This window comes from Pinus tabuliformis, chromosome 4_1 (assembly GCF_031772625.1).
Source record: "Pinus tabuliformis cultivar Carrire ecotype Pingquan chromosome 4_1, CPIR1, whole genome shotgun sequence".
Taxonomy (NCBI): domain Eukaryota; kingdom Viridiplantae; phylum Streptophyta; class Pinopsida; order Pinales; family Pinaceae; genus Pinus; species Pinus tabuliformis.
In genome coordinates, this window is record NC_142303.1 from 799,671,339 (window position 1) to 799,959,696 (window position 288,358).

Sequence of the window (288,358 nt, forward strand, 5' to 3'; positions counted from 1 at the left end):
CCTTGAAAGGAAGATATGTCTTTGCAATTTATAGTGTTCGATAGAACATTGACGGCCTATTAATCTAGCATTTGACTTTTAAAATTATGTGTCCATCCCAAATTTTAACATAAGATGGTAATATATTTTATTTATATAATAAAAATAAATTATTTTTATTTTAAACATGATTGGGAAATAAGGTTTGGGGTCTTATTGCGGAAAGTTTGATACGGAACCTTGCATAAATGAACTTTTATAAACTCTCCTCAATCATTCATTCAACCCATGTTGAATGCATAGCCAAATTTTTCTCTCATGTTGAATGCACATCAACTTTGGATTCATTTTTTCTCAGATGCATATATGAGAAATTTCTATCCCATAGTTTTTTCTATCCAAAGTTTACACCAAATTATCTTTTAAGTTTAATAGATTTCATGTATCCCTAGCACGTGTTGGCACTCGACACTTCCCATGATTCTTGATGCCAGATATCGTCCACGCGTCTTGACACTGCTTTAGCTTATATAATACCACCTCCTCCTGCATCCCACCTCCTGCTGCCACTTGCGGGGAATTCATTGGTCGCACAGGCAAAGATAATTTTTCTTTACAACATTATAACTACAGATGCCATTGGATGCTTTATAGGATCTGCAAAAGTCGGAATCCTCAAGAAAGAGAATCGCTGAGCTGAATTATAATCAGTGAAGAGTAGCATTGAGGCACGATTAATGGAGCCAATGGAGGAATAAGGGATCCCATAGCAGGGCGAGAGACGTGTTAACTCTGTTTTCCTGACCAAATGAACCTAACAATGAATTGTAGTGACCCAACTAGAGAGGATTTAATCTCATTGTGGTGGTGTAGTAAATTCAAAACGGTGGAAGATGGAGGCGGTGAATGATTTGGCGAAGCGACCCAAGTTCGAATGGCATAAAAGTGCATCTGCCACATGCTCTTAGTCTTTGTTTGTACTATAGGTATTTTCTTGTTTTGGTTAGAATCTTCTTTCATTGTACCTTCCCGTGTTCAAATTTATTTTAATAGTGTATAGTACATAGCAAGACTTAGCGCATAAGACATGGCGATATACACTTACTATGTATACTGTAATTAGAAGGCTCGTGAAACAATTTCGATAGCCAAAAGGGAATTTCCCTGCATGAGATGGGGTCATAGTGGTGCCAGAATCCTGTGGGAAATGGGAGGGCGGTGCAAGGCATATTGAACATGGGAAACCTCGTTTCGGTAGGACTGGAACACAATCTGGGTGCACTAATATTCCATTCCATGATATGGCATTGAACATTCAATAATCACCTCTCACTGTATTGGAGTTAATACGGGCATGCCAGAGCGCTTGAGAGTTGTTGGAAATGTGGATTCCCATAAATAAATGTTGAATGAAATTATGCCATATTGTGCAGTTGCAATTATGCCATATTTAATACGGGCAATGTCGGAGACTCTCCACGTCTTCTACCTCCACAACGACGTGATTGACTAACAGGACAATCACAATTCATATGAAATCTACCAGTACGATTCATTGTGTTGCAAAGTACAAAAATATAATGATGGCAAAATAAGAGCCCAAGCAAATTACCCAATCAAAATTGAGAAAAAATAAATTAAATTTTTTTCTAATCTTTACATTAGAAAACTTATTTTAATTTTTTAATCAAGTTAGATTTAATGTCAAAATCAATGCATTCTGAATGTGTTATTACCCTGTTGCGGCAGGGAATAATAACAAAGGCACAAGAAAATTTTCCACCATCAATATCACCATTGTGTTAGTCTCCACATTCCATGCTAACTTATGCACTTATGTCGTATGAGATAGATCTTGTGAATACTTGTTGTTTAGGCATGATCCAATGACTTCCATCACCACTTGTGCCAATGTTAAGGCATTTACATCTCACTATGGAGGCCTTTTGAATCATGATCGAATGCCTCTATCATTGTTGGGGATGTAAAATTTTGGGAATCCATAAGTTCCAAGTCTTTAAATCTAACAGAGTTTAGAAAAAAAAACAAAAACCACAAAACATTGTTGTTCCTTGTGTCATCATTACTACTCACTGATATTTTAAAATAATGGAAATGTTAGACACAATTACTGCATTTTCTCTTCATCACCTGTTCCTAAAACATCTTGTGCACATTGTACGAGGTCGGGCTGATACGTGTCTGTCTGCATGGTAGAATTGAGTGTCCTCAATAAATGTCCTTCTTTTCTCTTTATTGCCTCTGGATCACTGTTTATGGTTCCTCCCGTTCAGGTATACATATTGTTCGCTGAGAGAAAACCATGCTCAAAAGGAATTGGTGAACATTCCATTCCAGGCCGAATGAATCTGGTAATTGTTAATTTTATTTAGCAGTGGCCAGAAAAAATCCAGTAAGCATTCATTTTATTTAACAGAAAAAAAGAGACACATGGCCTCTTCCATTGTGGGTTATTTATGAAGTCTTTTTGGTTTTATATTCCATCCCTCTTTAGTTATGTATTTGAAGAGAAATGTTGAACAGGACGTGGAGTCTTTTGCATTGTGGGTGAGCAAGAATCTGGTAAGCACTCATTTTATTTAACAGAAAATTCAAAAGTGACTCAGAGTCTTTTGCATTGTGGGTTCATTTATGAAGCTTCTTTTGTTTTATATTGTATCTCTGTTGGCCATGTATTTGAATTTGAACACAAAATTCAAAAGAGATGCAAGGTCCCTTGCACTGTGGGTCATTTATGAAGCTTTTTTGTTTTATATTTCATCCCTCTTTGGCTATGTATTTGAACATAAAATTCGAAAGCGACGTAGAGTCTTTTGCATTGTGGGTGAGCAAGAATCCGGTATGCATTCATTTTATTTAACATAAAATTCAAAAGCTACGTAAACTCTCTCGCATTGTGGGTTCATTTATGAAGCTTTTTGGTTTTATATTGCATCACTCTTGGCTATGTATTTGAATTTGAATAGAAAATTCAAAAGAAACGCAAGGTCTCTTGCATTCTGGGTCATTTATGAAGTTTTTTTATTTTATATTATTTCCCTCTTGCTATGTATTTGAATAGAAAGTTCAAAAGCAACGCAGAGTCTCTTGCATTGTGGCTAATTTAAGAAGTTTTTTTTGTTTTACATTGCATCCCTTTTGGCTAGGTATTTCTACCGAAAATTCAAAAGCGATGCAGAGTCTCTTGCACATGATATTTTCAGATTTGAAAACACTTCCTAAGGCATCGTAGGAACTCTTCGATAATGGCAGCTTGCGGATTTACATTGCATACCTTTTGGCTAGAAGCGACGTATAGTCTTTTTCATTGTGGGTAATTTATAAAGCTTTTATGTTTTACATTGCATCACTTTTTGCTATGTATTTTAGCACAGTCTACTGTATTGGGGGTCATTTATGAAGCTTTTATGTTTTACATTGCATCAGATTTGGCTATGTACTTTAACAAAAACTCAAAAGCGATGAAAAGTCTTTTGCATTGTCGATCATTTATGATCTTTTTTTTGTTTTACATTGCATCCCTTTTGGCTATGTACTTTAATAGTATATCCAAAAGTGATGCAGAGTCTCCTTCACTACTGGTTATTTATGAAGCTTTTTCGTCGAGAGCAGCGCCGACAGTGAGAACAGTGTCGAGGCCATGCTGAGAGTCGCGGGTTTCTTTCTTTGGGGAACCTCGTTTCGACAGGACTGAAACATAATCTGGGTGCACTAATATTCCATTCCATGATATGGCATTGAACATTCAATAATCACCTCTCACCGTATTGGAGTTAATGCAGACATGCCAGAGCGCTTGAGAGTTGTTGGAAACGTGGATTCCCATAAATAAATATTGAATGCAATTATGCCATATCGCGCAATTGCAATTATGCCACATTTAATACGGGCATGCCAGAGACTCTCGACATCTTCTACCTCCACAAGGACATGATTGACTAGCAAGACACTCACAATTCATATGAATATGAAATCTGGCAGTACGATTTACTGTGCTGCAAAGTACAAAAATATAATGATGACAAAATAAGAGCCCAAACAAATTACTTAATCCTAATAAAAAAATGAGAAAAAAAATAAAAAAAATAAAAATAAAAATAAAAATTGTAATGGTAATGTTTACTATAGAAAACTTATTTTAATTTTTTAATCAAGTTAGATTAGGTCAAAATCAACACTCTCAATACATTACCCTACGGAAACAAAAAATAATAATAATAATGGAGAGTTAAATACACTCATAGTTAATTCGTAGGACCAACCTTTTCTTGGCACTGTGGATTAGCAAGGAAACAATGGGCAGCAATGGTCGCTTCACTTAATGCTTTGACTACGAATCTTTGTACGTTGGTTGTAGAATTTCATGGCCAGATGTTTGTCCTTTGTGGGTGAAAGCCCTTAGACTTGGAGTGACACGTCCACATGGTAAGTTTTGTCATTTAAGATCGAAATGACTAGCGTGAGAAAGAAATAACTATTTTCATGTATCATAATGATTAATCCTTCGCGGCAGATATCTCGAGAAAAGATGAGGTGCTTATGCTTCATTGTAAGAAAATTTGCATATACTTTATGATATTAAAGTTAAATGAATGAAAATGCATTAAAAAAAAAAAAAAAAGGGTATATGTTATATTTCTTGGTAATGGGATTTGATAGTTATTGGTTAACACGATATTTTTTAAAAGATTTAAATTTTAGGTTTATATATTGTATTATATAAGTGATTATTATAGTTTGAAAAATTATATAGAATTTAATGAATATTAAAGAAAAAATATGTAATTTATTATTAAAATTGGTAAATTTTTAATAAATATCATATATATATATATAATTTTTTAGTTAAATAGATGAATATTTTTTCTAAAAAATGTTTAAAAAAATAATTGATGAAATTTGACCCTTAAAAATTTTCTCAAAATTAATTGAGTACAATCATAAAAATTTGAACATTTTAGGTAAAGTTATATATTAAAGGATGCTAAGCTTAAGCATAAAATAGGTGAAGCAAGTAAATTCAGATCAAGTACATGCAACTGATTCAATCTACGATCCATAATTAACATCAAAGTGTTATAATATGAACAACAAATTATAACCTTCATATTATTTTTGAAATTTAGTTCAGTCCTTGCACATTAGTAGTTTGGAAGTGGCTACTTATGAGATTGCTCTATTTATCCCTTTTTATGGCATTTGGGACATGTTCCCTCTAATTCCCTATTTTTTTCATGGGATTACCCTATTTTGTCAATGTTTGAATGGATTAGAAACAAGTTATAATTGGAACTTTTTTTCCATTTTAGTACGTTGTTGTGAGGAGCCTATATGTCAAGGGATTAATCTTTGTTTTCTTGATTAATTTCTCTACATGATCTTATCTATGTTGTTGAAGGATTTGTTAGCAATAAAAACACTTCACAAAATGCAAAGCTTACCATATAAAATAAGAGAAGTGAGACATTATGTCTCTCACGAGCCAAGAGTGAGACAAATGCCAAATAGTCTTTATAGATAGAAAATTCATTGTAATAAGTGAATACACCTCAAAATCATAAGGGAAAAGAATATGGAAATATATGATTTGAATACAAGTGTTTAGAGTAAAGTTTTTAACATTAGTGTTCGATGAATTTACATACCAAAATAACCATATCCTCTAAAAATGCTCATGTAAATTGTTCCATATATATATATATACAACTTCCTTTAACACACCACAAACCTTTAGAAGGTATCCGAAATGACTATAAAAAGACTGAAAAAAACATCCTAAAAATTAAAAAAATTATCCAATAAATATAAATTATATTTGTAACTTAAATTTTTAAACTTGAAATTTTAATAATAATAAATATAATAAAAAAATAAAAACACAACCTAAAATAATTATACCTCATCCCAATAAAACTTTTATTACTTACAAATATAATAAAAAATGAAAATCCAACTGAATTAAAGTTCCTACAGAGCATTTAAAACTAAAACAAATATAAAAAACATTCCAAATGCATTAAATTAGACCCAAATTCATATCCAATGAGACTGTAACCGATAATTATAATACCAAGCTTTGGCAGGTACTAATACAACGTATGTATGCGATCCCATCCTTTTTAGGGAGGTTACTTGCATCTAAATACCTCCATTCAAATAAATAGCTGACACTGGAAATCTCAAAAGCATAAAGTAAATAGTAAGATTAAATCGGAATTGTTTTTAGCGTGATTTTTTGGAAGTGTTTTAAGTGGTTTTTTTGGTGTAATTTCTTTAAAATTTGGTAAGAATTTATTGAAATCACAAGTTTGATAGGTAATTTTACACAATTCAGGTGTTCTAAAAGTTTTCCACGATGCTGAATCCATATATATAGTCAAAAAACAAGTTTAAATAACACAAATCAAGATTTCACCTCAAATTTTTTCATCAAATTCTAACACCAAAAAATCACACTAAAAACAATTCCAATTAAATCTCTCACATAACGACTTTAAAAAGAAAGCCACGGAAAGCGACGGTGAAACCACCACCGACCTGTCTCTTTAAGTGGTCAAATAAAGTGAAAGCCACTTATTCTTTTCTTATTGGAATAAAATTATTTTATAATTGATGAGACCATTGAGAATAATGTTCGATCAAGTTCGATATTCGAAACTTCCCTTTCACAATATTCGAGTTGTGTGAATAATTTGACTAACTTTAATAATAAACATAAAATCCTTATACGAGAAGTGACTTAACTCCATATATATTCTTTGAACAAAATGGCAGGGATAAACTTTCCAAAAGCATAACCCCAGAACAATACTTCAGTAGAGTACTTTGGATTAATTATTTTATGCACGCTAAGACAGACTGTAAGTTGATTAAACCGTCCTTTGCATCGGCTCTTCATCTTTTATATATACTCCCACCATCAACTCGTCCAATCCAATACCCCCCTCGCTCATAATACACATTTGTGTCGCCCCCATTTCATAGTTTTTCTCATCTTCACATAATTTTTTGTCACATTCATTTGTAAATCATAGAAAGGCCGCCGAGATTGCCGCCGATGTGGCAAAGGATGTAGCAAAGGATATCCCATGCAGCGTTGTTGGTGCAGTCATCCAGCAGATCAAGAATGTGGTTGAGTTGGAGGGAAAGCTTGAGATTCTCAATACTGACTTCCGTCCCGTGAAGAGCTTATTATTACAAATTGAACAACAATTCCAGGACCAGCAAAGAAGGCTGCCGGAAGCCATCAGAGATAGTTTGGGAAGCATGGGCGAGCACCTCCAAAAGGGCCAACTTCTCATCAACCGCGCCAACCAACAGCGAAGACGGTGCTTCGGCAGCTGTCTCTTGTGCAGCCCTAATCTCTTTACTCAGATTGCAGATTGGGAGACCAGGTTCCGTCAACTCTTTCAAGAGCTTAACAACTTCTTTTCAATATCTGCCAATTCTACAGAGATTGTGTCCGCAGCAGCGCCTCAGGCAGAGGTGTTTCGTCAACCTATTCCAGACTCCGGCTTCGTAGGGTCCACCATTGAATCTGGTCAGATGCAAGTGCAGGCATGGCTTGGTGAAGCTCATCCCCAAGCTCGGATGGTCGGCATTTATGGCATGGGGGGCGTCGGCAAGACGTCCCTACTCAAACTGGTCTACAACCACTTCAAAGAAGTGAGAGGTATTTTTGATGCAGTAATTTGGCTTACAATTTCTCAGCACTGTCAGATTGAAAAATTGCAGGCCTCCATTGCTGATATTCTGGATTTAAAGTTGGAGGGCATTTCTGAAAGTGATACAAGGAAAATGAAGTTGTCAGAATCGCTCGGAAAGAATAAATTTCTTCTGATCATGGATGATCTGTGGCGTCCAATTGATCTCATTGATGAAGTTGGCATCAAATTCGGGGATCATAGGTGTAGCAAGGTTTTAATGTCCAGTCGCAGCAGAGAAGTGATCTTCGCGATGGAGGCAAGCGAAGAGTACACATTGAAGATACAACCCCTGTCCGTAGAAGAAGGGTGGGAGTTATTTAGGACAAAAGCTTTTACAGATGGGATTCTTCCAAGGGAGAACAATATAGAGGGTATAGCTAGAGAAATTGCCTCCGAGTGTCGAGGATTGCCATTGGCCCTAAACACAGTTGCTGCAACAATGAGGCGGGAAAAGACAGAAGATGAGTGGAGGCGTGCTTTGACTCTCATGAGAATTGCAGATCCTGCCTTCCAAGCCAGCCACAGCATCATTGATAGAGACCTGTACAAAAGGCTAAAATGGAGCTATGACGATTTGCCTGCTCGTAACTTGAAGATTTGTTTTTTATATTGCGCTGTGTTTCCTGAGGATGCAGAGATTCCTGTGGAGACGTTGTTAGAAATGTGGAGCGCAGAAAAGCTAATCACCCAAATGGATGCCGGGCACGAGTACATTGATGTACTGGTAGATCGGTGCTTGTTCGAACATGTCGCTGAAGGTAATCGTGGGAAGGTAGAGACTATAAAGTTAAGCAACAACAGGTGGGTTGAAAGGAATTCGGGGAAGCGAGTAAAAGTTCATGATGTGGTGCGCGACCTGGCAATATATATAGGCCGAAGTGAGGAGAAGTGGTTGTTTGCCACAGCTCAACATCTACAAAATTTCCCTACTGAAGATGAGATTAGGGATTGCAAACGAATATCTGTTGGTCATAATGATATTCAGGATCTCCCCACAGATCTCATTTGTTCACAAGTTGTGAGTTTGGTGTTGGCCAACAATGAAAGCATTAGAGAGGTTCCTCAACGATTTCTCTCCACGGCCATATTGTCTCTCAAGGTTCTTGATCTCTCTCAATGCATCTCAATAACATCGTTGCCAACATCATTGGGGCAACTTGAACAACATGAATTTCTGAAATTGACTGGCTGCTACCGTTTGCAGACTTTGCCAGAAAGCACAGGTAATCTTTCTCGTCTGAGATTTTTGAATCTTGAATATTGTGAATCACTAAATGCATTGCCGGACAACATCGGTCATCTCAGAAATCTAAAGCATCTCAACTTAAAAAGATGTGATAGCTTAATGGCGATTCCACACATGGTATCTCTCACCTCACTCACTTCATTGAACAAGCTGTTCTTGCCACCGCTGTATAGTTATTGTGCTATAAATGTGGAGGATATTGCAAATCTCTCGAATCTGATGGAGCTGACGGCAGTAGTAAAATCAGAAAATAAAGAAAGTACAATGACTACATGGACGTAGCTAAGAAGGTTGGAGGTAACCTGCGTGTACGATGCAGATAGAGATGATGTGGGGGAGGAGCATATTTTTGTTGTGTACATGCACTTAGACTAGCTGTGTTGGTGTACATGCACCTAGATTAGCTCCAGTTCACTTATTGCTTGCATGTGGCACATGTACACATTAACATAAGATAAAGCACACTTAGCTTTAGTTAGCTTTAGTTATTGCATGTACAACTAACCTTAACTTAGTTGCTTTTATGTATTTATTCCAGAAACTAATATTGAAGATTCATTCCATTCTTTTCTCAATTCTTGCTCGCTTCCTTCCTTCTCTTGCAAGCTTGTTTATTGTTTTTCAGATCTAGATCTGTATATCTCAAAAATCTTACATGGTATCAGAGCACAGGGATTTGTAATCAGTGCACAATCAATTTTATTTGCAGGTTCAGAAGATTGAAGCAACAACAAAGAATGGAGTCTAAATTGGAATTTCCACAATCGGCAATTCTCACTCCATATAAATATTTCGAATGGAAGCCAAAGATTCAACTTCATCTCAGAAGTAGAGGCTTATTTCGAATAACCATGGAAACAGAAGTTGAACCAACATCGACAATGGAGAAAACAAGATATTTCAATCGCATGGACGAGGCCTTCGGCATCCTATGTTTATCTATTTCTCCGGAATTGTTATTTCTTGTTGAATTATGTTCAACTCCAAATGAAGTATGGAAAATTTTGGAAGGATTGTTTAGGAAACAGGATGAAATGCAAGGTCACATTCTCGAAAATGAGTTAAACTCATTAGATCCGAGAAACTTTGAGAACATTCAAGATTTTTTCACAAGGTATAAAGCCTTGTTGGTTCAGCTGAAAGGATGCGGGATCGACAAATCCAAGCAAGAAAATCAGTTGATTCTTTCCATTTTATCAAAACTTGGTCCAGAGTATGCAGTATTCGTCTCTACATTCCACACAGTCAGCTCTGCAACTGGTGCAGATTGGAAGATGCCCTCACTGGATTCTTTTATTCAGTGTTTGATGCATGAGCAAGATAAGCTCATCAAAATGGGCACACTTAAAAACTCCAAAGCGCATGCACTTACTGTGCATGCAAAAGGAAAGGCAAATTCCAAAGACCATCAGAAAGGAAAAGGGAAGAAGGATCCTGATCCCAAACCCCCTGATGGATCATCTGGCTCAAAGGAAAGGAAAGGAACGAAAGGGCAATCAATGTGCAATTATTGCCACCGTGGTTTTCATCCTGAATCTGCATGCATGAAGAAGACTATAGATCTTATGGCGCAGACACTCCAGCAACACAATCTTGGAGACCACATTCCTGAGAATGCTAAGAAGAAGTCTGGAGAAAAAGCACCAGATCCAAGAGGTAATGGGCATGCTTTGATTGCTCTTCATTCTGCACCACAAGAAGGGATCATCGATCTTCAGTACTGTCCTAGTTCCGAGCAGATTGCTGACATCTTCACCAAGACTTTCACTGAGCAGAAGTTTCGATTCCTGCGAGATCGTCTCGGGGTGAAGGACACGACTGCCTAGCAGTTGTCTTTTCTCTACTTTTGCATTATATTTTGAGGGGGGTTTTCTTCCCACTAGGTTTTCCCTCTTTCCTCCTTTTTATGCATTGTATATGGGTACCTAAAATGGCCGTGTTGCCGGGACTCATTCATTTTGCATCACACTCACCTAAGTTATGGTTAAGGGGGGGTGTGGTGTACATGCACTTAGACTAGCTGTGTTGGTGTACATGCACCTAGATTAGCTTCAGTTCACTTATTGCTTGCATGTGGCACATGTACACATTAACATAAGATAAAGCACACTTAGCTTTACTTAACTTAAGTTATTGCATGTACAACTAAGCTTAATTTAGTTGTTTTTATGTATTTATTCTAGAAACTAATATTGAAGATTCATTCCATTCTTTTCTCAATTCTTGATCGCTTCCTTCCTTCTCTTGCAAGCTTGTTTATTGTTTTGCAGATCTAGATCTGTGTATCTCAAAAATCTTACAATTTTTCCCTTCAACATGTATAATCTGAACAAGTTGGAACATTTTATACTCTCGTATTATAAGGGGTTAAGTTTACCCAGTTGCATTCCTCAGTTTCAAAACCTGAGAGTTTTACAATTGTATCAGTGTGACCAACTCGGGGAGCTTCCTGGAATTGTGGGCGGGGGCTTTCCAATGTTGAAGAGCTTGACACTTGACCATGTAAGCACAAAAGAAAGCATGATGGTGGGATCATCTGTTTTGTCAAGTGAAGAAACAATGCCCCAACTCGAATATATAGAAATAACATCTTGCAGTTCGTTGAAGAGATTGAGAACGAGGAAATTACCTCGTTTAAAGAAGTTAAAGATGTGGGATTGCACGGAGCTTGAAGCACTCGAAATTGAGAGTTGCGGTCTTCAAATGCTCGAGGTCTTGACGCTTAGTCTTCTAGACAAGTGTGAGACTATCGTGGGACCCTCTGGTGTGATCAACGATGGAGTAACACCCAAACTTCAACATTTTAACATAGTTGGTTGTCCATCACTGAGAAGATTGGTATTAGAGAAGCTACCTAATTTAAGGGACATTCAAATACAGGGTTGCAATGAGCTAAGGGAGTTAGCGGTGGGGAGCGGCGGCTTTCCAGCGTTGGAGACGTTGGTTTTGTATGACTATCCGAAGGTAGAGAATATGGTGGGACCCTATGATGTGTGGGATGAAAACACAATGCCTCAACTTAGATCATTGGAGATATTAAATTGTCCATTACTGAGGAGATTGCCTAGAGGAATGGAGAAACTGTCCAGGTTGCAGCAAATAATTGGAGAGGTTGAGTGGTCCCAAAATTTAATTTGGGAAAATGAGAATGTGAAAAATAGACTAGCACATTTTTTTAATTGAACGCCGATGTGTACACAATTACCATCATAAATGTTTTGTTATACCTCATACAAATTGTAATATTATTAATTTGAAAGTGTGAGATATTTTGTGTTTAACATTATTTAAATGTTATTTCGGAATGACAATGACAATGTGTGATGTTTAAATGTTATTTTTATATAATTTAATTAATTTATATTTTTGTTATTTTTTTCTCTTAATTAATTCATATTTTTGTTGCTTAATTAATTTCTTTTTTAATAATTATTTTAAAGTAATAGCCCTTATTTTAAAAAAAATTATAATTTATTTAAGTTAATTTATTTACATTGTTATTTAATAATTTATATCTATTTTTCTAGGAAAGTTTTTTATTAGAGTCAATAATAATTATCAGTTTCAACATTATTAAAGTTAATAATAATTATGTTCATTGGTTTTGGATAGACATCGATGGAGTGCTTTGTTAAGACAGTCCTTGATGTGAAGTTATTAGTTTAATTCCCTGCTCCAATTGGGGTGATATATTGGAAGTGATGAAGATGTAGTCCCACCAAGCTTACAATTAGATTTCAAATTTCTGTGGTCTTTGTTTAAAAAAAGATGGTTTAATTCCCTACTCCAATTGGAGTGATATATTGAACTTGATGAAGCTATAGTCCCACCAAATTTACAATTAGATTTCAATTTTCTGTGGTCCATGTTTAAAAAAAGATGCTTTAGATTCAATGAATAAATACTAAATGAACAAAATTATTATTAAAAAAAAACTACTAAAATCCTAAATTATAAAATCTAAACCTAAATAATGCACTAGAAATTAAAAAATGACTAATAATAATTAAATAATAATAATTTTATTTATTTATTTAATAACAAAAATGATTAATGATAATTAATAAATTTATTAATTTACTTATTAAAAATAGTTATTTAATCATTCATTGATAATTAATTATTTATTAACTTGTAATAAATAAATAAATATTATTATAATAATAATTTATTTATTTATTAATTATTCATAATAAATATTTAATAACTAAAATATAAATAGAGTATAAAGCTTAAGGACTAAAAATGTTAATTAAATCCAATATAGTGTAATCATAGAAAATATAAATAAGATAAAAAATAGAAAATATATATTTTGATACTATACTTTGGGAAGCACAACTAGAAGAAATCTCGTTCCCTCTGTCCCTTTTGAGATTATGTGGATGCTTCATAATCTCAAGTGCTTCTCTCATTTTTCTTTGCCCCTTTTGAGATTATGTGGATGCTCCATAATCTCAAGTGCTTCTCTCATTTTTCTCTTTTGACCCTTTTAAGATTATGTGGATGCTTCATAATCTCAAGTGCTTCTCTCATTTTTCTATGTCCCTTTTGAGATTATGTGGATGCTTCATAATCTCAAGTGCTTCTCTCATTTTTCTCTTTTGATTAGAGGAAGCCAATTTCCACTAATCTCGTTACCTCTCTTGAGAATATGTGGATGCTTCATAATCAAGTGTTAACACCAGTATGAATTTGAATCGGTGACCTATTGTAAGGAGTGTGTTAACACTACACCTATTCACAATCAATCCAAAGCTTACTGAGCTAATTTTTCTATTATAATTTATCAAAATTATATTTATTTATAATTATATATCTACAATTAAATTTAAACTTTTATATTTTTAAATTAATAAATAAATAAAATATATTTTAATATTCTTATTTTCAAAATAAAAAATAATGAAATATTAATTTATACCAATATTTATGGGAATATATAAATATATTTGTACACTTTCACAATATTTAGAAGTATCGTTAAAATATTTTAAAAATATCTTACTACTTGAAAGATATTAATCACAAAAATGTAATACTCCCATTTTAATTCCTAGTTGATATTGTAATTAATGAAATAAATGTTGTTTGTAGAGACATTAAAACATTGGCCTAGTTCAAGCAACAACCATATGTATTGTATTTTGTTTTAAGCAAAAGTCCAAATAATTAATAAAAGGGATGAGCAACTATGTGAAGCATGAATCATGAGTAAGGGCTAGCATGGCAGAATGGTTGGAATCTTGTCCTCACTAAAATGATTGTTTTCCATAATTCTATAGTCATTTAAATATTTAAATATTTAATTTCTAAGGAAGTAGTTTGATCGGAATTGGTAGTTGAACTACCCACTCTCTACAATTATGAGATCCATTGGAATTTATACAAATCTCATCGAAAGGTATGCTCACATTTCTCATCTAGATGTTCTTAATATTCATCCATGAATTTGTCGATATGATTCACAAAATTTCATGAAATACAATAAAAAATTGAAGAGAATTTGTGTGTAGAAAGCAAGGGATGTTCATTAATGGGCATGGGGATGATGATAAAGCCTCTAAAGTTGGAATTAGTAATCTGGGTATATGAAAAATCTAAAATATCAATAATTTGTTACATTTAAGTGGACTTGGATTTGGATTTGTTGGAACATGGTCATGTTGCAAGGTTTCATGAATATAAAGTTAAGCCCTCAAGGAGCCAAGGGGCTATGAAAATAAGAATCTAGGTCATTTGAATCAGATTTCAAGCAATGAAAATGAAAAGAGTAATACAATTTTCCAGATTTTGTGTCAGCCTTCCCAAGAATTTTTCATTTAGTCGAGTATAAATAAGTTAGAGAAAGAGATGTGAAGTTGCACAACATCGGCAGTCATTCACAAATATAGAAGTGGTTATGTGGTACGAAGAGCAAGAATGTAGTCTTAAGAAAGTAAGGAGAGGAGCACATAAGTGGTGTATAAGGATTATGATTAGTGCATCGAGTAAAAGGAAGAAGTAGAAGAAATATAAAAGGAGAACAAAACTGATCTCAGTTTGAAAATGCATGAAAAAGGAATCTAATGTTGGAAACCAGGTCACTACTGAGAGCGAGGGGTGGATCAGTATTGATAGCAAATAAGAAACTATAAACCTTTTCGCCAATATATTAAACAATCAATAACCCAACATATAAGTAGAAAATTTGAACATGCAACTACATCAAGAATCAGCACATAAGAGCCATGACACATAAAACAATCATGCACAATGAGAAAAAAGATATTTCTAGTGGAATCCCCGAAGGGACAAAAACCACCTTTCTATTGTTGCTCTATTTCTCTTTCTTCTATTAATCAAATAATTTATTTTACAACATTTAGGTGGCCACCACCAACAAGGAGCCACTACTCCTATCTTAGCAAGCCACCACTTTTTGGTGGCCCCAACCTCCTCGATCTCTCTAAGGTCACATTTCAAAATATTTCAAACTAGACCCCAATACAAACAATTAAATGAATACATCAATCACTCACTACAATTCAACTCTCAACAATACTGTCTCAACCAATCTCTACTCTCACATCAATTCAACACCATGAATCTCATAACCTCTTAACAATAAGTAACATTACTCTCTCACTCTTCCATATACAACATCCCATTAACAAAAACTCATGACAAATGTCACATTCTAGACTGTAGCATATAATTGAACCACTCACAAGATACAAGCACTTTGTCTAAAAAGAAACTTTGTCACTCATGGATCAAACATATAAATCACACCAGAATACAAGCCCTCACATACAAATGGCGTTCATGGTTTTTGGACATATAAAACTCAGCCATATGGCATCTCAAACAATATACCAATAGTTTTATATCTGCTAATCAAACCCTACAAGCACAAGGTTAGCTATATAAAAACAATAGAGTCAATAAGCTTTATTATGTCATCAATCTATGCACATTGTCACACTAGCTCGACCTCTTTCCAAAACTAGCCATTTAATCTCTAACCCAATGCATGGGTGTATAAAACTCCATCACTTATAGGTCGTTTCCTTGCAATTTGTCTCCTTGCTATGTGTATACCATAATTTTCCTCCATGTCATAATATTTGCAATCTAAACTAGGTATACATCGCTTTGTCCCATCTCACTTTGTAGGTTTTCTATGCTCTCTTAAGTAGGAGAATATGTTCCTCCATCAACCAAACATCTTTCCAACACTTGGATATAAATAGCCATGTCCTAACATTCCAGATCAATCCAAACAGAGGATCAATGTGTGACTAAATCAACCACTCTCTTCAAAGCTTCTTTGAAATACAATAGGAAATGCATTGATTTTCGAGTGGTTGTTTTTCATTTTCTCACCCTACAGGCTGTAAGACACCCTATTCATTCAAGAATTCCATTATAACTCAAGTGAAAAGCCTGCTAGGGTGAATTATAATGCATGTTTCCCTTCCATTATTTGTGATACCCTATATTCAACCCTCTTTTTGCCCAAAACCTCACTTGTAAGCATCTCCAAACCCTGTCAGTCCTCCTACAACTTCTCCAAGCCTTGTCAGACATCCTACAACTCCTTTGCAATCATCAAAGACACCATCATAAGGCACTAGTTTCCAAACACCTCTGCATCAAGTCAGGATCATGAAGGCCTAGTTTCTCTGCATTAAGTCAAGATCATTAAGGCTTAAATAAGTTAAAGATCGAAGATTGCAGCGAGCTTGAAGCACTGGAAATTGAGAGTGGTGGTATTCTGATGCTCAAGGACTTTACCCTTAATCAACTATACAATTGTCCAACTATAGTGGGACCTTCTGGTGTGATCAACGAAGGAGTAATGCCATAACTTCAACATTTCAACATATTTAATTGTCCATCTCTGAGAATATTGGTATTAGAGAAGCTATCTAATTTAAGGGAAATTCTAATATACAATTGCAATGAGCTAACAGAGTTATAGTTCGGGAGTAGCGACTTTCCAATGTTGGAGAAGTTGAATCTGATAGACTGTGGGAAGGTAGAGGATATGGTGGGACCCCATGACATGTGGGATGACAACACAATGCCTAATCTTAAATTTTTGCAGATAGGTGGGTTTCCTTTGTTGCAGATATTTCCAAGAGGATTGGAGAAACTATCCAGATTGCAGCGAATAGTTGGAGAGGTTGAGTGGTGGAAAAATCTAATTTGGGAAGATGAAAATGTAAAAAATAATCTTTCTCATTTTTTTGAGAACTTATCATAAATGATTTTGTTATATCACTTGTAATATGATTTTTAATTATAATTTTTTATTTTTTTGTGTTATATTTGAATATCATTTTTAGGGGTACTTTAATTTATAGATGAAATAACTTTTTCATCCAAATTTGGCAATACAATTTTAAGTATGATTGTGATTTTTTATTGTTTAAATTATATTTTTGAATACATAAATGAATTTAGCACCCTAAAACCGTAAGACACTCAAATTTTACAAATTAAATGACTTAAGATTTTAAATTTTTTTGCTCGATTTTGATTAAAATTAACGAGGAAAAATAATTTGAAAAAGGTCATTTTGTCTGTAAGTTAGACTATGCATTATTATATATATATATATATATATATATATATATATATATATATATATATAATTATTTTGATATATTATAAATTCTTTATAGTTTTATTAAATTTAATATTCTATAATTTAATTTTTATTTTTAGATTTGAAAATATTATTTACATTATACTTTATTATTTTATATTTATATTAAATATGATAATTCTATATATGAATACATAGTGTTTAATATAATATTAGAAGTTTTGAAGTGGTTGCAAAATTTAATTTGGGAAAATGTAAATGTGCGAATTAATCTTTCATATTTTGAATGTTTTTTGTTTTGTTTTTTTTTTTGTAACTCAAATTGTTTCTATCAATGAGCAAAATAATAGTAGTGATTACATTTGTTCAAAATTCTGTTGGCCTCACTCTTACGAGATTTGTTGGCCAATAGATATAAACTAAACCAGTCACTTGAACATCCTTAATAATTAGAACATGATGGACCATAAAAACCAGTATGTGTTTAAAATAAAATTGCAACCTAATTGGACAAAGATAACCATGACCAAAACATGGAGAGAACATAATACATAGTGTTGTTTTTTTCCCAAGGAAATATTTGAGCAGAACCACCCAAAGCAATCACTTCATGTCCACTTATTAGTAGAGAAAAGAACTAATTGGACCACGATCACCATGACCAAAACTGAGAGAGAACATAATAAATAGTGTTGTTTTTTCCCTGAGGAAATATTCAGGTAGATCCACCCGAAGGGATCACTTCTCGCAGGATTATTATTAAAGCCAAGGACTATCTGGAGCGAGATTTACCAAGACATGTTGGAATATTGATCCATTTGAAATTATTAGAGTTCTTATTTTAGTGAGATATTTGTGGAGAGATTTATGGAGTGATTTTGAGAAATTATTAGAAATAATTGAGAGATTATAGGAGATAGAAAATCTCTCCTCATGTATAAATATATCCCATTGATAATGAAATTGAGTGAGCCTATGTGCATTATAGTGAAATAATTTTTCTCTGTTATTTGTTTTTTTTTGCTAGTGTGTTTTTTCAATGTGCAAAGTTATGAAACATTTCGGGAGAAAGTTTATGTTCCTTGCTCCACACACTCATTTCCCCACACAACACTTCTTATTCACACACAAACTTTAATAAGACAAAATTTCCAATTAATTGATTAATATGTAGTGTGAATATGAAACATTTTTGAAGAAAGTAGTATTTGGGAACCGTAAATACCAAGATTCCTCACTTTTTCATAACTCTTTTGCATTCAGATATAAAATAAAATGTACATGTAAACCATTTTTTTCATGGATCAAACTTTAATAAACAGAGATCCCTATTAATTGATTAATATGTAGATTTGTACAAGAGGGACATATGCTGAGTTACATAATGTTCTAAAAGAAAGTTTCTATTACTTCCTTTGGACATTCATTTCCCCGCATAGTGCTTCTTGCTCGCACACATTAAAAATACATTTAATTGAACAATGGATAATAAGTATTTAATTCACAAATGTGAGAAATGCACATAGTATTTAGGAACTGTTGTAAAAGCCTTGGTGAAAATTTCATGTAATAAAAGTTAAAAATAATAACCACAGATGAATGGGGCACTTATTCCAAGTTGAATGTTGGGCAAGACATCCTAGGGGGGTGTTCATTTGGTTGTTTATGGCTAAGGAAATTGGAAAAGACAATGGCTAAGTATTTGGAAAGGCATGAGGCATTTATTGACATATTATTTATGAAAATAATGGAAATTATTAGGAGAAAAGTAAGTTGAAAGGTCAGAGGTTGCATGTGAGGAGGAAAATGAAGGAAAATAATGGAAAATGGATAAAATAGAGGCCTCATTCACAAAAAAGTTTCTGAGCATCAGTTGGTAACCTTTTGTCAGTTTAGCTTTGGATCTCTTTCATTATTATCTCTCTCTCTCTCTCTCATACTCTTGGACACTTAGAGTTTTCTTGGAGCACTTTGGCATTGGAGCAAGAAAGGCAAAGAAGGTAAGAGGAAGCAAAGATCAAGCAACTACAACAAGCTTCATTGCAGGTATCGACTTGCATGTGTATTTTCCTTAATAGATTTGACATGCATGGGATTGCATGTGTTTCTTTTCTACCATGGCATGGATTTTTTCAGGTTAGGTGTGACAGTGTTTTTAGCCTAGCCTTGACATTTCTTGATAGCTTTGATGAGATGGGTTCTCTCATTAAGTTTATGTGGGATGGCCGAATTGGATTCAAAGTTGAGTCGGATGGATATCTGAATTGACGAACACATGGTGTATTTGTCCCTAAACCGAACTGAGGATGCACGAAGCCACTAGCCTAGTAACCCCTGAACTAAACTGTGGGTTGCGGTAAAGCCAGATTGTGTGCCTCGATGGTCCTAGGAATCCTTACCAGTGAATGGCGGGATATTCGGTAAAGCTAAGAGGTGGATTTTCTCTTCGTTGGACATAGTGATTACAAGATGGAATTCACAATAAAAGCTGGAGAGTATGTCTCGGTGTAAGGTCCAGCGATCCGTGGTGCGGACTGCGGATTCACTGTAAAGCCTGTGAAACTAGGGGGCACTCAAATTCTTCATGGTGTAGGCAGAGAACTACGGTGGCATCCACATTGATTGGTGTTTTTTATGTGTTCTATGAGTCCCACATTCATTCTTGGAATATGGAATGGGGGTGATGGCTTAAAGAGACACTTGGATAAGCCAATATTTGGCTGGGTGGAACATGGTAGTCCCATCACCAGTTGGTTCATTGCATTGATTAATGAGAAATTCATTCCATTGATTTTCATGTGTGTGTGTGTGTGTGTGTATATATATGGATTTTGATGGCTGATATATTTATTGTATTTATGTTCTTATTATGTTGGTTATATGCTCATTTCATGACAACAACTATTTATGGCTCTCAACATCTTTTTATTTTTATATGAATGGATAATGTGTCTATGACCTAATAGATGAATATGTAGCAAATGACATGAGGGAACAATGGTTTATAGTGATTCTCAGATAAGTATGGGATCCCTACACTCAATTCTTTTGTTTACACCTGTAGGTTACATGTTGACAATATGTTTGATGAAATTCCTGTCATGGCTAGCAGGGGTCTGGTTAAGGTCTTGTTGAGTTTATTTCTTTTGCTTCAGCGTTTCCCGGTACCTTTCTTGATTTCAAGTTGTCATTCCATTCTGGGCAGTGGCCTGGGCTCTGGACCTAAAAAAGTGGCTTAAATCTTGGGGTCGCTGTCACAGAACTAACAAGTTTGGTCCATAGTTGCTAGCATGCAAGACTAAGAGAGTGATTTTAGGTCTCTAGTTGCTCCCTTGCCCATAGCATGAGAGTGACTATGGCCTCAGAGGTCTAGAACAACAGTTGGACCCAAGGACATGTTGTCTGAGTGGCTGACTTGTATCCTGAGGGTTTCGTTGATGACGTTGGATGACTTTGTGTGATGTTCCATCGATTCCACTTCCTTAAGGTTACCTAGGAGGTTAAATCTAATCATAGTATCCTCTCATCTCATGTTTGCCCCAGTTGGCATGGTTACTTGGGTGGATGTGGGAGGAGGGTGTTACAGAGTGGTATCAAAGCATGGTTCGAGTCTCACACTAGATGGGTTGAATATGTTAGTCATGCATCCATGTCAGTTGCATGTGTGTCTCTTACACTTATATACTTGTTACAATTGTTTGATGTTGGATTAGGGTTGTAGTATGGTTATCATGGAGAATTTAATGTCGATTTTGTGAAGAGTATTTGACATGAGTATGTGACTGACTTTATATGGTTATTTGTCACTTACATGTTGATTTTATGTCCCCTACTTACATACTTTTATGTTAGGTTACATTTTGAATATTTTGATTATATGCATCAGTCTTGTAGGTTGATTGCAAGAATTGATCGATTATGATTGACTACATGGGTTTATGTGTATTCGTAGTTGCATAGGCATTGCTTATGCATATTGTCGGTTGCATGTAGCAATGTGTATAATTGAGTAATGGTTGTTTTCATGCATGAGGTCATAGCATGCATTGTTGATATGACATTGCATTGATGACTGGATCCTAATTAGAGTGATGATTATGTGTTGATACAATTACTTGTGAATGTTTATACATTGCTATGATTATGTTATTTGGTGATCTTGCAGACAAGGTATCCTCCCCAAGCTATACTAAGTTATGTTGGTTTATTGTGATTTGGTTTATCTGACATATTATGCATTGCAGGAAAAGAAAGATCAAATGGCTAGCAAGGTGGTAGATTACGTAGAATCTCCCTATGTATCAGATGAGTAGTGTGGTGTGGGGCATACATCTGATTTGGATGATACATTGAGAAGATTGAAGGAAGAGATAAGGAGTTGTAAGGAAGATAATGATCGGATCATACAAGCACAAGAGAAGCAAGCAGAGGTCAATGCTATACTTCTTCAGAGTTTCATAACTACAGCAACAGGGGCCGCTTCAGATCAGCCATGCACATGAGGGTGGGAATAATGGAGCATATGGCAGTAGATCTCTTGATAGACACAGGTCAGATAGATCTGACACAGTGAGAGATGGCAGGTTGTTGGATACCCTGGAATGGAGGGGCGATGAGTACAGGTATTATTCTAGTTCTAGTTTTGATAGACATCATGATCATTGACGTTATAATGCTTACAAGAGGAATGATAGGGGATACTTACCGGATGAATTAAAGAAATAAAAACCACCCTCTTTTGATGGATATGTGAAGAAGTCGGAAGATGCAAAGGCTTGGATACTTGGGATGAACAAATTATTTGAGTTGCATGAGTACATAGATAACATGAAGGCTAGAATAGCTATCTTCAGCTTGAAATGTAAAGCATACATCTGGTGGGAAGATGTTAAGCAGGTTAGAGACATCAGGAAAGATGACTTGAGTTGGTGGGAATTTAAGAGGCTTTTCAGGAAGCAGTACTTGTAAGAAAGGCACTATGACAGTAAGGCTAAACAATTCTATGAGTTAAAGATGGATCAATGACAGACGAAGAGTACACGACCAAGTTTCTAGAACTATTGAGGTATGTAACGTATCTTACTGATGAGAAGGCTAAAGTTCAAAGATTTGTCAACGGTTTGCCATTAGTATTTAGAGATCAGATTAAGTATGATGAGCCTCATTCACTTGAGGAAGTTATTAGGAAACTGAAGTGTTGCTATGAGCAATCAAAGAATAAGAATGAATCTTGGCATGGATGGAAGGGAAAAGACAAAGGTAGAGGTAAATGGCAGCTTAAGAGGACAAGTCCTCAATATGCAGATGGGAAAGAAAATGTGGCTCTGCAAAAGAGATTTAATGAAACTAGACAGGAACATGGGTCACAATAGCAGCAACAACAACATAGAGGTGAATGCACTGGTCAGTTGGAGTGTTGGACATGTGGTGAGGAACACTGTTATAGACATATTTGTGCACTGCAACCCCAATCACATATGTCCATAAACCAAGGGCTTCTAAGTCCCTAAAAGTGTTGTTTCATACCCTAAAGGAGCAAGGTCGGCTGATTACATCATCTCCCAGAAGTTCTCCCTGAAAACCTACTCAGAATTGGTCAAAACTAGACCATACAGACTGCTCAGTGCTAAGGGTGCGATGCATCTCACCTGTCACATGCAAAAAGTGCGATGCATACTGAAAAGCCCTTCTGTAGGGTGCAATGAGTGAGAGCAGACAAATGGCAGAAGCAGTTGGCTAGGTGGAAACCCAGAGAATCTTCTAGAAACTGCCCATTTGACACTTTCATCTCTGAATTCGCCTAGGGATGAGTAAGAGATCATGAATCTCCAAGTGGAACCAAGAACTATCAGAGAGAGGACACTAATGAAAATCCTAGAAGCTGACTCACCCACCTGCAAACATCTATATATGGATCCCTCATCCTAGAGATCTAGAGGCTGGAATTTTGTATTTTTGTAAGGAAGTGTTGTTGGTTTCTCTGTGCAACATTGTTGGGTGATATAAGCTTTTCATGAGGTGAAGAGGGCTTTCATGCTGGGAGGATGGCGTTGGGTCAGACCAATAGGTTGTAATCCTCTCTTATACTACTTCTATCAATAAAGCTATTTGAGTTTTCCTCCATATGTTTGTGTATCTCTGAATCTTGTCTTGATATATGCATGTGTATGGTTAATATATATTTGATCCTATATTGTTTATGATTATAGATCTCTATGCTTTGATGGTATCATGCTACTTTGACTCCACAGGTGTCCTTTGAAGCGGGACAAGTGAGGATCAAAGAGTGGTGAATTTCTGTCAAAGGGGAAAGGAAACAAGCAAGTAGCCAAGCGAAAGACTGAGGTTGGTACTCTCTACTTCTTTCTCATCTATCTCTCATAAAGGAAAACACAAGTGACTTTAGTTTGTTTGTTTCTAAGATAGCTACCCATCTTAGTGGGACTAGTAGCTCTGAATGGAAACTAGTTTTCCCGATAACAAAATGGCGACTTCGCTAGGGAGCGAATAGCTTGTTTACTTGTTTATATTTTTTTGCTTTATAAACTACAGACCGAGCCTAAAGTTAAGCCAGCTAGCCTTTGAACTGCATTTTCTATGCAAGTGCAAAGTAGATCAATGTTGCTTCAGTCCATCTTCGGGTTTTGTTTATAAACTGAAGAACCAACTTGCAAACATCCTAAGTGCCCTAGTGGTAGCTCAAGTAACCTCATTAGATCAGCCCCTATGCTTTGTATTTACTGACTATCATTAGCTCAGCCTAAATCCCTAAACTAAGCTACAAACTGTGACCAAAAACCAAGTTAAAGTCTCGTCCCTGGACCATCGCATTGTCTCCTTTTGACAGTCTAGATGCATCGCACCTCCCGTGTGCAGTAGGTGAGATGCATCCCTATTTCCCTGTGTTACAGGTGTGATGATCAGATAAGACTGTTTCTGCCTCCAGATTTTGGTTTTTTCTTCACTGTCTTCAACTTTATTCAGGAGTTTTGCTGTCTATGATCAGTATACCACTGTTGAAACTCCCTTCCTTTGCATTATTTAGCCTCCATTGTACAAAGAATTGTGAATGCTTTTTATGTATTTTTCGCCATTTACAGTTCTCCTTTACAAAAAGTAGCTTAATCGAACTGTCATCTTTTGATTTGGAAGTGTCGCAAGTGTCGTTTTCAGTCAAAGAAAAGAATCCTACTCTTTTTGATGGTCGATTACACTGTTACTCTTGTATTTGATTTGAATTAATAGTATTTCAAGTGTCGAAAGCAGTTTTCAAATTGAAGTTGAAAGTGTCGCTCTTAGCCTTCCTTTCGTTTTTTAAATTCGAAATCGCAAAGTGTCGTCTTAGCCTTCCTTTCATTTTTTGAATTCGAAATCGCAAAGTATCGTCTTAGTCCTCCTTTCGTTTTTTGAATTTAAAATCGCAAAGTGTCGTCTTCGTCTTCCTTTCGTCTTTTAAAGAGAAAATTGTTAGTACTATTGCTTTGAAAGAAAAGATAGTTCAAATTTGTACTTAGCATTCTTTTTGTCATTCACACATTAAGAAAGCGGAAAACAAATAAATGCATGTGCATTTGCATTTAGACTACTTGTTGATTTTGATTTAGGACAGTGCATCTAGTGTGTGCTCTCTGCTCTATGTTGAAATAATTTTTCTCCTCTTTCCTTAGTAACTTGGATTTTCATTGCAAAAAGAAGAGTAAACAACTATTTATCATCTTAGATTGCAAATTTAGGAATTGTATATCTACATCATGTGATGAACCTTAAAGGCAAACTTCTTAAGAAAGATCAACTGTAAAATAAATTCAATGAACATAAAAATGCTTTGGAACCTAATGCACAACATTTAGAAGTCTAGGCTAGAGACGTATTCTGGCATCGTAAATCCTGGTAACTATCGCTTTCATCGTAGGTTGGGTGATTCCTCCTCTTTGAGATGACAAGTGCCAGTACGGACTTATGCTCCCACGTATCGTCGAGTATATATTGGGAGACCACAATAGGCTATATCCTTTATCCTTAGGAAGTCGTGTCTGCCGCCCTATCGAACGCAATGCACTGAACACAACATTCGGGAAGAATTTCTGTCGTACCGTAAAAATTATTCTATAGTTTTGCGATTGGTTTGGTAATCCCTCTATCTAGATTTCCAGAGTAGTCACTTTCGTTCCTTTTCAGACTCCTTAAAAGAAAAGGTCCATCTGAGCACTTGTCACTTTAGGCTCATTAAAAATCGAAGGCGACTAGAGTCATCATTAGCTTTTTCTCGACTCTTAAAAATTGAAAAAGCAAGTTGTGTCAAAGCGTCATAAAATTTATTTTAATCAGAATAACATCACTGTTCCCTCGTTGGTCTTAGGTTGAGAAAAATGGAGTCCACCAATCAAGGATTTCCCCTTGGAGGGAATCCTAGCCCTTTCTTCTCTTGGGGAGATGTTGGTGCACCTCATATGGCCACATTGTCCCTTCCAGGACTGACAATTGGCTTGCCAATATGGCTCTTCTCGACCTCTGTTGTTCAAAACACTGTGATTCCTGAGCAATCAAATCAGCAACTGGATGATACTAGAGTTACCACCCAACCTTCTACTTCGTTTGTTTCTCCCTCTCCTTCTTCCTCTTCGCTTGGTGAAGTTAGAAAAACTAAAAACCAAGTAACTGAGAAGAAGAAGAAATAGAAGGAGAAGAAGAAGAAGCCAACAGCGAAAGGGGGCAACCAATCATTGTCTAGCGAAAATCCACACACTGCACCATCCAAACTTAAATTTCCATGTGTCATTTGCAAAGGGGACCATTATCATCGAGATTGTCCTTGCATCCCACGGATCTTAAGGGATTGGTCTCCCCGCTTGCACAATCTGGTGTCCTCAACCTCTGATGATCATGTTGAAAGTACACCGTCAACTAGTGAAAATGAAGTCACTAGACAAAAAGGAAGATCTAAAATTCCTTGTAGACTGTGTGAAGGCGATCATGCCATCCATTGTTGTCCCTTCCTAGACGAAGCTAAAAGAGTCTTGGATAACCATCCTGCTTCACCGCTGCGGCTTCCTCTTGGATACAAGAAACTCTTGCCGAGTCCATCACTAGTTGAAAATCCGACTAACACATCTTTATTGTCGGTCGAAGCACCTACCATTGAAGATAAACCCTCTGAGTCCACCCTGGACCAAATTCAATAGGTGGAAATGGCAGTCAACCCAATCTTATCTTCAAAGGATCCACCTTCAGATGATACCATCACCCAAGAGAATGAGAATGACACCGTTCAAATTATTTTCGTAAAAACAGACTCCGATAAACATGAGGGCAATCTACCCATTCCTTTACCGCAGGAAGGAAGTTCGTCAGAGATTTATCCGACCGTTTATTTGGTCCCACCCCCAAGCAACCTAGTCGTTTCCTTCGATTGGAATCTACTAGGCAGACCCCATCTACCATCTAATGTACCATTCCAACTCATAGTACAAGCTTACAGAATGATCATGGTTGGTACTATCATAGATGAAAGCACTTGGTTCGCCATTGCTTCTGCCTGAGATGTGAAATCTGATAGGCTTCGACAAAGGAACCAGTCGACCATTAGGGATCCTTCCAAGTTTGCCTATAACTTTGAGAAGGAAAACCGTTCATCTAAATGTAATGGTAGTCCAAGGACCTTTAGATTACAATCTACTCCTTGGGCGTGACCACATTTATAGCATGGGAGCTATTGTTTCCTCACGCTTTCGAGTGATGTGTTTTCCGCATGAAGGCAGAGTGGTCCAGCTCGTATACCAACTTTCATTCCTCGACTCACACATAGCTAATATTCAAGTGCCATCCCTATCTGGTCTTTTTGCGCAAGGAATGTCTCATCAATCTCCAGTCCGTCCACCTGATGAGCACGAGTGATTCAGTGATTGTGACTAAAACCCAGGAGGCATGTGCCCTGGTCTGCTTCGGCAGGAAAACCCCAGATATAAGGTAGGTTTCCGCATAGGAATATGACTAGTCTAACTATCCTATCCGTTTTGGAAAATGGATCAGACTGGAAAAGGATTCCTCCATCAAAGGTGATATTCCCGACAGAGCCAAGGAAGTGTTTTGTCTGCAAATTAATGGTAAACTGGAAACTCTACTTCATTATACCTAGGGGCATGCAAACCTTTTTGCATGCAAGTGAAAAGTGACCAACTTAACTCTAACCTCATAGTTTTTACTAACTTCAACTTCTTAAGTTAGGTGATTGGTCTGATCAACCATTCACCTTTGTCGGGACCAACAAAAATGGCAAAGTAAAGGAGATGTTTCCCACCGAGAAGCTATCCTACCTAACCTTAGTAGTTCTTTAACCCCTAGGATACTAGTTGGTCATTCCTAGCTTGCATAATGAAAGGCTTCGGAGCAAAGTTGCGAATGGGGCAAGCTCCCTAAAAAATGAACCTATTGATGAGACATCCTTATTATATGCTTAACAGGAGCAGTTTTACGCGAAGTTCAAGCTCGTTAAAAAATAAACCTAGCAATGAGCATATGTTCCACCAGGGTTTAAGCTCATTAAAAAATAAACCCACCTTCGATAAATAACCATCTCAATCACATTATTATCAGCATTTGAGCCTTGGTTGTGTTCTCACTATCACCTCCACTTTTTTTAAGCCGATCATACGCCTCCATTTGATTGTTTACCCCTTTTGAGGTACAGTTGCGACGAGTGATCCTATTAGCCATATTCTTTACACTGTCGTGAATGAAAAGTTCCAAACCCTACCTGGAACCAGCTGCTATCCAAAATCATCACTTGTTCCTCAAAAAACGAGTCTCCTCTAAGCTCTTTTCATCTGACTCGTAAAATATGAAAAGATTGCCAAGCATTTGGCCTCTACAGCTCGTTAAAGTGATTGGAAGTGCTATCCCTCCTCTAAATTTTAATCTTTTTGGACCTGAGAGATCATTACACAAAAAGATCGAGCGCTTGTCTTGTTTGGCTCGTTAAAACTATCGAAAATTCATCCCTTTCGTATTAGTTTATATTTTTTCGAACTTAAGGGATTATATTACGAAAAAGGAATGTTGGAGTTACCTTTTCGTCCCTTTTCAGACTCTCTAAAATTGAAAAAGGACCGAGTTATCTTTGTCGTTAAACTCATTAAAACAATAGCGACTAACTTGTCCATGTAGGCAAGGGTGAGTTTCACTGTCGCTAGGCTCATTAAAACATAGCGACGGGTTTGCCCGAAGGGCAAATTATAGAACAAGCATATGTTATCCTCCTCAAGCTTGGCAAAAATAAAGAGGTACTGGTCAGCGATGACTGGGGAAAAATTGGGAAGAAAAATTGAAGAAACTTTATTGGTAGGAAGTCGCTCTTGAACATGACACTTTCACTCCATCACCATGATTGAGTCGGGTTGGGTTATTCGTTCACCGGTCATATCACCATTGGTCCACCGTACCATCCATTTTTGGGGTTAACGCTACCAGTCCATTTCAGTGTCGCTGATATGTTCAAGAGAAATCTCTCAGAGAATTCATCGACCCAGCTTGTGTCTCATCCGCTACAATACCTTTACGCTTCATTCATTCATGACCACCACCCTAAACCTTGTATCATCAGACCGTTTTCACCTCCACAAAATCATTTGCTCCGTTCCGTGTCGCAGATGTGGGATTCATTAATGCCCTCCTATGATGGGTCACTTCTTGTCGACATCAGCTCATTATCCAAGAAGTCAACCTAGGAACAACCCTTTCAGTACTTTGAAGCTTGCATGCCTCAATGGCAAGTTTCTCACTTCTGGCGACAGGTTTACATTAATGGCCTTCGACTGAAATATTTTGCGTGGTGTTCGACATCGACTCATATATTCACACCACGTGAATTGTACTGCAGTTCCTTGAGGGTCATTATCATTATCGGTGATTCTTCTCGCGCCTATTAACAACTTACATTATTGGCTGGTAATCAGGCAATGTCTTTCCATGTTCGACACCAGAACATATTTTCACATGGATCGACTTGTACTTCAGGCGAAGATTGAATGAGTTTTGAAGACCTCGGATCTAGTTTCATCCATCCGGGCTGCGATACATTCAGGAAAAGAAAAACATCAAATGTACATCATTGCTGCACAGATAATCATCCAAGCCAAAGGATGATGGCTCTACTAGAATCATCACTTTGCCACACAGACGGTTGTCTGTCCTATGTACATGAAAATGAATTTATAAAGTTGAGCATGGGAATGCCCGCCTCAGCTAGATCATGAAAATATTATGAAGATAATGTATTGTGTCTTATTACAGGTCACCTTCCAGTTCGAAAAACTCGGATCCTCATGGTAAAGCATTTCACTCAACATCTGAAGATTTACGATCTCATGCTTTAGGGGGCAACTGTTATAGACATATTTTGGCACTACAACCCCAATCACATATGTCCATAAACCAAGGGCTTCTAAGTCCCTAAAAGTGTTGTTTCATAAAGGAGCAAGGTCAGCTGATTACATCATCTCCGAGAAGTTCTCCCTAAAAAACTACTCAGAACTGGTCAAAACTAGACCATACAGACTACTCAGTGTTAAGGGTGTGATGCATCTCACCTGCCACATGCAAAAAGCGTGATGCATACTGAAAAGCCCTTCTGTAGGGTGCGATGAGCGAGAGCAGATAAATGGCAGAGGCAATTGGCCAGGTGGAAACCCAGAGAATCTTCTAGAAACTACCCATTTGACACTTGCCTCTCTGAATTCGCCCAGGGATGAGTAAGAGATCATGAATCTCCAAGTGGAACCAAGAACTATCAGAGAGAGGACACTAAGAAAAATCCCAAAAGCTAACTCACCCACCTGCAAACATCTATATATGGATCCCTCATCCTAGAGATCCAGAGGCTAGAATTTTGTATTTTTGTAAGGAAGTGTTGTTGGTTTCTTTATGCAACATTGTTGGGTGATCTAAGCTTTTCATGAGGTGAAGAGGGCTTTCATGCTGGGAGGATGGTGCTGCGTTAGACCAATGGGTTGTAATCCTCTCTTCTACTACTTCTATCAATAAAGCTATTTGAGTTTTCCTCCATATGTTTGTGTATCTCTGAATCTTGTCTTGATATATGCATGTGTATGGTTAATATATATCTGATCCTATATTGTTTATGATTACAGATCTCTATGCTTTGATGGTATCATGCTGCTTTGACTCCACAGGTGTCCTTTGAAGCGGGACAAGTGAGGAAAGAGTGGTGAATTTCTGTCAAAGAGGAAAGGCAACAAGCAAGGAGCCAAGAGAAAGACTGAGGTTGGTACTCTTTGCTTCTTTCTCATCTATCTCTCATAAATGAAAACAAAAGTGACTTTAGTTTGTTTGTTTCTAAGATAGCTACTCGTCTTAGTGGGACTAGCAGCTCTGAATGGACACTAATTTTCCCAATAACAAACACCTTAGGAGAGATTGTTTGCAACATCAAGGTGGAAGGCCTAAGATATATAGTCCACATAAGGCGCAGACTGTTGGGGATGTTGGTAAAACTATTTCACGTATCTGTGCAGTAGTGGACAACGGGAAAGTAGAACACCAAGCATCTATTATTGAGATGGACAGTAAGCTCTGTGATCAAGTTATTTATATTTTGATCGACCCTGGATCTAACTATAGCTATGTTAGTCTTGACTTGGTGGATAAGTGTGGTTTGAATAAGGAACTGCATGAAGAGTCTTGGTTAGTGTAGTTGGTTATAGGTACAAAGAAGCAAGTTCATCATTGGGTAAGAGCTTGCGCATTTGATTTAAATGGTATGCCTACAACAACACATTTGAATGTGTTACCGTTGGGATCATACAATATGTTGATGGGCATGGATTGGTTGTATCTACAAAGAACCAAGGATGACTTCTATGACAAATATATTTAGTGTATTGATGACAATGGAGAACTAGGAGTCTTGTAAGGTAAGAAGAAAGCCACATCAGTTAGGATGGTGATATCTATGCAAGAAAAGCATAGCCGCAAGAAAGGGTGTAAGCTATTTATAGTACACATTTCTAGTGGTAAGGGTAAGAAGGTTGAGGATGCAGATTTGTTGAAAATATATCCAGTGTTGCAGCAGTTTCAGGATGTATTTCCTAAGGACATTACAGAGTTGTCACCTTACAAAATGAGCACACCTAAGTTGGTTGAGTTAAAATTGTAGTTGAAGGAAATGTTGGACAAGGGATACATTAGGCCAAGTGTATCGCCATGGGGTGCATCGATATTGTTTGTGAAGAAGAAAGATGGTACCCTTAGATTATGCATTGATTATAGGCAGTTGAACAAAGTGACTATCAAGAAAAGGTACCCTTTGCCAAAGATTGATGACTTGTTCGATCAGCTGAAGGGAGAAACAATGTTCTCAAAGATTGACTTGAGATCCGAATACCATCATGTACACATCAAAGAGGAAGACATTTAAAAGACTCCGTTTAGGACCAGGTATGGGAATTATGAGTTTGTTATTGTTCCATTTAGCTTAACTAATGATCCAGCTACATTCATGTGTTTGATGAATAGTGTGTTGCATCCATATTTGCACAAGTTTGTTATTGTGTTCATTGATGATATATTGTTATATTCTAAAAATTAGGAAAAGCACATCGAGAACTTAGCAATAGTATTAAGGTTGTTGAGAGAGCATCAGTTGTATGCTAAGCTCAACAAGTGTAGTTTCTTTCAGACTGAGGTACACTACTTGGGGCATGCGGTATCATCAGGAACTTCTCATAGATTTCTTATCCCATTACATCATTTTAAAGGAAAGGTAAGAATTTTGGATGGACAAAGGAGTGTGAAGCTAGCTTTGAGAAGCTTAAGTAGTTGTTGACACATGCACTAGTACTACAGATTGCAGATCTGGACAAAGAGTTTGTAGTGTGCACAGATGCTTTCAAGAGAGGACTTGGTGGATTCCTTATGTAGGATGGACAGGTAGTATGCTATGAGTCACGGAAACTAAGAAAGCACAAGCAGAACTATCCAACACATGATCCTGAGTTAGAAACAATGCTACATGCACTGAAGATGTGGAGGCACTATCTTCTTGGCAGATGTTTTGGTATTATGAGTGATCACATTGGGTTGAGGTATTTGTTTGACCAACCAAATCTGAATGCCAGGTAGGCTAGATGGTTGGCCATGATCATCGAGTTTGATTTCGAGATCAGGTACATCAAAGGTAAAGAGAACAGGGTGGAAAATGCTCTCAGCAAATGGGTATAGGTACATCACTTGGCAACTGTGAGCTCCTATGGGATGGACTTACAGGATAGGATCTTGCAGGCAGGACAACAGGATGTCAAGTATATGGAGATTGTGCACAGGTTGCCACAAGGTGATAGTACAAGTACATGTACAGGTCATGGTACAGGTACAAGTGTAGGTACATGTACATGTAGTGGTATAGGTACATATGGTAGTACATGTATAGGTATAGGTGTAGGTGCACACAACATGGACTATCGTATTACAGCAGATGGATTGGTCAAGTTCTAAGACTGCATATGTGTATCGGATAATAGTGAACTCAAGAAGGTGATCTTGATGGAGTTTCATGCGAAACCATATTCAAGTCACTCGGCTTATAAGAAGACACTGACAACAGTGAAGAGGTATTACTATTGGCTGGATTTGAAGAGGGATGTAGCAAAGTTTGGGGCTAGATGCTTCGATTTTAAGTGAGTGAAGGTAGAGTGTAAACATCCAGGTGGATTTCTATAGCCGATTGCGATTCTAGAATGACCTAATGGGAGGTCATATCCATGGAATTCATCACAGGGTTGTTGAAGATAGTGAAGCAACATGATTCCATCATGGTCATTGTGGATAGGTTAACAAAGTTTGCACAATTCATTCCGATTAAGTCTACGTTCTTAGCTAGTGATGTGGCACAGGTGTTCATCAGAGATGTGGTTAGACTACATGGTGTTCCGAAGATGATTATGTCAGATAGGGATGCGAAGTTCACTTCCAAGTTTTGGAAGGAGTTATTTTCAGGCTTGGGCACAAAGTTGGCCTTCAACACATCTTATCATCCATAGACAGATGGACAGATAGAGAGGGTCAATAAGATATTAGAGGACATGTTGAGGATGTATGTGATGCATCAACAATGGAAATGGGAAGGGTATCTCCATTTGCTAGAGTTAACATACAACAATGGTTATCAGGAGTCATTCAGGATGATTCCTCTTGAGGCATTGTATGGGCGGAGTTGTAACACTCCCATTAGTTGCAGTGATACAATTAGCAAAGTATTGATTGGACCAGATATGTTGGCAGACATGGAACATGATATGTAAGTGATCGAGAATAATCTCAAGGAAGCATAGGATAGGTAGAATAGTTATGCAGAAAGGAACCAGTTGTTCAAGTTCCAAGTGGGGAACAATTGTACTTGCGCATCAAACCGAATAAGAGCTCCTTGCAGATTGGATCATGTGCCAAGTTGGCACAACAATTTTGTGGACCCTTTATTATCATTGAGAGGATTGGGCATGTAGCCTATCAACTTGCACTACCTCTGACAGTGAAAGTCCACAATGTTTTCATGTCTTTGGTTAAGAAGTATGTTAAAAATGTTAATCATGTAATTGACTGGTCTATATTGCAGGTGGAACCAGATGGAGAATTCCAGTCGGAGCCTCAGTGTATATTACATAAAAAGGTGCTCATGCTCTAGAACTGAGCAATCGAGCAAGTTAAAGTGCAATGGAAGCACTTTGGGCCTAATGAAGCTACATGGGAGATGGTGGAACAGATGTGAGCCATGTATCCTTCCTTGCTTTCTGGTTGAGACAAAGCAACTTGATATTGTGGTTTGGTATTTGCTTATCATGGGTTGGCATTTGTTTATGGTGGTTTGGCATATGCTTTATGGTGGTTCGATATATGTTTCATGATGGTTTGATATTGTTATATGATGTTTTCATATGTGCTTAGATATGATGACTAGTATATGTTTGATATATGTTTTGGTATATGATTTGGCATATGTTTTGGTATCTATATTTATTGTGATGTTGTTATATGTACCCATGTGTATGGATGTAAATACCGTAACGAGTTGTGTTATAAAGCTCCATTATGCGATATGGGTGTCATGTCATTATGGTTATGTTATCATGTTATTATGTTATCATGTGGTTTTGTTATCATGATGTTATGATGTCATGTGGATTGACACTCAACAGGATGATAATTGTAAATACCGTAATGAGTTGTGATATAAAGCTCCACTATGCGGTATGTTGTCATGTTATCGTGATTTTCTTCTCTTAAGTAGATATTTCATTGTAAATACTGCATCGAGCTATGTTATAAAGCTCCATAAGCAATATGTATTCTTTCATCAAGTTGCTGAGGTATATGAGTGATTGAAGACTGAGGACGGTGTCCCCTAAGGGGAAGGATTTTGTAACAACCCTGGTGAAAATTTCATGTAATAAAAGTTAAAAACAATAACCACAGATGAATGAGACACTTATTCCAAGTTGAATGTTGGGCAACAAATCCTAGAGGGTGTTCATTTGGTTGTTTCTAGCTAAGGAAATTGGCAAAGGCAATGGCTAAGGCTTTGGAAAGGCATGAGGCATTTATTGGCATATTATTTATGAAAATAATGGAAATTAGGAGAAAAGTAAGGTGAAAGATCACAGGTTGCATGTGAGGAGGAAAATGAAAGAAAATAATGGAAAATGAAGAAAATAGAGGCCTCATTCATAAAAAGGATTTTGAGGATCAGTTGGTAACCTTTTGTCAGTTTATATTTGGAGCTCTTTCATTATTCTCTCTCTCTCATACTCTTGGACACTTAGAGTTTTCTTGGAGCACTTTGGCATTAGAGCAAGAAAGGAAAAGAAGGCAAGAGGAAGCAAAGATCAAGTAGGGAAAGGAAGGATCAAGCAGCTACAACAGACTTCATTGCAGGTATTGACTTGCATGTGTATTTTCCTTGCTATATTTTGCATGCATGGGATTGCATGTGTTTCTTTTCTACCATGGCATGGGTTTTTCCAAGTGTGACAGTGTTTTTAGCCTAGCGTTGACATTTCCTGATAACTTTGATGAGATGGGTTCTCTCATTCAGTTTATGTGGGATGGTCAGATTGGATTCGAAGTTGAGTGGGGTGGATCTCTAAATTGACAAACACATGGTGTAGTGGTCCCTGAACCAGATTGAGGATGCACGAAGCCACTGGCCTAGTAACCCCTAAACCAGACTATGGGTTGTGGTAAAGCTAGATTGTGTGCCTCGGTGGGCCTAGGAATCCTTGCCGGTAAATGGCAAGATCTACAGTAAAACCAAGATGTGTATTTTCTCTCCATTGGGCCTAGTGATTCCTGGATGGAATGCATGGTAAATCCTGGAGAGTATGTCTTAATGTAGGGCCTAGTGATCCCTGGATCAGATTGTGGATGCATGGTAAAGCCTGAGATACTAGGAGGCACTCAAATTCCTCACAGTGTAGGTGGAGAACTCTGGTGGCATCCACATTGATTGGTGTTTTTCATGTGTTCTATGAGTCCCACATTCATGCTTGGAGTATGGCATAGGGGTGATTGGTTGAAGAAAGACTTTTCTCATCCAACTTATGGCCAGGTGGAATGTGGTAGTCCCATCACTAGTTGGTTCATTACATTGAATAATGAGAAATTCATTCCATTGATTTTCATGTGTAAGTGTACTGATATATATATATATGGATTTTGATTGTTGATATGTCTATTGTATTTTTGTTCCTATTATGTTGGTTATATGTGCATTTTGTGACAGCAGCTATGTATGGCTCTTAGCGTGTTTTTACTTGTAAATGAATGGATAATGTGTCTATGACCTAATAGATGAATATGCAGCAAATGACATAAGGGAACAATGGTTTATAGCGATTCTCAGATACGTCTGGGATCCCTACACTTAATTGTGTTGTTTATGCCTATAGGTTACATGTTGACAATATGTTTCATGAAATGCCTGTCATGGCTAGTAGGGGTATGGTTAAAGTCTTGTTGAGTTTATTGCTTTTGCTTCATTGTTTCCCTATGCCTTTCTTGATTTCAAGCTTTCATTCCATTTTGGGTAGTGTCCTAGGCTCTGGGCCTAAAAAACTGGCTTAAATCTCGAGGTTGTTGGCACAAAACTGTGAAGTTTGGTCCACAGTCGCTGGCATGCAGGCCTATGAGAGCAACTTTAGGTCTCTTTTCACTCCTTTTCCCATAGCATGAGAGTGACCGAGGTCCAGAACAACAGTGGGACCCAGGGACAGGCTGTCTGAGTCACTGACTTGTCTCCTAAGGGTTCTGTTGATGATGTTGGATGACTGTGTGTGATGTTTTGTCGATTCCACTTCCTTAAGGTTACCTAGGAGGTCAAATCTTATCATAGTAGCATCTTGTATCATGTTTACCCTAGTTGGCATGATTACTTGGGTGGATGTGGGAGGAGGGTGTTACAACTGTGAACACCAAGATTCATTGTTTCTAATTTTATACAATTTTGAAAAGATTTTTAAAAGTTTCACATCATATAACAAAGAAATGTTGCTAAATAAAATGAGCCCACAAGGACATAACCCAATATATAGGGAAATTGAACTTTTCATGTCCCAAAGTGAAAATGTAAGTGGAAATGTAGAGTATTGTGAATCAAATTTTATGTTCCTTACATGCACAAAAAAAAAGTTTCCTTTGCACCCTCGTTCTCCTACACATATCCCCTCTTTTGCACATTCTTCATTAACGACTCCATACACTTTCTCTCCCACACTTACCCCCTATTCCTCACACCCTTCATTCCACACAAAGTAATGAATCAATGTCAATGTTAATGTCCATGTTTCTCCTTCTGCACCTCCACACACATTTCCCACATTGCATTGCAAAAACATACTAAACCAGACCTTCCATGCCCCAAACTTTAATAATCCAAAACAACTAATTAATTGATTAATATGTAGTGTTGTGCGGGAAGAAGTGTGTAGAGGGGGAATGTATGTGGAGTAACAAAAAGTTCCCAAAGAAATTTTATGTTCCTTAGTCTGCACACCTATTTCCCCGCAACACTTCTTCCTTGCACAAATTAAAAAGGCACTTCATTTAGTATTGGATAATAAGTAAATCACAAATGCACATGGTATTCAAGAACCATGAATAACATGATTTGTTGTTTCTACTTTGATGCAATTTTTAAACGATAAAAGCCGCTAAATAAGGTTTCCATGTATATCAAGTTATGTCGACAGGGACTTGTTTTATTTGATATCGAGATGCAAATTTCCCTCTACATCCTCATTCTCCTACACATACCCTCTCTTACACACACCCTTCATTTTGCACACATTAAGGACTCCATACATATGTTCTCCTGCACATACCCCCTCTTTTGCATACCCTTCATTCTGCACACGTAATGACTCCATACAACTCCGCATAATGAAAAAAGTAGGTATGCCATAAAAGTGAGCAAGAGGAAGAAAGTTTGTGTTCTTTATTCTAGACACCCATTCTCCTGTACAACACTTGTTTCTCGTGCATATTACAAAGAAACTCCATTTAATATTGGATAATAACAATTTAATTGACAGATGTCAAATCACAAATGCACTTAGTCAAGCTTCCTATGCATAGTTATTATTCAGCCTCCTTTCCCCACCTTGCTTATGTAAATGACCCATGACCTCGTGAGTCTTGGCATCACTTGGCAAGGCACTAGTAGTGTCAGTGTTAGAGCACTCACCGATGAAATGACAACTTATAAAATTATCCCTTTCTTATTTCAAAATGATTTGTTAGGCACTAAAAATTACCAAAAATAAAAATCGCTCCATCAGGGGAATTATGTCACATCAAGGCTCACTCAACCAATGAACAATTATAAATAAGGTTTCTAGAAATTAGAAAAAAAAAAAATTGAATTTACAAAAAATTATGAATATTTAGCATTTTCTCGAAACTTTGGTTAAAATTTCAAAATTTTAGCAAAATAATTGAAAGTCAACAAAATTTCACTGTGAGGTGAGTGTTATAGTCCTTTGCGAGGCAAGGAATAATAACACTTATGTCATTACATATCAATTTAGAAAAATATAAATCAAATTTTATGTCCTTTCTCCCCATAAAAAAATAAATAAATTCTTTGTGTCTGAAGAACAAAGGTTTGATATACATATACTTTCATTACTTTTATCAATACCACAATGATGGTATCACTTATATAAGTATACATATATTTAAAGTACTTTATTTTTCATGTTTATATAATTTAATTTATATAGTTATTTTTATTATAATTATTATTATTATTGTTATTATTTACATTTATTTTTTTAATAATATTATTTACTAATTATTTTGATAAACATCTTTATTTTGGAAGAAGATTTTAGAATTTTAATTCCATTATCAATAATTATTAAGTTCATATTAGAGATTTAACCTCTATTAAATATTTTAGAGTATTCTTAACAATAGTCATAAATAAATAAAAATTAAATTTATTTATAAAATAAATGTTGAATTTTGATAAGTTCTAATAAATCCTTTAGAAAATGACATGTATATTATCTATATTTATATAAATATAGTTTTTTTAATATAATTACAGATTATGGCCATATAACAACACTATTTTTTATCCCAGAGGGTTAGCTCAATTGGTTGAGTTCCCATTGCTAAAAGCACCTCGCTAATGGCAGATCATGGGATCAATTGTCCTCGACACCATCGGGGTTACACTATGCTAATAAGATGGCAAGAAGTGATCCCTTGGGTGGATCTAGATGGATATTTCCAGGGGAGAAAAGTGGCACTGTTTATTATGTTCTCTCTAGGTTTCTCCCCCATAATGATCATTGGAAATATTCTAAGATCATCTCTGAATTTGCAGATTTGTTTTTCCTTATATAGTGCTTTGGTGAATATATTAGCTACCTGTTCATTTTTTCTATAGTACTTAATATTGATCACTCCTTATTGAACCAAATATCGAACAAAATGATATTTAATATCAATATGCTTGGTCTTCTTATGAAAAACTAGATTCTTGGTCATTTAAATAGCACTTTAATTATCACTTATCAACTAAGTGGGTTGCTCTTATTACTCATCTAGATCCTCTAGAATTTTTCTAAACCAAACTACTTCACATGTTTCTCTTGCTACTGCTTTATACTCTGCTTCTTTTGCGGAGAGAGAAATTGTAGGTTTCTTATCAGTACTCCAAGCAATTGTTGTTGAACCCATGTTGAATGAATGTCGTGAAGTTTATTTCCTATCATCCATGCATCCAACCCAATATGAATTTGTATAAACAACCAACCTGAAATATTCTGTAGACATGTATACCAAAACATAACCAATTGTACACAAATATCTTAAAATCCTCTTTGTTGCTTTCCAATGTAGTCTCGTGGGTTCTGCAACAAGTCTTGATACCATACTACCGCAAATTAAATATCCAGTCGAGTTGCAGTTAAGTAGATCAAACTTCTAACTAATTGATGATATAAATTAACATCAACTGAATTTGAGTCATCATGTCCATATAACTTCAACCCAACTTCTAAATTTGTTGTTGCTGGCTTACTAATCAACATTCTAAACTTCTTTAAAAATTCCCTAGTATTGTTGAAAACGAAACAAGAAAATCTCAGTTTGACAATGCATTGGTCAAACTAGATAAAATTAGAATTTCTATTTCAACAAAAATATTGAATGTAGTTAACTGAGGTGACATGGCACTTATCACTCAGTTAACTTGATTAATTCAATTTGGGTAAGCTTGAGTTCATTTCAGTATGATTGATTGCAAAGTTGCAGCAATTTATTTCAGTTAAATTAAGTTATGGTCTATTATAGGCCATTTTGTCCCATCTAATCAGTGACCCTCGTAATGGGATCAATCAACATCTTGTTCCCCCTTGTCATCATCTTGCACAAATACCCATGCATGTACCTTTCATTTCCCAGAGTTTGAGCCCTGAACTGCTTCATTTGACCCAGTTTAAAGACCAATGATCCTTGTAAGCTTACTAGGATGTGTTCACCAGCAGGTTGTTCCACTATGGCCTGTTTTGGTCACCAACAGGTTGCAACCCTTTGCACCTGCGTTAGTTCTAGAAATATGGGAGAATGATCGTGATTTAGGAAGCTTCCCCTTCTAGGATTTTCCAGAAGTTGTTTCAACTACTTACCTTGGATAAAACATTCAGATCCTATCCTTCCCTACATTGGAGTTTTCACCACTAATCCTTTCATCCTATACGTCCATTAGAGGTGGATATCTTACCCTAGATTGGTGATTGGATAAGAACTCCCAACTTACCATACATCTGTATATATTCCCAACCTTCTATGTGGTTGGGGCTGGAATTTTGGAGAGTGATTATGCCCTTATGTTGTTGTAGTGAGTGGACATCATCTCATGCATTTAGGCTGATTGAAGGTGCATATTGTGACAAGGAAAGGACAAGTCAACAACTTGGAGGAGCTCTTCTACAAGCTCGACTGCTACTTGTGGTTGTAATCTCCTTCCATTTGTAGGTTTTAACCCTATACAGAAATTACCTGCATACGAATTCTAAAACACAGAAAATAAACAATAACGAGAGCATAACACATAAAACAAATATACATAGATATTTTCGCCTGGATCCCAAAACCGGGACTACCAGATTGATTTTTCATTATGTTCCTTTCAATGTTACAATACATATATATACATGCCGAAGCATCCAATACCATGGACTGAATACCATCGCGCCCAAAACCATGTGTGAAAACCATGCACAAAACCATAGGTAGGTCCACCCACCCAATATAGGGTCCAAAAAAAAATTCCCTCGGGGCGCTGACCCAGACCCCGTAGAGGGGGGCTAACCGCCCCCCTCTAACCCCTCGGTTAACTAGGGTAGCTAGTTGTGGAAAGAATATAACACAACCCAACACCATTTATATTAATGCAAATAATTCATTATTTTTCTATATTTGATGTTGTTATTTCACTTATTTCAATACTATGTTGATCTATTTAATTAAGTACTTAGACGATACTGCATAGATATCATAGTTTCTTGGCTTATGTTATATGACTGTGCAAGTTCTAATTTTGTCAATTAGAGCTGGAATTGGAGCTTCCAAGCTAAAGAAGGAGCGAAGTGTACAAAGGATCATAGGTAGGCCTCACTCCGTCATCTATTTACATTAAGGAAAATAATTGTGTTCCTTGTCTCTCTGTTGCTCTAGGTTAGCCACCAACCTAGGGGAGATACTTTTGTCTGTAATCGTAAATCTCATACAACAAACTGGTGACTTCGCTGGGGAATGAAGCATTCCCTTAGTGGTATCCTTCTGCATTGTGTTCGATTATCTCTTTGACAAACCTTTTTTAAATCATCCAACCAAGAATAGACCTAGGAAGTTATTTCATTAAGCCCTTTTTGCAATTTTTGTGCCGGAAACCTCTTTCCCAAGCCCAACGCACCCCTTGTGCCTTTGACAGAGTGTTGCACCTCACGCTAGCTCACTCTACACTAGTGTTGCAATGCATTAGTACCTCTTCTGCATCAGTGTTGGCCGCTATTTTTGCATGAATTTTGCATTGGTTCTTGAGCCTATCTTTGGTCAACCTACTTCTAGCTGAACTTCATTGAGTCTTTAGCATCTTGTGGTCCCTCTAAAGCCTCCTTTTGGTTTTCATTTGTGTTTTTTTCCTTTGGTAAGAATCAATTTTAATTTTAATTTGTTCAATCATTTGGTCGCTTGCAAACTGATTGTGATTGGTTTTTGGTTGCTTGGATGAATTTTTGTTCTAGTCCTCATTCTCAAAAGTGTAATTGAATCAGTAATTGAACATTTACATCTTAGTTTTCTCCATTTCGAAATTTAAGTGTGGTGAAAAGAAAAATTTTGCATCGGCATTTAGGGTTTTGCATGTGCATTAGCATAGGAACAGTTGCATTGGAAAGGAAATTTCATCTTGCATCTTGTTTGTTGCATATTGTGTGTTGCATATTGATTGTTTCTTCCCTTCCTTAGCTAGATTTTCATTGAAAGAGAAAGGATTTCTATTTTCTCAAGTTAGATTTGCATTTTAGGATATTCAGGTGACATTTGTGGTGAGCCCTAAAACTAAAACTTAATCAAAGATAAACAGTAAATTTTATTGAATCAACCTAAGAAGCATTTGTAACATTTAGAGGTCTAGGCTAGAGACGTGTTCTGACGTCATTAAAAATAGGAGTTATCATTGTTTTCGAGTGTTGCATCCTAGGGGTGAAATCCCATTCCACGTATCTGAGTGTTTAGGACCATACTCCATGTACCTTCAGGTATATTGGTGGTGCTCCACACATATAAAGTATATGGGAATGCTCTCATCGAACGTTTATGCATTAGACAACACTACTACGAACTGCACTCCCACGTACCATCGCATATATTTTGGGAGTCCCCAATAGGTTTCTATCCATCCATAGGTAACCGAGTTTGTCGCCTTGTATACTATGATACACCGAACACAACATTCGGGAGATTGGTTGTTGTACATTAAGTCCATGGTTCGCCAAGGTGTATATTGCAGTTCACGATTTCTTGGTAATCCTTTATGCCTAGATTACCCTTTTTTTCTTTTTATTTTTGTGTTAATAAAATTTATCATCCAACATGGAAGAACAAAATCCCCCTCACTGTCATTCGCATAAAATGAAAAATAAGCCTCCTCTTCCTCCAGAGGCTACTCCTAACCATCTTCCTAGACATAGGCAAACACAAACTACCAAATTGGGAACATCGGGAACTACTTCTGGCCCTCCTCCCGATATTGATCATCCAGAATCATCTATCCCTTTGAGTTTTGAACCCAAGATTACATATGTTCCTGTTGGTGACACTGACACAATTGAAACATAATTCCTTGAAACTTTGTCACCCTAGGTCATTGAATCTGATCTCTTTGAGTTAGGAATTTTTTTTCCTGAGGTTATTGAACTTGAGGAGCCTAAGCCATCTTTACCTGATTCTTTGGGACCTTCCTCCTCTCTTCCTTTGTCTCAGATAGAACCAATATATCTTGGGTCTGACGGTGAGCCTCTTCCATATGGACTTATAGGTATTGAAGAGATCCCACAAGAAGAGCCTCATCCTTCTACTCCTGTTCATTTGGAAGGAATTTATTTATATCAAACCAATCCTCTTCCATCTCTTCAACCACCGATACAATATTCTTTACCTGATTATTTGGGCTTACCCACGGATTTCACGCGACAATCTTCATTGGGATTGTTAACCATGACTAGAATGGATTCAAGTTCCCAGCCTCTGTCCACAACTATGGTTGAGACATCAAGTGTCGCATCCTCATATATGTTTGTAACCTCACCAAAAGCTCATTTATATGGTGGCCCGTCCATCCCACCTAGCTATTAGTCGTTATCTAGTACCTTTTCTGGTGTGGCTTTTAGTCCTTGGACCTCTCCCATGTCATCCAATTCGGGAATAATGTCTGGTACTTCTCTTGTAAATGCCACAAAATCTTCTCCTCTTCCTCCATATACACCTACAATAGAGAAGCAGGGTGGCCCTTATATCAGTGGGAAAAGCTACCCTCAAAAACCCAACCCTCTTTATGTTGGGTACCCTCCACCTGGATCACAGTTGCCTCCATCATCCCATCTTCCCATGGCAGGGGCGCAACCTATTGTTGGTATTACTCAATATGGTAATTCACCTCGTTATAGTCCTCCTCATCCTGGAATGGCTTTGAGTGTTTGGTAGCCTACTATACCCATATAACTTGGTTCATATTAGGATTGATTATTGAATCCTCAAACTCTACCATCTTCATCGCAAATTCCTACCTACTCATCAGCACCTCAACAAGATAAAATATATGTGAGCCAACCTTTATAGCCCATTCCAACGGTGTCTGGTTCTCCCCAGATCCCGATTCGTCAACCTATACAAGGTCCCTCACCTTCTCAATCGCTTGCACAAGGTACTCCTAAAGTTTCGATAGGTCAAATTATTCAAAATTTGGCACAGTCCCAATCGAACCCATACCAGGGGGCAATGCAAAGCCCAATCAGGAAATAGTATGGATCACATCAAGTGCCTTTTCAAGGCTAGAAAATCCAAACTCAACCATTCCAACAGCTTTATCACCATCCTGGGACTAGGCAACAAACCCAATTGTATGCTGGTTAGCAGAACCCTCCATATTCTAGTAACCAGATTCCTTATTATCAGAACCCTATGTATCCAAGAATGCAAGTGCCTATTTCCCAAACTATCCCTTCATATCTAGGCCATCCTCCTCTGTACTTTAATCAACAGTAGCCTTTTGTGGCTACTCTTGAATTACCAGATTTAACTCGGCTTACTAACGACCCCATCACTCATTCGCCATGGTGGCTGATTATTCCCACTAAGTTGCCTTCTGATATCCCAAAGTTCAATGGGAATCCAGGAGAAGACCCGTCGATGCATGTTATGACGTATCATCTATGGTGTTCATCTAATTCACTTAATGATGATTCTATTAAACTTCATCTTTTCCAAAAAATGCTTATGGGTATCGCAACTAAATGGTATATTGAACTACCTAGAGCATTGTTTCATGACTTCAACACTTTAGCCACTACCTTCCTCACACATTTCCAGTTTCCCATCAGATATGAAATTGGAATGGAACTATTTACTAACTTCAAACAATCAGACTCTACTCATATTTCAGATCACATTAATGAGTGGAGACGTCGTCACCGGTTGGTCAAGACTTATGTTCCTAATCAGTTGTTAGAGGAATAGTTTGTCAAATCTCTGTTAGCTCCCATAACAGAAGATGTGGCCAAAGGTGGAGTCATGACCAAAGAGCAGGTTATTCCTCATGCTAAATATTTAGATCTGGTCTATACCCAATCGGACACACTCTATGATAATATACCAAACACTCTAAGACCTTTGAATATTTTTCCTCCACCTGGTAAAGAATCTCGTGTTACTGAAGGAATTATAGGTTCTACCAGTTTGTATTCAACGATTAAACCATCTAGTATTTCTCTTACCGCTCCTGTCCAAAACCCTCCATCTCATCCTCCTGCAGCTTCTGCTTCTGAGAGAAATGTCATCTCATTTGATAAAGGCAAGTCTCAACAGCAACTTGGAAGCAAGAAGAAAGTTAAAGGTAAGAAAAAGAAAGACTCCTGATCGTACGATAAACAAATGAATTCATCTTCCAATGAGAAATGAAAGCCTCGATACCCATGTTTGATTTTTCATGAGGATCACTTTACTCGTGATTGTCTACACCGCGATGAAGTGAATCAGTTCCTTAAATCATCCATTTCTCCCATTGTGTTGATCGACCCGTTTCCCAATTAGGAGACCCATATGGTTGCCCGGGATGCCTCTTCCTCTAACACAGTTTAATTCTTTCCTCCTCAAAGCTGAAATATGATGTCATGGTGGCCACTCAGAATAAGGACTATGGTAATGCGAATCTACCAAATGGTCAGGCCACTGATTAACCTGCCAGTTCGGTACCACCTTCATCTGATCATGTTCCACCTTCGATTCTTGTGGAATTGACTATCAAGCCTTCGAAGGGTGTTATCCATAAGTTTGCTTTCAACCCTCATTCGAGATCTGCTCAAAATTACAATGTAGTTGAATATTTGGCTTAGTCTCCTTGAAATATGTTGACTCTTGAGGTGTTGCAAAATTTCCCCACCCAAAAGAAGGTCTTATTTTCAGCTATTAGATGTGTGGATCCATCAGATTCTAACCTAGTCATTTTCTCTCATGAAAACTATACCCCTCAACTTTTGGCTCAGTTATATTTTATGATCTAGGTCCTTGTCCATGGTAAGAATAGTCATCGTTCTATTGTGGATGAGGGAGCTTCGACTTGCATCATGTCCTTGTCTTGCTGGAAGGAGATTGGTTCACCTCAACTGAGTAAATCGACCACCACATTAAAATCCTTTGATGGAAGGACATACAAACCTTGTGGGATTCTGAATTCCGTCCAAGTGGAATTAGGGGGAAAATCCATCTCCGTTGAAGTAGAAGTTATTAACGGACCTTTAGATTATAATATTCTACTGGGACATACATGGGTTTATGCTATGGTTGTTGTCATTTCAACTTACTTCTGCATGATCACCTTTCCTCATAAAGGCAGGATCGTGGTCATAGATCAACTCAACTTCTTCGCTTTTGATTCCAATGTTACTGGAAGTGTCCCTCTTGTAGGGGAATCCCTACATTCCTATCAACATGTTGGAGTTGGTTTATTGAAGGATTCATCACTTATGGGAAATTTTTCGCTCCCTCTCCTTCCCCTTCCCATCTCCTCCACTTCATTTGCTTATATCAACATAATATCATCATTTACAATCCTGGCTGATCCATGGATTGTCCCTAATGAAACTAGCATCAAACTAGATGCCACTTAACCCCGTTGAGAAAGATTACGAAGCTATCTACTAGGCTTGGGCGGCCCATAATTTTTATTTGATTAATTGGGTAGATCAATAATTGGATTAAGGTATACCCTTTGATCCTTCTTCAAGTACATTCTCAACTGAAGAAAGGATCATGGATGTCATGATGTCAGATGACGCACCGTGGGATGAACATCATCACTGTCCCTCTTTACCATATACCATTGAAGATAATATTAGTGGTGTGTACCTACCTAATCTTATCAAACCCCTTACAAATTTCATTTCCATTCATGAGATCGATTCTAAAAAGAACCTTTTGAATATCGAAGAAACTATTCCTCTTGATATTTCGATTAAACCAAGAATAGTCGAAAATTTATACATCAGAGCATATTGCACTTCATCTAAAGTCGAGATTTATCAATCCCTTTTTCATGAGTTTAGAGATGTCTTTTCCTGGACATATGAGGAAATGTCAGGTATTGACCCAAATATTGTAGTGCACAAAATAAAAATGTTCCCTGATACCAAACTCATCTGAAAACGCCTCCATCTGATCCATCTGAAGAAGATTACTAGCATAAGGGATGAAATCGAAAAGCTTCTTTGGGTTGGTTGTATATATCCCTTTCCTTTAACTAATTGGGTGTCAAATGTTGTCCCTGCCATGAAGAAACAAGGCAGAATCCGAGTATGTGTCGATTATCGGGATGTGAATCGAGCTTGTCCAAAGGAAAACTACCCAACCCCGTTTATTGACCAGGTTGTTGATGACTACATTGGCTGTGAAATTTATTCATTCATGGATATAATCAAATCACCATTCTCTTGATGGACCAACCTAAAACCGCATTTATTTGTCCCTAAAGTAATTTTTCTTATAGAAAGCTCCCTTTTGATTTGAAGAATGCAGGGGTCACATTTAAACGTGTGATGGATTACGCTTTACATGATATCAAGCTGTTATGAAACCAACTCATGAAAATATAGAAAAGATAGATCAACGCCTTAGAATTTAGCCTCTTTGAGGGGGCAACCTCCTTTACATTACATAAATGAACAATTCTTGGATGATTCAAATGACAAAACCTACTTTCTATATATAGGAGTCTAAGGAGTCACAATATAATCCAGCCGACCTAACAATAATAATATAAAGCCACAAAAATAACAATAGAGGGATTCTATGGGGCACCGTGATAATAATATGGGGGCAATAGGGGCACAACAATATTAATAAGGGGTATAACTACAATAGTAATGGGGTAATCACTAGTATTATAGGGACCCAACATGCCCATTTCCTTCAAAAATGTGTTGTCGTCAACACTTGAGTAGTTCTGGATACTTCTGCATAAAATTTGCATCCTCCCATGTGGAATCTTCAGCGGATAAGTTCTTCCACTTGATAAGATACTCTGAAATTGATCGATTTCGTAGCTGTCGAGTTCTTGTTTCTGTGACTGCTTCCAGTTCCAATATAATTTTTCCTTCCTGGTCAAATTCTGGCAATATTGTTTGAACTGGGAGCTTGTCGCCTATAACCTTTTTAAACATGAAACATGGAAAACTAGGTGCAATCGAGAAGCTGCAGGAAGCTCCAATTTGTATGTCATAGTACCAATCTTTTGCAACACCTTGTACGAACCATAATACTTTGGTGATAATTTATTATCCTTCTTAGCTTGCTTGAGGGACATTTTCTTATATGGTTGTAGCCGTAGGAATACCCAATCACCTACATCAAAACTTCTTTCACTGCGATGTTGATCTGCCTGTTGTTTCATTCTATTCTGTGCTGACACGAGGTTATCCTTTAAGAGTTGGAGGACTTGTTGTTGATGTTCGATGTGATGTTCCACTGCCTGAACCTTAGAATTTTCTCTTAAATATGATGTGATGGATGGTGGTTGATACCCATAAAGTGCCATAAATGGGATCATTTTTGTTGCTGTATGGAAGGAAGTGTTATACCACCATTCAACCAGAGGCAACCATTTGACCCATTATGTCTGTTTATCAGATACAAAGCAACGAAGATATCCTTCCAAACATTTGTTTACTATCTCAGTTTGCCCATCAAATTGAGGATGATAAGATGAGCTATGAGCTAACTGAGTACCAAGACAAGAAAATAATTCTGTCCAAAAATTTCCAGTGAAAATGGGATCTCTGTCACTTACAATAATCTTTGGGTTTCCATGTAGCTTTTGAATTGTTTCCATAAATGCAGTAGAAACTGTACTGGCTTTAAATGGATGTGATAATGCACAAAAGTGTGCATACTTGGTAATTCTGTCAACTACCACCATGATGACACTCTTTCCCTCAGACTTGGGTAAACCTATGATAAAATCCATTGAAACCTCCTCCCAACGTTGGCTTGGAATGGATAAAGGTTGTAATAGACCTGGTGCCTTAATTGTTTCAACTTTATTTTGTTGGCAAACCAAACATTCCGCCACAAACTTTTGAATATCTGATTTAAGGCCATCCCAAAAAAATTCCTTCTTAACCCTGTGATAAGTTTTTAAAAATCCTGAGTGCCCTCCTAAGGGAGAAGTGTGCAATTCCATAAGAATCTTTTGTTTTAGCTGGGAATTCTTACAGAGGTATAAGCGATCTTTGTACCATAACGAATCATTTTGCCAGCGAAATGTATCAGACGTACTGGAATCTTGTTGTAACTTTCGAATAAGTGCCCACACTTCTTCGTCATTCTTCCATTCCTCCCTTGCTTCATTTATCCAATCTGGTTGGATAATAGAAATGGCGCACAACAATGCTTCCACATCCTCATCCTTTCTTGAGAGTGCATCTGCCACCACATTTTGCTTCCCTTTTTTGTAGATGATTTCAAAGTCATAACCCAACATCTTTGTGACCCACTTTTGTTGCTCTTCAGAGGATAATCTTTGTTCTAAAAAGTATTTAAGGCTATCATGATCCGTTTTTACCTTGAAGTGTCTTCCCATTAGGTAGGGTCACCATTTCTTAAGTGCATGGAGTATTGCCAACATTTCCTTCTCATAAATAACTTTGCTTAAAAAGTTTCCTTTGATTGGACGACTTTCAAAAGCAATGGGTCTTTCATCTTGCATTAGAACAGCACCAATTCCATTTCCTGAAGCATCACATTCCACAATAAAGGTTTTTGTGAAGTCCGGTGTAGCTAAGACCGGTGCTTGGCACATTGCCTCTTTAAGATGTTCAAAGGCCTTTGTTGCTTCCGGAGTCCATGAAAATGCATCTTTCTTCAATAATGTTGTTAGAGGTGTTGCTATTCTCCCATAATTCTTAACAAACTTGCGATAATACCCTGTCAACCCGAGAAATCCTCGCACATGCTTTATGGATGTGGGGATTTTCCATTCCTTAATGGCTTTAATTTTTCTAGGGTATACCTTAACTCCTTCATGAGATACAATATGACCCAGATATTCCACCTCCTGGACTCCAAAGAAACGTTTGGATCTTTTTGCATATAATTGTTTCTCCTCCAATAGTTGTAGCACCCTGTCAACATGTTCAACATGATCCTTCCAAGACTTGTTGTAGATTAGTATATCATCAAAAAATACTAACACAAATTTTCTAAGGAATGGTTTGAAAATTGAATTCATCAAACCTTGAAATGTTGAAGGTGCATTGGTAAGGCCAAAAGGCATGACCAAAAATTCATAATGACCCTCATGAGTTCTAAATGTTGTTTTCGGAATGTCTTCAGTTTTCATTCTGATTTGATGATATCCTGAACGAAGATCCAACTTGGTGAAGTAAATTGATCCATGCAATTCATCCAGTAATTCATTAATGACAGGAATGGGGAACTTATCTTTAATAGTGAGCTTGTTGAGCTCCCTATAATCCGGACACATGTGCCATGATCCATCCTTCTTGTGCACCAATACTACTGGAGCAGAGAAAGAACTTTGACTCGGTTGAATTATACCAGCCTCTAGCATTTATGCAACCATACGTTCAATTTCACTCTTTTGGACATAGGGATATCTGTACGGCCTGATGTTTGGAGGAACACTTCCTGGAATCAGATGAATAGCATGATCATGATCACGAATAGGTGGGAGACCTTTGGGAGTCTCAAATACCTTGGAATGATTGTCGAAGACTTTTTGGAGATCTGGAGAAATAGATGATTCCAATGTGGACACATCTAGCGAACATAATTGTGCAATTACACCTCTTTGTTCTTTTTTTAGAAGCTTTTTCATATCATTAGAGCTGATTATCTTTCCTGGTTTCCCTGCAATACCCCTTAATTCAACTTCCTTTCCTTCCACAGAAAATTTCATGAAAAGTTCTTGAAAATTAAAAGCTATTGTACCCAAGGATTGTAGCCATTGGACTCCTAGTACAACATCAACACCTCCCATTGGAATGGAAAGCATTGGGCTAGTCAATACATATTCTCCCATGGATAGCTTGATATAATGGCACTTTCCCGAGCAATTTATTGTTCCTCCATTTGCAACCATCACTTGACACTCTGGTGCTGGATATAAGAAGCAATTCAATTCTCTTGCTACCTTACAATGAATAAAATTGTGGGTGCTTCCTGAATCAATCAACACTATTACCTTTTTCTTCTTGATTTGTCCTTCTATCTTGATGGTTTGAGGAGTGGTAATTCCCGCCAATGCATTACAAGATATGGTCGGATTCATTTCTTCTTTATCTAGGCTTTGTTCCTGGAGTATATCCTCTTCTTTTGACCTTTCTTGCTCCTTTTCTTCTTCCTCTTCACAATCTATGTAGAATAATTTCTTCTCAGCACACTTATGATCTTTAGTGTATTTGCTATCACAACTGCAACAAAGCCCTTTTGCTCTTTTTTCTTCCAATTGTTGTGGTGTCAACCTTATAGGTTGTGGAAGACTAGCGGCAACAACACTTCCGTCTTTATAGTTGTGAGTGGTATGCTTCCTGGTTGCCATAATTTTGCTTTCCATTTTTCTTGCTAACCTGAATGCCTTCTCTAATGAATCAGGTTCCCAAAGGCGAACATCATGTTGGATATTATCCTTTAAAGACCCTATGAACACATCAATCCTATGCTCCTATAGAATATCTTTTACCCTTATGTTCAATTTTTGAAACTCCTCAATGTGCTCCATTATTGAACCCTTTTGTTTGAGACTTATCAATTGGCTAAAAAAAGTGTTGCTTTTTGTATCCTCATAATGTGCTATCAATTCTTCCGTAAAAATTGCCCAAGTGATGAATTGTTTACGAGAGCAAAGCCATTGATACCATACAAACTGATTTGGTTCCAAATATAAAGTTGCAATACGTACCTTTTGTGTGTTTTGCACATTATTGAGATCGAAAAATTGCTCCATCTGTAATATCCATGTTGCGGGATCCTTGCCATCAAACTTCCTCATATCGATTTTTGGAATATGGTGGGTCTTTGATCCAACATTAGAGTCTATGGAATCATGATTAACATTTCTTTTATTCTCATCATGAGTTTCCTTTGCTACCCTTTCACCATTGGTGACCCTTTCTTGTAGCAACTTATTCATATTTATCTTCAATTCTTCCATGTCTGTCTTCAAATCTATCTTCAAATCATCCATCTTAGCTTCCACGCCATTTATCTTAGCTTCTGTTAGCTTTTGTGAGCGTGACATTTGTTGCACTTGTTCTTGTAATTTTGATATATCATGTAGCATTTCTTCCTCTTCTTCATGAGTCATGCTAGAGCTTTTAGGTTCCTTACTAGGTGTTTGCATTTTCTTTCCTCGGGGCATCAGTTACTGATAATAATGCTTTACTATGCCCTTTGAATTCCTCCAAACCAAGCTTACGCAAAAATTTAAAAAAAAACTACACACCTTTTTTCACTTTGTAGAAGCCTGATATTGAATCTGATGTATCTCTGTAAATTCAGATCCTCCAGTTCTGAAATTGTGATCTATAGTAGCCTTCTGTGTCCTCTTTCCAATGCCATAAGTCTGACCCAAATTGGATTCTCCAAGGAAGAGTTATGTGAAATCTCCCACAGTGACTTGATTATAGACTAGTTCAGCAGAGCGAACTTGTACGACGTGCCACGAGTCACTGTTTCGACCTTTGGACTTGAAAAATGCATACAAGAAACTACAGTCCGTCCTCTTTCTGTACCTTCTTATGAATTTCAATCCGATCCCCAGAGAGAAAGTTATGATGATTTTCCCCAGGTCACCTGTTTGGAATGTAATTCAGGAGTCTGCAAAATGACCAACTTCCTCAGATCATATCTCCGCAAATATAGTGCGAAAAGCTCTGAAATTCAGACCCAAGGTTCAGCGTGATTTATTCTCAAATGGGTTTTTTTTGAAACTTCTGAAACATCACAGAAAAAAGTTATAGCAAAAATGCCACGATGACCTGTTTGGAACAGCGAAACCCTAGAATCCAAAGCTCTAATACCAAATGTTATGAAACCAGCTCAAGAAAAGATAGAAAAGATAGATCAACGCCTTAGAATTTAGCCTCTTCGAGGGGGAAACCTCCTTTAAATTACATAAATCAACAATTCTTGGATGATTCAAATGACAAAACCTCCTTTCTATATATAGGAGTCTAAGGAGTCATAATATAATCCAGCCGACCTAACAATAATAATATAAAGCCACAAAAATAACAATAGAGGGATTCTATGGGGCACAGTGATAATAATATGGGGGCAATAGGGGCACAACAATATTAATAAGGGGTATAACTACAATAGTAATGGGGTAATCACTAGTATTATAGGGACCCAACACAAGCACATCGTGAAAACCTATTTGGACGATCTCCTTGCTCACTCTAAGCATTGGGCTGATCACCCCATGCATTTATGGGCCATCTTCCTCCATTGTAGACATTATAACATTTGACTTAACCTGCACAAATGTGTGTTGTGTGCCGGTTCTGGTTGAATCCTTGGTTTCGTAGTTTCGAAATAAGGAATTCATATTGATTCTTTAAAATTCCAGGCAATCATTGACTTCCCTGCACCTTCCGCTCTTGTTTAGTTACAAAGACTTCAAGGGAAATCTAACTTCCTGTGGAAGTTTGTCCCTAACTACACTAAACTGATGAAAGGATTTACTTGCTTACTAAAAAAGGGGATTCCCTTCCATTGGGATGATGCTGCACAAAAAGTGTTCGATGCCTTGAAATATTTACTGGTTTAGGCATCTCTTTTATATCCTCCCGACTATCAGCACAATTATTTCCTGTACCTTGATGTCGCCATCTCTACTATAGCTATGTTGTTGGTTCAATAAGATGATATGGGGAATGAACATCCCATTTATTATCTAAGTTGGAACCTCAACGATACTGAGATTTGATATACTCATGTGGAAAAGTTAGCTTTGGTGGCCATTCAAGCCATCTAGAGATTTCGCCATTTCATCTTGCTTCGAAAAACTACAGTCATTTCAGATTGCAATCCTATGATATACATATTGTCACGTCAATTGCTGGGGGGAAAATACTCTAAGTGGATCAGTTATTCTCCAAGATTTCAACCTGGCATTCATCAAATCCAAGTCGAATAAATCCCTAGTTTTTGTCGAGCTAATGTGTGATCTCCCTTCCCTTGATGTTGAATCTACATCTGAAGATTCCATCTCAAATGATTCATTGTTTCTGATCTCGTCATCTGACCCATGGTATGGATATTTTCTCATCTATCTCCAAACCTAGAATTTCGGTCGTAATACCTCTCGCTTCGAGAAGCAACTTGTTCAATACCAATCCCGAAACTACGTGATTATCAACGACACCCTTTACTGTCGTGGTAGTGATACGATTTTACAGAGGTGCCTCACTCTTGAGGAGGCTGAGAAATTATTGAATGAATGCCACTCAGGGGCATGTGACAAACATCTATCTGGTTATGTTACCACACAAAAAATATTATGCGCTAGTTAATTTTGGCCCACCATTTTCTGTGATTGTATCCTTGCAATCCAGAAATGTCATGCATGCCAAATCTATGATCGAAAATTTTGCACTTTGCCTGCTCCTTTACATCCTGTTATCGTTGTTGGTCCCTTTGTGAAATGGGGCATCGATTTTATGACATGTAACCCTCACTCGGCCAGGGGGCATGGATACATCATTGTCGATGTTGACTACTTTACTAAGTGGGCCAAAGTGATGCCTACATTCAATAATACTGACGAAATGGCTGCATACTTTTTCTTCAACCATGTGATTTCTAGGTTTGGTGTTTCACAAGCAATAGTAACGGATCATGGGAAGCACTTTCAGAATCATATGATGAACGAATTAATTGATAAATTGGGACTTTCACATGAAAATTTCACTCCCTATTACCCTCAGGCTAATGGATAAGTTGAGGTGATTAACAAAGTTCTTAAGACTATGCTTCAACGTATGATAGGGGTCCACAAATCAGACTGGCACTTGCTTCTCTTTGCTTCCTAGTGGGAATATCAAACCTTAGCTAGGAATGCTACTAGATGTACACCATTCCAGTTGGTGTATGGTTTGGAAGTGATCCTCCCCATTGAATGTAAAATTCCATCGCGGAAAATAGCTATCGAACTTCTTCCTACTACTTCCACAGAGGAGGAGCGTCTTTTACATCTAACTCGTTTTGATGAAACCCAGAACAATGTCCCATTGGCCAATGAAGCCCATAAAAGATGCATCAAAGAGAAATATGACAAAAGTGTCAAGCCTAGAATCTTCTCGGAAGGAGATTTGGTTCTCTTACATGACCAGGAGGCCAACAAATTAGGTTGAGGAAAGTTCCAACCTATGTGACTCGACCCATACATTGTCAAGCAAGTCCTTGAAAAAGTGGCTTATGAGCTAGTAGATCTCGATGGAGTTCCATTGACACGGCCTAGAAATGGGTTGTACCTCAAAAAATATTATGCTTGATCCCATGCATGATGCACTTTGTACATACTTTCTATAGGTGTGTTGAGTTTGTTTGCAGTGTGTTTTTCAGAGTTTCCCATGGTTTCTATTGATTCTGTTTACTTTTGGATTGCATATTTCAACCTCTCTCGAACCGTATATTGGTTACTGATGGTGCTAGTCATAGTACTCAGAACCTATCCTTCGCAGCGTGGGCTATCTTTTCTCTAAATGGTGAGCTAGTGAGTATGCAAGGGATTTGTATTGGTCACTCGACTAACAACATCGTTGCGTATAATGTAATAATTGAGTTACTTTCTAATGCTATTTCACATCATATTCGCTAAATAGTCATCAGACTTGACTCATAGCTCATAGTACTACAACTCACGAACATCTATTCAGTGAGAAATCCCACCATCCTTCGCATGGTTTTGAGAGTGCGTCTTCTGGAAAGACATTATGATTTCATACGATATGAGCATATTTCTAGAAATCTAAACACATTAGCATATGCCCTAGCTAATTTTTTTTTAGATCGACATTTGAAAAGAATGTAAATAACTTTCAATTCACATCATATCATATTAAAAGCAGAATAGGAACTAGGAAACACTATATATATATATATATATATATATATATATATATATATATATATATATAGATATATATATATATATATATATATATATATATATATATATATTAAGTTTGGGTTTATAAAATGTGTGGCCCAAGACACATATGGCTACATCGTCCATATAAAAACTACGTGCAAAACATCTAAGTAGACAAATCAGTAGTGCTCATGATAAAATGACACTACACGAGATATCTTGTGCAGTAATCAACCAATACGACTAGGCACTATGATTGTGTGTCATTGAAGTCACAATGGAATCTGATCAACCATGGTCTCATCAATCCCATGTGTCAGCCCCTCCATGTGGTGCTCTACCTCTGATAGGATCTCTACTACATCTAGATCTTGTAGTGCATCCCATCCTACCACAATGACTTATACTAGTCTCTCTGCCTCCTCTTGTAGTTGTCTCTCTTGGCGATGAAGATATGTAGCGCCTACTCGTCAAACATGACCAATGTCAGCATGAAAACATCAAATAGTTTATTCTCGGGAACATCAAAAAAAATCCTAAAAATTTCAAAAACTTAATGGTCAAAGTACCTTACCTAAAGCATCCCATTGCTCAGCCTCATGAAATTCGAGCTCGGGATCATCACGGAAATCCATTCCTAAGTAAGGATAATCATCAATGATGATGAACTGCCTGTGTAGCCACCCAAATAAGGTTGGTGAAAAATTGATCGCTGATGGGCCTGAATGTCGACTCATATGATCTATCCACCTCCTCATCCATGGGGTCCTCAGATTGATGGGTTCATGTAAAATCTGTTGAGGCTGCAGTAGTTGCACCTGCTCTAGAGCAAATGAGACTAAAATCACTCCACAACTGAAGTTATTCAAATTCCCCTCCTTTGCTTTAGTAATTTGTTCCTTCAACTTAACTGATCTAGGAGGATCTCGAGACACCAAGGGGATGGATAAAGGCTCGAAATTCAAAATGGAAGAAAGGAGTAGTTGGTGGCATCAGTTGAGAGGGCTCATCTTCCTGATCGCAATGGCGCGAACAGTTCATCAATCTGACCTCATATGCAAAAGATAGAGCTCCTCAAAGATTAGTATGGCAGAGGAAAAATGGAGCCCAGAGTGCGCCACATGGCATCCCAGTGAGTACGTTGAACCCACATGGCAGCTTGACACTTGGCATCCCTCCAGTGGCCTTCTAGACCTGCACAAGAGAACAAAAAAATCATTTTAGGTTATTAAATAACTATATAACAAATTTTGTTTAATAGTTATTAAAATAACTATATAGAAAAATCAAACCCAAAATATATATATACAACCATATAATAATATGGTTACACCCATATATCCCATATAACAAGAAAAACCAACATATAAGCTACGTGGCATATGTGAAAAGGGTTATATTAAATACCATATGAAAACAACGTATAGAAATATGGAACCAATGTATGCCATGATTAACATGGTGGTTACAAATATATGGTTAAACAAAACCATAATATATATATAAACCCAAAACCGTGGAACCGTTTGCATGGTATAAGTTGGGATATGGATATGGCATGAACCATTGACCGCAGCCCTTGATACAGTGGGGCTTGGGTAAGGCGGCCACGTATGTGGTCCTGCCACCACGCGTACCATAATAAAAACAAACTGCCATCCACGTGATAATCGGTACAGCAAACGATTTAATGCATCGTATTGTGTTGGTTGGAAAGGAATGGGTGTGGTCCCGTGAAGTACGGGTCTGACCCCCAACAGTGATATAAAAATAATATATATGTTGGGTAAAGATTGGTAAATGGTTTTGGTAAAATAGGGGTGTGACAAAAATAACCCATAACAGTTTTATGGTTAAGTCCGCCCATAAACATTTAAAAACTCATTTTTTTTTACCATTTCAAAGGCGGAGCTCAGCGGCACGAATTTCGAGACAAGGTGGTGGAATCTTGAGCACTTAGAAACCATTGGTAGAACCTTGCCTGAGCAGAATTTTTGTAGGAGGGTAATTTTGGTCCAGACTCAAAATTAGGCAAGTTTTATATGGATTTTGCACTTCTCGGCGACGGGAATCCATTGGCAGTGTCAGTTTCTGCAACAGAGCTCTCCAATTTTCGGGCACTTTTCAGCATGGAGGTATAATGCTCCATTTTGTAAATTGATGAATGTAACTTCTTTTGATGCCATTTCTTTTATGAATGAAGGTCTCCCCATTGATTGAGTAGGGCCTGGAGACGTAGTCCAAGGGGGACGAACTCCGTTATCAAGCTTCTTGTCTTCTTGTCATGCTTATGTGTTTCTTCTTCTTCTCTCACATGTGCACATTTAAGTTTCTCTTTGGTTAAGCTACAAACTGTTTATGTAATTCTTTTCATGCATCTATAAACAAAAGATAACCTGGATCATTAACCAAGACACCCTCACTCCAGTTGAATATTATCGGCTCTAAACATTCTATCACATACTGCATGTATGATTTACTCGCTACATGTAGTGTCGAGTTTCCTGCCAATCTTGCGATAATGAACAAGATCGTTCTCAGAGGTAATTGGGTTACATCCTTTATGTTGATCTTTCCATCCCTAGTAGGAAGGGCTCGAGTTTTGCAATAGGTAGTGATATAGTCTTTCACTGTCTCGCCACCACTTCTTCCACCTAGAAGAGAGACGAGGGCACCTCTCTTTGACAATCCTGTTAGAAAGTAAATATCCTCTACCTGTATCTCGAGTAGATTCTCCCCAAACCTGAATGTTTGTGCTTGAATATCCCATGAATGGACAAGGTATTTTAACAACTCCATTTGTTGCCTCATACTAGGTAACCAAAAGAATTTCAAGAACCCACAATTTTTTAGTGCCTGGATGGTAGCAGGGTCATTTACCGCATTTAAATCTTGTTCCTCATGTTCTCTTTCTCGACAGATGAATGACATTTTGTACTAATGGGTACCTGAAACATCAACAAGGGATCCATTAGGCTCTTTCCCAACTTAGGAAAATGTGCCCAATGCACCCCAACATTGTCTACCACAGCGTTGCACCTCTACCTGCAGTGTTCCCCTGCCTAGGTGCAATGAAGATTTCAACACTTCGGGGGTGTGTTGGTCCCATGGAATTTTTTATGAACCCCAGGGGTCTCAAAACTTGAAAATTTTTGCATGAAATTACATAAATGGACCATAGAAAGATAGAGAAAGGTTTTAGTTCCTACTTGGAAGTGACAACACTTGAAATGATTCCATGGATTGGTCACAATAAGCTATAGATGATTGAGGGAAAAAGGGATCCAAATACTTGTTGAAGTTAAAATGTGAAATGGTAAAATTGACAAGTCATTTTGGATATTTATGGTCACTTTCTCATTATGTTATTCATTTTTGAGTGTTTTGACCTATATATGCTTCATTTTTACTATGAAACAAGTATGTTTAATTCTTCTTGTGGTGTTTAGAGCAAAATGACAGCTGCTAGCAGGTTTTCATTATGTTTTGAACATGTTAATTTGACCATACAATATACTTTTATCTCTTTTTTAGGCTCTTTAAACCTTCAAAAAAGGAACTCCCCACGAGTCTTCTTTCAGCTCTTTTGGGACTCACAAAATATGAAAATATTGTTGAGCACTTGTCTTTTTGAACAGGCAAAATTAAAAGAAAAACATTTCTACTCAGTAAGTTTAACCCTTTTCCGGATTGAGACAGAATAAATACAAAAAAAGAAAAACTTAGTTGAAAATGGCTAAGAGGTTCTCTTAGGTATTGTTTTCTACCTTTTTAGACCTAAGGGTCTACCTACGAAAAGGGACATATGGAGTTTTCATTTTTGCCTCTTTTTCAAACTCTCTAAACATGAAAAATATGTCGATTTTTACCTTCACTGGACTCATTAAAACATCAAACAATGATGGAATTGTCGAACATGACAAGGTCTAACCACTCCTTCTCAAGGTTCGTTAAATATACTCAGAGGGATTCATCGGAAGGATGAACTTACGTATGAAGAATATGTTGTCTTCCTTAAGCTTGTTAAAAAATAAAGAGGTACTGACCACGGGATTCCATTTTTATAATGGCGGCGAGTCACTCTTGAACACGACACTCTTCCACTTCATCTTCATGGCTGTTGGGTTGGGTAATATTCTTGTATTTTGGTTATCATATAATCTTCAGAGCCTCCATTTCAGTTTTGGGTCAATGTTGCCAATTCTATTCAGTGTTGCCGATGTGTTTAAGAGAAGTCATTCAGTTGATCTCTGCTACAATAATCTTAAGCCTTCATTTCATGTCTGCCTTTCTTGATCCAGTTCCATGTCAACATCATTCTAATCATTGTATCTCAATCATGATACCTATTTCGTGTCGTTGATGGGGGATATATCAAGGCCTTCCTGCGATGGGTCGCTTCTTGTCAACATCAACACATCATCCAGAAAGTTGACTTAGAAAGACCCCTCATTACCTTGGTTCTTGCATACATCAATGGAAAGTTTCCTCACTCTCGACGACATTTTTACATCAATGGTGGCCTGTGACTAAAATATTTTTTGTGGTTTTTGACATCAACTCGTTCGTTCACACCATACGGATTGTACTGTAGTACCTTAAGATCCATTAACATCATCAGTGGTTTCTCTCATGTATGTTAACGACTTACATAATTGGTCAGTAATCAGATTCTGTCTACCATGTTCGAAACCAACTCATTAATTCACATGGTTAGACTTGTACATTGGTTGGTCATGTGAACGATATAGAAGACACCCAATCTAGTTTCTTTCATCTGGGCTATGATTTCAGGATTATACAAAAATCACAATGTATGATGGCTATGATCATATACACAATCATCCATTCATGGGTCCACCAATTGCATTTGTGGATGTGTCTTTTAATCATTGTACATGTTATGTTAGCTTATGAGTCGAGTATGCATATGCCTCCCTTAGAAAACAAAGAAGTCATGTTGTAAATGTATTGTAACAGGTGAAGCTCGACGGTTGTCGTTGATCCCTACTTGTCACAAGGTAAAGCACTTCAGTCACCAGTCATCATCTTTGACTTTGTGCTTTAGGGGGCATTATGTTATAGGCCATTTTTTCACATCTGATCAGTGAGCCTCCTAATGGGTTCAAACAACATCCTATTCCCCCTAAGCTTGTCATCATATCGCACAAATCCCTATGCATGTACCTTTCATTTCGTAGAGTTTGAGCCCTAAATTGCTTCACTTGACCCATTTTAAGGACCAATGCTCCCTGTAAGCCTACTGGGGTGTGTTCACCAACAGGTTTCTCCACTATGGTCTATGTTGATCACTAGCAGGTTGCTCCCCTTTGCACCTGCAATGGTTCTAGAAATCTGTGAGAATGATAGGGATTTCAGAAGCTTCCCCTTCTAGGAGTTTCCAGAAGTTGTTTCAACTACTTACCTTGGATAAAAAATTTGGATCCTATCCTTCCCTACATTGGAATTTTCACCACTTATCCTTTGATCCTATCCCTCCATCAAAGGTGGATCTCTTACCCTAGATTGTTAATTGGATAAGAACTCCCAACTTACCATACTTCTCTATATATTCCCAACCTTCTATGTGGTTGGGGGTGGGCTTTTGGAGATTGATTATGCCCTTATGTTGTTGTAGTGAGTGTTCATCATCTCATGCATTTAGGGTCATTGGAGGTGCATATTGTGAGAAGGAAAGGGCAAGTCAACAACTTGGAGGAGCTCTTATACAAGATCAACTGCTACTTGTGGTTGTAATCTCCTTCCATTTATATTAATGCAAATAATTCATTTTTTTCCTATATGTGATGTTGTTATTTTACTTATTTCAATACCATGTTGATCTATTGAATGAAGTGCTTAGACGATACTGCATAGATCTTGTAGTTTCTTGGCTTGTGTTATATGACTGTGCAGGTTCTAATTTTGGAAATCAAAGTTGGAATTGGAGCTTCCAAGCTAAAGGAGTGAAGTGTGTGAAGGATTCAAGGTAGGCCTCACTCCATTGTCTATTTACTTTAAGGAAAAGCATTGTTTTCATTATCTCTATGTTGTTCTAGGTTAGCCACCAATCTAGGGGAGATACTTTTGTCTGCAATTATAAATATCATATAACATGGTTAGTTAAACTAGTTCTAACTATTGGAAGGTCAATTATAGGAAGTGGAACTTCAACCGCACTCAGTGATCAACTAGTTAATTGATTGACCAACCAAAAATAATTGATTCATGCAGATAATTCGAGTTACCCAGTTGAGATGGAGATTCCAAGGCAGTGTACTATCAGTTGTAGACTATTCCAATATGTGTAGGTGGTGCATGCAGTCAGAGGAAGAACCTAAAGGAAGTGCGAAATCCAATTGAGGGAATTTCCTAAATAATAGGGGATAATTTCCTCAAGGAACAACACAAGGAAATAGGATCTTGGAGGGCTTGAAAATTGGCTAAATGTTGGCCAAATTAAGTCAGGCAGGCAGAGAGATAGACTATACACTTGCAGGTTGTGCTCAGGCTTGAGCAAGAATATGCATTCATCTATATTCTTTGATTAATGCAATACATATAAGAAGGAGTTTTGAGTAGTTTATTTCCCCTAGATAAATCTATGTGCATGTGTGATGTTTCCTTTTTCATGTCTATGATTTGTGTTCTAGATTATGAATTAATGTCCGCAGGAAAATGAGTAGCTTCGAGTCTTGTGATTTAGTAAATTTCATGAGCAGTTTCAAATTTACAGTCTGATTTCTACATGGTATCGGAGCTCGATTCACAATAGAGAAGGAAATTTGAAGTTGGGTCTCAGAGGTTCGAATTTGAAGATCATTGTAGCAAGATTTCTTTAGAGTTGAGAAGATGGCCTTCAATGGACTAAGGCTAGAGTATGCCTTGGAAGGCACCTCAAATCCCAATCCAAACTAGAATCTAGTCACGGGAGCAAGAAGAAAGACTTCTCCAGAATAAAGTGCTTTCACTATCATGAATTCGGGCACTATGCCACGAAGTGTTCACACAAGAATACAAGCAAGAAGACCTAAGGAGGAGAAGTAGGTGAAGCTTTGGCTCCATAGTTTGAGCTTGAATTTACCCTCATTACATGCATGGACAACACAGTGATGGGGAGCATGTGGTACTTGTACTCAGGTGCCTCATTCCATTTGATGGGGAATAGAGAATTTTCAGTGACCTGGAGGAAAATGACTTGCATATGCACATTGAGATGGGGGACAAAAAAAGATATAACGTGATCGAGATTGGGAAAGTCACCTTTCAGAGGGATTCAGGTTCCCCCCTCAAGCTCAAGGATGTCATGTACATTCTGGGACTAAAGAAAAATCGTGTCTTTGTTGCAGTTTTGGAAGACTGTGGTTATGATGTGACCTTCAACAAAGGAAATGCATTCCTGAGACACATAGCCACGGGATAGGTGAAGCAGATTGGGGTTCATGTGAAGAACTTGTACAAGATAGATGTGGAGGATTGTGTTGCATTGAGAACAAAGGTAGAGAAGGTGAAAAGCCGCGATGTCAGTGAAATTTGGCATATAATACTTGGCCATTTACCAAAAACGTCTCCAAAGGATCACTTGAACAATAGGATATATGCAAAGGATGTACTTTGGGGAAGTACACAAAACCCACTATCCATGATCAGGACAACAAGGCACATGATTTCCTTGAAAGAATCCACTTCGATGTCTATGGACATTTATCGACAGCCTCCACTGCCAGGGACAAATATTTTGTCATTTTTATTGATGAATTCTCATGGAAGTGTTGGATCTTCTTCATGCAGAAGAAGGATGAGACACTCTCCAAGTTTGTAGAATTCAAGGCATTGGTTAAGAAAGAAATAGGCAAGAAGGTGAAGGCTCTCAGGAGAGATAATAGAGGTGAGTACATGTCGAATGAATTTAAAAATTTATGTCCAAAAGAAGGCATTCAATGAGAGTTATTAGCACCACACAACCCACAGCAGAATGTGGTGGCTGAGAGAAAGAACCACAACATTGTGGGAGTAGTGAGGGTGATGTTCCATGATCAAGGAATACCTCTACATTTGTGGGCCGAGGCATGCAACACAAAAGTCTATTTGCAGAACCAGAGTCCTCATCAGATTTTGGGCATGATTACACTAGAGGAGAATTTCTCGGGGAGAAAGATGGATGTGTCGCACTTTAGGATTTTTTGAGCCTTTGTTTACTTCCATGTCTCCAAATAATCAAGGAAGAAGCTAGAGCTTGAAACATAGATGGTGGTATTTATGGGTTATACAGAAATTCCCCACAACTACTGTGTGTACATGGCATCCCTCAGAATGAAAATTGTACGACAAGATGTAAAATTTGATGAAGACAAAGCCATGTGGTGCTCTCTTAAGAGGGAGGTTTAGATCCCACCAGAAGAGGAGATTTTAGCTCCAAACGAGGAACTTCAGGAAGTTGTGGATTAGCCACAAATTGAGGAGAAGAGAGTGGAGACAACCACTCAAGCAGAGCCATCCAGAGAAGGGAGGAAAAGGACCAAGGAAGCTAAGAGACTTGTGCAAGATGAAGACAGAGAAGGTCACCAGATCGGTACACTGGCTACATGGCCCTAATAACTGAGATTGTAGAGACTAACCCATCCTTTTTCAAGGAAGCAGTAGAGAAACCTATATGGGTTGATGCAATGGTGGAGGAATATGAATCCATTATAAAGAAAAGTGTTTGGGAAGTGGTCCCAAGACTAGCATACAAATCATTTGTCAGTTGGAGATGGATCTTTAAGGTAAAGCATGTAGCAGACGGAAGCATAGAAAAGTACAAGGCCATATTTTTGGCCAAGGGGTATTCTCAGGTTGAAGGGATTAATTATGAGGAGACATTTTATCCTATAGCAAGGTACTCATCCATCAGATCAATACTTTCTATGGTTGCACAGATGGGGTGGGAGATCCACTAGATGGATGTGAAAACAAAATTCCTCAATGGATTCATTGAGGAAGTGGTGTATATCGAGCAACCAGAAGGCTTCGAGAATTTTGATCGAGAGTCTCATGTGTGCAAACTCAAGTGAGTGTTGTATAGTCTCAAGCAAGCACCCTGTGCTTGGTACACCATGATCGATAACTATCTCACCGATTTGGGCTTCATCAAAAGTGAAGCGGATGCAAACCTCTATCATATTTTGGTAGAAGGTAAATTGTTGATTATTGTCTTATGTGTTGATGACTTGAATTTGACTAGTGATGAGAATATTATTAGATCTTGCAAGGAGGAACATGCAAGACAGTTTGAAATGAAGGACATGGGTCTCATGCACTACTTCCTTAGATTGTAAGTATGGAAAGGTGATGGGGAACTATTTGTCTCTTAGGAAAAGTATGCCAACAAGATACTTCAGAGGTTCCACATGGACAACTGCAAACCCATGGAGACACCTATAGCGACCCACTAGAGGAAAAAGGATTCCAATTTAGGTGAGGAAGTGGATCATACTATTTACTAAAAGTCGGTGGGTTCACTAATGTATCTTGTGAACACACGACCTGATATGTGCTATGCAGTCAACCAGCCGAGTGAAGCTATTTTTAGGCTAGCCAAATTATTTTGGAGGGTAGGTAAGCATGTTCTACAGTACCTCAGAGGCACGACTCAGTTGGACTATGGTACATATGGATAGAGGGAGTGAAGCTATGTGGATTCATAGATGCAGATTCGATGGGGATTCCATCAAACCGAAAAAGTACATCAGGTGGAATCTTCAATGTTGGGTACCCAATTGTTTCTTGGTAGAGAAGGAAGCAAAGGTCTGTGGGACTTAGCTCGATAGAAATAGAATACATGGCTACCAATCAAGTAGCATGTGAGGTGATTTGGATGAGAAAGATACTTGTTGGATTGTTTGGTCAGATGATGGATCAAACTGTGATCTACTGTGATAATAAAAGTTGCATCAATCTCTCTGAAAAAAATCACCATTGATCTAAGCGTATAGATATTCGATATCACCATTTACGGGATTGTGTGCAGAGGCAGATAATGTTGTTGCAGTACATTCTGACGGAGGAGAAATATGTTGACATTTTGAAAAAGGATTTGTCAAGAGGGAAGTTTTAGTTCCAGAGGTGTAGGATAGGGGTAGTTGATAATCCCTTTCTTGTTGAGAGGGAGTGTTGAAAATGCAACAAGAAAATCTCAATTTGACCTTGCCTTGCTCAAACTAGAGAAAATTCAAATTTCCATTTCAGCAGAAATATTGGAGGTAGTTAACTAAGGTGACATGGAACTTGTCACTCAGTTAACTCAGTTAATTCAAGTTTGGGAAGCTTGAGTTCAGTTCAATATGATTGATTTCTAATTTATAGCAATCTATTTCAGTTAAATTGAGTTATGGTTAGTTAAACTAGTTCTAACTATTGGAGGAACTAGTGGAAGGTCAAGTTGCGGAAGTGAAATTTTAACCACACTCACTGATCAACTAGTTAACTAATAAATCAACCCAAAATAAATCATGCATGCAGAGAATTTGAGTTACCTAGTTGAGATGGAGATTCCAAGGTAGTGTACTATCAATTGTATACTATTCCAATGTGTATAGGTGGTGCATGAAGTTAGAGGAAGAGCCTAGAGGAATTGCGCAATCCAATTGAGGGAATTTTCTAAATAATAGGAGCTAATTTCCTCAAGTAATAGTGCAAGGAAATAGGAACGAAGGGCTTGAAAATTGGCTAAGTGTTGACTAGAGTCAGCCCGTTAGTCAGATAGAGAGATAGACTATACACTTGCAGGTTGTGCTCAGGATTGAGAAAGCATATGTATTCATATGTATTCTTTGATTAATGCAATACATATAGGAAGGGGTTTTGAGGAGTTTCTTTCCACTAGATAAATCTTTGTGCATGTATGAAGTTTCCATTTTGATGTTTATGATTTGTGTTCTATATTGTGAATTAATGTCCGTAGGGTAATAGAGTAGCTTAGAGTCTTGTGATTTAGTAAATTTCATGAGAAATTTCGAATCTACAACCTAATTTCTACATTGTATCGAAGCTAGATTTACAATAGAATATGAAATTTGAAGCTGGGTCTCAGAGGTTCGAATTTGAAGATCAATGTAGCAGGATTTCTTTAGAGCTAAGAAGATGGCCTTCAACGGACTAAGGCTAGAGTATGCCTTGGAAGAAGGGAAAATTTTAGGGGCTAATATTCGTAGGTGGGCTAATTTTCTAGGGTTTTTCCAAAAAAAAGATTCGCCAATCTCCATTTTTCCTAAAAATTATTCGCCCATATTTCATAGTATAAAATTATCTTACCTTTAAAATCACAAAAAAATTATAGATACTATATAAGATTTTTAGAAATTTAAAAGTTTTTATAAAAACATTAGTAAACATTTTATAGTTTGCATATTAGGGACTAGCAAAATTCGCCAAGATTCCTAAAATTCTAAATAAATTTCCATCCTTAAAATTTTCCTTGCAAGTTGGAAGGAACCTCAAATTTTGTTGCATGGAAGGACTGAATGGATGCAGTATTAGATGATAATGGGTTGCTAGAATACATCAAGACATATGTTACAAAACCTCAAGCATATGATGCTCAGAACCTTGCTCGGTGGAAGAAGGATGTAGTCTAGGCGAGGATAATCATCTTGGAGGGAGTATGTGATCATATTGTCTCGAATCTCCATGGAAAAGAAACTTCATTTGCAATGTGGAAAGAACTAACAAAATTGTTTGAGAATAGTATTGACCATAGGAATTTGGCACTCAAGGACAAACTTAGAAGTATCAAGATGTAGAAGAATGACACAATTCCATAGTATATGAGCAAGTTTACACAATGTCATGATGAAATTGGCGGGGTTAGTGTTAATGTCCCTAAAGAAGACTTGGTAGCTCTAGCCCTTCTAGTCCTTTCCAAGAGCTAGCATAGCTATCAAGATTCGATGAATGGGAGGGAGAAACTACCAAGTTGGGAGCGTTTATGGTCCAACTTGGTGCAGGAGGAAATAAGGAAGAATACCAGAGATGGGACTTCATCCAAGGGCGAAGATGAATAAAATTGTACCTTGGATGGAAAGTAAAAGAAGGGAAAAGGGAAGAAATCCCAATCCAAACCAAAATATAGTCAAGGGGGCAAGAAGAAAGACTTGTCGAGAATCAAGTGCTTTCATTGTCATGAATTCAGGCACTATCCCACAAAGTGTCCACACAAGAAGACAAGTAAGAAGACCTCAGGAGGAGGAGCAGGTGAAGCTTTGGATTAATAGTTCAAGCTTGAATTTACCCTCATTGCATGCATGGCCAACACAATTATGGGGAGCATGTGGTACTTGGACTCAGGTGCCTTGTTCCATGTGACAGGGAATATAGAATTTTTCAGTGACCTGGAGGAAAAAGACTTGCAGATGCACATTGAGATGGGGGATGACTGAAGGTATAACACAACATGGATTGGTATAGTCACCTTTCAAAAGGAGTCTGACTCCCCCCTCAGGCTCAAGGATGTCATATTCACTCCAGACCTAGAGAAAAATATAGTCTCTGTAGCAGTTTTGGAAGACCATGGTTATGATGTGATCTTCAACAAAGGAAAGGCATTCTTGAGACACATGGCCATGGGACAAGTGAAGCAGATCGGGGTTCATGTCAAGAACTTGTACACGCTAGATGTGGAGGATTATGCTGCATTGAGCAGAAAGGCGGAGAATGTGCAGAGCGGTGATGTCAGTGAAATTTGGCATAGAAGACTTAGCCATTTGCATCATGGTGCTTTGAACATCATGAAGTAGATAACCACATGCCTCCCCAAAGGAGAACTTGAGCAACATGATGTATGCAAAGGATGTACTTTGGGGAAGTACACAAAATCCACTTTCCATGATCGGGACAACAAGGCACTTGCAGTCCTTGAAAGGATCCACTATGATGTCTGTGGACCCTTGTCGACAGCCTCCATTTCCAGGCACAAATATTTTTTTATTTTTATTGATGACTTCTCATGAAAGTGTTGGATCTTCATCATGTAGAAGAATGAGGATACATTCTCCAATATCGTATAATTCAAGGCACTGAAGAAAGAAACAGGAAAAAAGGTGAAGGATCTTAGGAGCAATAATGGAGGTGAGTATGTGTTGAATGAATTTAAAAATTTATATGAAAAAGAATTCATTCGACAAGAGTTGATGACACCCCACAACCCACAACAGAATGGGGTGGTTGAGAGGAAGAACAATATAATTGTGGGAGAAATGAGGGCGATGTTGCATGATCAAGGTCTAAGTCTACATTTGTGGGCCAAGGCATGCAACACAATAGTCTCTGTGCAGAACCAGATTCCTCATCAAACCCTTGGCATGATTACATCAAAGGATGCTTTCTCGGGAGGAAGTCAAATGTGTCACACTTCAATATTTTTTAAGCCTCTGTTTACTGCCATGTCTCCAAAGAATCAAGGAAGAAGCTAGAGATGAAAATAGAATTGGGGGTATTTTTGTGTTACATAGAAACTCCCCACATCTACAGTGTGTACTTGCCATCCCTCAGAATGACAGCTGTGCAAAGGGATGTAAAATTTGATTAAGACAAAGCCATGTGATGCTTTCTTGAGAGGGATTTTCAAATCCCACCAGAAGAGGAGCTTTTAGCTCCAAAGGAGTAACCTCAGGAAGTTGTGGAGAAGCCACAAATTGAGGAGTAGAGGGTGGAGATAACTTCTCAAGAAGAACCATCCAGAGAAGGCAGGAAAAAGACCAAGGAAGCTGAGAGACTTATGCAGGATGTGAGGGATATTGTGGGTGCTCCTTCAAATCAGCGTAGTCAAAGAAGGTCACCAGATCGATACACTGGCTACATGACTCTAATGGCTGAGCCTGTAGAGACTGGGCCATCCTCTTTCAAGAAATAAGTATAGGAACTTATATTGGTTGATGGAATGATGGAGGAATATGAATCCATTATAAAGAACAATGTTTGGGAAGTGGTCCCAAGACTAGCATACAAATCAGTTGTGGGTTCGAGATGGATCTTCAAGGTAAAGCATGCAACATATGGAAGCATAGAAAAGTACAATGCCATATTTGTGGCCAAGGGGTATTCTCAGGTTGAAGGGATTGACTATGAGGAGATATTTTCTCCTGTAGAAAGGTATTCATCCATCATATCAATCCTTGCTTTGGATGCACATATGGGGTGGAAGATCCACCGGATGGATGTGAAAACAACATTCCTCAATGGAGTTATATAGGAGGAGGTGTATAGCAAGCAACCAGAAGGCTTTGAGACTTTTGATTGGGAGTCTCATGTGTGTAGACTCAAGCAAGCGTTATATGGTCTCAAGCAAGAACCTTGTGCTTGGTACACTAGGATCGATAGCTATCTCACCGGTTTGGGCTTCACCAAAAGTGAAGCGGATGCAAATATCTATCATATTTTGATAGAAGGTAAATTGTTGATTATTATCTTATATGTTGATGACTTGATTTTGACTATTGATGAGTAGATAATCAGATCTTGCAAGGAGGGCATTGTAAGAGAGTTTGAAATGAAGGACATGGGACTCATGCACTACTTCCTCGGATTGGAAGTATGGAAAGGTGATCGAGAAATGTTTGTCTCTCATGGAAAGTATGACAACAAGATACTTCATAGGTTTGCATGGATAGTTTCAAACCCATTGAGACACCTCTAGCAACCAACTAGAGGAAAGAGGATGCCACTTCAGGTGAGGAAGTGGATGCTACTATTTACCGGTAGTTGGTGGGTTCACTAATTTATCTTGTGAACACATGACTAGGTATGTGCTATGCATTCAACCAACTGAGCCAAGCTATGCTTAGGCCAACCAAATTATTTTGGAGGGTAGGTAAACATGTTCTATAGTACCTCAGAGGCACTACCCAGTTTGGACTATGGTACAGACAGATAGACTGAGTGAATTTGTGTGACTTCAAAAATGCAGATTGGGCGGGGATTTCATCAGACCGAAAGAGTACATCAGGAGGAATTTTTAGTGTTAGGTCCGCAGTGATTTCTTGGTACAACAGGAAGCAAATATCTATGGTACTCATCTCAATAGAAGCACAAAACATGGCTACAATTCAAGCAACATGTGAGGCAATCTAGATGAGAAATATACTTGTTGAATTGTTTGGTTAGATGATGGATCAAATTGTGATCTACTTTGATAATCAGAGCTGCATTAAGCGCTATGAAAACTTGTTTTTCACGATCGATCCAAGCATATAGATATCTAGTATCACAATTTACAGGATTGTGTGTAGAGGTGGATAATATTGTTGAAGTACATTCTGACAAAGGAACAAGATGATGACATTTTGACAAAAGACTTGTAAAGAGAGAAGTTTGAGTTCCACAAGTGCATGATAGGGGTAGTTTATAATCCTTTCTTGTTGAGAGGGAGTGTTGAAAATGAAACAAGGAAATCTTAGTTTGGCTTTGCCTTGGTCAAACTAGAGAAAATTTGAACTTCTGTTTCAACTAAAATCTTGGAGGTAGTTAACTGGGGTGACATGGAACTTGTCACTCAGTTAAATCAGTTAATTTGATTTGGGGAAGCTTGAGCTCAGTTTAGTATGATTAATTTTTAATTTTTAGCAATCTATTTTAGTTAAATTGAGATATGGTCAGTTAAACTAGTTCTTATTGTTGGAGGAACTAGTGGAAGGTCAAGTTGTGGAAGTGGAACTTCAACCACACTTAGTGATCAACTGGTTAACTAATAAATCAACCCAAAATAATTGATGCATTCATAGAATTTGGGTTACCCAGTTGAGATGGAGATTCCAAGGAAGTGTACTATCAGTTGTAGATTATTCCAATGTGTATAGGTGGTGCATGAAGTCAGAGGAAGAGCCTAGAGGAATTGTGCAATCCAATTGAGGGAATTTCTTAAATAATAGGGGCTAATTTCCTTAAGGAACAATGCAAGGAAATAAGAGCTTGGAGGGATTGAAAATTGGCTAAGTGTTGGCTAGAGTCATCCAATCAGGCAGAGATATAAACTATACACTTGTAGGTCATGCTTAAGCTTGAGTAAGCATATGCATTCATCTCTATTCTTTGATTAATCCAATATAGATAGGAAGGGGTTTTGAGCAGTTTCTTTCCCCTAGATAAATCTTTATGCATGTGTGATGTTTCCTTTTGCATGTCTATGATTTGTGTTCTAGATTGTGAATTAATGTTTGCAGAGCAGTAGAGTAGCTTCGAGTCTTGTGATTTAGTAAATTTCATGAGTAATTTCAAATCTAAAACCTAATTTCTACAAGTATACCTGGCTTATGGGTAGAAATGTGAAGTTGGGTTACAATTTTGTGGCAATTGCTAGCGAAAAAATTGTTATTGCACCTTTTTGGCCAAACTATTCCATTTTTTGGCCAAATTAGGCAAAAAAATTCGTTCGAACTATATTTCTTTTGGCCGAACATTTAAACATAACTTTCGGGAAAAAAATTGAACGTTAAAGTTAACAGAAACCTGCAATGTATTTTTGGCTAGTGGGGGGAAAATCTAGCCACCGAACAATATTTTCAGTCAAAAAAATATTTCAGCCGAAAATATGTTTCGGCCAACAATCTACTTGAACTCTTTCTCAGAGATTAATACAATGAGAAGATATTGTTGGCTAGTTCAATTAAAAATATTCTAATGGAATGCCATCCTCAATGATTCGTTCATGGTCAACTTTTGACATTCTCCATTTTTTAAATTTCGATTTTTTTCTTGATTGAACTTCTACCAACTTTATGCACATTGCACACACCAAGTGACTCTATTGACAACTTATGGCATCGTGTTGATAGCCTTGAAAGTAAATATGACTCTTGTTTTGATGATTTTCTTGGAAAAAATATCCTTTCAGTATAATAGACCCTCTTTCATATATAACCATTATCGTCATAGTCCTCCAGTAACTTCATCTTTCATTTAGTGCACTGCATCAAACAATACCTGACATTTTCTATGTCTTTAATGGGTACAACTACAACAAAAGCATTTCTTTCACAATAAAAAAAAAAATATGCAAATTGACATCATCATTAACAAGAAATTAGCTATCAACATGTACAATTTTATTAGATCTAAATCTATATTTTAACCATTATCTATACTTATACACAATGATTTTAAAAACATAAAACATATATGTATCCTTTGAAAGAAATTGAAATCTTACTTTCTCTAACAAGATTCGAAACTCTATCACCTTCAAATGACACTAAAGTCTCTTATGGTTCCATCTCTTTCAAGCTTGCAAGTGACATTTTCACCTTTGTATTAAGTTTCGTATGTTGTCAAGCTTTCACATACATTTTATTTTCACAAACATCATTGAATTATGTGTCCTCTATGAAAACATGACAAAAACAATATTCTTTTCTTTTATCAGATATAAACAAATTTCGATACTCTTTTTCTTTAATTGAATGCAATTTTCGAGTCCCTTTCATTGTTTCAGCTTCATATGGAATCAATCTATCTACATCTTGGACTCCAATATGTCAAAAGAACCTGTAGTAAATTCAAACAAGAATTTAAGTATGTTATTTAAAATACAATTTATATCTCAAAGATAATCATTGATCAATTGTTTAAAATATAATTTTTAAATTTTTAAAATTAAAAAATGAATAAAAATGATCATATATTAAAAATATATATAAGTTTACACACACACACACACACACACACACACATATATACCTGCGTACCTCCCTTAATGGGTTAGTCTCATGGATCAGTGCAACATTGCACCATTGAACAACTTGAGCAACTGAGACAAGTTGGTTCGCAAAGTGGTCCAATTGATATCTTCAAAGTGCTCATTTTATACATGCCCCTGTGCCATCATGTTCTCCTTTTCCGTGCCTAGTCTTAAAGAAATTCCAACAATGTTTAATGTTGGTTTTCATATGAAGACGACACAACCAAAAGAATGATTGTGAATATTTGAATTGACTTGCACATCCATCTGACCATATCTAATGTTCATTGAATTTTATTCCACAAGCTTTCAATGAATCATAAACCTTATCAAAGCAATGTTGTACAAAATGTGTATTATGTGTACGATCATCGCTGATATAAAAATGATATTCTTTAATAACATGTCGATTCACACCCATGCTTTCTATATGATCAACATTCTATTCAACATGTCTATATAGAACATGGATAAGAATAGAGAATTGGTCAAAATGATAACATTCACTCTGTATTCCATTTTGTGTAACAAATGTGTAATTTTCTGCAAAATCAACTATTGACAAAATTGTCCCTGGTGTAAACATTTCATGGGATTTTTTGAATTGTAGGTCTTGTCATTGAGCTCTGTAAGAATGCTTGGTGTATTTATAAATTGTTGTTTCAAATTTCTTCAAAAAATCTATCATAGAAATTTCTTCTTGTAAATCAATCCTTCTAACACTTGTTCTACCACTTGCACCAATCGATCTATGAATATATTCATATCTCTTCCATTCCAATTTTATGTTGGGAAATGATTAATCATTCATATCAATAGGATATTTATTGTGAAATAAAGTCAAATTTCCACAATGATCACATTTTTTACCACCAACACATTTCTTTTGGTAAAATAATTCATGATTTTCTTTTCCACATTGAATCTGGGATATGAAATCATGGATAGTGGAAGGAGGAAGTGAATTTCTCCAAAAAAAAATTACCAAAATCAAGGAAGGTGTCATAATATAATTGAAATTCCACATGATCACGACAACAAAAAGTGTCACGTATAATGATAGCCTTAACATAACATGGTTTTTGTGGCACAAAAATAATGATTTAGACATTAATTCCATGATTCTCTTCTTTTAAATTATTGAACAACTCTATCTGAGTGGTGTCCAGATATGTTTTGAATGTTCTTTATATTGATTATGTGTTATTCTTCATCACATCACATCCCTTTCTTTTAGTGAAACACGTGAATTTTTCATCCAATATTCACATATCATATTTTTAACATTTTCTCCAAGTATATCTTTGTATGGTTGTGTTGTGGGAGAACCACGACCCCCCCATTTTTAATTTATCTTCATAATATTAATGGAGACCCTCTATATAAATTATGGTCATATCATCCTTTAATGCTTTCTTTTGGTTAAGTGTTCGACATTTTTGAGGGATTTTAATTTTTATTAGATTTCCTTTTAGATTGCTTCATTGGGTGTGGTTTCTTGTTAGCTTTCCAACGATTTATATCTTCCTAATTTTAGACTTACGGTTTGCAAATGACGCTTATTCAAAGTTTCAATGATTTTCACTACCTCGACTATAAAAATGTACAAAATATATTTTATTTATGTATATTTAATTAATTTTATAATTTGTAAATAATATTATTTAATTAACCTAAATTAATTTAATTAATTATAATTAATCTATAAATAATAATTTTTAATTAATTTACTAATTTAGATTAATTAAAATAATTATTATTAGTTTTTAATTATTTTATTAATTATTATTAAATTTGGTGTAGTATGACCCAGATTATCCACAGTATTATATTAATCATGTTGACGTTTCGAACCCCAAAGGGGGTCCATCATCAAGACCAAAAAATGATAGATTATGAATGATTGTTCTTTCAGAGAAGAATCCTCCAACCAGTGTATATATAAACCTAATTAATCCTAAATAGTGAAAGCCGCCTTAACCTACATATATTAGTTTAATTTTTTATTCTTATTTTATTTATTTATTTCGGTTTTAATTTATTTTTGTTTTAATTATTTATTTATAATTTAATTATTATAATTATTTTAAATAATTAAATTATTAATTAGTTTAGTTAATTAATTCATTAATTTAATTGATTGATTAATTAATTAATTTAATAATTTATGTTTCGATGATTTTATATTTCTTTTAATTTAATTAATTAATTAGTTTAATCAACTTATAATTTATTTTAATCTAATTAATTAAATTAATTATTAATTAGTTTAGTTAATCAATTAATTAATTAAATTAATTGATTAATTAATCAATTAATTGATTAATTGATCAATTAATTGATTAATTGATCAATTAATTGATTAATTGATCAATTAATTGATTAATTAATCAATTAATTAAATTTAACTGATTAATTGATTTAATTAATTATAGTTTGTTTGGATTATTTTTCTATTTCTTTTTTTTTCCTTTTTTATGTTATTTTTATTTTAATTAATTAAACCTTAAGTATCTAGTTTATGAACAAGTAACCTATTTAATTAATTTATAATTTTTATAATTTATGAAAGTTATGTTTTAAATTTTAAATGAGGGGGGTAAGTCTCTCTTTAGAAGCTATATTAACCAAATTCGCGATTTTTACATATATACAGAGGCGAGATGATTACAATTGCTGCATAGCAGCACTGACATGTGTCGAGGGTCGAACCCGGGTGGGAAGGCTATTAACCAGTCGTCCCTTCCACGCGGGATAATGCGGGATTAATTTAATTGATTTATAAAAGTAATGTTACTATAACCTATGGTCATTAGAATAAATTTATTTTGTTATATTGGTTATTATTAATTAATTAATTTTGGTTAATTAATTAATTATTTTATTTTTATTTTTATTTTTATTTTTATTTTGGAGAGAAACCATTGATACTAAGCTACAAAAGTTTTGAAGGGATTTATTTGTTTAATGAGAGGAAGCCAGTTTCCACTAATCTCGCTCCCATTGTCCCTGTTGAAGTTCCGAGGAAATTTCATGATTTTGATGGCCTCTCTGATTTTTCTCTTTTAATAATGATCCTCTCTTGCAATGATTTTGGTGTTTTCTAAACATACATGATGTTTGGTTTTGGATGAGTGTTCCGTAAGGGTTGATGTACGGGATCTCTCATTCTTAATATTAGCTCCGCGCTATTTAAGTCTTGTTTTCAGAGATTGTCCTGTTTCTCCGATATAACTCTTGCCACATGAACAGTCAATCTTGTACACACCCTTGAGTGGTTGATGATTTATGTTATCCTTGACTGATCTCATCACTTGCCTAATTGTTCTACATGTTGTAGACTGAGTGTTTATATCTTTTTTTTTTTAAATTTTTGCAATCTTATCTGTAATCCCCTGAATGAATGGGAGCTAAACTTTCCCACAATTTTCTTTTCTGTTTTCCCTAGGATCCCTAGAGATGACTTTATCTTGAGCTCTTTTTATAGCTTTCTTAATACTAAACTCTTTGTATCCTTGTTTCTACACTGTTTCAAAAATTGCAGGTCAGCGGTGCTTCTTTCAATCTTTATCCTTGAAATTTCGAGAAGACAGATCTCATTTCATATATCCCCTCTATACAGAGAATTAATGTTAGACTTCAAACTTCTAATAGTTGATGTTATAAATTATTTATAATATTTTAATAAAAGACTAAGAAATAACCCATAAAATCATATGGGAAGAGATCTCGTGAAATTTCCCAAGCCAAAACCCAATCTATGTTTTTATATAATAGTTATAGTTTTCAGAATTTGTTTTTCTTTATAGTGATTGTAGTTTATTTTTGGAGAGAAATCCCACCACTATGTAGAGCTCACCTCCCTCCTCTCTCCTTTCCCGACCCCTTCCATTTCTGCACTCTAATTGTAATTCCCTTACAAAATTTATCCCTCTGGAATTTTGACATTCATACTCCTCCCAAACCCTCACCTCCTTGTAACTCCCGCAACACTTCCCTCCTTATCCTTAAATGCTCTCCTTCTTATAACTCCACGGGACTCTTAAAAGAGTAGCCAAAGCCACTTGCCATAATTTTTTTTAATTATATTATTGTAATTTGTTTAATATATATATATTATATATTTTTGTGTTTTAAATAATATTACATTTAATTAATTTAATATTATTTTTTAAATAAATTTAATTAATGTATAAATTGTTTAATATATATATAGATATAATAAAAAAATATTTTATTTAATTATTAAATTTAATTAATTTATAATAATTTCTAAATTTGTATATTATAACAATAATATTAGATTTTTGGTTTAGGTATGTATTTTTCAGAATTTTGGTAATTTTGATATTTTGGTTTTGAAAGCTAATATCTTGATGTTAATCTCACTCTCTTATTAAATCAATTATAAATCCAAATATTCAATTAAATAAATTAAATCAAGAGAATTAGGGGTTACTCCCTCAATCTAGGGAGTTTAGTTAGGAGTAGAGATTCTCTCCAACTAGTTCTCATAAATTAGTGTGTAGTTGAGAAATTGTCTCAACCATAGTGTCGAAGATAGAAAATAGACTTACTATCTTGAAACCAACATCCTCATGTGTTTATTTGTACTATTATCAATATTTGTACATTGGATTGATTAATAATGAGAATGTAAAGAATGCTAAAGGCTTTCTGCCTTTTCCGCTAATATTTTGTGTTTGGTTTTTATGTGTGTTTTCTGTAATCTGTTTGAGGTAAAGAATCCTCTTCTGTGTGATATGAGGATTTGAGAGTGCATCGTATATAATTATGTATTGTGTATGCATTAACTAGCATGGATCTGCGCTGAGGAGCGATCGAGTTAGAAGAAGACGGACGAAATTCATTTGATGGTGGTGTTCGATTCGGTTTTTAAAAGTTGCACTTTGAGTTTTTTTTTGGGACCTTTTTCAGCACAAAACTGTAACAGGTCACATCTGGAGGGCAACCCATTTCATTCATGAACTCGAAAACCTCGTGCACTTTTTCCATCCGGTTGTTCCGGCCATGAGCCACCAGGAGAGGCCGAAATGTCAAGGGAGTTAGAGCGCACCCAGCCTTTTACATGTCCTTCAAGGCAGATATGGCAGAATCTACATAATCCTCCTTACATAGTGCAGAAACCATCATATCATATGCATTTTTTTGCGCAAAATTCTCCAACTGTTTAATTGTTTCAGTGACTTCCCCCAGCATCTCTGCATCGTCATGCCAAGCAGTGGCAAAGGAGAATGTTTTTGTAGAATTAAAACATTTCTCAGCTACTCTCTCTGTGAGCAGCATCTTTAGGGCTTCAAAGTCTTTACAGCGGCCAGCAATATTGACGAGCTCGTCATACATGGCAGAGTTCGCCAGAAACCCTCAGTGCACATCACTTTTTCCTGAAGGCTTAAACCAACACTGGTTGCACTTAGCATGCTTAAATCCCAGCTGTGGGTACAATCAAACTAAGCTCACAGGGCAAAACTACCAGACAAGAACATAAACAATGGCTTCAGTGATTCGAATGGCCACCAAAGCAGCGGCTTCGACAGCATTACGCCTTTCAAACTTGTGAACTTACAGCGGCTCCAACTGATTGAAACTCTCAATTCGAAAATCTTTGTAAATGGTATGTACTCTGCCCATTTTCGTGCTTCAAATTTTTGCTTATCGAGAGTACACCAAGATCCTTGTTTGAATCTAGACAATATGCGGCACCTCCAATCACAATCGATAGCTGAGAAACATCTTTAACAGTATCCACTGGCATATTGCTTTGAATTTTTGAAGCATCCATAACATTAAGAAGCTCTGTCTTGCTCAATTTTAATCGCTGCTCAGTATTCAGGGGTCTCAGCAACAATGTTGATACAGCATCATTGACCATCCGAATTAATTTCCCATCATAGTTATCCTGTCCTACAATAATTCCCTCACATATATGAGTCCGTTTGTCATCCATGAACTCTTCCACCTCCAGGAAGCTCATACTACAAAGTTCCACAGCCATCTCTTTATCATCGTGCCTTCCTCTAGTTATTGCTCGAAATGAAACAGATTTGGAGGCACTATGAACCAAAAAAAGCTGAAAGAATTCTGATTCTTCTTCCCGAATGCCATGATTTGCCCTTTGCAGCCGCTTTTCCCTGTGAAGCAACCTGTTCCATGATAAAATATTAACAAAGATTTCAAATATCAGAGAATACAGAACAAACAATTCAAACCTCTATCAGATGTTGCAGAAGGCATGGAAGGAAGACGGTTTTGGCGTTTCATTATTCCACATATCTGCATCTTATACTTTATATTTTGCGGTCAAAGGAATTGAAAAGGAAATATGAATAATAAGGAAAATTGTGCACGCAAACTGATCAAATTCATGACCTGGTGAGCAACAGTGTTGAGCATTGAAGAGATAGCGTTGAAGGTAATCGAACTCGATTTGTGAATAAATGGCGCTCGTGTTGTGTACCATGGTGAGCCATTGAGGAGAAGCATGGACGAAGTAACGAAATTTAAATAAAACAAAAAAACCTGCGTTGAGCGACTTCTCCAAAGAATATCTTTAAAGTTGTGTTTTTATGCATTATTTAGTGTGTTTTGACCTTTCAAAAAAAAGCGTTTCGTTCACTTTGTCAAGTGACTATAATTCACTTTATTAAAGGGATGAATGTAAAAACGTTTTAAAAATGACCATTAGACGAAGTTTTTGGACGTTTTAAAAATGACCATTAGCTTTATAAAAGTATTTTTTAAAGCTTTGTAATGGAGTGATAAAGTGAGCTTTTTAAAAGTATTTTTGAAAGCTCGCCGATAAGGTGAGTTTTTTTAATTTGAAATTTTTTTTGGAGCGATAAGTGGTGGATAATTTTGAGAGTGAAGGAGTAGTTATTAAAGTGAATTTGTTGTTTGAAAAAGGGTCTAAACAACCAAAATATTGTAATTGAAAAGTTGTTTTTGGGTGTAAGAGTTGGTTGTCACTTGTATAATAAAAAGGCATATTTTTTGTGGTGTTTGTGTTCTAAATCTGCCTTAAATTCAATAAGGGGATCTTAGGTACACCGTGTGTAATGAATGCATGTGCATGACTCGTGTTCATTTTTTAAAGATGCTTTTTTTTTTTTATGCTTCAACAAAACAACTATATGGACATAAGAAAAAGTCATCAATCCAGCTCCTCAAATCAAAGCTCCCATAATCAATTAAGTTTATAAGCACAAAGCGTCACATCATCAACTTGATAAGACAATCTTTCTAGCAAGTACATTTCACATCATCAAAGAAATCAAGTTAAGGATGCTACAAAATCAAGCATTTCCAGTCAAGACATTTCTGCATCAACATCCAATCAAGCTGTCATCTACATCAACAATTTTTGCAGCAATTCAACAACAATTTTTTGGCAAATTGCGCTTGCACCATTTTTTAATAAGCTCAATACAAAACTGTAACTTGCAAGTTGAATTATAATCAAAGTCAAATTAAGTTGAATTGTAAGGGTGCATTCTCGGTTGAAACTGACACCCACGCTTTGAATTGATAGGGAATCAATTAAGTCAAGTAAGTCTTCAACTGAATTGAACTTGTCATTTGTCTCTTGGGTGCATTTTCGACAGTGTTCGACACCCTTCATTTTTTAAAATCATCGCATTTCGTGAATACATTCAAGAAAGCACAAAGTGTGAGTCATCAATCAAGCAAATTCAAGCAAGAAATCATCATCAAACAAGTGTGAATTCTAGTATACTATTCTTCAAGTGAACATCAAGCCCGTGTTTAACGCAAGTGTAAACAAAGCACGCGAGTGTGTCATTCAAACAACCAATCAAGCGAGCGTGTCCAAATCAAGTGCAAAGTTTATTGCAACATTCACAAAGTGTCAGTGAAGCATTCAAGCAATGCAATTGTCATCAAATGAGCGTGACATCAAGGGTTCAAACAACCAAGTCATAAAATTCAAGCAAGTGTTCAAAAGCATCAGCAATCAACAACCAATACAAGTGAGCTGTCATTTCAGTGATCGACTCAAGTGAGCAATTTTCAAGCACGACTTCTACACCAAGCGAGCCTGACTTCAAAATAAGAAAAACAACATGGTGACACAAATTCAACTGTTCCAAATTCTTCACAATTTAATGTTATCATCAGCCGACGGTATGGTACAAATCAACAAAACAACTCTCACTGACATTCAATTGCATATTCAACATGCACATAAAACAATTGAGTTCCTTCAACTAGAGTCGCAACTACAAAGAGATGAGCTGCAACAGAAGAGTGCTTCTTCCAAGTCATTCAACCATACAGATGAAGATAAAGATGTTGATTCCAAATCACTCATCCAAACAACTTCAAGTGTCGAAGTTGTTCATGATAAAATTCAAATTTCTTCCAAACCCATCATCAAGCCCTGGGAAGAGATTCAAAATAACAAGAATCGATGAGGCTTAGGATATGTCACTTATGACACCAACATACATATCCCAGATTATTCCAAGCCAATTAAGTTCGTCAATGCAGGATTTCTTGCACAACTCACCTCAGCAGGTTCAGAGAAAGTTGCAGACAAACAGAATTGCACGCAACCTAACATTGAAGTCCAACCGAAATGTTCTTATTGTCAAAGAACCGGTCATATGGAAGATCAGTGTTTTGATCTCCATCCTTGTCACTATTGTGGCAAGCAGAATCATTCCTCAGAAAAATGTCGCAACCAACAAAAATCAGCCAGATTGAAGATACATTATGAATGGATCGATCCTTGGGAATGGTCATCCAAAGTCAAAAGATTGTCTCAGTTCTACAACCAACTACAATCAGACATAATGCAGCCAGCAGTGAACCAATGATGGTACTCTCATGTAGTTGAACGAGGGAGTACAACAGTGAAAATCTCCTACACCTGAAGGGGGGAGTTCAGATATATTTTGGAAAAGATTGTCTCTCCTTTCAGCTGACAAAGGGGGGAAATGTCAATGAAATTGACAAGTGGTTGTTAGACTAAAAGTCTCGACAACATCAGTGAAGCAGCCAGTGGGCATCTTCATCAGCCAGTGGGCATTTTTCATCAGCAATGACCATTAACAAATTTTCCAGTGGGCGATCGACAGCAAAAGCAGCAGTGAGTAGCTTTCATCATAGCAAAAGCAACATTGAGTTGTTTTTCAACATCTTTAGCCAGTGGGCGATCATCATCAGCAAATACGCCAATGGGCATTCATCAAATTGTGTCAATGGACACCGGATGTTGTTTTCAAGCAAATGACAGTTGGATCCTTTTGCAGCTAACTCAATCTCTTCATATTGCAGTTTCTTCAGCATCCAGATTTGGTAGTTTTTTCAGGAAATATTTTTTAGGATCAACATGAGAACTTGGAAGATGGTTCCTTGTTCTTATTTTGGATTTATCATTGAACGGGGGAAAGTTTTTTTTTTTTGGACAATAACGGTTAATTTTATTTAGGGCGGCAAACAAGCTGCCGCATGCTCTTACAATACAGCGGAATCAGAGACAGAGTCTTGAAGAAAGTTGTTTGGATTTGGATTTGTTCGCCTCTCTTCCGGAGTTTTACCAGTCCGCCAGATGATCGGAATCCGGGTTTTGAACGCTTCGCCTACTTTGACATGAAGTCCCTCAGAGCAGATTGATGTGCTGTAGGACAGAACAGCGCACAAGGCCAGAGGACTTCCCTGGGCAAATCCTGATCTTGCAATACATAAGAGCATCGGTGCTATTGATTGGAGGGAGAACCTGATTATCCACGTCTACTTTGGAGAGACTGCTTCTGTAACGGGGGAGCTCCATCGCAGGGCCCAATTTTTGCATCGCGCAGAGATTGCAGCCTTTCGGAGATCTGCTTGTGCTGAAAACGGCCTTCAGATTTGAGAGTGAAGTAAAGATCAAAACTGGAACTGAGTTTCCCCCTTGAAGGTCCTTTGTGGGCTCATGAAAAGCAGGTACTCGACCGAAAACAGAGGCCATTGAAAGGAAGACTGAGATCAGGCCTGAGACCACCGTTTTAATTAGATTGAATATACAGTGAGGTGAGATCCCGTAGAGCAGGGTAATGAGGAGAAAAGAGATAGCCCTTAGATCAAATAGGATAGGAGGTCCGGTCAGCAGATACATTAAGGAATGGAGCATGAAGATTCAATCGAGTTGACCACCAGAGATCTCCGATTACAGAGGGAGCCAAGATTGGCCTCCATATCAGCTTGAGAGTTGAGATTCCTTAAAATGTGGAAGAAGGAAATTTTATTGAACTTGGGCAGTAACAGCCGGATTTTTTTGATAATAGTGGCTAAATGAACCTGATGGGAGGTCTTAGGGTAGATCAGCGCCTGGATGATAAGTCTAGAATCTCCAAAGACAGAGAGAGAGAGTATATTTCTATTAATCGCCAGATTCAGCCCCTGCCACAGTGCAAGAGCCTCCGCTCTGTTGTTGGTTTCGATTCCCAGACCCCAATGGAACCGCAATTCCGGAGAACCTCCAGGACTCAGAAGAACTCCACCACTGCCAGCAACCCCAGGGTTTTTTTTAGAGGCCCCGTCAAAGAATAAATAGTGATCATTCAGGGCCGATCTCCACTTAATGAACTCCAGTTCCTCCAGCCTAATCTCCCAGTTGGCATGGGCGAATGCAGGAGGAATGGACCTTTCCTTCAGATTTGGAACCAGATCTTTGAGCCATTGCTCCTCCTCTTTGACCAGACTCATTTCATTCCTTGGGGAAGTATTGGCTTCCAAAGCCTCGCCCAGCAAAGCTTTGATTTTAGAAATAACTCTTATAGCAGTGCAACTTTCTTCTCGAAAAATTCTATTATTCCTTTCCAACCACAATTTCCAGCAGATGAATTTAGGGATCCACATCCAACTTGTTTTAAGAAGACTTTTTTTTGAAAGGCAGAAGGGAGATAAACTGGCCCAAGTTCGGAGCAGAGAAGGAATGCTATCTGGGAGGTCAAGTTTAGCTGGACCTAACAACAGAACTCCCCTCCAGACTTCTTGAGCAAAGGGACAAAGCAGCAACAGATGATTGACAGTTTCTTCATCAGACAAGCAAAGAGGACATCTAGAAGGCCCTTCCATCCCTCGTCTACGCAAATTATCTCTGGTAAGAATGCTTTGGTGTGCAACAGTCCAACAGAAAAAGTCAATTTTGGGGAGAGATGGGAAATCCCATATAAATTTCCATTGAGCTGGGTTGGGAGGAGCATATGGGACAGCCATAATTCTTTTATAACCTTCGGAAACAGTGTAAGAGCCGGAGAGGGAGCCCCAGCCTCTTTTGTCTTTAGTAGTGGCCTTTGAAGGAGATTTTCCTTGGAGCAGATCTAACAGTAAAGAAGCTTCCCCCTGCAGCATAATGGGGACCTCCCCCAGATTCCAACAATCCCAGGTTCTATCAGGAGCTTCCTTCCAGTTCGATATATCCCACAGAGTGTGCAAATTGCAAGACTGAAGCCAATCTTTGATGTTTGCAAGACCTTCCACTTGGTTCAATGGTTGATCACCCAGAATCGAGTCTTCCCAGATTTTGATTTTTCTTCCATTACCAGGGATCCAGTAAAGATAATGGCTGAATTGCTCCCTAGCAGAACTGCAAAGATTGAAGATCGGGGATCCTTTGAGAGATCTTGGGGGCTTATCCAGGCATCTCAAGCGTTGCCCTTGGAAGTATTTCTTCCAAATGACTCTTTTACTCCAGCTAGAGTTTCCAGAGACTAAATTCCACAGTATCTTGGATCCCAAAGCAAGATTTTGAGCAGCCAAGTTACGCAGATGGAGGCCTCCTTCCAGAAATGGTCTCTTGAGAGTTTCCCAATTCACTAAATGGATCCTTCTATCGTTGTTATTCCCACCTTCCCACAGGAATCTTCTCAACAGACTGTCCAATTTACTGAGAAAGGTTTTGGGGGCAAGGAGAACAGAGTTTTGATATAGAGGCATGCTTATAAGGACCGATTTCATAAGGGTGACTTTCCCTGCATTATTCAGCCAAGAGGCACCCCAAGCTTGGATTCTATTCTTTATCTTATCGAGCAGTGGCAGCCAATGAGCAACTTTAGGCTTAGATTTGAAGATTGGGATCCCGAGGTATTTAAATGACTCCCAATTTCGAATTCCATCCATTTCTAAAAGTCTTGCAATATCAGACAGCTCCTTGATCGAGCAGTTCCAGCCATAGATAGAGCATTTTCGATAGTTAATTTTGCTGCCCGAGAACAACCTGTAAATGTCCAGCTCCCTCTTGAAGGATCTGGCAGAGATTATGCTGGCTCCTCCAAGCAACAAGGTGTCATCGGCGAACTGGGCATGGTTAATGTCTTTCACCTTGTGAGTAGTTCTGAGGCCAGGCAGAGTTTGATTCTGCTGATTATGATCGAGTTGGAAGCTAAGCACCGAGGCCTGAACAGCATAGAGGAGTGGAGACAAAGGACATCCTTGTCTCAGGCCCCTAGAGGCTTGGAATAAGTCAGTAGAACGACCATTGACCAATGGCACGATCCATGGTGAGGCAATACAGGCTTTCACCCAGTTTATGAAGTCTGTTGAAAAGCCTAGCTTCTTCATCACAATGAACAAAAATTCATGTCTCACCCTATCAAATGCGTTAGCCAGATCGAGCTTAATCACCATACCTTTCTCGTTTCTTTGGCAGCTAGAGTGAACCGCTTCTTGCACCAGCACAATGTTGTCCAATATCTTTCTTCCTTTTATGAAACCGCCTTGATTTTCAGGGATGATGTCTGGCAGTATGTTTTTAAGCCTGTTGGCTATTATTTTGGAGACCAACTTATAACTGGAATTGCACAGGGATATTGGCCTAAATCTGCTGAAGTCTGAGGCGCCTTTCTCTTTTGGGATCAAGGCGAGAAAGGCCGAGTTGATGCCACCGCCCAGCTTTGCACAGTTCTGGGACTTTCTGACCATTCTCAATAGATCTTTTTTTATTGTTGACCAGCAAGTCAATAGAAACCTGACAGAGAACCCATCTGGGCCTGGGGCTTTATCAGGCTCCATGCTGTCCAGAACTTTCTTTAGCTCTTCCATACTAATCGGAGCTGTCAACATGTCATTATCCGAATCCTGAACGCACTTGGGAATTAATTCAATCGGATAGACATGAGGATCAATAGCTGGTTCTTCAGGAGCCGAATAAAGATCTTGATAGAAGGAATAAGCAGCTCTCTTAATGCCTTCGAAATCCTTAATCACAGTATTTTGGTAATGTATCTCAGAAACTGATTTGAAATTCTTTCGGGCTTCGGCTTGCTTATGAAAGAAGCTGGTGTTTTTATCTCCGGATTGCAACCATAGATTCCTAGACTTCTATCGCCAAAATTCTTCCTCCTCCCTGCTAGATCTATGAACCTCTTTTTGAAGCTCGACTTCTTTTTGGAGAAGACTTTGAGAAACAGGACTATGCTCCATATCTAATTGATGAGCAGCAAGCCTGTTTAGAGTTTCTTTTCTTTTGGCAGTAGGGGATTTCAATCTTTTAGCCCACTCTTTAAGGTTTCTTTTTAGGACCCTGATTTTCTCTTCCCACACAAAGAATGGAGAACCTTGGACGGGCCTATTCCAGGATTCAGAGACCACCTCTTGGAATCCTTCTTGCTGGATCCAAAGAGGGCTGAAACGAAAAGGAATGGGGCCTAGATTACCATCCAGGGAAAGCTCGAGGAGGATGGGCTTATGATCAGAAGTAAGATTTGGCAGAATTTTAGAGGTGGCCATAAGACCGCATGTCAGGAAAGTAGAGTGGACAAGGAATCTATCCAAACGGGCAGCAATGTGATTGGGGGCTATTCTTTTGTTGGACCAGGTGTATTTACCTGAAGATGGTTTAATATCCTCCAGGTCCCAGCCCAACATTATATCTTCAACCCATTCTCTGGCAGGGTCCCTGACAATGGAGCCTCCCTTTTTCTCATCAAGAGCAAGGGTGACATTCAGGTCACCTGCAATAATGATGTTTCCAGGATTTTGCTCTGAAAGAAATGAATGAAGCGAGTTCCAACAGATTTTTTTCTCGCCTGGCAATACAGGAGCATAAACATTAAACATACTTACTTGTTGACCAGAATCCTTGTGGAGGAGCTGAGTGAAAAGCCAGTGGGGGCTACTTTTTTCTTGAATAAGATCATATATGGCGTTGTTCCAAAAGGTGGCTATTCCACCAGAAGCGCCTCTTGCACTAACCGCTCTACCGTGGCCTTTTTTCCAAAAAGCTTTACTAGAATGGAGGAGAGGAAGATCCTCCAGCTTTGTCTCCTGGATGAGGAGGATTTCAGGCGTGTATATTCTTACTATATCTTTAAAGGCTTCCTCTTTCGACCTGCTACCTAAACCTCTGCAGTTCCAGGAGACGTATTTCATTATTTACTGACTTGGGGGGATGAGGCTCCTATTGGAGCCCTGTTACTCTTGCGCCCAGATCTGGTATTCATCATTGCTTTGAGAGTTTTTTGGGAACCTTGGAGGACATCTATATAAGTTTTTTTCTCTCTCTGTTTCTTCTTGGATTTCCGTCCTCTAGTCGTCTTAATAGGAGTGACTAGCGAGTTGTCAGATTCGGAATCTCTCTCTTTTGATTCTCCCTCAGAGTCTGAGGCTAGGCTGATGTGCTCATTGTTGCCTTCATTTCCCCTCTGACAATCCTCAGCTGGTGGAACAGTTGAATCAACTTCCTTTTCTTTCGCTTGTTTCTCCTTATTTTCTGTTTCCTCTTGGGTCTCCATGACATCCACCTTTTCTCCTGAGGAGGAGCCATCTTTAGAAGCAGCAGCGGCTTTTGAATTAATTTGAGGCTTCCCCATTGGAACAGAGTTGTTCTGCCCCGGGGGCTTTGGAACAGCCTTTCCCTTTCTGATTTCTTTCCATCCTTCTTCTTCAACCGTGTTCCCTGTTGGAGCTTTTGGGCAGTTTCGCTGGAAGTGTCCATGCTCATGATAGGTTCGGCATTTGAAAGGCAACTGCTCGTAGTCCAGCTTCTGGTAATGCTGCCATTCTCCAACTTTTAGTTTGATCGCTTCTAGCAGACCGGCTTCCAAATCGACTTCCACGCAGATTCTAGCGCATGTATATTGGCCCTTGTGATCAGCTTTGTCAATGAAACGACCCAGCCCATTACCAATCTTCTGCAAGGATTGATAGCTCCAACAGTGTATCGGGAGATTAGGTAATCGAACCCAGACCAGCGCCTCCTTAGGGACATCGACAGATGGGTCGAAGTCAGGGCTCCATTTTTTAAGATACAGTCCCTGGTTTCCCATGAAATACGGACCGTTTCTGAACACCAGATCACGATCTTCTTTGGTGGTAAATTCAAAAATGAAATAGCCTCGTCCCACAACATAACAAATCACGTTGTTTTTCAGCTGAGGTCTCCAGTTTCGCTGAATCCATTCGTCCGTGGTTTTAGTGGAAGGCCAGCGGCCCATAAACTGCCCTACCAGGCCTCTGTCAGACAGAGCAAGAGCGATTTTAATCGGTTGTTCCTCTGGGAGTGCTATCTCTGGTATTTCTTCGAGCTTTTTTATGAATTTCGGCACCTCAGAAGTCTGGCGCTTCTTCCCTTTCTGCGTTAAGAGTCTACGGAATGCTTCTTCAGAGGATGATGGAGGGGTGGGAGCGGACTCCCCACCCCCAGGTCCGCTCATGGCAGCGTCCAAGCTTGGCGGCGGCTGCAAACCTAATCCCAGCTCCGCAGTTCAGAGCAGAGCGTGCGCGTGAATCGAAACAAATACCAAGAAAAGTTGATCTGCAATGCTTTTTTACCATGTGAAAAATCCTTGAAATTGGAACAACTAAGGGGGGAATGTTAGGCTCTCTCATAAAACAATAATAAATCCAAAAATAAATTAATTAATTAAATACTCCAAGTTAGGAATTTGTGCCTAACTCTTGGGTTGTTCCTCTAAGATAGGAGTTAGTTTAGGTAACTCCTATATTGGGGTGTGTCTGGTGAGAAATTATCTCAATCAAAGGAGAAATTATCTCAACCAAAAGTGTCTAAGATAGCACGCACTATCTTGAGAACATTGTCTCTCATCTATTTATTTATAACACTCTATTCAATTATTTTAAATGAAAATGAGAGAGAATACCTAAGGAAGCCATGAGGCTGAAGTCTTTTCCGCCAATATTTTGTGTCTGGTTTATTATGTGTTGTTTATATATTTGTCTGAGTTAATTTCATTTTTCAATACTTGAGATATACTTGGCCAAATGAGGCCCAAGATGGATCGTTGGAAAGCTAGAATTAAAGAGAAAATTCTAGGAATATCAAATCAACCATATATATATATATATATATATATATATATATATATATGCCAAAATGTTAGCAGAAGATGAAGCTACGAAATTGTAACAAAAAAATTAATTTGGAAAAATTATTGAAATAATTTCACCTACCAAAACCTCTGTTGTCACAGATTGGTTTGATAAAAGCTCCATTCAGCCATAGAAGCCTTGACAGATATCAACGGGAAGCATAATTTTCCTTTAATTTATTTATTTAATTTGATTTTAATTGAAGAGTTTGTTTTCCCAGTTTTAGCCCTTTTATTTTATTGTGCAAAATTAATTTATTTATTTTGAATTTAGATTGGTTTTTGCAGGAGATCTATTGGAGAGAATGGAGCTAAGAGATATTGGAGCAATACTATTGCACCAACAAAAGAAAAGAAGAGAATTTTCAGCTCCAAAATAGAGGTATCTGAACCACTTCCAACAACTCTCCATTCTTGGAGGATTTTGTAAATAATAAATATCAATTTTGAGAATGAGAAAAGGGCTATTCTTCTCTGCAACTAGGTTGCTCTGAAGCATTTTTGTAAAGAGTTTTTAGCTATAAGAGAAAGGGGATAATCATATCTGAGTAATTTGGGAATTTTTCTCTCAGGATTTAAGTTTTGTTAGTGAGGCAAGGTTTGCACTTTTGTAATTCATCTTCTTGTTAGCAGAGTTGATGCTTTTGGGAGAATTGTTGGAGATCAAATTGGGAAAAAAAAAGACTAGGTTTAACAACTTGTGTTTGAGTACTATTATTTGTAATGAAAACTTCATCTTATTTGATAGCAGATCTGTGCAAATTACTTCATGTTGTGCACTATTGTTAATATAAATGTTTTTATTTTGAATTACGCATCTAATTCATTAGTGTCTGGATCTGTTATCAATTTTCTTATTTTTTCAAATGCTTAAAGCATATTTCTGAGTAACTATTTACTTAGAAATTTTTCATCTAAGAAATGATTTAATCACCGTTAAGATTATGTGTTAATCGTTAATTGTTTTAATCTATAAACATCGCATGCATGGAACTCATAATACCAGTTGTTAGAACTTCTTCAACGTTTGGGAATTCATTATTAAAAGCATGTTAAATCCCCAATTTATTTAAAGTCTTGCACTTGGTATTTGGGAGTTATCTCCTAGATATCGAGTTAGGTTAGTTTCCTTTATTTTTCACACTACATTTAGATTATATTTAAAGTTATATTAATTAATATCATTCTAGAAGTCCTCTTACATAGGGGAAAACCTTAGGTGTGGCTTGGATGAGCCCTTAATTCAACTTAAGGGTTTCTTTCTTGCTTGTGCACAACAAGGGAGTAATATTGATATCTCTCTTCTTGTTTGGTAAGTAATTGAAATATCATAAGTCATCAAGGAGAGAAAGGGAGTAACCAGACCCATTAGTACCAGTTAGAACCATCAAATCAAACAAATAAGGGCTTAGTTGGGGCTCTAATCGTGTGGTCTACCTTACATGTTGATGAGGTCAGTTTTGGCCATCAACATTTTTTTGGCACTAGAAGGAGGGCCTACAATAAATTGTTTATTTAAATATTTTTTGCTTTAAAAGTTTTATATCACTATGATGGCCCCTTCAAAATTACCTATTTGAAGTTTTTTTACTAGACCTCAACTAGCTACCACTCCAATAAAGGCAGTAAGGCTCTTGTCAAAAATAAAATATAATGGTAAGACTTTTTCTTTTAATAATCTCCTTCGATTTATTTTGAATTGCAATAATTTAAATATTGAAGAAGGTATTATTTGCAATATCTTCACACTTACTTTGATAGGTAAAGCTAAAAACTAGTGCCAATCACTATTAGTTGCCTCTGTACATAGTTGGGATAAATTTTCAAAAAATAATATCCATGTTTTTCAAGAATATGATTGTGAAAAGGTTTATGATTAGTTAGAATCATTGCGTAGATTAAAAGGTGAGTCCTTGGACAATTTTACATTTTTATTTAAATTAGTTCGTTTACAATTTTGATCCAAAGATTTGTCTCCTAAGTTTCAGTTAGTAGGATGGTTTAGGCATTTAGTGTTTCTTCCCTGTAATTTTAACGATTCTAAGGAACCATAAGATTTAATATTTGTAAGCATATGCACTACGGCTGAAGATTCAACAACTCAAATTACCATTGTTGATCCACTATAAATTGAAAATGCTAATGCTTCCAATCAAGAATCAACATGTTTCTCCCTTGATTCTTTCAAATAATAGTAAATCTGATTTTTGTATTGAGAAAGAAATTCCTCGGCAATCCAAAATCTACAAAATTGCAAATCAAGAAGAATTTGAAATGCACATTTTGGAAAATGAGCAAATCTTTTCAAATAGTGGCTACAACCACCCTCCAAATTTTTTCCTTCGCTTCGTTTTGGATCCTCCCTCAAAATCATCGCATATATCCTGCATTGATTAGGTACTTATGATTAATTAATTTAATATATCATTTAGCAGCTTGTGTTCAACTTCCTTGTCCCGTCGGTCAACCACAAGCACACCCAACACTTGGTTCACATATGGTCAATCAGTTATTAGTAAAAATTGTGCAAACCTAGAGGACATCTTGTCTTCCCCTCAAAAATTGTGTAGATCATCCCAACAACTCCCCTGCACTTAGAAATTGCACAGAGCAGGCAAACTAGCCTTTCTCTAGAAATTACACAGAGTAGGTCAGTTGCATTGCTCTCTAGAGATGTGCAGTTCCAGCCAGTTTTCACTGCTCTCCATAAATGCACAGAGCAGCCAAGGCCAGCTACACTATTCTCCATAATTGTGCAGAACTGATCAATTGCACTACTCTCCGGAAATGCATAGAGAAGCCTAGCTTCAATGGTCTGGAAAATTTCATAGAGCTGGCCAAAAATCCAAGGCCTCTCAGTCCAAAAAAAAAACGCAATAGTTTTCCCTAAGTTGTTGTCTGTCGCATGTGTTTGTAGGTTGCTTGGTTCCCTCTAGAATTACACAATCCTTGTTTGCATGTTGAGAAACTTTTCCCCGAAAAGGAAAAAAGAAAAAATGAAAAAGAAACCCTAGATTTTAGGGGTCTATTTTTAGCAGCAAGAGTTACATGTAAAGCCATTTTTAGAAACTCCCTGCCAAGTGTCTCTTTTTCCTAGATTCATGGCATGTGCGTCATAAACCCTAATTTCACCAAATCTACTTAAACGACGCTTCAGAGCTCATTCTTCACATTTGATATTGGAGCTTTTGCATTCCCGAGGCATCTAGGAACCTTTAGCATAGTTACCACATCTTTTCCGGGCAAGGTTTTCTTTTCATGCATTTTGCTGCTTTTTGTCGATTTTTAGTTTTCGGCTTATATGAGTGTTGTTTCCTTGGTTTTATTGAACAATCGCTGGAATTTCAATGTATTTTACCTTGTAGAAGTGTTGTTTCAAGTTTTGCATTACCTTTCCTTAGTGTCACACGCATAACATTGTTTCTTCACTCATAGTCGTCGTTTCAATGACTCGCTTCATGAGATTCTTGGTTTTGTTGTTTGACTGATTTCTACACTTTCTTGAATTGCATGCATGTTTATTTCACTCAGATTTGCACCAACTTCGCACACACATTCACTCCTTCGTGTTTTGAGGTTTCCATTGAGTAGATCTGGGCCGGCTTGGTCCAGGGCTTATCTCTCCTAGCAAGCTATGTGCATTCCTGGCAATCAAGGCTCTGCCTTGCCTCCAAGGATTGCGCAGATGTTGCCCACACTATCTCCAAGTTATTTTGTGCAATCTTGGGAGGCAGTGTCCAGTCCTACCCACTAGAACTGCGCAATGAGAAGTTCCAGCCATCATCCCGGCCTAACTGTTCTACGCATTGCATAGTTTTAGTTAGCAGTCAGCCTCTCTGGACTGCACATTATGCAGTTCCAGCTAGCAGTCAGCCTCTCTGGACTGCGCATTGCGCAGTTCCAACCAGCAGTCAGCCTCACTAGCAATTGGGACTGCGCAATGTGCAGTCCCAGCTAACAGACTCCCAATGTTCTGAATTCAATGCTACACAATCTTTCCCAGTAGTTACTTGTTTGTTGCCTGAATTTTTCTTGAAGTCATTTGATGTTTTAGCTGACATTGTCTCGCTATGAGCCTCTTCTCTGTCTCCAACCACCACAGGTTTTTGAGCAACTTCTTAGCAGTACAAGTATCATGGCCTCCAAGAGAGTTGGATCAAAAGACATAGTTGAAAGCAGTATTGGGGATGTTGTTGAAAAAGGGTCTATGAGCTTGCCCGTGTAGACAAATACACACATGTTCATCAAGAAAGACATAAAGATCACATGGAAATACATCAATACCATTTTCTCAGGAAGCTTTGAGGAGAATCTAGAGGATCGACAACTGTATGTGAACATCCATAAGTCAGGATTATACAAGGTTGCATGGAAGTTTCCCGTGTTCCCTTGCGCAGATGTGATCCACTAGATTGTCTCACACACTGATCTTGAGACAATGATACTGAGCAGTTCCACTAGAGCAAGGCTTGCTTCCTTTAGGATAGAGGATTATTAGGAGATATATCATTTTCCATTTCCAGTGAGCAGGATGGATGCATTGTTCTACACTCCAAACAATAACACGAACATAAGAGACACCTTGAAGCATTAGGTAAAGCAGTTAGAAAAGTTTAGGATGACACCCAACCATATATAAAGGACTAAGACACTCAAGAAGGAAAACTAGTTCTTGGTCATCTTCGCATGCCACTTGTATGGCCAAGGGAGTACAAAGACCTTCTTGCATAGTTGGGTTGCTATGTTGGATCAACTGGCAAGTGAAGGGAAACTTTTCAACTAGTCCAAAATGTTGGCTCTGCAGTTAAAAGTGCACCTATCCAATGGCCAGATTTTTCCCAAAGATCACCAAGTAAAATTCTTCAAGTATGCCTACTTGCTTGAAGCAATTTGTGCCTGTCAATAGTTTCCTGGCATGGGTTGGACATGGACACCTTCATAGAGTGTTGTGAACGTATATTGCAAGTTGCTCTCAGATTTCAGTTACTGAGGAGTCATGGCTAGAATATTTGACCATTTCATTGCCCCTCTCTACACGATGATATTTGAACAAGATCTGCTTTTCATGTCCCAGGAAGAAATGGAGGTGTTTTGAACATTACAGATTGGTACGCCTCACCCGAGGGCACCTTCATCAGGATGTACAATGTGGAGAAATCTTTGCATGTATTACCGGGGTTTTCCACCGACAAGTTGGTCATGCTGGAGGTTGCATAGCACATGTCAATAGGGTTATCAACTGGATTGCATATGAAGAAGAAGGCACCATGGCCCATGCTTCCTGTGAAAATTAGGTTGTACTCGATCGAGAGTTTGAAAAAAGCGGATGTGGAGGTGGTAGACTTCAATAACTTTAAGTTCAGCACCAGGAGTTTCAACCTGTACAACCCACATAGTATATGTACGGAATACCCATGGAGATATTGTTATAACACCTCTAGGTTCAATGAACTAGTCAGCATTGCAGTGGAGTGGATAGCAACACTCAAGAAAACAACACCACAGGGAGCATCAACAGAAACAACAACAAGCAACAAACCTGTGCAAGGCAAAGGAAAGAGGAAGATTCCCGAAAGCTACAAGTTTAAGGAATAACCACTTGTGGAAAAGATAGCTTTGGAGATAGATGCGAAGAGGTGTCATGAGGATAGCGCAAAGAAAGAGAGAGAAGAAAAGACTGGAAGATGTAGATACGATGTTGTAGGAATTCCAGTAGAAGCTCAAAAAATAGCAAGAGTTGCGCATAAGAAATAAGGAAGCACAGCATGAACAAGAATAGGAACAAAAACAGGAGGAAGTGCAAGGCACACAGACAACACAAACTGCACCAATATAGGTTGAAGACTTTGAACCAGCAGTAGATGAGGAACAGGGCGGGTAGCCATAAGAACAAGAACTTGTTCTGCAGGAGGAACAAATAGTAGAACAGATGGACATGGAGATGGAGCAGCCGAAATATGATCAGGATATTTACCTCATGCCAAAAGAAACCGAGGTCACTCCACAGGCTTCACCAGCTCCAACAGTGGAGAACGTCCTAAGTGAACAAGGGGATACCATTGTCCTTGAGGACCATTCAGAAATAGAGGTGTACAACATAACCTTTGATGAGTCACAACACAGAGTTGTAAAAGCACATAGAGAATGCACCCCGGATGAACATGCAACACCTGCGCACTTGGAAGAATGGGTGATTGTGTCAGATTTACGAGACATCCAACCACCTTGGTCGATGCTACAAAGGCTTAAGCCAAAGCCATGAGCTCGAGTGTAAAGTTCTTGATAGCTGAAAATGAGCACATGGCTAAGGAGTTGAAAGCTAGGTAGAGAGAGGAACAATCAAAAAGATCTGCCAGAGTAGAGATGAAGATGGCAAACTTGCTGAAGTATTGAATCTTGAGAAAGTCACGCGGAGACTGTATGATAGGTTCATCACTATGCACAAGGTAGTTTTCCATCTACACAGTCATCAGCAGCGTTGCACCAAGATAGCACGAACACTCACATATATACATACCACAGTTGATCATGTACAAACATGGACAATGAGGTACAAGGGAGTCCCACTTCACTTGCACAAGATGATGAAGTCACAAGTAGGTTTGGACAAAGAGCACATCCAGAGTATGATTCACAACTATGATGAACTCCCATCACTCATCACTAGTGTGGAGGCTTCATATGCACAGTTGTACAGGAGTTTGGATGTTGTGGTGAGAAAGTACAGTACCCCGTCAATTGGTATGCTCATCGAGGCCAAAGAGAAGAACCAAATCAGATTGGAGCTCTATGTGTACTTTGATTAGTCGATGCTCACAACCACCAGCGCAGATTTACAAGTCAACGCTGATAAGATGCGGATGTACATTGTTGGTCCGACCTTTCTCAAGACTAAGCTGCGCATGTTACATGATGAGTTGGACCGAGGTTCTAAATCAGTATACCCGAAAGCAATGGAGGCAAGAGTTCATTTCCAGAAGGACATCATCAAAGAGTATGCAGACACCATTGCGCACTACCAAGAATGGCATCAGTTCATCACCGAGGATCACGAAGAGGAGGTTGATGAGCTGGTCTTTCCACAATAGTCTGAGTCTTAGTGTTGTCTTGTCTCATTGACTCAAGCCAATTTTGTCCCACATGGGTATATGTGGAAAATGTATAACTTTTTGTAAACATGATGTAAAGTGAAATTCCAAGTGTCATTAGTGGAATACAAAGTCATATGTAATGTAAAGAGTTATGTAATGAAGTCGAAGAGTCATGAGGGTAGTCCAAGAGTCACAAAGGGAAATGTCAAGGGTCACCCCACTTTTGTTATAAATAGAACCTCATAACTCATAGAATAAGATTTTGGGAGCCAAGTTTTTGCTAGGCATTTCTTAGAGAGGACTTCAAGAGAATTATGACAAGCCTTGGCTTCTCCACAGTGCAAAACGAGTATGTCTCTTTGGAGGAGTAAGCGATGTTGACTGTAACGTTCCACTATTGGGGCTAGTGTTTGTCATGGTTGTATGTATGGATGGAACTTTCACTTTATATGATATAACAAAGTTAACATGTTTCATGCATATGTTGTTATTGTAGTTCGACTATTCTAGTTACTTAGCAATGTATGTAGTTTTAACTTACACATTGATGTATGGACTAGTCTGTATGTGACTGTATAAATATTATTGAAGCGTGTTGTTGGTTTAACTCATCACTTTGGATTGTCGAATATTATGCTTTCTAGATTGTGATGTCTTTTAGCTCATGTGTTCCTTTTAGGTTGCGTCCTATTACAAGCTTCTAAGGGACACACTTCTTTCCCCCTTCATGTGTTAGAACATCCCCATGCATATCTCTTGACTCACTGCAAGGTCACACACTTGCTTCTGACAAGAATATCTTGCTTACCTATGAGTGCTATCGCAGTCAAGGCATATATTTACTACCCATTACTGGGACTCCTACTCCAAACGGTCTGAAGTCTAATTGGGACTTCTTACCGAGGAGATCCCATGACATGTTGGCGGGTCCAACACCATCAACATTTCTGGCTCTAGAAGGAGGGCCAGATGACAAGTTGAATCCTCAAATTTTGTTTTGAATCTTCACACATCTACCATGTCTTATGTTACACTTCGTCCTCTGAGATGTATATCTTATGGAGATGACTTTGAAATCTCAAAGGAGTTATGGAATCTCTTCTCACAAAACACATACGAAGGTGAAGGCACAATATCTTAGGAGATGAATTCTCTTTCCTTTTCCAATCTATGTGGCAACCTTGAATCCCATGAGGATTATGTCATCTACATGCTTCGTGGGAATCCATTGCAATGGCTTGTCACACTGCGCGAAAAATCTATTCACTCATTTGGTCACTTTGTTATAGAGTTATCTGATGCTTCCCATAAGTTTGACCGTCAAGCACTCAATAAAAAATTTATCGAATTACGAAAAGCCCTTGATTAATCCTTGGCGCAATTCTGGTATGACTTTCGTAATCTCACATTTCACTTTCCAAAAGATGAAATTGATTGGAAATTTCTCAATGAAAGATTTCAATACCTTCTTCACATATATGATAATCTGCATATCTTAGAATCATTTAAACCGACCCCACCATACCTCGGTGTTAGAGCTTCTAAATCCAAGGTGCACATGATTTCCATCACAAGTGAGTGTTTGTCCTCATCTCATCAAACAACTCTGGCCCCGTAGTGTGAGGTGGGAGAAGGTGTGCATCTATATGTTGAACTGTCACATCCTCCCACCCCACCTACTCTTGGTCTTTGCGCAGATTTGGCTAACAAGACTTTTGGTTTTCATGTGGATTTATTTCCTTCACCTCCATCCTCAAATTTTGTTGATCCTCCAGATTGTACTCTATTGTGTTCTCCCATTCCGGACTCCACACTTGTTGTTCACGAGGATCAAGTTGTCGACGGAGTTGGTGTTGAGTATCCAACTTGCACTATCATTTATGATGAGTATGTGTGGGAATCTAAAGAAGAACCCGCGATGAAGGATGACCTCCTTCTGTCTGCACCTCATCTACTTTTCCCTGACATATTTGGTGATTCTGCCATTGTTGATTTTCCATGTGAGAATACATTCCCAGATGCATCTAATTCGAATCATTTGTAGAACACACTGGATCTCAGTCTGTCATTGCATAGCGGAGAAGACACATCTGTGTTTGCAAATCCACTCAATATTTCATATGTCATTTTTTAAAACGCAGAGTGTGGAAATTCTTGCTTCTCCTCAATACGTTTGTACGATTCATCAAATCATGAAGATGTTGATGACCATATCAATTTTTCTGATCGTGATTGTCATGATCTCTTTTCTCCTTTATTCAATCATGATGTTGATTCATTTGCTGTCGATATTTCTAACCCACCAATATTCAATGATCTACCTGTTGATGAAGTGGAAACCCCACAAGTTGTTGAGGCACTTCAGCCAGAGCTGATAGTTATGTCAGGTCCTCGTTGTCTTGAGGTCAATTCCACTCCAAATCATAGATATGTTGAAACACCCAAGGCTCCTCATCACTCTCTTATTCACATTGAAGATTAGTCTTGTTCACAGAATCCACATCCTCCACCTAAATCACATGATACCATTGCTCATGCATTGGAGGAATCATACACAACGAGAACTCTTATTAAGCGTAAGTTGTCTTTCTTTCTCATGTTTTCTCATTTTTCATGATAAAAAAAGTGTGCATGTTTGTCATCTATACGCAGTGTGAATTTTGACCATGATACGTTCGCGGAATGCTTGTCTTGCACTTTTATTCTTTTCTCTTTGGTGGATATTTTTAAACTCGGGGTGTGTTTGTCTTCACTGTTATATCGTTCTTGTTTTTTTGTTTACACATTTATCGTTCTCGTACACCGTGCCTTCACCGACATGGGTCAACTAATGCGTCGATGAATTTATTAGAAATATCACTTCACGTGAGCCAGCCCATGCACTATTTAGTTTAGGAGTAGGAGTAGTGTTTTATTTTATTTTTTGCTATATTTGCATGCTTGCTTTGTTTACTTTGTTTGCATTGTTTGTTTGCTTGCTTTGCTTCCTTTATTTGGTTTCATTTACTTCTGTCCCTTGCTTTCTGTTTGTTTGTTTATTTTTCACCCATAGGTTTAGTTTCGCATGGAACCGCGTGTGGCTCTTAAGCCAAGTAAGGTAAAGTACAAGATGACTTATATAGATATTAACACTTAGTTATCTATTGTCCTCTCTCTTTATGAAAGAGCTTGTTGTCTTCAGTCGATGATACCCTGATGGAAAATATGTTCTGTTCAGAGTGAGTCTTGGTGAAAACACAACACTTGCACTTTAACTAGTACCACCTACTCTAATCAGTTCTTTTGGGTTAACCCTTTTCAACTCAGTCAAGTAGAGTAAGGTGAGGGGGGAAACCTTAAAAAGTATTATCAGATGTATACATAAAATACTTCTTTAAGGGGAAAACCTCGTATGCTCTCAATAAGTCGGGATCCCTCTTCCGCCTCTGAAATAAATAAGTGCCTATGCACAGTTCTTTGAAAATAAAAAAATGAAAAATGAAAAAGCAAAGGTGAAAGAAGAGAAAGGCTTCCTACGTAGAGAGGTGATGCAAGTAACTCTGTCAGTGTACTAACCAGGCTTGCTCGTAGAAGATCGATGCTTGTGTCCTTGTGTGACTCCATCGGGGTACTGTCCAGTCCTGCTGGAAGTGAAGCAACACCAGAGATGAAACTAAGACTCTGACATATTTATTACTTGTGTACCAATATACCCCTCATCCCCAATTGAAACAAATAACTTGACTTGGCTTGGAATGTGTGTTGACCGATCAAGAGAATGGTAAGGGACTTATTCTTTAACTTAATCTTAGTGTTGAAGCCATGGCGATCAAAGAATCAAAAAATACTTCCAGAGGAATTAGACTCGCTTTTAATGAACAAGGTACATATAGAGAGCTGGAATTCTACCAATGTGTCGCCAATGTTGTAGCGGCTACAACCACCCTCCAAAATTTTTCCTTCACTTTAGTTTGGAGACTTCCTCCTCAAATCATTGCAGTTATCCAACATTAATCAGGTACTTGTGCTTAATGGATTTCATCTGTCATTTAGTAGCTCATGTTCAACTCACTTGTCCCATTAGTCAACCACAAGCACACCCAACACTTAGTTCACATCCGGCTAATTAGCTGTCGGGCAAAACTGCACAAACCTATAGGACAACTTGTCTTCCCCTTAGGAATTGTGCATAGAAACCTAGCAGCTGCCCTACACTCAGAAATTACGCAAGGCAGGCTAGCCAACCTTGCTCTAGAAATTGCACAAAGAAAGCCAACTGCACTTCTCTTAAAAAATGCGTAGTTCCATCCAGCTAGCATTTCTCTCTAGAATTATGGAGAGCATGCCAGGCCAGTTGCACTTCCCTCCATAAATGCGCAGAACTAGTCCATCTACACTTGTCTCCAAAAATGCGTAGAGCAGCCTAGACCAACTATGTTGTTATCTGAAATTGCGCAGAACTAGCCAGCTGCACTGCTCTCCGGAATTGCGCAGAGCAACCCAACATCACTATTATGGAAAATTGTGCAGAGCTGGCTAGCCAACCAAGGCCTCTCAGTCCATAAATAATGCATAAGTTTTCCCTCAGTTGTTGTTTGTCACATGTGCTGGTAGGTTGCCCGGTTCCCTCCAGAATTGTGCAATCCTTCTTTGCATGCCAGGGAAATTTTCCCTGAAAAAGAAAAAAAAATGAAAATGCATCCCTAGATTTTATAGATCTGTTTTTAGCAGCAGGATTGACTTGCAAATAAATTTTTAGAAAGTCCCCGCCAAGTGTCGCTTTTTCCTAGAATTGTGGCATGCACGTCATAAACTCTAATTTCGCCAAATCTACATAAACAGTGCTTCAGATCTCATTCTTCACATTTGATATTGGAGCTCTGGCATTCTCGAGGCATCTAGGAACCTTCAGCACAGTTGGCGCAATTTTTCTGGGTAGGTTTTGCTTTTCATGCCTTTTGCCGTTTTTTGTTGCTTTTTAGTTTTTGGCTTGCATGAGTGTTGTTTCCTTGGTTTTATTGAATGACCGCTGGAGTTTCAATGTATTTTAGTTTGTAGAAGTGTTTTTTCAATTTTTGCATTACCTTTCCTTAGTGTCACACGCATAACACTGTTTCTGCACTCATAGTCGTTGTTTCGATGACCCACTTCATGAGCTTCTTGGTTTTGTCATTTGACTGATTTTTACACTTACTTGAATTGCATGCATGTTTATTTCACTCATATCTACACCAACTTCGCACACATATTCACTCCTTCGTATTTTCAGGTTGCCATTGGGCAGATCTGGTTTGGCTTAGTCTAGATTTTGTCTTTCCAAGCAAGCTCTGTGCATTCCTGACACTCCAGGCTTTGTCTTGCCTCCAGGAAATGTGCAAAGGTTTCCCATGTTGTCTCCCAGTTGTGATTTGCGTATTCTTTGGAGGCAGTGTCCAGTACTGACCACTGGAACTGTGAAATGCGCAGTTCCAGCCAGCAACCCAGCATGCTTGTTCTGCGCATTGCACAGTTTCAGTCAGAAGTTAGCCTCTCTGCACTATGCATTCCACAGTTCCAGCCAACAATCAACCTCACTGGCAGCTGGGACTGTGCAATGTGCAGGTCCAATTGACAGTCTCCCAGCTTCCTGAATTCAATGCTATGCAATATTGCCCAGCAGTCATGCATTGATGTATGGATTATTCCGTATGTGATTGTATGAATCTTACTGAAGCATGTTGTTGGTTTAACTCATCACTTTGGATTGTGGCCTATTTTTCTTTCCATCTTGTGATGTATTTCAGCTTGTGTGTTCCTTTTAGGCTGCCTACTATTACAGGATTCTAAAGTACACACTTCTTTTCCCCCTCTGTGTGTTAGAACCTCCCCATGCATCTCTCTTGACTCGCGTCAAGGTCACACACTTGCTTCTGACAAGGATATATTGCTTACCTCTGCGCGTTATCATAATCAAGGCATACCTTTACTACTCACTGCTAGGACTCCTAATCCAAAAGATCTGAGGTCTAGTTGCGACTTCTTACCGGGGAGATCCCCTGACATGTTGGGGGGTCCAGCACCATCAAAACAAGTTGAAAGGCATATTGAGAATGTTAATGATGAACTTTTTGCTATAACAATTTATGAAATCAATAATCAATCACAAATTAAAGAGAAACCTAAAAACAATTTCTAGGACAACCAAGTACATGTTTCTCCCTTGATTCTTTCAAATAATAGTGAATCTAATTTTTGTATTGAGAAAGACAATCATTAGCAATCCAAAATCTATAGCATTGCAAATCAAGAAGAATTTGAAATGCGCATTTTGGAAAATGAGCAAATCTCTTCAAATAGGGAAATTTTTAGGTACATAACTTCAAATTCCCATTTCTTTCTTTATCCCATTATATTTGATGATAATAATTCATTGAATAATATTTCAGCAACTCCTTTTTATACAAATGTAATTTCAAAAAACGGAGGAGCTGCCATAAATTTAATTAGTAATGAATTATTAGTAAATTCTGATTCATATAGAGAGGATTTATTTACCAGTACTTTCAACAGTCCTGAAAATTATCTCAATTATGAATCTAATCATTTGTCTAGTTTTGATTTATCTTATGAAAAGGAAGAGAACATTAGTGAAGTCATTAACAATGACAATTTGAAGGTTGAGAATGTTGAGTCTCTTCACCCTTTGGTAATAGTTATGTCAAATTCTCATAATCACAATCCTTCGAGTTTAGATATATTTGAAGATGAGGAAAACACCAAATCAAAAATTGTTCCACTTGATCCTTATTTTCAAACCTCCCAACATTGTGATGATTTCATTAATTATGAATCCATACCTATTTTTTATTCTTATAATGATGAAGTTTATTTTTCCGATCATGAACATGAATTTTTTCCATTTCCACAAGTGAATGTTGATAATAATTTTAATATCATTATTTCAATTGACACTTATGGAAAAGAATTTTTTGTAAACAAATCCCACCTATCTTGTACTATCATTTGTAACATAAGTGTAAATTATGATTTGGGTTTTCTTTAATTTTCTCAGTTTGAGTTTATTTTTCTTTCAAATTTTATTTTTGAAATTTTGGACATATTACACTGACACTTCGAGCACTTGGGTTATGAACATTCGTCAAATGTAGTAATGAGAATACATGAAAATCAATTTCAAAGATTTAATTATAAGCATCAACAACTCCTAATTTTTCAATTTTATTTGATGTTCATTTTTTTTCAATACATGTCTTCTTTTCCAATGAACTCTTTACAAGTTCCAGCACTTGTGAGCGAATTATTACCAACTAGCCAACATTCCAATTTGTCCATAAACATTTTTAATTATTTATTGGGATTCCATTCTCACTTCATTGATTTATAAGAAAAGTATTTGGAAAGCTCAATCTCACAAAATAATTTTGGTGATGTTTCTTCTTTTGTATATAATACTAACTCTTTTCCATGGGCTTCTGCATTTAAAGATATATTATTTAAATTCAGCTTGTTATATTTTCCCCTCAATCTCTTCCAATCAGTGATGGAGATTCATCCATATTTTTGTGATCCAATTGGAATGTAGTTGAAAATATTTCAAGGGAGTAATTTTGTTGATAAATTTATTTTACTAAACTTGTTAGATGTACATAAAATACTGATTTTTTTAGTCAATTAAGAAACTTTCATTATATTACCAAAAAAGAGTTGAGTACAAAATTCATCTCTATAGGCCCCTCTCCCTCATTTTGACCTAGCTTTCTGAGATTGGGGCCTCAAGGAAAACATAGACAACCAAGTTGAGTCTTTATTTCTGATAGGCCTATTAGCCATGACATATATAAAAAGAATAGAAGAGAAACCAGAGCAAGAGGCAGAATATTAAGGAGGCGGGTTAGGAGGAATAACAGGAGGACCAGAAAAATAGCTTACCTGTTCATGCATGTGGAATTCTATATGCTCCACCCTTTCTTCCAGACTGCGAAGATAGTCATTAGTGCATCGATGTTGTTGTCGAAGGCTATCCAGATGGTTCAGGATTTCATTCTAAACATTTTTTATGTCGTTGATGTAGGCTACTAGCTTGTTTCGATCGTCGTATCTCTACTCCCGCAGGATGTCCATATTCCCGTAAATGTTGTGTCGCTGGGCCGCAAGAGAATCCATGGTAGATGGAGCAATCACATGGCTCAGGGAGCGGGCATGAGAGATAGCATCTTCCTCCTTTGTTTCCTTGCAGCAGAGGTGTCCGAAGAAGAATGATTTCCTAGATTATGTTACTCTTCTTGATAGGTAATTTCTCCTCCTCCCTGAAGTGGATGGCCTCGCTATCGTGGCATGGAGGTGAGAAAATAATACCAGAAGGCCGGAGAGGTTGGGTAGCAGAGACCCCAGGGGCCGAGGTGGAACCACAAAGAAGGCCTGCAGAAATACCTTATCCTCGAATTGAAACACTAATAAAACCACATAGACATAAGTAAACTGGTAAAGGGCACCAAATTACCATCCCAGAGCACGCCAAAGCAGAAGGCACTCCATCGTATCCCCTTCCGATCGCGAGAAGCACCCCCACCCATGAACCCACATAATTCTCCCCACTCGGTTGTTGTCGAGCTAGCCGACGTACCACAGAGAGTGCTGGAGAGCACTGTCTGAAAGCATACCACTGTGGTGCTGTGAGAATCGAAAGGAATGGCTCCCCACCTAGCCTAGGAAAAACCCAAGTGCAAAGTTGGGCACTCTAGGGGCTTTGATGCAAATTACATAAGGAAATAGATTGAATTTGCAAGTGAGACCTCTCCCTCATCGACAACACAAACTGTTCAATACTCAAACCAGGGTTCCAAATGGATATGCAAAGAACCTCTACCACCTCACTCGTGTCGGGATCCCAAGGGAAATCCCTGGCCAAGACTTCACATCTCCCCTAACTATCCCATTCCACAAATTCCCTGCATGCCCATTGTCGTGACCTTGGTAGGGCATTCAAGAGCTATGATCTAATTCCCTCTGCAACTAGACACTTCATCCCTCGGAGTAAACAACTATTTGAATTCCTATGCAGCCTTGAGTATTTATCATCATTGTGTGTGAAATGGGCTTCCACCTACCAGTAATTAGAGCTAGCAAAAAACATCATTATTGAATAAAGGAGCACTTTGAGGCTGGACAGGCTCCATACGCAACCCATTTTCCAAGTGTTGGGTCGATTGGATACCCCCATCAGGGAGTAAAAGACTGAAATTTTGTTTTAATAATTTAACTCAAATTTTATTTCTCGTACTGATTTTTGACATTTTTATATGTGCAGAAATAAAATGGAGAGAGTGGCTTCAATGGAAGTATGACTATACCTAGTCATATTTTCCCTCATGCAGTTAGATTAGGAATATAATTAGTTTAGTTAGATTTCTCTTTCTTTGTTTATCTTTTAATGTTACAAATTTTCAATAAGCAAGTAGTGAGCCCAAGTATTTTCTTTGTATTCATTTCATTTCCTCACTAAGAGTGGTTTATAATATAATAACCATCAAATATCTTTAGATCATATACATGCTTATGATGCCCTAGATTATAATTTTGTGCAAAGCTTCATCACACTGTTGCAATTCCTATTCATAGAAAAATCATGAATAGTGAAGTTATAGAGAATTGTTATAGGTTAGCGCTTTTGAAAATGTCAATTTCCTAATTCACAAGTATTTCCAGATGTTGGGTTTTCCCACTCTTGTCCCTCAATAAAAATATAAGGTGGATGCAAATCAATAGCTCATTACTTAGCATCTAATTTAGATTGAATAAATAGATTATTTTGGAACATATGAAAATTTTGAGAAATGCATGGGAGAAGGTGGAGATTCATTAGGTAAATTTCTATCAAATTCTTCCAAGTATGCTTATGATCCAGGTTATCTTTTGTTTATAGATGCATGAAAAGAATTACATAAACAGTTTGTAGATTAACCAAAGAGAAACTTAAATGTGCATATGTGAAAAGAAGAAGAAGAAACACATAAGCATGACAAGAAGAAAATAAGCTTGATAACGGAGTTTGTCCCTCCTGGACTACGTCTTTGGGCCCTGCTCGATCAATGGGGAGGCCTTCATTCATTAAAAATGGCATCAAAAAAAGTTACATGCATCGATTTACAAAATGGAGCATTATACGTCCATGCTGAAAAATGCCCGAAAATTGGAGAGCTCTGTTGCAGAAACTGACACTGCCAATGGATTCCCGTCGCCGAGAAGTGTAAAATCCATATAAAACTTGCCCAATTCTGAGACTGAACCAAAATCACCCTCTCGTAAAATTCTACGCAAGGAAGATTCCACCAGCTTATCTCGAAATTCGTGCCGCTGATCTCCTCCCTTGGCAATGGTAAAAAATGAGTTTATATAAAATTTAAGCAGATTAAATCATAATATGGTTATGGGTTATTTTTACCAAAACCCACTTTTAAATTAACCATATTCCAAACTTTACGAAACCGTATTCGATACATGTGTATAAAAAATTATATTTGGTTTTATTTCACTGTACTTGAGGCTGTACGTGGAGGATTTTCGGCTATCACCATATCTCCTTGTATCTTGTGCGTATCCACATCCGTTGCATACGTTGTGTTGGTCGGGCGAGTCTTATTTCAGACCCCATTGAAACATAAATGCAGTCTGACATGTTAGGAGTATAACAATTTTCTTGCTGCTAAAACTCTAAAGTCAATTTTGAAGGAAATATAAATGCAAACAAACTGCGATACTCCCAGCGTGTCAGACTGCATTTATGTTTCAATGGGATCTGAAATAGGACTTGCCGTGTTGGTTGGGGGGTGCGCCATAAATGGCATACGATGGTTTTGAAGTTGACTTGTTTTAATGACTATTCCCAAGTAATCTCCACCATGTGTTTTGGTTATAAACATTTTGGATATATATAGTTGTGTTATATCCACGTGAATGGGGTGGATTAATATATATATAAATCTCTCTCTCTATATATATATAGATATATTATGGTTTTGGTTATAACCATATTCCCATACGTTGTTTTCATATAACCATACTATGTGTTTTATATGGTATATGACTTTTAATCCTTGCCACGTTTTTGGTTTTTCCATATATATATTTTGGGTTTTGACTTTTATATATATAGTTATTTTAATAACTATAAAACAAAATTTGTTATATAGTTATTTAATAACCTTAAATGATTTTTTTTTTGTTCTTTTGTGCAGGTTTAGAAGGCCACTGGAGGAATGCCAAGTGTCAAGCTGTCATGTGGGTCCCACGTGCTAACTGGGATTCCATGTGGCGACTTGTGGGCCTCATTTTTCCTCTGCCATACCAATCTTTGAGGGGCTCTATCTTTTGCATTTGAGCTCAGATTGACAAACTGTTTGCGCCATCACGATCAGGGAGGCTAGCTCTCTCAACTGATGCCATCAACTTCTCCTTTCTGCCATTTCTAATTTCGAGGCTTTATCCATCCCCTTGGTGTCTCGAGATCCTCCTGGATCAATCCTCCCCATTGAGGAGCTTTTGGGCCGCCAAAAGCTTTTCATCAATCAACTGTCAAGTGAGGCTACTGTTCCCTCACTCTTTCTTTCTACATCCATTTGGCCTTGCTTGGATGCATTACCTTTAATCCAACTCGAAGGTATTCTACATCTCCTCATCACGAAGTCCTGATTCTTCTGTCGAGAATGATGTCTTCGGGCAACTCATCGAGATATTCAGGTGAAAAATCATCAACTGTAGGAATGGTGCCCACCTCATCATTGTCCATGATCAAAGGCGGTTCATACAATTTCAGGTTCTCCACATTCACCACTGAGTACATCTGCATATATACTAGCAAGTCAAGACGAAAGGCATTATTCCCAATCTTCTCCAATATGGTGAATGGCCCATACCAGATTGGTCGCAGCTTCTTTCCTTCCCCCTTCATCCTGTCTTTGCTGATGTGGAACCATACTTTGTCACCTACTTGGAACTGATGGTCAACTCGGTGCTTATCATGTCGAGCCTTGTAGCGGGCTTGACTCTTTTCCAACTGCTCCTGCACTGCTTGGTGAACCTTCTGGATTCACTGAATGAACTGTTGAGCTTTATCCTTATCATCTTGTCCACTGGAACCATCCTCTCTTCCAAAGACCATGTCAAAAGGATCCTTCGGCAAGTATCCAAAACAAGTCTCGAATGGTGAACGTTGCGTTGATGAATGCACTGCTCGGTTGTAGGAATGTTGTATGTGGGGGAGATGCTCATCCCACAACTTGGGATGTTTCCCATAGTAACCCATTAAAAAATGTACCATGGTCCTGTTAACCACCTCTATCTGTCTGTTGGTCTGTGGGTGAAATGCCGTACTTCTTTTCAGTTTGGTGTCCATCATCCTCCACAAGTTGGTCGAGGACTCTCTAAGGAAGCGAGAGTCTCTATCCGACACAATTGAAGTGGGTAGCCCAAAGTGGACCCAAACATACTGAAAGAAAAGAGAAGCAATCTGCTCTGCAGTAATCTACTTTTTACAAGGCATAAGAACACACATTTTGCTAAAATGGTCAACGACGACATACAAATAGTCATGACCCTTTCCAGACAAAGGTAGACCTCCTACAAAGTCCATTGACACACTTTCCCATGGACGACTCGGAATATGGAGTGGTGTGTAGAGCCCACGTTTTCTATTAGAGGGCTTTGAAACAGAACACGTCCACGCACCCCTTTACATATCGAGTCACAATATTTTTCATGTGAGGCCAAAAACAAAATCGTTGTACATGACTTAAAGTTTTTTCAACACCAAAGTGTCCAAACACAAGAGAGGTGTGGGCCTCCCAAATTACATGCACTCTTTCTTCTATGGGAATACACAATTTACCAAGGTGATACAACAATTTCCCTACAAATGATAGTTGTCCAGCTGTGAACCATGGGTTAGTATTGCATAAACTTCTTTAAAGTCATCATCATTAACATATTGTTCAGCATAACTTTCAAAAGACAATGACGCATTATGCAAAATAATAAAAGCAAAAATAGGAGGGCGAGATAGCATATCGGCCACTTTATTGCTAGTGCCCTACTTATATTTGATTACCAATTGAAACTGTTGAAGAAAACCCATCCACTTGAAATGACGAGATTGCTGCAACTTGGTCTGCATCTGTAAGTACTGCAAGGGCTAATGATTTGTATGGATGATGGTCTCCTTGCCGATCAGGTAGTGCTTCCACTTCTTCATGCTTTGGACCAAGGCGTAAAGCTCCTTGTCATAAGTAGGATAGTTTATCACGGCTTGAGAAAACTTCTCAGAATGGTAACAAATTGGCTTCATTTGCTGCATCAGTACAACTCCCATGACGTATCGATCTCAAATGGCTACTGGAGATCGGGTAAGGCTAGGACTGGTGCGATGCTGATCTTTTCCTTCAATGCTTCGAAGGACTTTTGCTGCTTTCCTCCCCATTGAAAGACTTGTTTCACACTTGTCAATGTGTGCAAAGGTGCTGCTATAACAGAAAAATTGGCAATGAAACTTCGCCAATACTAGACTGCACCTAAAAACCTATGGACCTATGATACATTAGTAGGCTTAGGCCTTTTTACAATTGCTTCAACTTTTGAAGGATCTATTTTCAACTGACCATGACCAACAATATGACCTAGGTAAACCAACGAGGTTTTCCCGAACTCACACTTTGACAACTTTACATAGAGTTTTTCTTTTTTCAGTACATCAAGCACTTTCTGTTATGAAACCAGCTCAAGAAAAGATAGAAAAGATAGATCAACGCCTTAGAATTCAGCCTCTTCGAGGGGGCAACCTTCTTTACATTACATAAATGAACAATTCTTGGATGTTACAAATGACAAAACCTCCTTTCTATATATAGGAGTCTAAGGAGTCACAATATAATCCAGCCGACCTAACAATAATAATATAAAGCCACAAAAATAACAATAGAGGGATTCTATGGAGCACAGAAATAACAATATGGGGGTAATAGGGGCACAACAATATAAATAAGGGGTATAAATACAATAGTAATGGGGTAATCACTAGTATTATAGGGACCCAACATGCCCCTCTCCTTCAAAAAAGTGTTGTCCTCAACGCTTGAGTAGTTCTGGATACTTCTGCATAAAATTCTCATCCTCCCATGTGGAATCTTCAGCGGATAAGTTCTTCCACTTGATAAGATACTCTGAAATTGATCGATTTCGTAGCTGTTGAGTTCTTGTTTCTGTGACTGCTTCCGGTTCCAATATAATTTTTCCTTCCTCATCAAGTTCTGGCAATATTGTTTGAATTGGGAGCTTGTCACCTATAACCTTCTTTAAACATGAAACATGGAAAACTGGGTGCAATCGAGAAGCTGCAGGAAGCTCCAATTTGTATGCCATAGTACCAATCTTTTCCAACACCTTGTACGGACCATAATACTTTGGTGATAATTTATTATCCTTCTTAGCTTGCTTTAGGGACATTTGCTTATATGGTTGTAGCCGTAGGAATACCCAATCACCTACATCAAAACTTCTTTCACTGCGATGTTGATCTGCCTGTTGTTTCATTCTATTTTGTGCCAACACGAGGTTATCCTTTAAGAGTTGGAGGACTTGTTGTTGATGTTCGATGTGATGTTCCATAGCCTGAACCTTAGAATTTTCTCTTAAATATGATGTGATGGATGGTGGTTGATACCCATAAAGTGCCATAAATGGGGTCATTTTTGTTGTTGTATGGAAGGAAGTGTTATACCACCATTCAGCCAGAGGCAACCATTTGACCCATTGTGTCTGTTTATCAGATACAAAGCAACGAAGATATCCTTCCAAACATTTGTTTACTATCTCAGTTTGCCCATCAGATTGAGGATGATAAGATGAGCTATGAGCTAACTGAGTACCAAGACAAGAAAATAATTTTGTCCAAAAATTTCCAGTGAAAATGGGATCTCTGTCACTTACAATAATCTTTGGGTTTCCATGTAGCTTTTGAATTGTTTCCATAAATGCAGTAGAAACTGTACTGGCTTTAAATGGATGTGATAATGCACAAAAGTGTGCATACTTGGTAAGTCTGTCAACTACCACCATGATGACACTCTTTCCCTCAGACTTGGGTAAACCTGTGATAAAATCCATTGAAACCTCCTCCCAATGTTGGCTTGGAATGGATAAAGGTTGTAATAGACCTGGTGTCTTAATTGTTTCAACTTTATTTTGCTGGCAAACCAAACATTCCGCCACAAACTTTTGAATATCTGATTTAAGGCCATCCCAAAAAAATTCCTTCTTAACCCTGTGGTAAGTTTTTAAAAATCCTGAGTGCCCTCCTAAGGGAGAAGTGTGCAATTCCATAAGAATCTTTTGTTTTAGCTGGGAATTCTTACAGAGGTATAAGTGATCTTTGTACCATAACGAATCATTTTTCCAACTAGCTTTTGAATAAGTGCCCACACTTCTTCGTCATTCTTCCATTCCTCCCTTGCTTCGTTTATCCAATCTGGTTGGATAATAGAAATGGCACACAACAATGCTTCCACATCCTCATCCTTTCTTGAGAGTGCATCTGCCACCACATTTTGCTTCCCTTTTTTGTAGATGATTTCAAAGTCATAACCCAACATCTTTGTGACCCACTTTTGTTGCTCTTCAGAGGATAATCTTTGTTCTAAAAAGTATTTAAGGCTATCATGATCCGTTTTTACCTTGAAGTGTCTTCCCATTAGGTAGGGTCGCCATTTCTTAAGTGCATGGAGTATTGCCAACATTTCCTTCTCATAAATAGCTTTGCTTAAAAACTTTCCCTTGATTGGACGACTTTCAAAAGCAATGGGTCTTTCATCTTGCATTAAAACAGCACCAATTCCATTTCCTGAAGCATCACATTCCACAATAAAGGTTTTTGTGAAGTCCGGCGTAGCTAAGACCGGTGCTTGGCACATTGCCTCTTTAAGATGTTCAAAGGCCTTTGTTGCTTCCGGAGTCCATGAAAATGAATCTTTCTTCAATAATGTTGTTAGAGGTGTTGTTATTCTCCCATAATTCTTAACAAACTTGTGATAATACCCTGTCAACCCAAGAAATCCTCGCAGATGCTTTATGGATGTGGGGATTTTCCATTCCTTAATGGCTTTAATTTTGCTATGGTCTACCTTAACTCCTTCATGAGATACAATATGACCCAAATATTCCACCTCCTGGACTCCAAAGAAACATTTTGATCTTTTTGCATATAATTGTTTCTCCTCCAATAGTTGTAGCACCGTCTATTGGCAACCTCTCTCTGTTGCGGACTTTAGATCTTTCCGGGAATCATTTCAGTGGAAGAATTCCACCGTCTATTGGCAACCTCTCTCTGTTGCGGACTTTAGATCTTTTGGATAATGATTTCAGTGGAAGAATTCCACCGTCTATTGGCAACCTCTCTCTGTTGCGGACTTTACATCTTTCCGGGAATCATTTCAGTGGAAGAATCCCACCAGAACTCGGTCTTCTGGTCCAGTTGGACACTCTCTGGTTGGGTGGCATAAATCTGAATGGAAGCATCCCAACTTTTCTGGGCAACCTCTCTCTGTTGCGCGCTTTAGATCTTTCCGATAATGATTTCAGTGGAAGAATTCCACCGTCTATTGGCAACCTCTCTCTGTTGCGGACCTTAGATATTAGCAGCAACAATTTGAGTGGTCCAATCCCATGGGAATTCGGTCGCCTGGTCAGGTTGGAAACACTCTACTTTGACGACAATAGTATAAGTGGAAGCATTCCAGCTTGGATTAGCAATTGCACTTCACTCCTAGACTTATCAGGTACGGGAAACAAATTGAGTGGTCCAATCCCTTACCTTCCCTTACTGCTATACATCCAGAAACCTGACTACTTACAATTTCAAACTCACTAGAACTTACCTATAGACACCAGTATCCTTTTTAGATTCCATAGAACTTAGATGCGGAGGATGGAATCGTTGGATCGTTAGATCGGATTTTTGAATTTGCGTTTTGACATATGCGTTATTACATATATAAGAAACCTTTATTTACCTTCTTTGCACGAACCACGAACTTACACTGAGTTACTTATTATGGATGGGATGGATCAGACCCTTACCCTTCTTTTTTACTGCCGGAATCCTAGGCTAGGACGATGAAGTCACTTACCAACCCAAGAATTAGACCAGGAAGATCTTATATGTAGGGGACAGTATAAGAATCACTTACTTTGTTAAGGACTACCCACCTGGTATACATACATTCTATGGAGCAGCCCTATACCATGCTGACCAAGGAATCTAGAAGACCTTAGGAACCACAGATTGGATCGTTGGATCGGAAGTGAAATCGGTTCATTAGCCCTTACCTTGTTCATACAACCCACCTACCATCAATACATAGTTACTTAATCTATACCATTAGGGCTTTGAAGGGAATCTAGAAGACCTTTATAAGTGCCGGATTAGAGGGGTTCGTGAATGGATGGAAGGAGTTCGGAATTAGTAAATCGAAGGCGTATTTCAGCTTGTTAACGTTGGGTCGCGTCAAGCAAGGGGTATTATTTCGCTTGTCCCTTTAGGGCAAGGAGGGGAAGCTTTCTCTTAGGAAGGTTGGAAGATCAGAGGAAGGTTGTAATATGGGAGGCAGTGGTTATACCCGACCGAGATCTTAAGGGTAGACGCCTCGGGACCAAGGCGGCCTCAGTGTGGACAACGGAAGTATCTTAGGGGCACTCCACTTGGTTTCATCATGTAACCGGACCGGAAAACCTTATAAAGGTTTCTCCTTTCTCCTTGCACTAGGAAGCGCAAGCCCCTCCGGGACCTTGCTTTTATTTGAATGGAGGAGACAGGAATAACTTGACTTCAGGTGCCGGGTCTGCCTATAATATGAATCTGGAGGCAGGAATCACTTTCTTTTAGGTGCGGGGCGTAGCGGAGAAGGAGGCTTTTCGTGTTTCTTCGCATATAGGTCATGTTAGGTCCACGATTACCAGAATTCTGATTTATTGGACAATTGATGAGGTTATACCTGACTATTTTCTTTTTTATGGCGAGGGTCCCGGAATTGTTCATCAATGCGCTATGGTTCCCATTCATAATATGCTCATATGGGTGGGGCCAGCTGTGAAACGAATATTGCTTTCCAATTCAATATGAAATATAGAGATTGAATGGGCTTATTTCATTGGTGATCCCCTCCGCCTATTCTCTCCTCTGATCTACTATGCCTATGTCTATCCTTTCGTCGGTAGGCTGCTAGCTCAGTGTAGAAGGGAAAGAAGGGAATAGGTAAGGATAGGAGGTGTCGTTAGGGGCTGACCGATCCCTATCGAAATATAGGGAAGCCAGGTAGCAGATCGATATGTGGGCTGATGATTAGTGGAGGTCATCTCAGTAATAGTAATAGCGGCGACGAGTTCTGGCTCGGATGTTTGTTATATCATTGCCCGGCTGGCTGCTTGTTTGATCGTGAACCCGACATCTATTAGCGCTCGACCAATGCTAATGGAAGGTCTGGTACCCGCATCCCCCGGCGAAAGCTCATTCATGGTCGTTGGACGTGTTACTGCTAATGTCATGGTTGTTTTCGGTATCGCTCCGCATGTGGAGCCTGCCGCCCGGTTACCACTCACGGGGCAAACCAACCAACTATTTCGGACCAATCCAATGCGTTACAATATGCTGCTAATCGTTGTTTTCGTAATAGAATCTATAATGGGTCTAGTTATATACTTTCGGAATGGAATATAGAATCGGTATAGTGGTATAATAGGTCTAGCGAAGGCTAATCAGAGGAGAAGGGGAGCGACTAAACAGGTAGAACGGAGCTTGGAAAAAGCCTATCCTTTATTGGACTCTCGAAGATCTCAGTAGGGCAGCACCACTAGGTATTCAGAAGGCTATGGATTTTGATTTATCGCTATCGCTATCCCTATGCCTCTCGCTATTAAAGAGAATATAGGGGGTAACAGCTAAGTGATGAGGAACGAGGGAACCATGGTAGGGGCGCAGTAAGGAGTGAATATGGTGGTTCGTCTCCGTAATCCTTGTCCTATAACGAATCTTATAGCCCGATCGACAATGCATATATTATATATGTAATTACGCTATCGAATTCATTATTCGATCGATAGAGCGTGAATGCATATATTATATATGTAATTACGACTCTCATACTCATAATCGATCCCTAATCTCAGAATATCGTATACAAAGATCTCTCTCACGAGGGAGGAAGTGGCTTATCAATGGTGGCGATGGCGGCCCTCGACCTCGTAACCTTGATCGAGTCCCTACCGGGCCTCACCATATGAATAGTGAGTCGATGGTGGCCTTTGTCGAGAGTTCGGCAAGCTCACCCTCACCATATGAATAGTGAGTCCCTACCGGGCCTCTATTTTTTAGGAAATAGAGAGATAAATCCCTCACCCTACCGGGCCTGATGGTCGAGCCTGCGTTAGCATCATGACTGGAAGAAATGCATAATTACATATGTTCAACATGATCCTTCCAAGACTTGCTGTAGATTAGTATATCATCAAAAAATACTAACAAAATTTTTCTAAGGAATGGTTTGAAAATTGAATTCATCAAACCTTGAAATGTTGAAGGTGCATTGGTAAGTCCAAAAGGCATGACCAAAAATTAATGATGACCCTCATGAGTTCTAAATGCCGTTTTCGGAATGTCTTCAATCTTCATTCTGATTTGATGATATCCCGAACGAAGATCCAACTTGGTGAAGTAAATTGATCCATGCAATTCATCCAATAATTCATTAATAATAGGAATGGGGAACTTATCTTTAATAGTGAGCTTGTTGAGCTCCCTATAATCCGGACACATGCACCATGATCCATCCTTCTTGTGCACCAATACTACTGGAGCTGAGAAAGAACCTTGACTTGATTGAATTATACCAGCCTCTAGCATTTCTGCAACCATACGTTCAATTTCACTTTTTTGGGCATAGGGATATCTGTACGGCCTGATGTTTGGAGGAACACTTCCTGGAATCAGATGAATAGCATGATCATGATCACGCATAGGTGGGAGACCTTTTGGAGTCTCAAATACCTTGGAATGATTGTCCAGGACATTCTGGAGATCTGGAGAAATAGATGATTCCAATGTGGAAACATCTAGCGAACATAATTGTGCAATTACACCTCTTTGCTCCTTTTTAAGAAGCTTATTCATGCCATTAGAGCTGATTATCTTTCCTGGTTTCCCTGCAATACCCCTTAATTCAACTTCCCTTCCTTCCATAGAAAATTTGATGAAAAGTTCTTGAAAATTAAAAGTTATTGTACCTAAGGATTGTAGCCATTGGACTCCTAGTACAACATCAGCACCTCCCATTGGAATGGAAAGAATTGGGCTAGTCAATACATATTCTCCCATGGATAGCTTAATATTATGGCACTTTCTAGAGCAATTTATTGTTCCTCCATTTGAAATCATCACTTGACACTCTGGTGCTGGATATAGGAAGCAATTCAATTCTTTTGCTACCCTACAATTAATAAAATTGTGGGTGCTTCCTGAATCAATCAACACTATTACCTTTTTCTTCTTGATTTGTCCTTCTATCTTGATGGTTTGAGGAGTGGTAATTCCCGCTAATGCATTACAAGATATGGTCGTATTTATTTGTTCTTCATCTAGGCTTTGTTCCTGGAGTATATCTTCTTCTTTTGACCTTTCTTGCTCCTTTTCTTCTTCCTCTTCACAATCTATGTAGAATAATTTCTTCTCAGCACACTTATGACCTTTAGTGTATTTGCTATCACAACTGTAACAAAGCCCTTTTACTCTTTTTTCTTCCAATTGTTGTGGTATCAACCTTATAGGTTATGGAAGACTAGGGGCAATAACACTTCCGTCTTTATAGTTGTGAGTGGTATGCTTCCTGGTTGCCATAATTTTGCTTTCCATTTTTCTTGCTAACCTGAATGCCTTCTCTAATGAATCAGGTTCCCAAAGGCGAACATCATGTTGGATATTATCCTTTAAAGACCCTATGAACACATCAATCCTATGCTCCTCTGGAATATCTTTTACCCTTATGTTCAATTTTTGGAACTCCTCAATGTGCTCCATTACTGAACCCTTTTGTTTGAGCCTTATCAATTGGCTAAAAAAAGTGTTGCTTTTTATATCTTCATAATGTGTTATCAATTCTTCCGTAAAAATTGCCCAAGTGATAAATTGTTTACGAGAGCAAAGCCATTGATACCATACAAATTGATTTGGTTCCAAATATACAGTTGTCGTACGTACCTTTTGTGTGTTTTGCACATTATTGAGATCGAAGAATTGCTCCATCTGTAATATCCATGTGGTGGGATCCTTGCCATCAAACTTCCTCATATCGATTTTTGGAATATGGTGATTCTTCGATCCAACATTAGTGTCTATGGAATCATGATTAACATTTCTTTTGTTCTCATCATGAGTTTCATTTACTACCTTTTCACCATTAGTGACCCTTTCTTGTAGCAACTTCTTCAATTCTTCCATGTCTGTCTTCAAATTTTCCATAATCCTCCATCTTAGCTTCCATGCCCTTTATCTTAGATTCCACGCCATTTATCTTAGATTCCACGCCACTTATCTTAGCCTCTGTTAGCTTTTGTGAGTGACATTTGTTGCACTTGTTCTTGTAATTTTGATATATCATGTAGCATTTCTTCCTCTTATTCATGAGTCATGCTAGAGCTTTCAGGTTTCTTACTAGGTGTTTGCATTTTCTTTCCTTGGGGCATCAGTTACCGATAATAATGCTTTACTATGCCCTTTGAATTCCGTTAAACCAAGCTTACACAAAAATTAAAAAAAAAAATACACACCTTTTTTCACTTTATAGAAGCCTGATATTGAATCTGATGTATCTCTGTAATTTCAGATCATCCAGTTCTGAAATTGATACCTGTAGTAGCCTTCTGCGTCCTATTTCCAATGCCACAAGTCTGAGCCAAATTGGATTCTCCAAGGAAGAGTTATGTGAAATCTGCCACAGTGACTTGCTTTTAGATTGGTTCAGTAGAGCGAACTTGTAAGACGTGCCACGAGTCACTGTTTCAACCTTTGAATCTGAAACACACACACAAGAAACTACAGTCCGTCCTCTTTCTGTACCTTTTTACGAAATTTCAATCGGATCCCCAGAGAGAAAGTTATGACAATTTTCCCCAGGTCGCCTGTTTTGAATGTAATTCAGGAGTCTGCAAAAAGACCAACTTCCTCAGATCATATCTCGCAAATATTACGCGAAAAGCTCTGAAATTCGGACCCAAGGTTCAGCGTGATTTCTTCTCAAATGGGTTTTTTTTGCGACTTCTGATACGCACAGAAAAAACGTTATATCGAAAATGCCACGATGACCGGTTTGGAGTGGCGAAACCCTAGAATCCAAAGCTCTGATACCAAATATTATGAAACCAGCTCAAGAAAAGATAGATCAACGCCTTAGAATTCAGCCTCTTCAAGGGGGCAACCTCCTTTACATTACATAAATGAACAATTCTTGGATGTTACAAATGAAAAAACCTCCTTTCTATATATAGGAGTCTAAGGAGTCACAATATAATCTAGCCGACCTAACAATAATAATATAAAGCCACAAAAATAACAATAAAGGGATTCTATGGAGCACACAAATAACAATATGGGGGTAATAGGGGCACAACAATATAAATAAGGGGTATAACTACAATAGTAATGGGGTAATCACTAGTATTATAGGGACCCAACACTTTCTTTACATGGCATACATGTTCATTTTAACTCTTATTAAAAACAAGAATATCATCTAAATATACAAGAACAAACTCATTAATAAAAGGCCTAAAGAGATCACTCATGATCCTCATGAATGTAGCTAAAGCGTTGCAAAGTCCGAATGACATCACCATCCACTTGAACAACCCCTGCTTCGTTTTGAAGGCAGTCTTCCACACATCCTATTTTGCAATCCGCACCTGGTGATAACCACTACGCATGGGTGTAACCCTTATATGGTTTTTCCATATATATATTTTGGGTTTTGACTTTTTTATATATAGTTATTTTAATAACTATAAAACTAAATTTGTTATATAGTTATTTAATAACTTTAAATGATTTTTTTTGTTCACATAGAAATTAATGCTTTCATAATCATCTTAAAGTGCATTTTCTTTTAAGTTTCACGGGAATCCCAGAATCCCATTTTCCCGTAACTCTTTAATAATTCAATTATGAAATGCTTACGGGATCTAGGAATTCGAGTTCTCGAACTCTTGTAATCTAGGGAAATCTGGTAATCCCATCTTCCCAGCATCCCAAAATCCCGAATCCCGCGATCTCGGAATGCCATAACATTTTTTAAATACCAATTTTGAAGTCCTTACAGGAATTCTTACTCACATGTTATGATGTTCCATCCTCAGAAAATCCTACTCTTGAAGCACCCAAGTATTTTCCTTTTAGAATTTACACATTCCTCTTGTGCTTCATTATCCAGGCTGATGTGGATGTACATGATGTTTACCGATTCACCCTGCTCTATCAAATCAAAATGTGTCATTTTTCATTACAGAGAAAACACTATATTGATGCGGGAAATTGGTAAGTGCACTTAAAATATTTTGGATTTTATCTTCAACATGCCATGATGACATGTAACAAATTTCACAGAGGTAATGGATCATGTTCAATTGTGTTTGAGTTTCAATTCTCTTGTGGTTTTCTTGGTTTTGATATATCGCTCCACTTCAACGATTATGCGTTAATATGATCCCTCTTCATATATATATATATATATATATATATATATACAAACCATTGTTGCATTGGTTGGGATTTGGATTTATTTCTTGAGATTGTATGGATATTTTGGGGCTGTTATAAAATCAAAAGTGACAAGAAAATAATAATTGTTGTTGAGCTCATTTTCATTTCTAATAATTTTTGTTTACTTCCAATTCCTTGAACATGAGACATTTTTTTTATAGCTTAATGCTCGCTCTAGTTTAGATTCATTAAATGATGATTTTTTGGGCAAATAAAAACTTTATGCAATGCAACTTCTTCATACTTTTAATCTTAATCAAAAGAGGAAGTTTCCTTTTTGGAGAAAATTGATATCTTTCAGGTAAAATTAAACAAAATTCTTCAATGGTAATTTTCACATGCCCATTTTCATCCGTTATCATTATTCTTTACGCTTTTTTAAGGATTGGTTTTCAGTTTTTGTTGATCTATAGCTATGTTTTTACAAAGTTTCATGGATTGCTTTGAACACTTTGCACTGCTGCTTGCTCATATTTGGAATTCACTCTCCTTGTTTTGCTTGCTTTCGAGCTTTGGAAAAATAGTTATGATGCTGATCAAATTGCAAATCAGCTAAATTGGGGAGTCTTTGAACCTCTAGTTTGTTTCACAAGCCTTATTTTTATCATTACGATGTTTTCATGTAGGCTTATTGTCGAAATAGAAAAATTTAAGGGGAGAAACTTCTTTTTTGGCTCCAAATTATGTCATAACTGCTATTTAGAGTTTGAATTTTTGTTTGAATAAACTTCTAATCAATTATAACTCTACAAGAAATAGCTCAACAAGATCTCAACTTAAGAAAAGCATATTTTCCTCCTCCATACTGGTTCTTTTGTTGAGACATTCTTCATAAAACGTCTTGTTGAGGTTTTCTTTTGATTTCAGTTTTTCATTCAACTTTTTGCTTTTAGTTTGCATCTCCTTCTCTTTTGCTTCTAATTGATTTTGGTGATATTACCAAGATTTATACGGAATTTTTTTTCTTACCCAACATTGGACAACATACAAGAGAATTTCTTTCTTTGTCAAATTCATGGGTTTTCATTTACCTTAAAGGGATATATTTATTTATTTCTACAGTCCTCTTTCCTTAATTATTTTCCCATGGAGGAACATTCATCTTTTTCAAGTGATAGAGTTCATCTTTCCAAGGAAAGAACTGGCTTGAGTCTAACTCAATGAATCTTTCTCATTTCCCCCACTTCACATAAAAACCCTTTAGATTGATAGTTGCAAGGAAAAATGTGGGAGTTAAACTTTTATGAGTATTATGTCCATTACCTTTAAAATCTCTTGTACCACCCTGCCTTCTTCAACCAATTTCAAAAAAGTAATTCTCTATTTTAAAGTTGATCAAAAGGTTGGTAAAAGAGGGTAGAAAGCACACGTGTCAAAAACACAAGTAAACCCATCGGGGTATTGAATAGGCTCACTGGCATCATGACTATGCTTGTGTGGTACTAAGACAACTTCATCAGGGCTATGGATGCTTACAACTAGCAAAGCGATATCTGGTAAAAGATATCATTTATATCAATAGATGCATACTTTCTTTAAAACTTAATGTTTGTACCTTTGTTGTCACTCATAGAAGGTAAATTTAAAATTAAATATTCCCTAAAAAACATGGATTCATGTTTTAGACTCAATTTGTCTCAAGTACTTATATTTTAGAACTTTTATCGCTTGACCTATTAATGTGGGACCCATGGAAAATGTTTTAATGTTTGATGGCTTAATAGAATTCATCATTTTAACCTTTAGGTAAAATTAAGCTCATTACCTTTTAACCAAAGAAAATTGGTTCTTCCTCATGTGTCGCCATTGTTGTGGCAAAACCACAACCCCCTCGTCCCCCTTCCACCCATTTTTGTTTTATTATCTTCATAATAACAATGGGGACCCTTTATGTAAATTTTGGCCATATCGCCCTTTAATGTTTTATTTTGGTTAAGTGTGCGACATTTTTGGGGGATTTTAGTTTTTGTTGGATTTGCATTTAGATTGTTTCATTGGGTGTGGTTTCTCGCTAGCTTCCCAACGACTTTGATTTTGCTAAGTTTGGACTTACGGTTTGTAAATGACGCTTATTCAAAGTTACAATGATTTTCATTGCCTAGGCTATAAAAATGTACAAAATGTATTTTATTTTTGTATATTTAATTAATTTTATAATTTGTAAATAATATTATTTAATTCATTTACTTAATTAATCTAAATTAATTATAATTAGTTGAAATTAATCTATAAATAATAATTTTTATTTAATTTACTAATATAAATTAATTAGAGTAATTATTATTAATTTTTAACTATTTTATTTATTTATTTAATTAATATTAAATTATTTTATTAGATATCCTACAAAACCACCACAACGGAGATTGTAAAATATTTATAATATTTTAATAAATAAGTGAACCAGAAATGACATAGGAAAAACTTCCCCAGAAATGCTTCCCCAGAGGCTTTAAATAAAATCTATGTTTTTTTAATAGTGGTTGTAGTTTATTTTTGGAGGGAGGTCCCGCCTCCCTCCTTTCCCAGCTCCTTCCATTTCCCACAGCTCTCATTGATTCCCTTTAGGGGATTTGTTCTTCTCTCGGATCCCGCCCTTCATACTCGTCTCGAGCCCTCACTTCTATCGCCTCCCTATAACTCCCGCAATCCCTCCATCCCGGCTCTCCTGGATCCCGGAATCCCAAACCCTTATTACTCCCATCCCTCCTCCCTTTGTTCCACCTTAAATGCTACTCCCCTTATAACTCCACGAGACTCTTAAAGAACACCCCAAACCACTTGCCATCATTTTTTATTTTATTGTAATTTGTTTAATGTAGATTATTTTTTATATTTTAATATTTTATTTAATTAATTTAATATTATTTTTTAATATATTTAAAATTATTTAGAAAATTGTTTTCCATCACACTAATCAATTATTTGTCAGGGTGTTTAAATTAATTAATGTGGCGTGGTTTATCATCAAAATGAAAAGATGGAGAAAATCTAATGCAATAAGGAATTATAAAGAACAAAAAGTCAAAATAAAGTCTCCCGAAACAAATTAGTCAAATAACCATTAATAAATAATAATAAATTAATATAAATACCTACTATAATTATTTATAAAAATAAATAACAAGTATTAAGGATAAAATAAGGAAAAAGAATAAAAATATAATAATAATCTAGAATAAATTTTTAAGGGGAAAAAATGGAATGATAATTAGGATCAAGGAAAATAGGATAAAAATAAGGAAAGTTAAGAAAATAATAAAAATATAATTAAATATTATATTAATACAATAGCATAAATATCGAATAAAAGGATAATCTAATAAAGGTTAAAAATAAAAACATCGTTAGGTTAAAGACAAGGAAAAATCCAACTAAAAATTCTATTAATATCTTAGAGGAAATATTAAGGGAAGGAAAAAAAATATAAAAATGAAGAAAGACAAAATATAAATATAAATATATTAAATAAAATCAGAATTATAAATATAAATAAATATATAAGAAAAAATGGGGAAATATAAATATTGATATTATAAAAATAAATGTGTATAAATATAACTCTTTAAAATAATAATAATAATAATAATTTTACAACAAATAGACCGTGAAAATACAAGAAAACATACCAAAAATAAAATGAAGGAAGCGGGGGGAATGGACTAAGAACTGGAGCAAACTTAAGAAGAATAAAATTTCAAGGCAAGAACAGGGATCCAATTTCTACTCATCTTCAAGTCGTCATCCCTGTTGCAATTATTAGCAGCTCGCTTTTCTTTTTTTGCTAAAGCAAGAGTCGGAAGATTTTAAGCAACACTTAGTACCCGTACAAAAAAGATGCCCTGACAAAACATTGGTGGACTTATAAAGGGGAATAGATAATGCCTCCAAGAGAATTCAGGTCTGCTGACTTTCTCCCAGACCCACTAACCTATTCGACAGCCTATAATCGTCGATCTGCTCCCTCAGGATCTAACGGTCAATGGCCATATCGGGTGGATCATAAGCACGAGGAATACCTGCCCAATGAGGGCGGTATTCTCTCACCTCTCGAAGCCACGTGTAGACTGTTGAGTGGCATCGCATGCAATTCGTGGAAACCACTTTTGGTTTTGAGGGCGCCTGATATGGGTGGAAAACCGGAAGCTGTTTTGACTCCCGCTGACTTTCTCCTAGACCCACTAACCTGCTCGATAGCCGATAGCCGTCGATCTGCTCCCCCATGATCAAACGGCCAATGGCTATATCGGGCAGAGCAGAAGCTCGAGGAATACCCGCCCGATGAGGGTGGTATTCTCTCTCCTCCCAAAGCCACGTGTTGACAGTTGAGTGGCATCACATGAAATTCGGAGAAACCACTTTTGGTGTTGAGGGTGCCCAATAAGGGTGGTAAATGAGAAGCTATTTTGACTCCCGTTGACTAACTCCCCAAGCCACGAACTTGCTCGTTGGCCTGTAGCCTTTGCTCTACCGCTCCATGTCCTCCTTCGAGACCCACAAGTTCCAAACTTTGTGTATCTTCCTGACATACCCCTATTAATCATTGATGAAAGGTGACAGTTAGTTTCCTTGTCTGTACTGGTATTGCTCTATGTTTGTGAGGGTCCTAGAAGAACAACCTTCACGCATTTGGTTTTCTGGTACCTCCTCCCACCAGCAGCACATGTTGTCTCGAGTGCATCTTACCCCTTCATTGGCTAGCTAGTCCGCTACACTGTTGGATTCTCTTCTTACATGAACGAAACTTAGATTTCTTAGAATCCTGAGCTGAGATTGGTGATAGACCTATACAAGTCTCCAGTGGCTCGAGACTTTATCTAGTGAAGTTCTTGCGCTTAGCCATTTGACCGAATTGATGATTAATTTAGAGTCAGCCTCGATGATGCCGTTGTGAATGTTGTACTCTATTAGAATCTCCAAGCAGAGCTCCATAGCCATGAGTTCTGCCATATTATTGGTGACCCTTCCCAAGTGGCTGTGGAAGATGACCTTTAAGTTGCCCTCCTCATCTCTAATAACTCCACGATAACCAGCATCCCCAAGGTTACCTTTTGAGGCTCCATCTATGTTGAATTTTAAAAAACCATGTGGGGGAGGTTGCCAGAAAGCTTTACCTTCTAAGGTATGCTTCATAGTGCCATTAGGACTTTGGGGGATATGTGATTGAAGTCCCAACAGTTTCAAAATGCGGGCTTCTCTGTTGCCCGTGGGATTTTCTAGAGAATGCCCCCCTAGGGCATTGACCGTTTCCTTAAGCTGCTTTAGGATTACTCCTATGATATTTTGAGCTAGGCCAGTCTTGTCTTTGAAGATTCTGTTGTTGCATTCTTTCCAGAAATTCCAGATCAAGAAACCTGGAGTCAGAGCCCAGGGTGTATTTACTGTCTCATTGTCTGAGAAGTCTCTTCTCCAATTTTTCAACATAACGGTAATGTCATTTTCGTTCCTGTCTATCTACCTGAAGACATCAGCTACCCAATTCGATAAGGTTGAGGTGTAGGAGCATAGGTTGAGAAGTTGATTCATGGTTTCTTCTTGCTGGCCACATAAATGACATCTTGAAGGACCAACAAAACCTCTCTTCTGAGATTCTCCCATGTTAGAATATTTTCATGTTGAACCAACCACCTGAACAGTTTGACCTTCTTCCAGTGTGGGTTGTTCCGTATATATTTCCATGTCTTGTCAGTGCTTGGTAAGTTAAGTCCCATAACTATTCTTTTGGCTTCTTTGAGGTTGAAGAACCCCTCATTATTTCTACCCCATCTTAGTAGGTCATCTGAAGTTGAGGTCAAAATTTGTCTCTTTTCCAGGATGATCTCTAGAGCTTTAGCTTGAGTTTTCAGCGGGGTCACCTCATTGTAGTCTGGTAGCTTCCAAATTCTCCATTTACTATTCTCCCTTAACTGTTCCCAATAGTCACTCACTTTTTTGAGTCCTTTGTTTATTGTGTTAGTATGAATGCTATCTAGTTCCTCTCTGCTAAGGTTACCTTCTTGCTGCCAGTTGTCCTCCTAGAACCAGGCAAGGTTTCCATTTCTCATCTCCCAGAAACTGTGTTTTTGTACTAAAGCTATGTTCTCTCAGGCTTTGTTCCAAATATGGGAACCTTTTATGTTTCCTGACATTCTTATGTGGTCCTTTTCTTGCCAATCCAATGCATATTTTTGTTTCCAAAGTTTCGCCAGGGGTTTTGCATTTTCTTTAGCCATCTCCACCATAGTTTTGCTCCTAAGACTTTGTTTAGAATGACTGGGTCATGTAGACCTAAACCACCATATGATTTAGATCTTGTGCCAAGCTACCAGAGCCCATTTCTTTTTCTCTTCTCCTTTTCCCCAAAGAAAGTCTCTTTGAATATTTCTGATTTGCTGAAGGATTCCTGATGGTGTCGGAAGGGCTGAAAACACGAAGATTGGGATGGTTTGAAGTACCACCTTGGTGAGGACTAACATCCTCACTAAATTCAAGGATCTGCTAGTCCACTTGCTGACCTTGTCCTTCAGTTTATTTGTTACAACCTCCTAGATGTCCTTTCTTAGCAGTGTGTCTGTGAGAGGTACTCCCAAATATTTGGAGGGTAGTGAATCTCTTTGAAAGCCTAGAATTCTGGAGAGGTTCCTTTGAATAGAGATATCAGTGTTGAAAAATAAGATCTTTGATTCTGCAAGGCTAGATTCAATACTAGTAGCCAAAGCAAACTCATACAGAATTTGTTTGAATGCTTTGGCTTCCTTAACTGTGGGTATGCCTTGCAGCATAGTGTCATCCACAAATTGTTGATGGGTCAAAGTGTCTCCATTCTGAGTGAGTCTTAGTCCTTGTATTCTTCCTTCAATCCTGGCAGCAGTGATCGCTCTGCCCAATCCTTCCATAATGAGAATGAAAAGGAATGGAGAAAGAGGATCACATTGTCTGAGGCCTCTTGAAGGCTTGAATGTTTTGGATGGAGAGCCGTTAAAGAGAATTGAGCAACTGACAGTAGTGAAAAGAGCCATGACCCACCTTATCTAGTTGTGGTCAAATCCATAAGCTTTGAGAACATCCCTGATGTAAGACCAACTTAGTTTATCATAAGATTTTGCTATATCCAACTTTATTATCATGCTTACTTGCTTATTGGTTTTGAGGGAGTGCACCACTTCATGAGCTTGAATGATATTATTGATAATTTGCCTCCCTTCCACATATCCAGTCTGCTCCTCTGACACAAGTGTTGGAAGAAGGGGTTTGAGTCTATTGGCAATGACTTTGGAGATGATTTTGTACACCACATTGCATAAAGCTATGGGTCAGAATCTGTCAGGAGTGGTGGTTTTTTTCTTGTTTAGGGATTAAGGTAATGAAGGATTCATTAATCACTCTCAAAACTGATTTAGAGTTTCTCGAGTCCTCGACTACTTCCAGAATGTCATGTTTGACTATCTTCCAACATGATTTGAAGAAGTCTACATTGAAACCGTTTGGTCATGGAGCTTCCCATTATGCATTTCTTTGATGACCTCATTGACCTCCTCCTTCATCACTAGCCTGTTGAGATTATGATTGTCTTCCCTGGTTACCAGCTTTGGAATGTGCTGGGTAAATCTTTTAGTGAATTGGGATCTGTCTGCCATGTTCTCCTCGACAATACTTTGAAAGTGTTGGACCAGAACATCCTCCATATTCTCATGAGTATTTTGCTCTGTTCCTTGGGGATTAGTAAGTTTTGTTATCCTGTTGTTAGCCTTGTGTGCTATGGTAGACTTGTGAAAGAACTTAGTGTTTCTCTCCCCTTCCTTAATACATTGCACTTTGGATTTTTGTCTCCAGAATATTTCCTCCTGGTGACATCTGTTATCCCATTCTTGCTAAAGTAAGTCCGCTAGCTCTTTTCTTTCCTTTGTGAAGCCTTATGAGATGAGAATTTGGTTAATCTCCTGTAATTTCTTTTCTACTTCTTCTTTAGCTTTGAAGATGTTTCCAAACTCGTTTTTGTTCCATTCTTTGAGCTTTCTCGTGATGTGTTTGAGTCTAAGATGAAGGATGAACATTTTCGTTCCTTGGGTGTGTAAATCTTCAGCCCACCACTTCTCAATGTTTGTGATGAAATCATAGTGTGTGAGCTAGATATTCTCAAACTGGAAGGGCCTGTTTCTCGCAATTCCTATCATGGATGCTTTCAGTTGTATGGGCCAGTGGTCTGATCCCCCATAAGGGAGGATGCAATTTGTCAAGTTGTTCCCTGAGAGCAATAATTCCTCTGAGACAATGAATTTGTCTAGTCTTGAGGCTAATCGTGCTATACCCCCTCTCTTGTTATTCCACGTGAAAGTGCCATTTTCAATATCCATGCCTACTAGTCCCATACTAGTGAGGAAGTTATGAAATGTTGCTGAGTCTCTACCCAGTATTCTAGTTCCCCCTTTTTCTTCCGTGAGAGATTTAATCATATTAAAATCTCCTCCTAGGATCCAGGGTTTTCTGGGTACCTTTCTTTCATTTCCTCCAAAGAGGTGAGGAGCCTGAGTTTCTCTTCCAAAAGTTGAGGGCCATAGACGTTGGTAATCATGTAGCTCTCCTTGTCCCCCACAGGTTGAATAATTTGAAAGAGGTGATGCTTGGATGCCTCCACATCAAGAATACCAAATTTTTGTGGATTCCATAGAGTGAGAATTCCCCCTACTGCATTAGATGCTTTGACTTCGAGATACTCATACTTACTTAGCCATTTTCTGTTCTTTTCTCTAATTTTCTCTACTGAGCATTTTGTTTCCTGTATAAACACCATATCTGGTTTCTCTTCCTTCATTCTATTACTTAATTTTATTTGTTTTCTTTTACTCCCCAATCCTCTAATGTTCCATGTTGTGAGTTTCATAATGTGGGGTTTCCAAAAGGAGTAACTGGAGAGATCTTTCATCTTGCCTGAGTTAATCATGAGTTTTCTACATTCTAACAACAGTTCTTTTTGTCTCTTCCTTCCTCTTTTTTTACCTAGGTTTTTGGTAGATTTTCCTGATACTAATCCCATTGATTTAAATCCTTTTCTCTACTGGTTGTCATGGCCTCTTTTTACTCCTATAACCTTTTCATTAGACCTATTTAGGAATAGCTATTACACTCTATCAAGATCCTCATATGGTAGAGAGTTGATTCCTTTGTTGCTTCCTTGCTCTAGAAACCTTTCTAGTTCAAGGTTCTCCCTCTCAAGGATCTCCTATAGATCTTGGTCCTCCATGCCACTTTCACTTGGGGTCATCTCATGGTTCTTGTCTAATTCCATGGGTTTCTAAGGTTCCATTCTGTGTTCATTTTTCTCCTGTATGATTTCCATGTTAACCTCTTTTCCCTTCTCTCTTTGGTGGTTTTCTGGTGTCTTTTGTGTTCCTTCTTCTTCCTCTTCTTATTCTTCTAAAATTTCAAAATTGTTGTGACTCAGTGATTTGCTATCACTGGGTTTCTTTTGGGTCTTCTTTCCTCCTCCTTTCCCCTTCCTCCCACTTTGGTAAAACCTTCAGGGTCTTTTCCTTTGTTGGTTTTCTGGTTTTCCTCCCTTTTATTAAGTCCCAGCAGTCCCTAAAGACGTGTCCATGCTCATGACACTTGCAACATCTAAATGGTATGTGTTCATAGTCAACTAACTGAACCCATTCCTCATCATAAACTTCTAGGATGACCTCATCCGGAAGTTCTCCTAATAAGTCCATCTCTACACATATGCATGCAAAGGAGGTATATTTTCCTTGCAGAGTTTCCTCTGATATCTTTATGAAATGTCCTAATTTATTTCCTATAGCTTTTAAAGATTCCGACATCCAATAATCTAAAGGTAAGGAGTATAGTCGTATCCATACCGAGACCGATGTGAATGTTTCGTGCTCCGGAACAAAGTTCATCATCCAAGGTTGCATGTAGAGACTAGCAGCCGTATAGAAGTATGGTCCTCCTTCAAAAATTTTGTCCTTATCCTCCAGGTTCATGAATACCACAGTAAAAAAAACCCTTAGATCCAAGATGGATCTTTAGTTCTCCTTTTGGTTTTGAGGTGTTTTTTATCCAAGTGTATAGTGCCTTCTCCATGGGCCAGATACCCATAAACTTGCATATGATCGCATAGGTTTTCATCTGATCCCTGTGCTCCTGCAGAGCTGGATTGTTTAGGACTACCCATGGTTTAATGTTAGACTTGGGTTTGCAGGGCCCCATTTTTTTCCTCTTCACAGTTCTCTGACCACTGTTTTCAGCTTTCTCCTCCTGTTGAACCTCCTTGTGGGTCCCTTCCTTTTCATGGGGTTTGCTGCCTTCTGCCTTTTGGGTGTCAGTAATTTTTGTCTCATTCTTCGAAGAGTTTTGAGGCTTGTTTCGATTCGCTCCTTTGCTTCTGTTCAAAACCACGTTGCTATAGGAGGGAGTGGAGCTCCCTCCTCCTTGCCCCTCCATGGTTACCAGCTTGTTCCTATCGTCTTTTGTATAGAACCCTAGTTCTCTGGTGTGCTCCCTCCTACATCCGCAACCAAAAGATGTCACATTCTGAACTCATTGGCAACTCGCTTTTCGATCTCTATTGCATCTCTGAACTTTTTGTGATGAAAATGAGAGATCTAGTAGGGATATAATCATCCTCAATCCAAATGTGATACTTTGTTTTAACATAATGTTTAGCAAGAGCTGAAGATCGAGAGAGATTATGTCTATTGTCTGCAACATGTTCTTGAATTTTAAACTTAATAGATTGATTTGTCTCACCTATGTAAGGTTTCCTGCAAGAACAAGTATCATTTAAACCCCTTTAGTGTTATAGGCATCAATTTGGTCTTTAACAAATTTGAGGGAGGATATTATAGTGCTAAGTGGCTTAAAAGTTGTGGATAAATTGTTCTTCTTAAGAATAAGATCCAACTTGTATGTTGTTCCTTGAATAAAAGGAAGATGAGCAATGGCAATAGGATCGTTACAATTAGTCTTAGCTCTAGGTCATCTTGCTGCTTTTTGGAAAGCCACTTAACACTATAAGATCTTCCCTCAGATCTGTTAAAGACTGAATTGACACCTATAACACTAAAGGGGTTTACATGATCCCTTATTCTTGCGGGAAACCTTATATAGGTGAGACTTGTCGATCTATTAAGCGTAGAATTCAAGAACATGTTGCGGACATTAGACATAATTGCTATCGGTCTTCAACTCTTCTTGAACATTATGTTAAAATAAAACATCACATTTGCATTGAGGATGCTTCTATCCTTGCTAGGATCTCTCAATTTCATCACAGAAAGTTCAAAGATGCAATCAAGATAAAAAATCAAGCTACCAATAATTTGAACAGGAATGATGAATGGAGAATCAGTAGAAATTGGATCCCTGTTCTTGCCTCAAAATTCTCTTCTTCTTAAGTTCACCCTGGTTCTTGGTCCCTTCCCCCACCATTTCATTTTTTATTTTTTTGAATACGTTTTCTTTTATTTTCACGGTTTGTTTGTTGTAAAATTATTATTATTATTATTATTTTTTAAAGAGTTATATTTATACATATTTATTTTTATAATATCAATATTTATGTTTCCCCATTTTGTCTTATCTATTTATTTATTTATATTTATAATTATAATTATAATTATAATTATAATTTTGTTTAGTATATTTATATTTATGATTTTATTTAGATTTTTATCTTTTTATATTTTTGATATAATATTTATTTTTATTTTTTTTCTTTCCTCTTTTTTATCATTTTTTCTTCCCGTAGTATTTACTCTGAGGTGTGAATATAATTTTAAGTTGGTCTTTTCCTTGTCTTTATCCTAACCATCTAATTATTTTTAACCTTTATTAGATTATCTTCCTACTCTTAGTATTTATTCTATTGTATTAATAATAATTTTATTATTTTCTTAACTTTCCTTATTTCCATCCTATTTTCCTTGATCCTAATTTTCATTCCATTTTTTCCCCTTAAAAATTTATTCTAAATTATTTTTATATTTTTATTCATTTTCCTTATTTTACTTTTAATACTTGTTATTCATTTTTATAAATAATTTTATTAGGTATTTATATTAATTTATTATTATTTCTTAACTGTTAATTTTTTCAATGTCACTTTTGATTTTTTGTTCTTTATGATTCCTTGTTGGATAAGATTGTCTCCATCTTGTTGTCATGATGATGAACCACATTAGTTGGTTCGAGCCATGTCGATAATTAATTTATTCATGTGATAGATCCTAAAGACAATTTTCTAAATAATTCTACTCATAAAAGCCTGCATTCAGATATTTAAAATTAATTAATGTATAATTTGTTTAATTAATGTAAATTATATATATATATATATATATATATATATATATATATATATATATATATATATATATATATATATTAACAAAAATATTAGATTTTTGGCCTAGGCATGCATTTTTTAGAATTCTGGCAGTTTTGACACTTTGACTTTGAAGGCTAGTATCTTGAGTTTTACTTGGTCAAATGAGGCCCAAGATGGCTCGTTGGAAAGCTAGAATCGAGGAGAACAAATTGGGGGCATTAAATAAACCAAATATACACATTTAATATGTCAAAACATTAGCATAAGATGAGGCCACGAAATTGTAACAAAAAAATTAATTTGGAAAATTTGTTGAAACAATTTCACCTACCAAAACTTCTAATCTCGTAAATTGGTTTGATGGTGGATCCCATCAGCCATAGAAGCCTTGAAAAAGATCAACAGGAACCATAATTTTACTTTAATTTATTTAGTTAATTTGATTTTAATTGGAGAGTTTGTTTTCCCATTTTTGCACTTTGATTTTATTGAGCAAAATATATTTATTTTATTTTGAATTTTGATTTGTTTTTGTAGAGTATTTGTTGGAGAGGATGGAGCTAAGTGATCTTTGATTAGTACTATTACACTAACAAAGGAGAATAAGAAGATTTGCAACTCCAAAATAGAGGGATCTAAACCACTTCCAATAGCTCTCCATTCTTGGATACTTTTGTAAATAGGTTGATAGCATGGAGCTAGGTTACATTGTTTGGCGAAACGAGGGTGCATTTTGGTGAAAAGGGATGATCGATAGAGAAATTTTAAGTGCTTGATCAAGAAATTTTTAATCACTCAATCGAGCTATTCAAACGCTTAAAAATAGGTCGATCGAGCATTTAATCAAACCCTTCATCAAGCTCTTGTGTAACCCCAGGTTAGGAGCTCGATCGAACTCTAAAGCTAGAAATTTTAAAATTTATGTAAATATCAATAATGATATGTAAACTTTAAAATTGTAAGTATTTGATAGTTAAAAAAAAAACCCAAATTTAATTACTAATTACATTTGAATAGGTAATTAAAAATGGTGTGGATTAATTTCTTATTACATTTCTAGTGTTTTGGTGTATAGATTTCAAAAAGGATTATATCCTTCTTGCAATTGAAATGGTAATATTCTTATATTTATAATTTAGTAACTTGAAAATTCGTTTTTAATATGATTTAAATTTTCAATGTTATAATTTAAATAATAAACTTATTATAAATATAATTTAAATAATAAATTGATTAAACATAAGAAAATTTATCAATTTCATTTTAATAAATATTATAATTTTTTATATGAATAAGTTTAACGCAAAATGACATTGTTGGGTCCACGGGGTCTTGGATATATGGTGATTGGGTGATTTCCCTCAATTCTGTCCTCAGTGAAGTAAATATAAAAAAATTACTCCTCACTTAGGTTTGCAATATATATTTTTAAAATAATAAAAACATAAGGAAATCATAAATTTTAAAACATCATTTGACTAATTTGAATATGAGGAATCTAGATTTAAATGTGTGTATGAACTTATTTTTAAAATAATAATATTATAAAATTTAATCTAATTTAGATTGTTGTTTTATTTATTTATTATAATTTTATTTTATTTTATTGAAAATTTCTACATAAAAAAATTATAGAATGATTAAGTATAAAATTATTTTATATTTCAAATCAAAATAGTAAACAAGTTACCATTATTTTAAAATTTCAATATTGAAAAAGAAAGTTAAAAAGCTTTTATAAAAAGTTATCCATATATTATTATAATTATTTTCTTGGTAAAATAATATAAATTTGAAAAATTAGAGTTTGGAATATGTTTAAATATTTATAAAAATTATTTGTGGAATAAATAAATTTTATAATTCGTTTAAGGACAAGTATTGAGAGGCTTTCCCCCGATCGGGGTGACGGAGTGGGTAATCAATGTAATAATGGATGTCAAGGGCCAGGAGGTGAGAGGACTACCTACCACTGCCCACACACTTATACTGCAGGGCGTGGTGGTGTCCTGCATGTCTGCAGCGACGTCAGAAGGGAGAAGTGGCATTTGGTACATAGGTAAGAGAAGAGGTGGTAAGGACGGCTGCGTAAGGTGGATGGGATGGCAGGTAGGTAAGGCAAAGTATGAGAGGGAGCGTAGAGAAGGGAGGATGGATAGATTGCAGGGCAGCGGGAGAACGAGAGCGGAGGACCAGCCATACTTGCATTCAGCAAGCAGGCATAGCAACCACGGGTACGTTAATTGTTTTCTTTCTGTAATTAGTAAAGGAAAGTCTAGCATGCTAGGTGGGGGAAGAGAATTGTGCCCTGTCGGGAAGGAAATACCACGGGGAGAGATTATGCTGAGCAAAAAGAGCAGAAACAGTGAGGAAGAGTGGCCCTTTAGCTCCGCGTCGCTGCTGGTCAGGCTTGAGGGCATAGAACCTAATAGGGAGTGGCACATTTTGCTTAGGGAAAAGGCTAGCGAGGCTAGAGAGGATTTTATTCGGGTTGAATGGAGGATTGAGGGTCTGGCGAAGTTCTTTAGGTCGAATTTCTGGGTAGATAGGGGGAGATATGGCAGCAGAGAAGAACAATCTTGGGAGGCGCAGCTGGGCAGGAAGCTAAGCAAGGAATGGGTGGCATGCAAAGGTGGTAGCACTATGAGGGAAGGGAGTGGCGATGGCATGCAAGGTAGGGAGAGGGAGGAGAGTCTCAGCGCGAAGCTCCCTTTGCACGCTTTACCAGGGTCGAACAGGGAATGGGTTAGCTTGAGGGACCTCAATGTGGGAGGAAGGGACAGTGGAGGAGTGACCGAGACCATGCTGGGTTTGACCGAGGGGTAGGATGGGTTGAGCAGGGAGAAGGTGAAGCCCACCCTTGTTTCACCTGAATGCCTGGGAGCAATGGAGTGCGGGCAGAGGGGAGTCAGCGATGGAGAACATAAACTTCGCTAGGTAATTGACATTTGGAATCGTAATGGTTTTATTATCCTGACATTGAACTGTGATCACTGTGAATAGGTAGTAGACAACTGTGACATGGCGCGTCTAGCCAGAGGAAGAGGCCGTGGAGGACGAGGAAAATCTGGTCCTCGTTCAAAGGACTCGGGAACCTCGGAACAAAGGAAAGGGAGAAGATCCATAGATGAGACTGCCATGGAGGCAACGAAAGAATATAAGGAAAGAACAGATGCAGGGATCTGCAAAATTACAGAAGAAATGGAGGACCGAATTATAGGAGATGACTCCAAGGACGAAATGGAGGAATGGAAAGAACACATTCTAGATCCTGGGAACACCAGAGGGAGACTATCCCAATTCAAATAGACCTTGCATCTATATTGGCTCATGAAAAGATTGGTAGGAAAAGCAATGGAACAGGTGTCCATGGGGATGGCTCTGATCATTAGAGACATGCCAGACTACAAAAAGGACCTGCAAACTATCCAGTTCCAGCTCTGCAAGCAGGACATTAGACTAGATCGTATCCAGCGACACATTCCATGCATTATCGAAATGACACCAGCACCTGGAGATTCAGCTGAAGATCCAGTGACAATTGACTCAGAACCAAAAGACCTCAAAGAATAGCTAAGCACAACGATAGCTCAAGTTTCTTTTTTAGCGGCTAGGTTTCTTTTACATGCATGCTTATGGTATCTAAGACTATAGACTGGTTCTTAAATAGTTATGTATATATTGCTTGGGTAGAAAGACTCATAACTTATCATTTTTGGATGGCTTACAATACGCATCGATGGCCAACAAACTTGGTTTCCCACTGGGCAAGTTGAGACCACCTATTAACTATATGTGGTTTCAGTTTGTTTATATATAAATAGAAAAGGAGGATCTACCTGAGCTTACAAAAAAACAGTATTGAGAGGTTTTATTTTTATTTAGATAATTATGATAGCTCGATTGAGCCTTTATTTAACCTGATCGAGGGTTTCTTAAACCCTATATCGAGCCATTTGAAATTTAAATTTCAAACACTCGATCGAGCTGTTGAGGGCCTAAAAAACAAAGATTTAGCTCCTCTTTTGCAGATTTCTCTACAACACCATTTTGTACCCTAGCGGACTTAGGGAAAAATTTGTCCTTAGGTGACGGAGTTGATCATGTTGGATTCATGAAGGAATCCTCTATCCAATGGCATATGAATTTGACATTTTCGAATTCATATGATATTTTTCATCTAATTTATTTTAAACATAATGCTTGAATTTTTTTTAAATAATTTTAAAGAGGTTGAATAAAAAATCAATATCATAAAATATACACAACCAAAAAATTTCAAAAAATATCACTATCTTTGTTTATGAGTCCCAAAGTGAAAATGTGAAGTTGAGTTACACTTTTGGCGATTTTTTGTGAAAAAATATCATTTTTAGAATTTTTTCAACTTTCGACAAGCCAAAGTAATTTTTTTTGTTTAGAATTTCATTTTATAGTAAAAATAAAACTTGTCAAAATTTTTATTACCTTTCTATTTCTTTTTTTTTAGAATATTTTTATTCATATTTGATATGTCAACTTAGCAATTGTTTCACTGTGTGTTCTTTAAAAATCAAGGGATTCATAAAAATTCATGTTTTTTGGCACCAATGCATTATTTGTTAATATTGTGTTTTTGAAAAAAAAAATATGTTTCAAAAATTTAGACACACTCTACTTCGATATGGCTATAATTATGAAACCAACATATGCACATCATAATTACTAGAATTTCTTGAATTGAACCAATATGAAAAAGCTGTAGATTTTGAAGATGTTTAACATATCATCATGTTTCTCAACATATTAGTTAAAAACTAAAAATCTAAAACTACCCATTAAAGAGAAGGACCAACGTAATGCACCATAAATTTCCCGTATATTTTTACAGTGTATTTTGGAAGATACATGACCTTTAGTTTTTTTGCACACAATTTACTAGAAAGTTAGTTAAAATTAGCAAATATCTATGAAATTTCATAGAATTTATATCTACTTAAAGTATATTCAATTATGCAAATGTTGATATTGGCTCTGAAACTAAATTCACCATATTGTATAGAGTTTAACCTTTCCAAACTTGGATAAAGGTGATATGAGGCGAGTTCTTGCAAAGTTGCAAGTTTTCGACTGAAAAAAAAATTCGGCCGAAAAAAATAATAATTTTCGATCAAATTGGTTTTTGTTGTGAACAAACATCAAGATAAATAGAAAAAGTGTTTTGGCTGAACATTTTAAAAATTTTGACTGAAAAACCTATCCATATTTTTCGTTGGCCATGAAATTGAAACGATGTGACCCTCTGATAGAATTGTTTCGGTCGAACGTTTAAATAAACTCGATCGAAACGTCATTTTCGTACTCACATTCTTCATTTGTAGCTTTTGAATAGCAAACTTATTTGAATATAATTTTTTAACAAAATTTTTTTGGGCTGGATTTTTAAAGTGAGCTTTTTGGGCTGAATTTTGAAAGTAATTCTTTTGGGTTGAATTTTGAAAGTAAGTTTTTTGGGTTGAATTTTGATAGTGAGTTTTTTAGACCGAATTTAGAAAGTCGATTTTTTTTTTGCTGGATTTTGAAAGTGAGTTTTTTTGGATGGTTTTGAATGTGAAATTTTTGGGCTTGATTTTAAAAATCTACGTAGATTGAATCATCATGGGAAATCGAAGAATTTGCAAGAGAAAATATTATCGAATTAGAGACACTGAGGCTCATAGAGAATACTTGAGAAACTATTACAACAAAAAGAAGGAAGAACTCTTAAATATTGAAATGGAAAATCAATCTCAACAAATTGAACCAGGTATGTAAATTTAGATATTATATATTATATTTAAAATTCAATAGTGTATTGTGAAATTTAATTTTTATTTGATGTACTAATTTGAAAAATGTTTTGCAATGTTAACAAAGAGAGGTTTTCCTCATAACATTGATGATGAAATTGAAAATATTGAAAGCCAAAGTGAAAAATAAAATGAACCAATGATTGATGATGTTGAAAGAGATTCAAGTGAAGAAGTTGAATCACGCTTAGGTTTGTATATATATGTCAAGTATTTTTGAAATTATACATATTTATTAGTTTCAATTTCATGAACTTTATTTTTTAATGTATATTTATACTCATTTACATTAAATTCTCATATATATAGATGAAATCAATATTGATGATGAGATGTTAGAAAATGTCGACACTTACACATATGAAGATATGAAAGTTGACCATGTTATACGATATCTTGTTAAGCTCATTATTGATAAGTTCTTCAGATATGAAAATGAGATGGTTCAAGCTCAAAGTTTCAGAGGTCTCTTAACATCAAAGAAATTAAAAGAAGCTACAACACTCTTGGGCATTCAAAAATCAATGAAAGATAAAAAGGTGAAGGAAAATGTGATTTAAAATATAAATAGTGATTTAAAATCAATTGGAATATCTAAAAAGAAAATTGATCTAGATGCACATAGAGAAATACAAAAGGCAGTGGTTTCATCAAGTACTAAAGAAAATTGTTTAATAAAATCTATGGCAAAAGCATCAAGGACCTTGCAAGGAACATTGCACAAGCATAGAAATTTCGATTAAAATAGATGAAAATGATGAGCTTGCTTGTTGGACAATTATTTGTAGGCAACCATACAAAGATAAACTTGGATAAGATGTTAATGCAATAATATATGAATATTGGATGAAACATTCGTGTGTTTCATCAAAAGTAAGGGATGTGATGCAACGAAGAATAGCACGAAATCAGTATGAAGAACATGCAAAGCATATCTTGGACACCACTTAGATAGAGTTGTTCAATAAGTTCATAGAAGAGAATCGTGGAATTAATGTCTCAATCAGTGCTTTTGTGCAACAAAAACCATGGTATGTTAAACCTATCAATGTATGAAATACTTGTTGTTTCCGTTATCATGTAGACTTTTAGTTATATTATGGCACCTTCCTTAATTTTGGTAAAACATTTTAGAAAAATTCACCTCCTCCTTCCACTATCCATGATTTCATATCTAAAATTCTATGTGGAAGAGAAAATCATGAATTATTTTACCAAAAGAAGTTTGTTGATGGTAAAAAATGTGATAATTGTGGAAATTTTACTTTGTTTCATGAAAAATATTCTATTGATATGAATTATCAATCATTGTCCAACATAAAAGTGAAATGGAAGAGATATGAATATATCCATACATTGATTGGTTCAAGTAGTAGTACAAGTGCTAGAAGGATTGATTTACAAGAAGAAGAAATTTCTATGATAGAGGTTTTGAAGAAGTTTGAGACAAAAATTTATAAATTCATCAAGAATTCTCATAGAGCTCAATGGAAAAACTTGCAATTCAAAAAAGATCGTGAAATGTTTCCACCAAGGACCATTTTTTCAATAGCTGATTTTGCAGAAAATTACACATTTGTTGCACAAAATGAATTACATAGTGAATTTTATCATTCTGACCAAGTCTCTATGATTTTCCATGTTCCATATAGACATGTTGAACAACATTTCTTTGAAAATATTTATGACTCATTGAAAGGTCGTGGAATAAAATTTAATGAACATTGAATATGGTCAGATGGATGCCCATGTCAATTCAAATCTTCACAATCATTATTTTGGTTGTGTCATCTTCATATGAAAACCATCATTAAATATTGTAGGAATTTCTCTGAGACTGGCCATGGAAAAGGAGAACATGATCGTGCAGGGGCATGTATGAAATGAGCACTTCAAAGATATCAAATGGACCACTCTGTAAATTGACTTGTCTCAACTAAAAAAGTTGTTCAATGGTGCATTTCTGCATTAATCCATAAGACTATCCCATCAAAGGAGGTACATAGATATGTACATATACATTAACTTATATATATTTTTAATATATGATCATTTTTATTAAATTTCTAGTTCTAAACATTTATAAATTATATAGTTTAAATAACTGATCGATGGTTATCTTTGATATATAAACTAAATAACATATTTAAATTTTTGTTTGAATTTACTATAGGTTTTTTTGTCATATTGGAGTCCAAGATGTAGATAGATCGATTACATATGAAGCTGAAATAGTAAAAGGGACTCGAAAATTGTATTCAATTAAAACAAAAGAGTACCGAAATGCATTTGTATTTGATAGAAGAAAATAATCTGGTTTTAATCCTATTTGCATAGAGGACACACAATTTAATGATGTTTGTGAAAACAATGTGTATGTAAAAGCTTGGAAACACACAAAACTTAATACAAATGTGGAAATATTGCTTGCAAGCTTCGAAGAGATGGAATCAGAGGAGACTATAGTGTCATCTGAAGGTGATCGAGTTTATGATCTTGTTAGAGAAGGTAACATTTCAATTGCTTTCAAATGATATATATATGTTTTATGTTTTTCAAATCATTGTGTATAAGTATCTAGATAATAGTTAAAATATAGATCTAAATAGATAATAAAATCAAGTACATGTTGATAACTAATTTCTTGTTAATTATGATCTGAATTTACACCTTTTTTATTGTGCAAGAGATGTTTTTGTTATAGTTGCACCCATTAACAACATAGAAAATGTCAAGTATTATTTGATGTGGTGCACTGAATGAAAGATGAAGTTATTGGAGGACTATGATGATAACGGTTTTATATATGAAAGAGGGTCTATTATACTGAAAGGATATTTTTTCCAAGAAACTCATCAAATCAAGCGTCATGTTTACTTTCAAGGCTATCAACCTGATGCCATAAGTTGTCAATATAGTCACTTAGTGTGTGCAATGCGCATAAAGTTGATAGAAGTTCAATCAAGAAAAAAATCAAAAGTTAAAAAATGGAGAATGTCAAAATCTAACCATGAACAGATCATTAAGGATGGCATTCCATTAGAATTTTTTTAATTGAGCTGCCCAACAATATCTTCTCCTTGTATATATCTTTGAAAAGATTTAAAGTAGATTACATTATCCTTTCTTTTTTTGCACTCTTAAGTTTTCCATTCTAACTAGTATTGAGTATTACAAAATCGTTTTCATTAACATGGTGGATTTTTTGTTAAGTTAAAAATAAATTCAAAGATCCCAAATACTACTATAATGTAGTGATGTAGCATATCACAATTTTCTTGTTTGTTGTTTATTGTACACTCACCATGTTTGCACCGCATTTTTCTTTTTTATGTCATCATTTTATCTTTTCAAATATTTTTATTGCTATCTTAGTAGCATTATTTACTTTATTAAAATCACATTACCATAAGAAAATGCATTATTACAAAAATTCATTTTATTGTGTTGCATACAAAACCTATTAAAAGTAACAATGCATGCTCCACACATAGTATTTAATATTTCAAAATTTCATAAATACTTTAATGCAACTTTTGAGGTTAATGCAACTTCATTTGATTCAACATTGCAATTTTTAATTCTCAATCTCTAATCTTTCTCAAATTTCATGAAAAAAGAATCTAGTATCTTAAAGTAGACTTTAAAACAAAGAAGGTAATTTAAAATGTATGTTTTATAATGAAATTTTATAGTTGTTTTCATTGAAAACCCTCACAAAACATAAGAACCAACCCAAATCCCTATTATCTTCTACTAACATTATAAGAATCATCATAGAAAATGTACCAACTAAATGAAAATTTACAAACATTGCTTCATATTCATGAAGTTATATGTAAAACCTTTAAGCATCAAACCATGCAACATGAAAAATGTAGCATGTTTTAAATAATGTTTATTGTTGATTAAACTCACAAACTATAACTTGAAACCTTGCATCAAACAAAGAATTGGAAGTTAACTAGAACAACCAAGCAAAGGTTGATCCATGAGAACTTTGGTGGGTAATAATGAAATCCAAAATGGCGTGCATTCTAAAGTTCATCATTTTTTTTTTTTTTGTAAGCTAGGTAGAGACCATTCTTTTTCTATTACTTCGAATTGAAACCACTACATAATCATGGTGGCCTCAACCCGCCCCGAGGGGAAACCGGGTTTATTGGCCACCTTAAATTTTTAATAGCCATCCAAAAATAGAAGGTCCTAATTCTTTCTATCCATGCTTTATATACTAAGCATTCATAAAGATTGCTACAGTTTCTTGTCTGCATTCTGAATTTCAAAAAGAAACTACAGGTAACTATCTAAGATCAAAAGATTTTAAAACTACAGAAATACATATCTTCATCTACTGGTCCGCTGTGCCTGCCTGCTGATCCACCTCTTTCTTGATACCTGGGTTGCTTGCCTTTATCTGCTGCTGTATTTCCTCCATTTTTTTATCCTGCATTAACAAGGTGATTTGAATGTTCTGTAGTTCCTTCTTCAGATTTGGGATTCCCTGAGATAATTCTGCCATTTCCATGGCTACTTGTTCCATTGCCTTGGCTAGCAGTCTCTTCATTATCCAATAGACATGAAGGGTCTGTTTGTATAAAGTCATGCGTCCTCTCGTGTTTCCTGGATCCGGGAGGAGATATTCCCAGTCTTCCATTTCTGAGTCTGATTGTCCCTGTATTGCCTCCTCTTCTAACTGCTGAATTATCCTTCTGATATCTTTGTTAGTGTTCTCACAGTAGGCTCGTTCAGCAAACTGGATCTTCTTCCCCATGGATCTCCTAGATTTCCTGACAGATCCTGTTGCATGCTCTTCCCTATTTCCGGACGCTCTTCTTCCTCCTCTTTTGAGCTGTCCGCATCTCCCTCCTGCGCCTCCTATGCTTCTATAACTTCCTCTGCCTCTCCTACTTTTCACGCCTGAAGTGCTTATGAATTCCCCTTCTCCTTCTCGTCCTTGTTTTCCCCAGGCTTCATCTTTCCTGTTCTCCTGGACGTTTTCCCTCCCTAACTTTGCAAACCTGCTCATCCTCTCGCACATTTTTTCTCCTTCCCCCTGGTCTGAGTCAAACATTTCTACATCATCTTCTGAGTCGTCTTGGACAATGAGGATTTCCTCTGCTGTGTCTCCTTCCATTAATCCTTTCCCTCTCTTCTCCTGGTCTCTTCGACCTCTGTTAGCTCCTTCCTCATCGCTTCTCATCCATCTCCTCGTTGCCATTCTTTTCTCCCCTTCTGCGTTGTCTCTTCGAATTTTCGATCTCCTCTGTCCTTCTGTTCTCCTTTCCAGAGCTCTGGCCACCTTACTTCTTCGCTCTGTCTCTGTCACGTCATTTAGCATTTGCCTCGCCCAGCCGCATAAACCCTTTTTATGCCACCGTCTCCTCCGGTTTCCCTTTACTTCACTTACCCATTTCTCTTTTCGCTTGCTATCTGCTTCCCTGCTTGCCTTTTTTCTCTTTTCCTCCGTACTGCCATACCCCTGTCTGATTTCTGACATCCTGTCATTCCCACCCTCCTCCATCATTACTCTATCATCTACCTGCCTTGAAATGATATCCCTTGCGGTAATCCGATTGTCCCTGGTCATCATTGCCTGATCTTCTTTTGCTCTGTCATGCTCTCTTACCTGCTCTGCATTAAGTGTCCTGTACGCCGCCACTATCAGCCCGATTGGGAGTCTCTTGATCTCATTTTTATTGGGTTTCGGATTCATTATGGTCTTGAGTAATAATGGTTTTAAGTTCTACCCATCTCGGGTTGTTCAATATTGTAGACCAGCTGTTGTCAATTTTCCTTTCCGATTCCTTACTCCCCCAATTAGCCAGAAGATCTGCTGTCTTATTTCCCCTTCGCCTAACATGATTAATAATTTTGTATTCTATTCTCTTTAGTAATTCTGCCACATCTTGGATAATCCCAGCTGTCCGCCAACTTCTAGCTACCTGCTCCCAGTTTCTCCCGTCATTGAGTTTGCGGAGCATCTCTATTGTTACCTGCGAGTCGCCTTCTATCTCCAAATTCATATATCTGTTCCTCACTGCTATCCTTAATCCTTGATGCACCGCCCATAGTTCTGCTTCATTGTTAGTCATTTCTCCTCCCCATTCCGCATACACCCATCTTGTATGTTTCTCACTGTCTCTAAAGATTCCCCCAAAACCTGCCGGCCCCCCGTCAAAGTTCAACTTAATAAAATTCTCCCTGGGGTATCTAAACTGATCTGGACTCTGAATTTGGGTTCCCTGCTGTTTCTCTTTTCTAGGGTAGATCATGTCGAATCCCATATTTAATTTAGATACAATTTTCCCTTCCTCCTGGTTTGTTTTCCAATCCTCCTCTTCCCAGGCCTCAGCCAGAACTGTTTCTCTAATAGATTTAAGAATTTCTTTCCAAATTCTTGCTGGTTGATTGCTTTTGTCCCGAAAAATCCTTCGATTTCGTTCCTTCCATAGAGACCATATCACAAAACCTACTGACAGGTTCCAGATTCTCCTCACAACTTTACAGGAGAATTGTCCTTTGCCCCATTGAAAGATAGTTTTTTTTATGTCATTGGCGTCTTTATTTGACTTGCCAAAGAGTGTTCTAATCTCTTCCCATTGATGCCGGGCGAATGGGTAGTTGTTCAGGATGTGTTCCTGGGTTTCAATTCCCATGTTACAGAGACTACATCTCGATGGTCCATAGAAAGACTATTCTAAAGAGTGTTCTATTCTCTTCCCATTGATGCCGGGCGAATGGGCAGTTGTTCAGGATGTGTTCCTGGGTTTCAATTCCCATGTTACAGAGACTACATCTCGATGGTCCAGATTCTCCTCACAACTTTACATGAGAATTGTCCTTTGCCCCATTGAAAGATAGTTTTTTTTATGTCATTGGGGTCTTTATTTGACTTTCCAAAGAGTGTTCTAATCTCTTCCCATTGATGCCGGGCGAATGGGCAGTTGTTCAGGATGTGTTCCTGGGTTTCAATTCCCATGTTACAGAGACTACATCTCGATGGTCCATAGAAACCCCTCTTCTAGATTTTATCCCATGTTAGGATTCTTTCTTTTCCAACTAGCCATGCGAATATGGTTATCTTCGGCCACCACTTACTGTCCCAAATCTAAAGTTCATCATTTAATTGGAAACATACATCCCTTTAAAATATGGTATGGGGAAATTGTAACTATTACAAAGGGTATCAAAAGTTGGGTAGAAACTTTATATTAAAAGTTAAGTATCAACCCACATCCATAGTAGCCTTTCTATACAATATGATGATATATTCATGAATGCAAAATGATTTATACTTATATGATTGTTTTAAAGAACTACACCATGATAAGATTCATGAATCCAAAATGTACCATGTTTTGTAATTTGAAATTTTACTATTCATTAAACAACTTGAAAAACAACTTTCAACAAACCTAAGAATCATCTACTAACATTATAAGAATCATCATGCAAAATATACCAACTAAATGCAAATTTACTTTCATTGCTTCATATCCATGAACTTAAATGTAAAACCTTTAAGCATCAAACCATGCATCATGCAAAATGTACCATGTTTTATAATGCAATTTTGTAGTATGTTTGCCTTAAACAACTTTATATTAAAAGTTAAGTATCAACCCACATCCATAGTAGAAAGATTATATACGAGATGATGATGTATTCATGAATGGAAAATGTATACCATATTTTATAATGCAATTTTAAGTTATGATTATCTTTTAGACATGTACACCATGATAAGATTCATGAATGCAATATGTACCATGTTTTGTAATTTACATTTTTTCTATTCATTAAACAACTCGAAAAAACTGATCCAGGTCCAGGTGTGAAGAAGGAACCTTCCAAGACATTTTACTTTTGTGATGTGTTAAAATTTCATTTTAAAAGAAGATTACCAAATACAACTACAGACGGTAAAGAAGAGGAACATAAAATTCATCAGCGCATGAAAACAAAAGCCATTGATAATGAAGTTCATCCAGGAGGGACTACGTCTCTAGGTCCCAGTCAAGGTGGTGTAGGCCACTGCATTAGGTGCTGTCAAAAGAAGTGATGTACACAAGAGATGATGTCTCGAACATACAAGGAAGAAGGCCCTCATGCAGGAGTGGCTCTATGAGATTTTATACAACTAGAACTCTCAATCAAAAGACTCCTATCAGTATGATACAAAAACATGCATGGTGTGCATCCCACCAACAAGGCACAAAAGGGATGTTAAAATAAAACACATGCAGAACGACAACAAGAGTATCCCAACAACATGCAAAAAGGGATCTCAAAGCATAAAGTACATGATATGAAGATTCCTCATACCATGAAGCAAGGAATCATGACAACATGAACATAACGAAAATCCTACATCAATATCAATCAAGGATCTGCAACATAATATAAAAGAAGAAATATATGAATAAATCATATACCTCACACCAACTATGGGCCATCTGAAGATGTGAATGAACAAGTGGATAAAACAATCCACAGTGAGCATCTGTTCACATTATCAATGCACAGGCACAGTCCGCTACCAATATGTTATGGCCTCACTATGAATGGCCATATGAAGAAGCATTGCTCTGAAGCAACTGTCAAAGTGTTGAAGCTTGCTGAAACACTGATCTCACGGCATCAATATGCAAGAAGAATAAGCGATCAAAGAAGCATTAATCAACACATGAAATGCTAAGAAGCAGAATCGATCATGAAGAAAATAATCGATCAACAGGAATAGAACAGAACCGATCATAAAGAGAAGAGTCACTCAAGTCTTCTCGTTCTGTAGCTCTATGGCTATCAGGCCCTATAGCACTCAGGTTTATCATCATAGCCCTGTGAATCTGCCAGAATTTCAAGCGTTGCAACTCCCTGCGGTGTATCAGCGCTCTAGATCGATCAAGCTCTGTGGCTATCTCTGTCTTTGCCTGGCCCTTTCGTTCTGTGGCTCTCCATTGGGCGTAGCCTCCTAATTGTGGTATTTGGCATTCAGACTTCTGTAACACCCCCAACATAGGCTCTCGGGCTCTCTGGCGCTGTCTCTCCAGCCTTTTTCCTTTAGCATGCCGCCTCTGCATCCCTGTTACCCATTGTGTTTTATAACACGTTTTGGGACAAGAGCGCTTCAAAATCAGAGGCTTGTTGCTTAATAATAGAAGCCATTTGTGTAAAACAATCGGCGGGCGGAACAACCTTAAGAAAATAACCTTTTTATCGTTTTACAATGATAATAAGAAAACCCAAAAAACACTGAAAAACATTAAAAAAATCTGAAATTTCAGATTTCAAATTGTATAAAATCACCTTATAATGCCCATCGGGTCCGCGCCTAATCGCTTATCACTATCGCTTTGGCCTGGGGTCCTTCTTTCGGCATCCGCCAACACCGATCGCCGATTGCCAATATTGGAGATCACTAATCACAATCACAATCGGCCCAAGGTCCTGGTCCTCAGCCTTTGGGTTTCGCCGACGCCGATCCTCCATAGCCGATTCGCAGTGCCGATATCACCGATCGCATAACCTAATTCTCCGACATCGCCGATTGCCTGCTCCCGATCCCGATTAATCGGAGATCACTGATCGAGGGTTATAAAGGCCTACCTTAAGTCTTCCCTTGGCATGATTCTTGATGTGATTTACCTTATAAAGGCTTTAAATCCATTTCTATGAAAAAAAACCTCCTTTTTCAAAGGAACTTAAGGCTAACACTTTTTGCGATAACTTTGTTATCTAGACTTAGATTGACGAACCGTTCGCACCTTCACGATCAGGAAGACCAACTCTACACTCTAGTCCTAGTTCTACATCATTCTAAACACTTTGATTTTTGAGCATTTCCATGCCATGGTGTCTGAAGATCCACCTGGATCAATCCTCCCCACTGAGGAGCTTTTGGTCCTCCAAAAGCATAACAAGTAATTTGCATCTTTCTTTGTACCCTGTCTACATAACAAATGTCCTGAAAAGGTCTCGCTTCCATCTCCTTCACCTTTGTTCTTCGGAGCCTTAAGTGACGAGATGACACCTACTACTTCTACAACCTGTAGTACATTATTTCACAAATTACATGCTTTGAATAACATAACCAAACTAAAGACCTAAACGTCCCATACTTGCCATGAGTTTATAACTCATACTCGGTGGTCAAGTTTACAACAAGATAGACGTAATACCCCAGCTACGACAACATTGCCAACTCATCATGGTTGCTTCAAAAAGTGATGGAAAACACATCATCACTGCAATACATGATTTACATTCATAAGGCCAAACATTATTGTTTTGACAAGTGATGGAAACACGACATCACTTTCACAATTTAACATGCGACACCAAATAAGACCAGACATCATTGTTGCTGAACAAGTGATGGAAAACACAACATCACTTTTACATTTTAAAATGCAACAAATGATTTACAAAAGGCTGACCATGAAACAACAACGTGTCTAGAAACCATTTCTCACTTATCTTTGTGAATGGGTCACCTCGTTGAGGTGGTTTTGCTGGTCGAACGATTGCTTTACCTGGTTCACGCACCGACGCTTTATCTTTAAGGAGCTGCTCTGGATGGAGCTTCCAACAAGTGGCTCTCTGATGGCCATTTCTGTCACTATGACTGCAGTAGGTTTTCTTCCTCCATACCTACTTAACCTGTTTCTTTTCATGCTGTCGAGAGGGTTTTTCATGCCTCATGAGTGCTGCCATTATTTTCCAACACCTGGAAAAGGTATGGTTAGGTAAACCAAAAAAAGAGCATGTTTTTCGATGCCTTAATCTTTTTTCATCATTAACAACATGATCAAAATGAACCTTCAATGATCTAAAGTGATTATACCTTCCTTTGCTGTTTCTGATGTCAGTATGGTGATGAGAGCTTGCCTCAGCTCTCTCCCTGCAATGGAAACTGCCATGGGATGATGGGGATGTTTTCCCATCATTCTCTTTCCTCGACGATGTCTCAGATGAATTTGACACCTTTGAGCACTCTCCTTTAGTGTACCTCGAGCCTGCAAATCGAGGTTCATGCATAACCTCCAAAGGTTGAGTGATGCCTTGGTTATTAGCACCAAGTTCTTTCTCCTCGTGCCTTGTCTTTGTAAGGAGCCTCATGTTTGTCCCTGTAATTGGGATCTCCAAATCTCCAACAGACATCATACTATCAGAAGATGAAATCGAAAGGAAATCAACATCTTTTACCTTCTCTTTCGATTTGGAAAGAATTGATGAGGGTTGCTCATCATCTGTTGTTGGTGGATCGCAAACTATCTCAGCGCATTCCCCAACTTCTTTCCTGACATACCCAAGTTCTGCCTGACGGGGTAATCCCTCTACTTGGATGGGATTGACAATTCCTTGGCCATTAACGCCCAAGCCTTTTCCTTTATATCCCATTCTCTTTAGCAGTTTGGAGCCAATTCCTGTGGTATGATTTTCAGACATAGCAAAATCATCATTAAGGAACATACATGAAGATGGAGAACTACTTTTTACCTCACATGGGTCTCGATGTAGCTTTTCTAAGGCCTCGCCCTTTGCTTGTAGTTGTAGTAGAAAACTTTGATTTTCCCGCTTCTCTTCATGTAGACGCATCTTCAATTCATCATTCTCGGTTTGAAGATTATGTCTATCTTTCTTCAGTTCTTTCATGGCCTCTTCTGCGGCTTTCAACTGAAGTTGTAACCGCTCCTTTTCCTTTGTTTCTTTCTATAGAATTTCATACACAATTTCCACTTGCTTGGAGATTTTGAGCATGGTATCGCACATGGCTCTTTCATCCTCTGTCATTGCATGTTCCATTGTTCACACTGCAATTCACATCAATGTTAAGACCTGCTCTGATGCCACTTGGACCAGGTCGGGGTGTGAAGAAGGACCCTTCCAAGACCTTTTATTTTCATGATGTGTTAAAATTGCATTTTAAAAGAACATTAAAAAATACAACTGTAGACAGTAAAGAAGAGGAACATAACATTCATCAGCACATGAAAACAAAAGCCATTGATAACAGAGTTCATCCAGGAGGGACTACGTCTCTGGGCCCCAGTCAAGGTGGTGTAGGCCACTGCATTAGGTGCTGTCAAAAGAAGTGATGTACACAAGAGATGATGTCTCGATCATACAAGGAAGAAGGCCCTCATGCAGGAGTGGCTCTAAGAGATGTTCTACAACTAGAACTCTCAATCAAAAGACTCCTATCAATATGATACAAAAACATGCATGGTGTGCATCCCACCAACAAGGCAAAAAAGGGATGTTAAAACAAAACACATGCACAATGACAACAATAGTATCCCGGCAATATACAATAAGGGATCTCAAAGCATAAAGTACATCATATGAAGATTCCTCATAACATGAAGCAAGGAATCATGACAACATGAAAATAAAGAAGATCCTGCATCAATATCAATCAAGGATCTGCAACATAATGTAAAAGAAGAAATATATGAATAAATCATATACCTCACACCAACCACGGGCCATCTGAAGATGTGAATGAAGAAGTGGATAAAACAATCCACGTTGAACATCTGTTCACATTATCAATGCACAGGCATAGTCCGCTACCAATCTGTTACGACCTCACTATGAATGGCCATATGAAGAAGCGCCACTCTGAAGCAATTGTCAAAGTGTTGAAGCTTGCTGAAACACTAATCTCGTGGCATCAATATGCAAGAAGAATAAGCGATCGAAGAAGAATCGATCAAAGAAGCATTAATCAACAGAGGAAATGATAAGAAGAAGAATCGATCAACAGGAACAGAACAGAACCGACCATAAAGAGAAGAATCACTCGGGTCTTCTCGTTCTGTAGCTCTATGGCTATCTGGCCCTATAACACTCGGGTTTATCATCGCAACCCTGTGAATTTGCCAGAATTTCAAGTGCTGTGACTCCATGCAGTGTACCAGCACTCTAGATTGATCAAGCTCTGTGGCTATCTCTGTCTTTGCTTGACCCTTTCGTTCTGCGACTCTCCATCGGGCATAGCCTCCTAATTGAGGTCTTTGGCACTCAGACTTCTGTAACACCCCCCAGCACAGGCTCTCGGGCTCTCTGGAACTGTCTCTCCGACCTTTTTCCTCTGGCACGTTGCCTCTGCATCCCAGTTATAGAAGCATTAATTAAAAGATGAATCGATCATAAAGAGGAATTGATCATAGAAGAAAATAATCGATCAACAAGAACATAACATAACCAATTATAAAGAGAAGAATCACTCGGGTCTTCTCGTTCTCTAGCTGTATGGCTATATGGTCCTATAGCACTCGGGTTTATCATCGTATCCCTATGAATCTGCCTGAATTTCAAGTGCTGTGACTCCCTGGGGTGTATTGACACTCTGGATTGATCAAGATTTGTGGCTATCTCTGTCTTTGCCCGGCCCTTTTGTTTTGCGGCTCTCCATCGGGTGCAACCTCCTAATTGAGGTCTCTGGCAGTCAGACTTCTGTAACACCCCCCAGCACAGGCGCTCGGGCTCTCTGACATTGTCTCTCTAGCCTTTTCCCTCTGGCACGCCGCCTCTAAATCCCTGTTACCCATCGTGTTCTATAACACATTTTGGGACAAGAGCGTTCAAAATCAGAGGCCTCTTTGTTAATAATAGAAGTTGTTTGTGTAGAAAAATCGGCGGGCACAACAAACTTAAGAAAATATCCTTTTTATCGTTTTACAATGATAATACAAAAACCCAAAAAACATTGAGAAACATTAAAAAAATTCGAAAGTTCAGATTTCAAATTTTATAAAATCAGCCTTATAATGCCCATCGGGTCTGCGCTTAATTACTTATCACTATAGCTTCAACATGGGGTCCTTCCTTTGGCATCTGCCAACGCTGATCGCTGATCGTCGATTGTTCCAATCACCGATATCAGCGGTCACCAATCGCAATGGCAATCAGCCCAAGGTCTTGGTCCTCGCCCTTTGGGTTCTTCTGACGCCGATCCTCCATCACCAATTCACAGCGCTAATATCACCGATTTGACCACCGATCACATAACCTAATTCTCCGATATCTCCGATTGCCTGCCCTCGATCTCGATTAATCAAAGATTACTAATCGGAGGTTCCAAAGGCCTGCCTTATGTCCACCCTTGGCATGATTCCCGATGCGATTTTCCTTATAAAGGATTTAAATCCATTTTTATGAAAAACCCTCCTTTTTCAAAGGAACTTAAGGCTAACACTTTTCGCGATAACTTTGTCATCTGGACTCGGATTGACGAACCGTTCACACCTCCACGATCAGGAAGACAAAATCTACACTCTGGTCCTGGTTCGACATCATTCTAAACACTTTGATTTTCAAGCATTTCCATGCCATGGTGTCTGAAGATCCAGGTCCAAGTGTGAAGAAGGACCCTTCCAAGACCTTTTACTTTCGTGATGTGTTAAAATTTCATTTTAAAAGAACATTAACAAATACAGCTGTAGACGATAAAGAAGAGGAACATAAGTTAGCACATGAAAACAAAAGCCCAACATTCATCATCTACTAACATTATAATAATCATCATGCAAAATATACCAACTAAATGCAAATACTTTCATTGCTTCATATCCATGAACTTAAATATAAAACCTTTAAGCATCAAACCATGCATCACGCAAAATGTACCATGTTTTATAATGCAATTTTGTAGTATGTTTTCCTTAAACAACTTTGTATTAAAAGTTAAGTATCAACCCACATCTATAGTAGAAATATTATATACGAGATGATGATGTATTCATGAATAGAAAATGTATACCATATTTTATAATGTACTTTTAAGTTATGATTATCTTTTAGACATCTACACCATGATAAGATTCATGAATGCAATATGTACCATGTTTTGTAATTTACATTTTTACTATTCATTAAACAACTTGAAAAAACAACTTCACAAAATCTAAGAATTTGAAGCCAATTCCATGTTATGTTCTACTAACATTATAAGAATCATCATGCAAAATGTACATAAACTCCAAAATTAGCATATTAAATATCAATTCATAATAAAGAGTTCTATTTAAAATATGTCCAAAATTTATATCATTATAAAAGTAAATATAATAAAAAGTTGTCAAATAAAAATATGCATCAAAGAGATCAATTCATAATAAAGAGTTTTACTTTAAATATGTCCAAAATTTATATCATGATAAAAGTAAATATAATAAAAAGGCTGTCAAATAAAAATTTGCATCAAAGAGAATCTCGTTGAAATATACGATCTATCAACATCCTCGTGCTCTCATTAGAATCATGGGTGCCCTGCACAACATGTGTAATATGCATATATACATAAGATTGTGTACTTTAAAATTAAATTTTAATGTTTTAAAATTAAATGAGAATTTAATCATCAAAACAAAATTATAAAAGGTTTCAAATTCCATGCAATACCTCGTGGTGTTCCCCCTGCATTGTGCCCTCATGGATGCCCTATACAATACATGTACATGTATATATTAAAAAATTAAAATTGCACATGAAAATGCATAAACTCGCAATATTAAAAAAATTGTTACAACTTTTTCAAATTGTGTAGACGATCCTATCCCCATTGCTAATGTCCCTGGAGAAGGGAAATTGTCTCCACAAACCTAAAATTCAAAAATTTTAAAACTGTAAGATAGAGATCTCATTTTTTAATGAAACTTGCTTCAATTTATAACAAAACAAAAGTGAAATATTCAATACTTCTGACAAGCAAATATTTGACACATCTCCTAATAGGGAGGAAGAGAGTGGCATTGTGTTGAGAATGCTAGATGGAATCGAAATTTGTTAACATTTAATTATATATGTAATTATTTCTTTTAAAAATATGTCTTCACAATACCAATATAAGAAAAGTAAGAAAATAGTGTCAACATGAACTCTTCAAAAAATACTAACATCTCTCAACATCTCTTAATTAGAACCTTAACCTGGGACCATGATACTATCTAAATTTATGTTCAACAAATGACTTAACTCAAAATGGGGAACATTTGATACATTCTGAAATTTTTTACAAAGTGTATGTGAATCAACATTAACACATACATTACATTACATTACATTACATTACATTAAAATATCCACCCTAAACATTAACACATACTGATCCCATGCCCTCTTACTCATGACCAATTAGGTCTTACCAACCATCACAACAAGCCTTTGCATATCCTTTAACCTATTCAATATTCATATTATCTATATCCCCATCTAATTTATATACAAAATTAGCATATCCATCAGCTCGTGCTCTTTGTTGATTTAGACCGACATAAATTCCAGTCAATGTAGACTGTATTTTGTATATAATGACATCCCTTGCTTCTCGACCAATCTGAGAAGTGGCATCCATTTCCAAACGCAAAGGTACAATACATGGAGGTTGAGGTACCAAAGGTGACAGAGGATGAGGCAATTCAATATCCCTTAATGCACTGTTATGTTTGTATGTCTGACCTCTCCCAACACCATAAAATTTAGATCAAAGGTCTATATAATCAGGTCTCATATCTAAAAAGAATTATGCATAAAAGAATTTTTCAAAATAATGTGAAACCTCGTCATTCCAAAGCATCTTTCCATATGCTGCAAGGAACCTATCATACAAATGGTGGGCTATATCAAGGTGCTTGAAATATTGCACCTTGAGCATCTTTATTTTCGGCTCTTGTTTAAAATTAAACATAGATTTAGCATGTGATTTTATAACGCTTCTACTTACCTTCCCCCATTTATTGGGACCCATCATTGCTTCCTTTCTACGTCTCATCATATCTATAAAGAAATTAGTTGTTGGCCCAAGTTTCTTGTAAATAACAAGAAATGAACTTAGCGAGTGCACAATTGTTTCTAAGCTTTGTTGACTCTCTGCAAGGAGCTCCAAACTCGCAAGATATTTCTTCAATTTTTAATAATTAGCTATGCACCTTTGTAACATACATTGTTGTACTTTTGTATCCGAAGGAATCTCATTAGAAATATCATATGGATAGGTGGTAGTTGGCATATGGTCTTCTTCTTAAATTGCACTGCTTCACCTACTATTTTGGGAATAATTAGTGCTTCTAAAAAATGCTAACCCTCTAGGTTTGGTAGCTAACCTAGAAACAACAGTTAAAACAATTCACTACTTTTCCTATAAACGATAGATAAGAGAAAGACTATAAGGAACCAACCTGCAACTTTTGCTTGATTTCTCGCTTGATCCCTCTCTCCCTTAACCGATCTCGCTTCTCCTTTCTGTACTTAACTCGCTTGGAAAGAACCTGTGTAATTATAGAAACAAAGACCCGTCAAAGCATAATGATCTATTATTCATAAATAACATAGAATTGAAATTATGATAAACATATGAATGCATTGACAGATTACAAAAACATAAGGGAAAAATGTTGAAAAGCTTTATTGATAGAAAGGAGGATTACAACCCATGAGTTTGATCCAGTGTCATCCTTCTAGCTTCAAACCTTCTTCACCTCATTAGCAATAAGGCATTCCAACATTACCACAATACTTAGACTCAATACTAAAACCATTACATCTCTTTACAACTTAGAACTATTCAGCCTCTAGATCTCTTGGATGTGTGATCTACTTATAAATGAGTGAAGGAGGTTGGGTCATCAATGATGATGATAAATGCCTTTCTATTTTTAGAAATTGGTTCCATGAAAGAGGGAGATAGGAGGTTGATGTTTCCTAATTCCTTTTGTCATCCTTGGGCGAACTCAAAGGGGCAGGTGGCACTTGAGAAGCTTTTAGAGGTTTCCCATGGATAGGGAATCTTCAAACCTTCCCAGAACTTTGCCCAAGTTTGCTCATCGCAGGCTAAAGTGGGACTAAGTGTGATGCATAGCACTTAGTCAATGTGGTACCTGCAATGCATTGCAGCCTGATAAAAGGCTTCCTGCAATGATCTCTTTAGAGACACTTTTTGGATGTATTCTTTGATGGAACTTCTTTGGGAGTGAGGCATCCTAATGATTAACTTCTTTAGGGCATGTAACAACTATATTAGGGGTTGATGAACCCTAATAACATCGACATGTAAGTTGGCATTGATGTGCCCAAATAAACCTGTAATAGTTGCCCCCTAAAGTATGAGGTCATAAATATCTATGTCGGGTGAAATTCTTTATCATGAGGATCAGAAATTTTGAAACGGAAGGCGACCTGCATCAATTACAATACAATACATCATGATAATCTGACTTTCCTCATGAACTATTTGAGGGAGGCATTCCCATGCTCAACTTATAAACTTTCATTACATGTACATAGATCAAATAGTCATCTACAGATATAGAATTATGATTCTATAGATATAGATTTGTGATCCTGTTGAGGGCCCCGAAGTCGGGTCAACAACAAGGGGGATACCCACCCGGTCCGGAACCTGGTTGGTGGCTCCTTGCCCGTTTGGAGTAGCGGGTCCGACTGGGGGTAATGGGACCAGTTTCCCAATGTGAAGGGTGTGCGTGTGTGTGTGTAGAGTTTGATGATATTAATCTAAAAGGTTTCTCTGAACTAGTCTTAATTCTAACAGCTAGATTACTTCTATACTAATGTGATCTAATGAAGAGAAAACAATACATCTAATCTACGCTAACCCGGGGTGTTCTCTTTTGTTATGCGATCTAGAAAGATTTCTAACAACAGCTGGTAATAAAGATCATTCAACTGTTATCAGAATATAAATTGATAAAGATAAACCATTCTGCATAAGAAGTTAGGCAAAGTAGTTGTGAACAACATATCGCATAATCAGTTTTCTATATGCCAAGCATAAATAAATGACTCCACCGTACAGAAGTGCCAAATGGTAATACAGAAATTCATACAGTAACATATAAAGAACTCAGCTGTATATCACTTTGGGGATACTAGCAGAATTTAGTGAAGAGATAAAAGTACCATTTATGACTGATTTCACTAATAAACTTCAAGCAATAATGATTTACTTCTACTTGTTTCTAATATCTGCTAAGAGTACAGAAGTGCAACATCAGTAACAGACATTAAAATGCAAACATAAATAAATCTCGATCCATCCATTCATCAAAAACCTCCTCTGAGGGTGCAGAAGTGCATGTTCTGAGGATAAGTTTTTTGACAGATTTCCGGACCCTCCTCCAATGCAATGAGAAGGGTTGAAATACTACTATCTAATCCTAATAATAGTATTATTACAAAATTTAGGACACAGTTCTCAAATGACCGCCTTTTTTTCTAATTCAAAAAGCAAGAAAAAACAACTTTCTAAACTAAATTACTTCTTAATTTGGTCTCTGAAATTGCAGTTTTCAAGCATGGGCTTGAGAAGAGTCGGTTGACCGACTTCTGTGCTTAACTGGGCTGCGAAAACGACATCCATAAGAGCTGGCGCTACTTTCTCGGCCGCGTTCATGATGCATCTTATGGTCATGCATTGGCTGTGGGGCTTAACTAAGTAAGTCCAATAACTTTCCCAGTTTAGTCTAGCCAATGCCTGAATTGTCTTCTCGTTTTCCTGTGCCTTCTGCTTCCATTCTGCCTCCAACTGTAACGCACTCGGTAAGTACCCCGGGGTGGACTCTGAAATCAAATTGGCCCTGTGTAAATTTTCATTTACACAGTCGATAAGTATGCTCGCCTGTGTCACCGCTGACTCTGCTGCCTGTTCCGCCTGTGTGATTTGTTCGTCCCACTTATTGAAGAGCAGTTCCTTATGATTCTCATTAATCTTGGGTGCCCCTGCTCTTTTCCCTTGTCTCTGAGCTCTGAGCTTTGTTCTTCTTCCCCATCTCGCTTAGCGTTTCTGTTCGGTTTTGCCTTCACACTTTGCTCCTGCAGGTTACGAACGAAAATGGAAAGATTGATCAGAAAGGTGATGGGAGAGTTTTAAATGCAAGAGATAGATTAGATACGCCACCTTACATGAAAAAAATCCGCATTAAGGCACGCATCTTTATGCCACTTAATAACTGACAACTAATTCATTACTAACATTAAAAGCGCATAATTTCCAAGTCAGTTTATAGTAAGTGGATTTTCTTTGGGAGGCGTGCGCGAAGGAGTCGTACTAAGGCGCTTTTATGACTTGCCAACGCATCCTCGCATGTCGCGCGATCGCAAAGGTTAGTGATCGCAACATCGCAGATCGCCATATCGCAGATCGCAATGATTCAAATATTTGCCAACGTGCCCAGCCTCATTTCTGCGATATGCGATCGCGCGATCGCAACATCGCAGATCGGCGGACTTTGAAGCTTTTCTTTATGGATGCTAGTGTATTGCGATGCGATGTTGTTCATTAATACCGAGGCGATGTGCATATTGGTTTTTAGAGGTGAAACGAAGGCATCTCTTTGATTCTTTTTGTGAAGCAATCTTAGGATTTGCTTTTATGAACACAGGTCTAGGCTTAAGTTGTATCAGAGACCTTTCCTACGCTTATGCTTGTGATTTCGAAAGAAACCAATGTTTTTTCAAAAACATTAACTAAGGGTCCCCATTCAATCTAGCATCGTAGCTGATACTAGATTGAACGAGGGGGGTTGTTGCTGGCCACAACAATTGGCGATTCACTTGGGAGAACCAGTTATCTCTGCTCTTTTTTCTATTGACATTTTTAGGCTCTTTAAAAAAATTTCTCCGGGAATTCGAACTTTATTAGAAAAAGATAAAAACAAACAATACTTCAAAGCGTCAATGATGTTTTGTTTTAGCCCCATTCTATTCCAATTACTTGCCTTCTCAGGTTGTCTTCGAGTTTAGATCAGTTATTACTTGGTCTTGTAAAACACAAAATAAAGTGTCCTTTATGTATCAACCCCTTTTTAAGAATGCCCCTTTGTCGTAGGTAGAGCCACTGCTGCCAGCAGGCGTCCATAGCCTCGACAGGGTTACCTATTATCCAGGAATGATCCTTTATCCTGCTTCAGGTTTTCGCAACTTTTTAAGAAGAATTATCCCTTTCTTGATGCTTTTTTATTTATTTTTATTCTCTAAAGAACAATGTCTTGGTTTGGTGGCCAAATTATGACACAGTCATTCACTTGATTTATACTTTTGCTGAACAAGATGGCTCGTGATGAGACCCCTTGTCTTTTGATCACAACGATCTTGAGTCGTTGCCCTGTTTTGGTAGACAGTTTTGGCAAAGTCAGCAAGTTATAATATCTGTGATTATGATAAGTCGGCTCGTGATGAGACCTCTTATTCTTTGAGATATGGCATCTTTCTAGGTCATTCCTCTGAATGTTGCATTTTCCTTTAGCAGGGAGGAAGTCAAATTCTCTTTCCTTAAGAAAGTTCTGGACGACAATGATAGGGCTACTTTTGATAATGGCTGTTTTCACAGAGAATCTTTATTCTAATATTGATACCTTTTATTGTGCTGATCTAAAACGAATTCCTCACTGAGATAGCTTTCTTTAAAATTTTCCGGGTTTGAACTTCAACATCATCTCTGGGTTAAAGATCTATTAACAATAAGGACCGGATTCCCATCAGATTAGCTGTTCACAAGAGCCGAAATTCCAAAATCTTTACCAGAGACAAGGTTTCTTGAGTAAAGGTCAAATACTGTTTAGCCAGAACAAACTTTATTTGGGATAGGCAATTATTATCTAGGGTCATGTAGAGAATACAACTGACTTTGCCTATCATTATTGAAAGCAAAACTAATATCCTATCTAAATTACCGCTACTCCTACTCTAATTAAAAATAGGAAATAACTAAGAAAAATGATATTTCCAATGGAACCAACGATTCATTATTATTCCTAGCCGTATGGGTCTCCCAAGCATCAGTAAAAAGAATTGAATTCCCCTTGGATAGAAATTGTTGGCTAGGAAATAGGAACCCATAAACTTAGTTGGAATCTTGTCTGATTTCGTCTTCTCATGATAGGTTTTTTCCAACTGAGTAACTATTGGATCACAAAAATTGGGATGAATCTCTTTTGTAAATCGGTGATCTTTCAATAGAAAGGATAACAAGCCGAATTGTGAAATAGGTTGTTTAATCTCGATGGCTTGTAACCCGTTGATTGTTAACTTTGAGTTTTTAGCGATTTCGTTTGAAATGAGAGTTTTTATATATAAATCGCCAGAATCTAATCTATCAAAGTTCTGAAAATTTAAAAATAAGTCCGATTTTGTACAAAATGAAAGTGAGTGAAAAAGAAATGATTGGGTATCTATATATACAGTGGTGTCGCACGTCTGGGAGTTACTTGAAACTCTGTGTTTTTCACAAGAACTGGCCGGGTTCTGTGAATCAGGAATTAAATCATGATTGCGATCAGGGATGGAGATCTCCTCTGGATATGAATCGTAGATAGGAGCATCGTCTCGGATAGTAAAATTATTCAAATGAGATTTTGCTTTGAGATGAGGGTTAGACGGAACAGTTTCTGATCTAAGATGTTTCTTATAATCTGACCCTAGTTGAGTTACTTGCGACAATTCAATATCATCATAATTATCAAAGCAATTATCACGAAAGACTTTACAATTTTCCCTAGGTTCCTCTTTTTCATTATGTGTTTTTAGACAAGGGAGATGAGGCAGCTCTTGCTTGATATGAATCGTAGACTGTGATATAGTGGTCTCTTTATTTCGGAAACCCATTGATGTCTCGTTTGAATAACCCTCTGTTGGAATAGACTTGATACTATGAGGGAGAAGATCGTCATTACTAAAAACATCGGGGTAAAGAGAAAAATGTGGATCCGGAACAATGTATTTAAAATCATCAAATAAACCTCGTTCATCAGATTCACAATAAGCATCGGGCTTTAGATCATACCTTTTTTCGTCGATACTTTTCGAAAGAGAAACAGTAGGTGGATCTAACCTTGGCACCAGGAGTTGTTGATTTGAAATGATGTTGTCTGACTTTATATTAAAGTCAACTTCTGATGTCAGGGCACCTTCCCTTTCAGTACTTTCGCCTGCGTTTTCTGATGTTAGAGCATGCAAAACTCCTAGGCTAAATTCTGTCTGATCAGGTACCAGAGGTAGGAAACACTCATCATAATCCGAAGATTCTTCATCTGTGAGTTCATCCTCAAGATCATATTGTAGACATTTAAGATGAAATCGTATATTGAAATCCCTTACGGGTTCGTCTTGTTTCCGCAGATGGTCGATTTCATCGTATACTTGGTCGTATTCATAGCAATCAAATTCCAAGACGAAAGCTCTAACGAATTGGTCCCAGCTGTGGACTGATGCATCTGGGAGGTTTCTGCACCATCTTCTAGCTTATGCTGTGAATGTAAGAGTGAAAATCCTGCATAAAACGCCTTCGTCAATTTTTTGAATATCAACACTCAAAACTCTTTGAATGAAATGCAGGGCGTGATGAAATGCAGAAGAATTATTATCACCATTGAATTTTACTTGAGATAGTAGTCTTACCGCATCTGGTGGAGTGTTGGAAGAGGTAGGAACATGGATGCAACTCCAAATGGGAATTCTGTGAGCAGGCATCCTTTTCCAGGATTTCTAGTTTAAAAACATTCCAACAGACAATATGTTCAGGCCCTCCTTCTAGCGCCAGAAATTTTGAGGGTCCCGAAGTCGGGTCAACAAAAAGGGGGATACCCACCCGGTCCGGAACTTGGTTGGCGGCTCCTTGCCCATTTGGAGTAGCGGGTCCGACTGGGGGTAATGGGACCAGTTTCCCAATGTGAAGGGTGTGCGTGTGTGTGTAGAGTTTGATGATATTAATCTAAAAGGTTTCTCTGAACTAGTCTTAATTCTAACAGCTAGATTACTTCTATACTAATGTGATCTAATGAAGAGAAAACAATACATCTAATCTACGCTAACCCGGGGTGTTCTCTTTTGTTATGCGATCTAGAAAGATTTCTAACAACAACTGGTAATAAAGATCATTCAACTGTTATCAGAATATAAATTGATAAAGATAAACCAATCTGCATAAGAAGTTAGGCAGAGTAGTTGTGAACAGCATATCGCATAATCAGTTTTCTATATGTCAAGCATAAATAAATGACTCCACCGTACAGAAGTGCCAAATGGTAATACAAACATTCATACAGTAACATATAAAGAACTCAGCTGTATATCACTTTGGGGATACTAGCAGAATTTAGTGAAGAGATAAAAGTACCATTTATGACTGATTTCACTAATAAACTTCAAGCAATAATGATTTACTTCTACTTGTTTCTAATATCTGCTAAGAGTACAGAAGTGCAACATCAGTAACAGACATTAAAATGCAAACATAAATAAATCTCGATCCATCCATTCATCAAAAACCTCCTCTGAGGGTGCAGAAGTGCATGTTCTGAGGATAAGTTTTTTGACAGATTTCCGGACCCTCCTCCAATGCAATGAGAAGGGTTGAAATACTACTATCTAATCCTAATAATAGTATTATTACAAAATTTAGGACACGGTTCTCAAATGACCGCCCTTCTTTCTAATTCAAAAAGCAAGAAAAAACAACTTTCTAAACTAAATTACTTCTTAATTTGGTCTCTGAAATTGCAGTTTTCAAGCATGGGCTTGAGAAGAGTCGGTTGGCTGACTTCTGTGCTTAACTGGGCTGCGAAAACGGCATCCATAAGAGCTGGCGCTACTTTCTCGGCCGCGTTCATGATGCATCTTATGGTCATGCATTGGCTGTGGGGCTTAACTAAGTAAGTCCAATAACTTTCCCAGTTTAGTCTAGCCAATGCCTGAATTGTCTTCCCGTTTGCCTGTGCCTTCTGCTTCCATTCTGCCTCCAACTGTAACGCACTCGGTAAGTACCCCGGGGTGGACTCTGAAATCAAATTGGCCCTGTGTAAATTTTCATTTACACAGTCGATAAGTATGCTCGCCTGTGTCGCCGCTGACTCTGCTGCCTGTTCCACCTATGTGATTTGTTCGTCCCACTTATTGAAGAGCAGTTCCTTATGATTCTCATTAATCTTGGGTGACCCTACTTTTTTCCCTTGTCTCTGAGCTCTGAGCTTTGTTCTTCTTCCCCATCTCGCTTAGCGTTTCTGTTCAGTTTTTCCTTCGCACTTTGCTCCTGCAGGTTACGAACGAAAATGGAAAGATTGATCAGAAAGGTGATGGGAGAGTTTTAAATGCAAGAGATAGATTAGATACGCCACCTTATGTGAAACAAATCCGCATTAAGGCACGCGTCTTTATGCCACTTAATAACTGACAACTAATTCATTACTAACATTAAAAGCGCATAATTTCCAAGTCAGTTTATAGTAAGTGGATTTTCTTTGGGAGGCGTGCGCGAAGGAGTCGTTCTAAGGCGCTTTAATGACTTGCCAACGCATCCTCGCATGTCGCGCGATCGCAAAGGTTAGTGATCGCAACATCGCAGATCGCCATATCGCAGATCGCAATGATTCAAATATTTGCCAACGTGCCCAGCCTCATTTCTGCGATATGCGATCGCGTGATCGCAACATCGCAGATCGGCGGACTTTGAAGCTTTTCTTTATGGATGCTAGTGTATTGCGATGCAATGGTGTTCATTAATACCGAGGCGATGTGCATATTGGTTTTTAGAGGTGAAACGAAGGCATCTCTTTGATTCTTTTTGTGAAGCAATCTTAGGATTTTCTTTTATGAACACAGGTCTAGGCTTAAGTTGTCTCAGAAACCTTTCCTACGCTTATGCTTGCGATTTCGAAAGAAACCAATGTTTTTTCAAAAACATTAACTAAGGGTCCCCATTCAATCTAGCATCGTAGCTGATACTAGATTGAACGAGGGGGGTTGTTGCTGGCCACAACAGATCCATGATTAGGATGATCATCTGTGTACAACCTTTGTGCATTTGATTTGGTACTCCTGAATATATTGCAGCCCAAATGGATGATACTAGATCTGAGGTCTTCAATCTCATTCAATCTTCACTCAATGTACAAGTCTAACCACGTGAATAGATGTTCTGAGGTTGAACATGGAGAGACATCGCCTGATTACTAGCCAATGATGTAAGCTGTTAACAGACGTGAGAGGGATCACCGATGATAATGATGATCCTCAAGGTACTACAGTACATTTCACATGGTGTGACTAAATAATTTGATGTCGAACACCATGCGAAATCTTTTGGTCGAAGGCCATTGATGTCAACCTGTCAGTAGAAGTGAGAAACCTGCCTTTGATGTATGCAAGCTTCAAAGTACTGAAAGGGTGTTTCTAAGTAATCTTCTTGGATGATGAGCTGATTTCGACAAGAAGTGACTCGTTGTAGGAGGGCCTTGATGTATCCCACATCTACGACATGAAACGAAGTAAATTATTTTGGAGATGAGAATCGACTGACGACACAAGGTTCAGGAATGGCGGTCATGAAAATGAAGGTTTACAGTATTGCAATGGATGAATTTTTAACTGGATGACTTCTCTTGAACATATCGATGACACTGAGATGAATTGGTAGCATTGACCCAAAACAAAAGTGATGGATGGTGTGATAGACCAATGGTGTGATAACCATCAAGTTGAATGTCCCAACCCAAATAGTCACGGAGATGAGGTGAAAGTGTCATGTTCAAGAGTGACTCACTACCATAAGTTTTTCAAGACTTTTCCCATTTTCCCCAGTCATTTTTGACTAGTACCTCTTTATTTTTATCAAGCTTGAGGAGGATAACATATGCTTGTTCTATAATTCACCCTTCGGGTGAACCCATCGCTATTTGATGTTTTAACGAGTCTAGCGAAGGTGAAACTCGGTCTTGCCTAGATGGACAAGTTTGTCACTATTATGATATTTTAACGAGTTTAACAACAAAGATAACTCGGTCCTTTTCATGTTTAGAGAGTTTGAAAAGGGATGAAAAGAAAGCTCTATAAGTTCTTTTTTGTAAAAATAATCCCTCAAGTTCGAAAAAGCATAAAATAATACAAGAGAGATGTCGTTTCCAATACTTTAACGAGCTGGAATGGACAAGCGCTTGACTATATTTTCTTATTTAGAGAGTCTGAAAAGAGTTTAAAGAGGACTCTATGGTTTCTTTTCATTTTTATCAAAGCTTGAAAAAGAAACAAAAAGTTTACTTTGTGGTAAAGGATGCTCAATTTTCCATTTAGTATATTGGATTCTGCTTTTAGTTGTTCATCATGCTCAAAACTCCACCAAAGATGATTAAAAATACATGTTCATGGATAAAAATGAATAAAAAAACCATCATTTACTTGATTTACATGTAAAAATAAATATAAAAAACAAGTTTGGTAATTCATTTTAACCATTTCATTTTTACCATTTGATTTGGAGCTCTGGAGCAGTTTTTTACCCCAAACTTCACCAGCTGATTGCGAAGGATTCTGTGGATCATTTCTCGCATCGTCAGGACCAGGTAGGAGCTATCCCAGTACTCTTTCATTCTATTCCATTCATTTTCAATTTTGAGCAAAAATTATTAGTTTTTTAGGCCCCTAGGGTTTCATCTTGCATTTTCTGGATCATTACACCCTTTCCCTATCGAAAAGTGCGATGCATTTCATGCACCTAAAAGGTAGCATGCAATGCATAGCACTGTCTCTAAAGGGAAAGTGCGATGGGCACAAAAACTAAAATTAAACAGTTGTTTTTCCCAAATTTTTAACTGATTTTTGCACAAATTGGACCCTAATTTATCTAATGATTGTGTTTCAGATATTCATTGGATCAAAATGGTTGTTACATGGAGAGAATGAGAACACGAGGAACAAGACATGATTGCCTTAAATGATCAGGGCACAGTTGCTTCCTTAAGGAACTGTAGGTTGCTAAAATTCTTTTGCTTATCTAGCATGCGGCAACAAATTGAACTGCTACAATATCTTGTTTGTGCTTAGGATCCCACTGACCAGGTTTTTCACATTAGGGGTAAAGAGATCCCATTTAACATCAAGGATGTTTACTTTCTGATAGGTTTATCGAGGCGGGGTGCCCCCATTTCATTATCAGGATTCACCAGAGGAGGTGAATTAGTGAGAGATTATATTCGTCAGTTCTGTCAGGAAGGATCTCAACCCAACAGAGATGGAAAGATTCATATCTGAGATGTTAGTGATCGACCTTTGAGAACAATCCTTTTTACCCTTGCTAGACTGGCTAGCAGTGTGGCTTTACATTTAGCAAACAGATCTTATATGCAGTGTGCCTTAGAATGCCTGGAACCAAAGGTATTCAACTGGTGCGAGGCAATTCTTCCATCTATGAGAGAACAATTGACCAAGGTGAAGGCTGGAAAGACAAAAATTTTTGGTTATGGGTCTATCTTGATTTCCTTCGCCTTGGAGAGAATCCTGCTTATGTAGCCACAACACATTTCTCTGGGAGTACCTGGACCTAGAGACCCACGGATGCAGAGGTGGGTAGATCTTATGGCTAGGCATGCTGGCCAGTCATTGATCTCATTTTCCTCCACTTTCTTCGAGTGGTTCGACTGTCAAGAGATGGTCTTCACAGAATATCCATATGCTAGGATGGACTTCCGTGGTGATCCAGATCTGGTATTGCCAGTTGGGGCATAGTGGAGCGCTATTGGTAAATTGATTCGACCACACTTCTCTTTTTGAAGTTTTTACTTTTTTTTTGTGTTTTTTGATTGTTACCAAGACTAAATAAACTCGTATATGTATGCAGATGTTGGATCCGTTCGACCTGTGGTACGCCCATGGGAGGCAGGTGCGCTAGTGCAGAGAGCTGTTGGGAGGGCAGTTCTCAGAGATTTGGACATAACAGAGACCTTGGCTCAGTTGCAGGATCACGTAGAGGGTTTAACCCTCGGTATTCCGGATGTCTAGATTGAGGAGTTACCCATGAGATTTCAGTGCCATACCATTGGCGTGCCGAGTCATTGGATGAGACTCCTATGTATGATAGCACAGGCTGTGACCTGTTATCATCAGCAACACTAGTCTATTAGGATATTTTCTGCATTCATTTTTGAGTTTCTTGGTTAGATGACCGATTTTTCCTTGGATACAAATTATTTGTAAAAACTTATATACAACTATCTATTTGACTTTCAGAGTTTTATTGTGGTTAAGTGATGAAATCCTGTTCAAATGATGATGTGATTTGAAAAATGCTTTCTTTACATATGTTACAAATGTCTATTTAACACATAGTTTGCTTGAGAGTCAGTCAATGCGTTTAAATTTCTAGGAATATGTTGATATTGAATAAATTCAAAATGTCTTTCTAAAATTCAAACTCTAAAGAAAATTCGACAAATTGCTGGGTTTTGGATAAAATAGACGCCAGTAAGCTGTAATATGACCAGTTGTGAATCTAGCCTAACAATGATTCGGTGTATGCCATGTGAAATGGCATCAGAGAGGAGTTCAATCAATGCACTATACTCAGTGATATTGTTTGTCAATCGACCAATACATATCCCTCTAAAACTCACTAACTCGCCACTTGGTGCGAAAATGGCCCATGCTGCAGAGGATAGGTTCTGCGTACTACGACTAGCCCCATCAGCATACCCAACAAATGGTTCCGAAAAGTTTGACATCTGCAACAAATGTGAAGTGGATTACCTAACCAAATCAAAACTCTAAAAGAAAACTAACACACAAAATGCAATCAAAGCATATGTACAATGAGTTTTACTACACTTAATTTAAGCATAGTAACGTTTAAGATACAACCCGTTCCAGGGCTGCGACAATGGAATCCCATCATAATCGACTAACTCGTAGGCTCCTTTTGTCAACACATGTTTAACAATATAAGGGCCCATCCATAATGGTTCAAACTTCCCTGCTCCTAGTTTGTCAGAATCCTGATCGTAAAGCAAGACCAGGTCACCTTCTGAGAAGACACGAGGCTTAACATTCTTGTCATATTGTGCCTTGATGCGTTTCTTATGCACCTCATTAGCCAAAGTGGCATTACGATGGGTTTCATCCAGATGGATTAATTCCAAGAAACGTGCTTCTTCTTCAGAAGTATCAGGTAGCAGGTCAATTGTGAGCTTGAGGGATGAGATTTCACATTGGATTGGTAAGACTACTTCCAAACCATACACCAACTGAAAAGGCATAAATCTGGTTTCATTTCTCACCGAGGTCCAATATGCCCATAGAGCTGAGTACATGATTAAATTCCAATTCTGTTTATGGACTGCAATCATTCTTTGCAACATGCGCTTAAGGACTTTGTTGATAGCGTCAACTTATCCATTAGCTTGCCGGTAGTATGGAGTAGAACTATCATGCGACAATCCTAATTTGGTAGTTAATTCGATCATCATGTGATTGCAAAAATGCGACCCATGATCTGTAACTGTAGCTTGTGGCACACCAAACTTGGAAACCACATGGTTAAAAAAAAGAGAGCAGCCATTTCACCACTGTTGTTCAATGTAGGCATCGCCTCGGCTCATTTGGTAAAATAGTCAACAACGACTATAATATATCCAAGCCCCCCCATTGAGGTGGGGTTAGATGTCATAAAATCAATGCCCCATTTTGCGAATGGGCCAACAGTAGCGACTGGATGCAGTGGTGCAGGTGGTAATCTAGTTTTACGATAAAAAATGTAACAATCATGGCACCTTCTGATAGAAAAAATGCAATCTTTGAATATAGATGGCCATAAGTAACCATCTCGTAGAATTTTTTGTGCAGTTGTGTAACTAGATAAATGCCCCCCACAAGCACCTAAATGACATTCATTCAATTCTTTATCGGCCTCCTCATGAGTAAGGAACCTACGTAAGATCATGTTGACACCACGTTGATAAACTGTATCACCAATGATCAGATAATCTTTGGCTTGGTATCGAGTACATCGTTGTTCAGAGTGAGAGGAATTAGGCCGAAAATCTTGGGTTTGGAGATAGACCAGTATATCTCCAAACCATGGATCACTTGAAGAAATTAGAAATAGAGACTCATCCAAGATTGATGTTTCTGATGTTAAATCATTGGAGGACAAGGGAAGATCGCAAAGTCACTCAACAAAGATGAGAGATTTCTTTGATTTGGATTTGATGAAATGCAAATCAAAATCCTGTAAGATAAATATCCATTTATAATATTTTCCCCCCAGCAATTGATGTGACAAAATATATGTCATAGGGTTGCAATCTGATACAATGGTAGTTTTGCGAAGGAGGATGTAATGATTAAATATCTGCACAGCTTCAACGGCGGCTAATGCTAACTTTTCAACATATGAGTATTTAGTTTCTGTATCATTGAGATTTCGACTCAAATAATATATAGGATGTTTGATTCCACTTTCCTCTTGAACTAAAACCATACCAATGGTTGTATCTGCAGTGGCGAGATACAGGTAAAAGTATTTTTGATAGTTTGGGGCATACATTAATGATGCTTTAATCAGGGAATCTTTGAGAGCATCAAAAGAAGTTTGCACAACCTTGTCCCAATGGAAGGGTACCCCTTTCTTCAATAGACACGTGTAACCTTTAGCTAATTCAACATAGTTTGGAATGAATCTCCTCAGAAAGTTTGCCTTCCCTTGAAGTCTTTGTATCTATAACAAATTTGAAGGTGGAGGCATGTCAAGAATTGCCTGAACCTTTATGGGATCGAGTCAAATTCCATCTTTAGAAACTACGAATCTGAGCAATCGACTAGAGCCAACACAAAACACACATTTGTGTGGATTGAGTCTTATTTTGTAGTGTCGACAACGTAAAAATATTGCTCTCAAATGTTGCGGGTGATCAGTCTGTTTTCACGAATGAGCAGGCAAATCATCAAGATAAGGTTGAACAATGTGTTTGATGTCATGGAAGGCATAATTCATCGCCCTTTGAAATGTAGCCCCTGCATTTTTCAAACCAAAGGGTAGCTTTCGATATGCGAATGTGCCCCACGGACATATAAAGGCAGTTTTTGATTGGTCCTATGGGCGGATATTGATTTGATTGTAGCTAGAAAATCCATCCATGAATGAAAAGATTTCGCATCCAGCACATTCATCAATAATCTGGTTGATAAAAGGTCTAGGATAGTTGTCCTTCGGGCATGCTTGGTTTACATCCCTATAATCAACACACACTCGAATTGTCCCTTGTTTTTTTATCACTGGAACAATATTAGATACCCATTCAGTAAGAGGTATAGGGAAAATGAAGCCAACATGCAAAAGTTTTTCAACCTCTGCTTTAATGGTAATGGCTTTCTTAGGATGAACGGGTCGAAGCTGCTGTCATACTAGTTTGACATCAAGGTACATTTTAATTTCATGTTCAACGATGCTTGAGTCAATGCCTGGCATCTCCTCATAAGACCATGCAAAGACATCTCGAAATTCACGGAAAAGAGCACAGTAATTATCTAGTTCCATTGGAGAATAAGATTTGTCGACATGAATATTTTCTACAATGTTAGGCTTGGTCGAAATGTTTATAGAAATTGTTTCTTCTATGTTAGATGGATTACGTTCAAAATGTACTTTATTTACAGAATTCGACAAGAATTCAATGATTGATGGGTGATTAAGTTCATCTAAATAATCTTCATTGTCATATCGAAGGTGGGAACGATGATGATAATCTTCCCATGATGTGTCTCCTATCATCATTGATTGGATGATTCCTTCATCTGTAGAGTGTATACGCGAAAAAGGATCCAAAGAGGTGCCATATTGTAAAGACTTATTTACCCATGCAATTGTTGAGTGCGGATTAGGGTTTTCCACACAAGCCCAATAGATTGATTGTTATAACAATACAATGGAGCTTCTCGGCATTGCCTCGCCATAATCATCACTTTCAAAGTAGTTGGAATTCTTCTTAAAATCAAATGATGTAGAAGAAATCATGTTGCAGGTCTCCACACTTGCCACTTGCGTGAAACTAGATGGTGACGGGAGGGTAAAAGTGCCCATCAGAGAAGGATCTTTTGGGAGACCTACTCCAACATTTTGAAGTGATTGTGAGTTTCTGTGTATCAATGGAATGCTTCCCGTAGCCTGTGAACTATTGGCAAAGAAGGCTAGTTGATCAATGACTGTGATTCCACCCTTGAAGGGAAATGCAATCGTTCAAAAGTATGTGGAAACAACGACAGCCATAGCATATACCCAAGGCCTTACTAGTAAATTGTTGTAAGCAAGGAGTCCATCCACTACCTCAACCTCAACATTTACGGTTTCCTCCCCTAGTTCAACTTGCAGGTTACTCAAAAACCCATACGGAGTGTATGTTCTTCCATTGAAATCTTTTAATGTACTTAGTGATCGTGACAATGGCGGTGAACCAAGATTTTTCCAGCAGCTCATGGACATAATGCAAGTAGACGCTCCCTCATCAATAATAGTTCGGTGAACATTTTTATTGAGGGCTTTTACTTGTATTAGGAAAGCTAACTGCGCTGGTAACTGTGGTGTATATCCTGTATGGTTAAAAACCACAAGATTAGAATCCATAGGATCAATTCCACCTATAGCTGACAATACAACTTGTTTCTAGGAGGGACATTTTTGCAATACCTCAAGTGTCAACATAGCAGAAGGTGATTGAGCCATATCTTCCACTATATTATAGTTTTAAGCTGCTCGAGCATGAGGATTGAATGTTGATTTATGGACAACTCCCTTTGGTGGCTTTATTGTTAATTCAGGTACAATTGGTGGAACAACTTCCAGTGAAGTCGAGGTCGAAGTACTAGGTTGATCAGTAGCCTGGTTATTCCACGACAATGGATTTCCATAATATTTATTCCTTATTGACACCAAAACATCATTTTGTGTATTTGCGATAGATAACATAAGTACTTGGGATGTGGAAGCATTATCAGTTGCAACCAAATGCATTTATGGGGTTGGAAACGGATCTGTCAACACTGCTGAGGTATTTGAAGTCTTTAGAAGTTTAGATACCTCAAATTGATGTGGAAAATCTCTCATATAATGCTCGTGATTAGATATCAGACACGGATAACGCGTTTTCCTACCCACAGTAGGGGATTCAGATGATTTCTCAGGAGTGGAATTTTCCTATTTCTTTTTGTTGTTCTTCCCATTTTTCTTACCTCCTGGTTGCTTTGGATTTTCACCTTTGTCAGATGACACAGCATTAATCTCCGAGGCAAGAGTGTTTTCTGATGGATTTGCATTTTGATTGGATATAGCAAGAGTTTGACCAGATGGTCCTCTTGCCGTCTGTGAGCTTGAGGAACCAATCACGCCGTCACTGGCATGAGAGGCCCTACTCGATTTAGGAGGTGGTGGAATAGTGAAGGTTGGTGTAGGTGCATAAGGTATTTTATCATGGAGCATGCCTAATCGTGTGTAAATCAAATCCAAATATTGGGCATGACCAATAACTTGCTCTTTGTGACAACTCCTCCTTTTGCTACATCTTCGGTGATTGATGGCAACAAGGAATTTAAGAACCACTCAGCTAAAAGATGATTGGGAACATACGTCTTAACCATTCGACAAAGATGCTGCCACTCATGAATATGATCTAATATATGGGTGGAGGTAGTCTGTTTAAAGTTGTTCAAGAGTTCTGTTCGAATCTCGTACCTAATGGGTAACTGGAAATGGGTCAAAAAGGTAGTGGCTAGAATGGTGAAGTTATCAAAAGATGCTCTTGGTAATTCAATATACCATTTAGCAACTAGACCAGTAAGCGTTCTTTGGAAAAGATGAAGTCTGATTGAATCATCATTCAAAGTATTGGATGAACACCATAAATGCAAGGTCATAACATGATTCGATGGGTCTTCTCCTGGATTTCCATTAAAATTCGGAATATCAGATGGTAGCTTATGAGGAATCACCGGCCACTAAGGTGCATATGCAATTCGATCATTAATGAGCCAGTTTAAATCTGGTAGTTCTAAAGTTGCTACGAATGGAAATTTTCGATTCAAGTCAGGTGGAGAATGCCAAAGATAGGATGGAATCGCCTATACAATAGGTCTTTGCATACCAAAATAGGGCATCTGCATTTGGTAACCTTGGTAAGGTTGTTGGATAAAACCAGTATAAAGTGGTTGTTGATAACCAGATTGGAATTGTGGTTGTCCATAACCTGTGAAGCCTTGTTGCCCAAGTCCTTCGTAAGCTTGATATTGACTAAAACCAGTTTGTGCTTGTGAACCAAGTCCAAACTGGGGTTGGGATTGTTGGAATTGTGACAACCACAGTTGTTGAACCAACTGTTGCTACCCAGTAATGAAAGATTGACCAAGCTATGGATCAACTATACTAGTGTAAGCCTGGGTCATACCGAATAAAGGTATACTAACTTGAGGTTTTTGTTGTGCTCCAGAAATAAGTGGCTGTTGTATAACAACTTGAAAAACTTGAACCTATTGCCTTGAAACTTGTGGTTGAAAGGAAGAAGGATCAGTTTGTACTGGTTGAGATACAACAGATTGAGCTTGTGATTGTGGCATAGTAGTAACAACAGGTGTAGTAGAAATATTTGACATAGTTTGCATTGGTTGTGTTGGATACACAAGCCTTGGTTGATCTGGCATTACTGGTTTCCATTGAAAAAATCTAACTCCAATTTGACTTGAATACTGTGGGAAATTACCATATGGTTGTCACCCGGAAAAGGGAGGAAACAGTGAATAAACATATTTCTCTCCATATAGTGGCAATCCAGTATTTAATGGATATATTGGTCTTTGATGACTAGATTGCCCAAATTGATACTGAGGTGTAGGATCAAATTGTTGAGTTCCCATATGAGAAAAACCAGGTAGTATTCCAGATGAGTTTATGGGTGTTGACCATGGTGCAGAAGCAACCCCTGAGTGGGTTCTAGACAATGATTGGTAACCAACCAGGATGGACGATTCACCATATAGGTGTGACTCAGGTGTAGTAGAAAACATCGAGGGAGTGACAATAGAAGATTCTTCTGTAGCTACATCAATTGATGTAGTCTTGGATGTTCACGGTTGTTCAGCCATAGTTAACTGGCCCAAAACCTGTCCTAAAGACTCAACAGGAACTTGCAAGGAAGCAGGATTAGATGAAGCAAAGTAGTCAGGAGTAGTAGGATAAATATAAATGCCAGGTATAAAGTGAAACGAGGTTTCAGGTGTGGAATCCTCTACTATCTCTTCTATAGCAATCAAATCTGGTGGAAGAGGCTGACTGTCAGGTCTGTAAAAGATTTCTGGTGTTGATGAAAGTGTAGTTTCTATAGTGACTGATGTCGGAGGGGTAACAATTTCCAAATGTTGAAATTCGAAGTCCAGATGTTCAAGTAAATGAACAACAGTTTCAAACGGAGGTTCCTGAACAACTTTTGGTTCATATGTAACTTCGATTTGAACTGGGATAGATTCCAGAACAACTCTTGATGGAGTTGTTTCGAGTTTAGAAGCACTTCCTGGTTGAACAATTTCAAATTGAGGATCAACTTGTTGTTGTACAACCTCGGTTACTGTTACAATAGGATCAGTACTAATGTCCTCAGGTAACTATGAAACTTCCTCTTTAGGAAAAGATGTACCAGAAGTAATTGGAGTAACAAGAGTCTCTGAAGTTATTGAAACAAATGTTTCAAACAACCCGGATGAAGAACTGGGAGTTTTTGATGTGATAGACTCAGTTAAAAGAGATCGCTTTGTCCGAATTGGTGTCGCTTTGGGAGGCAAAGGCAATTGACTCATTGTTTTCCGCGAATGACGGGGTTTGGGTTGACTTTCTTCCACAATTGCAGATTACTTTATCAACTTAAAACTCAACTAAGGAATAAGGATGTTATTCGTGGTCAATTAATTTTAATAACACTTGGACACAACTTTGCTTTTTTAGTTTTAAAGAGTCAAGAAAAAGCAAAATATGACTCTAGTCGCCTTTGATTTTTAATGAGCCTGAAAGGACAAGTGCTCAGATGATCCTTTTTCTTTTAAAGATTCGAAAAGGAACGAAAGTGATTACTTTGCAGATTGTAGACAAGAGGGTTTACCAGACAAATCTCAAAACTGAAATATACACCTTGGTGATAAATGAAAGAGAAATTACCAAGGACTTTACGTACGACAGTCAATCTTCCCAAATGCTATGTTCAGTGCATTGCGATTGGTAAGGCAACAGACTTGGCTTCCTAGGGATAAAGGATTTCAACCTATTGGGGTCTCCCACTATATACATGACGGTATAGGGAGCACAAGTCCGTACTAGTACTTATCGGATCAAAGAGGAGGAATCACCCAACGTTCAATGAAAATGACAGCCACTAGGTCTAAAGACGCCGGAACACATCTCTAGCCTAGAGCTCTAGATGTTTTCGTTAAGTTCCAAAGCGTTGTTAGTTTAATTGATGTTTATTTTAAGTTGATCTTGCTTAAAAATTTTCCTTTGAAGGTTCACTGTGAAATGTGTTCTGAAATTCCTAAGAATGCAACTAGAATGATAAGCACTCTTTTCATTTAATTTCAACAATGAAAATCCAAACTATAAGGGATAGAGCATAGAAGTAATTTTGAGCAAACAACAAAGAGCACAAACTAATGCAATTCCCTAAACCATTCCTTTTAGCACACAAAATAAAACTCTAAAATGAAAATGCATGTATTTGTTTTCAGTTTCTCTTAATGTGAATGATACAATAAGAAAAACTAATGCACAAACGATTCAGAACTTTTTCATAAAAAATGGCGATTTACGACAATTTTCTTTCAAAGAGAAAGGAAGACTTGTATGACACTTTCAATTTTGAAGAAATGAAGCTTTTCGACACTTTGAATGAAATCAAATCAAATGCACAAAATAGATTAATCGATTAGCTATGAAGGAGGACTTTACGACACTTCACTTTTCGAAGAAAATGAGGACTTTACGACACTTTTCTATCGAAATGACAATCGATCAAAAACTACTTTTCGACAATGGATTGCAAATGATACAACAAATACATAAAAAACATTCACCAATCCTAGTCTAAACAGGGCCAAATTAAAGAGATGAAGGTTGGTTTCAGAGATGAGACATCATTCATGTTCAACAAGCAATTCAATCAAAGATGAAACTTGACAAAAACTTCAGTTCCTAGATGGGAAAACTGATCTTCAAGGAATCAACGCAGGTTGTGGTGATAGACAGTGCAATGCATAGCACTGTGTCCATGTGGGAAGTGAAATTCATAGTAGGTCTCAGTTAAGGACAGTGCGATGATTACAATAAGAAACTTTGAAGGTGTTTTTGGCTCAAATTCGATTCAATTTTTAGTAGATTAGAATTGAATTCAATAATCGACAGCAAGCACAGTGTATTGGAATGTTCTAAGAGGCTACTAAACTACCAAAAAGGGAAAACGATCTCCCCAGTGGAGTCACCAATTTGTTTCAGGAATAATTAGTGTTTCTAAAAAACGCTAACCCTCTAGGTTTGGTAGCTAACCTAGAAACAACAGTTAAAACAATTCACTACTTTTCCTATAAACAACAAATAAGAGAAAGACTATAAGGAACCAACCTGCAACTTTCGCTTGATTCCTCGCTTGATCCCTCTCTCCCTTGACCGATCTCGCTGCTCCTTTCTGTACTTAACTCGCTTGGAAAGTACCTGTGCAATTACAGAAACAAAGACCCGTCAAAGCATAATGATCTATTATTCATAAATAACATAGAACCGAAAGTATGATAAACATATGAATGCATTGACAGATTACACAAACATAAGGGAAAAATATTGAAAAGCTTTATTGATAGAAAGGAGGATTACAACCCATGAGTTCGATCTAGTGTCATCCTTCCAGCTTCAAACCTTCTTCACCTCATGAACAACAAGACATTCCAACATTACCACAATACTTAGACTCAATACTAAAACCATCAGCATCTCTTTACAACTCAGAACTATTCAACCTCTAGATCTCTTGGATGAGTGATCTATTTATAGATGAGTGAAGGAGGTTGGGTCATCAATGATGATGATGAATGCCTTTCTATTTTTAGAAATTGGTTCCATGAAAGAGGGAGATAGGAGGTTGATGTTTCCTAATTCCTTTTGTCATCCTTGGGCGAACTTAGAGGGGCAGGTGGCACTTGAGAATCTTCTAGAGGTTTCCCATGGATGGGGAATCTTCAAACCTTCCCATAACGTTGCCCAAGTTCACTCATCACAGGCTAAAGTGGGACTAAGTGCGATGCATAGCACTTAGTCAGTGTGGTACCTGCAATGCATTGCAGCCTGATAAAAGGCTTCCTGCAATGATCTCTTTAGAGACACTTTTTGGATGTATTCTTTGATGGAACTTCTTTGGGAGTGAGGCATCATGATGATTAACTTCTTTAGGGCATGTGACAACTATATTATGGGTTGATGAACCCTAATAACATCGATACGTAAGTTGGCGTTGATGTGCCCAAATAAACCTGTAACACCTACGTTGACTTTGATCAACATTTTCACCCCCTACTTTAATATAATTACATAAATATTAAATCATGTGAATGTATTTATACACATGCAAGATATACATGTGCATGTATATGTACATACAATTCATTTATATGTACAAATTTGTTTTAACAACAATAGCAAAAATTATATAGTTTACCAAAGTGATGAGGATCATGATGATCTGATTGAGATTCATGACCACTTGGAGATGGTTGAGAACCATCACGTCTAAGTGTATGAGTTGATTGATATTTTTTACCATTGGGAGAATGCTTACCAGCCTCACACGATGACATAGTGAGAGATGCTTCTAAAACAAAATAGAAATTATAATAAATTAATTAAGTTAAATTGACAAAAATCTATTCAATATATGTATGCACATATGATTCTTCCTATTTATCATCTAAGTAAATGCACATAAATGTATATATACCACACCATGATAATATGAACAATGACCCTCCGTTGATTGATCTGATACTCTCTTTGACCTAGTGAGAGATGCTCCTAAAAAGGATGGAATTTATTATAAATTAATAAAGATAAATTGAAAAAAATCAATTCAATATGTATGTACATATGATTCTACAAATATCATTTAATAACTTGCACATAAACATATATATACCATGATCATGATGTAACGAATGATGGCCCTCCCCTGATTCATGACCAATCTGGTCGGCATGCATAGACAGCCGCCCTCCAGTCGATGCATGAGACTTAGTTGATGCTCTCTCATGTTTATGCCTCAACGACTCAAGTGGTAACTTCTCATGTTATGATCTAGGCCCTTAATCCATATATATCTATATATATATATATATATATATATATATATATATATATATATATATATATATATATATATATATATATATATATAAACACACACACATATATGATCTTTAAAAAAACCCAAGTTACCTCATGCATTTAAAAATATTTAAAAAGATCAAGAATTCAGAAAATTAATAAGACAAATAAATGTAACTATCCAAGGGTTTCTTCAAAATTATTTGGTGTAAATTCTTCATTTCAAATATACTCAAGACTAAAAACAAAATGGAAAAAGTGCACATTTTGAGAATTCTAAACAAAATTTTCTAAAACATGCTAGGTTCACCAAGTTGTGCTTACATAGTGGGGGCACACTTAGTATAGTATTGAAAGAAACACATGGTCATTAAAAACACCACATTTATAACTGAAAAACACACACATATCAAAGATATCTTACAATTTCCATCAATAAATTTTTATGGAAAGCTTCTTGACACCAATTCATCTTTCACACACAAATATTGAATTGGAATTTCCCCATATAATAGATCACTAGACATCCTATTAACATTTACACAATGTCTTATGCTAAATGATTGAAATTGACTAGCAATATTTTTTGCTTCTCCATGTAGGTGTTTTGAATTCTCCTTTTTGACTTGGTACATGCCTTTGACCCAGTTATACACAAGTTCAAAATTAGTGAAGACTACAATTACATTGGATCCATACTCCCTAGTTGTTCCTAAGCCTTCTATCAGTGCAATATAATATGATTCATTTTTTGTTGTCCTTCCAAGTACATTATTTTTCCTTTGGAGGACTTTGTTCATCGCAATATTGTATAGCACATAAGTAATCATAGCTTGTCCTGGATTGGGACAACAAGAAACTTCTATCATCTTTAATGAATTTTCTGATCCTTGTAAAAAACAAATTCAATAAAATGAATAATATATTTCGTTTTTGAAAAAGCCTTAGATTATGGGAGAAAGATGAAAAATAAATATATATTGTGATGGAATTATGGAATATTACAAGATCTATTATGATGAACTACCCCATTAGAATAATAATGGCAATTTACAAATCAATGCAATTGGGAAAACATCTTAACAAATGTTCTCATGTTGGAATGCACAAGAATAACATTCAAACACATGCTACACTACATTCATTTTCGATGATGAGAAAAATATTTTTCATTATCAAAAATTAATGTGATTTTCAACCCAAGCTAGGGCATCTAATCCTCTAATAGTTACTCCCATGACTCTCCATACCCCTAAGACTAAAATAATTATTAGTACTTCCATGCCTAATGAGATTCCTTCACTATTCAATGAATCATTTACTTATCATGAGAATACCAATCCTTGCAATTAGATATATATTGTCATGGTTATCAAGTTTGGACTATACCAAAGGTTAACCTGTCAATGGATATTTTCCATCATGTTATGTATGATTTTGTTTCAAAAATTTCCACATTTAAAAGTTTACACCCATGTTCAAATCAATAAACAACTAATTTGTAATGGCTTTCATCTTCTATATAAGTCATTCAATGTTTTTCTATGAGGAAATAAGGGTTGATTGTTGATCATGCCACTAAGTACACTGACATCCATAAATCCTATATTTATCTTCAATATTAAGATAAAAAAGAATTGTAATTTTCATCTTCCATATAATGTTAAGACTAAATTTGATTTTAATTCACAATTTAATTCAAGGAAAAATTAAATTGGAATATTCTTGTTGCCATATTTCAACACTCCCTCTCAACAAGAAAGGGATTATCTGCCACCCTGATCCTATCTCTATGGAACTCGAATTTACACTTTGAAAATGCCTTTGTCAAAATGTTAGCATCTTTCTCCTTTGTTGAAATATATTGCAACAACATGATCCTCCTCGCTACATAGTCTCTAAGATGATGATACTGGATATCGATGTGTTTGGACCTATCATGAAATATTGGATTCTCAGAGAGTTTGATACAACTCTAGTTATGACAGTAGATCACAGTTGGATCCATCCTATGATCAAACAAACCAATTAGGATTTTCCACATCCAAATGGCCTCACATGCTACCTCACTTGCAGCCATGCTTCCTCTGCTGAGTTGCGTGCAATCGACCTCTGTTTCCTGTTGTACCAAGAAACTGTTGCTGACCCAAGGTTGAAAATCCCTCCTGATGTGCTCTTCCGATCTGATGGACTCCCTGCCCAATCTGCATCAATGAAGCCCTGTAGCTTCACTCCCTCTATCCGTCTGTACCATAATTCATACTGAGATTTGCTTCTGAGGTATCTCAATACATGCTTTGCCTCCTTCCAAAACATCTTGGTAGGCTGAACCATCGCTTAATTCAGTTGGTTCACCGCATAGCAAAAATCTAGTCATGTGTTCATTAAGTACATCAGTGAACCCATAAGCTGCCTATACACAGTAGCCTCTATGACTTCTCTTAAAGTAGCAACCTCCTTCTCCAGTTACCTACTAGAGGAGTCTGCATGGCCTTGCTATTCTCCATGTGGAATCTCCTGAGTATCTCGTTGGCATACTTTCCCTAAGACACAAAAAAATCCCCATCCTTCTGCTAGTTTTCCATGCCAAGGAAGTAATGCATGAGACCCATGTCTTTCATCTAGAATTCTCTTGCAAGGTCCTCCTTGCAAGACACGATCAACTGATCATCACCTGCCAATATGAGATCATCAACATAAAGTACGATGATCAACGACTTACCTTTCACCACGATGTGGTACAAGTTTGCATCCGCTTCACTCTTTGTGAAGCCCAACCCAGTGAAGTAGTTGTCTATCTTGGTGTACCAAGAACGAGGCACTTGCTTCAGCCCATACAATGTTGTCTTGAGTCGGCACACATGCGACTCATGATCAAAGGTCTCAAAACCTTCCGGATAATCTATGTACACCTCTTCCTCAATCTGGCCATTGAGGAATGTAGTCTTCACATCCATCTGATGGATCTTCCAACCCATTTGTGCTGATAGTTCCAACATAGATCTAATAGATGAGTACCTTGTGATAGGAGAAAAAGTCTCATCATAGTTAATCCCCTCAACCTGTGAAAATCCATGGGCAACAAATCTTGCCTTATTCTTCTCCACACTACCATTAGCAACTTGCTTTACCTTGTAAAGCCAATGGGAACTCACAACTGACTTGTTCTCTGCTCTTGGAACCACGTCCTAAACACTGTTACAAACTATGGAGTCATACTCCTCCACCATAGCATCAACCCAAATTGGATGCTGCACTGCTTCCTCAAAGGAAGATGGCTCGGTCTCAACACATTCCTCTGCAAGGGCCATGTATCTAGTGTACATCTCAGGTGACCTCCTCTGTTTGCATTGAGAAGATGGTTCTGCCACATTCTCTCTCGCATCCTCCAACAATTTGTCAACTTCTCTTGTGCACTTCCATCCATCTCTAGAAGACTCTTATGGGTGGATGTCTCCACTCCTGGAACCTCTGCATGTAGCTGCTCCACATTAGTCTGAGGCTCCTCCTCCTTAGGAACCAACAATTCCTCCACATCTTGTAGTTGGATCTCACTCTCAAAGGAAACTAACATGACCTTCTGCTCATCAAACTTGAGATCTCTATGAACCACTGTCCTCCAACTGGTAGGCAAGTACACCTGATAGTTGTGAGGTCTATCAGCATACCCCAAAAATATCCCCAACTTTGCTATCTGCTCAAGCTTCTCCCGTGCATTATTTGTCACATGGAAACATACCGATGAGCCAAAGATCCCGAAGTTACCCACATCTAGTCTTTTACCAGAGAAAGATTCCTCTGGTGTATTCATCCCAAGTATGCGATGTGGGCTTCTATTCTGCAAATAGACCGTTGTGTTGCATGCCTCAATGCACAAGTGAAGTGGTAGGCCTTGGTCATGCAGCATTGCTCGTGCTGCCCCTACAATAGTTCTATTCTTCCTCTCGGCCACCCCATTCTATTGTGGGTTATGAGGTGTCGTCAACTCTCGTTTAATTCATTCCGCTGCACAGAAGTCCTTAAACTCTTGAGAGTCATATTCTCCACTATTGTCGCTTCTCAAGGCCTTGATCTTCTTCCCTGACTCTTTCTTGACCAAAGCTTTGAACTCACAAAACTTTGTGAAAGTTTTGTCCTTCTTCTGCATGAAACAAATCCAGCATTTACGAGAATAGTCATCATGAAAATCACATAATACCTTTGCTTCACTTTGGATGCCATCGAGAATGGTCCACACAAATCGGTATGAACTCGCCCTAAGATAGCCTCTTCTCAACTATCTTGATCATGAAAGGAAGACTTGGTGTACTTTCCCAGGGTACAACCTTTGCATGTGTTGACTTGCTCAAGTTTACCTTTGGGAAGTCCTGTAGATATCTGCTGCATTGTCTTCAAAGCCCCATGATGCAAATGGCCCAACCGCCTGTGGCACAACTCACCAACATCTTAGCTTTGCACCAATTCTGCTTTCGTACTCATTGCTGCACAATCATCTACCTCTAGTTTATAGAGATTCCTCACCCAAATCCTTATCCTCTTGGTCTGACCCGTGGCTATGTGTCTTAGGAACGCCTTTCCTTTACTGAAGACAACATCATAGCCTTTGTCTTCCAACATCACACTTGATACCAAGTTCTTCTTCAGTCCAGGCACATACATCACATCTTTCAAGGTGAGAGGAGCTCCATGCTCCCTCTGAAAAGCAACCGTGCCCACTCCTGAAACACTATACCTTCCATCGTCACCCATCTCTATGCGCATCTTGAGGTCTTTCTCCTCCGAGGCACTGAATAAATTTTTATCCCGGGCATGTGGAATGAGGCTCCACTGTCAAGATACCAGACACAACCCATCATCGATGACACCATGCATGCGATGAGGGTAAAGTCCATTTCGAACTGAGAGGCTAATGCCTCACCTTCCAATCCTTTCGAGGATCCCTTCTTGGACTTCTTTAGTGGGCAATTAGTCGCATAATGTCCCATCTTGTGACAATTAAAGCATCTTACGTTAGACATGTCACCCTTCTTCCTTCCATGAGAAGAATTCGATTTGAAATGGGAAGCCTTCCCCTTCCCTTTCCTTGTCTTACTTGCTAAGGCTAGATTATCTTCATCATCATTCTTAAATGAAGAACCATCTTGTGTCCTCCTCCTGATCTCCTCCTGCATAAGATCCAACCACAGTCGTTCCCAATCCAGTAGTTTCTCCCTTCCATTCATAGAGTCTTGGTAGCTATTCCAACTCTTTGGAAGGCCAAGGAGAGCGAGGCTCACCATATCATCATCGGTAGTAGTTATTCCCACACTACCAAGCTCATCTCTGCAGGTGGTGAGCTTGTTCAGGCATGTGGAAATAGTATCGCCCTTCTCCATCTTGATTCTTTGAAGCTTATCCTTGAGCGCCAATTTCCTCTGGTCGCTACTATTCTGGTAGAGGTCCTTTAGTGTCTTCCACATTGAAAATGGAATATACTTCCCATGGAGACTCAAGACAATATGGTCTTGAACTTCCTCAAGGATGATCCGTCTTGTTGTTGGGTTGTGTTATATTCTTTCCATGACTAGCCCATGTAGTGAACCAGGGGGATGGGGGTTGTGCTGATTACGCAGCGGGGGGGTCACAAGGGGGGCGGCAGCGCCCCCTATCCAGAGGGTGTGAGGGGGTGGGTATCCCCCCCTCTACGGGGTCTAGGGCAGCATTGTGGCAATTTTTTTTTTTGGACCCTGTATTAGGTTAGGCAGACCTACCTACGGTTTGGTGCATGGTTTTCACACATGGTTTTGGAAGTGATGGTTTTTGGTCCATGGTTTTGGACATGATGGTTTTCAGACCATGGTATTGGATGCTTCGGCATGTATAAATATGTATTATAACATTGAAAGGAACATAATGAAAAATCAAGCTAGTAGTCCCAGTTTTGGGATCCAGGGGAAAATCTCTATGTATATGTATTTTATGTGTTATGCTCTTGCATTATTTATTTTCTGTGTTTTAGAATTTTTACGTAGGTAATTTCTATACGGGGGTAAAACTTACATTTGGTATCAGAGTTGTTTTGGATTCAAGGGACATCTGCTATGGTAGACCTTGTTAAGTGGGAGATCTGCGAGATTGATTTTGGTGGTGAAAGAAGATGGCGAGCAGTGGAAAGATAGAGATCAAGAAATTTAATGGTTAGAGTTTTGAGTTATGGAAACTCAAGATGGAGGATCTGTTGGAGGATAAAGATCAATGGATCGTGGTAGATCTAGGTACTAAACCAATGGGAGTGTTCGATGAAGAATGGAACAAGTTGGATCGGAAGGCAAAGAGCACAATATGTTTGTGTGTCTCAGATTTAGTATTGCTGAATGTATCAGGGGAAGCTACGATGAAGGCTTTGTGGGACAAGTTAAGGACTTTGTACCAATCTAAGTCTCTAGTGAATAAACTATTCCTATGGAAAAAACTGTATAACCTGAGGATGAAAGATGGAGACTCGGTGATAGAGCATCTAAACGCATTTAATACTGTGGTAAGTTAGTTATTATCTGTTGATATTATAATTTCAGATGAAGATAAGTGCATCAGTTTGTTGTGTTCTCTACCAGATTTGTGGGATAGTATGGTTATCGCAATAGGTAGCAATGCAATTGCCTTGCAATTTGATGAGATAGTCTCATCCTTGCTGACGGAGGAGATGAGATGGAAAAATATGGAGAGCCAGAATGGTGATGCCTTGTTTGTATGAGGATGGTCCCATAATAGAAACAAAAATAAGTCATCGAGTGGGAGATCTAAATCAAGAGGGAGATCTAAATCTCTAGGAAAACCTTTAAAGGTGGTGTGCTGTAAATGCGGAAAGGAAGGGCACTACAAAAGGGACTGTAAATATAAAGCTCCTGAAAAAGGAAAGGGATCTGATGATGCTCCTTCTGTAGAGGAAAAAACCACCTCAGATGAAAGTGGGGATGTGTACTTGGCTTCTTCAAGTACACATGTAGATCATGAGGCATGGTTGATTGACTTAGGTGCATCCTTTCACTTCACTCCCCATAGAGAGTGTTTATACGAGTCTAAGAAATATGATGGTGGTGATGTCTTCTTAGGGGATGTTAGGAAGGCAAGAATCATTGGTTGTGGAAAAGTAAAGTTGAAGTTACAAGGTGGAAGGGTTAGAACACTTCCGGGTGTTCTGCATATTCCTGCATTGGCTAGAAATTTGATTTCTGTAAGCAAGTTGGATGGTGCAGGTGAAAAAAAAGTGTTCGAGAAGGATACCTCCAAGATGGTTCAGGGAGCACTAGTATTGATGCGGGAAGTTTGGATTGGAACTATATACAAGCTGCAAGGTAGCACTATTGTTGATGGGTGCAACAATTCCGTGGTTCCTGAAAATGGAGCAGAAAATCTAATGGTCTTTGGAGAGAAGACCATGTTGTGGCATCAAAGGCTTGGATATATTGGAGAGAAGGGCCTTTGAATACTTCATGGTAAAGGTATGGTAGAAGGTATGAGTAATAGCTCTCTGGATTTTGATTTCTGTGAAAATTGTGTATATGGGAAGCTGAATCGAGTGAGTTTTCCTCTGGTGGTAAGAGGGCGAAACATATATTAGAGCTTGTGCACAGTGATGTGTTCGGACCTGTGAAGGTTTCATCACTCGGTCAGTATGTGTACTATGTATCATTTATAGATGACTTCTCAAGGATACTTAGATATATTTCCTTAAGAAGAAATCTGAAGTCTTTGACAGGTTTAAAGAATTTAAGGCTCTAATGGAAAACCAGATAGAGAAGAAGATAAAGGTGTTGAGGACAAATAACGGCGGAGAGTTTTGCAGTAAGGAATTTGAAGAATTCTATAAGAAGTGTGGCATAGCATGGCAAAAGACTACTCCATACACATCTGAGAAAAATGGAGTTGCAGAACGAATGAACAAGATGTTGATGGAAAGGGCAAGAAGCATGCTCAGTGGTGCCGAGTTAGGACAGGAATTCTAGGCAGAGGCAGTGGAGACAGCATGTTACCTCGTCAACAAATCACCTTCATCACGTTGGAGGATAACACTCCACAAGAGGTATGGACTAGTAAGAAACCCTCTCTTTCACATCTGAGGGTATTTGTATGTGATGCATATGTACATGTTCCAAAGGAGAAAAGAACCAAGTTGGATAGTAAATATGAAAAGTGCATCTTTATTGGGTATAAGGATTGTCTAAAGCATTATTAGCTTTGGAACCCAATAACAAGGAAGGTTGTGTACATCCGAGATGTGGTGTTCAGAGAGGTAAAATATGTTATTAAACATGAAGTCCAACAAAAGGAACTTGAGAAGATAGAGTTTGAGCTTAAGGAGGAAGAATCAGACTCTATAGCAGAGGAGGAATCAGAAGATGAAGAGCCACAAACTCCGGGTGTGAGAAGATCAGTTTGAGAAAGAAGACAGCCAGAAAGGTATAGTCCATCTACTTTTTGTTCAAATTTTGTTTATCTATTACTGACGATGATCCCAGAACTGTGAAGGAAGTAGTAGATTCAGAGGATGGAAAACTATGGAAAGAGGCCATGGTTGATGAAATGGCATCTTTGCACAAAAATGAGGCTTGGGATCTGGTGGAGTTGCCGGCTCGAAGGAAACCCATTGGCAGCAAATGGGTGTTCAAGAAGAAGACAAATGCAAAAGGAAAGGTGGAGAAATTCAAAGCTTGGTTGGTAGCAAAAGGTTATTCCTAAGTGCCGGGAATTGATTTTGGTGATATTTTTTCTCCTATTGCTAACATAACTTTTATTAGATTATTTTTATCTGTTGCTGCTGCTTTTGATTTTGAGGTAGAACAGATGGATGTGAAGACAACATTTCTTCACGAGGATCTAGAAGAGGAGATCTACATGAAGCAACATGAGGGCTTTGCAGTGAAGGGTAAGAAAGAATTGGTATGCAAGTTAAAGAAGTCCATGTATGGGTTAGAATAGTCACCAAGGATGTGGTATCAGAAATTTTACGTTTATACGGGGACTTGGCTTCACCAAAAGAAAAGCAGATCACTGTGTGTATTTTAAATTAATTGGCGATAATGTTATTTATTTGGTCTTGTATGTGGATGATATGTTTCTAGTTGGAAACGACAAAGAAATTATCCAAGATTTGAAGACCCAATTGTCCTCCCAATTCGGCATGAAAGATCTTGGTGCTGCGAACTATATTTGGGAATGGAAATTAAAAGAGATCGGGAAAAGAGGAAGCTCTGGTTAAGCCAAAGGAGGTATGTCGAGACAATACTGCAGAGGTTTAATATGCAGGATAGTAAATCGATGAAGGTTCCTATTCCTATAGGTGTGAATTTATCTGTTGAATAATGTCCCAAGACATAAGAAGAGGAAGAGGACATGTCCTGTGTTCCATATTGAAGTGCAGTGGGTAGCCTAATGTATGAGATGGTTTGTACTAGACCAGACATTGCACATGCAGTGGGAGTATTGAGCAGGTTTATGTCAAAACTAGGGAAGGAGCACTAGACAACAGTGAAGCGGGTTTTTAGGTATTTTTGTGGCACTATCGATTATGGCTTGTGCTACCAAGGAAGACCAGGATTGGATAGAGTGTTGGATATTCATGGCTTCTTTTATGTAGACTATGCTGGAGATCTGGATCAGAGAAGATCTACAAGTGGGTATGTGTTTAACCTATTTGGAGGTGCAGTTAGTTGGATGAGTAAGAAACAATCTATAGTGGCACTATCAACTACAGAGGTAGAATACATGGTAGCCACTCATGCAAGCAAGGAAACAATTTGGTTGCAGAGATTGTGTTCAAGTATGGGTTTAGTACAGGGAGCTATAAGGATAGACTATGATAGCCAAAGTGCAATTTTCTTGGCAAAGAACCTTGCTTATCATTCAAAGACAAAGCATATTGATGTTCAGTATCACTTTGTGAGGGATATGATAAAGACAAAAAGGTGTTGTTGGTAAAGGTGGACACTTTGAAGAATACTGTAGATGCATTGAAAAAATCTATGAGCTCTGAGAAGTTCTCTTGGTGTAGAGAAACAATGGGCATTGCAGGGTTGGATAAATGACTAAGCTCTCTTGTGGCCCCCTTTGGAAAGAAAATAATAAGTGGGATAATGTTGGGTTGTGTTATATACTTTCCATGACTAGCACATGTAGTTAATCAGGGGGTTAGAGGGGGAGGAGCCCCCCCCCCCCCCCCCCCCCCCCCCCCCCCCCCCCCCCACCCCCCCCTTTCATTGCACCGATTGCATAGCGGGGGGGTCACAGGGGATTTGAGGGGTGCCGGTAACCCCACTCTATGGGGTTCGGGGCAACAACCCAGGATTTTTTTTTTTTGGACCCTATATTAGGTTGGGCGTACCTACCTATGATTTTGTGCATGGTTTTCACACATGGTTTTGGATGCGGAGGTTTTCGGTCCATGGTTTTGGACGCAATGGTTTTTTGGTCCATGGTATTGGACGCTTCAGCATGTATAAATATGTATTGTAACATTGAAAGGAACATAATGAAAAATCAAGCTGGTAATCCTGGTTTTTGGATCCAAGGGAAAATCTCTATGTATATGTGTTTTATGTGTTATTCTCTTGCATTGTTTATTTTCTGTGTTTTAGAATTCGTATGCAAGTAATTTCTTTATGGGGTTAAAACCTACAGATTTAGTCAAGAATGTTGGCCCATTGTAATTTCAACTTTTAGTTTAGATAAATGCTAATTATTTAACGAATAGTTTTCACATCATTTGTTTGCTGAAATCCTTGTATTCTAAGTGTTGGACAAACCACTTAAATGCCACGTGTTTTATGGAATGTCTTTCCAACAACTACTTTCTAAAACCTTTGAATGCAGGACTCTAGTGAATAAACTATCCCTATGGAAAAAGCTGTATAACCTGAGGATGAAAGGTGGAGACTCGGTGACAAAGCATTTGAATGTATTTAATACTGTGGTAAGTCAGTTAGCATCCTTTGATATTAAAAATTCAAATGAAGATAAGTGCATTAGTTTGTTGTGTTCTCTACCAGATTTTTGGGATAGTCTGGTTATTGCAATAGGTAGAAATGCAACTGCCTTACAGTTTGATGAAATAGTCTCAGCCTTGCTGACGAAGGAGATGAGACGGAAAAATATGGTGAGCTAGAATGGTGATTCCTTGTATGTACGGGGATGGTCCCAGAACAAAAAATAAAAATAAGTCATCGAGTTGGAGATCTAAATCTAGACGAAGATCTAAATCTCCAGGAAAACCTGTAAAGGTGGTGTGCTGGAAATGCGAAAAGGAAGGCCACTTCAAAAGGGATTGTAAATCTAAAGCTCTTGACAAAGGAAAGGGATCCGATGAGGCTCCTTCTGTAGAGGCGAAAACCACCTCAGATGAAGGTGGGGATGCGTACTTGGCTTCTTCAAGTACACATGTAGATCATGAGGCATGGTTGATTGACTCAGGTGCATCCTTTCACTTCACTCCCCATAGAGAGTGGTTCTATGAGTATGAGAAATATGATGGTGGTGATGTCTTCTTGGGGGATGACAGGAAGGCTAGAATCGTTGGTCGCGGAAAAGTAATGTTGGAGTTGCAAGGTGGAAGGGTTAGAATGCTTCCAGGTGTTCTACATATTCCTGCATTAGCTAGAAATTTGATTTCTGTAAGCAAGCTGGATGATGCAGGTGTAAAAACAGTGTTTGAGAAGGATACCTGCAAGATGGTTTGAGGAGCATTGGTATTGATGCGGGGAGTTCGGACTGGAACTTTGTACAAGCTGCAAGGTAGCACTATTGTTGATGGGTGCAATAGTTCTATGGTTCCTAAAAGTGGAGCAGAAAATCTAGTGGTCTCTAGAGAAATGACCATGCTGTAGCATCAAAGGCTTGGACATATTGGAGAGAAGGGCCTTCAAATACTTCATGGTAAAGGTATGGTAGAAGGTATGAGTAATAACTCTCTGGATTTTGATTTCTGTGAAAATTGTGTATATGGGAAGTAGAATCGGGTTTGTTTCCCCTCTGATGGTAAGAGGACGGAACAGATATTAGAGCTTGTGCATAGTGATGTATTTGGACTTGTGAAGGTTCCATCATTGGGTAAGTCTGTGTACTATGTATCATTTATAGATGACTTCTCAAGGAATACATGGATATATTTCCTTAAGAAAAAATTTGAAGTCTTTGACAGGTTTAAAGAATTTAAGGCTCCGGTGAAAAACCAGACAGAGAAGAAGATAAAGGTGCTGAGGACAGATAATGATGGAGATTTTTGCAGTAAGGAATTTAAATACTTCTATAAGAAGTGTGGTATAGCATGGCAGAAGACTACTACATATACACCTCAGCAAAATGGAGTTGCAGAAAGAATGAACAAGATGTTGACGGAAAGGGTAAGAAGCATGCTCAGTGGTGTTGGGTTAGGACAGGAATTCTTAGCGGAGGCGATGGATACTGCATGTTACCTGGTCAATAGGCCACCTTCATCAGCGTTGGAGGATAAGACTCCACAAGAGTTATGGACTGGTAAGAAACCCTCTCTTTCACATCTAATGGTATTTGGATGTGATGCATATGTACATGTTCCAAAGGAGAAACGAACCAAGTTGGATAATAAATCTGAAAAGTGCATATTTATTGGGTATAAGGATGGTTTAAAGGGTTATAAGCTTTGGAACCCTATAACAAGGAAGGTTGCATATAGCAAAGATGTGGTTTTCAGAGAGGTAAAAGATGTTATTAAACATGAAAGCCAACTAAAGGATCCTGAGAAGATAGAGTTTGAGCTAAAGGAGGAAGAATCAGACTCTACAGTAGAGGAGGAATCAAAAGATGAAGAGCCATAAACCTTGGGTGTGAGAAGATCAGTTCAAGAAAGAAGGTAGCCATCAAGGTATAGTCCATCTGCTTTCTGTTGAAATTTTTCTTTGTTTGTTACTGATGATGATCCCAGAACTGTGAAGGAAGCAGTGGATTCAAAGGATGGAAAACTATGGAAAGAGGCCATGGTTGATGAAATGGCATCTTTGCACAACAATAAAGCTTGGGATCTGATGGAGTTGCTGGCTGGAAGGAAGCCCATTGGTAACAAATGGGTGTTCAAAAAGAAGACAAATGCAGAAGGAAAAGTGGAGAAATACAAAGCTCGGTTGGTAGCAAAAGGTTATTCCCAGGTGCCGGGAATTGATTTTAGTGATATTTTTTCTCCTATTGCCAAAGTAACTTCTATTAGATTACTTTTATTTGTTGCTTCTGCTTTTGATTATGAGGTAGAACAGATGGATGTGAAGACAACATTTCTTCACGAGGATCTAGAGGAGGAGATCTACATGAAGCAACATGAAGGCTTTGCGGTGAAGGGTAAGAAAGAACTAGTATGCAAGTTAAAGAAGTCTTTATATGGGTTAAAACAGTCACCAAGGATGTGGTATCAGAAATTTGATACATTTATACGGGAACTTGGCTTCACTAGAAGAAAAGGAGATCACTGTGTGTATTTCAGATTAATTGGTGACCGTGTTATCTATCTGGTCTTGTATGTGGATGATATGTTGCTAGTTGGAAATGACAAAGAAATTATCCAGGATTTGAAGACCCAGTTGTCCTCCAAATTCGACATGAAAGATCTTGGTGCTGCAAAAATATTTTGGGCATGGAATTAAAAGAGATCGGGCAAAGAGGAAGCTCTGGTTAAACCAGAGGAAGTATGTCGAGACAATACTGCAGAGGTTTAATATGCAGGATAGTAAACCGGTGAAGGTTCCTATTCTTGTAGGTGTAAGGTTATCTACTGAACAATGTCCTAAGACACAAGAAGAGGAAGATGAAATGTCCCGTGTTCCATATGTAAGTGCAGTCGGTAGCTTGATGTATGTAATGGTCTATAATAGACCAGACATTGCACATGCAATGGGAGTATTGAGCAAGGTTATGTCAAAACCAGGGAAGGAGCATTGGACAACAGTGAATCAGGTTTTCAGGTATTTGCGTGGCACTAGTGATTATGGTTTGTGCTACCAAGGAAGACCATGATTGGACAGAATGTTGGATATTCATGGCTTTGTTGATGCCGACTGGGCTAGAGATCTGGATTATAGAATATTTATAAGTGGGTATGTGTTTAACCTATTTGGAGGTGTAGTCAGTTGAATGAGTAAGAAACAATCTGTAGTGGCACTATCAACTATAGAGGCAGAATACATGGCAGCCACTCATGCAAGCAAGGAAGCAGTTTGGTTGTAGACATTGTGTTCAAGTATGGGGTTAGTACATGAAGCTATAAGGATAGATTGTGGCAACCAAAGTGCAATTTTCTTGGCAAAGAACCTTGCATTACATTCAAAGACAAAGCACATTGATGTTCAATATCACTTTGTGAGGGATGTGATAGAAGACAAAAAGGTGTTGCTGGTAAAGGTGGACACTTTGAAGAATACTGCAGATGCATTGACAAAATCTGTGAGCTCTGAGAAGTTCTCCTGGGGTAGAGAAAAATGGGAATTTCAGTGCTGGAAAAATGACTAAGCTCTCTTGTGGCCCCCTGTGGAAAGAAAACAATAAGTGGTAGAATGTTGGGTTGTGTTATGTTCTTTCCAAGACTAGCCCACGTAGTTAAACGAGGGGTTCCCCCCCTTTCGTTGCGCTGATTATGTAGCGGGGGGGTCACAGGGGTTTGAGGTGTACCCGTAACCGCACTTCATGGGGTTCAAGGCAGCACCCCATAAAATTTTGGTTTTGGTTAGGTTGGGCGGACCCACCTATGGTTTTGTGCATGATTTTCACACATGTTTTTCGGACGCGATGGTTTTCGGTCCATGGTATTGGATGCTTCAGAATGTATAAATATGTATTATAACATTGAAAGGAACATAATGAAAAATAAAGCTAGTAGTCTCGGTTTTGGGATCCAAGGGAAAATCTATGTGTATATGTGTTTTATGTGTTATGCTCTCACATTTTTTATTTTCTGTGTTTTAGAATTCGTATGCAAGTAATTTCTGTATGAGGTTAAAACCTACAAAGTTCTCTTGGTGTAGAGAAACAATGGGCATTGCAAGGCTAGATAAATGACTAAGATCTCCTGTGGCCTTCTATGGAAAGAAAACAACAAGTGAGAGAATGTAGGGTTGTGTTATGTTCTTTCCATGACTAACCCAGGTAGTGAACTGGGAGGTTAGAGGGGAGGCGGAGCCCCCCCCTTCATTGTGCTGAATGTGTAGCGGGGGGGTCAATGGGGGCGCAACAACCCCCTCTCTTTGGGGGTTTGAGGGGGACGGGTAGCCCCCCTCTACGGGGTTCGGGGCAGTGCATCGGGGTCTTTTTTTTTTTTTGGACCCTATATTACGTTGGGCCGAGTTATCTATGGTTTTGTGCATGGTTTACGCACATGGTTTTGGACGCGATGGTTTTTGGTACATGGTTGTAGATGTGATGGTTTTAGGTCCATGGTATTGGATGCTTCGACATGTATAAATATGGGTTGTAACATTGAAAGGAACATAATGAAAAACCAAGCTGGTAGTCCCAGTTTTGGGATCCAAGGGAAAATCTCTGTGTATGTGTGTTTTATGTGTTATGCTATTGCATTGTTTATTTTTTGTGTTTAAGAATTCGTATGCAAGTAATTTCTATACGGGGTTAAAACCTACACTCACCTTCACCACACACTTCTTCCACTCAACCAACTCTTGTGCATTAGTTGAAGCTAGCTTTTGGATTTCTTAATCAATGAATTCCTTCAAGCCATTGTTTTCTAATACAACCTCCATTCTATCTTTCCATGCTATGTAATTCGAGCTACCTTCCAAGGCATACTTGAGTCTCAAGCCATAAAACTCCATTGGCCAACCTTGAAGTATGATATGAATTTGATTTGCACCTAGAACCCCGAACTTCAAACTTTGAATTCTCTTCTCAGTATACTGTTCAACTCCGATACCATGTAGAAAATCTGTGATAGGTTAACCCGATAATGAAATATAAATCAAAGCAGAGTACTATAACCTACTACTATCAATTTGCAGAAGCTTAAAGATCAAGCTGAACAATATAACAAGAAGAAGAAGAATCAATGGCACAATACACATGAAAATACTTTTGAGAAAGTCTCAGATAAAAACCCCACACTATTGTATTATCATACATGGTGGAAATACATAGGAATTATACAAAGCCTTAGCTCTCACAGCTAGCCAACTCTCAGTACAATCCTCACAGATTCTCATAGGAAATCTTGGCTTCTCTACAGCCTTCATCTCTGCCCTCCAAGCTCCTATTTCCTTGCGATGTTCCTTGTGGATGATTAGCCTATTACCAAGTGGAAAAAAAAGTATTCAAAACTGCGCAATCCTCAAGGATGAATCCTTGATTGCATGCATGAGTTTTCTCCATGAGAAAACACATGCAACCGATAGTACACTGTCCTTGAATATTAATCTCAACTAGATCTTTCTTAGAATAGACATGCATGAGTTTCTGATGAGGGAGTCATCAGTTAATTGGAGTAGCACTAGTTGAGTGCATTAATGCATCAACTGACTGTTAATTCACTATTAGTTCCTCAAACAGTTTGGAACTAATTTAACTGGATATAACTCAATAAACTGACTTAACTAATTACAACTCAAATATAACTCAATCTTATCTCCTTAATTTAAGGGATAACTCTTGCATGACTTCAGAAAGACTTGTAACTTGAATTTCTCCAACTAATTAATTTAAAATTAATTAATTAATTATTTCCAAGTAGCTTTAAGACTAAATTCGATTTTAATTCACAATTCAATTCAAGGAAAAATTAAATTGGAATATTCTTGTTGCCATATTTCAACATATAATTCATTCAATGATTTTCTACGAGGAAATAAGGGTTGATTGTTGATCATGCCACTAAGTACAATAACATCCATAAATCCTATATTTATCTTCAATATTAAGATAAAAAATCATTACAGTTTTGATATGCATAAGATCGTTGGCTTGCTTACCTAAATCCATGGATTAAAACATCAACCAAGATTTCTACATATTGGATGTTATTCATGGATAGGACAAGTAAATAAGGCAACAATATGAATTGGAGAATTATTGTGGCTTATCACTTAAATATCCAATTGTGTCACTTCATGCTAGTGGTCCCACCACTTACATATCACTGATCACTTATGGCTTATCACTTAAATAAATATAATAAAATACTTTTCCTAAATATTTTTGGGCAAAAGTTATTCGCACAACATGCTACTTAATAAATTGCTCTCCCACAACTTTACTTGATGGTATCATTCTAGAAAAGGTATGGACCTGTATGGATTTATGCTACACACTTGAAAACTTTTGGTTGTGAAGCATGTGTGCATATTCCTAAATAACAAAGGTCTAAGTTGGATGAAAATTCATTTAAATGTGTTTTCTTAGGATATGTTGATAATGAGTTAGGTTATTGATTGTGGGATCCTCTAAAAAGGAAAATTATTAGAGGTACAAATGTAAGTTTTAATGAAGAAAATTTATTTAAATATGTTGACAAAGGTGTGGAGACACACAAATGTGTGAAGGAAGAATAGGAAAATAAGCCAACACTGCAAGAAGGTATTCATGGAATAATGAGCAACAAAATGAAAATGAGGAAGAACATGAAGAACAAAATCATTAGCCATTAAGAGAAAATTTTCCACAAAATTTATCAGTTTGTGCATCTACCATGCCACATAGACCTTCATAAAGGTATTCTCCCTTGGAATATATTTTATTTTCTAATGAAGGTGAACTGACTTCTTTGTAGGGTACATGTGAAGAGAAAATGGTAGGAAGTGGAAAAATACTATGCAAGAGGAGATAAAATCCCTACACAACAATAAGACATGGGATTTGGTTGAAAGACCACAAGGGATAAAGGTATTAAAGAATAAGTGGGTGTATCAAATAAAACTTGAAGGAAAGGAAACTAAACAAAGGTTGAAAGCAATACTAGTGGTGAAAGGATTTGGACTAGAACAAGCTATTTACTTTAAATATTTTTTTCCCAAGTTGTTAAATATAATGAATATGCATAGTACTTGATCGTATAGCTACTCTAGATTTATAATTAGAGAAACTAGATGTTAGGAGAGCCTTCCTACATGGATATTTGGAACAAGAGATATTTATGGAACAAGCAGAAGGTTTTGTTAAAAAGGGTAAAGAAAATTTGGTCTATAGGTTAAAGGAGAGTCCATGTGGGCTAAAATAATCTCCCTGTGAATGGTATAAAATGTTTGAATCTTTTATGCTTGATCATGGCTTTAAAATATTAAATGGATATCATTGTATATACATTAAAAGAGAAGAAAATGATAATTCCATTATCTTATTATATGTTGATGACATGTTAATTGTTGGAAAAAATAATTTGATGATTAATAGATTCAAAGAAGAGTTAAACCATGCCTTTGCAATGAAGAACTTAGGAGCAACAAACCAAATTTTGGGGATAAAAATTATACGTGATAGAGAAAGAAAGAAACTATGGATAAAGAAAGAAATAAATATGGCTATCATAGAAGCGATACTTTGAAAATGTATTGGAAAAGTTTGATATCACTAAAGAAAAACCTATAATTACATCACTTATCTCTCATTTCAAGTTAGCAGCTAATTAATGTCCCTCTAGCATTGAAGAACAAAAATAAATGTCCATTATTCCATATGTTCAGTTGTAGGAGGCTTAATGTATGCATTGGTATGCACTCACCCTAACATTGCACATTCAGTGGGAGTGGTAAGTAGGTTTCTTGCAAAACTAGGGAAGGAACATTAGGATGTAGTGAAATGGATTTTAAGATACATTAAAGGTTTAATTTATTTATGATTGTGCTTTCGAGGTATTGGTATGTTATTGGAAGGATTTACATATGTTGATGTCAAGTCAGGAGGTAACTTCATGAAATGTATTATTTTTTCATTAAGATGGAACATAAATATATACATGGAGAGGGAGACTATTGGGTCTCATCTCCCAATGTTCTTCATCTTCCAATTCTCTTTATTTTCCTATTTACAATATTAACATGGATTTACCTAATCCCAAAGATTAGGTGTCAATATTCCCCCCCTTAATTTGAAGGGACGTTGGTGAGTCCAAACATCATTATGAATATTTCAAACTTTTCTCTTCCAAGCACTTTAGTGAAGATGTTTGCAATCTACTCATTTGTGGAACAATGGCATCGACGGATTGTCTTGGCCTCAATGTCATGTCTAATCAAATGGTATTTTGTATTGATGTGCTTCGTTTGATCATGAAACTTTGGGTTCTTGGCCAAATTTATTGTAGAAGTGTTGTCAATCAAGAGAGGAGTTGAATGCACTTGTTTCTCTTGCTTATATTCCAGGATTTTCCTGAGCCACACAATTTCCTTTGGTTCTTCAATTGCTGACACATATTCTACCTCAGTTGTGGAATTTTCTACAAATGATTATTTGCATGACCTCCACGGTACAGCTCCTAATACAAGACTCATTACATAACCTGAAGTAGATACCCCAGTGTATTTATCTCCATCAAATTCTAAATCAAAGTATCCAATCAAGATGAAGTCGCCAACTTGTGTATACTTAAGTCCAATGTCTTGAGTTCCCTACAAGTACTTTAAAACTCTTTTTGCAATAGACCGTTGACCCTGACAAGGCTTTTACATAAACCTAGGGAGGATTCTATCAACAAATGAAATGTATGGTCTAGTAGTAGTCAGGTAGTTGAGACTTCATACAAGTTGTCTATATTTCGTTGCATGCTCAAATTATTTTCCTTTATTGGATGTGAGCTTTAAGTTTTGTTCCATTGGAGTAGTCAAAGGATTGCACTCAGCCATTCCAAATTTATTCAACAGATATCAAATTTACTTCTTATAAGAGAAGAATATAAACTTATGATGTTGAGTTACTTCAATACCAATATAGTAGTGAACATAGCCCAAATATGTCATTTCAAAACCTTTCCTCAATTCCTTCTTTGTGAATGAAATGTATCTCTCATTGTTACCTATCATCAAAAGATCATCTACACACACAACAAGATATAGAATTGTTTTTTCAACTTTCTTGAAAAAAAAAGTTGCATCATTAAGATCATAATGCTTGAAGTTGAGTTTCAGAAGATGCTCAGTTAACTTCTCGTATCATACTTGTGGTGCTTGCTTGAGACCATACAACGATTTTACAAGCTTACATACTTTATGTTCCTAACACTTCACAAAAAATCCTTCTGGTTAGGATATAAAAACATTCTCTTTAAGATATCCATTTAAGGAATAATTTTTTACATCCATTTGATGGACTTTCCAACTGTTCTGTGTTGCCAAGGCAAAGAGTGTTTGGATGGTAGCCCATTTTGTTTTGGTGGGGGGGGGAGTCCTCTCATAGTCAACCCCTTCCTTTTGTGTAGAACCTTTTTCCACAAGCCTGTCTTTATGCTTGTCAAGTAAGACATCTACTTTATACTTTTTCTTGAAGACCCACTTGCAGCCTCTTGGTTTGGCTCCCAATGGAGGATCAACTAGATTCTAGGTGCCATTCTTTATCAAGGCATCATATTCTTTCTCCATCACTTCTTTCCATTCATCATGAGAAGCATCTTCTTTGAAGCAAGTTGGTTGGTAATATGTAGACAAATTCAGTTCACGACTAGAAGAAACATCCATATCAATAGGTAAATCAAAAATGCCTACACCACCTCCAATATGTCTAGTTGTGCTTCTTGTTCCTATCTTTCTAACCTGAACACTTTCAAGTGTCTTTGTCAACCATTTTGTAGGACCTTTTTGAGATGGCTGAGACTGCTCACTTGACTGAGTTCAGGCTAAATCAAGATTTAGTCTCCCAATTTTGTCAATCACATAACTCAAAGTGTCATTAATGGCTTGAGCTTCATGAAGGGGAGAGAATGATTCAGAAGAAGATTCAACAGATTAATCCAGTATAGGAATCCCCCCTTCAATATTTGGAATCTCATTATCAAACTCTTGAAAATATTTTGCATGTATGAATCTATCCAAGCGATCAAGTTGTTGCTTAACAACAATGTTAGCCTTGGAAGATTAAAAAAAAAAATCACATCTCTAGATATTATACACTTCTTATTGACTTCATCATAGAGACGGTATGCTTTGGAGGAATTTGAGTACCCTAAGAAGCTACACTTGTGACTCCTTGCATTGATTATGTTTCTTTGTTCCTTAGGTATCAAGGCATAATAGATGGAACCAAAAACCCCGATATGTCTCACCAAAGGAATGTGGCCATATCACATTTCATAGGGAGTCTTGTTTTTTATAGCATTAGATGGACACCTATTCTTTATATACATGGCACATAGAACTGAACCATCCCAAAACATCAGTTTAAAATTCTTGAAAAACATCATGGAACATACCATATTTAAGATTGTCTTGTTCATTCTTTCAAATACTCCATTATGTTGGGGATTATAAGGCACAATTTTTTGATGTTTGATCCCATGTTGTCAAAGATATTTTTTAAATTCACTTGAAGTGTATTCTTTTCCATTATCAGTGTGAATACAACCAATATGATATTGTGCATCATTTTCAAAGCATGCATGAAAGTTCTTGAATGTTTCAAAAGCTTCATATTTGTTCTTCAATAAATAAACCCAACACATTCTAGTGTAGTTAGCAATAAATGTCATCATATATTTATTACCATTTGATGAAGGAACAAGAATTGGGCCATATAAATCATAATGAATGAGTTGAAGTTTTTTATTTTCTCTAGAATGAGAATCATGAAAATATTGTTTGTTGTGCTTTCCTAGAATACAAGCATCATGTTGATTAAGTTTACTAGGAATAGTAGGAAAACCAATAACACCATTTTTCTTCAACAAATGAAGGCTCTCATAGTTCAAGTGTCCAAATCTACCATGCCATAAAATAATTTATGGAAATGTACCTTCATCATAGTGAGAATTGTATGAGAAGTTTTGCACACGAGCAGAGGTTCCTTGTAGCTTTAGAAGTCTTTCTTCTTCTATCCCAGTCATGAGAAGTGAGTGATCTGATGTTTTTCTAATCTCAACTTTGCCATCAAATATGTGAATGGAGTGTCCTTACTGGTGGATGTGGACAAAAGACAACAAGTTTCTCCTCATCCCCGGGAGCTATAGAACATCATGTAAAAGAAATTCTAAAAGACCAGGCAATTTGAGCCTGATGGTTCCAAGCCCTGATGGCTTGAGTTTTGACTTGTCTATAAAGTATAACACTCCATCAACATTATCAATGAATTCTTCAAATAAATATCTCCTGAAAGTCATGTGGCAAGTTTTTGTTGAATGAAGCAACCAATATTCTTTCCATGAAGCAAGTGAAGCATTGAATAAGTATTCAATTACTCCAATGTTGTCGGATGCTTTACTTTTCCCTTTGTCAAAATTTTTACCTTTCCCTTCATTTATTTTCTCCTCAATTCAATCCCAAGGAAACTTATAAGTGGAAGCATCATGTCCATCTCTATTGCATCATATGTAATGAAGATCAGATTTTTCTCCTTGGAACTGTCTACCTACCTTGCCTCTAAAATGTCTCCTTCCTCTTCCTCTTCCTCTTCGACCACCTCTTCCTCTAGAAGAGCCATGTGCATGAATATTCTCCTTTTATGCAAGGCATATAACTTCTTCAGTAGAATGATGAGTTGTATTTTTCCCAAAATCCTTCTCTCTTAACAAACTTATTCTCAAGGGAATCAAAGGTAATACCCTTAAGGTTTCCACTTGCTTGCAATGACTCAAGATAATGTGAATAGGTGGGATATAGTGCCTTGACATAACATATGAGATGAATATCTATTTGTTGGGTCCCTATAATACTAGTGATTGCCCCATTACTATTGTAGTTATACCCCTTATTAATATTGTTGTGCCCCTATTGCCCCCATATTGTTATTACTATGCCCCATAGAAGCCCTATATTGTTATTTTTGTGGCTTTATATTACTATTGTTAGGTCGGCTCGATTATATTGTGACTCCTTACACTCCTATATATAGAAAGGAGGTTTTGTCATTTGAATCATCGAAGAATTGTTCATTTATGTAATGTAAAGGAGGTTTCCCCCTCGAAGAGGCTGATTTCTAAGGCGTTGATCTATATTTTCTATCTTTTCTTGAGCTGGTTTCATAACATTTGGTATCAGAGCTTTGGATTCTAGGGTTTCGCTGCTCCAAACAGGTCATCGTGGCATTTTCGCTATAACTTTTTATCTGTGACGTTTCAGAAGTCTAAAAAAAAAACCATTTGAGAAGAAATCACGCTGAACTGCAGGTCCGAATTTCAGATCTTTTTGCACTATATTTGCAGAGATATGATCTGAGTAACTTGGTCTTTTTGCAGACTCCTGAATTACATTCTAAACAGGTGACCTGGGGAAAATTGTCATAACTTTCTCTCTGAAGATCGAATTGAAATTTCATAAGAAGGTACAGAAAGAGGACAGACTAAAGTTGCTTGTATGCATTTTTCATATCCATAGGTCGAAACAGTGACTTGTGGCACGTCGTACAAGTTTGCTCTACTGAACTAGTCTAAAATCAAGTCACTGTGGGAGATTTCGCATAACTCTTCCTTGGAGAATCCAATTTGGGTCAGACTTGTGGAATTGGAAAGAGGATGCAGAAGGCTACTACAAGTTGCAATTTCAGAACTGGATGATCCGAAATTACAGAGATACATCAGATTCAATATCAGGCTTCTTGAAAGTGAAAAAATGTGTGTAGTTTTTTTTTAATTTTTGTGTAAGCTTGGTTTGAAGGAATTCAAAGGGCATAGTAAAGCATTATTATCGGTAACTGATGCCCTGAAGAAAGAAAATGCAAACACCTAGTAAGGAACCTGAAAGCTCTAGCATGACTCATGAAGAAGAGGAAGAAATGCTACATGATATATCAAAATTACAAGAACAAGTGCAACAAATGTCACGCTCACAAAAGCTAACAGAAGCTAAAATAAATGGCGTGGAATCTAAGAGAAAGGGCATGTAAGCTAAGATGGATGATTCGAAGACAAATTTGAAGAGAGACATGGCAGATTTGAAGGCAAATTTGAAGACAGACATGGACGAATTGAAGATAAATATGAATAAGTATCTACAAGAAATGGGCACTAAGGGTGAAAGGGTACTAAAGGAAACTCATGATGAGAACAAAAGAAATGTTAATCATGATTCCATAGACTCTAATGTTGGATCGAAGACTCACCATATTCCAAAAATCGATATGAGGAAGTTTGATGGCAAGGATCCTACCACATGGATATTACAGATGGAGCAATTCTTCGATCTCAATAATGTGAAAAACACACAAAAGGTACGTATGGCAACTTTATATTTGGAACCAAATCAGTTTGTATGGTATCAATGGCTTTGCTCTCGTAAACAATTTATCACTTGGGCAATTTTTACGGAAGAATTGATAGCACATTATGAGGATACAAAAAGCAACACTTTTTTTAGCCAATTGATAAGTCTCAAACAAAAGGGTTCAATAATGGAGCACATTGAGGAGTTCCAAAAATTGAACATAAGGGTAAAAGATATTCCAGAGGAGCATAGGATTGATGTGTTCATAGGGTCTTTAAAGGATAATATCCAACATGATGTTCGCCTTTGGGAACCTGATTCATTAGAGAAGGCATTCAGGTTAGCAAGAAAAATGGAAAGCAAAATTATGGCAACTAGGAAGCATACCACTCACAACTATAAAGACGGAAGTGTTGTTGCCCCTAGTCTTCCACAACCTATAAGGTTGACACCACAACAATTGGAAGAAAAAAGAGCAAAAGGGCTTTGTTACAGTTGTGATAGCAAATACACTAAAGGTCATAAGTGTGCTGAGAAGAAATTATTCTACATAGATTGTGAAGAGGAAGAAGAAAAGGAGCAAGAAAGGTCAAAAGAAGAGGATATACTCCAGGAACAAAGCCTAGATGAAGAACAAATAAATCCGACCATATCTTGTAATGCATTGGCGGGAATTACCACTCCTCAAACCATCAAGATAGAAGGACAAATCAAGAAGAAAAAGGTAATAGTGTTGATTGATTCAGGAAGCACCCACAATTTTATTCATTGTAAGGTAGCAAAAGAATTGAATTGCTTCCTATATCCAGCACCAGAGTGTCAAGTGATGATTGCAAATGGAGGAACAATAAATTGCTCTGGAAAGTGCCATAATATCAAGCTATCCATGGGAGAATATGTATTGACTAGCCCAATGCTTTCCATTCCAATGGGAGGTGCTGATGTTGTACTAGGAGTCCAATGGCTACAATCCTTGGGTACAATAGCTTTTAATTTTCAAGAACTTTTCATGAAATTTTCTATGGAAGGAAAGGAAGTTGAATTAAGGGGTATTGCAGGGAAACCAGGAAAGATAATCAGCTCTAATGGTATGACAAAGCTTCTAAAAAGGAGCAAAGAGGTGTAATTGCACAATTATGTTCGCTAGATGTTTCCACATTGGAATCATCTATTTCTCCAGATCTCCAAAAAGTCCTGGACAATCATTCCAAGGTATTTGAGACTCCCAAAGGTCTCCCACCTATGCGTGATCATGATCATGCTATTCATCTGATTCCAGGAAGTGTTCCTCCAAACATCAGGCCGTACAGATATCCCTATGTCCAAAAGAGTGAAATTGAACGTATGGTTGCAGAAATGCTAGAGGCTGGTATAATTCAACCGAGTCAAAGTTCTTTCTCTGCTCCAGTAGTATTGGTGCACAAGAAGGATGGATCATGGCGCATGTGTCCGGATTATAGGGAGCTCAACAAGCTCACTATTAAAGATAAGTTCCCCATTCCTGTCATTGATGAATTACTGGATGAATTGCATGGATCAATTTACTTCACCAAGTTGGATCTTCGTTCAGGATATCATCAAATCAGAATGAAGATTGAAGACATTCCGAAAACATCATTTAGAACTCATGAGGGTCATTATGAATTTTTGGTCATGCCTTTTGGCCTTACCAATGCACCTTCAACATTTCAAGGTTTGATGAATTCAATTTTCAAACCATTCCTTAGAAAATTTGTGTTAGTATTTTTTGATGATATACTAATCTACAGCAAGTCTTGGAAGGATCATGTTGAACATGTTGACAAGGTGCTACAACTATTGGAGGAGAAACAATTATATGCAAAAAGATCCAAATGTTTCTTTGGAGTCCAGGAGGTGGAATATTTGGGTCATATTGTATCTCATGAAGGAGTTAAGGTAGACCCTAGCAAAATTAAAGCCATTAAGGAATGGAAAATCCCCACATCCATAAAGCATCTGCGAGGATTTCTTGGGTTGACAGGGTATTATCGCAAGTTTGTTAAGAATTATGGGAGAATAGCAGCACCTCTAACAACATTATTGAAGAAAGATGCATTTTCATGGACTCCGAAAGCAACAAAGGCCTTTGAACATCTTAAAGAGGCAATGTGCCAAGCACCGGTCTTAGCTACACCGGACTTCACAAAAACCTTTATTGTGGAATGTGATGCTTCAGGAAATGGAATTGGTGTTGTTCTAATGCAAGATGAAAGACCCATTGCTTTTGAAAGTCGTCCAATCAAGGGAAAGTTTTTAAGCAAAGCTATTTATGAGAAGGAAATGTTGGCAATACTCCATGCACTTAAGAAATGGCGACCCTACCTAATGGGAAGACACTTCAAGGTAAAAACGGATCATGATAGCCTTAAATACTTTTTAGAACAAAGATTATCCTCTGAAGAGCAACAAAAGTGGGTCACAAAGATGTTGGGTTATGACTTTGAAATCATCTACAAAAAAGGGAAGCAAAATGTGGTGGCAGATGCACTCTCAAGAAAGGATGAGGATGTGGAAGCATTGTTGTGCACCATTTCTATTATCCAACCAGATTGGATAAACGAAGCAAGGGAGGAATGGAAGAATGACGAAGAAGTGTGGGCACTTATTCGAAAGCTACAACAAGATTCCAGTACGTCTGATACATTTAGCTGGCAAAATGATTCGTTATGGTACAAAGATCGCTTATACCTCTGTAAGAATTCCCAGCTAAAACAAAAGATTCTTATGGAATTGCACACTTCTCCCTTAGGAGGGCACTCAGGATTTTTAAAAACTTACCACAGGGTTAAGAAGGAATTTTTTTGGGATGGCCTTAAATCAGATATTCAAAAGTTTGTGGCAGAATGTTTGGTTTGCCAACAAAATAAAGTTGAAACAATTAAGACACCGGGTCTATTACAACCTTTATCCATTCCAAGCCAACGTTGGGAGGAGGTTTCAATGGATTTTATCACAGGTTTACCCAAGTCTGAGGGAAAGAGTGTCATCATGGTGGTAGTTGACAGACTTACCAAGTATGCACACTTTTGTGCATTATCACATCCATTTAAAGCCAGTACAGTTTCTACTGCATTTATGGAAACAATTCAAAAGCTACATGGAAACCCAAAGATTATTGTAAGTGACAGAGATCCCATTTTCACTGGAAATTTTTGGACAAAATTATTTTCTTGTCTTGGTACTCAGTTAGCTCATAGCTCATCTTATCATCCTCAATCTGATGGGCAAACTGAGATAGTAAACAAATGTTTGGAAGGATATCTTCGTTGCTTTGTATCTGATAGACAGGTCAAATGGTTTCCTCTGGTTGAATGGTGGTATAACACTTCCTTCCATACAGCAACAAAAATGACCCCATTTATGGCACTTTATGGGTATCAACCACCATCCATCACATCATATTTAAGAGAAAATTCTAAGGTTCAGGCAGTGGAACATCACATCGAACATCAACAACAAGTCCTCCAACTCTTAAAGGATAACCTCGTGTTGGCACATAATAGAATGAAACAACAGGCAGATCAACATCGCAGTGAAAGAAGTTTTGATGTAGGTGATTGGGTATTCCTACGGCTACAACCATATAAGAAAATGTCCCTCAAGCAAGCTAAGAAGGATAATAAATTATCACCAAAGTATTATGGTCCGTACAAGGTGTTGCAAAAGATTGGTACTATGGCATACAAATTGGAGCTTCCTGCAGCTTCTCGATTGCACCCAGTTTTCCATGTTTCATGTTTAAAGAAGGTTATAGGTGACAAGCTCCCAGTTCAAACAATATTGCCAGAACTTGACGAGGAAGGAAAAATTATATTGGAACCGGAAGCAGTCATAGAAACAAGAACTCGACAGCTACGAAATCGATCAATTTCAGAGTATCTTATCAAGTGGAAGAACTTATCCACTGAAGATTCCACATGGGAGGATGAGAATTTTATGCAGAAGTATCCAGAACTACTCAAGCGTTGAGGACAACACTTTTTTGAAGGAGAGGGGCATGTTGGGTCCCTATAATACTAGTGATCGCCACATTACTATTGTAGTTATACCCCTTATTAATATTGTTGTGCCCCTATTTCCCCCATATTGTTATTACTGTGCCCCATAGAAGCCCTCTATTGTTATTTTTGTGGCTTTATATTATTATTTTTAGGTCGGCTGGATTATATTGTGACTCCTTAGACTGCTATATATAGAAAGGAGGTTTTGGCATTTGAATCATCGAATAATTCTTCATTTATGTAATGTAAAGGAGGTTGCCCCCTCGAAGAGGCTGATTTCTAAGGCGTTGATCTATCTTTTCTATCTTTTCTTGAGCTGGTTTCATAACACTATCTCAACGCTAGTGGCTTTTATATCATGCATAATGGATCTTACTTCTAATGCTAAGGTAGGAGGTCATCATTTTTCAATTCAAGACTGAACAAATTAATCATTAATTAAACATCTTCAAGTTTAGAGTGTGAGTCATACAATTCCTTCAACTTATTTAAAGCTTGAAGGCAAGGAAAATTTTAAGCATGGAAAATTATCTTGAAGTTTGTGTTAGTGTCAGTCTTTCCAGCCTTCCTCCAGTGATAAAATGTGCTCTTACAAAGTGATTTTGAAATGTCAAGGTCAAATTTTGTCATTTCAGTGAGTCTTCAAGCAAAATTTGGTCACTAGGCATTAGGTCTAGGGTTTGCTCTCACCCTTTTCAAAGTTGCCCAAATGCCAATCTATGTCACTATTTAGCTGAGTCTATCATCATTTATAGGGTTGTCATTATCATGTCAGTGTCTAATGAGTCATTTTATATCTTGTTCATGCTTCAGTTGCGCCTAGGCAAGGTCATTTCCCTCTCCTAGGGTTTTGAAGCCAATTTCTCTTGGACGGTCAAATCATCAGCAAAAATTGTATCCTGATGTTCATACACCCTCCCCTATCCTTAAAGTACCTTATCAAACACTTCCCATCCCTTAGATCCGCCAAATTCCTCATTTTTGCACAAACCCTAGTTTCTAGCTACAACCTGGCAATTTTCTAGGTTTGGCCTGTGTTTTGCCCTTTTGGACCCCTTACCCTCACTCAATCTCTGAGATTCCACTTTCCCCTGCTTCCTAACATCCCTTCCTACTTCCAAAAATTTCCCCAAGAATTTAGAAGCCCCTTATCCCCTTCATTTCGCTTCATTTCGACAAAATTCCTTGTTTCACACATCGGGACAAGTCGCACTCAAATGATGTTCCAGAGCGATAAAAGATGAATTTTGGAAAACTGAGAGAGGTTTTTGTCCATAACATGCCAAAGAAGAAAAATGTCCTTCAATTTTTGCATAGGTGTCATGGTTTTAGAGAAATGTCAAAATTGCAATCGCCAGATCCAAGGAGGTTGGCCAAGGCACTAAAACGACGGAAAAGGCTCGATCCACTCCAAATTTTGGCCAAAGCCTCTTTTACTGAGCATGGTACTTGGTTGGGGACTCCCAGCCCAAATTTCAAGAAATTTGGAGAAAATTCTATCAATTGTGAATTTTTTGTGCCATACACAGGTTTTTGCTCTCAACGGGTCTCACCCTCCGCGCAACCCTTTCATTTGGCAACTCCGTTCCGGGAAAACTCAACATTTCTAGATTTTTCATGAAAATTTACACATGCTCACCCATTGCCAAGAGATTTTATGAAGTTTTGGGCCTCTAGAAAGTCAAAAAACAAGCAAAAAATGACTTTCTGCCACATTTTTGACACACAAAAAGAAGTCTATGGGAGATTGCAATTTTGGAGGGGCAAATGACAACCAAATTCCGAAATTCTAGTTGGGTTGGAAAGTAGACTCACAGACCTTTCCAAAAAGCCTACTCTTGCCTCATTTGGACACCTGGAAGTGCCCCAAAAGTGCTCTCAAATGTGTGCGACCCGTCAGGATTTGGCGCGCGACCCGTCAGGCAAATTGCTCAGGATTCCAGCCTACAGCTCAGCAAAACGCAGTTTTGACTGTGTTTGACTTTTTGGAGTTGATTTTTATCCTTCTTGTTGTAAATGATGTAAATTTATGACATTTTTACACTTATGTATCTCTTCTAGAAGATTCATTCATGAGATAGGTGAAAATTAAATGAATGAATTGGTTTCCTAGTTTATAGAGGCAAGTTGTTTTGACTGCCTAGTTTTCAGTGCTTAGTTTAGAAGTGGTTGAAACAGCTCCTAGGATAGTGAGCTCGACCCCTAGAGGCATGGAAATATGTTAGATGATCTATATTATGCACTCTCTTGCTCATTTTCATGGTTGGACTCTTGAGGGAGAAGCTATTATTGTATTATTCACTGTATCTCTGCAATTTTTGGCAAAGGAAGACCAGGGTTTTGCAGTCCTCTTTGGGATTCTTGTGAACACATGTGTTGATGGTGTGTTTCTCTTTGTACTTTTAAGTGTGTTATGTGAATCATTTCCTTACTTTTCCTTCTGCACATTAGGAAAATGAAGTGTTAAAGTAGAACTCATGATTGTCATGCTCTGCTTTTAAATTTGCTTAATATCAATGTTTTCTACTGTTTAAGGGGAATTCAAGGTTATTGCTTGCTCTTCTTAGCTCCTCACCTGTCATTCTCATCCATCCACCTCTATCAAAGGCATCAATATTGTCTCCTACCTCGCCCCAAAGAACTCCCTGCAGAAACTGTGTCCAATCCCCGCACCCAAAATTGCCATCTCCCCAATTTGCCACCAAAAACCCTAAAAATCCCAAATCAACCCTTTTGATCAATTTACTAGCCTAAAATCAGTGTTACCCTATTGGTTATCTCGCCCATTGAAGATTTTGACCGAGATAGACCGGAGAGCCCTCTCCTGCCCCGTAGGGCTAGCTACGAGGCTAAGTGGTTTGATGTTGCCTTGAGGTTTACCTTTCTCAGCCTGAGGTGAAATTTCAAGCGCTAACATATTGGCGACCATACTGGGGAGAACAAATTGTTTGCTGACTGATGTGCTTAATTCATAAGTCTTAGACAGAGTCTGAAGATACGCCAGGTATCCTTCGAAAACGCTCTTGTTTTACATGAGCGTTAGTAGATAAACGCTGCTTTAGTCGACCTCCGTGAGCTTACTCTAAACTTTCGGATGATTAAGTTAAGAGTTTTCACAGGCTGAAATCATTCACCTGACGACTCCTTTCACTGAAGAATCCAGCGATCAGTGCTTCATGGTGACTTCACTGCAGAGAGATCAGTAGCTGTGAGATTTTCAAGATGGACCGAATCACAAGAAGATATGCTCCCTTGAGCCGAGATCACATCCCTGGTTTTCCAAATAAAATTCTGAAGGTAGATTGGTCAAGGAATCTGCCTACATTTAACGATGATGGTAAGAAGGATGCTGCTTTACATCTAGTTAGATTTCACATGCATATTCGCAAGTTGAAGGTTGATTTTCTTGAAGATTGCTTGATGAAGATATTCTTGGCCACTCTGGAAGGTAAAGCCGAATCATGGTATGAAAATTTGCCGAAGGCCTGTATTTACTGTTTAAAGGATTTTCATGCTATGTTCATTGAACGATATAAGAACTCTTATCCATCATTAAATTTAGTTCATGACTGTTGCAAACATGCTTCAACTTTTATTGAAAGCCTCGAGAAATATTATGAAGATGATAATTTTATGGACGTTGAGATTATGGAGGCTCTGTATGAGAATCCATTTCAGCAGCATAAAGAGAACTTAGAGGATACTTGTCCAGATGATCAGGATATTTTGCAGCAGAATCAAGATTAGCAGGTTGAAGATGGTCATATGGATGTAATTGATGAAAGAGAAGAGCTTGTTTTAGATCTACCCACAGAGGAAAACCAGATTGCAGAATGTGATAATGTTAGGACAGCTACTTCAGAACTACATTCAGATTGTGATGACCAAACATACCTTGTGCTGAATCCTGAAAAGGAGAGTTTTGTTGTTGAGATCATAGACAGAGTTTTGGATTCAGATGTTCATGAACAACAAGGTGAGATCTTTGTGCAAGTAAGTGATGAATCTCCATTCAATAACTCAGTAATAAATGATAATTTGAATGCCCTATCATATGAAGATAATTACTGTTTAAGCAGAAGAGAACAAAAGGCACTGTGTCCTTTGTCTGAAGAGGAGATAGATCAGCTCTTGAAAGGTCTTGTTACAACCCAAGCTACAACAAATTTGCAGTGCATACATAGTCAGGAAAGTGTTGGGAAAACTTCTTCCTTTGTTGAAAAAGATGACTGTCTTGTAGATCAGCAAATAGATAATGTTTTCCTTCACAAAGATGATAATCCGGCTGTCATATCATTTGAAGATGACCTACCATATTGTCTGACTACCGAAGATCATAGCATACAGGATTACCTTTCAGATTCTTCATATGTTTCATGTGCTGAAATGCTTTTCCAAGAAGAGATCTGCCCATACATTTGTTCATAGTTTTTTGAAGCTTATGAGCATACTTTTACCGAAGCACATGATGAAGGTAGATCAGAATTTGAAGTAAAAGACACCTTGTTCTTTCAGCAGGAGGTGGCAATGTCAAGTCTTCATGTTTTCCAGGATCCAATGGCAGATTTGTTACAGTCAGCAGTGAAAGTGATTATTGTTGTGTTCAGTGATGAAGGAGATCATGGTCAGCTATGTTTTTGGATGTCCAGTTACCAGTATCTATTGTTGACCAGAAGATCTGATAAGAAGAATCAGTCAAGAAGGCATCTGCTTGATTGGTTGCATTGGCATTTTGATATAGTTTTATGTATATTGTCTTGTAAGAAACACAGGTGGTTGTCATCATGATTTCAAATATTGATGGACTGCTGCCCTTCAAAAAGCTTTGTAAAGTCTTGTTTTAAGTCAATCATGAGTCATTTGTGTTTGGTCTGTTGAGTGCGTTTTTTCAAGTTATTTCAGTTTGCCATTGAGTCGGTTTGAGTCAAGCTTCAGTTAAGTTGCAGTCAATTTTCAGTCAAGTTTTCATTCAATAAATGTGTCAAAGTTTTGGGTCACATGTGTAAATAATGACTCCATTGCCCAATGATTGTAAGGCACTGGTCTGCTCTCCCAGAGGTCTAAGGTTCTTGGCACCTCCAAGGAGCTACCATCCCCGTTGGAGCCAATGTTAGTGTCAGTCTTTCCAGCCTTCCTCCAGTGATCAAATGTGCTCTTACAAAGTGATTTTGAAATGTCAAGGTCAAATTTTGTCATTTTAGTGAGTCTTCAAGCAAAATTTGGTCACTAGGCATTAGGTCTAGGGTTTGCTCTCACCCTTTTCAAAGTTGCCCAAATGCCAATCTATGCCACTATTCAGCTGAGTCTATCATCATTTATAGGGTTTTCATTTTCATGTCAGTGTCTAATGAGTCATTTTACATCTTGTTCATGCTTCAGTTGCGCCTAGGCAAGGTCATTTCCCTCTCCTAGGGTTTTGAAGCCAATTTCCCTTGGACGGTCAAATCATCGGCAAAACTTGTATCCTGATGTTCATACACCTTCCCCTATCCTTAAAGTACCTTATCAAACACTTCCCATCCCTTAGATCCACCAAATTCCTCATTTTTGCACAAACCCTAGTTTCTAGCTACAAACTGGCAATTTTCTAGGTTTGGCCTGTGTTTTGCCCTTTTGGACCCCTTACCCTCACTGAATCTCTGAGATTCCACTTTCTCCTGCTTCCTAACATCCCTCCCTACTTCCAAAAATTTCCCCAAGAATTTAGAAGCCCCTTATCCCCTTCATTTCGCTTCATTTCGACAAAATTCCTTGTTTCACACATTGGGACAAGTCACACTCAAATGATGTTCCAGAGCGATAAAAGATGAATTTTGGAAAACTGAGAGAGGTTTTTGTCCTTAACATGCCAAAGAAGAAAAAAATCCTTCACTTTTTTCACAGGTGTCATGGTTTTAGAGAAATGTCAAAATTGCAATCGCCAGATCCAAGGAGGTTGGCCAAGGCACTAAAACGATGGAAAAGGCCCGATCCACTCCAAATTTTGGCCAAAGCCTCTTTGAATGAACATGGTACTTGATTGGGGACTCCCAGCCCAAATTTCAAGAAATTTGGAGAAAATTTTGTCAATTGTGAATTTTTTGTGCCATACACAGGTTTTTGCTCTCAACGGGTCTCACCCTCCGCGCGACCCTTTCATTTGGCAACTCCGTTCCGGGAAAACTCATAATTTCTGGATTTTTCATGAAAAGTTACACATGCTCACCCATTGCCAAGAGATTTTATGAAGTTTTGGGCCTCCAGAAAGTCAAAAAACAAGCAAAAAATGACTTTCTGCCACATTTTTGACACACAGAAAGCAGTCTTGGGAGATTGAAATTTTGGAGGGGCAAATGACAACCAAATTCAGAAATTCCAGTTGGGTTGGAAATTCGACTCACAGACCTTTCCAACAAGCCTACTCTTGCCTCATTTGGACACCTGGCAGTGCCCCAAAAGTGCTCTCAAAGGCGCGCGACGCGTCAAGATTTGGCGCGCGACCCGTCAGGCAAATTGCTCAGGATTCCAGCCTACAGCTCAGCAAAACACAGTTTTGACTGTGTTTGACTTTTTGGAGTTGATTTTTATCCTTCTTGTTTTAAATGATGTAAATTTATGACACTTTTACACTTATGTATCTCTTCTAGAAGATTCATTCATGAGATAGGTGAAAATTAAATGAATGAATTGGTTTCCTAGTTTATAGAGGCAAGTTGTTTTGACTGCCTAGTTTTCAGTGCTTAGTTTAGAAGTGGTTGAAACAACTCCTAGGATAGTGAGCTCAACCCCTAGAGGTAGGGAAAGATGTTAGATGATCTATATTATGCACTCTCTTGCTCATTTTCATGGTTGGACTCTTGAGGGAGAAGCTATTATTGTATTATTCACTGTATCACTGCAATTTTTGGCAAAGGAAGACCAGGGTTTTGCAGTCCTATTTGGGATTCTTGTGGACACATGTGTTGATGGTGTGTTTCTCTTTGTACTTGTAAGTGTGTTATGTGAATCATTTCCTTACTTTTCCTTCTGCACATTAGGCAAATGAAGTGTTAAAGTAGAATTCATGATTGTCATGCTCTGCTTTTAAATTTGCTTAATATCAATGTTTTCTACTGTTTAAGGGGAAGTAAAGGTTATTGATTGCTCTTCTTAGCTCCTCACATGTCATTCTCATCCATCCACCTCTATCAAAGGCATCAATACTGTCTCCTACCTCGCCCCAAAGAACTCCCTACAGAAACTGTATCCAATCCCCGCACCCAAAATTGCCATCTCCCCAATTTGCCACCAAAAACCCTAAAAATCCCAAATCAACCATTTTGATCAGTTTACTAGCCTAAAATCAGTGTTACCCTATTGGTTATCTCGCCCATTGAAGATTTTGACTGAGATAGACCGGAGAGAGCCCTCTCCTACCCCGTAGGGCTAGCTACGAGGCTAAGTGGTTTGATGTTGCCTTGAGGTTTACCTTTCTCAGCCTGAGGTTTACCTAACAGTTTGAAAACATTGGCGAATCTCACTAGTCCCCCTAATATGCAAACTATAAAAATTTTATTGATATATTTGTAAAATTATTCAAATTTATAATGGTTTAATATATAGTCTCTATATAATTTTAGCAATTTTTAAAGTAAAATAATTTTAGATTGTAAAATTTGGGCGAATCATTTGTTTAAAAAGTGGGAATTGGCAAACGTTTTTGTGGAAAATTCATAAAAAATTAGCCCACCCACGAATATTAGCCCCTAAAATTTTCCATGCTTCAAAGGCATTTGAAAATGGAGCAATATGGTAACTCACCTCTTCATTTACCAACGTTGCAATCAAGGCATAGGGCTCGTTGTTATTGTTTTCCCAAATCGAAAGCTCATTGTTTGAAGTGGGCTTTTCAGGTGCATTGTTTCCTACACCTTCACAAACTCCTTTCCACAACTCATTAAAATGAGGGCATGTTTTATCTTCCAGGACGACTCACGATAGTTCTCTTTTCTAGAGAGAACTACTCCCATAATGGAGATGAGTGAATGCATCATAAAATTTGATCTGGCCTCAAAATAATTGCAAAAAAAATTGATGTCTCTACTGATTTGTATACAACTACGTCTTCAAAAATATCAAATTTAATTTCATACTATCACATAATATACTTTGGTTCCAACTTATTAATATTTGGAACATTACCCATCACACCTATATATTTTAACCAACCTTTTTCATGCCTTTAAAAGGAAACCAACACTCATGTTACCACTCATCCATGTATGCATTTTCTAAATCATAACAAACTTCATTCATATCATCCATATATTTTATATGCCATACATAGCCTTTATGATATATCATCCATATATATTTTATATGTCATACGTATTCCCATTATAGGCCATAAAAACTTCGACTTATTCCCACCATAATGCATATATATAAATATATATATATATAAAAAAACGGCCAACACACATATGAAATACAGCTCTCAAAAACTTCAACGCACACAGCTTTCAAAAGGAGCAAGGAAAAGCAGTGTCAACATTACTTCGATCTTGAAAACAGGTCAACATACCTTCCAAACATAGCATACCACCAAGCCATATTTTTTTGGATATCTTATTTCTGTGTTTCGGCTAGAATGAGGTTATGGAGGGAAATCACATGCCACTGGAAATCAATCACATACTACTCACATTCCGCTCATGGTGCAACCATGAAAATTCACCCTTGCTCTCATCCAGTCCAATGTGGCTTCCAGATTCATGTTGGGTAAACCGAACTCTTTTCTTAACTTCATCCATCACAATCCATGCAGTGGTTAAGTCATTATTTCTGTCTCAAGAGATTTGACTAGTGAAAGTGAGGAATATGACCTGCCTTAACAATCAACCAGATAGTTGTATACAAGCAGCAGTAGAAGAGTATAATTAAGAATTGAGAGAAATGGGTGTGGAAGAGGATCCCTCAGGCAGCAGTCGGCCACATCAAGTCAAAGCCATTCAGATTCAGTCACTTCTCATATTAGACAGACAATGATAAATGAAGGAAGCCCAAGCCAATACTGATATTAACACACAGACTTCAAAAAAATGTATAACACACTCAGGGTAGAGAGAGAGGATGTAGCATAGAGATAATTCAATGTATTGTCCAAACACACAGAAATTTGGGACAGAGAAAAGAGGGATAGAATATGGTAGAGAAAATAGGAGTTACTGGGCAAAAAATTGCTAAAAATAGGGGATGGATCTGATACCATGTCAAGCCAGCATGTAACTCCAAGAATTGTATTGTTTTTGCATTAATATGGAACATGAATATATACATGGAGAGGGAGACTATTGGGTTTCATCTCCCAATGTCTCTTCGTCTTCCAATTCTCTTTATTTTCCTATTTAAAATATTTACATGGATTTACCTAATCCCAAAGATTAGGTGTAAATAGTTGATAAGGTAGGTGGCATGGATTCTTGAAGGTCCATAATAGGTCACATTTGTACATTTGTAGGAGATACAATTTTATGGGTATTGAGATTACAAAAGGTGGTGGTTATTTCTACTATAGAGGCTGAGTATATTGCAACTATTGAAGGATTCAAGAAAATGATTTGGATGAGGAGGTTCATGGAAGAACTGAGCTTGTAGAAAGAAAAATATGTAATAAATTGTGATAGATAAAGTGCAATCCATCTTGCCAAAAACTTGACCTTTCACTACAAGACAAAGCACATGGATGTTAGATTTCATTGGATTCGTCAAGTGTTGGATGATGGGATGCTACAATTGAACAAAATACACATAGAAGAAAATCCAGTTGACATGTTAATAAAGATCTTGCCAAGGGATAAGAAAGAGCCTTGTAGAACCTTGGTTGATGTCATACAAAGGTGATGAGAAATTTTTGGGACCAAATCAATAGCAATTATATTCACATAAGCTTATGTTTATATCTAGTGGGAAATTGTTATGTGTGTCTAAATATATAAAATAATATTTTTATATTTGGCATCAAGTGGGAGATTGTTATGTGTGTGAGTCCAAATATATATTAAAAAAATTATGTAATGGAAACCTTTCCTCGAATGTAAGGAAGTTTTTTCTCTAATGTAACAAATACTTCCCCTAGAATGTACCAAAGGATTCTCCTTGTATCTAATGTTGAGAGCATTAAAGTCATTGTCTAATAGGTGTCATAATCAGTTTTGATTTAGTTCAGTGAGTTGAGCTTAGTTGAGTTTTAGTTGGGACTTTCTCCAGTTATTTATTGTTGTTTCTTTCCTTACCTCCTATGTAGTGCATTTAACTGCTATTGAATGATGAGAATAGTTATTCACTCCATTGCTTCATTTGAGTTTATTCTCTTTATATTCCTGCCTTTGCAATCTATCATCTAAGAGAGAATTATTCTATAAATAAGATTTAATTTATTGTGAAAGAATTAAGAGTTCAACTCACAAGTTGAAGTTTATGTGCCACTAATAAAAAAACTTGTTGATCTTTTCCTGTGAATTTTATTGTTGGGTTTTCCACATAAAATTAGTGTTTCTGTCTCATTGATTGTATACATTATTTTATTTATAATCAATATTATATTAATGAAATATGTATAAAATATTATTGATATCATGTTAATTTATTGATAATTGTTTAAAATTTAACTTGTCTAATAATGTTGCTCGCCCTCGCTCAGATGATGGAGAACTCAACTATGTGGGTGGGTATCGTGCCCTTGTGGTGCCCAGTCATGTAGATGATGTGGCATCGATGGGTGTGGGTGAGATAGAACACCTATGGGCATTACAATGACGGGTCTAGTTTGTGCTATTAAGATGCCATGATTTGCAGCTGAGGAAACAACCAATTTATTTAGCAAAACGTAGTAGATCTTGCCATTTTTAGCCCATACATATTAATGAAGATATAGAGACTCTAACTAAAAGAGAAATATGTCAATATGATGTGAGTAGGGAGGCTTCCATGCTTTTACCATAACGTGAAAAATACAGCCAAGTGCGTGATGGTTATCTGAAACTTGAGTCGGAGATAATATGAGCGAAGGTCTTATGAGGATAATTTTGAGCAGGTCTATTGAAAGTTTGTCGAGAGGTATTCTAACCATTAAGGTCTTGTGGGGATGTCATTGGGGTCTACTAAAAGCCGAGTGAGAGACAAAGAATGGAGCGAATGATTAATATGCCCGACATGAGTGAAGCAGTTAACCTTCGATAGATAGGATGTGTCAACCACTAACAGGTAGATTGGGCGACTAGTACATCAAAGAATCTTGGGATGTTGAGCATACATTTGTGAGAGATCTTGCGAAATCTATATATTATGTCGATCTATTTTTTCACAAACAAAAAAATTGTTTTCTATCAATAATAAGAAAGTATATATATCAGAGAGAATAATTCTCAATCTCCACAGAGAAGATACATCCAGTCGGACCAGACATCATGAGTCTATAGATACAAAAACACAATCGCATGTTATCAGAAGATTCAAATCGACATTGACCACAACTAAAAATAAGTTTGTCAAAAGGACAAAAAAAAAATTACAAAAGTCGCTCCAGAGAAACAGAGTGACAAATGAAGACATGGGGCCCTTTTTTTCCATGTTATATAGGGATGAATCCTTCCCCTGTTAGAGAGCCAAAGAAGAATTATTGGAAGATAATATGATCTGGGACAGAGCAGCAACCCGATTTAGATAGGCAATCTGCTTCACTATTTTGAATTCGATAGATATGCAAGATGGTAAGATGAAGAAATTCAGCTAACATATCTCTGATATGAAGTTTCCAAGTCTCAAGAACTAGAGAATTTAAGGAACCCTTGTAGTTAGCCCAATCAATAACAGATTTAGAATCTCCAAATATAGTGAGAGACCAGAGATCAAGCTAAAGGGCGCAATGGAGGACCCCCCAAAGAGCAAGAAGTTCATCTGGAGTGTTAGATCCCAAGCCACAGTGCCAATAAAAATTATAAGAGAGCTCAGGGTTGATATTCTGCCAATTTACTTTTCTCTGAGCAAAAAGGTTAGATATCAATAAGGAAACTTCTCCCAACGTAACAATTTCCCTTTCCATGAAAGATAAATACTCACATCCCAAAGGAATAGATATATTCATTGCCACAATCTCTGTAATTTTATACCCCACGACCTTAATGTGTTATAGACAATGGATAGTGAAACATGGCCATGGATACAAGAAAAATTGAGCAAAAAGTATTATTTCATATATACAACTTTATATATTATACCTTATTCTTATTTGAAATATAAATTAAGTGCACAATAATTCAAAATAGTAACTCGACATCCAAAAATGGATTATTGAGAAAAATTCCTACCTCTAGGCAGTGTCAAACTCCTCGGCGTCGAACTCATCCAAAGACGAACTCCTCCAGCATCGATACCCTTGAGCATAGAGCTTCTCCAGCTAAGATAATCTACAAAACAAAAAAAAATAGCCAATTTGCAAAGAAAACTATTCATCAACGTGACCTGCTAAACATCAACCTAACCTAACTCAGCCTATCACAGTGCGTAAACAACGTTAAAAAAAAAACAAACAAAAACAAACAAACAAAAACAAACAAGCAAAAAAACAAGCAAAAAAACAAACAAAAAAACAAAAAGACCAAAAAAAAAAATCAAAACAAAAAAACAAAACAAAACTTTGTTACGGGCTCATGGACTAGATTATATAAATATTTTTCTAGCGGAGCTAAATGTTCAGCTGAAGAACTGATTCAACTGAAAAACTTGTTTGGTCGAAAAAATATTCTAGCCCAAATGTTAACTTGCTAGATTTCTCCCCCACTGATCAACAATCCGTTGAAAGCTGTCATTAACTTTAACATTCATTTTTTTGTAGAACATTATGTTTATTTGTTCGGTTGAAAAAAAATCCGTTGGGGAAAATAAATGCTTGATTCAACCAAAAAGGTGTGATGATGAATTTTCCACTGCCAATTCTCACAAAAGTGTAACCCAACTTCAAATTTTCAACCATAAGTAAGACATTTTTACTCAGATCACTCTAGAGCATTTCTCCATCCTACTTGTGCCAATTTATTTTTTCCTATAGAGGGATACTAGCCATATCTAGTGACAGGTCCATAGTCCTGAATTGCGATTCTGATGGAAGGGACTATGCTGAAGGGTGATACATAGATAATTTCATCTAGTTCCTCTCCAGGTCCATGGCAACTAGTAGCCTGGTCTGATAAGGAACTGAATGTGATGTTAGTTATTGTAGCATTTCATCCTTGGCCCCTTTGTTTTTCTCGCTTTTTCTTTTCCCATCTTCGCATTTAAGGCCTGTTGTTGATGGACTTCCAAAAGAGACCATGATTGCTACCTCTGTGGAAGTAAAATTTGCATCTTGTTGTGAGTCTTTTAGGAGTACCTGGAAGCTTAGTTGGTCCAGGTTCCTCTTAGTCAACCTGGTCTCAATCTCTTCTTCAGTCCACTCCTGAATTTTGGCCTTCTTTTTGGATGATGCCTCCTCCATTTCTATGTCTCTAGCTTCATCCACACTTCTCTTTTGAGTCCTTTCCTTTGAAGTTGGGGTCTCAATTTCCATTTTTGTATTAATAGGCCAAGAATCCAAATTAGCCTTCCATTCAAGTTCAGGTCTATACTCATGCTCATAAGATGAAGCATTAATATCCCTTCTCCTCTTTGATATGACACCATGGGTATCATAGTTCCACACATCTCCCATTTCAAAATTAAGCTCCTTCAACATGTCTTCTACCTATTGAAAGGTTTGTCTGGTATTAACAATGAACGGTCCTACCACCCTACCCAGCTTAAACATGTAGCCCTTCTTGGCAAGAACAAAGTGGATTTGATCAACATTTAGGCTCTCTGATAAATTCTAGAGAAAATATTCTCATAGGCATAAAAATAGGACCCATACACCCTATCTTCAAACAAGAACCAATCACCCACCATGGTATCTTGACTGAGCTGAAGGATTTCCTTTTTCTAGGGCAGGATTCTAGGAGGGGAAATGTTATTTATAATTTTTTAGGCAGTGGACATATAAGTGGAAATGAACTGGGAGAAACCCTCATTATCGGAATTTTCTTTAGGGCATTGTCCCAATCAAACACAGACTTCCTCTGCTTGCGAGAATCTATAATGCTAAGGCCCAAATGCTCAAATTCTTCTACATGAGTATACAAGAAAAGATAGAACAATATGGAATAATATCTGAAATAAGAGGTAACAAGGAAATGTTTAAACTAGAACTTTATGGATTCTGCAAGGAATGAGGGTATGTCGAAGATGATGTCAGGGTGCATCATTGTGTGCAAAAATCCTATGACGACTTTACTAACATTAGAAGTTTCCATCAAAGAGAAAGAAAATAGTGGTTAGAACGGGTTGTGCAATTTCAAAAAACATGGAAATGGAGATTTTGTTTATAATGGGGAGGGTTTTATTGCCAGGCGCTAAAATTAACTAGAGGAAGCTTGTTCTTCTCCAGCTAAGAGCCTATTACAACTGTTAAAAAAGGTAGTTTCTGTAAATCTCATAGGATGGGGAGATTTTGGGTAGATGAAAGCATTTTGAATTAATTATGGGGTCACTTCCAGAATTTTCACCCATGTGGAAGATATGAAACAATTCCTCTCTTTAATGTAGGATGTCACGAGCTAGGAAAAAAATTGGAAAGTGATATATCGTGGAGGCAATTAGGTGGTACAACCCAGACTCTATGACCTGAAATAGGTCTTCCTTTTTAAGGTAATGGTCATACAGGTTGAAGCGGAGATCTAACAGGTTGTAGGAGTAGAATCAACCATAGATTTCGGCTTTTGTGTCCATGAGAGTCTCGTTATGGCCAGAGGGTTTTGCCTCTCAGGACTTGGGAGTAGATTTTTCATTTTAAGCAAAAAAAGAGAATGATTAAGTGGAGCAGGAATGTAGGTGACCTAGAGATTGTGTTGGTGCTAAAATCTTCCTGGTAACTGAGGACAACCTGAGACCACATCACTGAGGATCCTAGATCCTCTCGCTCTATGTGGCAAGGGCTAACCTCCCTTTCACCATAGGGGGTATTCCTTGGTGATAATCAAAATTTAATAGTCATTGTAAAATAGTGAAAAATATATAGATTTTTTTATTAAACAAATAAATAGGCCAGATTATTGAATAGAGAATGTTTTAAATAAAATAATGTTTTTTGGGAAAAAGAGATGGTAGGTACATAACTCAAGAAAACTTATTAAATTAAAACTTCATTAATGACAAATGAGGTAAATTAATATATATCATAATTCATAAAGGTTAACAAAAGATAAAAATTAAAATTAAAGAAAAAAAAGAAATTAAAACACACTGGTGTAAGATACATCCAATTGAACTATGTGGCCCTTTAAATAACATAACATCAAGTATTATTATTATTTAACCTCCATAATAATTAGAATAATTAATTTAATAATTTCAAATAATAAATATTTGAGACTTATTAAATTAAATGTAATGTGTGAAACATTAGACAATTTGAACAAGTCAAGTAATGGCTAATAATTTCATGTTTTCTAGTGAGGGAAAATAGTGAAAACAATAATAAAATTAAAAAGGAAATAAAATTTAAAGAATTGGTTTTTATGGCTTTTGAATTTACAGTGCACATAACCCTAAATATCATGTATTCATGGGATTAAACCTACAACCAATAAACTCAAAATATGATTTTAAAACCCTAAACATCAAGTATTCCAAAATATTTAAAATCATTTAATGTGTTCGAGAATAATGCATAATCAAGTTAAGCCACCATTTCTGGAACAACGAACTAGTGCATAAAATTTAAATTTAAATAGAACATAATGGAAGAAAATAAAAGAATTAAATTATAATATCATTAATAAAACCTCAGTGCCACCATGAAAGAAACCATTTGCAGCATGTACAAGATGGTCGTAATAGTTAGTAAGTCTTCTTCTTCAGAGCTACCATCCTCCAACCTACCAAAAATCCCTTGGAACAATATTTTACATCTTCTTTTAAATGTATGGAAGTTCATTTCATTTTTAGTTCTCGTAACTTCCCTAATGAAATTACATTAATAACAATTATTTTGACTAAATGTAATACATATTTCATCATTTAAATAAATCTCCGCTCAAATCCTTCACACTAAAAATCCTTTAAATAATATCTCATGCATTAAAAAAAAGATATAAATTAATTCTCAAATATAAAACATTATAATAAATGAAATTAAACCATAAACTTACCTTTCATAATGTTCTCCTCATTATCCAACGTGCATTATTAAGGAAATTTATTTTTTTACCTTAGGTGAGACCCAATAAAAAATTTCCCACTATATAAAATATTAGGTCATAAATTATGTATTTAACGTGAACGTATTTTCCAGAAACGCAAGATAGAATCCAAAATATTAAATTTAATATGGTTTTCCCTTTAAATGTTGAATGCTTGCATTTCTAAAAAACTTGCCATAAAATCTCAATGCTCCTCCCATGTTGATGCCTGCACAATTTCTTCATCTAACCATTAAAAATAAAAAAATTGAGTTTAAATGAATGAAATCTGAAATCTATATTTATCTTAAATTTTAATTATAAATTCCAAATTTCTATTTTGATATAGATTTCAAATAATTTTTTAAACCACTTAGACAATATAATCTTGTATAAAACCTCAATAATATATAATATATAAATTTAAGTTTCAAATAAGATTATATTATAATTTTTTAATAAATAAATACATATGAATTTTAATTTCAAATAATACATATATAATATATATGAATTTTAATATAAGACATGTATTATATATAAGAATTTTAATATATGCGCATATGTATTAAACTTCATTTGAAATCCTTCTTAAACACATTTAATACCTATGTCGGGTCCATGTGGAGAGAGAAAATTGTATGCAACTTAGATTCGATGAAATTTGGACCGTTAAAATGTTTTCAATCAAGAGTTTAGAAAATTTGCATGGAGGTTAACCATTGTATCATCCAAACGTCGGACAAAGTGCAAGGCATTCAATTCATTGGAGTCATTGAAGTTATGAGGCGAGCTTTAAAATTTATTGTCACGAAAATTTATTCATGTTAATGGGATTTTAATGATACGTTTCATGTGGTAAGGACTTATACCATTGACTTTTTTTATTAATCGTTGAGTGGAGTGAATAAGAGGTGAGATAAGATGGGTAGGTTATTTAATTAATTTTGTTATTTTATTATTTATTTATTTTATTTTTTAATTAACATTTGAACTTATTAAAATAATAATGGTAATTTATAATTATAATTATTAATTCAAAATTAAGATTTAATCTTTTATTTAATATAATGATGATTTTCCTCTCCTGATGGGGTGGGCACACCGAAGTACAAGTTGTGTGTGAAAGGCGATCTGGGCCTATTCCTCCCCCACATGGGTATTAACTGCCTCCTCCATGAACCATTCTGGCATTAACTCCTCCTGTGCGATGATCTCTCTCATGAACTGTGCGAATAAATGTGAAGCTTGGTAAGCGATTTTCTTCAATTTAGTTGTTTGGGCAATGAATTTGGGTTGGAAGGAGAGTGGAAGCGTTCATGCCTGGGTCCATGGCACCTCACTAGGGCTTTAGCCTTGGGTGAGGAGTGCAAAAGGCGTTTGCAACTTCCTATTGTGGATTAGGATATGTTTCTTGGTTTTCCCTTGGGATCCAGGCACCCAGACAATTGTGGTTTGGTTCTGCTCCCACGCCTCCATTGGCTATAAGCCTTCTTCGCTCCTGGGGAAGCTTCTGGTTCCACTCCTACTCGCAAGGACTCTTGATAGTCTTCACACGTGCATGGGTATCCATCTTATTTCTGGTAATTTGTGTTGTGGGTTGAGGTCTCTCTTCTGGCCTAAAGGTAACCATAGTCTCTCTGTCAGTACTCAGGGTTATGTGTCCTGTCTGTGTGAATATTTGGGATTGTTTGTGGGAATTTCTCTGCTCCGTTACCCGTTTTGGGTAAATGTGTGCCCGTCTTGCCCCTCTGACAATGGTGTATTTTTGGTGTTTCATCCTTGGTTAGGTCAGTGGGTTTGTGGGATTGGACCTGTTTGTATTCTATGTAGGTTCTCCCAAGATATCTTTGTGGGCTCCCCCTGTAGTGATCCGTCATCCATCATGACCTGCAAGATTCCACGACAACGGGGTCGTCCTCGTCGCGGGAGGGGGTAGAATGGCCAGACTAGGCGTCCCAAGCCATGCTACCATTCATCCTTTGCTAACTCAACTAGTCAGGAAACAAAGAACGTAGAGGCAATTTCTCTAGCTAATTCACCAAGCCACCTGGTGGCTCCCACCTCCATGGAATCTATCGTCAAGCATATGCTGCAATTGAAAATTGACATTGATATTCTAAGGGATTACGGGTATGAAGATCACAATGAGATTGTAGCATATCTTACTGATATTCAAAACAACTAGAATGCCTATCTGGAGTAGCTGGACAACCTCCAATGTACTCAACGACGTAAAAATGGCCACCTTCGTAGCTTGGAAGCGTAGGTGGAACATATTGACTTACACATTCATGATCGTGTTGGTTACTTTGTAGCTCCCCCTATAATGCCCCCTCATCCCCCTCCTTGATATGTTGTTATCAGTTCATGTCTCTTTTTGTGTCACTCATAGTATGCTAAGGCCACCGAGCCTCCAGAAATAATGTATTCAAATTGTCTATCTTGGTATTCTCCAACCCCCAATCTCAAAAAGTTTGGTCGGAATGAGAGAGCGGGGGCTATTGAGCTCATTTTTGTACGCTATGATATTTTGAAAATCTAATGAAAGCCATTTTGAATGACAAAAAAAAAAGTCTAATAGTGATTTTCTTACAAGTTAAAATGATTATCACTTGATGCAGGGTAATAATGAAAATTCAAGGGATAGATTTTTTATCATGAAAAAATGAGAGGAAGTAATATAGCAAGGGAGAAAAAAGGTGAAACAGACATAAGGAGCCAAGATATAATTGGGGTCAAATTGGTGACAACATTTGGCTCCAACTGGGGATGATGCTCCCTTGTGGAGGATCAAGAACGTAGACCATATGCCTTCACATTGGGCATGGAGTCGACTCATGAGGAAGAAGGGACTCAAAAGACAAAAATAAAAGCAATAGAAGGAAATATTTTGCATCTTAAAGTCTTAGTCGATCAATACCAAGACTTAAACAATAATAAATGTGAGGCCCCAGTACATATAGATTAACATGTTCAATGATTATTTACATACATAAGACATTTGTTTGTATACTAAGTGTATCGGGGTAGCTATGATAATGATTAAGGCACATGATCTCAAAAATGATAAATGTCTCACTTCATAAGAACATTCAACACTATAACAAGTCATACATGCTTATAATTAGTGATTAAGAAATTACATAAATGATGGAGCTAATTAAGATTCATAAGAGTGACTTCCATTTTTGAGTAAAGTTTTATTGAAACTAGGGAGACTAGTTGTCAAGGATTTTGGTTCCCCTTTGGTCACATGACATGAATTTCTAAAATTAGATGTTGTTCCATTTGCCAGCGAGTGTCCATAGCCCCGACAGAGTCATCCACTATCCTAAGATGAGGAACTATTTTAATTCTTGTTTTCTCTTCATGTTAGAGGCCTTCTTTCAAAATTTTTTAGCTAATATAACATTCAAAGGATGACAAGATTACACACTAGACTTAGTTCAATACCACTGACCTTGCTCTGATGTTAGCGAGTTTCCATAGCCCCGATAGAGATATCAGCATACCCCATCAGAAGTCATATCAACAGGAGTGGGAGGATTACAGACTAGATTTTTATCTAATGCCACTGGCCTTGCTCTACTTCCAATGAGCCTATTCAGTACCCCAGCAAAGATACCAGTGTGCCCCACCCAAGAAAACATTGATTCCTATCCCTACGGTAGTATGGTGATAAGGGAAGGTCTCATGTATGGTTATAATGTAACTAGTCCTACCAAAGTTTCAATTAAATTTTATGAAAGCCCAATCTTATGGTTATAGGTCTAGCTCTTATGACTTAATGTGATCCCTTAGTATTTATGTGTAAGTAGTATGAAAGAGAGATGTTGTGAAGAATGTTCAATATGAAGTTGACATTACTAAGAAACTGAGATCTAAGCCCTTTAAATATTGTTACCCCTCAAACATGATTTACAAACAAAGTCTTTAAATAAGTATTAAAAACTCGTTAATATGGTTCATACTAAGGATTCATAGATGTGTATTCCATTCTACTATGATCGCATAAAGACTCTTCAAGATGAAAAAACCTTCATCTTTATTTATTCTAAACCTAAGAAGCATAAAAAATGTTTATTTATGTACATGGTTTATATACAATGTGTTTCAATAACAATATTTGTCAAAGAAATCGAAAATTGACTATAACCAAACATAAAATTCATCAATGACAAACTTCCTAACACTGGCCTCCATTTTTAACCAAAACTGTAATATAGGAAGCAAAGAGTAATTTTCGTAAATTAACATGCTTCCTGAAAGAGAGTAGATATAAAAGTGGCAAGGGATATATGTTATTTTAGAAACTTGATTCATCCATTCCTCCATAAAGTCATGATATCCCATTTGAAAATTTAAATGATCAAAATTTTCAAGCATGAATTTTTTAACAATTATTTCATAGGAGGGATTCTTGTTGCTTTCCGAAATGGTGATAAAGTTAGTCCCACAACATCCTTCAAATTCATGATTTAAAATAGATAAAGAGTATTCTTCGAAATAGTCAGCATGTTTCAAATCAAAGCTTGTAGTATTATGATCCAATTTCGTAGCATGTTGTGAAAGAGATTGTAAATGAAAAGAATTATTTTCATTATACGATGCAACAACCTCAAAATTTTGAGTAAAAGTGTCATCATTAGAGACATGGGAAACTATGTTTTCCTCATTATAAGACTTATGTTCTGAAAATTATGAATTTGAATCATGATTATCTTGTAGGCTATTACATCGATTATAGCTATAATAACTAGGAGGAGATGAAAGGAAATAATTGATATGTTTAATTTCATTTTCATTTATAAATTCATTTTCCTCATAGTTATCATAAACAAGTTGTGAAGATGTTGATTCAATTAAGTTATCATAGCCCTTATTCTGACAAGTATTAAAAATATCTAAAGTATGTTCAAAACAAGAACTAAACTCGTGATCATATTGTAAGCCTACTTCATGATTCAATTCATCATCATATCGATCATAAACAAGGGGTTGGGAAAAGTCAACATGAACACCAGGTGAAGTTGAGTCAAAAGAGTCAAATATCAATTCATGTAATAGCTTCCCTGTTGGATCACAAAAATATTTATAAATAGAATCAATTGGGGGAAGAATATCTTTGTTGATCAGTTGTTGTTGAGGAACTTCAGGAATATGTAACATAATATCTGCTTGGTAGGATGTAGAATCAAACATTTCAGATGTAACCTCTCCTTTATTATCATGATTATTATCCTCTTCTAAACATAAAGATAAATTAGAACCACTAGGAGTTATAGAATCTGAAGAAAAAAAAAATCATAAATGTATTGTATGATATTGTATTAAAGAACGAGAAGTGTCTTGTCCGTGACCTTCAATATTTGACAATAGAACATCATATTCATTAATAAATGTGATAAAAGGTGACTTTTCAAGTTTTTCAAAGTTAGATTCATTAATGTTTCTCTCTATTCCAGATTCATAATCCATTTTGGTTTCTTCATCGTTGTCATCATATTGATTTTCAAGGTTATTATCATTATTATGTTCGCAACAGTCAAAGTCAAGTAATCCTATAGGATACATACATTTATGATAGTCACGAAAACTTGTATGAAAATCTTTGAGAGAGGAAATTGTACCAGGAGAGAGACTTATGTACCACTTTCGAGCGTCACCTTCTAGGGACATCATGAATAGCTTCATTAGAACATCTTCATGGTGTACTCCCAACTTTGGAATGCAATTGTGAAAGTCTCTAAGGTGTTGCGCTATGTTTTCACCATCCTAATTTCAAAAATTTGGTAGGTAAGCATCCCATATGTCTATATCTAGTAACTCATGTGGAGAACCCGCAATATCAAAAAAAATTCAAAGGATCAAAACGTGAATAAATCCATGAAACCGCCTTTGAAACAAAATTAACAAGTAAAATAACTAAGGAGTTGCCATGTGAACAAATAAATAAGAAAAAATTACCTTAAACACTATAAGGCGCATACAATTGTGACCATGTCCACCAACGGATCACATATTTAACCAATAACTCAGTTACCAAAGGAAACGAAAATTATACCTTCGTTCCCCGGCAATGACGCCAAAAGATGTTGGTGCTCAAATTGTCTCAGTAACTAAGGACAACCTGAGACCGCATCACTGAGGATCCTAGATCCTCTTGCTCTAGGTGACAAGTGTTGGCCTCCCTTTCACCAAAAGGTTTATTCCCTGGTGATAATCAAATTGAATAGTCATTGTAAAATTGTGTAAAATAAATAAGCCAGATTATTGAATGGAGAGTGTTTTAAATAAAATAATGATTTTGGGGGAAAAGAGATCTCTCACAATGACCTAATTATGGACTAGTTCAATAGAGCGAACTTGTACGACGTACCACGTGTCACTTTTTCCTCCTTAGGCTCTGAAATTGATACACAGAAAATTATAGTTCGTGCACTATCTGCCACTTTTTACATAATTCTAATCCTCTTCTCTGAGAGAGAGTTATGACAATTTTCCCAAGGTCACTTCTTTGAGATGAAATTCGCCAGCCTGCAAAAACCCTAACCTCCACAGATCATATCTCCGAAAATATAGCGAACCAAGATCTAAAATTTTGTTATGACATTCTTCAGGATTTGAATCAAATGGGTTTTAATTTCAAAATCTAAGACTTCGCAGAAATGAAGGTATAGCAAAAATTCCACCATCACTCCATTTGTAGGATATATGAGATTTCTTTTTATAGAGTTGAGAGGGGCTTCTATAGAGAATGTTGGAGGGATTTTATGAGCTTAAAAAATTATTAGTTAATGACTATTCAATTACCAAAACCAATTATGAGTGCCATGCCACAACCCCATAGGGTTTTAGCCCACAAACTGGGGTTACTAACTTCAAACATGAATATCTCTCAAAGCGTGAAGAATTACTTGGTGTGCCATATATCAATGGAAACATCTTGACGAGTAGAATCTATCTAGAGATCCTTGACTGAAAATAGAGTAAGTTGTAAAGTAAAAATTCTCTTGCAAGATCAGGGCAGCCCCTAGTGCATCTTGGGTTGACATCAATGACAACCTTAGATCATCTTTAGATCAACACACGTAACTCCCCCTATAGATCATTTGAGCTACAAGGATATGAGTATTCTCCTAATATATAAGATACATTGAGGATTTTAAGGGCATATATTAAAAGTTGCAAGGTAGATAATGATAGGTTGATTGAGGCTTAGGAAAGATTTGCAAGGGCTCAAAAAGTGCAGTGATTCTAAAGATTTTTTCAGAGTTGTAGAAACAAGGCCATATGGGGATCAATTATGGATATAGGAAGGAGGAGAAGAGTAATGGGGCATATGGTAGCATGTCTCGATCATTACACAAGTTGGATAAAGAGGACACAGTCATAGGTGGAAGGTCATTGGACACACATGACAGGATGGATAGTATGTATGGGTTCTATTCTAACTCTTCTTATGGGAGACATTATCATCATTACCTCCATCAACCTTATAGGAGTAGTGGGTATTTTATAGAGGAGTTTAAGAAATTAAAGCCCCCTACATTTGATGGAGAGATGTGGAAATAAAAAATTGTATAAGTATGGTTGCTTGGGATGAAGAGGTTCTTCAGACTGTATGTCATCTATTCAGAGAACATGAAAGCCAAAATAGCCACCTTCTGTCTTAAAGTAAAATCAAACATCTGGTGGGAAGATGTGAATAATTCTAGGGACATTCAATAATTAAAGTTTATTTGGAATGAATTTGAGAGATTCTTAAAGAAGAAGTACCTATCTGAGATGTTTTATGATGAGGGGGCTAAGGAGTATTATGACTTGCAAATGGGTTCTATGACAGATGATGAGTACATTAGAAGATTCCTAGACTTTTTGAGGTATGTGCCTTACCTCAAGTGTGAGAAAGTGAACATTCAAAGGTTCATCTGTGGGATTCCAGCAGCACAAAGACTAGATTGATTTTGATGAGCCTCGGTGATAGGAGGAAGCCATTAAGAAACTGAAACTTGTTTATGAGAAGCGGAAGCACAAGGCTGGGCCTAAGCATGGTTGGAAAAATAATGAAAAGGCTAAGGTAAAATGGCCTTAGAAATGAGCAATACCTCAGGATGTAGGTGAGAAAGAGATTGTGGCTCCTTACGAGAAGTCTAATGCAACAGAGAAGGGCGTGGACCTCAACCGAGAGAGTAGCAGAATAAAGGCAGTGACACAAAATCATTGCAGTGTTGGATTTGTGGAAAAGATCATTGTATGAAGTATTTTCCATTATACAAGGGTGGAATACCTCAGATTTATAGTGCGAAAGAGGCACAAATATTTGAAGACGTTGGTCATAGTATCCCTCAGATTTATGAAGTAGTGGACAACAAGCATGTTGTTCATAAGTCATCAATTATTGAGATGGAAGGAAGATTCATGATCAACTTATTTCTATTTTGATTGATCCTGGTTCTAACTATAGTTATATTAGTCCTGACGTGGTGGATAAGTGTTTCTTGAGAAAAGAAGTGCATGCATAATCTTGGTTGGCATAGATGGCTACAGGAACCAATAAATGAGTTCACCATTTTGTGAGAGCTTGTGCATTTGATCTGATTGGTATGTCTACATCAACATATCTAAATGTGCTTCCTTTGGGATCATATAGCATGTTTTTGGGCATGGAATAGCTATTCATTCATAGGACTAAAGTGTATTTTTATGACAAGGTCATTGAGTGCCTAGATGATGATGGAGAAAGGAGAATCTTGTAGGGAAGGAAGAAGCCTACATCAGCGAGGATGGTTATAGTTATGCAAGCTAAGCACAATTGTAGGAAAGGATGTGTATTGTTTGCAGTACATGTTTCCAATGATAAGGGGAAGGATGTTGAGGATGATTAAATCCTTAAGAGGTACCATTTATTACAACAGTTTCAATATGTATTTCCTGCAGAGATTTCAGAGATACCACATCATAGGGAAGCGGATTTCTCTATTGAGTTGGTACCAAGAGTAGCACCAACATCAAAGGAACCTTACAGGATGAGTACTCCATAGTTAGTGGAACTAAATTTGCAGCTTAAGGAGATATTAGCAAGGGATACATAAATCCAAGTGTATCACCTTGGGGTGCACTAGTCTTGGTTGTAAAAAATAAGGATGGTACTATTAGATTGTGCATTGATTATAGGTAGTTGAACAAGGTGATGATTAAGAAAAGGTATCCATTACCGAGGATTGATTATTTGTTTAATCAGTTGAAGGGAGAAACATTGTTCTCAAAGATTTATCTGAGATTAGGATATCATCAGGTGCACATTAAAGAAGAAGATATCTAGAAGACTGCATCATGTACTAGGTATGGGAATTATGAGTTTTTGGTGGTTACTTTTGGTATTACTAATGCTCCAATTAATTTCTTTTGATTAATGAACAATGTGTTGCATCCTTACTTGGACAAATATTTTATAGTGTTTATTGATGATAAATTGGTATATTCTAAGAATGAAGAAGAGCATGTAGAGCACCTAGAAATAGTATTGACATTGTTAAGAGAGCATTAGTTGTATGCCAAGTTTAGCAAGTTCAGTTTATTTCAAACTAAATTTAATTACTTGGGACATGTTGTTTCCAAGGAGGGGATAAAAGTGGATCCATACAATATTATAGCTATCGTAGAGTGGCCAATTCCTAGGAATGTGGGACATGGGATTAGCAAGTTACAATAGGATGTTCATCAATAAATTCTAGAGTATTTCCTATCCTATTACATCATTGCAGAGAAAAGGAAAGAAGTTTGAATGGACAAAGTAATGTGCAGCCAGTTTTGAGAAGCTGAGGCAATTACTTACAAATGATCTGGCCTTGAAGATTGAAAATCCTAACAAAGAATTTGTAGTTTGAACATATGCTTGCAAGAGAGGACTTGGTGGGGTCCTAATGTAGGAGGGATAGGTGGTATGCTCTGAGTCAAGGAAGCTGAATGAGCAAGAGAAAAATTATGTGACTTATGGTCTTGAGTTGGAAGCTATTATTTATGCCTTGAAGATTTGGAGGCATTATCTTCTTGGGAGGAGGTTTATTTTGATGAGTGACCATAGTAGATAGAGATATGTATTTGACCAAACTAATATGAATTTCAAGCAAGCCGGATGGATTTCTACCCTTAGTGAGTTTGAATTTGAGATTAGGTACATCAAGTGTAAGGAGAACATGGTTACATATGCTCTTAGCATAAGAGTGCAGGTAAATCATATTGCAGTTGTGAGCTCTTATAGGACATATTTTCATGAGTGGATCTCACATGCAAGGCAACAAGATGACAAGTACCAATAGCTGAAGCAGAGGTTGCAGTAGGGTGATAGAGATGAGGAGTATAAACCCATGGCAGATTTCTTGGTGACATTCAGGAACAAGATTTATGTCTCGGATGATAGTGATATGAAGTAGCTTATCTTGAGGGAGTTTCATGTCAAGCCATATTCAAGTCACCTAGGATATCGAAAGCATCTGGCAGCAGTGAAGAAGTTCTATCATTAGCCGAATCTGAAGAAATAGGTGTCTAAGTTCATCACAAGATGTTTGGACTGTCAGCAAGTGAAGGTCGATTTTAAGCATCCAACAAGTTTGTTGCAAGTGATTCTGATTCCAAAATGGAAATGGGAGGTCGTTTCCATGGAATTCATTAGAGGATAACAAAGTACTTTGAAGCATCATGATTCCATCATGGTTGTGGTTGATAGTTTGATCAAGGTAGCTCATTTCATTGTAGTGAAGTCTACAAATTTAGAAAGTGAGCTAACTCAGATCTTCATTAGGGAGATAGTGAGGTTGCATGGTGTTCCTAAGAAGATCATGTTAGATAGAGATGCCAAGTTCACTTCCAAGTTTTGGAAGGAGTTGTTTGCAAGTTTAGGGACAGAGTTGGCTTTAAGTAGAGATTATCATCTTCAAAAATATGAGAAGACAGAGAGGGTCAACGAGATTCTAAAGGATATGTTGAGGATGTATTTCATGCATTGGTAGAGGAAGTGTGAGTAGTATCTTCCACTAGTGGAGTTTGCATACAACAATGGATATTAGGAATCCTTGAGTATGAATCCATTTTAGGCTCTTGATGGGTGGATTTGTAATACTCATATCAACTGGAGTGATCCAGTGAACAAAGTGTTGATTTGACTTAGTTGAGATCGAGTAGGAGATGTAGGTTATCAAGAAAAATCTGAAGGCAACATAAGTCATGTAGAAGAATTATGTAGATCAGCATACAACATTCAAGGAGTGTTAGGTTGGGGGGCATTTGTACTTGCACATCAATCCAAAGAGGTGCTCCTTGAGGATTCAATCATATGCTAAGTTGGCACCTCAATATTGCAGGCCTTTTGAAATCCTTGAGAGTATTAGACTAGTGGCCTACAAACTTGCACTGCCACCTATTGAATATGTAACTAGGTTTGGTCTTCATAATGACATGTTTAAATATAATTTTATGTATTTAATAAAATGAGAAAAATAAATTAATATTTTTGACCTTGAGGCATGGGTTTCAAGCTCAAGGAAATTTATTTTTAGGGAAAATATCCCAATGTGAGCTCCTAGGGCTTATCATTGAGTCATCAAGTCATTAAATTCATTGTCATGTATGAAAATACCCATTTGGGCTTGTTACATATTGTAAGAAAATTTATTTGAGTCAATGTGTAGTCAAATAACTCTCCAAGACCAAGTCATAAAAGAAAAATACAAGTTGGCCTTCTGAAAGATCAAGTCGGCCTAGGGACAACTTCAAGTCGAACTCAAATCACGGATGAGGACGTCTATATATAGGAGGAATGAGCCTCATTCTAACATCATAAAAAATCATCTGTGAAGTTTAATTATGAAGGAACGAAAGGGTCTCAATCAAGTGAAGGAGAAGTGAAGCAAAGGGGATATAAAATTTGTTATGTTTCAAATATGTTTTGGGCTCATCTCCTCACACATGTGACCTGTAACTAAGGAACATTCTTAGCCATAGAAATTAAAAATTAAAATTATGCTGAATAGGTGAAACAACGGTAAAAGAAGTCTGATATATCAAGTCGAAATAATCTAATAAGGAAGCTTGCCCATGTGAAGAGGAGAAGAAGTCTCCAATCTATCACACGTGCAAAGTATAGTTTGTTTCAAGAGGCTAAAATTTATAGTCAAGAAGGTCGAAGATTTCAGGGTCCAAGTTTGAAGTTGAAAGGGATTGAAGTCAAGAAGAATCTATCATTGACTTGAGGTAAGTTTGAATTGGTCTTGGAGAAGTTCAATGTCAATGGTCTAGGTCTTGGAATGAGTCAATTAAAGATTCTATAAGAAGAAGAATTACATGGGTTTTCCTCTCAAGGTTGGAGGGTTTTTGGCCCTGGATGATTTCATATATCTTGTGTCCTTTGTCTCATTGTTTATTATATTTTGGTAGTTGTTTTGTAACACACTCCTCCCACATCTACCTAAGTAACCAGCCAACTAGGGTAAACATGTGATGATAAGTTACTATGCTAAGATTCAACCTCCTAAGTCACCTTAAGGAAGTGGAATTAATAAAAACATACTATACATACCTTCCACATCAACAATAGGACTCCCAGGAACCATCCCATTCATTCAGGTAACCAGCGCTTGGGTCCCACTGCGTTTTTAGACCATTAAAGCCCTAGAAACTCCCTTGATATGGAAAAGCATCTGTCTAGGAGACTCTAGAAGCTCCCACATCATGTGTATGCATGTGTCTAGGGAATTTTCTACCTAGTGCTACACCCACATCTCTTGGATTTGAGCCACTTTTCAGTCCCAAAGCCCAGGTCACTACTCAGAACTCAATAAAACTTTCAGAATTGCAAGATAACAACATAATAATCATACACATACAATTACTTGAAAAAGGGCTTGAATGGACCCCTACTAGCCATGATAGGCATTTCGTCAAACATATCATAAATATGTAATCTATAGGTTTAAAAAACAAATATTAGCATAGAGGTCTCATACTCATCTAAGAATCACTAAAAAGCATTGATGCCTCAACACATTAGCTACAGCTTCATCAATTAGGCCATAGATACATTTTCATTCATTTACAAGTAAAAACATGATGAGGGACATACATAGCCACCGCCATAATACATGTTCATAACAAAAATAATAATAACAGAAATACCAAGGAAACAACATCCATTTAATCCACATATAAACCAATACACTACTCATGAATTAAAAAAGATAAATAACCTCATAATAATGTTGAGCGATAAAAATGTGTCTTTTTAACTCCTAATTATCTTCACATTAATTGTCAACCCAGGGACGATTTTTTATTTCAAGAGTGTACTTAGTCTGAGGCGACTATTTACTCAAGAGTAATGTTTTGCAGTATAGTGCTTTAAATGCAAAAGTAAATGAATGCTGGAAACAAAACCTAATTGGAATGGCAAGAAACTGAAATGTTCTGAACTAAATTATTCACTTAAACAACCATCAATTGAGGATATAGTAGCTATAACTCATTTCTCCAGAGATTGATGCAATTGAAATCAAACTGGAACAAGACAATCAATCTAGGAACGGGGAAGCAATAACCAATGTTCTCTACAGTTGACAGCCCTGCTTTAAAGCAATTAAAAGGAAATAGAAATTGAACTAAAGTTGCTATTGAAAGTAAACTAGGAAAACTCTTTAAAAGCAAACTCTTTGCAATTAATCAACAGAAATTAACAACAAAGTAAATGGACAAGAAACTGTAATTAAAGGAATTAAACAACGAATCTTATTTAATAAATCTAAACAACAAACTTTAATTAATGGAATTGAATAACCAATCCTATTGAACAACAATCTGTAATGAATATCAATCAAACGGAACAGCAAGTGGAATGAAACCATAATTGAAATAGAACAACGAAACTCTATTAAGGCATTAACAAGATAAATTATATAGTGTTGAGATTCTTGTTAAATAATAAAAGAATAGCAACGCAATTTTTAATATAACACACTGATATCAAAGCAATTAAACAACAAACTGATTAACTTGCAAACTGTAATAAAAGCAAATATGAACTATCTCAAAACAATAATGAAAAGGTAGAGATACAAACAGCGGATCGATCCACCAGGGCTGGGCCCTCAACCACCGGTGAAACGCCGCTGAGCTACTGCAGAACTAAGAAGTCAAATGGCAACACGTTCTTGTATTAATCATGCATAACAACGTTTACAAATAGTCGATCTCTATTTAATAAATGAGAGTCGATGAGGAATTGTATAATTACAATAAGAAATCTCTCCATCTCTCAGCGATCCTCCTCCAATACATAATACATGCTCTCCTTTTATAATCACAAAGAGGAGAAATCAAATAGTAAATATGATCTCTAATAACAATATTGGATTGTTTCTAACCAATTGATCAACAAGAAAATATATTTCCATCCATCTTTCAACAAGAGAAAGACGAATTTGGTTTTGCAACTGAGATTTGGAGGACGGCCGCAACAACAAATCTGAGAAAATTGTACTCAAAGAGCCCTACGTTTCTCTCAATACATGCCGAATTTGAGCAAACCATTTTTAAAAAAAGTTAATTTGGTTTGTTCTGGACAAAACCCATGTTCCAGATTTTCCAGATTCTTCTTCATTTGCCCAGAATCTCAACCGCAAAACTGTCACTTCTTATTTCAATGAATTTCTGAGTTGGAATATTTGATGATCAAATCTTCAATCTGGAAATTATCTCGGAGGTTAAAAATAGTGAGTAATGTTACAACCAATTTATTAATAAACCATCATTGATAAAATCATGCATAATCATCAATTTATTAAAAATAAAGGAGAATAAATAATATTTTTCCATAAGAACATAAATCATTATAAGATGGAATTATATGATAAATTATGATAAATGACATGATAAAAAAGAATAGAAATGGGTGGAATAAGCATTAAAAAGTGATAATAATAATGACATATTAACGACCCAACACCCCTCCACACTGAATATATTGCATGTCCTCATGCAACAAAAAATTGAATATATTGCATGTCCTCATGCAACCCAAAGACAAAACCCATGTGTTAACCAAGCAATAAAAAAATTGTTCATCCCAACTCATGAAATGGATAGAACAAATGAATTCTTCCTTAATTAATGAATATTCAATTTTAGCAATCTTGATGAAGGCATAACAATTTTTACATTGACGTTCAAGTTATGTGCATATGAAGTTGCAGAAAAATATGATATAAGTGACAACAACCTTCATTAACCATTTTCCCAAAAACTACAAACCATATTTTACTAAAATTTTGCAAGTAGAATTCTATTATGTTAATGTTTCTATGATCCAAAAATCAGATCGTTTTGATGCATGGATCATGAGATATAAACAAAATGTCTGTAGGTGATAGTGCATGATCTCCGAAATTTTACGAACTAATTTAACTTGAAATTATCTGGGTTTGTGTATTTTAATAATACGTCTGTGTTTTCCAGAGATTACAAGAATTGAGTTCATAGTTTTAAAAATATGTGGAAATCAATTTCTGCACTGAAATTGTATGCTTTAAATGAGAAAGAAAGTAGAAAACATCTATCATGCGTAGCAATTCCTCCCCCTCTCTGAAGAATTAGCATGCCCTCATGCAATGCTAGAAAAAAATTGAGGTGGTTGCTACCATCTATTGAATTCTATGCTTGGTGTAAAACAATATGGAATAAGGGAGGTGTTGAGAATGAATAAGAATAGCAATGGATGATAAAGAATATTAATGTCATGGTCATAAGAAAGAAATGAATGAAAGCAACTCCCCCAAACTGAAAGATAAGATGCCGCTGAAAATATGGGAAGTGGTAAAGATGTGGAATGAAGGATGATAAATAATGCTCAAATGGATTTTCATTAAATTCTCCTAAATTCGTAATAAATCAAAAAATTATGCTATTTTACCTCAAGTTTTACCTCCAAAAAGAAAAATGTGGAATGACATATATGTACTAGCATTTGTTGAAGCTGATGTAGATAGTGTTGGTGCTGAAAGTGATGCAAAAGGTGGAATCCAAGCAAGCACATCATGTTTGAACAATTGTTCATATTCGCGAGTTGTTCAATCCTCTTTTGTTAGTTGTAATAGTGTGGTCATGCTGCTAATAGAGTTTCCTCCCCGTACTTGTTCTCCTGTAAACAAATCACTATTTTGTATACAATGTTCTTGAATCCATAGTGTTAGTTTTGAATAGCAACAGATTAAGATGCATGCAAAAATTTCAATCAGAAAAACTTTTGTATACATGCAATACTAATATTTTTTCAAATCAACAAGTTATGGCAGAGTGCAGTAATCATATCACATGCTATCCCATAAAGCATACATTCCCCCCTCCAATTAGAAAAGGGATTCCATGACCATAAAACATATGAAAGGTGTTGTGTTGATGAGAAGGCAAGGGAATAAACAATACAACAGTAAATGAAGCAGAGTACACATATCAATGATAGGACGGCGAGAGTTATGGTTATAATGAGAGCAGAGTGTGTAAAGATAGTTATGAATAAAAGATAGGACACTTTGGATTGATGATAAGTTATGCGAAAAAGAAAAAGGACAACAATATGCCAAAAAGATGCTTTGCTGATGGTATTCTAGCTGAAAAATGATGTGATTGATCAAAAAATAATTTCTTATGCGTAAAGATTCAAAATAGGGAAAAAATTAAGGAAATAACTTCTCCAATAAAAAGAAAGAATAAGAAAAGGGTATTATAGTAATAATTCATAATAAGATATAACTTCAATACCATAAGCAGAGCCTCTGCTGCCAGCAGGCGTTCATAGCCTCGGCAGGGTTTCTTTTTAACCCATATGAGCCAGGATCCTCAATTTATAAATGGAGTGTTCCAGTGGTGTTCTACAGAAGAGATCAGTGTGTTGGCGTGGTAACCAGATAACCACACTGCCATTCACTGGGATGTAGCAAAAGTGATCAGGCCAGCTCATGATAAGACCTTCTGTTCCAAGGATAATTTGGCTATCCAATGGATCATAACCCTGGTGTGGTGGCCATAATGGAAATGTCACATTGTTACAGCCTTATGAACATGGTAGGCTGGCTCGTAATGAGATCCCCTATCTTCCATCTGTGAACAAAATTTTGTTGTTATTACACATTCTTATGATAAAAAGAGGGAGGCTTAGTACTCCTTAAGAGTAGGGATGGTGGAAGAAGTTGAACATGTCAATAGAAAAAAATATACCCATAATCTCATTTATTACAGACATAAAAGATTATAACCAGGAAGGGTGGAACAAGCATGGTATTAGAATGATCAATCAATATCATGTTCAATAGAAAACAATGCAGTAAAGTAGTATATAAATAATTGTGTTCCTTTTGAAAATAAGCTATCATCAAGGAGCTGTCCTGTTAAAGATCATAACGTGAATGAGATTAACTCGCTTCAATAGAATCCATAATTATTGTCCTCATAAAAGTAGCGTACTTCATGCCATGAAAGGGAATCAGTAAAATGTGGCTGAGATGAACTAGGAATAATCTCACAAGAGAAAGGAAGGGTTGTTCTCGAAAATACAGCTAAAGTGTTGCTCCTTTGAAGGAATAGCAAAAACACTCAAAAATGTGTTGTTCTTTGTAGGGAACAGCGAAGGAAATGCACACCAAAAAGCAAAAATACGTACGAAAAGTTGTTGTTCCCTACAGGGAACAACAAAAATATGCATGTAAAAAAGTGTTGTTCCTTAAAAGGAACAACAAAAAATGCAAAAATGTTGTTCCTTCGGAAAGGAACAACAAAAATGCAGAAGTGTTGTTCCTTCGGAAAGGAACAACAAAAATTCGAAAGCGCAGAAGTGTTGTTTCTTCGGAAAGGAACATCAAAAATGTGAAAATGCTATTCCTTCGGAAAGAAACAACAAAAAATGTGAAAGTGCAGAAGTGTTGTTCCTTTGGAAAGAAACATAAAAAATGTGAAAGTGCAGAAGTGTTGTTCCTTCGGAAAGGAACAACGAAAATGTGAAAGTGCAGAAGTGTTGTTCCTTCGGAAAGGAACAACAAAAATGTGAAAGTGCAGAAGTGCTGTTCCTTTTTAAAGGAACATCAAAAATGTGAAAGTGCAGAAGCGTTGTTCCTTTGAAAAGTAACAGCAAAAATGTGAAAGTGCAGAAGCGTTGTTCCTTCGGAAATGAACAAAAAAACTGTGAAAGTGCAGAAGTGTTGCTCCTTTAAAAAGGAACAACAAAAATGTGAAAGTGCAGAAGTGCTGTTCCTTTGAAAAGGAACAACAAAAGTGCGAAAGTGCTGTTCCTTTGAAAATGAACAACAAAAATGCGAAAATGCAAAAATGCACAATCATAAAATGCAAGCATGCAAAAAACTAATTGGTTGTTCATTGCATTAATGCTGAGGATGGGTCACAATTTGAAGGAAGCAACACCTGAAACCCAAAAATATAAGAGAAATAAGAAAAGAAATAACATTTTATTTAAAAACAGTATGTAAATAAATAAATTAAGTTACAACAACTATGATATTATGTAAAAAAATGATCTCTTTGAAAAATGTTTTGGCAGCAATGACAAGACATGAATCTTCAAATGGAAATCAATTCTTCATTTCTTCTATTATGAATCCATTGGATAATGAGTTGGATGAAATTCCCTTGTTTCATTAAAATTTCTTTCAAGAATTACTCGTCCATAAATTGACCTTCTTTTTCTCCTAGGACCTGAAAAAAATGAATGTCTACCTCCAATAAAACATTAAATCATGGAGAAAGAAAGGTGATCCGGCTCCTCTAATACAAGAATTATGCGAAAAACAACAAGTAGTTACTCTATATAACAAATCCACGGAGAAAATAACAAAGTAAAATTTATTTGTCACTTGCGAAAGAGCAGTGGCCAATCATGCTAACCTGCAGTGTTTTAATCACAACTTCTTTGTTTTTCGTCCAAATTGAGTGATTCTAAAGCTAGATGAGAGCTAATTCAAAGGTATATCTCCAATAGAAACAAGTTTTAAAAATTCAGTGATATGATATGTCAATTTTAGTTAGAACAACATGCATAACAGAGTCATTTTCGATTACCCCACTTAGAACAACAGTAAATGTTTTAAGCATAGATTCTTCGTTTGATGTCAGATTTGAATGATTAAAATTGGAAATGAAAGTAGATTCATTTATTTATCTCCAATAGAAACGGGTTTTGAAGACAAGAAGAATTGATAGGTCAAATATTCTAAGGAACAACCGGAAAGACAGAGTTTTAAGAGTGTTGATTTACAATAAACAGTCAGTATTTTGATCATAACTTCCCCATACAATATCGAAAATGAGTGATTTAAATTGCATTGTAAACTATATTCATATTGGAATATACCATAGAAATGGGTTTTAAAAATATGGTCATTTAGGCTTCCAAAAACCAACTGTCCCAAGTCTGTTCCTGAGATGCCCACTAGACACCCTGTCAATGTTTTGGTTCTAACTTTTTCATTTCAAATCCAAATTGAGTGATTCAAATTGGGTTGGAAATTTGAAATAAAGGGATACTTAGGATAGAAATAGGTTTTAAAAATATTGTCTTTTAGGCCTTCAAAAACTGACTGTCCCATCTGTGTTCCTGAGCTGCCTACTAGTCACCTTGTCAATGTTTTGGTTCTAACTTTTTCGTTTCAAATCCAAATTGAGTGATTCAAATTGGGTTGGAAAGTAGACAGCAAGGGCTAATTAAGATAGAAACAGGTTTTAAAAATATTCCCTTTTGGTCCCTCAAAACATGACTGTCCCGACTGTGTTTTCAGAAATTTCATCAAGCCCACAAGCCAAAAAATATGATATTCAAGCTTTTTTTCCAAATTGGTGATAAAAATGAAAATGAGTGTTTGTAAAACTATTATTTCCATTATAATTCATCTACATATACAAATAAATTAAAAAAAAAATTATCACCGATGTTGATTTCCATAGCATGTTGCAACAAAAAACAACTAGTTTTACATTAAAACAAAATGTATTTATTTATGTCTTTTTTTTAATTTTATTTTCTACACTAACCTATTTTGATTTGAAAAATAAATATGATTACGTATAAGAGTACCTCCAGTGGAACCATTTTCGAAATAAGGCTTCAAATATGTACATACCCAAATTTGCAAAATGTATGTTACTACATATTAGGGTATGAGAAGCCAACTTCCCTTGAAAAGATTGTATGAAAAATTGTTGAAGTATGGAGTGATGCTGAAACAAATGATGGAGTGAAACCAATCTTCAATATATCTTTTACTTTCTTGATTTCTCATAGCCATCATATCATGAAGTTCTTGAGCTTTTAAAATGGCTTGTTGATGCAAACTAGAAGTAACCTCATTTTCTTCCATAACTTCTACAATTTTTGAATTTGAAACATTCTGAATCTTAATATAAGTTTTTTCTAATGGTGCATGTGAGATAGAATGGGTGGAAAGGTTCGGTAAATTTTGCAGTTTAACATTGTAAGCATGTTGTACTGGTTTATTATGGTGAGGGTGTGGAATGAGTTGAGCAGGAAATTGTGTACAGAATGGAGCATTTTTATGATGTAGATGATTGGGTTGTGTGGATGGTTTTGATGGGCAAGCAAGATGTTGTGGAAGAACTGGTGAAGAATATGGAGAATGTGTTTATGATACATGATGAGGGAGAGTAGTCATGCAATCATAAGGTGAACCATGCCAAACTTGTAGACAAGATTGGTGGTGGTTATATTGAGATTGACATGGCTGCCCTAACACATTAGTATTCCATAATGAATTATGCATATAAGAGAATGGAGAAGAAGTGTTTTGAACCATACCTGTAGGCCATGATTTCCATGGTTTTGACCTTGTTGCAGCTCCCTCGTCTCTTTGATATGCTACTTCCATCCTAGATAAGGAAGAACAACTATCTATGGGATGCTCCTTTTGGTAATGAGGGAAAAACACTTCTTCAATTTATTGATTTTTTTGAACTTGCAAAACATCCAATTGCGAATTTAGAGAGCTAATAAGATCAATTTTAAAATGTTCAAATAAATCATTGATTTCAGCTCTTATATCTCCTGTTCTTGTAGCAGATTTGGAAAAGAAAGAACAAACGTCTCTAGAATTCTTACTAGCCTTGGAGATTCCTCTTGAGTACCTTATGCACAATTCACAAACATCATCATATGATAACTGAAAAACATCGCCTTTTCCTATCAGATTTAAGAGTTCTAAAAATTCATCTTTGATTCCTTTGAGTAGGAGTGTTTTTAAGATCTCTTTTTCCAAATGCTTATGCTTTGATTTTTAAAGGTTGTATTGAAATTGATCTACATAGTCCTCCAAGCTTTCATCTTCCCTTTGTATCATATCAAAAATATCTTCATTGTCCTTACAATAGCCATGGTACTTTTTCAAGAATATGTTCTTCATGTCCTCCCATGTTTGGATGCAGTTCCCACCTAGACTCATGAACCATCGAAGAGCTGCTCCCTTTAGAGTAAGAGGAAACACTTTCAACCTTTGATCATTAGTACAATAATCATATCCTCTACAAAGTATTTCAAACTCAAATAAAAATGTATCTAGGTCTTCATTTGTCAAACCATGAAAATTTGGTAGAGAAGATGGGGGAATTATGTGCATTTGTGTCACTCCTCCTAGATCTTTGATAGAAAATTCAAAAGTTGCAACGTGAGCCATTTCTTACCATAATAGAAAATTTTCTTCATGTGTTTTTTTCGAGGCTCCTTCTTCATATATTCCTGTTAATTGGTTAGTAAAATGGGTGGTGCTTACATCACCACTTGAGAGAAACCATGAGATTTATTTTTCAAAATTTCTATTTTTTTTTTTAGTCATTCACATAGAAATTCAAACATTTATTTCTACCCTAAGTTCTTTAACAATCCTACTGGAAATTGGGTGGGGGAGCAGGGCTTTTACATGCTCCCGTACGCAGGTTCTTACCTTCCATTTTTAATATCCAATTCTTTCCTAATAGGCACTCATTACATGCACACTACTCTTTAAAAATGGCTACACTCTCCTCGGCAACGGCGCCAAAATGTTGAGCGATAAAAAGGTGTCTTTTTAACTCCTAATTATCTTCACATGAATTGTCAACCCAGGGATGATTTTTTATTTCAAGAGTGTACTCAGTTTGAGGTGGCTATTTAATCAAGAGTAATGTTTTGCAGTATAGTGCTTTAAATGCTAAAGTAAATGAATGTTGGAAACAAAACCTAATTGGAATGGCAAGAAAATGAAATGTTCTGAAATAAATCATTCACTCAAACAACCATCAATCGAGGATAAAGTAGCCATAACTCATTCCTCTAGAGATTGATGCAATTGAAATAAAACTGGAACAAGACAATCAATCTGGTAACAAGGAAGCAATAACCAATGTTCTCTATAGTTGACAGTCCTGCTTTAAAGAAATTAAAAGGAAATAGAAATTGAACTAAAGCTGCTATTAAAAGTAAACTAGGAAAAATATTTAAAAGCAAACTCTTTGCAATTAATCAACAAAAATGAACAGCAAAGTAAATGGACAACAAACTGTAATTAAAGGAATTAAACAACGAATCCTATTTAATAAATCTGAACAACAAACTCTAATTAATGGAATCGAATAACCAATCCTATTGAACAACAATCTGTAATGAATATCAATCAAATGGAACAGCAAGTGGAATGAAACCATAATTGAAATAGAACAATGAAGCTCTATTAAGGCATTAACAAGATAAATTATACAGTGTTGAGATTCTTGTTAAATAATAAAAGAACAACAACGCGATTCGTTAATATAACACACTGATATCAAAGCAATTAAACAGAAAACCGATTAACTTGCAAACTGTAATAAAAGCAAATATGAACTATCTCACAACAATAATGAAAAGGTAGAGATACAAACAGTGGATTGATCCACCAGGGCCGAGCCCTCAACCACCGATGAAACGCCGTTGAGCCACTGCAAAACTAAGAAGTCAAATGGCAACACGTTCTTGTATTAATCATGCATAACAATGTTTACAAACAGTCGATCTTTGTTTAATCAATGAGAGTCGATGAAGAATTGTATAATTACAACAAGAAATCTCTCCATCTCTCAGCCATCCTCCTCCAATATATAATACATGCTCTCCTTTTATAATCACAAAGAGGAGAAATCAAATAGTAAATATGATCTCTCATAACAATATTGGATTGTTTCTAATCAATTGATCAATAAGAAAATATATTTCCATCCATCTTTCAACAAGAGCAAGGCGAATTTGGCTTTGCAGCTGAGATTTGGAGGATGGCCGCAACAACAAATCTGAGAAAATCGTGCTCAAAGAACCCTGTGTTTCTCTCAATACAAGCCGAATTTGGGCAAACCATTCTTCAATAAAGTTAACTTGGTCCGTTCTGGACAAAACCCATGTTCCGAATTTTCCAGATTCTTCTTCATTTACCCAGAATCTCAACCGAAAAACTGTCACTTCTTATTCCAACGAATTTCTTAGTTAGTATTTCTGATGATGAAATCTTCAATCTGGAAATTATCTTAGAGGCTAAAAATGGTGAGTAATGTTACAACCAATTTATTAATAAACCATCATTGATAAAATCATGCATAATCATCAATTTATTAAAAATAAAGGAGAATAAATAATATTTTTCTATAAGAACGTAAATCATTATAAGATGGAATTATATGATAAATGACATGATAAAAAAGAGTAGAAATGGGTGGAATAGGTGTTCAAAAGTGATAATAATAATGACATATTAATGACCCAACAGTTGAAAGGGATTGAAGTCAAGAAGAATCTATCATTGACTTGAGGCAAGTTTGAATTGGTCTTGGAAAAGTTCAATGTCAAGGGTCTAGGTCTTGGAATGAGTCAATTAAAGATTCTATAAGAAGAAGAATTATATGGGTTTTCCTCTCATGTTTGGAGGGTTTTTGGCCCTGGATGATTTCATATATCTTGTGTCCTTTGTCTCATTGTTTATTATATTTTGGTAGTTGTTTTGTAACACCCTCCTCCCACATCTACCCAAGTAACTAGCCAACTCGGGTAAACATGTGACGAAAAGTTACTATGCTAAGATTCAACCTCCTAAGTCACCTTAAGGAAGTGGAATTAATGGAAACATACTATACATACCTTCCACATCAGCAATAGGACTCCCAGGAACCATCCCATTCATTCAGGTAACCAGTGCTTGGGTCCCACTGCGTTTTTAGACCATTAAAGCCCTAGAAACTCCCTTGATATGGAAAGGAATCTGTCTAGGAGACTCCAGAAGCTCCCACTTCATGTGTATGCATGTGTCTAGGGAATTTTCTACCTAGTGCTACACCCGCGTCTCTGGGATTTGAGCCACTTTTCAGTCCCAAAGCCCAGGTCACTACCCCTAACTCAATAAAACTTTTAGAATTGCAAGATAACAAAAGAATAATCATACACGTACAATTACTTGAAAAAGGACTTGAATGGACCCCTACTAGCCATGATAGGCATTTCGTCAAACATATCATAATTATGTAATTTATAGGTTTAAAAAACAAATATTAGCATAGGGATCTCATACTCATCTGAGAATCACTAAGAAGCATTGATGCCTCAACACAGTAGCTACAGCTTCATCAATTATGCCATAGACACATTTTTCATTCATTTACAAGTAAAAACATGATGAGGGACATACATAGCCATCGCCATAATACATGTTCATAACCAACATAATAATAACAAAAATACCAAGGAAACAACATCCATTTAATCCAAATATAAACCAATACACTACTCATGAATTAAAAAGGATAAATAACCTCATAGTAATGATGCCAAGGCCAACCTGGTTCAGGACTTCCTCAAACTACCCGACCGTAAACATGGCTGAGCCAAATCTCTCTTCATCCAGTCACCCTCGTGCCATATTCCAAGCATGAATGTGGGATCTCATGAAACACATCAATTAAAACCATTTAGGGCTTCCAGAGGCAAACCACCTCAACCCATCAAACAATGATTCCAACCCATGGTCAGACATCACAAAACCGTCACTAGATTGGTCTCTACCCAAGCCTTCCAGGGATATAGAGTGTTTGTTCCCACCAAGGCTTCCAAGAATAGTAACTGAACCCAAAAATTTCTCTAGGCTTCTACAACATTTGTCCAACTAGGGCTTCCAGGACTAATAATTCAACCCACAAAGGGATTACAGAGTGTTTGTCCAACTAAGGCTTCTAGGACTAGTAACTCAACCCAAGTTGTTACAGGGCTTCTAGAGCGTTTTTCCAACTAGGGATTCCAGGAACTAGTAACTCAATCCAAGCTGAAGGAAACATGAGAACCAACCAGAAATATAAATAAATGAACCCACAACACCATGGTTATCTAGGAAATGAGAAGGATAGGTGAATCCAATTTCAATCCAGGCAATCCTCCATTCCCATGACATATCATGACAAATAAACCACATTCATATTCCATGCATGCCAAAACTAGGTAGGAAAACATACATTCATTTTGGTACCTGCAAGAAAAACCCGTTGTAGTTTTTGATCCGAATGTCCTCTTGTAATTTCCTGCTCTTCTTTTCCTTCTTGCTCCAAAATTCCAAGAGTGCTCTAAGAAAAATCTAAGTGTCCAATAGTATGAGAGACAGAGAATAGAGAGAGAGCTCCAAAACTGAACTGTCAAAAGTCCACCAATTGATCCTCATAATCCTTTTTATCAATGATGCCACTATTTCCTTCGTTTTCCATTATTTTCCTTCATTTTCCTCCTCACATGAAACTTGTGACCTTTCACCTTCCTTTTCTCCTAATTTCCATTATTTTGATAAATAAATGTGCCAAAAATGTCATTTTGCATTTCCAAAGCCTTTTCCATTTCCTTTACCAATTTCCTTAGCCATAATAAACTGAAGTGACACCCCACCGGGAATGTTTTTCCCAACATTCATCTAAGAATAGGTGTCCCATGACCGTGGTCTTATATTTTTATATGATTTTTAACCAGGGCTATTACAGAACCCTCCCCCTTAGGGGAACACCGTACTTGGTTTTCAATGACACCTATAACTAGCAAGACCACTCAAAACAAAACATACTACCCATGGAAATTTATAACACAACTCGTTCTAGTATTTACAATAATAAACACATATACACACATATACATTTTCTTTACCTATCAAATAATCATATGTTCTATGGAGCTGTATAAATCTAGCTTGATACAATATTTACTATAATACACAGATATACACATATGCACATTTTCTCAACCAACAAATAAAAGGATATGATTCTTGAATCCGCAACAAGGGAATTAAGAAGCTCACACTTCCACCCTCAAAGTAATACTAGGATTCACCTCCTTCCCAAGAAGTCTAGAATCCACTACAAGGTCAAATCTGCATCCAATGGCCAGCGTTATAATCTTGTGCTACTTATCCTCTTAGTGAACAATTATCAGCTCATTGTTCCAGGGCACACTCCCAAAGTGAATTTGATTCCATCTCGAAATGCTAATGACCAAAACAAATATATCCCCAACCTTCCCTTCTCTACTATAAAGTCCCTCAGGAAATTCGATCTCCCTCTTCCATGTAATCACACACCTTCCAAGTTCCATTGGCACCCCCATCCTGGGCATTCCATCCTTTGATAAGGTTTCCTCACATTAGAAGGTCCAAAAACCAAGGCATATCCCTACCTTAAAACCATCATAGCGGTCATAGAATGCTCATGGAAATCAATGGATACTATTGGGTACAATGTCCCACAATGGCCCTGCTCCTGAAGTTCTTTACCAACATATTATTTCCTATCCCAATTCCTTTTTTTGTTGTTGGTAATTCTTTCCTATACTAAGCACATAATTTCCAGTAGATTCAAAATAAATTGAAATAACTTCAAATCATACGCATTGGTGTCTCGTCAATAAGGTACACTTGCAGTTTTGTTCGTTTCCTATCACAACAACTCAAACTAGCATCTTTGACCAAATCATCATGTATAAACATATCACATCAGGTTAGCTCAAAACACAACCATCATAGATCAAAATAATAAATCACATGTAACCATCATAAACCAGAATCATAGATCACATGTAATCATCATATACCAGAATCATAAATCACATGCATAATAAAACTGAAATAAAATATTGATACTTGTCCTTTAATCAATCCTTACTTATGATTTTGTTCTTTCTATACACATCAGATCTGTTGTCATACCTAGCAAACACATAGTGCCTTCTCCTCTGTTATCCATGATAACTCATAAAATTATTTATAGTTTTATTAGTCAAGGTTTTCCAACAGTTATCTTTTCATCTATCTGTTGTTTTTCTGAATGAGGTTGTTGTGCTTTATGTTTGGAGATTAAGGAGGAAGAACAGATCCATTCTAATTGTTTTGGATAAATTCCCATATTCTCTAAACCCCATTTTTCTCACCCATCCCATTTCATCCACATTCACCCATTCCAACTCTAATTGTAACCCATTCCAACTCTAATCGTAACTCATTCCAACTCTAACTGTGTTTCCCCATTTCTAACTCTAACCGCATTCATCCTTTCCAAACTCTAGTCGTGACCCTTTCCCCTTTGAAATACTTTATAATATGTCATAGTCCTTTTTATAAATTTGAGACCCCCATAGAAATACTTTATAATATGTCATAGTCCTTTTTATAAATTTGAGACCCCCATAATACATCACTATCAACCCTTCCCTTTTTCTTTTACTTATATCTTCACCCATCCCCTTTCCCGATTGCAATTGCGATATTGTATATCGCAATATCCCTCCAATCGCCAATTTTGATATCACAAAGTTCCTTCCTCCTTCGTCAATATCAAATATCACATGTCTCAGACGCTGATAATTCCCCACCAATAAAAACTCTCTGTCAGTTGCGATAACCCCACCATTGTGATTGTGCTGGATCCGAAAGGATTTTACACTATATTTTAAAGTTTTTGGTTTCGCCTGTCCTATACCCCGCATGTAATACACAAGCCCCTCTCCATTTGCGATGCAATCTAAGCTTGTGGATGTGGTATTTTATACGAGGGATTTAAAGGGTTGTCGGGTTTGTGTCTTTTCAAAGGTCGCGTATTAATTAAACACCCCCCATCTTTGGACGACCCAGATTGATTATGCCAAGATCGACGACTCCCAGGCCTTTTGTCCCCCCCGCCATGTTTCCCTTTATCGGCGAGGGGGGGAGTCAAAAAAGTGGTTTCCTCCCTGCCGGTCCCACCCTTACATGTTACCACTGCAATATTTCCTACCCCGCGCGCCCCCCCTCTCAATACTGTATACCACTCCTACCCCTCTCTAAAAATGGTTTTTCATCGCTCCCACCTGATTCTGCTCCCGCTTACCGTTCCATTCTCCCGACATCCATTCATGTAGCTGTTATAAATCATTGTCCTGATTATATTCTTTTCCCCCAATCCCCAGCTACCACGTGGCCCATCCTGAATGAATGGTTCTGAGAGAAGTGGCCCTCCTGCTTTCCTTTGTAAACGGAGACAATAATGAGATTTCTAAAATAATTGGCCCCCTTTTCTACAGATATATTATAATTAAAAATTATTTCCCAATTTTCCCAATATTATATAAATGGATAAATTAATGTAAAAGGGAAAAATTATTAAACTAAAATAACAAAAGAAGTAGCAAAGGAAAAGAAGACAATGAGGCATTTTCAACACATTTCAACAGAAAACAATACAACATATTTGAAGAGCCAGATTTCGAGTTTCCACCAATACAGTGTCGTGCTTTAAATTATTGTAATAGTTCATATGACTCCCATTTGTATTCAAAATTTTTTGTTACAAAAAATCCCTTAGAAGGATCAAGGTTTTATTAGATCTCATAGTTGTTGATTGGATCTAGCCTAGGTGAAAGATTATGTAAAGAGATCTTTCTCTACAAATAGGTAGATTTTTTACTCTAAAAAAGGGATCAATGATGTGAGAACAACTGTTGTATTTTTTTCAATTAATAGAAAATACAGTTGCAGCATACTCTGTTTTAACCTGAGATTCATTTTGGTTTCAATCCTATCCTATCATGCTCCTTTATTATTAGTTTTCAGAGCTTATTTGATTACTTGGAATTCAATGTTGCATTGCTCCAACTTCCTTCAATTTTCTGTGATTATTGTGAATGTCCATTTCCACATTAGTAAACCAAATATGCCTCAGCTTCCATAAAACAATGTTGTTTGTTGTTGTTTTTCTTTAATTGACTCCATGCCCAATGGTGGCTATCCTCACACTCTTTCACCTGAAAAATCACATAGAAAACTAGAGTTAGCCATCTGTATTTTAAAAAACAATATTGAGAGAGCCCTCTCAGATTGGAAGGGCTAACTTCCAATCAAAAGCTGGTTTGAAATAGTTATGCTGGGTTGAAGGGTTGACACAGCCCAACCCCCACTTGCTTAGTTGATAACATTTTGGTGCGTCTGCTGGGAGACGAAAGCTCCTTTTTCTGGGATTATCTTCGAGTCTATTCTTTTTTATTCCTGAGGAAATTAGAAGTTCTGAAGGTTGTGATATTACCCTAGCAACTCCACTCTTAAAAGATATTAAAGATCGAAGCTTCATGGTGACTCCATTGTTTACAGATCAATAGCTTGAAGATTTTCAAGATGAGTTCTGCCGCAAGTCTATTCCACTCACCAATGAAGGTGAATTTTCTTTCATTTGTAAGCTCAAGTGATGGATTCCGTTTTATTCTGAGTTGTCCATATATGATCCATTACTGATTTTGTTCAAGCATAGTCGAGAAGCCCAGGTGTTGGATCAACTCTTTGTCTAGTTATACTGGAGATTTTATATCACTTGAATTAAACAGGTGGATTTTCAGATGTTAGAGTAGGACATAAATAAGCTTGTTGGGCAAGCATTTCCTTCAGGTTTAGATTACATGTTGCAATTTTATTTTCAGTTTGGTGAAGTGGGTTTGATGTAGTCTTCATATTGGGATCAGCCCAATGGTTAAGAAATTGGTCTGTTGGTTCTTTGTTGCACCATAGGGGTGCAACATCCCCATTGGAGCCAATGTTATCCATGATAACTCATAAAAATATTTTTAGTTTTATTAGTCAAGGTTTTCCACCACTGATCTTTTCATCTATCTGTTGTTTTTTTGAAAGAGGTTGTTGTGCTTTATATTTGGAGATTAAGGAGGAAGAACAAATCCATTCTAATTGTTTTGGAGAAATTCCCATATTCTCTAAAACCCATTTCTCTCACTCATCCCATTTCATCCGCATTCACCCATTCTAACTCTAACCGTAACCCATTCCAATTCTAGCCATAATTCATTCCAACTCTAGTTGTGTTTCCCAATTTCTAACTCTAACCACATTCACCCTTTCCAAACTCTAGTCGTGACCCATTCCCCTTTGAAATAATTTATAATATGCCGCAATCCTTTTTATAAAGCTGAGACCCGCATAATACATCGCTATCAGCCCTTCCCTTTTTCCTTTGCATACATCTCCTCCCATCCTCTTTCCCGATTGAAATTACGATATTGTATATTGCAATATCCCTCTGATTGTCGATTGCGATATCACAAAGTTCCTTCCCCCTCTGCCGATATCATGTATTTCATGTCCTGGTCACCGACAAGTCCCCGTCGATAAAAAATCTCCACTGATTGCGATAACCCCGCTATTGCGATTGCGACGGATCCGAAAGGATTTTATGCTATATTTTAAAGTTTTTGGGTCCACTTGTCCTAAAACCAACCATGTAATACACAGGCCCCTCTCCATTTTTGACGTGATCTAGGCTGACAAATGTGATATTTTATACAAGGGATTTAAAGGGTTGTTGGGTCTGTCCTTTTTCAAAGGCTGTGTATTAATTAAACACGCCCCATATTTGGATGACCAAGATTGATTCAGCCCAGATCAATGGCTCCTAAGCCTTTTTGCCCCCCCGCCATGTTTTCCTTTATCACCCGGGGGGGTTCCAAAAAGTGGTTTCCTCCCCGTTGGTCCCACCCCTACGTGTCACCACCGTGACATTTCGCACCCCCCTCTCAATACCATATACCACTCCTACCCCTCTCCAAATGCGGTTTTTCGCTGCTCCTGCCTTATCCCAATACCGCTTACCATTCCATTATCCCAACCTCAATCATGCAGCTCTTATAACTCACTATCCCGATTGTATTATTTTCCCCCATTCCACAATTGCCAATTGGCCCATCCTGCATGAATGGTTCTGAGAGAAGTGGCCCTCCTGCTTTCCTTCGTAAATGCAGACCACAATGAGATTTCCAAAAGAATCGACCCCCTTTTCTATGGATATATTATGATTAGAAATTATTTCCCCAAATTTCCCAATAGTCTATAAATGGATAAATTAATGTAAAAGGGGAAAATGATTAAACTAAAATAACAGCAGAAGCAACAAAGGAAAAGAAGACAACGAGGTATTTTCAACACGTTTCAACAACAAACAGCACAACAAATTCGAAGAGCTAGATGTTCAAGTTTCCCCCAATACGGTGTCATGCATTAAATTATTGTAGCAATTCATATGACTCCCATTTATATTTGAACTCTGTTGTAACAGAAAATCCCTTAGAAGGCTCAAGGTTTTATTAGATCTCATAGTTGTTGATTAAATCTAGCCCATGTGGCAGATTATGTAAAGAGATCTTTCTCTATAAATAGGTAGATTTTTGACTCTACAAAAGCAATTGATGATGTGAGAACCACTATTGTATTGTTTTCAATTAATAGAAAATACAGTTGCAACATACTCTGTTTTAACTTGAGATTCATTCCGGTTTCAGTCATATCCTATCATGCTCCTTTGTTATTAGTTTTCAGAGCTTATTTTATTACTTGCTCCAATTTCCTTCAATTTGTTTTGAATATTGTGAATGTCCATTTCCACATTAGTAAACCAAAGATGCCTCAACTTTCTTAAAACAATGTTGTTTGTTTTTTTTTATTTAATTGAATCCATGCCCAATGGTGGTTGTCTTCACACTCTTTCACCTAAAAAATAACATAGAAAACCAGAGTTAGCCATTTGTATTTAATTTTTTTTTATTGAGAGAGCCCTCTCATATTGGAAGGGCTAACTTCCAATCAAAAACTGGTTTGAAATATTTACGTTGGGTTGAAGGGTTGACACAGCCCAACTCCCACCATCCTGGTTGATAACATCCTCAATCACGTGTTGAAAATGGCAACAAGAAATGATAAAATTAGCATTTAGAAATTTCAATCTAATTTGTCCTTGAATTAAATTATAATTATTTTCTCATAGCAACTTGCAATAGTTAATTAAGTTAAATTGACTTAATTGACTTAGGAAATTTGAGTTGGAAATCTATCTATATTCATGTAGAGTGATTCCTAAATTTTAAGGGTGCAGGTTGAGTTCTTTTGAGTTGTAACTAGATAACTCAGTCTCATTAGTTCTAACTAGTTCTAATTGTTGGAAGAACTAGTAGAGGTCTAGTAGTGGAGTGGTGCACCAATGCATCACCAATAACACACCTATTAATTGAAGTTTCACTCATAAATATCTCATGCATGTCAATTCAGAGGAAGACAGTTGAGATTAGAGTTCAGGGACAATGTATTATCAGTTGTATGATTTTCCCAGTTGTATATATGGTGCATGCAATTAGTTGAGGACCTAATTTTGGATTGCAAAGTTATGGTTGAGAAATTTCCACATTAAATAGAGGCTAATTCCTCTAGGAATTGTGCAAGGAAGTAGGGGCTCCACAGGCAACAGAATTGGCTTAGTGTTGGCTTGAGCTGGCTTGTGAAGCAGAGAGTTACAATATATTTGTGCATGAATTGTTCAAGAGGAACAAGCATTGTATTTTCTTCTCAGATCTTTTGGTTAATGCAATATATATAGTTAGGGTTTTGAGAATCTGCTTTCCCCAGAGAAATATGGTGTTATGTTCCATTGATATTATTCATATTTCTTCTTATTGTTTTCATTAATCAAGTATGGCTTCTACTGAAGAGTAGAGTATATTTTTGTCTTATGTTTTAGCAAATCACATAAGTTGTTGAATCTATAAGTAAAAATATACATCATGTACACACACACAATGTACATCACAAAACATACATCCGCACACAACGTACAACACCACACAATGGATACCCCTACGCTGATATATGACACAACAAATACATTTATACCCGATGTACAACTCCCCACAATATATGTACCTACACCTTTTGTACAACACAACACAATACATGTACTACACAATGTACAACACAATGAGTACAAATGTCACGATACCACAACTACACAATGCACATACATAGTACCACATCCCTGCAACACAACATGTACGACATGCACACAATACCACATGTATACCAATACCACATGTACAACATGTACACAATACCATTTGTACAAAGCATCACCTACACAATGTGTACACAACATCACATGTACACGACACCACTTGCACAATGTGTACACAACGCCACATGTATTTTGTACCACTTGTACAATGTGTACACAACAACAAGTGTACTCAACACCACATGCATGACATGTACACAACACCATATGCATTACATGTACACAACACCACCTACACATAGCACCATATGTACAACATGTACATGAAACCTATGTATACAACACCGCATCTCCAACATGCACACAACAACATATGAACACAACACCGCATATCCATCATGTACATAGCACCATCTATACCCAACACTGCATATGCAATAGACACACAATACCATATATACAATAGACACACAAAATCATATGTACACAATAATACATATGCAACATGTACATATCACCATATGTACATAGCACCTTATATACTATACGTACACAACACCACATATACTATATGTACACAACACCATATGTACATAGTACTGCACATACAACACACACATAACATTATATGTACATAGTACAATATATGCAACATGTACGCAACATTATATCTACAATCACTAAATATACAATATGCACAACATATACACAATAGCATCATTGCACATCCAAAACCACACTTTCTTTACCAGGAAACCTTGCTTCTAGTGTCTCTTTGCAATCCATGCTTATCCTAACATGTCGCAGATCTCATTACTTTCATTCATTTGATGTATCCCTCAGAGTTACTTGTCATAAGATAAATATGAACATAGTATAATCACATAATATCAATTCATATCCACATGATACTGATCTCAGAGATCTGTCAAGCTACTTTTCCCACTTGATTCCCCATAAGACCAGGGACCTAGTCATGCCATTCCCCTGCATAAGCAATCATTCCTCCACAAGAATGATTCCTAACAACCCTGTCAGACAATGATATGCATATATATATATATATATATCTAGATATATATATATATATATATATATATATATATATATATATATATATATATATATATATATATATATATATATATATATATATATATATATATATATCAACACAAAACAATCATGATCCTATCAGACAACGACATATATACACACATATATACATGCATATATATAAACATTATCATAATGGCATGATCACAACACAATTAGCAGATACCATAAGGTCAAGGTTAAGAGAACTCCCTTTATCTGTGCACACCATGCATAACATTGATAACAATCATTCCCAACATAGCCATGGCATATGACGCCTCAGATCCATTTACTTCACCTTTCATGTTACCTTTCTCATGACTATACTGCCATTATCCATTTACACCAACGGACCAAATCAATCCAACCAATTTTCATATTTTTACCTTCAACTTCCCTTACAAATGCATCGATCTTCATTCGGGTCTTACATTACTTGCTAGGTTTCATTAAGCTCTTATCGAGCTCCATTAACTTCCCTCTTTCCCAACCAATTATGAAAACCCTCAAGACATAAAAGGCAAGAAAAAATTGAAACAAGAAGAAAACCATGAAAACCAATAACAATACGACACCATGAACAAAGTGGTATGGCCATACACTAGACATAAACAAAGCTGCAAATCAAGCGCAAAAAAATCACAAAGAATCAAAATCACAAGACTCTCAACAGACACCATGACTCAATCCCCATGGTTCCCAGTGCTTCCAAAGGAAATCTCAACCTAAGCCTTCTTCAAAATTTCATGGCAGTCTCTTTGCCATGCAATCCCCTGCATCATATTTCCATAAACACATAATTGTCAGTGCATAAATAAACATAACAATACACCAGTTACCTTACCTTGTTGTGCCAAGAACATTTCTTGCAACTGAACACATCCATGCCATCTCTCAAGGGACTCCAATCCTTTGACAGATCTAGACATAACTAGAACTAGTTGTTATACCTGTCAAATACATATTTATGAATATAAAACATATCCTCATAATGTTAGACAAATTTAAGGTTAAGACAACTTATTTTATGCAAACAAATCATTCGTTTGTAATTGTGGTTTCGAAACATAACCAAAGTAATTTTTCACCCAATTCCTTTCTTTTGCCTTTTCCTTGCTACAATTGAGTCTTACTATGCACTGCCACATCACCTACCTATTAGTTATATAAACACATAAACTATTACCTTGTCATGCTAATACCGAGCATGTTTCCTGCAACTGTTCACACATGTTTCAAAGATCAAGGCAACATATCTATTGCTTGGAAATCAAGCTTCACCAAGACTATCAACCATGTCATACTCAACAATCAATTCACATTCATCATTCATAATACATAATGCTACAACTATCACCTACTTACACTCAAGTACCTATCAGTTGTCTCAACACATATGTATTAGTACAAACATCTTAAAACAAGACCATTAGTTTGTGCAATAGTTCATACACATACTCATATCATGCAGTTAATCAAACATTCAACCAACTTGCAAACATACCATGTTAAATAAATCAACTAGATGACATAATAGACACCAAACACTCAAAGACGACAAAATCAAACATTCAATAACAAAGTATTCAATAACAAAGTAGACGACCTAAGAAAGCTCATACCTTACGTATCTAAGGGGAGGCTATCTTGTGTGCAAAATAAATCTAGGTTAGCACAATATAAATTCATGACATATCAACTCAAACATAAATAAGGTCATGATATCCATAGTAATCACTAGCTAACATGTTCACATCATAAAATCATAGACAATTGTCATTCATACATAATAATCACGCTTGCATAGTCAGTCTAGATTAGTATGGCATAATATCACAACATATTAACTTATACGTGAATGTCATAACCCTAACCATTTTCATAGACCAAACCAAATAATTATTATACATATAACATCAAGATCTTAATGTAATAACCCTAATTATCAAGTTACTATCATATAACAACAACAACTTAACCTATAACATACTCATCAACAACATATAACATAATCATCAAGTTATGTAACATAAAACAACAATAGAAATGCATACAACCATAGGCTACTAGCATTCATGACTATCTGAAACATGTGCATATGACTACACTAATCAACTAGAATATATCATGTTTGTAACCATAACATCAATAGAATGGAAGGCATACACATAATCATAATGCATATAACAATCCATTAACTAAAATACCTGCATGCCAAACATAAAAACCTGTATGATTATCTTCTCTTACCCCAAGGTCTAGTGCTACAACCTCACTCCGGTGATCTTCATCTCTTGCTTCATCTCACTCAACACATTAGCATCATAACAACCAACAACATCATGATGAAACAAACTACATATAATGACCTTACAACACATGGTTGATATACTGTACATGCATAACTATAACTAAGACAATGCACACATAACAACATATAAACACTTACATGGATAAAAAATGCATATAAAACTGACATTCATTCATGACTAAAGCATCCCAACAACATCATCAACCTTCACATGGTGACATCACTACAACCATGATCAACACCATGCAAATGAAATAAGAACATGGACTACAAGCATAAGGAACGCATATGAAACCGACATGAATGCAAGACCAAAACACTTCTCATTCAATCTGAGCAGTAAATCATGCTCTGATACCACTCTGTGGTAACAGATAACACCCAAAGAGAATAGAAAGCAGACATTCCCCAAAGAGAACAAAACCCACTCTGATACCACTCTATAACACCCTCCTCCTATATCTACCCAAGTAACTGACCAAACAGGGTAAACATGTGACGAGAAGTTAATATGATATGATTCGACCTCCTAAGTCACCTTAAGAAAGTTGAACTAATGGAAACACACCATAAATACCTTCCACATCAGCAATAGGACTCCCAGGAACCATCCCAACCACTCAGGTAACCAGCCCTTGGGTCCCATTGAGTTTTTAAACCATTAAACCCCCAGAAGCTCCCTTGGTATGTACAAGAATGCATCTAGTAGATTCCAGATGCTCCCAGAACATGGGTATGCATGCGTCCAAGGACTTTTCTGCCTAGTGTTATGCCTACGTCTGCGATATTTGAGCCACTTTTCAGGCCGAGAGTCGAGGTCATTGCCTAGAACTCAATGACACTTTCATAATTGCAAGATAACAACAGAATAATGATACACGTATAATTACTTGAACAAGGACTTGATTGGACCCCTACTAGCCATGACAAGAATTTCTCCAAACATATCACAAATATGTAATCTATAGGTTTAAACAACAGATCTGAGCATAGGGGTCTGATAATTATCTGAGAATCGCTAAGAAGCATTAATTCCTCAACACATTAGATGCAGTTTAATCCATTGGGCCATAGATGCATTGTTCATTCATTTACAAGTAAAAACATGATGAGAGAAATACATAGCCACTACCATAATACATGTTCATTACCAACATAATAACAACAGAAATACCAAGGAAACAACAACCATATAATCCACATATAAACCAGTACAATACTCATGAATTAACAAGAGAAATAACATCATATTAATGATGCAAAGACCAACCAGGTTTAGGACTTCCTCGAACCACCCGACCATAGAGATGGCTGAGCCAAATCTCTCTTCATACAGACACCCTCATGCCATATTGCAAGCATGAATGTGGGATCTCATGAAATATATCAATCAAAACCATCTAGGGCTTCCATAGGCCAACCACCTCAACCCGTCAGACAATGATTCCAACTTACGGTTGGACATCACAAAAACATCACCAGATTGGTCTCTACCCAAGTCCTCTAGGGCTCCAGAGCATTTGTTCCAACCAACACTTCCAAGACTAGTAACTCAACCCACATTTTCTTTGGGCTTTGAGACCATTTGTCCAACTAGGGCTTCCAGGACTAGTAACTCAACAACCAAGGGATTCCAAAGTGTTTTTCCAACCAAGGCTTCCAGGACTAGTAACTCAACGCAAGTTGTTACAGGGCTTCCAAAGTGTTTGTCCAACCAGGGCTTCTAGGAACTAGTAACTCAACCCAAGCTAAAGGAAACATAACCAACCAAAAAAAAAAAAGAAATGAACCCACAACATCATGGCTATCCAGGAAATGGAAAGGTTAGGCGAATCAACTATTAGTCCAGGAAATCCTCTATGCCAATGACAGATCATGACTAATAAACCACATGGATACGCCATTCATGTGAAAACTAGTGAGGAAAACATACATGCAACTCGGTACCTGCAAGAAAAACATGTTGTAATTTCTGATCCCAATGTATTTTTGTGCTTTCCTACTCTTCCTTTTCCTTCTTGGTCTAAAACTCCAAGTATGCCACACTTAAAAGAGTGCTCAAAGAAAACTCTAAGTGTCCAAGAGTATGAGAGAGATAGAATAGAGAGAGAGCTCCAAAAATGAACTGACAAAATTCCACCAACTGATCCTCATAATCCTTTTTATCAATGAAGCCTCTATTTTCTTCATTTTCCATTATTTCACTTCATTTTCCTCCTCACATGCAACTTGTGAACTTTCACCTTCCTTTTCTCCTAATTTCCATTATTTTCATAAACAAATGTGCCAAAAATTCCATTTTTCCTTTCCAAAGCCTTTGACATTACCTTTACCAATTTCCTTAGCCATAATAAACCGAAGTGACACACCACTAGGATTGTTTTGCCCAACATTCAGTTCGGAATGCATGTCCCATGACCTTGGTCTTATATTTTTATATCGATTTTTTAACCAGGGATATTACATGTTTGATGAAAAGAACACTATAATAATAAATCTAAAGAAGAACCTAATCAAGCAAATTAAAAAGTATTCACAAGCAGTTATCATTTCAAGAGAAATATTCAACATGGTATCAGAGCTAAGGTGACAAATGAAGGAAGGGAAACTCAATAAAGGACACTAAGTACTCAAGGGAATAAAAGCATCAAGAATATCCTTTCATATCCAAGGCATTTTTATGGAAGTATCAATATCCTAGCTTTCTCAAGGAAAGAGTCTACACTTGAAACATTTTTGGGACCTCGTCAAAATTTCATCTCAAGAAAGAAGACCTCAATAGATCCTACCTCTACAAAAATTCAAGAAGACCTACAAGTGAAGTATCTTGAAGTCTACTCATCTAAGGGAATATAATAATTTTTTATCATCATCAAAGATTCAAGGTGATATCCCTCTCTTTGGGTCAAGATCATTTTGAAGGAAGACATCTTGTTCAAGAATAAATCTTCTATAACCACATAATCAAAGATCAAGAAGGAATAAAATTGAATATATTGTCATCAAGGAGTATCTTCTCAAGTAAGTAATTTTATGTCTACATTTGAGTCAGTGAAAATGTATTTTGCAAGGAGAGAAACAAGTTGGTTGGGTCAATAAACTTTCAAGGATGGAAGAAGACGACCGATTTGATCCTCATAGAAAATGAAGTTGTGGAACATGTTAAGGGCTCAATAACTAAACCTCCAAAGGAAGAATCTCAAGCACTTGAAAAGTACATGAAAGGGGAAGTAAGGGCTCAAAGGATTCTCATTGAGTCCATCAAGGATCCCCTCATACCCTATGTATCAAAGTTGGAAATGACTAAAGAGATATATGACAAGTTGGTGGAACTATTCTCCATGAGTACTACTGGAGAAGTAATATCACTAAGACAAGAACTCTACAAAATGAAGATATCCAAGGAAGAAGGAATAGCCTCATATTTTATGAGGGTGTCAAAAATAAGAGACCAACTCCAAGAGTTGGGAGAAATAATGTCTGACAGGGAAATGACTACCATAGTGCTCAATGCACTACCAAAGGAATGGGGCAACTTCACATCAAGCATCTATGGAAAGAAGGAAGCTATTATGTTCAAGGAACTATGGTCATTATGAAAAATTGAGGAAACCAAGCTGAAGGAAAAAATTGATGTAGGATCAAGTGAACAAGCACAAGCATTTTCTACCATGACTAAAAGAAAAGGGAAGTCTGGGAAGGTTGGTCCTCATAAAAAGAAGAATAAGATGGCCAAGGTTCTGTTAGGCCCCTATACTACTAGTGTAAGCCCTTATTGTTATTAGTACAACCCCCTTATTATATTGTTGTACCCATGTAGTCCCCATATTGTTACTATTGTGCCCCATAGAAGCCCACTATTGTTATTATTGTGCCCTTACATTATTATTGTTATGTCGGCTCTGATTACATTATGACCCCTTAGACTCCTATATATAGAAAGGAGGTATTTTCATTTGTATCATCCAAAAATGATTCATTTTTGTAATGCAAAAGAGGTTCCCCCTCGAAGAGGCTTATTTCTAAGGCATTGATCTAGCTTTTCTATCCTTTTGTGAGCTGGTTTCATAACATTTGGTATCAGAGCTTTGGATTTTAGGGTTTCGCTGCTCCAAACAGGTCATCATGGCATTTGCACTATAACTTTTTTTTTTGAAATGTTTCAGATGCTACAAAAAAAACCCATTTTAGACGAAATCACGTTGAACCTAGGATTTGAATTTCATAGCTTTTCAAGCAATATTTGTGGAGATATGATCTTAGGAAGTCTGTCTTTTTGCAGACTCCTGAATTACATTCCAAACAGGTGACCTGGGGAAAGTAGTCATAACTTTTGTTTTGAGCATCAAATTGAAATTTCGTAAGAAGTTACAGAAAGATGACGGATTGTAGTTTCCTGTGTATATTTTTCAAATCCTAAGGTTAAAATAGTGAAACGTGGCACTTCATACAAGTTCGCTCGTCTGAAAAGGTATATAATCAGGTCATCTTGGGAGATTGTGCATAACTCTTTCTTGGAGAATCTAAATTCGATCAGACTAGTGGCATTAGAAAGAGGACACAGAGGGCTACTGTAGGTCGTAATTTCCGAACTTAAAGATCTGAAATTACAATGTTACAATCGTTTCAATATCGAGCTCCTAAAATCAAGAAAAAGCGAGATGAGGAAGTTTGATGGCAAGGATCCGGTAAATTGGATACTTCAGATGGAGCAATATTTTGATCTACATGGTGTACCAATGTTACAAAAGGTATGTATTGCATCTTCATATGTAGAACTAGATCAAATTTTATGGTATAAAGGGCTTTGTTCTCGTAAACAACTTGTTACGTGGTCAATTTTCACGGAGGAAATGATAGCACATTATGAGTATACAAAGAGCAGCACCTTCTTTAGAGCAACACGACAACAATTGGAAAGAGTAAAAGGGATTTGTTACATAGTGGAAAGTAAAATTATGGCAACAAAGAAGTCTACCCCTCACAACTATAATAAGGGAAGTGTTGTTTATCCTAGCCTTCCACAACCTACAAGGGTTACACCACAACAATTGGAAGAGAAAAGAAAAAAAGGGCTTTGTTACAATTGTGATAGCAAATGCACTAAAGGTCATAAGTGTGCCGAGAAGAAATTATTTTACATAGAGTATGAAGAGGAGGAAGAAAAGCATCAAGAAACATCAAAATAAGAGGATATGCGCCAGGACCAAACCCCAGAGAAAGAATAAATGAATCCGACCATATCTTGTAAAGCATTGGCAAGAATTACCACTCCTCAAACTCTCAAGATAGAAGGAAATATCAAGAAGAAAAAGGTTCAAGAAGTGAAATATCACATTGATAAAGAAGAAATGAATCCAACCATATCTTGTAATGCATTGGCCAGAATTACCACTCCTCAAACTATCAAGATAGAAGGACATATCAAGAAGAAAAATGTTGAAGAAGTGAAAGATCACATCGAGCATCAAGAAATGAATCTGACCATATCTTGTAAATCATTGGAAGAAATTACCACTCCCCAAACTCTCAAGATAGAAGATCATGTCAAGAATAAGAAGGTTCAAAAAATGAAATAGTAGGAAGAAAAGTATCAAGAAACATCAAAAGAAAACGATACTCCCTAGGAACCAACCCCAAAGAAAGAAGAAATGAATCTGACCATATCTTGTAATGCATTCGTCAGAATTACCACTCCTCAAATGGTAAATACAGAAGGACATATCAAGAAGAAAAAGGTAATAGTGTTGATTGATTTGGGTAGTACCCATAATTTTATTAATTGTAAGATAGCCAAGGACTTGAATTGCTTCCTAGATCCAACACCAGAGTGTCAAGTGACGGTTGTAAGTGGAGGAACCATAAATTGCTCTGGAAAGTGCCATAATATCCAGCTATCCATGGGAGAATATGTATTGAATAGCACAATGTTTTCCGTTCCAATGGGTGGTGCTGATGTTGTACTAGGAGTCCAATGGCTACAATCCTTGGGTACAATAGCTTTTAATTTTCAAGAACTTTTTATGAAATTTTCTTCGAAAGGAAAGGAAGTTGAATTAAAGGGTATCACAGGGAAACCTGGAAACATAATCAAATTTCACGGAATGACAAAGCTTATAAAGAAAGTGTTATCACAAAATCAAACACTGAAGGCTGCCAATCAGCAAGATTCTGTGTAACTATTTCAAACCAGGCTTTGGACTAAGGCTTAGCCTCCTTAGTCTGAGAGGGCTCTCTCACAGATTATGAATATTGACTAATGACAAGAAAAGATGGCTAACTCTTATAAGACACATGAAAAATAAGCTGGCTAGACAACATTGAACTGATTCCCATTGGGCTTATGGAGTCTCTCATATCTCAGCAAACAAAAACACTATCTTTTCATAGAAATCAGGGCACTTTACATCTATATGTTCAAACATAACTTTGAAACCACAGTTTTCCAAGGCATACAGGAAGTCAGAGCATGATTCATGAGTTCTGAGTGATTATGCATTAACAAAACTGTAAAAGAACCTTAAAGAAAGAATACCATCACACATTTGAACAAGAAGATCCATTGTGAATCCTGAGAAGAAAACACAGTCATTTGCATTACTGAAATTTTTTATACATAAACCAAAAACAGTCTTCTCCAAAATATCCAACCCTCATTACATCAAAGTCTGATCTATATATAGAGATACAACCTTAACCACTATGAGCTTCCTCCTCCAGCATGAGGGGAGCTCGAAGACTATTACTAATTACCCCTATCTATCAATTAACTAATTCATTAAATACATCAAGTGCTGACTGTAATTACAAAGAGTACTAATTAAACTACATATCTAATTCTATCTTCCTCGTATCATTATCCTTCTTTGCTCTTAGACACCTGTTTCCTTTCAGTTTGGCCGAGATAACTGAGAAGTGGATGCAATGAACAAGGTTAGCATTGGATACTGAATGCGCTGATGGTTCATTGATCATAAGAACAAACCCCTGTTTTTCCGGTCCTTGTCTCCCACCATCCTTCGAAAGTTAAGCAACATGTTCCCAGCTCTTTAATACCCCAAAATTTATGAGCATCACCATATTTCAGATGTGTTGAAGGCTTCGTTGATGGACATGTGTATAAACCAAAACAATACTCCTCGTATGCCATTCCTGCCAAACCCTAACTGGTCATAAAGTACCTTTATAAAAGTTTTAACTTGAGACAAAATATTTCACCTTTACAAAAAGGCACACTTGTCATTATTTGAATGGCTAGGATAGCCTCATGTGGTCTCCCTTATGCTCCTTAGGTGTTTCCTTAAAAAATTTGCTGATCTTACCATTAAATTGTTTGTCTTCATCCAAAAACAGCACCTACAGTAGTTTCGTAGCGCGCTACGAAACTGCTGTTTTTGCTAAAACAGAGTGTATTTGCAGTAAGGAAATTTTTGCTTGAACTTCTAATTTTTTAAATATTCTTTACAGGTGGCAGAGACCTATATGTCTTCAAAACACTGGAGCTTTAACAAAATTTGCCAAAATTTAAAAAAAATGACCTCTCTCACCATCAATGAGCAGCTAGTTAACCTAGCTGTGCTTTTAAATTTGCAATCTCCCTCCTCAGGGCTTTGTTTTCAGCTCTTAGAGTCATGTTCATTTTAATGATGAATTTAGCTTGTTTAATAGCTGGAACTGTCCATGTATACACATCAGCCACTGAATCCACTTGACTCACTAAGTTTTTACTACCCTTTAACACAGCTCTTCGATAGTTGACATACCTGACTGCACGCTCTCTAATGACATTCTTTGCTTTGGCAATTTCATCTTTTGCTATCCCCGCTTGATTCTTTATGGCTATAACATTTCCTCCTTGTGAAATAATAACTTTTCTGTTCTTGTCTTTATGCTTGACTGCCTCCACTGTTTTGGACAATACTTCAATTACCTCTGCTCTGGGCATCTTTATAACTTTCTCTCCTTTATGCACTTTCTCAGCTTCTCTAACTTGTTTCCTTGTAACCGACCTTCGTGGTTTGAAAATAAACTCCTCACTAGGTTCATCAAACCTTAGTCTCTTCGAAGCTTTGGATTTCTTAGTGCTCTCTGGTGATGATTTAGTCAAATCAATATGCATGGGTTCAACATGCACCGGTTCTACCTGCTCAAACTCAATGGCCTCAAGGAAATCACTTAAGCTGGCCTTCGATATTGGACTTTCCTCAACAGCTACTGATTTGCCCCTCTCTTTGCTTAATTGACTCCTTGTTTTAACTCTTGATACTCTTTCAGACCCACTTGATCCAGGTACATCTTTCTTGTGCTTAACCGTTTCCTTTGATGATGGCTGAGGTGGCTCTTTAAGAACCAAGGGCTTTACTGGTTTTTTCAACTGAGACTTGGTTTTCTTTTTATCCCTAGCCTCTTTTCTAAGCTCAGCTATTGTAGGTTCCTCCACTGATTCTTTTCTTTCTCTAACCAGCTGTGGGGTGAGGCCTGTCTCACTCTGGAAACCAGCCATATAGATGAAAGAATTCCAATCCCTACCAATCTTCTGAAGTCCATCCAGCACTAACAGTTTGACTAGACCATGGTGAAATAATGATGTCTCGCAGTCATCCTTCCTTAATTGAACTTTATCACACATTTTGCTGAGACTACGAAACAAGTAAAATGGAATATCTATAGAGGCTTTACCAGTAAAATGCAATAACAACTTAAAGTGATAGGAGTAAACCTTCTTATATCTACCCTCACAGGTTAAATACTTTTGAATACAAGTAAGCAGAAGGGCATAGTGTTCTTTAACATAATTTCTAGGTACAGCCTTTGTTAAATCCTCATTCACATATGCCTCTTTAAGAAATTATTTGCAGGGGTTCAAATCAAATTTAAAGTTCTTAAACCACTCCTGCCCTCCTCTTGGAATTTCAGTTACATTAGCAATTGCCTCTGGAGATACTTGAAATTCTAACATAGATACTTTAGAATTTAAACCTGTAAAGTTCAAGGCAAACTCTTTTGTTACCTCAGCATGGCCACCCTGCAGCTTCTCACAGAAATTCCAACAGCCAGCATCCTTGAAAGCTTTCCTAACACCTTCATCTCTTAATGCAAGGTCCAATCCTTCAGGCTCTGTTCTCTGACATCTTCCAGACCGATGCTCCTTCCTCTCCATTCCGCTTTCGAAAATTTTTGCACAGAGAATCACCACCAGCTTCAACTCAAATGGAAAATTCAAAAAAATTTAGAACGCAGGCTCGCTTGAAAAAGAAACTTGGGCTCGTTTGAACTCGGGCTCATTTTCAATTCAAATATCTTATCACACAAGCCGGCCACTTTATGCATCATTTACAAACATCATAAAACATTCATGCATGACAAAACCGTTAGAATGATTTTTATGTGCATGCCTATGGATCTATTGGTGGAGTGACGGCTCATAAGTGTTTGGGAGGTACGCCAACTGACAATAACCAGATGGAGACAATGACTCATCCCCAGATGTGACCCTTTAGGAATATGCGCTGCAAAATGCCCGAAACTGCGATTTCGTAGCGCAGATAGTTATAAATTAGCAAAATGCACTGCAAAATGGCTGGATGCTGACGTGCTACGAAAAGGCTAAAACATCATTGCGCTGCAAAATCAACCAATAAGACTGCGCTGCGAAAATATGGAAAGGACCAGTGACATGTACAAGATAAGACATGGCTTATGCAATCATGATGGAGGATGACCAATAGTATTAGATAATGATTCACATCAAGACCCTTTAGAAACATGACCCCTAAGTAAGAAACATAGGACAAAACCCATTTGACACCAATTTTTGACAGTGAACTTTGGACAAAAATTATATACATGTGACTGTAGTTCTAGGTGATAGCAGAAAGAACAACAAGGTGTAATTGCACAATTATATTCGCTAACTGTTCACACATCGAAATCATGTATTTCTCCAGATCTCCAAAAAGTCTTCGACAATCATTCCAAGGTATTTGAGACTCCCAAAGGTCTCCCACGTATTCGTGATCATGATCATGCTATTCATTTTATTCCAGGATGTGTTCCTCCAAACATCAAGCCTTATAGATATCCATATGCCCAAAGGAGTGAAATTGAACATATGGTTGCAAAAATGGTAGAGGTTGGTACAATTATCCAACCAAATTTGATAAACGAAGGAAGGTATGAATGGAAGAATGGCGAAGCAGGGAGGGAACTCATTCAAAAGTTGCCGAATATCCCAGTTCCAACAATATTGCCAGAACTTGACAAGGAAGGAAAAATCATATTGGAACTTGGAGCAGTCACAGAAACAAGAACCCGACAACTACGGAATCGATCAATTTCAGAGTATCTCATCAAGTGGAAGAACTTACCCGCTGAAGATTCCACATGGGAGGACAAGAATTTTACACAAAAGCATCAAGAACTACTCAAGCGTTGAGGACAACACTTTTTGAAGGAGAGGGGCATGTTAGGCCCCTATACTACTAGTGTAACCCCTTATTGTTATTAGTACAACCCCCTTATTATATTTTTGTACCCATGTAGTCCCCATATTGTTACTATTGTGCCCCATAGAAGCCCACTATTGTTATTATTGTGCCCTTACATTATTATTGTTATGTCGGCTTTGATTACATTATGACTCCTTAGACTCCTATATATAGAAAGGAGGTATTTTCATTTGTATCATCCAAGAATTATTCATTTGTGTAATGTAAAGGAGGTTTCCCCCTTGAAGAGGCTTATTTCTAAGGCGTTGATCTATCTTTTCTATCTTTTTGTTAGCTAGTTTCATAACAGGTTCAATGTTATGGTTGTCATGAGAATGGGAACTATAAAAGAGATTGTCCAAAATTCAATAATGACAACAAAAAAAGAGGAAGGGAAGAAGACCATGTTACTGAAGAAGTGGAAGTAGCTGAAAAGAAGAAGTCCAAAAAGAAAGAAGTGAGAGATCTCCACTATGATTAAGATGACCTTCTTCACCTCGTTCTTTCCAAGTCTTTGTTCTTCAGTTCTTGTATAGCTCTCATGGAAGGAATAATTAGAGGCACCATAGGATGTACCATGTTAGGATATGGAATCATAAGAAGCATACTATACGAATAAAGAGCTTGAGACATAATAAGAAACTTTCAAAAGAGCTGAAATAGAAGTATATGGCAGTCACCTATAGTGAAAAGGAGTTCTTTGTAACCTCATTAGAAGCATAAGTAGTACTTATGGATAGAAGAAAGTCATATAGTATATAAATCATCATACACCATTCAAGAGGAGCATTTTTAGGATGAGGATGATCAATATACTCCATTGAATATTCAAAGGAAGATTCACTTATTGAAAGAAGAAAGTGTCTTGCCAGGATTCCACCTTGTGAGGGATTCATGAGATGATGGTATGATGACTAAGAAATGAAGCAGGTTAAGATGATTAAATAATCTTCAATCAAGGAATCTATCAAAGGAAGTTGACCAAAAGGAATAAATGAGGTACCCATGCATTTATTTAAAATTGAGTCTTGTCATATAGTTGCATATAGTGTGGAAAAATGATCCACCTCATGAGCATGATCAAGAGAAATGGATCTCCTCCTTTGGAAGGATGCATAAATGCATGGTTCACATATTGACTAGATGAAATCAACTTAATATGTCCTCATATGGAATATGAGGTGGTTGATACAGATGAAGGAACTATAATTGGAAGTTACTGAGGAGAAATATGTGAATAAAAAAAGGAAGAGATCATGAAAGATGCAACTATGGAAAATGAAATCAACATCCAATGACTAAAATATTTGACTATGATATGTCCATGGGAAAGATATGAAGACCCTAATAAAGTTTTGAAAAGAAGGAGAGCCTTGACATCGTATATCTTAGAGATGTTTCAAATATATGTGTGAAATGTTGATGTCACAACAAAAAAATGTCATGATGAAAAGACCATCACAAAGTTAATTTTGATTTAATGTTCGTTCTTTTTTCTTGAAAAATATTTGGAGGGTCTAATGCATGACTACCAAAGGAATAGATGTAGATGCCATATACAACTAATACTCATGTGGTAGGATGAAATATCCTGAAGGAAACATGATGTGAAGAAGGTAGGAAGGTATGAAGGAAGGCCATATATGGAATAATGGATTTCGTTCCGATGACTTGAAGGATGACATGACTAACATGATTCATGAATGAAAGTTATGGATGGTCGATGCCCTACAAAGAAGTCCAAAAATATGTAGGCTCAATAAGAAAGAAGAAATTCATTACATAAAAAGAGGGAGTCCTACAACTAGTTGGTTGTACTATGATCTCCACCTAGAGAGCTACTAGAAGCAATTCCTTGGTTAAGGGAAGGATTGGTCAAGTCCTTGGTCAAGAGGGAGCTTGGATAGATTCCTTTTATAGGAGTGGGTAATACCCTTCATAGGAATGGGTATATCGGCCCTGGTTAAGAGGGAGAGATAGACACATCATTCTTGTCTTCACCTGGCAAGAAAGAATGGAGGATTAGGTAAGCATCTAGAATCCAATACTCTTTGAGGATCTGGTAGGGAATCCAAGATAAGAGTAGTTGTAGAGGATCGATATTCTTTGAGGACTGGGAATCTAAGATAAGAATATTCCTGGTGGAACATACTTTGAGAGAACCCGGGTGGGGAATGTTTCGAGAGAGATAATGATGATGGTGTCTATTAACCATTGTTCTCGCTAGCATTGTGCTCTAATCTTGTGGAAAGATAAAGTTGTTATTCAAGGCCTTTCTATGTGACAATGTTGAATGATATGATGCTAGATAGATGGGTTAATAATCCGACTCTTCTTATTATAATTATTCACATTGTGAATGTCTAAGTACCTTGTGTGGATTATGAATACCTCCCTAGTTAAGAGGGAGTGTTGAAAAATGTAACTAGGTTCGGTCTTCATAATTACATGTGTAATTATGATTTTATGTATTTAATAAAATGATAAAAATAAGTTTATTATTGTTGACCTTCAGGCATGGGTTTCATGCTCAAGGAAATTTATTTTTAGGTCAAAGCTCCCATTGTGACCTGCTGGGGCTTGTCATTGAGTTATCAAGTCATTAGAGTCATTGTCATGTATGAAAAGACCCATTTAGGCATGTTACATATTGTAATATAATTTATTTGAGTCAATGTCTAGTCAAATAACTCTCCAAGGCCAAGTCATAAAAGAAAAATAAAAGTCTCCCTTCTCAAATATCAAGTCGGCCTAGGGATAGCTTCAAGTCAGCCTCAAATCATGGATGAGGAATTCTATATATAAAAGGGACCAGTCTCATTCTAGCTTCATGAAAAAGTATCTCTAAAGTTCGCTTAAGAAGGAAAGAAATGGTCTCAATCACGTGAAGGAAAAGTGAAGCAAAGGGGAGATAAAATTAGCTATGTTTTAGATATGTTTTGGGCTAATCTCCTTAGATGTGTGACCTGTAACTAGGGCACATTCTCAGCCACAAAAATTCAAAATTATAGTCAATATAAATAGGTGAAACAAGGATAAATAATTTTTGATATATTAAGCTGGAAAAATATAAGAAGGAAGCCTGCCCAAGTGCAGAGGAGAAGAAGTCTCCAATCTGTCACACGTGTGAAGTATAGCCTTTTTCAGGAGGCCGAGAATTGCAATCAAGGAGGTCAAAATTTGCAATCAAGAAGGTTTGATTTTTCAGGTCATAGTTTGAAGTTGGAAGGGATTGAAGTCAAGAAGAATCTATCATTTACTTGAGGCAAGTTTGACTTGGTCTTAGAGAATTTCACTGTCAAGCGTCTAGGTTTTGGAATGAGTCAAATGAAGATTTTATAAGAAGAAGAATTTTGGGGATTTTCCTTTCAAGGTAGGAGAGGTTTTGGCCTTGGATGATCATGTAGGTTTTAACCCCATATAGAAATTACCTGCATACGAACTCTAAAAACATAAAATAAACAATGGCGAGAGCATAAAACATAAAACAAATATACACAGAGATTTTACTCTAGATCCCAAAACCGGGACTACTAGATTGATTTTTCATTATATTCCTTTCAATGTTACAATACATATATATACATACCAAAGTATTCATAAAACCCAATCCATTAACTCTGGATTAGAACATAACCATAGTTCCCTTGACCGGATGTACAAAATACCATGGACAGAAAACCATCATGCCCAAAACCATGTGTGAAATCCATGCACAAAATCATAGATAGGTCCGCCCACCTAATATAGGGTCCAAAAAAAAAATTCTCAGGTCATTGCCCCAGACCCTGTGTAGGAGAGCTACCACCCCCTCACTCGTGGGGTAGTCGTGGAAAGAATATAACTGATCTGAAATGGAGTAGATTACTAATGTTGTGCTAATTCCCCATTCAGATTAAAACCCAAGATGCTTATCGTTTTCTTATCAAGTTCTTAAGGATTCAAAACTTTTGCTTAATTAACTTATTCCCATGAGAGTTTCTTATGTAAATGTTAGAAACAATTTAACATAAAACATATGTCGAAGAACAGATAAATAACAACAAAGAACATCAAAATAAAACACATAGCAAGCACATGATAAAGGAGTTCACCCCTCCCGGGCTATGTCTCCTTGGTTCAACTTCCAATGGCTTGGGCCTCTCTATTATGCTCATATTACAACAAAAGTGTGTTTATAATGCTCAAATGCCTTTGAAACCTCTCTCAATGAGTTCAAAATCCAAAAAATAGCAATCTAGCCTCTTTTTACCACCCACTTGGTTGAAAATTTCCTTAGTTATGACTTTTTCCAGTCTCTCAACAAATTTCTCCTCCAAATCTGGCTTACTAGTAGTTAAATTCAATAGATCCGCAATTAAAACTGGAAGTTTTGCCAAAATCAACGGTTCCACCATCATTCTTGCCTATCTCGCTGTTAAGGGCTGAGTGGTCACATGCTGAGTGGTGGTTCGAGGGAAAAGGCTATGGTTCTATAGCTCTGTTGGATATCGCAATCGGCGAAGTCCATCAGTGTACCTACCCTTACATCAGGCACTCTGCGGACCCGTTGGGATTATTAAATACAACATATAACATCTCTCTTCCTGAAACCCCATCGCAACCACAATCAACACTTAAACCCTCGGCGAATATCAAAGTCCATACACTTCGATAACAGTGGACTCGCCAAGATTATAAATCTTAATGCATAAAACATCGCATCTGGCAGTCCTATCGCAATCAACACTTTCACTTGGCAGATATCAAAGTCCATACACTACGATAGCAACAAACCCACCAAGGTTATAAGATACAACGTATAACAATATCAGGTCCAAAAGTTCCCCCATCGCAAATCACAATTGGCGTTGACACACACACACACACACACACATCAGTGGGTACTGGGTGCGATATGCGATTGCGATATATCACATCGCAACCCTGACTGTGTCGAGGGCTGATTCTTAACATTATGTGATATGTGATTGCAATCACATCGTATCACAACCTACTCTGCGCCGAGGGCTAATTCTTTAACCATAACCACTTACAGTTGCGATATATGATATGCGAGGGCCAATGGTGGGCTACCACTTGTCACCTCCTCATTCGCTAAAGACCTTGCCACATCATCCCAATCCTGTCATGTAGACAAGTCAAACTTGAACCTTGACTTTCTCTAACTTTTGCATATGAACTCAGATTTGAGTGATGTTCACACGGTTGGATTGAGAATGATCAGCTCTTCAATCTGAAGCTAAGTTTGACAAGATTTTGAAACTTTGATTTTTGATCATAATTCTTAGCACCTAATCACTCCTCCCCATTGGAAACCTTTTGGACCCCAAAAGATTTATATTAAGTTATTCAATAGATGAGGGTATTGTTCCCTCACCTTCCCCACTTCAATCCATTTGGCCTTTGAAGGATGTGTTCCTTTGAGACCCACCCTTTTTGTTGTCCTTGTCCTTCTGTCAAGTATGGTGTCTTACTGAAGCACGTCAGGGAATTCTGGAGAAAAGTCTTCAATAGATGGAATTGGAACATTCTCTCCTTGATCTTCAATCAAAGGAGGCTCATACAATCTCAAATTTTCAACATTAACAATGGAATAGATTTGCATAGATGAAGGTAAATCAAGATTGAAAGCATTATAACCAATCTTTTCCATAATTTTAAATGGACCATAACAAATTGGTTTCAGCTTTTTACCTTCACCTTGAAGCCTTTCCTTGTTAATGTGAAGCCAAACTTCATCACCTACTTAAAACTGATGATCCACATGATGCTTATCATGTCTTGCCTTATACTTGCCTTGACTCTTTTCTAGTTGTTCTTGAACTGTTTGGTGAATCAACTGAATTTGCTCAATGAATTTCTTTGCTCTGTCTATGTCACTATGTCCATCTACAACTACATCTTTCTCAAAGGTGAAATCCAAGGGCGATTTAGGAAAATAACCAAGACATACGTCAAAAGGAAAAGTTAGAGTAGAAGAGTGTTTTTCTCGATTGTAAGCATGCTGAATATAATGCAACTGTTCATCCCACAACTTAGGATGTTTGCTGCAATATCCTCTTAGAAAATGAATAATTGTTCTATTAACCACTTCAGTTTAACCATCTGTTTGTGGATGGAAGGTTGTACTTTTCTTCAACTTGGTGTCCATCAAGTTCCATAAACTTGACCAAAAATTCCCAACAAATCGAGAATCACGATCACTTACAATAGAAGTAGGTAATCCAAAATGAACCCATACATTTTGAAAGAAAAGTTGAGCTATTTGTTCAGCTGTAATTTTCTTTTTACAAGGAAATAATATGCACATCTTGCTGAACCTATCCACAACTACATACAAATAATCATGACCTTTCCTTGATAAATGAATACCTCCTACAAAATCCATAGAAACACTCTCCCATGGGCGTGAAGGTACTAGAAGTGGTGTGTAAAATCCTAGCTTCTTATTACTATGTTTACTAACTACACACAATGAACAACCTATGACAAAACGTGACACACTTTGAAGCATACGAGGCCACTAAAAATACCTCTGAAGATTTGCCACTATTTTACCTACATCGAAATGTCCAGCAATAAGAGAAGTGTGTGCTTCCCTTGTGACATTTAGTCTCTCTCCCTGTGGAACACAAAGTGTCCCCAAATGATACAACAAATTATCATGAACATGGTAGTCTAATTCCTCAACTTGGTGGCCTTGACTCAAGTTTAAAAACACCTCTTGAAAGTCAGCATCATGTGCATATTTCTCAACATAACTTTTAGGCAAAGCAAAACGATTCTTGAGTAAAATGGTTGCATTAACAATTGGTCTAGAAAGCATATAAGCAACTATGTTATAAATACCTTTCTTGTACCTGATGACCAAGTGGAATTGTTGTAAGAATCCCATCCAAAGAAAGTGCCTTTATTGCTGCAATTTTGTTTGAGATTGCAGATATTGCAAAGGTTGATGATCGGTGTGAATAATGGTTTCTTTTCCCATCAAGTAATTCTTCCATTTCTTCACACTTTGCACCAATTCATAAAGCTCTTTATCATATGTAGGATAATTAATAACAACACCATTAAAAATTTCAGAATGAAATCAAATGGCCTTACCATGTTGTAAAAGAACTGCACCCATGGCGTAGTCACTTGCATATGTTTGTATTTCAAAGGGTTGTTTCAAGTCCGGCAATGCTAAAACTAGGGCTGAACTAATCTTTTGTTTTAAAGCGTCAAACAATTTTTACTGTTTTCCTCTCCACTGGAAGACAACCTTGATGCTGGTCAAAGCATGTAATGGAGCTGCTATGCAAGAGAAATTGGCAATGAACTTCCTCCAATACTGCATTGCTCCCAGAAAAATCCTTACTTTTGTGACTCATTTGGGTATTGGCCAATTCACAATGACCGAAACTTTATAGGGGTCAATCTTCAGCTCACCTCCTCCAACTATGTGGCACAAATACAGGCTTCCCATGACATCCAAAACTTTCTTCACATGCTTGACATTATCTTCTCATGATTTTCTGAATATCAAAATATCATCTAAATAGACAATTATAAACTCATCAAGAAAGGATCTTAAAACCTCATTCATAACTCTCATGAATGTAGCTGGAGCATTGAAAATACCAAAAGGCATAACCCACCACTCAAACAATCCATGTTTTGTTTTAAAACTAGTCTCCCAAATATTCCCCTTAGCTATTCTAACTTGATGATATCTGCTTCTCAATTCTAATTTAGTGAAATGTTTTGCATTCTTCAACTGATCTAGAAAATCATCTATTCTGGGTAGTGGGTATCGATTTTTTATTGTAATCTTCTTCAAAGCTCAATAATCTACACACATGTGCTAGGTTCCATCTTTCTTGGGTACCAAAACAATTGGTGAACCACATGGTGAAGTAGAGGGACAAATTACACCTTTATCTAACAATTCTTGGACTTCTTTCTTAATTTCTAAACTTTCCAGAATTGACATTCAATACATACCAATATTTGGGAGTGGAAAATCTCGTTGTAGCTGAATTTCGTGTTGAATTCACCTTTTTGGTGGCAATCCATTTGGTTCTTGAAAAATGTCTCCATATTGATTGACCACATCAACCAATTCAACTTTCAGCTTCACGTCACAGCCTACAAAGGATTCATGCTCCGTGTCATTCTTCTGCTTGATCATAAGGAGCACGAGATTCTTGCTGGAATTGACTAGTCACTTCATTTGCCCTACACTTGCCAAAGACAGATTAAGATTTCTACGATGGGATCTCACAATATTCTCCACACCATATTTTAACAAATGATATTTGTTCTCAAAATCTATGGAAAATGACTTTCCTATCATACAAATACAGGCTTCCCAACACAATCTCAGAAATATCCAATGGCACAACCTCTAATTCGACTTCATCAATGAAATTGGCAGTGATTGTAAACTTGAAAATGCATTTCCGTGTGACATGCAAATTTGCATCCTTGGTTATTCAACCCAATGAATATGATTTATGATGAGGCATGGTTTCAAGATTCAACTTCTTGACCAAGTCTGTAGAAATTAAATTTACTTGGGATCCACTGTCAAACAACGTATCAATTTTGGTGTGTTTGGAAATAACTCAGATATGGAACAAATCTATTCTGTTTTCCTCATTTGAAATGTTATTGGACTTTTTTTTGCGTTGGTGCTTGCCACATCTTCCTCTTTGCTTGTCTTTGCCAGGGATTTTCCTTTAGTGACTGTGGGTGCAATCTTTTCTTGATCACCTAAGTCGGAACCCAAGTCTTGTTGTACAAAAATGCTTGTCTTCTGTTTCCCTTTATTATTAGATTTCGTCAGTCATAATTCTGGATGAAGCTTCCAACAATGCACATCATCATGGCCCTCTTTGGAACAATTCTCGCACACGAGTTTCTCCCCTTCTTTCTTAACAGAAGCATTTTTATTCTGCTTTCCTTTTAATTTCTTCCCTTTTTCACCACTTTGAAATGACTTCTTCTTACCTTCTTCCTGTACATTTTTCCCTCTTTCTTCGAGGTGTGTAGCTTAAACACAAACCTCATCAATATTCGTGGGACTAAACATAAGAATGGTATGTCGAAGATAGCTATGCAACCCTCCTATGTAGTTCAGCAAGGTATCTTGTTACTGTAAGTCTACACCTAGCATAAGAGCTCTTCTCCTAAACTCTTGAGTATACTCTTGCACATTTTGACCTTTTAATTGTCTGAAATTTTTCCAATTCATTATAGCTTTTTGCATATGTGCTAAAGGGTAGAATTGTCTTTTTATAGCAACAATGAAATCAGACAAAGTAATAGAGATCTTACCATGTTTTTTTATCTCGTCTTGAGTCCTTTCTTCCCACCAAATGAGTGATGAACCATCCATTCTCAATGAAGGCAACTGAATTTTGATATCATCCTCTTCAAGGTTTTGAATTCTACAATACACCTCCAGCTGATGAATCTAGTTATCCAGCTTCTCTACATTCACTTCACCATTGTACATAGGCAACTCAAATTTACAATTAAGATTTAGGAAAGGTGATTTACCAATCCCTTTTGAAGAATGATGATGAGTATGAGTAGCGGTGGTATTAGTGGAAGAGTGGGAAGATTCTTTCAAAGAAGAATATGAAGAATATGGTGGAGATGGTGGAGGCTTGCCTCCATTCCCATTACCTCATTTTCCATTACCTCCTCCTGAAGAGTTTTCTCCTTTGGTAGGCTTGGATCTTTATCCTTGAAATATGTTGTTCTTCTCTTCATAGAGGACCTTCACCATCTCTGTCATATCAAAGAGATCCTTTCTAAAAGTCTTCTCATCTTCTATCATGATAGGTTCTCCTTCATGAGACATGATCTTTGGAGACTCAACTACAACTTTTGCAACTTGAGGATGTACTAGTGTAGAATACTTTGGCAACCTTACTCTTCTTACACTTGACCCAGTTTAAGGGCTTTCAAGTAGCTTTCCTTCACCTCATTTGAGCTTTAACCTTGTAAGCATGACATAAACTTGGAAACAATTAAATCCTCATTTCACAAAACAAATCTAGTAAGCAAAAACTAGTGCTCTAATACCAACTTGATATAAAATGGATAATATTAGTAATGTTGTGCAAATTCCCCATTTAGATTAAAACCCAAGGTGCTTATCATTTTCTTATCAAGTTCTTAATGATTCAATAATTTTTCTTAATTAACTAATTCCCATTAGACTTTCTTATGTAAATGTTAGAAACAATTTAACATAAAACATATGTTGAAAAACAACAAAATAACAACAAATAACATCAAAATACAACACACAACAAGCACATGATGAAGGATTTCACCCCTCATGGGCTACGTCTCCTTCGTCCAGCTTCCGATGGCTTGAGCCTCTCTATTATTCTCAAATTACAACAAAAGTGTGTTTACAATGCTCAAATGTCTCTAAAACCTCTCTCAATGAGTTCAGAATCCCCAAAAATGGAAATCTAGCCTCTTTTTGCCACCCATTTGGTTGAAATGATCCAAAATGGATTCAACATAGCCTCCAGATCAAAAGTCTTCAAATACGGGTGAAATTGGAATAATGTTAAAGGGCTCGTTAATACGAAGCCAATGGTGCAAACCGCATGTAAATCCCAGTTTGGATAAATAAATGGGAACCAATTAAAGATTTAGGCCATAAAGTCAATGGCCACGTCAGCAGGACAGGTGGCAACCCAGGAAAGAGTCACAGGTTCTAGTCGATGTCAGTGCAAAAGGTGATGTGGCAGTTGGAGATTGGTTCAGACTACAGGCGATGAGGAATAACGATCATGTGCGGAGATCATCCAATCAAAGGAGATCAATGCATATCGCATTGAAACATGTAAGCATGTTATTTGGGAAAACGGATGCGATAAAACTATGAAAAAGGAGCTAAACTCTTTGAGTTTCGACAGGAGGGAGGTAAATGGTTTATCACGTTCCCTCAAGGCAAGAAGCAGTTTTAGATCGGGAGCACGTGATTCCACTTAGCGCTCAACACGTAGCCTCCTGAAAACCACTTTATCGCGTGCCTTCAGAGAATTAGAGAACGTGCTAGTTGGAGCGCGAGACCACGCGACAACCGTCGGATTCCACAGAACATATCTATGGTGTAGGTTGTCTGCATCAGTTGAGGAGCGGGATGCGACAACCGTTAGATGGTTTTTTCTCGAGATTAGCACTAGGTGGTTGGAGTCCACCTTGTGCCCGCCGGTCCTTTGGTTTATAGCCTATTTCTGTTATAAACGTATTTGTTCCACGTTTATTGCAATTTGTGACTAAAACGTGTTATATAAACACCATAACACAGAAAAGTTGACAGAGGAGTGTATTGTGAACCATTCCGGGGGGGTCTGGAGGTTAGGGTGACTAGTACGGTCGTGTGTATGCTCATTTCGACTTGAAGTTTTGAGCGGAACATAGTGGTGAGTTCCATTTTTGTGTTGAGACTCTGTTTTTGAGCTCACACCTGTAACAACCATTTGAAGACATAATAAAGAGGTCAGTACTAGAAGCTAGGACCAAGAAACGTAGCCAGGAAGTCTGGTGAACTCCTTTATCAATTTTTCTTGTGCTAATGTGTCTGATTGTGTTTTTATAATTGTTTAAGTGTCTGTGTTATTCACAATCTTATCGATCCATTGCACTAAGTAACATAGGAAACTTCACACATAGTCTGTAATACCTTTTATCAATTTCAGATCAAGTGGTATCAAAGCTTAAGGTTTTTAAGGTTTGACAAGTTTGTGTGGAGATTTGAATGCTGACTAGGTTAAGGCTTGGATGAGGTGAAGGAGAACTTGTTGAGGCGAATCTAGAGATTGGAAGGGTCTTTTCACGAAGAAGGATGGCAGATGAAGCTCCACTTGGGTTAGAATCCTAGTTCTTGGATTGCTTCATGATGATACGTTCCATGGTGGAAGAGATGTATCATGAGTTTAAAAAGGGTAGAGGTGAAAGCACTTCATCACCTAGACTAGACAAAGGAGCAGAGGAACCTTTTCTTTTTGTCCCTCCAGACAAAGAAGATAAGGAAGATAAAGGAAAAGGAGGAATTTAGCCTCCACCATCTCCTCCATCATCACCATCATCGCCATCATCATCGTCTTCTCATAAAACTAGATCTTTTAAGAAGAAGAAAAATAAAACCTCTTTGATCAAATTAGATGTAAAACTTTATTTTCCAATTTATGATGGAGAAATTAATGAAGAAAAGCTAGATAATTGGATAAGACAATTTGATGTATATTGTAGGGTGCAGAAATTCGATTCAGAAAGGAATAAGATTCAGCTGGCTAGCCTTCGTCTTGGAGGAACCGCACTTGTGTGGTGGGAAGGCAAGACAAAAGCAGATCTTCAAAAGCATGGTAAAATCATTTCAACTTGGAATGAATTTGTTTCTGCCTTTAAAAAGCAATTTTATCCTTTGGCTTATATGCAGCAAGCAATGATGAGTTACCAAACACTACAGTAATTAAGGGTCAAAGTGTACAGAGTTATAATCTGGAATTTTGCAAAAGAGCTTTAACATTAGGAATATCATTGGACTCACCAGAGACATTGCTAAAATATATAGGTGGTCTTCATAGTTATTTGAAGCATACTATACTTATGTTTAATCCCACTAGCTTAGATGATGTATCAGTCCAAGCAACTTATCTAGAGGCTGGAGGTAAAAATGTAAACCCAGATGTTTGGAAGCCATCCAAATCTTTTGAGAACAAGAATAAAAGAAAGAAGAAACTGAAATGGAAGGAGAGGAAAACAAACACTATAAAGAAGGATAAACCTTCATGCACTCATTGTAAGAAGGAAGGACACAATGAGGCACATTGTTGGTCTTTGCATCCAGAACTGAAGCCTAAGAAGTTAGGGGGTAAAGAGGTAAAGAATGTTGCTACTATTCAGAAGGACTTGGGGTCAGACTCAGGTGATGAAACAACAGTTACAGCCACAAGTATAAAAGGTAAAGATTCTGAAGCATATACAAGTAATTCTTCACATTTTGTTGATTCTGAAAGTAATGAGAGGAAAAGAAATGAGCTATTTCATATTAGAGTCATTTCCAAGCACACTAAACTTGATACGTTATTTGATAATGGGTCACAAGTAAATTTGATTTCTGAAACAATTGTAAAGAAGTTGGGTCTAGAAACAAAACCTCATAAAACGCCATATCCATTAGGTTGGGTGTGTGATAAAACAAAGCTACAAGTTACGAGACAATGTAAACTTCGTTTTGCTATTGGGTCAAAATTTGTAGATGAGGTTGAGTTAGATATAGTCCCATTGGGCATATGTGGAATTGTTTTAGGGAGTCCATACTTGTATGATAGAAAGGCTATCTTCTATCAAGCTGAAAATAAGTATCAACTCACTAAGGATGGAATTGAGTATATTGTAAGGGATCATAAAATTAAAGATAACTTCTCTCTAATAAACTCAGAACAAATGAAAAGAATAGTAAATTCAAGTAAGAAATTTTTACTAATGATTGTAAAGGAAAAGGATCTTGATAAATCCGATGCATTCCAAGGCACTAATCCTAAACAGAAAGAAGATCTAGTTAAAGTTGTTTATGATTATGATATTCTATTTAAATAGCTTAAGGGGCTTCCACCCAAGTGAGAGATAGCACATGATATTTATTTGCATCAAGATGCTCCACTACCTAACATTGGAATGTACAGGTTATCAGCTTTAGAGAATGCAGAGATAAAGAAGCAGGTACAAGAGTTGCTCGATAAAGGGTTTATACAACCAAGCACATCAACGTGCGGATCACCAATTGTGTTGGTGTGAAAGAAAGATGGTTCATGGAGAATGTGCATTGATTTTAGAGCACTGAATAAAATCATGATCAAGAATCGTTATCCTCTTCCTCGTATTGATTTTATTATATCAATTAAAAGATGCAGTTTACTTGTCTTAATTAGACTTGCGAAGAAGCTACCATCAGATCAAAGTTGCAAAACAGGATGTATGGAAAACTGATTTTAAGATGAAGCAAGGACTTTATGAGTGGTTGGTTATTCCTTTTGGCTTAATTAATGCTCCTGCTATGTTTATGCGAGTCATGAATGATGTATTTAGACCATTTATTGATGATTTTGTAATAGTCTATTTAGATGATATTCTTGTTTTTAGTAAGACTTGGGATGAACATGTAAAGCATGTAAAGCAGGTTTTAGATGTTTTAAAAAGAGAAAATCTCTATGTGAAACTGTCAAAATGTGAATTTGGTAGGACATCTTTGAATTATTTGGGTTATATTGTAGGGGGTGGTGAATTGAAGATAGATCCCTCTAAGGTTGAAGTCATTGTGAACTGGCCTAAACCCAAATCTGCTACAAAAGTTAGAAGTTTCTTAGGGGCAGCGCAATATTGGAGAAATTTTATTGCTAACTTTTTTTTGATTGCAGCTCCTTTACATGCTTTGACAAGTGTGAAAAGGTTATATCGTAGGGGGTGGTGAATTGAAGATAGATCCCTCTAAGGTTGAAGTCATTGTGAACTGGCCTAAACCCAAATCTGCTACAAAAGTTAGAAGTTTCTTAGGGGCGGCACAATATTGGAGAAATTTTATTGCTAACTTTTTGTTGATTGCAGCTCCTTTACATGCTTTGACAAGTGTGAAACAGGTGTTTCAGTGGGGAGGCAAACAACAAAAATCCTTCGACACCTTGAAAGAAAGTATCAGTACAATGTCACTACTAGCACTGCTAGATCTTCAACATCCATTTGAGATTGAGATAGATGCAAGTGACTATGCCACGGGGGAAGTGTGGATGTAGCACAAGAAGCCTATATGCTTTCATTCTGAGACATTTACATTTGCAGTGGTTAACTATCCTACATATGATAAAGAATTGTATTCATTAGTTCAGAGTGCTAAAAAGTGGAAACATTATATAATGGGTAAAGAAACAATCATACACACAGATCATCAACCACTTCAATATTTACACTCACAAACTAAATTGCAACAATCAAGACATTATAGGTGGATGGGTTTTCTACAACAATTTCATCTTGTTATCAGATATAAGAAGGGCATACATAATAAGGTTGCATACATGTTATCAAGACCAATCATAAATGCATCCACTATACTTAAGCATAATTCAGTAATTCATGAAAGTTACATTGAACAATATGCTCAAGATACAGATTTTAAGGATGTATATGAAACTTTAAGTCATGGAAAGCAGGTAGAAGAATTGGATTATTATATAAAGGACAAACTCTTATATCATTTGGGAAAGTTATGCATTCCACAAATTGAAAGAGTTAACATAATTTGAGAAGCACATACTTCTCTCATATTAGGTCATTTTGGTGTAAGTAAAACAGTTGCACAATTGCAAAGGTTCTGTTATTGGCCACAAATGCATGAGACAGTTTCTAGATATATAAAAGGATGTACTATGTGTGCTACATGCAAGAAAAGTAATAGAAAATTAGGCCTCTATACTCCACTTCCAATTCATTCTCGTCCTTGGGAAAGTGTTTCCATGGATTTTGTTGGGGGATTGCCAAAGTCTAGAAAAGGTCATGATTATTTGTATGTAGTTGTGGATAGGTTCAGTAAAATGTGTATTTTGATACCATGTAATAAACAGGTCACAACTGAACAAACTGCAAGGTTGTTCTTTCAAAATGTATGGGTTCATTTTGAGTTACCCACTTCTATTGTATCTGATCAGATTCTCGATTTGTTGGGAAATTTTGGTCAAGTCTATGGAAGTTAATGGACACAATTTTAAAGAAGAGCACAACATTTCATCCACAAACATATGGTCAAACAGAAGTGGTCAACATGACAGTGATACAGTTGCTTTGAGGATAGTGCAGCAAGCATCCCAAACTTTGGGATGAGCATTTGTGTTATGTGCAACATGCTTACAACCGTGACAATCGTTCTTCTACTCAGAGATCTCATTTTGAGACTTGTTTTGGTTTTATACCAAAGTCTCCCTTGGATTTTGTATTTGGTAAAGACATAGCAGTTGATGGACACAATGATGTGGACAAAGCAACCAAGTTCATTGAACAAATCCAGGAAATTCACCAAGTAGTAGAGGAACAGCTGGAAAGAAGCCAAGCAAAGTATAACGCACGACATGACAGGCATCGAGTTGAGCATAGTTTTCAAGTTGGTGATCAATTCTGGTTGTACATCAGCAAAGAAATACTACAAGGGGAAGGTAAAAATTTGAAACCAATTAGATATGGTCCTTTCAAAATACTTGATAAAATTGGTGAAAATGATTTCCTCCTAGATCTACCAGCTTATAAGAAAATATATTCAGTCCTTAATGTTGAAAACTTGAGGTTGTATGAACCTTCAATGATTGAAGATCCTAAAGAGCAAGGTCAGTTACCTTCCATTGAGGATCTGTTGCCTGAGTATCTCAATGAGTTACAAGAGTACACAGTCTTGACAAGAGGATAAGAACTTCGTGACGAGGGGATGTTGAGTACCTGAGAGTTGGACTCAAAGGTACAAATCCAAGTAAAGCACGATGGATAGAAATTAGACAAGTGAAGGAACTTTATCCTCACTTACTCAATAGCTAAAACCAACTTTTGGTGGACCAAAAGCTTCCAGTGGGGAGGAGTGATCCAAAATGGATTCAGC

At 37.2% G+C, this 288,358-nt stretch overlaps 2 protein-coding genes across 2 annotated transcripts; one reads left to right on the top strand and one right to left on the bottom strand.

Moving 5' to 3' along the window:
* The first annotated feature begins 11,268 nt into the window (after positions 1 to 11,268).
* LOC149178618 (protein RECOGNITION OF PERONOSPORA PARASITICA 7-like) lies at positions 11,269 to 12,135 on the top strand. The gene has a single exon (XM_089422173.1). The coding sequence runs from the start codon at positions 11,269 to 11,271 to the stop codon at positions 12,133 to 12,135; it is 867 nt and encodes a 288-aa protein (XP_089278299.1).
* Positions 12,136 to 145,312: 133,177 nt separating this feature from the next.
* Positions 145,313 to 146,275, bottom strand: LOC149178619 (uncharacterized). The gene has a single exon (XM_089422174.1). It carries the CDS (start codon positions 146,273 to 146,275, stop codon positions 145,313 to 145,315), a length of 963 nt encoding a protein of 320 aa, XP_089278300.1.
* Between the last annotated feature and the right edge of the window lie 142,083 nt (positions 146,276 to 288,358).

Excerpts from the sequence above, each read along its gene's own strand:
- LOC149178618 (XM_089422173.1), top strand. The coding sequence starts at position 11,269 with ATGTATAATCTGAACAAGTTGGAACATTTTATACTCTCGTATTATAAG.
- LOC149178619 (XM_089422174.1), bottom strand. The coding sequence starts at position 146,275 with ATGGGAATTGAAACCCAGGAACACATCCTGAACAACTACCCATTCGCC.